The sequence below is a fragment of the Eleutherodactylus coqui genome, chromosome 5 (assembly GCF_035609145.1).
Source record: "Eleutherodactylus coqui strain aEleCoq1 chromosome 5, aEleCoq1.hap1, whole genome shotgun sequence".
In the NCBI taxonomy this organism is placed as follows: Eukaryota; Metazoa; Chordata; class Amphibia; order Anura; family Eleutherodactylidae; genus Eleutherodactylus; species Eleutherodactylus coqui.
Genome location: NC_089841.1, coordinates 129,314,318 through 129,602,675, shown reverse-complemented (window position 1 = coordinate 129,602,675; position 288,358 = coordinate 129,314,318). Strand labels below are relative to the sequence as shown.

General features: G+C 43.0%; 1 protein-coding gene across 3 annotated transcripts; it reads left to right on the top strand.

The window, feature by feature from the left end:
* Positions 1 to 72,862: 72,862 nt before the first annotated feature.
* Positions 72,863 to 286,564, top strand: MARCHF3 (membrane associated ring-CH-type finger 3). Of its 3 annotated transcripts, XM_066603138.1 has the most exons (7): positions 72,863 to 72,999; positions 102,504 to 102,570; positions 195,313 to 195,553; positions 210,854 to 211,058; positions 233,275 to 233,349; positions 280,278 to 280,487; positions 282,252 to 286,564. In XM_066603138.1, the coding sequence occupies exons 3-7, from the start codon at positions 195,369 to 195,371 to the stop codon at positions 282,408 to 282,410; spliced, it is 834 nt and encodes a 277-aa protein (XP_066459235.1). In that variant the 5' UTR covers positions 72,863 to 72,999; positions 102,504 to 102,570; positions 195,313 to 195,368; the 3' UTR covers positions 282,411 to 286,564. The 3 variants fall into 3 exon arrangements, with proteins under 3 accessions (XP_066459235.1, XP_066459234.1, XP_066459236.1); XM_066603137.1 differs by lacking the exon at positions 102,504 to 102,570; XM_066603139.1 differs by lacking the exons at positions 102,504 to 102,570; positions 233,275 to 233,349.
* The last annotated feature ends 1,794 nt before the right edge of the window (positions 286,565 to 288,358 follow it).

Sequence of the window (288,358 nt, the reverse complement as noted above, 5' to 3'; positions counted from 1 at the left end):
GAATGGGCAATTTTTCTTAGGCCCACAAGGCTCAGTCATATAATTTTCTAAATATATATAATATATATATATAATTATAATTTTCTATAATTTTCTGAACAATTTTTATACGTTTCAATGCTCATTAAAGCGTTGAAACCTGCATCTGAACCTATTTTTATTTTAACTGGGCTGCCTCCAGCACTAGTTACCAATTAAGCCACATTAACCAAAGCAATTAATGGGTTTCACTTGCCCTCTTGGTTGGGCATGGGCAATTTTTCTGAGGTACATTAGTACTGTTGGTACACCAATTTTTTGGGGCCCTCGCCTACAGTGTAATCCAATTAATTTTTTGCCCACCTGCATTACAGCTGACGTTACATCAGCTGTGCTGGGCACTGCAATGGGATATATTTATGTACCACCGGTGGCTTCCTGGCACCCACCCATGCTGTCGGTCCACACGGAGTTGTAACTACATGTGTCCACTTCTAAAGAACCCCAGTCTGACTGGGGCATGCAGTGTGGGCCGAAGCCCACCTGCATTAAACATGACATTACCTCAGCTGTGATGGGCAATGCTATGGGATATATTTATGTGCCGCCGGTGGCTTCCTGGCACCCACCCATGCTGTCGTTCCACAGGGACTTCACAATAGGGAGTTGTACCTGCCTGTGTCTATGAATTAAAAAGCCCGGTCAGGTTGGGGCATGCAGTGTGGGCCGAAGCCCACCTGCATTTAATCTGACATTAGCTCTGCTGTCCAGGGCACTGCAATGGGATACATTTATGTACAGCCGGTGGGTTCCAGGGAGCCACCCATCCTGTGGGTGCACACGGAATTCCCATTGCGGAGTTGGGGATTCCCAGTTGTACCTGCCTGTGACTATTTATAAAAAACCGCGGTCTGACTGGGGCATGCAGACACCTTGACAGAATGAATAGTGTGTGGCACATAGGTTCCCCATTGCTATGCCCACGTGTGCAGCTCCTGATGGTGGTGGCACAGGATTATATTTCTCATTGTTTCTGTACAGCATTGTGGGCTATCGCCCCGCCCCTTTTAAAGAGGGTCGCTGCCTAGCCGTGCCAACCCTCTGCAGTGTGTGCCTGCGGTTCCTCCTCATGGCAGACGCACTTATAAATAGACATGAGGGTGGTGTGGCATGAGGCCAGCGTGTGGCATGAGGGCAGCTGAAGGCTGCGCAGGGACAATTTGGTGTGCGCTGTGGACACTGGGTCGTGCGGGGGGGGGGGGGGTTGGGCAGCATGTAACCCAGGAGAAGTGGCAGCGGAGTGTCATGCAGGCAGTGATTGTGCTTTGTTGGAGGTAGTGTGGTGCTTAGCTAAGGTATGCATTGCTAATGAGGGCTTTTCAGAAGTAAAAGTTGTTTGGAGGGGGGGGCCCACTCTTGCCGCTATTGTGGCTTAATAGTGGGACCTGGGAACTTGAGATGCAGCCCAACATGTAGCCCCTCGCCTGCCCTATCCGTTGCTATGTCGTTCCCATCACTTTCTTGAATTGCCCAGATTTTCACAAATGGAAACCTTAGCGAGCATCGGCGATATACAAAAATGCTCGGGTCGCCCATTGACTTCAATGGGGTTCGTTATTCGAAACGAACCCTCGAGCATCGCGAAATTTTCGTCCCCAGTAATGAGCACCCGAGCATTTTTGTGCTCGCTCATCTCTAATTGTAATGCATCATTTTGGTTTAACATGTAAAATCAATAAAATTTAATTAAATCTACATATTGATAAACAATACATAGCGCAGTAAAAGTTTATTGAAGAGATTTTTTTTTTTTTTTACCCCGAAGAATGTTGAAAATAATCATGATATGTAAATAACTGTTAGATGAAACAATCAAAAGTAATACAAGAACGTAAAATACTGGAAGGCAAATGCTACGGGTGCTTTTTGTGTCTGCTGCTTCATAGACATAGTACAGGCTACTTTCACCAACAGCCTACATTCTGCTATCAAATGCACCATGCAGTAGATGTGCAGTTATCCTATGGAAAGGGCTCATTGCGTTACCCGCGTGCGGATTATCGCTGGGGGTAACGCAGTGAAATATCGCCCATGGACAGGAGGCCTAACTGCTCCAAGTGGGATGTGGCTTTGCTGGATCTACACGTCATTATATGCGGAAATAGTTGCATTTGTGTGGCTGCTGATGTTGCACTGAGCCAAGTTGCGCACCAGAAGGTCTGAACTGACGTGTAGTAAATAGACAGGCTTTGAGTCAGAGCTGGCAGTGGAGGTGCATAAATGAGGCCCAGGCTTAGTCGGGGCAGGCAGCAGATAAAGCAAAATCCAGGATACAGCACCAAAGAGGAGTACAGAAGTCAGGAAAGTCAAATACAGGCAGATTGCGCAGATTAATGTGGAACTGTATTTCATAAAAATGTAAAAGGCAGTGGCACTAAATAGAGAGGATGGTAGGAGTCCCAGTGGTTGGACCTACATTGATCACTTGCTGATTGCATCCAAGTCCTATGTTATCAGTAGTTTAGGTTAATTGTTAGTATAGAACACCTTTGATAGAGTATTACAACCTGTGTGTCCTAAATTAATCCTACATGAAGAGCTCTACTGTCTCCAACACTGACATTAAATCTTAAATGAGAGTAACACATGACTGCCAGATGAGACTAAGGGCTTATTCACACGACCATACTTAAGCAGGTATTTAGCCGCGTAAAATAATTGCGACCATGAGAAGCATTGAATTCCAATGTATTCATTCAGATGGACGATTTTAAAAATCGCGCCGGGAAAAATAGCACATATGCGACCGTTTTCGGCCACCGATTTTATATGCCGCATGAAAAGATAGGTCTTGACCTATCTTTTGCCGAAATACGCAGCAAGCTCCAATAGACTTTAATGGAAACTGAAAAAAGTAAGCGGGAGGGAGTTACCCTGCCTACAACGCTGGGAATAGAAAATGTCTGGCTGTATTTAAGCATTATTGGTCATTCTGAGGATTTCTGCCGATCATTGTTTTCATCGCTGTGCGAGCAGAGGCCCGCACAGAAACGTCACCGCTGATGCGCCGCCTCTGCTCTGCGCATGTGCGCCAGCCGGCACATTGCAGAGCAGAAAGAAGATGCCGAAGGAGGTGAGCCGTCTGCATTCACCCTTACTGTGTATTTTATTCACCATATTATGATAATTTTGCGTATTATGCACCAAAATAGGACATGCTGTTTTTTTTTTCATGCACTTGAAGAATGCAGGCCTGTTTGGTCCAATGTAAATCAATGGACTTTTAGCGCTGCGTATTACACGCGCAAAAAATGCACAGGCTAAATGCGCTTGTGTGAGTGAGCCTTAATGCAATACGTAATTAAGGAAAGGTAAAAATAAACAGTATGTGGACATTACTCTGTATGGATTTATTATGGTATTGTTCGCTAATGATTATGAGGCTTATTACTGAAGAAGAAGAAATCCTACCTCTTTTATTCTGTACATGTTAGCTCCTTTTTATCATTTCATTTTTTAGGAGATATTCCTGGAAGGAGGTGTACATTTTATTGCACTAATTAACCGTTCAGGTTAAAATCCAGCAGGGAATATATATATAACATTATAATTCCATTTTATTGATGCAATTTCTATGCACTTTTTATGGAGTGCAGTTTATATCTTGCCAGCTGACAAACCAGGGCTGTCAGCGCCACAGTAAATTTAGACATTGTAATGGTAAAACGGCCAAGGTTCCATCATTTTCAGAGAAAATTTATGTGACGTAGTTGTATAAAATGTGAAACAAGTTTTTTTTCTGGCTTTGTGAAGTGTCTGAGAGAATTATTTACATGTGTATATTTCAGTTCTATTGTTATTCGCTGTCGTAAAAGTCTCTTTGTCCTTACTGCTATTGCGCCTTTACAGGTATAGATAGATTCTTTAAAAGAGGATCTGTCACCATTTCTTATGAAATACACAAAGCGCTGCGTACAGGTTTCATAGGCAAAGGTAATTGGCACCCTTTTTTATGTTAACCCATTAAGGACCAAGGACCGTAAATTTAAAGCACTTGGAACTGAACTTTCCCTATAGCGAAAATACAGAGTGGGATTAACCATTTTCAATCGAATTTCCCTGCTGCCCACACTCTCCCCAGTGCTTATTTATTTTGGGTAGGAAACTGCATTGTGGATTCCTTGGATTTACTCATCGGAAACACAAAAATTATCTGTCATGATGCTTTTATTAGTAATTTTTTGAAAATTAACCCTTTCCAATAGTGTCAGTCCTTGTCCAACATTAAGATTTCCCTGCATCGCTCCAATGTCGGATGAGTACTGACACATGTTTCTAACAGTATACAGGACAGCGCTCTAATATTGGAAACTGTTCTGTATATGTGTGTAACAGTATGCAGGATAGAGCTCCGATCTTGGAGGCTGTTTTGCATATGTATGTTACAGTGCACAGAACTGCACTCCGATGTTGGAGACTATTCTGCATATGTATGTGACATTATGCAGGGCAGAGCTCCAATGCTAGAAGCTGTACTGCATATATATGTAATAATATACAGGACAGGGCTCCATTGGACATGGCAGCTATGCAGAGAAATCTTAATTTCAGACAAGGACCGGCACTTTATTGTAAAGGGTTAAAGCTCCAGTTCCTGCAATGTTGCAGCCAGTCTAACAACAGAGGGACCCAGAGGAGAAGCGTTTTTTAACTGGTTCTGCCTTCTCTATTGCAGGCTACATAGTGCTCACCAAGTGCTATGTAGTTCTGAGAGAAAGTGAAAGTGTCCCACTATTCGGTCCGGTGATCACATGACCACCGGCTGCCCCCTGCGAAGCAGAGCTCCAGGGTCTTAGTAGACCCAGATCAGCTCTGCCAGTGACTACTGTCACTCCAAGGGATGTTTTCCTCTGTAACTGGGGTTCCTGTGGAAAAGTGTGAAATTAAAAGAAAAAAGACATTGAGATTGACCCCCAGAAATCTTATATGATGTCATCGGGGACATATATCTTTAAAAAAATTGTTACAAAAGATTCTATGCTACTTAGGCTTGTCTGGATAGAGTTTCAAGACTCTCCCTCACTCACATCATGGCTGGGGAGCGGAGTGACACCATGAGAGACCCTAGGTAATTGAGTACAGAAATTTGGACAAGTCCTATGATCAATTTTGGTCTTTGGACATAGGGCACCTTCCTTTCCCTAACCCCTTCAATTTTCCCCTCTTCGTGCTTTCTTCTTACTCATTAATCTATCGTACATTTATGACGCTAATCCTCATGTGCGGGATCATGGTGCAATATATGCTCGGGAGTGGTGCTAAGGGGTTAAACAGCTGATAGCTTTCCTTGTGTTTATTTCAAAAGACCACATGTTCTCATTAAATGCATAAATAAAACTTATTCTTTTCATACTGAAAAAGTTATAGTTTCCTATTAAATTTGTGCTTAATTTCCTTGTCATTTTCAAGATCTTGACTTACTGTTAGTGAGTGGAAACATTCTTGATTACATCCTTATGCTGAAAACCTATCCAGGTTATGTCATCTGACACAGGTACAGGGCTTTCAATGAGCTTTCCAGCTATGTCATTTGGACACAATCAGGACACGTTTTCATCCACTCAGTGTAGACTAGAATGTTTCATTTCACTGACAGTAGAGCTGTAGAATATGGTAACTTGAAACACAAATTGTAAAAAAAAGTTGCAGGAAAGTCACATCTGTTACATTTGGAATTTAAAAGAAGGGGCAACAAAGGACATTACATCAAAAAAACGTAATTTCTAACAATGCCAGCAGAGCTTTCTGTGAATATCTCTTATTTTAGTGATGAGGTGGGAATCATTTCATGCAGTCATCAAACCCATAATTAATCTAATTATATATCAAAAATATCCTGAGTCTAATTTTCTTGCAAACCATAAATCTATCACATTATTAAATTCATTTGGATATAAATGGTTTCATATATCTGATTTATCGTGCAGCCCAACATTGAGAATGTCAGTAACTTCCACAAATATGCTGGGATCACTACACTTAACTAATCGTTAATCACTCGTTAATGTCCATGGAGCAGCAGACAGGGCAGCCATGGACGTTACAGCCATGTATCAGGACATATTGATATTTAGGATGGTGACAATAACTTTCCATGCCCAAGATTCACCATATTAAGCTCTCTTGCTTCAGTTTCAATAGGGTATTGTTATTAAAAGCAGAGGGCAGAAGATATGATATAAAGAATTAAGACCTAGTCAAGAATTATTTAATGGGGTTTTCTGGGACTTCAAAGTTTAAATAGTCTTAAAAGAAAGAAACATTAAATACTCATCTGTCCTTGCCACTCCCCGTCCAAAGCTGTAGCCTCGCTGACTGCTGTGTGGAACCCGGAAAAAGCAGCCGACTGTCATGTATCATTCATTGTGCACGTAACCGCTCAGCAACACAGACTTTAGCGGCCGTTGAAGAATTACTGTTGAAGCCTCTGGGTGGCTGAGCGGTTAGGTGCACAATGAACAGTTCGTGATAGTGAGTATTTAATTTTCAATCATTTTAAAGGGGTTCTCCAGGGAAATACTATTGATGACCTATCCTTTAGATAGGTTAATAGTTGACCGGCTAGGTTCCTTCAATTGGGCCCCCGACCAAGCAGCTGAGTGGACGAATGCTGTCAGTGCCATAAATACACAGAGATCAGAGTGGAAGCCTCCGCCCCGACCTTTGTGTAGTGGCCGGCGCTTGTAACTGCAGCCACGGCTCCCATTGATTGCAATGAGAGCCATGCCTGCAGTTACAAGCGCCAGCCACTACATGGGAGGTCGGCGCAGAGACTTTCGCTCCAAATACACTATTGTACTTCTAGGTCAGTTGGTCCACTGTGGCATGTTGTTGCTGAGATACCAGAGGTGCCACCCAATGCTAACCTCTAGGATCAATCAAACATGGCATGCGTGTGTTCTTTTGTTGGATGTCTGTGATTCAACCTGTCTTGGTACACTTGTTATACTCTTTATGTGGTTCAGGAACAGCCAATAAGACCCCATTTTAAACATCAGACATGTCTCAATGTGTCTCATTTCTGACCCTCTAATGCTCCAGTCATGAAAGTAGTTGAAAACCAAGAATAATTTCTAAACCCTTTTAATCCACAGGTTTCTACTCATCTAAATACTTGCGTTGCATTATCACTATTTTAAAGGGATTATCTGAGTTATGGAATATCTGTACAAGCAGCTCTAACATAACAAATAAGCATATTCTCACCTGCTGCCGCTGTGTCCCATGGTGCTGCTCATGTCTTCCCCAGCTTATTTACAGCCAATGACAGAGCTCACACTAGATTGCTGTGTTCTGGTATTGGCTGCAGTGCCTCTGACGTTCCATAAACCGGGCTGGACTGCAGCCTGTACACCGACACAGGCACGGAGGAACGGGCACCAGCGCGGGACATAGCAGTAGCAGGGAGAGGTGAGCATATGCTTATTTGTTATGTTATAGCATGGGGACATTCTATACCTCGGACAACCCCTTTAAAGATTATTGCTCCTACTGCATGTTTGTATTAACATCATGCCCATGACCCTCTTCAATTTTTCTACTTTTTCAGCTATAGAATTGCAAATATATGTCATTAGTGGCTGATCGTTGGGGACCCAGCAGCTTTCATCTCCTACCAATTGTGAAAACCATGAGGCAGTAGCACTAGAGAAGTGCTCTAACACTTGGTGCCCTGGCAGCTACACTTGACTTTTTCTAGAAGCTGCATGATCGACCATAGGCTTTCATTTTACAGTAATATAGGAGAAAAATGCGCAAAGCCAACGGGAGATGTAGTAGCATGATGCTTTTTCATGCCGCTGTCGTTTTATTTTAATGATCTGCGAGGGTCATATAGGTCAGACACCAACCGATCAGACATTGAAGGCATATCCTAACCATCAAGGTTTGTGCTGAGACAAGCCCTTTAATCATAAGTAAGTAAACGAATATACTTTTCGGCTATCCATACATCATACTCAAAACTAATATTCTGCAGGATATATCTTCCTTCTAATGTTTATGGGTATTAAATTATGGTTACGATCTGCATTCCATTTGCAACCAAATAATTAATATAGTAATCCTGTTTGCTGTAGCATTAGGTATTTTTAGAGCAGGTTATTGCTGTTCGAAATCTAGCAGCCTTATTGATTGGCGAAGAGTTATAGTTACACCATAGTCTCAGACATCTTGTAAATCAAGGCATTCCTGCACAGATTAAATTATAGCTCACACATTTTGCAGGTTTAACAGCTACTCAGGTGCACCTTGCCAGATTAGCGTAAACCATAAGGAAAAATCAATACCATCTAAGCGTGAAGATTAATGATGCAAAACTAATTTGTATGCAGTCTAAATAGCCAGGTAAAATATTATGAAAAGTAGATATTAAATATGTGCCTGTAAATATTAAGTGTCTGAGAAGCGTAAATATTAGATCATTGTCCACAGGAAATTAATTTACTAGCGTGCAATTTGTTTATAAGCACACTGACTTAATTTACAATCATGTCGAAAACAGCAAAATGCCTTATAAATAACACTGTTACCAATGTTGACAAAGCTGCTTCAATGTTCGCATCTCATTTTCCCTATGTTTGGATAATAAATTGGGGAATGCTCCAAAAGTTATACACAGAACTCATCCATATAATGGCCCCCATAGTGGCCTTTTGGCTTATGTTCAGATGGTAAACATCAGCATACCTTTTATTTGTTTTCAACTATATTGAAAAGCTGAGTCCGCTATGATTGTCACAACAGGGAGTTCCCACAAAAGACACGTGTGCAGTGGGTAACACTTCTTGGTCCCTTTTATTAAAGTTACCTGGTCTTTCACGATTGGAGCTTCTATGTATGAAAATGACCCTGGAGCGCAGCATAAAAATCAAGTCAGCAAGTTTTCTGTGGACCAATTTCAGTGTGAATCCCCATTAGAATGGGAAAATCGAGCAAGCTAAGCGAGTTTGAACAATGCCTGGTTAACGACACTAGAATAGCTGGGTCTAGTATTTCAAATACTAAAAAGTTTGTGGGGTTTTCTCATTCAATGGTGTTGAGAGTATTCCAAAAATGGTGAGATTAATGAAAAGCATCCAGCAAAAGTGGATTCTGTGGACGGAAAAGTAACGGTTACGGGACTTTCTAAATCACTCTCCAATGGTTACTAGAAAGCAACTCTCATTTTCAGTTACCACTACCAGCCCACCTAACACAGATACAGAGTCTAGAAGTTTTCATTTCATGCAGTTCCTCGATTTCAAAATAAATCCTGGACTTGATACCAAAGTGCCTCATATATGCCCTTACAGATTAAAGGGTTGAGTTAATGCACCCTTTCTAATGCCATTTGCGCCAGATGGAACACGAAATAGCTGCCCGTTTGGTGGAGAGTCCAGTAGTTTTTGCACCGAGGCCCATGAACTCTAAGGCCCTAAGAACTCTATCCACTTTTGTTTAGAATCCCTTCAGTTTGACAATTACAGAGGACATTTGTAAAACCTTTGATATGGACAGCCATGAAAATAGTATTGGTAATATGACTTTGCCAAGAACTTGTAGGATTTAATATTATCTGATCACGTTCAGTACCGTTGTCATATCCAAAGGGGTTCATGTGGGAATAGTGGCACGCGTGATATCCTTTGTACAGGACTATATTACTTTCATACAGTTTCTCAAACCCCATACTCTAAATCTTCTTCTGTACACAGGTCACATCACTTTGCAATCTTTCTGGAGGGATCTGGTTTCCCAGCGTGACTTGAGCAGATTTTAAGCAGTTTTATATGTCTTTCATTATTGATTTTGCTCTAGTGAAGCAACCTTGTAAAAATAAATGATGTCTTATCAGCCCAGGCAATTTCCTTATGTAATACATCAATAATAAGTCTTATAGCCCTATCACCATCCAATGAGTCATGAGAGGTCCCTGACTACGAAGAACATTATATATACATTATATATCCCATTCTAAGTGTCTCGAATGACTACAACTACAAACACTAGATTAACCTAATATTGTAATTATGGTATGGTATATACACTTGTTAATTGGTATAGCAATTATGCTATTGCCTAAACTATGGTAGTTTGGTTTTTCCATAGGCCAAAAGCACCAGCTTTTCCTTGTCTGAATTGCTATATGGCTATAGTTTAAGCAGAGTGTAGCCTTCTCTCACTCCATTATTCTCTTCACTTGCCACCTTAGAAAATGGACTTGATACCTTAAGGGGGAAGTTCGTCCAGCGTGTGAAAAATTAAGTACACCCTTGCTGCTTCCATAAGAATTAAAAGGGTAAGTAGTAGCCAGGTGCTGCTAATCAAATTACTTTGATTAATTGATCAGCAGCAAGTGTGACCACACCTATAAAAGCAGATTCAGGTGCTGGAGCATTTAGGTGTGTGTTACCACAATGCCAAGGAGGAAAGACATCAGCAGTTACCTTAGAAAAGCAATTGTTGCTATGTATCGATCTGGGAAGGGTTATATAATCAAAAATCGCTATGTACTGCAATACTGAAGTATTACAGTACACTGTACAAATGATCGCCAGTTCAAGTCCTCCACGGGGACTAAATAAAAGTGTAACTAAGATTTTGATGTTTTATTACCGTAAAAAAATTTATATATATTAAAAGTAAAAAAACAACCTTTTCCCATTTTTCCTGTAGCAAAAGAAACAATTGAAAAGCCCCAAATACTTGGTATTGTCGTGTTCGGAAAAGTCTGAAGTATTAGAAGATTGCAATATTTATCCTGCACAGTCAAGGCCTTAACCCCTTAACGACTGCCCCATCGGGAAACTACGTCCTCAGAAAGTGGGCTTTAATCCTAGAGGACGTAGTTTTATGCATCCTCTTTGGATTAATGCCCACTTGCCTGAGGATGTGACAGCTCCATGCTGTTGGTGCCCACAGGTAGCCGACAGCATGGAGCTTGTCATCCCAGGATGCGGGCAGTCCCGCCCGGCATTGTGATCGCAAAAAAGTAAACAAAACTGTCAAAAAAGTTAGTTATTCAGCTGCCCTGATGGATCCAATCCATCAGGGCAGCTGAAAATACACACCCGGCTTGTCCGCGGTGTCGCCCGAAGATCGGGCCCTCCCGGACCCGCCGCCAGCCTTCTGCGCATGCGCACCAGACAATGACGTCAGGCGCATGCGCAGAAGCCCGGGAGCCCCCGGGAAATTTGAAATCTCCTGGCTCCTGGCTCCTGAAGGTAGCCGGAAACCAGGAGGTGTTATCGGGGACCGCTGTGAGCGAAAAAGTTACAAAAGTTAAAAAAAAGGGTCAGTTTCACCTCCCCTCATGGATCGGATCCATGAGGTGAGGTGAAAATACTCACCTCAGGTTCGCCGATGTCCCCGATGTTCCGGGACCCGAAGTCGCCCTCTGCGCATGCGCACCCGATGATCGACATCGGGCGCGTGCACAGAGGGGCTCGAGCCCCGGGAAATTCAAAATCCCTCTGCTCCTGGCTGCCATGTGTAGCCAGGAGCAGAGAGATTATACCGGGGACATGATCACTGTCATCCAGTGGATGACAGTGATCATGTAAAGTAAAAAAAAGTGTAAAAGTAAAAAAAAAAAGTTAAAAAAGCTTGCGTTTCATCTCCCCCAACGGATCATATCCATGAGGGAGGATGAAATGACGTACCTAAGGCCCACGGATTTATCCGCGGACCTTACCCCAGCTTCTGCGCACGCGCCCGTCGCCACAATGGCAGGCACATGCGCAAAAGCCGTGGATTGCCAGGATAATTTAAAATCTCCCTGCTCCTGGCTACAAAACTTAGCCGAGAGCCTGGAGATTTCACGGGGGGCCGCGGTGAGTGATTCCTGATCACGTGTTCGCCGTTATCCAATGGATAATGGCGATCACGTAAAAGTAAAAAAAAGGTGAAGGTTCATCTCCCCTCACTGATGCGATCAGTGAGAGGAGATGAAACTTTTTACCGGAGGCCTCCGTATTTGCACCCCGTCGCGACCTTCCTCCGTGAACTTTCTCGGATTCTGCGCATGCGACCGCCGTCAAAACACAGGACACATGCGCAGGAGTCGGGGAGCCCAGGAAATGTAAAATCTCCTTGCTCCCAGCGACCAACGGTCGCCGAGAGCCTGGAGCAGTGACCTTGTTGAGCGATCGCCGGTCACGTGAAAAAAAAGGTAGCGATCTACCTTTGGCCGGTCTCACATGACCGGATAGGAATTACGGATTCTGCATGCGTCTGATCCGCGGTAATACGCAGATCAATCGCATTGGATTACACAATTCCACTCACATTAGCGGGTCGGAATTGTGTAATCCACTCGCAGAAAAGAGAACGCAGCAGGTTCTATTTTACCGCGGATATTTGCAACATAGAGCCCATTGTGCTCCATGGTCGCGGATATACCCGCAGCCCATACGCAACTACCTTGTATACGGACTGCGGGTACCCGTGTCATCACTAAGCGACGGTGTGGGAAATACAAGCAAAAAAAAAAATTTGTACTGCGAATGACTGCCTGTGTGAGTAGGCAGTTATGCGCCGTACATTACGCGGCGGTACGCAGGGTCACAGCCAGGCTCACAGCTGGGATCCGCTGCGGGCCTCCGCAAGCGGATTCCACCTACGGCTGCGTGAGTCCGACGTTATTCAGACCACTACCTGTAATACGTATTTTACAAGAAGCCCCGGGAACGTTCGCCTTCCTGCAGTTCCAGGAGCAGCTTGTTGAGTGTCTTCTGTGTGAGACCGCCGCACCTCATTAAGCTTACAGAGACTCACAGAGCGCCCCTTTTTACACCCCATACCCGCTACTGAGGTCACGAAATACCCCCAAAAAGCATGAGAGGAGGGGGGATACCCGGTTTTATTGCCCCATGTACCTATCCCAACCAGCCTCCGTAATTACCCCTGTCTTCGGAAATACCACACAGTTCACATTATTACTTTTATCTAAAATTTGGGGAACACCTAAAAGGGCGCAGAGTGTGTGTGGGGGCGGGGGGGATATTTTTAGGGAGTCAATTTTTATTCCGTACAAATGAACAATGGGGCCTGGGATTTATTCAGTTGTGCCCTGCAATCCAACGGGTGTTCCCTCCATTATAGGCCTTGCGATGTCTCCTTTAAGTAGATTAGGGCCACAATGGGTATGTTTTTGAACACGGCAGAAACGAGGGTATCCATTTTGGGGTGAAGGTCTTCATTCCTATGTACGCTGTACAAAAAAAACAGTTTTTAAATTGACAAAATTGCCAAAAAAATGAAAATCGTAATTTTTTCCTTCTGTTTTGCTTAGATTTATTCAAATACTGTGGGGTTCAAAATACGCAATACACCCCTAGATGAATTCATTAAGGGGTCTAGTTTTTAAAATGGGGTCATTTGTGGGGGTTCTTTATCATTTTGGACACTCAATGGCTCTACAAGTGGGCAATGGGGCCTGGAATTTATTCCGTTGTACCCTGAAATCCAACGGGTGCTCCTTCCATTATATGCCTAGCCATGTGTCCTTTATGTAGATTAGGGCCACAAGGAGTATGGTTCTGAACACGGGACAAACAGGGGTATCCATTTTGGGGTGAAAGTCTTCATTCCTATGTGTGCTGTACAAAACAAACTGTTTTTAAATTGATACAACTGCCAAAAAAAGGAAAATTGTAATTTTTTTCCTACTGCTTTGCTTAGATTTATTCAAAAATTGTAGGGTAAAAATACGCAGTACACCCCTAGATAAATTCGGTAAGGGGTCTAGTTTTCAAAATGGGGTCATTTGTGGGGGTTCTCTGTCGTTTTAGCCGCTCAAGGACTCTACAAGTGGGCAATGTGGCGTAAATCACCTTCATGCTAAATTTCTGTTCTGAAAGCCACCGACTACTCCTTTCATTTTGGGCCCCGTTGTGCATCCACACATAAGATTAGGGCCACAATGGGTATGTCTCTGAACACGGGACAAACAGGGGTATCCATTTTGGGGTGCAAGTCTTCATTCATGTGTGTGCTGTACAAAAAAAACTGTTTTTAAAACGACAGAATTGCCAAAAAAGCGAAAATCACATTTTTTTCCTTTTGCTTTGCTTGAATTCATTCAAAAACTGTGGGGTCAAAATGGGCAGTACACCCCTAGATAAATTCGTTAAGGGGTCTAGTTTTCAAAATGGGGTCACTTGTGGGGGTTCTCTTTGGTTTTGGCTGCTCAAGAGCTCTACAAAAGTGCTATGGGGCCTAAAATGCCTTCAAGCAAAATTTATGTTCTGAAAGACACCGACTACTCCTTTCATTTTGGGTCCCGTTGTGCATCCAGACATAAGAATAGGGCCACAATGGGTATGTTTCTGAACACGGGAGAAACGGGGGTATCCATTTTGGAGTGTAAATCCTCATTTTCATGGGCACTATAGGAAAAAAATATGTCTTTAAAATGACATATTTACAAAAGTATGAAATTTTATTTTTCTCCTCTAAATTGAATTAATTCCTGAAAAAAACTGGTGGGGTCAAAATACTCATGACACCCCTCAGTGAATACATTAAGGGGTGTAGTTTTTAAAATGGGGTCATTTGGGGGGGGGTATCTATTATTCTGACACTCATGAGCCTTTGCAAACTTGGCTTGGTGCAGGAAAACAAAGTGTTGCTCAAAATTCTGAAAAGTAATGTTAAATTTATATGTCCTGTAAATGGTTAAAAAAAAACACAAGTTTTTCAAGTGTGCATTCAGAATAAAGTAAACAGATGGAAATATATATCTTATCAAAAATTTGTAGAGTATGTTTGGACATTTTTTGAGATTACAGTTGAAAATGTGAAAAAATGACACTTTTTTCAAACTTTTTCCAATATTGGCACTTTTAATAAATGTACACAAATTATATCGGTCTGTTTTTACAACCAAAATGAAGTACAACATGTGGCGAAAAAACAATGTCAGAATCACTTGGATATGTAAAGCCTTTACGTAGTTATGCTACGTTGAACGACGCATGTCAGATTTCCAAAATTTGGCTCCGTCACTAAGGGGTTAAAGAAAGGATAGAATGCCAGATTAGTGTTTTGGGTTTTTTTACTTTTAAATCCCAGCAACTCAAAACATTTGAATAAAAAGTCTTCAAAAAGATGCACTTCAAAGTGGTAATAATAAAATCTATAGCGCAGTTCACAAAAACAAGCCCTCACACAACCTAATCGAAGAAAAAAAATTAAGAAATGTACAGGTTTTAGGATATGGCGATGGAAAGCAATTTTTGTTGAAGAAAAAATTTTGTTTACTTTTTAAAAAATATAAAAACATTCAGAAACTATATAAATTTGGTACCGACATAATTGTGCTGAAGCACCAAACAAAGTTCATATGTCATTTTTACTGCACTGTCAACACTTTAAAAACTATCTCCTCCCCTAAAAGAAACGGCACAATTGCATTTCTTTTTTTTCATTTCTACCCACTTAAATTTTTTTAAAGTTATTACATTCATTATATTGTACATTAAATGGTTCCATTAAAAAATACATATTGTCTGGCAAAAAGCAAGCCCTTATACATACTCAATAGATGACTGGGATTAGCGGGAGTCTGCCGTTCGGGATCTTCACCGATCAGCTAATTCCTGGCACCACTATAAGTACAGTCAGCACAGGAAGCAAATCACACTGTCCACAGTGCAGCTGTCCAGATTGGTATTGCAGATGCAGCTCCATTTGAAATCTGCTTCCTGCACAACATGTACTGAAAACCATGCCAGGAATCGGCACATTGATGGGGATCCTGAACGGCAGACCTGTGGATAGGCTATCAGTAGATAAAAGAAAATCATATAAGTCCCTTTAATCCTAGAATAGTTTGCCTGTTGCAGAAATAAGAACTATTTTATGAAAATCTCAAACTGAACATGTGTCCTTATGTTCAGGTCTTACTTTTGATTACTTCCATTCTTCCATTATGTCATTATATTAGAAAATTGCTATAAGTGGAACTTAATAATAATTTAAGTAAAGTAGCTCCAAAAGGCGAGTTACGCTATAAGCTTTTATAAAAAAAGCAACATTGTAATAGTTTTTACACCATCTTATCAATAACATATCATTTAGCAATATTTGCCTTGCTTTTCTGCATTTTAGCATCCTATATATATTTAGTATTCATCTTTTATCTCACCTTTTTCCGTACACGTCGGTATTTTTCTTCTATTTTATGCTGCATTCCCTATTCCAGAGGATTCAGTACATCTCTTATTTAGCATATTCATCTTAATATGATAAGAGGTCCCTTGGCTGTTTGAACTCCATGTGCTTTCATTTTTACCCAGAATATGAGCAAAGGATGCAGAGCGCAAAAAAGAAATGTAATCCTATAAAACATTTGTCAGTGCGAGTAGATCATACGGACTCTTGTCTCCGCATGGTATTGTCCTCAAGTTAAAACAGAAATGTCTATTAACTGCAAATTCATTCATGGTGTAGGACACCTTATAAATCATACTACTCTTTAATTTCAGCATTGGTATCTCCTCAAGGTGTCAGAGAAATAAGCCAAGTCAAGGAGCCTGCTAAGAGCCACAACTTCATAAACATCCAGGGGATTGGGTATCATCTGTGAAATAGATGGCCATTCATATGAACAGACATTATCTCATCTTTTATTGTTGCGGCAGTACTGCGCTCACCAAATGAGCTGTTGTACTTGTTCTGTTGTGCCTGATTTATAGCTTCAGCCTAGCTAGAATGAACAATTTTGAAAGGTAGTCTTCCACGCAATCCATATCATTGTCAGCGCATATAAATATACCCATGTGTTGCCAAGCAGCTCTCAGTCTGATATTAATGTGTATCTCCAGGACAAGGAAATGTCTGGATACAGTTGGCATTGGTATCCTATTTGTGATGACTCCCTAGACATGCCTTCTACTGCAACCCAACTGCTTGCCATCCATGGCCTTATATATCCTGAAATGCTGCGTATTATACAGTGTCATGGCTAATTAGATCTGAGCTGGATACATAAATTTGCTCGCAGCATATGATAAGCTTCCTGTGTTTCTAAAGGGATTCCCATATTACATTTCTCATTCTTGTAAAGATCAAAGGAAAATTATAGTCACATTTAAGAGGTCCCATACACCTTGCGTACCCAAAGTCTATAGAACTAATGAAGAGAACTGGTGACCCGTTGCCTCCTCAAATGTGACTATAATTTTCCTTTGGGTACCCAATGTCTATAGGACTAATGAAGATAACTGAATTCAGCGCTCAGCTGTTTCCATTAGCCCCATAGAGGTTGAATGGAGCCGCAGGGTGCATGCTCGACTGCCGTGCCATTTGAACGAAGAATAGAGGGCTAGGGAAATTAGAAATCTAAATGTTAACTATTTCTGCAAGTACAATAATAAAACATGAGCACTCCTTCTTGGGCAAATAGATTAAAGGGCACATCAGTAATGGTTGTCACCTGCCCTTTTTAGCTGTTCACAGCAATTGGTAATATCATTGCATGTATGTGCCTATGAACTTCATTATATTTTTGGTATATAGGGGATATCCTCCTTTAGGAAATTTACAACAGTGTGTATTTTCTAGCGAAGTTCATGTATACAAGATACAATCTAGTATGATAATGTGTGCCATTCTGTGTTTCCCAAGACATTGCAGAAGTCTAGTGTACACAACATCTTCATTTCCTAACACGGACTATGTACAAAACGTACTATATTGCAAAATGTATTTTCTTCTCAGCTATCAGTTTAGAGTAGTTTATGTTATAAGGATGTTACAATATGTGACTTAAATGTGACTGTTCTACTGGCTAACTTGTTAGCAAACTGTTTTCTTAATATGTGACCTGCACCTGCTGACGCCATTCTCTCATTGCTGTCTTATAGTTGGCCTTAAGTCGTGTGATGTGTAGCTCAGGTAGATGGTTGGTTTGAGAATTAGACCATGTAGGTTTTAATCATCACGTCACTTATTTTTCCAAAATGTTTGGAAAGAGAAGATGAACTAAACAAGATAATTAGAGTAAGGGACCTTTCACACAGATGGGAATAGGATGCACCCAAATCTGCAGCTGCAGAATTCCACATCAAAATCTGCAGGGATCCTGTGGAATGAGTTGTAACATTCAAAGGTACCATTTAAATTACCATATAATGTACTGAAAAACTTTTTAAAATTACTAAGTTGCGTGAAATAATAAAAAAACACTTGTGACATTTAGAAGGTTGCTTTTACAGTGAACATGGCGCAGTAAAAATGGCACAAGAGTCAGAATGTTTATAGCTATACCAAATTTCTATCATTTTTTTTTACATCGTACTATTTAAAAAAAATAAAGGGGGAGATTTATGCAATTGTCTAAAAGAAAAACTGTCTTTTTTGCCCATAGCAACCAATCACGGTGCAGCTTTCATTTTGCAATCTGCTCTGGAAAAATAAGGGCTGCTCTATGATTGGTTACTAGAGGCAACTAAGACAGTTTTTCTCTAAGACAGTTTCATACATCTACTCCAAAATCTCTTTTAGAAAGAGAAATTGTTCTCTGTTGCTATCTTATAGCCCTCCAGAACTTTATTATTTTTCCATCAATGGGGCTGTGTGAGAGCTTGTTTTATGCAAGGCGGCAAACTGTAGCTTTGCAGCACATACAACATTTTGATCACTTTTTAGTCTTTTTTCTTGAAGATGGGGTTACCAAAAATGTGCAATTTTAGCATTGTGTGTTTTACATAAAGGGGGGTTTAAAACTTTTAGTAGATTTTTCTTAGTAGTAATTAAAAAAATCTTTAACTGATTTTTTACTTTTTTTTTCCTCCATAGGGGTCTTGAACTACATTTGATTACTTATACAATGTACTGCAATATTTCAGTATTGCAGTATATTGTATTTTTGCAGCCCACACTATACAAAGATTGAATTTAGAGTTTACATTTGGACTTAATTTAAGTCCAGAAGTATTTCAACACTTCTGTCTGTACTTGTACAGTCACTTTTCTTTTAACAATTACATTTTATAGCCTGAAGGAATTTTTTTCCCCAACCACAAAATGCAGATTTACATAAGAATGTTGGCCGTATATATGTATAAAAAATTTTTTTTATGTAACTATTTTTTATTGCAGCAAGAGAAAAGCTATTAAGTGAAAACTAATAGCCAAGAAGCAATGTAAAAGGGAAGCTAGGACAGACAGCATGAAAAACATACATTTAATATTAAATCAGTTGTAGGGCATTAGAAAAAGCAGCAGTTTTTATTTTCTTTCACAGAAACAACTACTCTTATCACCATTAAGATTCTCCATGTTGTTCAAATACTGATGGGGGACACTTTGTAGACATGGTGTTACTGATTGTAAGGAAAAGAGACAGACCTAGGTTATACCTGGCTAAAAAGACAATTACCAAGAAAATTGCAAGAGGCAAGAAAATAGCCTAATGGCTATACCCTCCCAGACACAAAATAATACATTGTATACTTTATTAACATATATGCGCTCAAAAAAGGACAAAGACACTTTAAAATAAAGGAGTAGGTGGCTGAACAAGATCTGGAGTATGTCCATAGAGGAACTAAGTGTACAGTGGGGAAAAAAAGTATTTAGTCAGCTATCAATTGTACAAGTTCTCACACCTAAAAAGATGAGAGGCCTGTAATTGACATCATAGGTAGATCTCAACTATAAGTGACAACATGAGAAAACACATCCAGAAAATCACATTGTCTGATTTTTAATCACAGTTGTGTCATAAGGCTCATTTACATGGGACGAATGTCTGGCAAACGATGCCCAACACTCATCCCCGCTCGTACTCACTCTTGTGCTGCTGCACAGGAGCTAGTATGCTGGCTCACAGCGGGGCAGCTGAAGGAGATTTCTCTCCTTGCGCTCCTCTGCCCTTCTTCATTGACGGCTGCTATATACACTGAGCTATCAGTAATCTGCTCATCGTCCATTGTTTATGCAGCAAAAACGATGGGCGATGAGCTGATCGCTTATCGCTCAGTGTAAAAAGCAGCCGTTCAGTACTGAACGGCCGCTATGTCAAGTCAATAGAGAGGGGCGGGGAAGAGCGAGGAGCGAAATATCCTGCAGCCTCCCCGCCCCCCTGCTGACCGCTCTGTGAGCCAGCCAGCGCTACTTCCCTGTTTACCCGAAAATAAGACAAGGTTTTATATTAATTTTTGCTTCAAAAGATTTTACTTTTTTACATGTATAACTGTCTGGACACTAATAAATTGACTTTTTTTTATTAGTTGTCATTAGGACTTTATTTTCGGAGTCGGGCTTATATTTCAAGCATCCTCAATAATCCTGCTAGGGTTCATTTTCAGGGTAGGTCTTATTTTCAGATAAATGGGGTAGCTCCTGTGCAACAGCACGGTAGCAAGGACACACAGGGACGAGTGTCGAGCATCGTTTGCTCGACATTTGTCCCATGCAAATGGGCCTATAGGCTGAAATATCAGAGATCTTTGTATATATTTATATAGCATATGAGCTGCTGTGTTATCCAGTAAACCGCTATTTTGATTGTGCATTGAAGACAGTTGTGATAGAGATTAGTAATGTCAAAGTGGTCTCTAGTGTACACAGACCATGCAGTGTTTTGGGAAATGGCCTCTGACCTCCCTTGATAAAGCCTTGTGGCATATGTGTTATATGTTTTTTAGATTAGGTTTAGGGATGGCTGCACTATACAATATATTCTTAAAGATATCTAGGCATTCCCTTTGTGGTTTAATAGAGACTTCTCTGACTGCCAACAGTCACACCATTTCCCCAAAAAGTTGTGATGTCTCATGGATCTTCTAACAACACGTCATACTAATAAGTTCAATTGATGACCTATGCAGAGTTGTTAGTCATTTGGGCATGTTGGCTATTGTGTACAACCTTGCTTGAGAAGAAGACAGTTGGATGCAAATAGAGGTTGAGGCAAAATTCACCATACATACCCGTACTTTCTGCTTTGTACTTTCACAGCTAACAAGGAAATATATAATTGAATTTGAGTATGGAGCAGTGAAATTGTGCTGTTGGTACCCAGAGTTGCTGGGAAGCCGCTAATGATTTTAACAGGCGTCAGTTATGTATCCCATTTTGAATTTGTTTATTACAAAACAGACAATAATTTAGATGCCTATGTATGGTGACTTTTGTTGTACCATGTACATAAAAATCCCCCTGCATCGTTATTATATATTCTGTTACTTTTAGTTATAGAACAACTATCTCACTCTCACAATCCATCCTGATGCAGGCACCTCTGTTATTTCCTCCATTATTAAAGGAGTTGTCCAGAATTAAAGAAGCATGACTGTTTTATTTCAGAAATAGTGCCACACCTGGCCATTGGTTAGGTCTGGTATTGCAGCTCTGCTCTGTTGACATGAGTGGGGCAGGGCTGCAATACCAATTAGGCCAGGCTCACACAAGCAAACGTTACCTTGTATTACGCGCTCGATGTACGCATGTGTGATACGTAATAATTCGCAAGCAATCAAATATATAGCCTTACACTGTTTCATTCACATTCGCATGTATGCATTGCATAATATGCGGGCGCAAGCATGAGATACGCTGTTTGCTGCCATATGCAGCGACAGGCCAGCTCCATGATGGTAAAATCCCAAGTGATTTCACCCAGGGTTTGACTCATATGGCCATGTGAACCCGGCCTTACAACTTGGGGACAGATGTGACACTATTTTTTAAACTAAGCAGCCATCTTTATTTACTCCTGGATAGCCCCTTTAAAATGACGTTTTTTCTGTTATTTCAGATCTCTGTATAAACATATCAAGTATGGAAGGGTAAGTGCATGAGTCAGATTTGCCACTAAAATTTTCCACAGTAAATTTTCAAAACATCCAGAAGATAAATTCACAAAATGCTGAGGATTTTGGTGTGGATTTGCCACTGTGGATTTTCCTGCAGATTATGAAAGATGCAAAAGAAAATGGTCATGAAATGTGCAGTTGTGGATTTTGTGTGCACAATGGGTAATCTGCAACAATACATTTTATTGCCAATGTATTGCAGAGTCAGGGTTACCCATCGAAATCAATGGGAAAAATTTGGAAGAAATCTGTGATCAATATGTGTCAGAAATTGACATAGCGCAGGAGGCATGGCTAGATGAGCTCAGGAACAAATGTGTACTTTGTAATTGACAGAAGCCCCTTTCATGCCAGGAAAAACAAAACTAAAGCCAAAGCTGCTGTAAAATCAGAATCTTTTTAACCCCTTAACGACCGGGCCATAGTGTTTTTACGTCCTGCAGCTGCAGGACGTGTATGGAGGGAGGTAGCGCCGCTATCTCCCTCCATACAGCGCGGGCGTCAGCTGTTTATTACAGCTGACACCCGCAGGCAATAGCCGCGCTTGGCCGTTCGGCCCGATCGCGGCTATTAACCCTTTAAATGCCGCTGTCAATTCTGACAGCGGCATTTAAATCCCCCGAAGGCTGTTTGGGGGTCCCGCACGGCCCTCCCGCGGTGAGATCGGGGGATCCGTGCAGGTGTCATGGCAGCTGGGGGCCTAATGAATGGCCCCAGGGCTGCTTTAGCAGACTGCCTATCAAGCCATCCACACAGGGTGGCTTCATAGACTGCCTGTAAAAAAGCAGTATGACGTAATGCTATAGCATTACGTCATACTGCAGGAGCGATCAAAGCATCGCATGTTAAAGTCCCCCAGGGGGACTTCAAAGTAAAGTTAAAAAAAAGATCAATAAAGTTTTTTAAATTGTAAAAAAAAAAAAGTTATGAAAGTTAAAATCACCCCCCTTTTGCCATATCTATTATTAAAAAATCTAAATCATAAAATAAAAATATGTATTTGATTTCGCCGCGTCCGTAAAAGTCTGATCTATCAAAGTAGTGCATTATTTTTTCTGCACGGTGAACGTCGTCCAAAAAAAAAAATAAAGAACGCCAGAAATGCATTTTTTTAGTTACCCTGTCTCCCAGAAAAAACGCAATAAAAAGCGATCAAAAAGTCGTATGTATTCCAAATTGATACTATCGGAAACTACAGGACATCCCGCAAAAAATAAGCCCTTGCTCAACTACGTCGACGGAAAAATAAAAAAGTTATCGCGCGCACAAAATGACCGCAGAAAATAATTTAAAAAAATGGAATATCTTAAAAAAAAATACAAGTACTACAGCAAAAACAATACTATATAAGTTTGGTATCGTAGTAATCGTACTGACCCATAGAATAAAAATATCAGGTCGTTTTTGTTGCAGTTTGTGCGTCGTAGAAACAGGACGCACCGAAAGATGGTGGAATGTGTTTTTTTTTTTTCCATTTCTCTCCGCTAAGATTTTTTAAAAAGTTTTTCAGTACATTATTTGGTACAATAAATAGTGCCATTGAAAAATACAACTCGTCCCACAAAAAACAAGCCCTCATACAGAGACTTCGATGGATAAATAAAGGAGCTACGATTCTTTAAAAGGGAGTAGGAAAAAACAAAAATGGAAAAAAGCAAAAAAGCCTGGTCACTAAGGGGTTAAGGACAAGTATTCATTGGTGGTGGACAAGGATTTCTCTGAAACTTAAAATAAGGTGTTGGCTATGTAGCCATATTCAGTCTCGCAACCTGGCATTCCGCTTTGTCAGCTGTGCAGCATCACATTTTCTTCCTTATGATCTGACCTGTGGGCTCATTAGAGGCAGATGCCCTCCTCCTCTGGACTTTCGTTTAATAGCTGTTGATCAGACCACTGTATTGGCAACTGCACCACATGTGAGTGCCTGTTTAATTTTTTACCCTACAGTCACCTTATGGGTGTACACCTCCATGTTCAGGAGATACGGGACCTACTTTAAATGGGGTTTTCTGGACTTAACCAAGGCATTTTCATTATTTCCAACCTGAATCTTGTTTTAAGTTTGAAATGTACTTTATTTTGCTTAATGGCGTGAATCGCTTACTTTCTGACTAGGTCACATGATACTGCCCACTTGTAAATTGTATAGTTCTGCTAACATCACTTCTGGCCCTGTCCATGTTGGCTGCAATTTAATTTAACATTGGCCGAGACAGGACAGGACTGGATGCATGATTTAGAAGTAGAGCATTCACAGTAGACACTTAATTGGGCCAGCGCAAAACAACATGGAGACTTGGAGAGGAACCGAAACTGGACTTGGATGGAAGCTGCAAATGTACGAAATATGGATGCCCGACAATGAATTGTGGGGGAACAGATAAAAGATATTGGAGGTATATGGGGAACTTTATACTGGTATTAAGCAGTGGTGGGACATTTTTTTTCATTTATTCGGCCATTAGAAATTCCCTTTAAACCAAGCAGCTCTTGAGTTTTTTCTCTGGAAAGGAATTGAAGCCCGTAATGTGTTCTACTCCTACAGAACCCATTTTACCTTTTTTCCAATAATTTTGATTGCTGAGGACTGTTTAATTGCCCTGCTGTCTGAATCATTTTGGGTGGAGTTAAAAGGTGTTTCATGGCCCATTTGAAGTCATCATTCAAGGGGAGCCTTGAATTAAATCTTACATGAATTTAACTATTGAAAGTGTTGACTGTGTGGAAGAAACTCAGACTATCCTACATTCTGAAGTACAAGCTACCCAAACGATTGCCCAATCAAATATGCAAGACACTGATCTATTACACAACTCAAAATATTGGGCTTACCAAAAATTGTCTAAGAATATATTAGACTTGATTCTCCTTTTTTCTCAAATAAGTTCCTACTGACGTCATTAGTTTGTCCACCACTACCCAGCTGGCTAGAGCTCTCTGCATCTTACCTACTATATCCAGGGATGTCCTTTGTCATTAGAGATGAGCGAGCATACTCGGTAAGGCAAACTACTCGAGCGAGTAGTGCCTTATTCGAGTACCTGCCCACTCGTCTCTAAAGATTCGGCTGCCGGCGCGGGTAATAGGTGAGTTGCGGCGGTGAGCAGGGGGAGCAGGGGGAGAAAGGGAGAGAGAGATCTTCCCTCCGTTCCTCCCCGCTCTCCCCTGCCGCTCCCCGCCCCCTGCAGGCACCAGAATCTTCAGAGACGAGCGGGCAGGTACTCGAATAAGGCACTACTCGCTTGAGTAGTTTGCCTTATCGAGTATGCTCGCTCATCTCTATTTGTCATTTCTCTAATCTAATGAACAAATCTGCTCTCTTTAACCCAACAGTCACGATAAAATTTTAAAAACCCTTCTTTATTGTAGATTTTGAATTTTTCTCTTGTAAATATATTTAACACAGAACTCGGTTGCCTTCAGTATATTTTAACCCCTTAGAGACATAAATAATTTTAGCCTTAAGACCCAGTAAATCGTATCCCGTTTTGTGTTCCAGCTGTCACATAACATTTTTATCTTTTTGTCAAGTAGCTAGCTTTATGACACCTTGTATTTTGCAGGATGACTTCTAGTTTTTACAAGCAATTATGGGTACATGTAATGTATTGAATAAAATGTATTTATTGGCTGGGGACAATGGGGAAAAAGCAATTTCAGCACTGTTTGTTACTATTCATTTTTATGTAATTCAGTGCAGTACAAATATTCTGTTACTTTTATTCTGTGGGTCATTATGATTATGACAACACCAAATTTTATACCACTTTTGCACAATATAAACATTTTTTTTTTACAAAAATACTTTCTGTGTGGTGCCATATTCCAGAACTAGAACTTTTTTTTATTTTTCAGTTGACAGAGTTGTATTAAGCCCTTTTATGCAGATCAACCTGTGATTTTTAATTGGTACCATTTTGAGATGCATATGATTTTTTACATTATTTTTTATTCCTGTTTTGGGGATGATCAGAAAACTGCCATTTTGGTGAGTTTTTTTTTTTATTATTTACCATGCTATGGAAGTAATGTAAAAATTTATAGCGTGGGTTGTTACAGATGTGGTGATACCAATTGGGCTTAGATTTTTGTTCTTTTCATTTTTTCAAAGTTTAAGGGGAATTTTTTTTCCTGTAAAAATATTTTCATGCCACAGTCAGCAATAACTGCAGCATCTGTAGGTTAAATGGTATAGAGGAGTCATTAGATCAGCAATTATTTATCATATCACTTCTTTACTGGAAAAAACCTTGTATGCGACAGTCAGAGAGCAAATATGCTCTTTGACTGATGGGGGCGTGATAACACGAATAAAAATTTATGTTACCCTTCCCTCGAATATGGGGAGAGACAGGAGCATCACAGATCTTCTCTATTGCCGACTTGTCCCTCCTTACGCTCTCCTCTACACATACTGACTGAAATGACAGCTGTAAAGTCAGTATTTCTGACCCAATTTCAAAAGGCTGTAGCTCCGGTTCTGTAAGAGCTACCAACATACTTGTAAGAGTCTTCAAAAGGACACAAAAAGCATGTCAATAGCACTGATAGAAGCGGAGGTACAGCCATTTAATGTAAAACAAGCTCTTTTCATCCAAAACTGTAATGTACTTTTCCTGCAGAACAAACAGAGCTTGTACTAAACTGCTGGAAGGGTAAAGACATTCATTCCACTGGTTTTCTCACATTCCGACTACAAGTCTGCCACAATGTGATCATATAAACTGTATACCAGAGGGCAGCCCTCAACTCCTTTACCAACAAACTTCAAGCCAAAGGAATGTGATATTGATGTTTTTTTTCCCTTCTCCTTGTGGATTACAATTAATGGGCACAATATCGTCCTTCAGTGAACTAATGACCTTCCAGATATTCTCCAAAAGGCTGGTCTTAAGGGACTCACCTTACCTGGCTAGACACTAAAAAATATTATTGGGTTTGTTCCATCCTCCTTCTCTCCTTCTCCAAACGATGTTTGGTGGTCCCGTACGGTCTCCCCCGCGATGAGATTGCAAGGAGCCGTGCAAGTGTCATGGTAGCCAGGACCCTTCTGAAAAGCCCCAGGGCTGTTTTAGCAGAATGCCTATCAAGCCATCCCTGCCTGCCCGATCGCAATATGATGTAATGCTATGGCATTACAGCATACTGCAAGAGAAATCAAAGCATTGCATGTTGTGGTTTCTTTGCGACTACTAAAAAGAAAGTAAAAATAAGATCAATAAAGTTTTACTAATTGTAAGGAAAAAAAAGTAATAAAAGTTTAAATCACCCCCCTTTGCCATATCTTAAAAAAAAAAATCTAAGTCATAAAGCAAAAATACATATTTGGTTTCGCTGCGCCCGTAAAAGTCCGATCTATCAAAGCAACACATTATTTACCCTGCACAGTGAATGTCATATGAAAAAAATAAATAAAGAATGCCAGAAATGCACTTTTTGGTCACCCTGTCTCCTTGAAGAAATGCAATAAAAAGTGATCAAAAAGTCATATGTATTCAAAAATGGTACCAACTACAGGACATCCTGCAAAAAATGAGCCCTCTTACAACTATGTCGATGGGAGAATAAAAAGAGTTATTGCGTGCAGAAGATGGCGGCAGAAAATAATTTTTTAAAATTAAATGTCTCTGAAAAAAAAATTAAAGTAGTACAGCAAAAAAAAAAAAAGCTATATAAGTTTGGTATCGTAGTAATAGTACTGACCCATAGAATAAAGTTGTTATGTAATTTCTGTTGCAGTTTGTGTGCTGTAGAAACAATGCGCACCGAAAGATGGTGGAATGTCATTTTTTTTTATTTTACTCCACTTAGAATTTTTAAAAAGTTTTTCAGTACATTATATGGTACATTAACCCTTTCCAATCCAATTTGCATCCTGGTTTTCCTAGGGGGCTTACTCTTTTTCTGCCGTTATACATCGGTGCTATATGCTGGCTAAAACCAGTACTGCATGAGGTGACACGTTGGATAGGCTCCAGCAGCAGAGAGGCTGGCAATATACAGTAAGAGAACCCAGACAGGCGTCTTGCAACATTGGAGCTGTACAGCCTTAAATCATAATGTCTTCAGAGGTCAGACAGTGGATTGGAAAGGGTTAAATAGTAACAATGAAATACAACTCATCCCTCAAAAAAAAGCCCTCATATAGCTACGCCGATGGCTAAATAAAGGAGTTATGATTTTTTAAAAGGCGGGAGGAAGAATCGAAAATGGGCCGCGTCCGTAAGTGGTTAAGGGGCTTGTCTGGGACTTTTACTATTATTTATGCTCATGATGACAGTGGGCCCATCTTGACCGGCAATCTTTCAAGATGTGTGACAGGCACATCTTGATAGGTAGCCATTCATGGCAGTACTAGGGGCTTTTAAAAGGCCACCAGCTGCCAAATTACCTCGGAAGGCTCCCCATGATCTCCACGCAGGGGCATTTAAGGGGGCATCCACAATCAGTGTTATCTCTGATAACTGCAGTTGTTGGCGGGCAGATGTTGGCTGTCAAAGATGGCCGTCATCCATCGTGTATGGAGTGAGCTTGACATGTGCCATACATGTATGGCGCATGTCGTGATGGGGTTAAAGCAACCCTGTGAGCCTGGAGAAGCAAAGATGTCTGAACCGCTTCTCTGACTGACTGATACACACTGTGCATAGCATGCATTGGTAGTCTAAAGGCCCATTTAGACACACCGATTTATCGCTCAAAATTTGCTAAAAACCCATCTTTTGAGTGATAATCGTTGGGTCTAAACGCGCTGCCCTCATGCACTTTTCGTGCACTAGTTATTCATCACTAACTTTTAGCAAGCTAAAAGTAAGCGGTGACTCTTATTAGTGCCGTACGTGGAGTTCTCCACGGGATACCGCTAATACTATTCTTTCAGCTGGTATCCCTCTTGGAGCTCTCAGCAATAGCTCCGAGAAAAAAGGCAGCTACCAGTGCTCCTGCTGTTCTCGGAGCTATCAGCTCAGCGGAATACCAGCTGATAGCTCCAAGAACAAAGCAGCTGTATGCAGATGATAGCGCTCCCGCTGTCTTCTGCATACAGCGGTCACCTTCATTTACAAACTAATAAACTCTTAAGTAGCTTATTAGCTACTTAAGAGCTTATGCAAAGTGATTGTTCAAAACTGTCACTCAAACTGCGCCTTTTGAGTGATCATCTTTCTGTGTAAATGGGCCCTAAGACACTGCATGCTGCTTTGACTGGCTAGCACTGCTCATAATCAGCACTGGTCAATCAAATCAAGTGTAGTGTCTTAGACTAATGATGCATAATAATACACTGTGTGCATCAGATAAAGAAGCTCGTGTGTCCACCTTTGTTTCTCCAGACCCAGACAGTCGCTTTAATGGTTATATGATTCTAATATGCCATGCAACACTTGTACTTTCACTCACTCTGCTAAACTGTATGAACAGGCTTTATACTAAGCCTCAGGGCTGCCAGTCATTTTCTGGACACTTTCATATAGGATTGACGCATCAATAGCCCACACTAGCAAAAGTTCCTCAAAGTCTCTCAGCCTCTACCCTAGTGGGATACTTCTTTTTACTTTGGCCTTCTCCTTTCTTAGGCCAAGGGCAGGCTACCAAGGCACAACTTGTACCTTCCACGCCACTCCAAGTGTTATCAGCAGAGAAGCTCCTCACAGCAAAAGCTCTGCTACTCTCCTTCCCTTACGTTCTACATCTTTCTTCTGTGTCCTGTGCTGGAATGTATAGGGATGCTTAGTACAGTCTGTCACATTTACCATTCAGTAATACTGTACATCCTTCTGCATACTTTCTCCTAATGTCTGATAGATTTCAGCTGGTATTTCTCTCCATTCATCCTGAAAACATCTGCCGAGCTCTCTCAAAGAAGATGGATGAGTTCATATGTCTTGACCCAACATTCCTGTCTGTCCCAAAGATGTTCAGTAGGGTTCAGATCGGGACTCTATGCAGCCAGTCCAATCGTGGAACATTCTTATCCTCAAACCAACGTAAAACAGTGTTGGATTTGTAACAAGGCACGTTGTCTTGTTGGAAGTATTGCTGACCATACCTAAAATATTGACGCATTGTCAACAGAACATTATTGCCACTACAAGCAACAGGCTGAGACCATGCCATGTAAAACATCTTCAACCCATGACAGAACCTCCACCATACTTAACTATTGGCACAACACACTCAGGCAAAATGTGTTCCCCAGGCATCCTCCACACTCAGGTATGTCCATCAGATTTGAAGATTAAGTAGTGTGACTCCAATATATCCAAAAAAGAAAGCAGCATCCAAGGTGTAGCAGAAACCAATGAACTATGTTACAATCTAACCGCATCTGTTTGGCATCCATCTCATTACACGTGTGCGGGAGTACCCCCCATGTGAGGCATATAACATACCTCAATTTCAATGCAATACATATTATTATGTTCTCCTCTTACCTATCTGACCGCTCTTTCAGTGTCTCCTTTGCTGGCTCTACCTCCCCTCCTCTTCCCCTTGCTGTTGGGGTCCCCCAGGGCTCGGTCCTTGGCCCCCTTCTCTTCTCTATCTACACAGCCCCTATTGGACAAACCATCAGGAGTTTTGGCCTCAAATACCACCTGTACGCTGATGACACCCAGCTATACACCTCTGCCCGTGACATCTCTGCACCCTTCCTCCAAAATATCACTAACTGTCTGTCCGCTGTCTCTAACACCATGTCCTCTCTCTACCTAAAACTAAACCTCTCTAAAACTGACTTACTGGTATTTCCACCCTCCACTAACCGACCTCATCCTGACATCTCCATCTCAGTGTGTGGCGCCACCATAACTCCTAGACAACACGCCCGCTGCCTTGGGGTCATATTTGACTCTGATCTCTCTTTTGCCCCCTACATCCAATCTCTGGCCCGAACATGTCAGCTGCACCTCAAGAACATCGCAAGAATCCGCTCTTTTCTCACTGTGGAGACGTTAAAAACGCTTATTGTCGCCCTCATCCACTCCCGGCTCGATTATTGCAACTCGTTGCTGATCGGCCTCCCCTGTACCAGACTCTACCCTCTCCAATCCATCCTGAATGCAGCAGCCAGGCTCATATTCCTGTCCAGCCGCTACTCGGACGCCTCTGTCCTGTGCCGGTCACTGCACTGGCTGCCCGTTAAATACAGAATTCAATTCAAACTCGCTACCTTCATCCACAAAGCCCTCCACAGTACAGCGCCACCCTATATCGCCTCCCTCATCTCAATCCATCAACCAGCCCGGGCTCTCCGCTCTGCTAATGAAACCAGACTGAGCGCCCCTTTAATTCGAACTTCTCATTCCCGCCTCCAAGACTTCTCCAGAGCAGCACCGGTCCTCTGGAACGCACTACCAAAGGCTACCCGAGCAATCCAGGACTCGCAGAACTTCAGGCGTGCTCTAAAAACGCACCTCTTCAGGGAGGCATACCGCATTCCCTAAACAAACCTCTCTGTACTCCGCCTGATAACATGCTCCCTGACCTACTGACTGCAATCCCTGCTAGCCATCATAAACCGCTCCTGCAGTCACACCGTTTCTGCCGTCACACGGCTAAATGTCTGACCATTGTCTATGTGTATAGCATCGCTCACTCTCCACCTCGCCATACTGTGCACATCTCCAGCCCCTTTACCCTCTGTATCACCCCATTACTTGGAGTATGTAAGCTCGTTGGAGCAGGACCCTCACCCCTATTGTTTCCATCAACTGATTACTATATGTAACCGTGGTTCTGTAATGTTTGTATTTTGTCTTTCTGTATTCCCCCCTGTCTATGTAAGCGCTGCGGAATATGTTGGCGCTATACAAATAAAGATTATTATTATTATTATTATTAGCGTCCTCACTCTCTTCAGGCGCATGCGCAGGATTAACGTCATTGGGCAAGATGTCTTAATTCCAATGTAATCCTTCTAGTATCCTCACTGACTCAAAGCGACTCAAATCAGGACCAGATATATACTACACGAGAACTGGACTATTCAGCATTCAACAACTTTATTAATCAGAAAAATAATATCCATTCAGTAATATATCCTGTATCCCCATGTATCTTATTATTAATAGGGATGAGCGAGTATACTCGCTAAAGCACTACTTGCTCGAGTAATGTGCCTTAGCCGAGAATCTCCCTGCTCGTCCCTGAAGATTCGGGAGCCGCCGCAGCTGACAGGTGAGTCGCGGCAGGGAGCAGGGGAGAGCGGGCTGGAGAGAGGGAGAGAGAGATCTCCCCTCCGTTCCTCCCTGTTCTCCCCCGCAGCTCCCCGCCCCGCGCCGGTCCCCGAATCTTCAGGGACGAGCAGGGAGATACTTGGCTAAAGCACATTACTCGAGCGAGTAGTGCTTTAGCCAGTATACTCGCTCATCCCTAATTATTAATCAATGTAATTTGGTTAGAGAACTTCAATCTGTCAGCAAGTAGAAGATTTTTCAACATCCTCACGTGCCATCCAATCGGCATACATGCTATGTATAAAGTAGAGGAGAACACAAACAATTAAAATATTTAGTACATAATCACTCCCATGTTCATAAGAGTACATATCTTACAAACATAACAAAATAAACAGGAAAAGCCTCCTCGCATAAATGAATCTTTGATTGGATTATCCTGTGCATTTGAGTTGCTGTTACACCTTTGATGCTGCTTTCTTTTTTGGATATATTGGGGTCTATTAGGATTGGGGTCTGATCCCACACAAGCGTGCATCTATTCCACTCCACCCACGTGTGGGTGACTGGCGAGTGCAGCTGACACCCTTTGTATCTTTACTTGGAGTGATGTGACTCATCATTTCCTAGAACATTCAAGTTCCATTGTGGAACTATCCAATGATGACGCTCCTTGCGCCATTGTAGATGGGCTAATGCGCTGAAATTCTTGATAGATGGTTTGTGTGCAGCGCCATAACCTGTATAGCCAATAGCGTGCAGCTCCCTTCAGACTGACACCGCCGAGGGTCTGGATCTTAAGTAGCACTCATCCGGATACGCGACATGCTACTGAGAAATGATCCATTCTACTGACAGGGATGTCCAAATAATTTTGGAAGAATAGTATATATAAATAATTAAGGCCTCCTGAACATGGGTGTATTTGCATTGCGGAGTCCACGGCGGGTGTCCACCTCCGGACAAATATAGCCCATAGTATTTAATGGCAAAATGCCATTTCATCTCCACGAGCAGAAATCGATTGTGATTTTTCTGCTCGTGGAGAATAAATCGCAGCATGCTGCGATTTTGTGCAGGTCACGTGCGTCCGGAAGCCGTCCGTCCCACGGCACTTCCCCAGTGAGCACTGCGAAAGTATCGCGGGATACGCATCACCCACCCAGCGCCGGCGGCTACTGCGCATGCCCAACGGAGTGCCAGCCGGTACATGTGCAGCATGTGCAGAAGCCACCGGACAGGTAAGCTGGGGTCACCAGGTCGAACTCTGCTGCGGGAATCCTGCATGCGGGGGTCCGACCCACCCGTCTGCAGGGGGCCTTAACAGATAACTGTGATAAACCACAATCACAGGTTCCACAGATATTAGAACAGACTGTAAATTGCTTCTTAGGCATGTCTACCACTCTTACAGAGTAATGAAAAGAGAAACCGCAGGCTATGGCAAGGTGCCACTTTCCACTTATGATAGATTACAAAATTTACAAGAAACACAATAGTTATAATAATAAGTATGCTTTAACCATACAACTGTCAACAAAGTGTAATTCCAGGTTTCCGATGTTCTGTATTTTGTATTACAAATTAAACACTTGCATGGTGATTGTAGAAGAGAAGTTACTGTAAATCTGAATATTCTGACATTCTGTTGATTACAGGATCTCACTACCATTTCCTGTTCTAACATATACCTCCCTTCCCTTGGATTCCAGCTGCTCAGTATATAAATGAAGATCTGTCATTTCTTCATGCTTGTGACAGTGTTTCTGATATATCTATGTTTGGATGTACTCTTATGCTAATTACTCTGATTCATAGTTTCTACCTATATTTAGAAAAGTAAAGAAAGCAAAGACTATAGCTCATGAACAAACTATAATCCTTCATCAGTCTCATTATTTAATATCTGCCAGTTGCTGTTTTCCTATGCTTGCATATGTCATAATGAGCTGCAATGTTATTTCATTCAATAAGCTTTCGGCACAGCTTGTTACTTAACACGGTCTGCCATGTCGTAAGGTCATCTGACGGTTCTTCATCAGACATTCCAGACTCACTGGGGAGCCTCATTCTCTGCCTTCATCAGATCAAGGTCAATCATTTATTGCCTTTGCTTTAGCTTGGTACCCAGCACTGGCGAAGCATCAGACAGCAAAGAGAGAACGCAACATGCCATAGGGTGAGCTGCAGATCAAAAACTTTTGTACACTTTTTGTCACTATCTGCATCTGTGACCTACAGCCAATTATCTGCAAAACCACCAACTAGGAGATTGATTCGAGAACTTGACGGTCCAGTTTATTGATTTAATAAATAAATATTGGATGCTGCAAGGGAAACGCTAGACTCAACTATCCAAAAAACACTCAATAATGCATGCAGCCTATTTGTCAGCAACCCATTTCTAAACGTCTCTCTCCCTGGAGAATCAGAGGGTTTTAACATTACACATATGAAGTAATACATTTCGTAATAGCCTATATACTATGAGCAGATATGCAGTCATACAACAAGATGCTGGCAATATCTCAATATTATTATTTATTTCTATTAGGCTAAGTTTACATTTATGTTCCGGTTTCCTATTTCATAATGGGAGCAGGAAAATCGAATGCTGGATCTGTCCTATGACAGAAATGAACATCACCTTATAAACCCCATTGGCTATAATGGGGTTCAGCAGGCTTCTGTCATACCCCCTGCCATTTTCCCAGAGAAGGGTTTTATGCCAAATCTGCTCTGGAGGCTTCAATATCAGACATTCATATAATTATTGAGTATTTCTTCTTCCAGCCAAAAATATATGTTTCGATTGATAAATCCATGTTTTCCTACAGCTGTCCTGCCAACAATCATGTGTTGAGCAAGTTCCTTTATGACAGATCACCGTAGTAAAGAGATCTACCTGACAGTAAATTTACTTGACCCTAGCAAGAAAAATTGCTTGCTGCTTACTTAAAAGACACACCCCTATCTATATTAGGTCTGACAGTACACAATGCATACCAGAGCCAAAACCAAGCTATGAGTACAAAAGAACTGCTTGCAAAGTTCAGGAACAGGATTGTGTGGAGGTACAGATCTGGAGAAGGCTACCAAAAAAATTCTGCTGTACTGAAAGTTCCCAAGAGTCCAGCGGTCTCCATAATTCTTAAATCAAAGAAGTTTGGAAATACCAGGACTCTTCCTAGAACTGGCCAACCAACCAAACTAAGTAATGAGGTTAGATGACCCTGGGTAAGAGATGTGACCAAGAATCCAATGGTCACTCTGGCTGAGCTCCAAATATCCTGTGTGCAGATGAGAGAAACTTCCAGAAGGCCAGCCATCACTTTAACACTTAAAAAATCTGGGCTTTAGGGCTCACACCCACTGGTGATCCAACTTCCCTGTGATGCGAGAGTGAGTGAAAACGAATGATAATGAAATCAATGATTTTCAATGGCTTCATTCTCATTAGCGATGTTTTCACTCTAACTGTGCATCGCAAAGAAGAATGTGCAATATCGCCCAGCGCTGGCCCCATTGAAATCAATAGCGAAACAGGATAGGAATTCCCCCTGAGAGGGAAGGTGGGGCGGAGCTACAGGGGATCCGTGACATATCTCCACATATTTGGAGAGATAGGAGGCGGAGTTAGTGGGGTTCCCAGAGAGCAGGGGCAGGGCTAGAGGGGTTATTATAGTAATCTCTCTCTAGCCAAGTGAGGAGGCGGGGCTAGCGGGTTCCCTACAGTGAAGCATGGTGGTGGTCACATCATACTGTGGGGATCATTTTCAGCGGCTGGGACAGGGAGATGGGTCAGGGTTGATGGAAAGCTAGATGGAGCAAAGTACAGAGATATTCTTGATGAAAACCTGATCCAGAGTGCAAGGGATCTCAGACTGGGCAGTTCTTCTTCCAACAAGACAATGACCAAAAGCACACAGCCAAGATAAGACAGGAGTGGCTTAGGGACAACTCTGTGAATTTCTTTTAGTGGCCCAGACCTGAACCCAATTGAAAATCTCTGGAGAGATCTGAACATGGCTGTCCACAGACAGTCCACATCCAAACTGACAGCTTGAGAGGATCTGCAGAGAAGAATAGCAGATTATCCACTAATCCAGATGTGCAAACTTTGTGGCATCATATCCAAGAAGATTAGAGGCTGTAATCACTGCCAGAGATGCTTCAAATACTAAGTACAGGGTCTGAATACTTAGGTGAATGCAAAAATGGAAATATTTCTAACATTCTGTTTTTACTTTGTCATTATATGGGATATGGAGTGCAAAATGATGAGGGAAACTTTATTTTATTAAAATTTGCACAAGGCCACAACATAACAAAATGTAAAAAAAAGTGAAAGGGTCTGAGGCCTTTCCGAACCCATTGTATTTCGACTTCCAATCTGTACAACTTGTATGTGAAGCTGAGTTCACATCTGTGTCAGAGGCTCTGTCTGGATCCTCTGCCACAAAAACCCAGCAAAATAGCACAACATGTTGTGCTATTTTGGGGGGAAAATGACAGCATAACAAAAACTTGACAGACCCCATTAAAGTCAACGGAGTTTATTGGGCACTGTTTGTTACCATCATAGGACAATTTCTGTTCCCATGCCAAAGCAGAAAAAATTGATATAAACATAGCCTAAAGTGGATATGATGTTTAGAAAGAACTTGGGGCTAGAGACCCAACTAGTGATTAGTTGGGTCCCCAGCAATCCTTTAGGCTGGGTTCACACAGGACAGAAAGCCCACGGAAATCTTGTGGCTTGGCCGCACCGAGAAACCGCAAGATTTCCTCAGGAGAGCTGCAGCTTTAAAACCCGCGGCATTTCGCCGCGGGTTTTGGAGCGCTTCAGCCGCTGGCATTCTGCTGCAGTTTTCTCCCCTCATAGAGAGGAGTGAGGCCGCAGCAGAAAAAAAAAAGAATTGAATTCCGTGCCGCATGTCCGTTTCCGCCCGGCTTTGCCACAACGGAATGGCCGCCCCATGTGGACGAGATTTTTGTAAAATCTCATCCACATGGCTGGCTAATCACGGGATTAGAAGCCGCGGCCAGAATTGCTTCACGGGAATTCCATCCCGTGTGAACCCAGCCTTACACTTCTTTCTTATTTAAAATGTCATTTATGTTGCGTATGTATATTAGACAATCTTTCCTTAAAAACAAAGCTGGCTGTATAAAAATAACATGATGAAGTAGAAAAATATACATTACAAGAAAATGTTATTACATGTCATTACAATCAATTTTCCAAAAAGGAAATCAACTCTTTTTTTAAACATGCTCTGATTAGACAGTTAATAAATACGTTAGGTACTACAGTTGTTGGGTTCTCAATGGTAAAACAGGCAAAAATTCACTTATATGACAAAAAAGGTGAGATATCCCTAGAAAATTAATGAATGAAATCAGCCTCATGCTTATTGCAATGTTGCATGTAGGAACTGGCCCCTGATACTTACCATCCCGGCGGGCGCTGTGATGTGTGTTTCAAGAGGAGAGGCGCAGAGAAATTAGCTGTCCCTCTCTTGACTGGGTATTTAACCCCTTAATGACGTGGCCCCTCTTTTTTTTCCCCATTTTCATTTTTTTCTCCCCCCTTTAAAAAAATCATAACTTCTTTATTTAGCCATCGACGTCACTGTATGAAGGCTTGTTTTTTGTGGGACAAGTTGTAGTTTTCAATAGTGCTATTTAAAATGAAAAAAAATGACATTCCGCCATCTTTCAGTGCGTCTTGTTACTACGGCGCACAAACTGCAACAAAAACAACATGATAACTTTATTCTATGGGGCAGTACGATTGCTACGATACCAAACTTCTATAGTTTTGTTTTTTTTACTGTACTACTCTTTTTTTTTTTCCCCCAAAGACATTTAATTCTTTCAATTATTTTTTGCGGTCAGCTTGTGCGTGCAATAACTTTTTATTTTTTTGTAGACATAGTTGAGTAAGGGCTCATTTTTTGCGGGATGTCCTGTAGTTTCCGTTAGTACCAATTCGGAATACATACTACTTTTTGATTGCTCTTTATTGCACTTTTTCTGGGAGACAGGGTGACTAAAAAAGTGCATTTCCTGCGTAATTTTTTTTTGGACGACGTTCACCTTGCGGGGTAAATAATGCGCTACTTTAATAGATCAGACTTTTACAGACACGGCGATACCAAATATGTATTTTTATTTTATGATTTAGATTTTTTTAATTACAGATATGGCAAAAGGGGAGTGATTTAAACTTTTATAACTTTTTTTTTTTTTTACAATTAAAAAAACTTTATTGATCTTTTTTTAACTTTACTTTTAAGTTTCCCTGAGGGACTACAAGACGCAGCGCTTTGATCGCTCCTGCAGTATGACGTAATGCTACAGCATTACGTCATACTGCAATTGGACAGGCAGCCTATCAAGCCACCCCATGGGGATGGCTTGATAGGCAGTCTCCTAAGGCAGCCCTGGGGCCTTTCAGAAGGCCCCCAGCTGCATGACACCTGCATGGCTCACCCGATCTCAACGATGTTCGGGGGATTTAAATGCCGCTGTCAGAATTGACAGCAGCATTTAAAGGGTTAATAGCCACGATCAGCCGCATGGCCAATTGCAGCTATTGCCCGCGGGTGTCAGCTGTAGTTAACAGCTGACGCCCGTGCTGTATGAAGAGAGGTCGCCCCGTGACCTCTTTTCATACATACCCCGATGCTCCAGGACGTAAATGTACGTCCTGGAGCAGGAAGGGGTTAAATGCCAGGAATGGTGGGAGAGTAAGCGCAGAGCATGCATTCTGCACTCCCTCCACTGCGGAGAGCAGAGCGGCTATCAGGGAAGAGACAGCGGAGGCGCAGTGACCGTGAATAGTTAGACACTGCTCACACCACTGTATACAGAAGAGAGCGCCTCATTTTGTATTTTGGAGTGCTAATACTGTTAGGAAGGGTTACAGTTCATGACTCATAGCGAAAGGGGGGATCTCAGGGGAATGTATAGGCATGAGGATAATAATCAATAAAAGGTGGATTAGGGGTTAAGAGTTGGAGCAAGAAAAAAATAGATGGTTATTGGTTAACATATACAAAAATATAAAATTATAAAATATAATGATAATGGGAAGGTATAATAATAAAGGTGGATTACATACGTGTAGAGGGATGTGGGTAAGATGCATATCCCTTTACCTAAATAATTTCAAATGCTTCATTAAGTCCCATTGGAGCAAGAGTTTCAAGTTTGTGAATCCAGTTTTTTTTTTTTCTTGAGTGTACCGAATCTGTCTAGAATCTCAGCTGGAATTTCTTCTATTACTATTGAAAAAGCATAAAAATTACAGTTATGTATAAGTGCTGTGTGTCTCAAAATGCTGTGTTTTAGAAGGCCATTGTTACATCCGATCGGCGCACTAAAGCACCACATCTCAGTTCGGACGCAAGATTGTGTCCATTTAAAACCGGATCAGGGAAATCAGGGAAAGTGGGGAGCCCCTGCCTAAAAGAGGAGTGCTCGTCCCAATAAGGTCGGCCCCACTGTCTTCATCTGGTGACCTGGCTATCCCTACTTTGGAACCTGGAGCATGCATAAAACACGTAGGACACAACACTGTTTACACCAACACACATGGTTGTGCATACAACATATAACAGGAACCCCACCCAGAGCTCACATGCATACAGATGGTAAACGATAGCGAGTCTAAGTGTCCTCACTCCACATAGGGAACAGTGTCAGGCATCATCCATCTAACACTCATATAGGACATCAGATGTCTGGAGGCCGCATCTGTCATAGGAAAGGGAAGAGGGGGTCTGCATATCATACAAACGATGACTACAGGTGTCCAGACCGTCTTCAGGGAAGGAGGGAGATACTGCAGACTAGCATGCACACACCAGCTCTAAATGGGCTCAACACAGAGATGCAATGAAGAACTAAAATGACCAGCAATCTCTTACAATAGTTTGCTGGTATTTATCTGCTGCAGACAATGGGGATTGGTTGGTAGAGAATACCACACCCAGCCAGCTCAATTAACCCCTACCTGTGAAGGTGTGCACAAGGAAACCTGTAGAACCACAGGTCCCAGAAGCACAACCTTAATAGCCATTAGTAGTGTTGGATCTATGTTTATTAATCCTACATCTAAGATTTTGTGTAGTCTGACCTACGTATTGAAGGTGGCATGAGCATTGTTACATATGGATAAAATCTGAGGAACATCTGACTTTGTTTTAAATTTTTCGTCTGTGGTACAGCTACTAAATTCAGTGATTCTGTTTGGTGATATTCATGTAACATTTACAATTGTTCTTGTTGCACCTAAAACAGACAATTATGATGATAGTGTGAGTAGTTTTTCATGATTCTTTACTTGGTTAAAAACCCTTTTTTTAGAGATTTCGCTCTTTGAAAAATTATATGCTGTTCTGGCGTAATTATTCTTGCCAGGTAGCGATCTTGTAATAGCACTGGCCAATGCTTTTTAAGGATTTTTCGGACAATAGAGGGTAAAGTATTGTAGGTCGTGATGACACTGAGGGGGTCCTCTTTGTTTTTCTCTTTTTCTTTCAGGCAATCCACTTGTGTTTCTCTCTTTGCCTTGGCAAATGCTGATGGTATTAAGCTGTGAGAGTATTCCTTTTGTCTAAGCCTTTCTTTAATAATATTGCTTTGGGAGACAAAGTCTTCATTCTTTGTACATTTTCTCTGGAGTCTTTTAAATTCGCCAAACGGTATATTCATTTTCCAATTTTTGTAGTGAGCTCTTTTGTAGCTGAACAGACTGTTTCTTCGAATTAGAACATTTATTACGGGAAGAAATCCAACATGACCCAGACCAACACTTTTTTTCAGGTTTACTTGGATGAAAACATTATTCCAAGAGGTTTACAATTGATACCAGTCTTCCACAATGATGTATTGTTTATTGAACAGTGGAATAATATACTTCATAACTGTAGTAGGGATTTATTGGTACTTCTAAACGCTAACCGTAAGAAAGTAAAGGATGTTTTCAGCAACTGTATCTCGGTGGCTTGGAAGAATATCTGGACTTGTAATAACCATAGTCACTTTGGTTGATGTGACAGGATCCTGACAAGTAGGATTATCAATACCAAAAAAAGAGCTCCTACATAAAATATTAGAAAGCTGCGCAGAGATCATGAAGACTGCGAAACAGACAATATAACATTTTTGGGGAAAAAAAAAACCCACACCACCATTTATCCCTAGAAGAATCCTACACCGAAGCACTGAAGCAGAACATAAATTAGTCAATAAAGGCCTCTTATTTTGTTCAAACAAAAAACTAAACAAATTCGAACTATTTATCAATATCAATAACTTTATTAGGAAATGAATGTTAAAAAGACATTTTGCAATTGACGAGAAAATGAGCGAATCAAACTGCCCAGAGACCTATAGAAACGCTCTGAGAGAAGAACATCTGATCTGCCCCCCCCCCCTTTCTCCCTTTTCACACGAATGAGAAGCCAAGATCCTCATTGTATCCCATCCACCACAGAGGAAATTCTATCAAGACCTTTACATTAGTCACCACAGAATGCAGAGCCAGCAATGGAGTACGCCAACAGAAACAAACCCTCAACAAAGAAGAACGACAGGCTTTAAGGTGTCGCATAGACAATCAAGACATAGTTATCTGCAATGCTGACAAAGATCGAGGAGTAGTAATACAAAATCACTCAAAGTATATAGAGGAAGCTATAAGAATCCTCTCGGATATCACATATCATACCCCTATCGCTTTGGACCCCATGAAATAAACAACATAAGCCCTACCCTCTCTAGTTTAAGAGGCATTCAACAATCATATAATCAACTAGAGAGATTTTCTAATTCTTGATCACTCGAGACTCCAGTTTTTTTTTTTTTACTCCTTACCCGAGATGCACAAAAATTTTCAGAATCCACCCGGATGACCAATCATATCTGGATTCAACTCAATCACTAGTAATCTATCTCAATACATCAATATCCTACTCCAGAGATATGTGATCAATCTTGAGTCTTATCTAAAAGACACTCCATCACCCCTAAATATTTTGAAGAGCATATAATGTTTTTACCTAGTTACAGTTGGGCTACATAATATATCACTGCCCGCTCTTCTAATATTTCACATCATTTAAGAATAAACTATCTCATTTGTTTTAGATCTTCATTTTACAATATCACTTGAAGAAATTTATTTTAGACAGAATCTATTTTATTTTAACAAATAATTATTTTGCTTTTTATTCAAAAACTTTTAAACAGATAAGGGGAACTGCAATGGCGACAAAATTCTCACCGAGTTTCACAAATCTATACGTCGGTGAATTTGAAGAAAGATACATTATGTCCAATCATAGATGGTGGGACAACTATATATTATACAAACGTTACATAGATGATTTGATTTTTATATGGAAGGGCTCTAAGGCAGATTCTGAGGATACTCATTGCTCTGCTACTCTCCCCTTGAAACACACATCACAGTGTCGAATGGTAAGTACCAGGGACCAGTTCCTATATACAGCATTGTAATAAACATGACGCTGTAATTCATGAATTTTATAGGAATATCTCACCTCTTTTGTCATACAGCTGTCAATTTCTGCCTGTTTACTATTGAGAACTCTGCAACATTAACTATCTGATGAGAGCATGTGAAAAAGTATAGAAATAAGAGATGTTGGGGAGAAATATAGATAATGTAAGGAATGTCACAATTTCCTATCAACTGTGTAATGGGTACCAATGACGAATTGTAGTTAGATGAATACAATAATTATTTATTATTAATGCACTCGGCTTAACCACCCTTTTGGCAGCCAGTCATTTAGGTTCATTTATCCTCCTTTATGCATTAATGTAATTTAATAAATTTATTTGCGTTCTTCCGCTATTTCATTGATAAGTTGTGTGGGGGGTGGGGGGAGGAGCAATGTCACATGCCTCCCTATGCTCTTGGCGCCAATTTCAAATTAATTTAAACACTGTTGCATGTGTGCCCAGACAAAGGCATCGCTCGGATGCAATAAAGTTCTTTGAGTTGTTCTGTTCAGCCTGGTGGTTCAGCGTGCCATGGTCCTCTCTTCTGCAAGTACATGGAGGTGTTTCACCTTTCCGGACAGCAGTGTCTGCAGCTGACAAGTGCATCAGTGTCAGCTAGCACAACTCACTCAGGTAGTAAACGTAATTGCAATTACTTCTACTCCTGTTAACACCCTGCACATGGAGCGCTATTTATTTCTTTCATCTTGATATTAGTGATGCCAACTGTCTTTTGTGTGTTTTTCCTTCATTTTTTTTCTTGAAAGATCTCTCCATTTTCTTATAAGAAAACTCATATAACTTGGTTATGCTTGTTTTGTGTCAGCCTATAGATTTTCAGTAAATCTGCATGAAAGCTCATCTGTAGCAGTCTGTAGAAGTATAACCACAGATGACCTTTGTAGTACACTTATTGTCCCTGACTGGTTGGAGAGTCTCAGAATAATCCTTCTTAATACAGGGCATTCAAAAAGTGTAAACTGAGAATTTTGTGAAAGGAAATCATAAATTTCAGTATGAAAGAAGAGATGAGAGCCAAGGGAAAGGCAGATGTTCCAGCGCCTTGGTTCATCCATCTGTTGCATAGAATGTGTCATTGTTCACAGTTCTTTTTTACTAAGCGAAACTAAATGAAAACAAACTTACATTTTGAAGAACAGAGGAAAGCTATTTGTATCTCACCTGTGGCACACTATTGCTTGTCTTTCAAAGACAGAGATAGGAATCTGTTTCAAGAAGATACATTCCAGTGGTGGAAAAACCAACAAGCTGAAATTGGAAAGATTATCCTCTACAAAGTTCATTCATTTGAGAACCGACTAGAAGCATGATCTGAATAGAAAATGATGAAAAATATCAAAATGTATTCCAGTCTTTCTTTTGTTGGTAAACACTATAATCTGAGATAATTGCCTAATCTAAGATCTGCAGCCCTTCAGAAGCTTAGTGTTAAAAGGATTCTGTCCTTAAGTTCATGCTGCCTGAATCACGGGTAGCACTGGCGTAACTGCAGGGGATGCAGTTGCCTCCGGGCCCAGGATCCTTAGGGGGCCCATAAGGCCCTTTTTCTCCATATGGGGAACCCAGTACTATGAATAAAGCATTATAGTTGGGGGCCCTGCTACAGGTTTTGCATTGGGGCCCAGTAGCTTCAAGTTACGCCTCTGACGGGTAGTATGTACCTGGGACAGGGATGCCTGTTGTCCCTGTAGGTGTGTTATTATGAAGCACTGTGGCATTTCAGAATAAATACACTTTGAACTGGGCCCTGAGTCACAGGAGTCAGCTTCTCTCCGCCCACTGCATGAATATTGCCAGCTCTCTCCCTTTTGATTTATAGAACTGTCAGTCTTCATGCTGTGGGTGAAAAGAAGCTGGCACAGCCCACCTCCATGACTTGGAGCTCAGCTAGTGTATTTATTCTGAAATGCCAAAGGCATCCCTGTACTGGGTTGATGCTGCCCATGATGACCGAATCAATTTAAAAATCTCTAGAAATGAGTGGGTGCTATCAAAAGGGGGCAAGGAGGCAGTGGGAATGAAAGGCAGTCTAATAGAAAGCTTACTCCCCTTTAGATAATATTCAGTTTAAATCTGAGCAAATGACTGAGGTTCTCGCTCGTCGTTTAGTTTCGTCCGGCATAAAAATGTTGCCAGCTTGGCAGAGGAGGAAGCTACTGTGGTGAGGTTCTATGCAATGTGGCGACCCTGGCTGGACTTTAGGTCGTCCCCCAGAGTGGGGGAGTGGATTACCTGGATGGCAAGCGCGACATAGGCGTGCGGCATCCCGGTACCCCCTCGCGAGCGGAATGGGGTGTGATGCCCTCCTCCTGGCGTAGAGGGGTGGGGGCATGCCTACACTGGAACCCTTCTTCCCTTAGGTGGCACAAAGCACGACGCTTGGTATATGCAAGTGGTAATATATTGTGATGTCATAATCCCATTCCCTAGTCACCCACACCCTGCCCTCCAACCTCTCCTAATTCCCCTCTACACTCTTTGGAGCATTATCCTTGGTTAATATTTGTTTTTTTTTCTCTCTTTTTGTTCGTCTTCCTACACCCTCTTGGACCCCTACCTCGAGGTGGGATAGAGACTCTTCCTTAAAAGAAAATGGTGGGCGGAGGTGGGTCAGCAACAGGCTCCACGAAGGCGAGGTGGTGGAGCGGGAAAGCGGGTGCAACATAAAGTGCGCATATGTTATAAATGTACTAAAGATTGAAATGCACCATTTGACAGTATATTGTTTCCCTCTCTGTCTCAATAAAAACATTTTGAACTTAAAATATTGCCAGCTTGGGCACTTATTGTCCCATTTAAACACTGCTCAAGTACCCGAAGACTGCACAATTCACGAGAATCATGCAGTTTAAAATAGGCTGCCTAAGTTCAAACAAGCTAGTGATGACGTCACCAGCTTGTTCTGACGGGCAAACGACAATCATGAGATTCTTGGCTCATGTAAAAGAGCCATTAGGTATGTAGAGAAGTGAGAGGGAGGGAGGGATATAATTGGAATAGGCATTAGGTATAGGTTTAGCTCCAAGCTGCTTTAAATTAAGGTACCTTTACACAAAGCAAGTGTCTTTCAGATAGTTACTCAAAAAAGTTGAAGCTTACAAATGACAGACGTGTGTTTGCTCTTACACAGAGCGATTGATCATTAGTTGTTTGCTAATATATCGTTCGTAGAGGTTATCTCCATGCAAATGTATTCACAAGTTGGTAAAATACAAATGACTGACTTTACATCAGCAACTATTTTTTTGGTAAGTTGAAACGACACAACTAAGGACTTACCGCTGGTCACCCTGTTGATGGCCGTGTTTACACTGAATAGGGTTTGAATTTGTTCTTTTGAGTAATTATTCGGCCAATAATCGACCTGTGTAAAGGTATCTTTGTCAATGTATCAATATAGAAGTTAATGTTATAATCTGTCTCCATACCCATTGTTTCACTAATTGTTACTGTGTATTTTAAGAGTAAATCTTGTCAGGGCCTTTTACATGGGACAGTAGTGAGGTGCCTAAGCACCTGACAGTCATTCCAAAGATTGTCACCCCTGTGTTTTCATATAGGAGTAATCAGGGGTGTAACTATAGGGGGGTGCGGTTGCCCAGGACCCTTAGCGGGCCCATAAGGTCTCTCCATATAGGGAGCCTAATATAGGGAGCACCCGAATCTTTTTTTTTTTTTAACTCTTTTTTTATTGACATTTTCAGGAAATCATACAAGGGCAGACTCTAGTTGTTACAAAGAATTATTATCACATAACACACAATTCTGTTATAGAAGCGTTTTCGCCTTAGGTTTTCATCATATATTGTCCATCCTGGTGTTTATTGTTTATAACACAATGTCATACCCACATACAAGTTCTCCATTTTTATATTTTCCCCTTAACCCCCCTCCCTTCCCCAAACTTCCAGATACTTAATACCCAATTAAAACAACAGAAGTAAATGTATAACTAATAACTGATTAAACTGAACTAACCCGCGGTGAATCTCCTCTGCGCTCACCTCCCCACCACATTATATCATGTAATCTTTAAAATTCCCAGCTGGTTCATGTCATACTGTCTATAACACCATGTTGTGTTAACAAACTGATACATGTACTCCTTAATTTCATAATGATCAAGAACTTTCTCCACAAATTCCCTTCACGTCTTAAAGAACTTTGGGCCTTGAGTCCCCACACATCTCTATATCTTTACTCCATTTTTAACAGGTGTAGTAATTGTTAAATAATATCGTTTAGTTCTGGGGGTTTGGCTATCAGCCAGTTACTCAAAGGCATCCACCCCTCTCTAAGTCTGGTATACAGATTTCAAATTGAGTTTTTATATGAAAGATTTTTTATTAAGATATCAGTTGGGTTGAGTATTGCTTTTTTTGATATGTCAACTGGCCTTTTCCATAGAAAATTCAGTACTTGCAGAAGATCGGATTTTGGTTGGGCAAGTGCTAGTAAAATGTCGTCTGCAAATAGCATGGTTTTAATTGTTTTACCCTGGACCTTAATGCCTTTGATCTCTGTGTTTTTTTCCAGCAGTCGTGCCAGTGGTTCAATTACCAGGTTGAATAATAGTGGGGATAGGGGGCATCCTTGCCTGGTACCTTTTTGTAAAGGAAATCTTAAAGACAGAAAACCCGTTGTGTTAATTTGCGCTTGAGGGGAGGAATAAAGTTTCCACAAATAAGAGCAAACGGGGCCCATAAAACCTATTGTGTCCATTACTTACCTTAGCCATGACCACGAGACCTTATCAAATGCCTTCTCCGTATACATTGTAAGAAGAGCCGGGGATGGATGAGACATCAGGTGCAACTCAATATCGTTGAGGATTGTCAAGATCTTTCGTATATTTATGATGGATGAACGTCCTTTTCGTAAAGCCTGATTGCATCGGAGAGATTATGTGAGGCATAATAGTAGCTAGACGATCTGCCATTAATTTTAAATCGGTGTTAATTAGGGACATTGGTCTGTAAGATTTTGCGTCGGTTGGGTCTTTTCCTGGCTTAGGTAGTAACTTGATAGATGCTATATTCGTATCAGAGGGGATGGGGCTGTCTCACAAAATCCATTGAATAAAGCCTCAAGTAGCGTAGCGGTCTGATCTATTAACATTTAAAAAAATTCTCCTGTATACCCATCCGGTCCCAGAGCTTTATTATTGCCCAAACCCTTAATACCTTCTTTAATTTCTAATTGGGATATTGGAGAGTTCAATATTGTACGTTGGTCATCTGTCAGAGTGGGCCAGGATATGTCCGAAAAAATATCTTCCTGTATGGTGGTTTTTGATTGTGTTTGCGAGTAAAGTTCAGAATAAAATTCAAGGAATATATTGTTAATTTTTTGTGGGTGCGCATGTAGCCTCCCTGAAGAGTCCTTCAAACTCACAATATTAGATCTCTGGAAAGGCCCCTTTGCTCAATTGGCCATACTTTTGCGTGCTTTATTTCCAAATTTGAATAGTTGGGAGCCCCCGAATCATCAATTTACTCCTCTGGGTATGGGCCCAGATGGAGAAGGGGGGGGGGGCTAGCTAAACCTTTGCACCCCGGTCCCTGAGCCTTTAGTTACACCCTTGGGAGTAATCATCGTTTGGTGAATGCAGGTGAAGAGATCGCGATGGTCGCCCACCTCCATTCATAGTAAACTATTCATAGTTGTTTGTTTTTTACGTCTGCAGAAACTGAACAAGGCACAAATTATTATCGTTCAGTGTTAAAGGGTTTTCTATGCAGAAAACTGCGTGGGGATGGAAACCAGGACCAAACTTGGATGGCATCATAGGGAAGAATATGTGAGACGGAGATGTCATTGGTTTCCATCTCACAGTTTCTGTCCCTGTCAGTCATTTACATTTTTTACATTGTATACAAAAGTACAGTCTTTGCCGCTTTTCTATCCAATGTTAAAGATTGCCAGGGACGGAAACTATGTGAAACAGAGACAAAAGAGTTCTCTGTCTCAAATACTCTCTCCTATGGTGCCGTCCAAGTTTTGTTCCCGTTTCCATCCTCATGCAGTTTTCTGCGTGGAAGGTGGGAATCAGAACAGAACCAGTGCTGGATTCACTAAACATAATGTGAAACCAGAATAGGATACAGTACATAACTTTCTCAATTCTAGCTTTAAGTCAGTTACTAACTGCAGAAGTGTAATTTCATTCAATACACTGCTAGTATCAGAGTTCTCGAAAGACCAAGAATGGGAACGGACTGTAAAACCAAGTATTTGTATGGAAGGGGCAGATTGCAACAATGTAGAGAATCAGAAATGAAGAAATTGACCTTATTGCCTCTATATTACAGAACAGATGACAATAATGTCACCGGCTTGGGTGGATTGTGATGTCATGCTGAATTTGTGACATTCACGTAAAAACAATCCATCATATACACTGTAGCAAGGATAATAAATGGATAACTATGTAGTGTGATTGTATCATTATTGCCTTTCTCTCTGGGTGCAGTTACGTAGCATATGCTTGGTTCAAAACCATGTGTTCCAGTAATCAGGATTAAAAGAATATTAAACATTGTCACTAAGCCAGAAAATACTCCATATTGCATAGGTACACACATTTTTAAATACAAAATATGGGTTACAAATTAAAGGCAACTGTACAAATTAAAATGTTTTATATTAACAAGCCAAAGCTATTTTAATTCACAGATTACTATAAAATCTCCATATCCAAAATTAAATGAAACATTTTCTGGCTCCCAGTAACCAATCAATTGTTAAATTCAATTTGCATGAATAATTTACAGGATTTTATAGACTTGGCATGCTTCACTTGCTGTTGAAGTATATTTAGTCATGTTTCTTACAATGTATAATTATTTACTTAATATTTTTATTTATTGCTTTCTCACTAAGTACTCTGCAGTGCCAATCAATCAGTCAAGCAAACGATTAGTAAATAAATCACTCAAAAATCAGAAAACCCCATGAATCTTCACTGCAATCCGACCCCAAAGAAAAATTTAGGAAGCTGATGGTTGTAACAGACAAAAAACTAAATATTTTCTTTTGTCCCTAGAATTTTTGTAAATGAACAAAAGGTATAAAAAGGATCTCCCCTCCGTTCCTCCCCGCTCTCCCCCGCTGCTCCCCGCCCCCCGCCGGCCCCCGAATCTTTAGAGACGAGCGGGGAGATACTCGGCTATGGCACTACTCGCTCGAGTAATGTGCCTTAGCGAGTATACTCGCTCATCTCTACTTATCATGTCTATCATTGTGCTGCATTTGATATTGCAGTACATCTGTACTGAAGCCAAGGGACTAGAGCTGCAATACCACAGTAAGGGCTTTTTCTCACGGGCGCTGCGAGTCTCGGCAGGCCGTGTCATGGCCACAGTGGGACTGGAAAACGCATGAATGAGAGGCAGTCGTGACCAAGCCATGGTTTCATCGCCTGTTTGTGTGCTCATTCAGACGGACGAAAAAGGGAAGCGGGAGGGAGTGTCTTTGTTAAACTCTCCACCCCTTGTCGGCTGTCTGCAGTGGAGATTAACACACTAGCTCCCGCCCCCTCCCTTTGCCAACAGCCAGCAATGGGCGGAGAGGGGGAGGGAGTTTAGCAAAGACGCTGCTACACTCCCTTCCATTTCCCTTTTTCAACAGCTCCCATAGGAGTCTATGGGACCGGCTGCCGTATTCCAGCCGAAAGATAGTTCTAGAACTATCTTTCCTGGCCAGCATTAAAATGGCCGACCAGAATGCGCACCGTATGCACCGTATCTTTTGTTGATGGCTGTTTTTATGCACCACAAGAACAGCCATCTGAACTGAGGCACTGGAAACTAATCCATTAGATGGGTAGCATATATCGATGGGCCATGAAAACACGGCCGATATACATTCGTGTGAATGAAGCCTAAGTGTGTGTTTACAGTGCAATGCGTTTCAAAGGTGCACAATAGAGATGAGCGAATGTACTCGGTAAGGCCGATTTCGCAATCGAGCACCACGATTTTCGAGTACTTCACTACTCGGGTGAAAAGATTCGGGGGTCGCCGGGGGGCGGGGCGTGGCGTGGCGTGGTGGAGCGGGGGTAGCAGCGCAGAACAGGGGGGAGCTCTCTCTCTCTCCCTCTCCCCCCCACTCCCCTCTGCAACCCCCCGCTCACCCACAGCACCCCCCGAATCTTTTCACCCGAGTAGTGAAGTACTCGAAAATCGCGGTGCTCGATTGCGAAATCGGCCTTACCGAGTACGTTCGCTCTCTCTAGTGCACAAGTTTCCTCCTTAATCAAGCTTAGTATAAGAATAAAACATATAGACTTAATATATAGTTGGAAGGAGAAATTATACGTTACTTTGGGAGATCAGACTTTTATGGACGCAGCGATACCAAATATGTTTGGATTTCTTTTTATTTCCATTTTTCAATACATAAGTAAAACAAAAGGCTTTTTTTTAATTTTATTATCTTTTATTTTTTTAATAATTAAAACTTTTTTAAACTAATTTTTACATTTTTTTTGTTCCCATAGGGGACAAGAACTTGCCATGGTTTGATTGCTCCTTCAGTATATTATAATGCCATAGCATTGCATTATACCACCATCTGACAGGCAATCTATCAAGCCACGCCACAGCCATGGCATCATAAGCAATCAGCAATGACAGCCCTGGGTGCTTTCAGAAGGCCTCCGGCTGGCATGGCAATAGCACTTCGCATTCTCATCACGGAGGACTGCTTAGAGACCCCAGATCATGCAGAGCATTGAAAGGGTTTAAGGGGTCTGATCAGTGGCGCTGCTGATCAGGGCGGGTGTCAGCTGTAAGAAACAACTAGCACCTGCATTCTTTTGACCCCTGATCCTCTTCAATACAAACTCTGAACCTCCAGGATGTAAATTTACGCCCTGTAGTGTTAACCCCTTAGTGACCAAGCTTTTTTTTTTTGCTTTTCCATTTTTGCTTTTTCCTTCCCCCTTAATAGGCAGTCTACCATGACAGCTCTGGGCCCTTTCAGAAAGCCCCTGGCTGCTATGACACCCACATGGCTCCCTCTGATCTCACCATCGGGGGACCCTATGGGACCTCTGAACATCGTTCGGGGGAGTTAAATTTCGCTGTCAGACTTTAAAGGGTCAACAGCTCCGATGAGTCACGCAGCTTGCCACTGGATATCAGCTATAAGAAACAGCTGTCAGCCACGATGTATGAAGGGAGATCACCCTGCAATCTCCCTTCATGCATGTCCTGTACTTGCAGGACGTAAAAGCTTGATAGGCCGGTCACTAAGGAGTTAAATAGGCAACCACAACAATAACCATTTGGTGTAGATTTTGGTGTAGCTCTGCATAAGATTTAACAGCTCAAGTTTTGCAGATTGGTACCAAAATTTTGCTGTGGATTTACAGTGAATTTTTAAGCTGCGGAATATCCACAGCAATTCCGCCACATGTGAATTCGCCTCCCTTCCCCCCAAAAAAGTTAGAATATCCTACAAGACAACCTTTAGGGCTCTTAACCACTTGCGTTTTTTTTAATACTGCGATATCGCTGCGTTTTTTTACCGCGATTGTCAATGGGACTTTCTAATGTTAAAAACGCATTACAGGTTTGTGTGTTGCATTTTTAACATTAGAAAGTCCCATTGACAATTGCGTTAAAAAAAAAGGCAGCGATATTGCAGGATTAAAAAAACGCAAGTGTGTGGGAGCCCTTATAATGCGGTAGGCTTAGATACAGCAGCTCAACTTTATTATACCTCTAAACTATAGTTATCATAAAGTGTAATCAAACACTGGCTCTACATGGTGATAGTTATTACAGTGCAGTTACCTTCAGTGATCCCAGGTGACATCGTCTGTTTAAAGTCATCTATATCCATTTTTCTTTTCTCGGGGCACAGACTGCCATTGAGATTTTTTCCAGCCATGACTTACCTTTGCACACTCTCCTCATCCTGACGCAGCAAAACCCTAGTCAACGTTTTAGTAGGCCCCTATTGTAATAAGTAACATAATAAACAAAAGGGCGCTCCAAAACGTAGAGGGAACCACTCAATAAACAAGGAAAACAACTAGAAAATTGGTACCTCCAGAAGCTGTGCAGTGACACAACAACATCAAAGGGGTAAATGAACGCCCCAGTGGCTGACGGCATCCGTGGAGTAGAATATCCATGCAAGAGTAGATTCTGGTTCTCTGTATGGAGGACCAGGAGTGTAGTGAACAATTACTTTTATTAGATGAAGACACAACGCGTTTCTCTGCTGGAATGGTACCTTCGTCTGGAGTTGCCTTTAGTCTTCATGTCCACTATACTCCTAGTCCTCCATACAGAGCACCAGAATTATTTCCTGAACCTGTACCTATTGTAATAACGCGCCTAATGTGGCCCCACCTAGTAATAATGACCCCCTCTGTGCTCCATATAATATAGAAATTCTAATACAAATGACCCTAATGATGATCTGGGGCAGTGATGGCGAACCTTTCAGAGACCGAGTGCCCAAACTGCAACCCAAAACCAACTTATGTATCGCAAAGTGCCAACATGTCAGGGGGCGGGGCTTATCACGACATGATTTTACCCCCGTCATTCTAAAAAGGACAGGGCTGCTTAAAAATAGACAGGGTGCAGATTCTGACTGCTTTTTGGATGTGGAAAATTCTGCAGCATTTCTGCATCCAAAAAGCAGTCAAAATCTGCACCCTGTCTATTTTGAAACAGCCCTGCCAGTTTCTGCCGCATGTAAACATACCCCAGTGGTAATAGTGGCCCTCCTAGCGATAATAGTGACACCCCCCCACCCCAGTGGTAATAGTGACATACCCCAGCGGTCCCCCAGCAGTAATAATGCCCGTTTCCCCCCCAGCGGTTCCCACAGCAGTCATATTACCCCCCCCCCAGTGGTCCACCAGCAGTCACAATGCCACCCCCAGCTGTCTGCCAGCAATAATGCCCCCCTCCCCTCAAGCGGTTCCCCCAGAAATGATAATGCGCCCCCCTCAGCAGTCATAATGCCTTCCCCCCAGCGGTTCCCCCAGCAGTACTAATGCCTCACCCCCCAACAGTTCCCCCAGCAGTCCTAAAGTCTTCCCCCCCAGCGATTTTCCCAGCAGTCAGAATGCCCCCCCTCCCCCCCCCCCGCGATTTTCCCAGCAGACAGAATGCCCCCCCTCCCCCCCAGCGATTTTCCCAGCAGACAGAATGCCCCCCCTCCCCCCCAGCGATTTTCCCAGCAGTCACAATGCCCCCCTCCCCCCCCAGCGATTTTCCCAGCAGTCACAATGCCCCCCCTCCCCCCCTAGCGATTTTCCCAGCAGTCACAATGCCCCCCCTCCCCCCCAGCGATTTTCCCAGCAGTCACAATGCCCCCCTCCCCCCCCAGCGATTTTCCCAGCAGTCACAATGCCCCCCCTCCCCCCCAGCGATTTTCCCAGCAGTCACAATGCCCCCCCCAGCGATTTTCCCAGCAGTCAGAATGCCCCCCCCCCAGCGATTTTCCCAGCAGTCAGAATGCCCCCCCAGCGATTTTCCCAGCAGTCAGAATGCTGCCCCTCCCTCCCCCAGCGATTCTCCCAGCTGTCAGAATGCCCCCCCTCCCCCCCCAGCGATTTTCCCAGCAGTCAGAATGCCCCCCCAGCGATTTTCCCAGCAGTCAGAATGCCCCCCTCCCCCCCCCAGCGATTCTCCCAGCTGTCAGAATGCCCCCCCTCCCCCCCAGCGATTCTCCCAGCTGTCAGAATGCCCCCCAGCGATTTTCCCAGCAGTCAGAATGCTCCCCCTCCCCCCCCCAGCGATTTTCCCAGCTGTCAGAATGCCCCCCCCCCCCCAGCGATTTTCCCAGCAGTCAGAATGCTCCCCCTCCCCCCCCAGCGATTCTCCCAGCTGTCAGAATGCCCCCCTCCCCCCCCCCCAGCGATTTTCCCAGCAGTCAGAATGCTCCCCCTCCCCCCCCAGCGATTCTCCCAGCTGTCAGAATGCCCCCCCTCCCCCCAGCGATTCTCCCAGCTGTCAGAATGCCCACCCCCTCCCCCACATACGTACCCCTCCTCCTCGCGGGAGCGCCTCTCCTCTCCTGCCTGATCCCAGGTGCTCACTGAAGGCAGTGTGCTGCTGTTGGATGCCTTCTCCCCCTGCTCTTGCGGAACCAAAGTAGGAGACGTCGGGGGACGGGGGAGAAGGATCCTAGCTGCACACTGACTCACAGTGTGCGCCGGGATCAGCACAGAAAGCAGCGCTGAGTGAATGTCAGCAGGGGAGCCGCGGCCCCTGCAGGCATTCACTAAGGTGGTGATGAGTGGCCGATGGCGACGCGTGCCAGCAGGGAGGGCTCTGCGTGCCGCCTCTGGCACGCGTGCCATAGGTTCGCCACCACTGATCTGGGGTATTAGATTTAATTCTACCGACAAGAGTGCCCAGAACAAGCACACACACACACACTCACACACTCACATTAAAAAGCGATTAAAGCCTTTTAGCTATTTAATGCACAGATATATTTTTGAATGTGCAAATCAATTTAGGGTCCCTCTGTCTGCAAAGTGGGGGTTCCTTTATTTAAATTCCAACATTGAGCCATCACCTTGCGCTTTAAGGGGTGTATGCAAAAGACAAGCGGGGCCGCTTGTCTTCTGCATTCAGCTGTTCTCTGCTCTGAGCTCTCAGCTGGTATACAGTCGAGCGCTCCGAGCGGGGTATGCAGAACACAGCTGGACCGCTGTGTTCTTCAAACCACGGCTGTTCATGGAGCACTCAGCTGGTATACAGTTGTGCGCTCCATGCAGGGTATGCAGAACACAGCTGGACCGCTGTGTTCTTCATAACCCAGCTGTGTTCACGGAGAGGGATACAGCTGAAACAATAGTATCTATATCCCGCTGTGAACTTCTGATAAGGCTGATAGCTGATCTTTCAGCATGCTGAAAGAGAATGATCAGCGACTGGTTAATGAAAACTGCACGATGTCAGTGCATTATCTCTCAAAAGACAGCTTAGAGCAATTTTTGAGCGAGAATCGTTGTCTAAATCAGCCTTTATTCGGCAATTGTAATCAACTGTAAATAATCAGTTGGATGAGGGTACGGCAGAGTATAAGGAACAAAGCAACAATTATCTCTTGGCCAGGATCATCAAGAGGAGGTCAGTATCCCACACGAACCATGATTTACAGTCAATATATTGTATTTAACCATCATAAATCTCAAATTCGCAGCTAAAATTGAAAAATGACACTTTTATGTAATAGAGATACTTCTGAGAGATTTGTACATTCAGACATTTAGTTGTATTCCATTTATAGAAAACTTTGAAACTCACCTAAGATTGTATCGTCCCTAAGATTAATAGGGATCACTTACTTTGGCAAAATCTTCCACTATCTTTGACTTGCAGGATGCAGCTGTTGAAATCCCCATATATTATCTAGACATGTGTATTTGATGAATATGCTTTCATCTTTCATCGGTCATGTTTTTGTTGTGAGACTTACTACAGGAATACTGTAATTGTTTATGGCAACTACGCAAATATATTTTCAATGAAACCACTGCATGTAGATTTTGATAGGTTAATCTCCAGGATTTGTTCCAAATTCTACAGGTTTTCACAAATTAACATGTCTCTTTAACATAGAATAACTCCGTAAACGTTTTGCATATCCAACTGATTCTGACATTGTTTTTTCGCCACATATTGCACTTCATTTAGGTGGTAAAAATAGACTAAAAGAATTTGTGTAGATTCATTAAAAGCGCAAAAATTTCGAGAATTGTGGAAAACATTTTATTTTTTTCACATTTTCAACTGTAATATCTCAATTATGTGCAAACATACTGTACACATTTTTGCTAAGATATCTGTTTCCATCTGTTTTCTTTATTATGCACATTTCAAAAACTTAGTTTTTTTTTAACCATTTAGGAGATGTACAAATTTAACATTACTTTTCAGCATTTTGAGGAACACTTTGTTTTCCTACACCAAGCTCATATGTGTCAGAATGATAGATACCCCCACAAATGACCCCATTTTAAAAACAACACCCCTTAATGTATTCACTGAGGGGGGTCAGGAGTATTTTACCCTACAGGTTTTTTTCAGGAGTTAATGTAATTTACAGGAGAAAAAATAAAATGTCATATTTTTGCAAAAACATCATTTTTAAAGCAGGTATTTTTCTATAGTGCACATGAAAACAAGGATTTACACCACAAAATGAATACCCCTGTTTGTTCTGTGTTCAGAAACATACCCATTGTGGCCCTAAACTTCTGTTTGTATGTACAACGGGGCCCAAACCGAAAGGAGCAGCCGGTGGCTTTCAGAATAGACATTTTGCTTGAAGGTGTTTTAGGCCCCATAGCACACTTGTAGAGCCCTTGAGCGGCCAAAACGATGAAGAACTCCTATAAATGACCCCATTTTGAAAACTAGACCTCATAAAAAAATTCATCTAGGGGTGTACTGCGTATTTTGACCCAACAGGTTGTGAATGAATCTCAGCAAAGCAGAAAGAAAAAATTACAATTTTCATTTTTTTGTCATTATGTCATTTTAAAAACCTGTTTTTTGTACAGCACACATATGAATGAAGACTTTCACCCCAAAATGGATACCTCTGTTTGTCCCGTGTTCAGAAATACCCATTGTGCCCCATTCTTATGTCTGGCTGCACAACGTGGCCCAAACCGAAAGGCGCATTGAAGTTCAACTGTTTTTAACTTTTACGTGATCGCCATTTTCCATTGGATAACGGGAATCACATGTTCAGAGACCGCTCTCCGCGGCCCTCAGTCACTGCTCCAGGCTCTTGGCTACCTTTAGTAGCGAGGAGCAAGGAGATTTTGAATTTCCCAGGCCCTCCCCAACTTCTGCACTTGCGTCCGCCATCTTGCCAAAGGGCGCATGCACTAAAGTTGGGGAAAGGTTCGCAGATAAAGATCCCGTCGGGGGACATTGCCAGAGGCCTTAGGTAAGTAATTTCACCTTACTTACAGATAAGTAATTTCACAGATAAGATCCGTGACAGGAGGTGAAACTTTAACTTTTTTTTACTTTTACGTGATCGCCATTATCAATTGGATATTGGATAGCAAAGATCACGTGACCAGGAACCGCTCACCGCGGCAGCCCGTGAAATCTCCAAGCTCTCTGCTATGTTTGGTAGCCAGGAGCAGGGAGATTTAAAATTACCTGGGCAATCTGCGGCTTTTTCGCATGCATCTGCCATTTTGGATGTGTGCAGAAGCAGGGATAAGGTCTGCAGATGAATCCAGGGGCCTTAGGTACCTAATTTCATCCTTCCTCACGAATATGATCCGTGAGAGGAGATAAAACTAAAAAAAAATTTTTTTTTTAACACTTTTTTAACTTTACATGATCAGTGTTATCGAGCGGTCCCTGGTGACATCTCTCTGCTTCAGGCTGCATATGCTGGCCGGGAGCAAAGGAATTTTAAATCTCCCGGAGGCAGGAGCCCATTGGAAAACATCGTGCGCGCATGTGCAGAAGGTGACGTAAGGTGCTGGAAGGACCATATCGCCGCGGGACATTGTGGAGGATGAGGGTGAGAATTTTCACCTTCCATCATTGATCCGAAACATGGAGGGGAGGTGAAACTTTAACTATTTAACTTTTGTTTTAAAACTTTTCCATGATCGCCGTTATCCATTGGATAGCGGCGATCACAGGCCCGGGGACGTCTCCTGCTTCCAGGCTGCCTTCAGTAACCAGGAGATTTCAAATTACCTGGGCAATCTGCGGCTTTTCCGCATGCATCCGCCATTTCGGCGATGGGCGCATGTGCAGAAGCCGAGATATGGTCTGCAGATAATTTCGGGGGCCTTAGGTATGTAATTTCATCCTTCCTCAAAGATATGATCTGTGAGGGGAGATGAAACTTTAACTTTTTTAAAAATGTGTTTCTTTTTTTTTAACTTTACACGATCATTATCCATTGGATAACAGTGATCATGTGGCCGAGAACCGCATACAGCGGTCCCTGGTTATATCTCTCTGCTCCAGGCTCCACATGCTAGCCGGGAGCATTGGGATTTTAAATCTCCCGGAGGCACAAACTTTTCTGCGGAAAACATTGGGCGCACATGCGCAGAAGGCGACATTAGGTCCTGGAAGAACCATATCGCCGCGGGACATTGCGGAGGACGGGTAAGAGTATTTTCACCTCCCGTCATGGATCCAATTCATGGAGGGGAGGTGAAACTTTAACTTTATTTAACTTTTGTTTTAAAACTTTTCTATGATCGCCGTTATCCATTGAATAGCAGTGATCATAGGCCCGGGGACCGTTTACCACAGTCCCCGGTGATGTCTCCTGCTTCCAGGCTGCCTTCAGTAGCCAGGAGGGAGGAGATTTTAAATGTCCCACGACAATCCAGTCTTCTGCGGATGCGTTGTCATTTTTCCTTTGGCGCGCATGTACAGATGGCGGCTGAAGGTCCTTTTCAGAGCAGATCTTCCCGGGAAATTGCGGAGGAAAGGGGTGAGTACTTTCAGCCTCCCTCATAGATGGGATCAGTGAGGGAAGCTGAAACTCTAACTTTTTTTCACTATATATTTACTTTATTGTGATCGGCGCTATCCAGTGGATAACGCCGATTGCATTGCCAGGGGGTGCTTATCGCGGCCACCCATGACAGCTCCAAGTTGTGAGCTACCCCCGGTAACCGACAGCATTAAGCTGTCACGTTCTCCTCAGGCCATGGGGCTTTAATCCTCAGAGAAAGCATGTTTTTATGTCCCTGAGGATTAAATCCCACAAAGCCAGGAGGTAAAAAGGCAATAGGGCTGTCATTAAGGGTTTAACAGGTGACTTTTTTTTCCCATTTCTATGAAATATAATAGTATATTTGTGGTGACCAATACCCGAGGCCCACGCTGATAAACTGGAATACCTCAATCACTGGGAATGGGCAGTGACTGAAAACTTTACTGTAGAAGATGCAGCCGAATAAAATTAACTCACAGGTGCAGGAAAGACAAGTTACTAGTGCAAAGTCAGGGAGGATAACTCAGGATGATATCGGGCCTGCAGTCTCAGTTATCTACAGCGCTTTCTCTCTTCAGAGGTGGCTCATGGCATGGAAGGCCTCAGGATACCTTTCCTTCTCTTCCATAACTTCACCACATGAGGGTTGAAGGTACCCCCATGTGGCTGTATAAATTCTCCAGTTACAGTGGAAAAGTGTGAAATAAAAAAATACAGTATAACTATTCCCCAGAGTTCTGATAGGACGTCATGGGGAACACAGATGAAAAAAAAAAAAGGTTATGTTTTTGTTGAAAGACAGACGATTGTCTGTTTGCACCAAATGATAAATCAGCAACTATTTTTTTAGGTTTGACAAAACAAAACGATGAGCAACTATTGGACAAATTCATCACCCTGTCAGTAGCCATAATTGAAACAACTATTGCTTCAGACATTTGTTGTCTTGAGTAAAGCCACCCTTAGACAAGTCATATTTTAAATGACATTTTTAAAGGTCCAACACTTCCAGTTTCAATCTTTTTCTTATGTATACAATTGAAGAACATTTTTGGACTTGTTTTACTTTCCCAATGAGTCTCCCACTTGCCTCCTTCGTTTCTGCAATGTTGTTTTGTCCTAATGCCTGTGGTTTAGTGTGATCATACACAACAGATTAGCACTTGTTTATCTATTGAAGGTATTGAACTGTCCATACACATGAGATAGCTGTTGGCTGAACACTCAGTCACAGCTATCGACTCATGACCCTCCACATAAACTTACATGCTCAGCCGAGTGTGCAAAGCCATTCAATAAGAAAAAGGACACAAGCCGCTGCTAGACACTTCTAACAGCAGATTATGTCCTGGAGTCCTAGCAGAACAAAGTATCAGGGATACAAAAATACAACAATCCAATCTACAGCATGCCCCTATACACTATCTAACTTTACGGCAGTTTACCAAACTTCATTAGATTATGTCAGAGCATGAGCAAAAAGAACCCTGCTTGCATATTATAGTTTCCAGTATTTTAAAATGCTAGGCTTGCTACAAAAGTTAGGTCCCTGTATATGGAAACAAAGTTTTTTGACACTTATGCAAACAAGTCCACATCTAAATATAATAAATCTTATAAGTCACAGTAATAATATTAATATGCTTTTTGCCAAAAAGGAATCAAGCACCTAGAATGAGTTGTCATCTTGCTGAAAAACTCGGCATGCAGTTACATCTCAGGCAGATATGCAAATGCTTAGAGTTGTGGTGTGATTAGATAAACGGTCTTGCAACCTGAAACCCTAAAAGTGGTTCCACCATTGGCCTATAAAAAGGCTCTCAGAGACTACTTATGTTTAGTAACCTCTTTTTCCACTTGCATAGAGCTTGTTGACGACTAGACATGTCTCTATGACATAATCAAAGAGATTTTGCTTCGTTAACAGAGTTTGAGAGGGGGCACAATTATTGGAATGCGAGAACAGGGATGTCGTATTGACGAAATTCCCGCCACCTGGGCCGTTCTGATCAGACTGTTAGGAGGTGTGGGGACCAGTGGATGCGTGAGAGCACACAAGGGGATCGGGCTCAGGACATCCTTGACCGACCACCAGGAGAGAGGATCGTCTGATCATCCGACAAGTACGAGCAGTTCTAGCTGTTTTGTTGTCCGCCATCCAGAGACAGGTGGCACCATCGTTACAGGCCCGTGTCTGAACTATTTCCAGGCACTTGGTAGAAGACATTTGGTCTCTTATATTTGGGGATGTTGTTGTTTTCAGAATTAGCCCATTACATTTAAATTTATGTTAAATAGCAGCCAGTATTCGTCTGCCGTTATTTACAGTGATTCTGATTTACCCCATATATTGTTCTAGTAGGATTTTCCTGACATTTCTTGGTTGCATTTTTCAACAAAAGCCATAAAAAACATCACGTGGCAAGATGGTGGAAAACAAAATCTTTATTCCTTAAATGGCATTCAAATATAGCACTGTGTTTTAGGTCATTGTGTAAAAAATGCTGCAAAGTAAGAATGCTTTCAAAAATAGAAGTGTTGAAAGTTTATTTTTGTCAGTTAACAAAATGCAAAGTGAATGAAGAAAAGAGAAATCTAAACATCTAAATCAAACCAATATTTGGTGTAAGCACTCTGTCTTCAAAACAGCATGAGTTCTTCTACATATACCTGCACAAAGTCAGACATTTTGTGGGATTATAGTCAGGTGTATGACTTACCTAACCAATTATACCAAGCAGGTTATAAATGATCGTCATTTTCATATATAGGTTGAAACACAGCCATTAACTGAAACAGAAACAGCTGTGTACGATGCTTACACCTGGGTGAGGAACAGCCAAACTCTATTATAAAAGTGAGGTTGTGGAAGACCGTTCCGTATCAAGACTGAGCACAGCAACAAGACCCAAGGTAGTTATACTGCATCAGCAAGTTCTCTCTCAAACAAATATTTAAAGCAGGATGGGGAATCAAGTTGTGCTGTTCAAGCTATTTAAAGAAGCACAAAGAATGGCAACATTCAGGACAATAGTCGCTCTGGTCAGCCAAGGAAACCGTGTAGCAGATAAAAGACACATCATGCTTACTTCCCTTTGAAATCAGCAGTACCATCAGCTCAAAACTGTCCGAAACCAGTGGGACTTGGGGCAGGCTGGCAAATTTTAACCTAATGGAAGAAGCACACAGCATTGGCCCATGAGTTGCGGCCCACAAAAGTGCGGCTGGCCACACAAATGACTGGCAAAATTTTGCAGGCTTTGGCCCCCACAGGTGGGTGTAATCTAACTATATGTGGCCAGCACACCATGTCCTTCCATTCTTAACTTGTTTATCTATTTAACATAAATACAGTACCAGAATAAACCTCAGCACATAAATACATGACCTTAAACAAGCTCATACCATGAATACAGCACCAGAACTAAGTTCATACCATATGTACAGCACCCAAACCAAGCTCAGTACATAGATACAGCACCAGAACGAAGCTCATACCGTAAGCATAGCACCTGAACGAAGCTTGTAACATAAATTCAGCACCAGAAGCAAACTCATACCAAGTACAGGACCAGAACTAAGCTCAGTACATAGATACTGCACCAGAAGCAAGCTTGTAACAAACACAGCATCAGAACCATAAACTACTTCTCTTTTTATATGGGCAATTTCAGACAAGCGTCACAGTCTGACTGTAAATCTACAGTTATCATATAATGTACTCGAATACCAGCTCTACACGGTGATAGTGATTACAGTACAATTACAGTACAGTGATCACAGGCGATGTCTCTAGAGTTTGTTTTCTTCTCTGTTAGTCCAGACCACCACTGAGCTTTCTTCCAGCCATAACTTACTTTTGCAAACTCTCCCCATTCTACTGCTGCAACTTCTAATAACTTCTCAGTGCCCTACCCCCATAGTAACAATATGCATATGGTCCCATTAAGTAACAGTGTATCCACTGTGGTCCCACCTAGTAATAGTGCATCTGCCTTGGCCCTACTAAGGGCTCATTCACATGGGCATATGCAATTTTGGTCAGTGAAAAACACACCATTTCCACTGTCTAGGTGTCTGCGGTCTGGGTTGCATTCGTGCATCAACTGTTTTACACATACAGTTAGGGCCAGAAATATTTGGACAGTAACACAATTTTTGCGAGTTGGGCTCTGCATGCCACCGCATTGGATTTGAAATGAAGTCTCTACAACAGAATTCAAGTGCAGATTGTAACGTTTAATTTAAAGGGTTGAACAAAAATATCTGATAGAAAATGTAGGAATTGTACACATTTCTTTACAAACACTCCACATTTTAGGAGCTCAAAAGTATGGACAAATAAACATAACCCAAACAAAATATTTTTTTTTCAATATTTTGTTGCGAATCCTTTGGAGGCAATCACTGCCTTAAGTCTGGAACCCATGGACATCACCAAACGCTGGGTTTCCTCCTTCTTAATGCTTTGCCAGGCCTTTACAGCCGCAGCCTTCAGGTCTTGCTTGTTTGTGGGTCTTTCCGTCTGAAGTCTGGATTTGAGCAAGTGAAATGCATGCTCAATTGGGTTAAGATCTGGTGATTAACTTGGCCATTGCAGAATGTTCCACTTTTTTGCACTCATGAACTCCTGGGTAGCTTTGGCTGTATGCTTGGGGTCATTGTCCATCTGTACTGTGAAGCGCCGTCCGATCAACTTTGCAGCATTTGGCTGAATTTGGGCTGAAAGTATATCCCGGTACACTTCAGAATTCATCCGGCTACTCTTGTCTGCTGTTATGTCATCAATAAACACAAGTGACCCAGTGCCATTGAAAGCCATGCATGCCCATGCCATCACGTCGCCTCCACCATGTTTTACAGAGGATGTGGTGTGCCTTGGATCATGTGCCGTTCCCTTTCTTCTCCAAACTTTTTTCTTCCCATCATTCTGGTACAGGTTGATCTTTGTCTCATCTGTCCATAGAATACTTTTCCAGAACTGGGCTGGCTTCTTGAGGTGTTTTTCGGCAAATTTAACTCTGGCCTGTCTATTTTTGGAATTGATGAATGGTTTGCATCTAGATGTGAACCCTTTGTATTTACTTTCATGGAGTCTTCTCTTTACTGTTGACTTAGAGACAGATACACCTACTTCCCTGAGAGTGTTCTGGACTTCAGTTGATGTTGTGAACAGGTTCTTCTTCACCAAAGAAAGTATGCGGCGATCATCCACCACCGTTGTCTTCCGTGGACGCCCAGGCCTTTTTGAGTTCCCAAGCTCACCAGTGAATTCCTTTTTTCTCAGAATGTACCCGACTGTTGATTTTGCTACTCCAAGCATGTCTGCTATCTCTCTGATGGATTTTTTCTTTTTTTTTCAGCCTCAGGATGTTCTGCTTCACCTCAATTGAGAGTTCCTTTGACCGCATGTTGTCTGGTCACAGCAACAGCTTCCAAATCCAAAACCACACACCTGGAATCAACCCCAGACCTTTTAACTACTTAATTGATTACAGGTTAACGAGGGAGACGCCTTCTGAGTTAATTGCAGCCCTTAGAGTCCATTGTCCAATTACTTTTTGTCCCTTGAAAAAGAGGAGGCTATGCATTACAGAGCTATGATTCCTAAACCCTTTCTCCGATTTGGATGTGGAAACTCTCATATTGCAGCTGGGAGTGTGCACTTTCAGCCCATATTATATATATAATTGTATTTCTGAACATGTTTTTGTAAACAGCTAAAATAACAAAACTTGTGTCACTGTCCAAATATTTCTGGCCCTAACTGTATGCTAAAAAAAGTGAAGTCAATTTTATCCCAACCCACACTGTGCTAAAAAACTGCAGTTAACACGGATGCTAATGCATGTTTGCTGTGTTTTTTTTAATGCACCCATAAACTTCAGTGGCTGATTTTGAATCAAGATACTGTAGGACATGCTGTTATTTTTTTTATTAATGCGTGACATTAGTCTACATAATAAAATGCACTTCTGAATCCACCAATTTAAGTCATTGTCCGTATACTTTGCGTATTCAGTCAGTAAAAAATACAGACTGAATTCAGACAAAAAAATACATCCATATGAATGAGTCCTAAGTAATAGTGCCCAGGCCGTGGTCCCACTAAGTAAAAGATTCTCTTAGTGGCACTACTTAGTATAAACACCTCCTTTGTGGCCCCAATTAGTAACAGGAACTCCCCTGTGACCCCAAATAGTAATAAGACAACCTGTTTTCCAATTAGTAGTAAAACCCCTTTGTGGCTCCAATAACTAGTAGTGACATGTCTGTGTCATCAATTACTAATCGTGAACCTTCTGTGGTCCCAATTAATGGTAGGATCCACATTGTGACCCCTGTTAGTAATAGGTTAGCATATGTGGCTCCGATTATTATTATAGTTCTCATGTGGCCCCAATAAGTTATAGAACTTCTGTGGTCCCAATTATAATTAAAGCACCTCTTCTGTGACCCCTTCAATTCATAGATCACCTTCTTAGTGTGACGTCTAGCCAGCACCACAAGTGTTGTAAAATTTTCAGTTTTTAATTTCTCTTAAAATTAAAAAAAAAATCATGGTAGCATGTGACTATGATTACATTGACCATCAGATTTCACATGCCAGTGTGATTTTTTAATTTTATGAGGAAATAAAAGTTAAGGTTTTTATGACACTTGCAGGGCTGCATTGATTCAAGATATTGACAACAGCTGTCCACTGAATTATGCACTCACCCTCCTCCACTCCTGCTGTGCTTCTTTGGATACTTCACAGAATCCAGGTACGGGTGAACTGTTTTTTTTGTGATTTTTGGATAATTCTAGGCATCTGTAGAGTCTAGACATTAATGATGGAGCCGTCTGGCCAGCAGTGGTCTTCATGGAAGAATTGCATCCAAAAAGCCATACCTTCGACATAGAAACAAGGCCAAGAGACTCAACTACGCATGAAAATATACAAATTGGGAACTAACGATGATGCAGAAAAGGAGGGATTAAAAAAAACAAAAAACTATCGCGCATGTCTGATGGCTCACTGTGCGAACCATCCGCAGTACAGAAAAAGAAAGATCAGGTAGGCGCGGATGCCGCTGCAGCCTCCCACATGTGGAATCCAGCCCAGTCATGTGCGGCCGGCCTTAGAGAGGCAGATTGAGCGGGAGAATGATGCAGCATGCATGCTGAGCACTGATTGGCTAAGCCTCAGCCAATCAGTGCCGGGCTCGCATATGGCATCATTTCTCGGCAGATCAGTACACATTCACAGCTGCAGAAAGCACCGCAGAGCAACAGAGACGGAGAAATCAGTGTTGTACAAATCATCACGACCCCTAGTGGTATCCAGCAGAAGTAACTTCTCACACCAATATGACAGTCCCAGACACAGTACGCAGTGGAATTGTTTATTTAAGCTGCTCCTTAGCCTTGTAAGACCAGTCTGTGTATCTGCTAAAGTTGGTTGTTCTATACTGCAGTTCGGACCGGTCCTTCCATGGCATTTGGGAGGGATACCCCATGCCTTCTCGTTCAGCACCTTCCAGCATGTCTTTATGGAGTTGTCAGATGCCCAATAAGGGCCATTTTAGATGAGCCAATTTATCCTTTGAATGAGCGCATGAAATCAGAGTTCACCCGTGCGGCCAGTCTCATACCTGCCGCTTTTTACCGCAATTAGCGCAGCATCCCAAGTGCCACGCTAACCACAGTAGGACAGCGCCATTGATTTCAATGGGGCCCCGCAGACTAGCGTTCAAATGAAGCGTTTTTAACATCACAATTTTTAAGCACTGTTTTTGCGCGTTTTAGCGCTTTTTAAGGCACCTCATCGCCCATCAAAGTGATGGGGTGAATTAAAAAAAAGCCATCAAACACTGTAATGTGTTCGAAAATGCTACACAAAATCATGGTGAAATGCTGCAGTTTTGGTCAGCGATTCTGCACGCATGTGTGAGAGCAGCCTAAGTATCAAATTCAGGACCTTGCCAATGGGAGACAGAGGTACCTAAATATTTCAGTATTATTATTCATAGGGAACAGCAAATTCAGGCGATAATCGTCCATGTGGCCGCCAACAAGGCATTGAGCGAGAAATGACTCACCTGTCAGAGTCACTTTCTTTTTAGAAAAACTAAAAGCCAAGTGAAAATGGGAGCCGCTCAATCTTTGAGCGATTCCTGTTTGCAGTGAATGGAGGTAAGTGGCTGGAACGATCAGCAGCCCAATCTGTATCCATTCACTTGAACAAGTATGTCCCCTGTGTAAGCTTAGGAGTAGAGATGAGCGAACGTACTCGGTAAAGCACTACTCGTCCGAGTAATGTGCCTTAGCCGAGTATCTCCCCGCTCGTCCTGAAAGATTCGGGGAGTGCCGCGGAGCGGGGAGCTGCAGGGGAGAGCGGGGAGGAACGGAGGGGAGATCTCTCTCTCCTTCTCTCCCGCCCGCTCTCCCCTGCTCCCCGACGCAACTCACCTGTCAGCAGCGGCGCTCCCCGAATCTTTCAGGACGAGCGGGGAGGTACTCGGATAAAGCACATTACTCGGACGAGTAGTGCTTTACCGAGTACGTTCGCTCATCTCTACTTAGGAGCAATAGTCGGGCGGCAGTTGGTAAGACAGCTGTCGGGTACTTGTGCCCCCAACAGTCGTCTCATGTGAAGGAATCTAAAGGGTCCTTTAATACGGGACGATTGTTGGGGTCAGAAGTGCCCAACAGTCATCTTAGCCTTTATACAGAAGTGATCATCACTCAGTAAATGGATGTAGAGCGTGCCTGAGATCTCTTCTGGCTGCTCGCCTCCATTCACAGTAGACAGGCCATTGTACGTAGATGAATAACTACATGTTTACACGGACCAATCATCATTTGATTTTTATGCCTTCTGAAACTGGAGGGCGAACGGTACGCAAACTAATTACCATCTGTTCAGTCGCTGGCAGCAGTTACACTGAATGATTATCATTCAGATTCCTGCATTCCATGTAAAAGGACCCTAAGAAACAACTGCACCCCCAAAAATTACAATAAGCACAATTATTAGAACATTAATTAAAGGGAACTTGTCAGCAACTAGAAGCACCGTAAACTAACTAATGGTACTTTTAATTTAGGTTACTCGTATATGGAGTCCAGGGAGCTGCGTCTCATACTTGCCCAGTCCCCTGTTTTTGAAGTGTCTCCTGGGCAAAGTCAGCACGTGCCAGCATCTTGACTCTTTCTGCACACGCACCTCTCATTCATCTCTATAGGAGTTTCACTTGCAGAAAGAGTCAAGCTGCTTGCAAATGCTCACATTTCCGGAGACACTGCAGGTACAGGGAACTGGGCGAGCATGAGACGTAGCTCCCTGGACTCCACATAGCCTAAACTATAAGTACCGTAACTTAAAGCCCTTTTACACACAACGATTATCGCTCAAATGTGCCCATCTTTCACTTTTCTGCCGAACGATGATTTTATGTTTGGCATAAAATCCATCCTTTGGCAGAAGAGCTGATAGCAGGTACTTCAAGCTGTGTTTTCCACAGGGAGCGCTGATAACATTGTCTCAGCTGTCAGCCCCATGGCAGAACAAAGAAAATGTATTCATAGGACAGACCACTTGCGTTTCCCTGAATATAGCTCCCGGCGGCTCACACGCATTAGTAAGCTACTAATTGGCATTAGTACCAATTAGTAGTTTATGCAAAATGATCTCTCAAAAGCCATCTTTTTAATGATCATCTCTGTGTGTAAATAGGCCCTTAGTATACAGTGCTTATAATTGCTGGCAGGTTCCATTTGAAGGGGTTGTCTGAGATTTTTTTTTAAACCTGGCAAAGGGCATAAAATGGTACAGAATAAAAAAAAAGCCTGCACTCACCCTTTAAATGTCCTTGAGCTCCAGCGCTGTTGCTCTATTCCCATCCTCTTTGGTCCCGGAAGCTCCTTTAGCAGTTGCATGATGTTCGCCGTACTCGTGACCACTGAGGCATGTGATTGGTTGCAATCTCCACCTGAACAAGACATCATTGCAAAAGTTTCCGGGGCCTGAGGTACTCAGCGCTAGTGAGAGGCAGCAGCAGGACAGTGGTATAAGTTATAATTTCTTTATGTACAGGAAACTGACTCATTCTTTTACCTAATGATATTGAATGTACATGTATACTGATTAGCAGAATTGTCTCCTTAAGGCTAGGGGTACACAGAGTTTTTTTTCATTTTACTAGTGATGTTAAGATGAACTGGGCACCAGGTGGATGTTGCCAGAACTACGGGCAGCATGAACCCGGGACAGATATGCCTGTTTGTCCCATGTATGTTTTATTATCAAACACTGCAGCATTTCAGAAAAACATACTTAGAATTGACTCTGAGTCAAAGAGGCGGGTCGCAATCAGGCTCTCCCCATCTGAGTCATCAAAACTGACAGCTCTTCTCCCTGCTTGTGTATATAGAGAGGAGCTGTCAGTCCTGATGACACGGCAGAGACGGCCTGCCTCCTTGACTTAGAGCGCTGAGAGCTCAGCTCGGAGTTACATTTCTTAGTTTCTATGTTTTCTGAAATGCTGCAATGTTTCATGATAAAACATACACTGAATACACAGATCTGTCCGGGGTTCATGGTTCTGGCAACATCAACCTGGTGACCGGTTCTCTAACTGCTGTGTGACCGCAGCAGCGCAGAGGAGTACAGTTGTGTGACCGCAGCAGAGGAGCTGCTGTGTGACCGCAGCAGCGCAGAGGAGTACAGTTGTGTGACCGCAGCAGAGGAGCTGCTGTGTGACCGCAGCAGCGCAGAGGAGTACAGTTGTGTGACCGCAGCAGAGGAGCTGCTGTGTGACCGCAGCAGCACAGAGGAGTACAGTTGTGTGACCGCAGCAGAGGAGCTGCTGTGTGACCGCAGCAGCACAGAGGAGTACAGTTGTGTGACCGCAGCAGAGGAGCTGCTGTGTGACCGCAGCAGCGCAGAGGAGTACAGTTGTGTGACCGCAGCAGAGGAGCTGCTGTGTGACCGCAGCAGCGCAGAGGAGTACAGTTGTGTGACCGCAGCAGAGGAGCTGCTGTGTGACCGCAGCAGCGCAGAGGAGTACAGTTGTGTGACCGCAGCAGAGGAGCTGCTGTGTGACCGCAGCAGCACAGAGGAGTACAGTTGTGTGACCGCAGCAGAGGAGCTGCTGTGTGACCGCAGCAGCACAGAGGAGTACAGTTGTGTGACCGCAGCAGAGGAGCTGCTGTGTGACCGCAGCAGCGCAGAGGAGTACAGTTGTGTGACCGCAGCAGAGGAGCTGCTGTGTGACCGCAGCAGCGCAGAGGAGTACAGTTGTGTGACCGCAGCAGAGGAGCTGCTGTGTGACCGCAGCAGCGCAGAGGAGTACAGTTGTGTGACCGCAGCAGAGGAGCTGCTGTGTGACCGCAGCAGCGCAGAGGAGTACAGTTGCATGCAATTATGTGGACTGCAGCGGTTATTTGATAGTTAAAACTCAATCAGCTGGGCTACAAAATGTCTTAGTGCAGCCTCAGGGCCCATTAACAGGGCTGTATTTTTGGGCTATGTGCCCTCTGTGTATTCCACAGACAACACACGGCCCCATAATAGCCAATTCAGACCAACAATTGTTTGCATGGACTGCAGATAGCTGTGTGAATTCAGCCTTAGGGCTATTTCAGATGACCGTATATCGGCTCGGTTTTCACGCCGAGCCGATATACGGTGTCCTTGTCTGCGGGGGGAGGGGGGTGGATGGAAGAGCCAAGAGCAGTAACTAAGCTCCGGCCCCCTCTCCGCCCCTTGCCACTATTTGCATTAGGAGGGGGCGAGACAGGGGCGGAGCTAAGTCCTGACACTTGTCTGAATCCACCCTTAGGGTTGATTCACACATCAGTATTTTGTGAGCCAAAACCAGGAGCGGGTCCAAAATATGGAAGAAATGCCAATCTTTCCATGATGCGTTCTCTCTGTACGTCCCACTCCTGGTTTTGGCTTACAAATACTGACGTGGGAATAAGCCCTTACCTGTGGGGTTGTCACAGCACCTAAGGATAATTCTCATAATCATGCAATTCCCTTATGCAAAAAACGTGTCTTGCCATTCACTTAGCTTGTTTAGCAAAAAAATAGAGATTAAACATTAAAATTGTCCTTGAATTAGAAAAATAGAGATTTTAATTTTAGGCCATACGGCCCGGCCCTAGCACAAGTAGGACAGTCTCACATGAGCAGATTTGTATTACGGATTCTGCTATCGCTGCCTGCATGGACGATCTGGTGAAACGCAGGCATTGAAATCCATTTTTGGTTTTTCCTTCACACTCGTGGATACGAATTGCATATTCTGCAAGTGGAAGAAAAAACACATCTATTTTGCCATGAAATCCACGCAGACGGCCTCCATTGAAGGCAATGCAGGCCATCTCACTCGCAGCCCATATGCAATTAACATTGTGTATGGGCTACTGGTACCTGCGCCATTGCTAAGCTACAGCGTGCGAAATACAAAGAACGAAAAAAGCAAAACTGAACCGTGCGTGACTGCCTGCGACCCTCCGCGTTCCTCCGCAGTGCAGTTTAAGGAGGCACGTAGGGTCACTGGCTTGGGGTATCACTGGAATCCGCTGCGGGCTTCCTTCATGCAGAGTCCAACCCATTCGTGTGAGCCCTGCCTTATAATAGTTATATTCTTCTACAATGGAGTATTGCAGTTTATTATCTTGCTATGCCCAGTAGGCAGAATTATTAGACCCCGCATACTAGTGTTGGCCCCACCTTATGCCAGTTTCAATCCATCTACAACAGGGGCCACTTTTAGATTTTTTTCCAGAGCCACTTTAAGCTCCCAATCTGCCCCTACCTACATAGACCGCCTGCACACGAACGGATTTACATTGTGGGATCCGCAGTCGGTGTCCGCACCGTGGATCCGCAGTAAATGCCGTTCATAGCATGTTGTGAGAAATCGATTCTTCCTGCACACTCTTGTGTGGAAACTAATTGCTGTTTCTGCGAGCGGAAGGGAAAAAAAATCAAAAATAAAAAAAAATAAAAAAAATAAAAATAAAAATCGCAGCATGCTCCATTTTCGCGGGCTTCCACTGTGGGCTCCCGCATGCGGAATCCGACCCCCTTGTGTGCAGGCGGCCTGACACAGATCTGTGTTACTTCTCCAAGATATTTGGAACAACCTCCCTGCTGAGTTCCTTCAAAAACTGTGTGCAAGTCTACCTTTAAGAACTGCTGCTGTTGTGACGGCAGAGTTGTCACACCCAATATGGATTTTAAATTCCTCTTTTGTTCTCTTTGCATTTTGTTGACAAACATAAACTATTTCCGAACACATTGTTACTTCGCAGCCTTTCCCCCCCTCCCTCCCTGAAGCTGGTGCCCAGCCTGGTGTCACAGATACAATTGTAGCAAGCTTTACCATGACACCAATCCCATCCCATCCAGATGAGAGGTATGTAAAGTGTTAAAGGTCAAGCTGCAGCTTGCTGCCTGTGTAGCCGGCAGTGTATATATAACCGTCCAGCCGGCACTATAAACAGGACGGGGCTGTAACCAAGGTGGACTGTAGTGCAGGACTCTTGGCAGGGCTGTGCGGCCCTAATCTGCCTAGCATCAGCTCCCACATTCCGTGCATGTGTGTCCAGCAGGGGGCCGCATTCCCTGCCCTTCCGCGCGCCGCTTCCACCTCACTCACAGCTCGCAGTGTGAATGAAACCCGCACACAACCACTGGCCGCCTTTGTTTCTGTCTGCCTTCAGCAGAAGCTGTGATTGGCTGCCGAGCGTGCCAGTCAGCGCGGAGTCCCGCCTCCTCCCAGCAGGTCAATGAATTGAGAGAGCGGAGAGCTCAGGCAGCTGGAAGAGCTGGAGGTGAGCGCTGGGAGCTGCGGCGGCGGCTGCTTCACGAGTGCAGTGCCATTAGAAGAGACAGCTGACACCATTCTCCTCCCACTATTGATAAATGCTGCTTCTCTAGGGTGAGTTTCGAGGTTCTCTCTGTGCATTAACCCTTCCACTACAGTATGCTTGCATTGTAGTTATCCTGCCACTACTAGGAGGAATGTGATTGGATGTACAGATGTCCTTGTAGAATCAAGATTGGTGGTTTTTTTGTTTTTTTTCTCCAGTAATTTTAATTTTTTTTAACCCCTTCATCTCTGGAGAGGTTGAGCTTGATGGACTTGTGACTTTTTGAGGAGCTCTGTAACTCTCCAGTGATATCTGCCTGAGTACTTGGCTGTCCTTGGTGACATCAGGTAGTTGTCCCCCCTGAAGTTGGGTGTTAATCTTGAACTTGTGCCCTGAATTCCAGCAGCAGGGGGTCTGCTCTTTGTCACTGTCTGCACTGGCTTTCCTCTAGCTCTCTGCTCTTGTCCTTGATCGTAAACTTTATCTACAGCCCTTTTTAGTGCAGATTCCTTAGGACTCTTCTGCTTTACAACCCATCTGTTAAAACGCCACATTCAATGGTGATTGCAAGGAGCAGAGAAATCCTCTCAAGTGCTTTGACTTTGAACACCTCTTGTATTACTATGTGCCAATGGGTTGCATGCCACCGGAGCGCTGTCACACGGCTGGCGGCGACTTACAGCGTAATCTCTTTATATGTTCTTTTTGTACTTTTTCTGCAAGATTTTGTCTATTGTTTTCAATGTCTATGTGTAACTCCTAGGAAAACTCCAGCCTATAGCATCTGCAGCTCTTCTGGTCTGTCTGAGAACTGCCACCTCCTGTCTCCACATTCTAGGCTTTGACATTGATGTCTCATTTAGACTACTTATGCCATCCACTGGGCACTGCTGGGGCTCGTTCACACTAGTGTCTTTTTGTTTCCATCTAGCTGCTCCCACAACAGAGATGAAAAAATACAAGCCAATGGAAAGCCTTGGTTTCCAATGGACAGCAATGGTATAAGGAAATGGATGTGTTGCAATCTGTTCTGGTTCCTTTTTTTATTTTTTTTAACTGGAAAGGAAAGCGCAGCGGTCTGGGCTTTTACTTCAGTCTTTAAAACATATTGGCGACAGAAAATTGACAAACGAATTAAAACTGAAGGCGTTCAGTTTCAGCCCAGGTCTACGGGCGCAAAAACGGAAGCGGTTTCTTTCCATTTTGCAGCTCCCATGATAGAACAGCTAAAGGGGAACAAAAAAAAACTCTAGTGTGAACTTAGCCTTAGTAATGGTAGAAATAATATTGTCAGTTTTGATGTTGACTCTTCCTTGTGGAGTTTAAACAGTGTCTAGAAAACTGTAAAATAAAACAAATGTATCTAAATAAAATATGGATCCAGCGTTTACTGTGATATAGTGGGTAATAATGGGAGCTATTTATCAGGCCTGTGAACAGTGATTTATAACAAATGCAATTAGCGGTTTCCCTAATGGTTACTATATAGCATGTATAAAACTCTGCATCTTCCCTTGAAATGTATAATGATATAATGTAAGAATGTATGTTGTTGGTACAGTCTCAGTCAGTCCATCGCCCTTGATAAATGACTTGTAAAGAGTGAAATGAGAAAACATAAGGCCATCATCTATCTTATTACCTGCATAGTCTACTTTCTGTCATGTGGGTAATTGGCTGGAAAATATAGTCTAATACTATGATATAAAGTATGCCCCATGCAGCTGTATTCTAATGCCAGCTACCTTCCAAGCTTTTATACATGCAAACCACCTTATCAATGGTCTGGGCTCCATACAGAAGACAGATTAGCACAGGAGCTCTGCCAAGTGTGGTTTGGTAATATGTCACCTTATACACTATGAGCATTTGCACACAGCAGTGATTTGTGGCTACATAAACTACTAATGCCTATTGTACATTGGGATGCTGTTCAGATGACCTTCAGGACCTCATTAACACTTTGTAAGCTGCGCTGCATGATGAATTGGAAAGTGCAGTGTCATAAGCACATGCATAATGAGGACTAATTTTACAGATACTATTGACGAAAACAAGCAACCATGGGAGAATATTGATTGTGGCTATAATTACTCTCGGTGCATATTTTTAGCCTATGTATTAAGCGCTGGTGGAGCATGAGTGTGTCTTGTGATGGTTTCTCTGGGTGGAGCAAAAGGAAGCAATAAATATTGCAGCCTTGGAGAAAAACATTGAGCCGATTCAGTGTTAAAGGGGTCGTCCACTTGCCTGACAACATTCTATCTATAGGGCCCGCTGTGCTAAAATAACAAACGGAGCAGTACTTACCTGTACTCTGCTGCCACGATCCAGCACTGCAGCCTTGCTGTGGTCCCAGTGTTTGTTGTGGCAGATAATGTCACCTGCCCACTGAAGCATCACTGTTGTGAAATTCTGACAACGTGGCGCCCAGAATGTAGGCATTGGTGCCAAGAGAACGGGGTGATTATGCAACAGCCTCTGATTTGCTGCAATGGTCAGGTGCTTTCTGGTGACATCTGCCACAACACCCACCCGCTGTGAAGCTATAGTGTTGGATCACAGTGGCAGAGGATGTTTAAGTACTGCTCCTTTTGTTATTTCAACACAATGGGGCCTATAGGGGGAATATTGTCCCTATAACTGAACAACTCCTTTAAATGGTAAATACACATAGGTGGAAATTCATAAGGCAACTTGGCGTGTTAAAAAATAAGAATGTGTCAGGTTCTGGTGCATAGCATATTTAGTTAAAAATCTGTGCCTTTTTGATTTTTAACACTTTTTCAATACAGTAGTAGTTTAGCAAGAGGTGTATGGCTTTCCTTGATTTGCTAGAATTTGCATCAGTATGAGGCTTCTTTTATACGAGCGTGTAAACAGCGCGTTTTTACGCCTGGGCGTATATACACGCCCATGAGAGGCATTAATTTTCAATGCATTCTTTCATATGGCCGAAGATACGGCGCGTAAATACGTCGGCAGCGTGAAAAAAATAGAAGATATACGTGGCCGGCGCATATACACTCAGCCAAAAGATAGTTCTGGAACTATCTTTTGGCCAATATACGCTGGCTGGTCCTATAGACTCCTATGGGAGCAGGGAAAAAGAAGGGAGAGGGAGGCATTTTTGCAGCGTCCAATGCTGCAAAAAGCTTACAGGTGCCCCTATATAGGCATTGGAAGGCATCCAGAGAATTTTGGCAGAGCGAGGGTTTTCCGTGGTGCAGCATATTTTTTTCGCTGGCTGTGATCGTGGAAAAACGCCCTTTCAGGCGTTGATATGGAGCGGGCATGAAAACGTAAAAACGCTGTTGCCGTTTATGTGTTGGTGTGAAAGAAGTCTGAGAACGAGTTTGTTGTACTGATTTAAACCACTTTACGATGTATGAAACTAATTGTTGGGGATGCTGGCTGATTGACCCACACCAATATGTAGATAGGCCATCAATATTATAGTGCAGAATATTCCTTTAAGACTCCCTCCAATACATAGAACCAAAGCCTGCAGTGGTGCACTCCACAGATCATCAAGAGAAATATGAACTCAGTGAAAGTTTTTTTTTTTTTTTTTTTTTTTCTTTTTCCAAGACTAAGATATTGATCACGTTTACTCACGGTAGGTCATCCAGGTTTTATTGTACCTTGTCACCACCGGAAGCTAGGGATTTGACAGGGCTTGCATGGACGAATGCCTCTGTCACACCCCTAGCTCCCAATAGGCTGACTTCTGTAAGGTTGTAGCAGCAATGTGTGTATAGATTTTTGGCTGCCCTGGAGGGTTGGGGTTGCTTTTCCTGTTAGGCTTACATTATTAGTTGTAAATGCTTCCATGTTACACCTGTAGCATGGAAGCACTTACAGTTAATAATCTAAGGCTAACAGCAAAACAATCTCTAACCCTAACCCTCTACGACAGCCAAAAATCTATACACTTGCTACTGCTAGGACCATACAGAAGTCAGCCTAAACCTCCAGTCTTGCTGCAGTGGTCCTCAATGGGCTGCACTCTCCTGCTGCCGCTGCCTCACTATAGTGTGGCTCTCTTGCCACCGCCACTCCAGAGGGAAGGGAGACGGATAGCGGGAAGGTAATATCATGGGTGGGGAAGAAACAGCAGCAGCGGGGAGCTCACATAAGGGCCAGGGAAGAGATTGGGAAGACGTGCACAGTGGGGAGCCAGGGAAAGGGACACCAGCAGCAGGGAGGTTAAATCTGGGACAGGAGAATAATACTGGCCTGCCAGGACCTGCGAGGAGGTCTTTCTGCAGCCAATCCAGTACAGGGAGCGTCACTGACCTGTCACTCTTGTCTCCATCACTACTTCCTGGTGGTGACAACATACAATACTACTGGTCATCTGTATCAGATGTGTGGGGGTCCACCATTCCTCACCTATCAGCTGATTGTAGAGGTGTCAACACAGGCCAGTGATTTCTTGTTCATCGGCCACATGTCCTAAGAGCAGCTCAGTTCCATTAAAGTAAATGGGATTATGCTGCCATACTAAGTACAAGCACTATGAAATATAAATCATTGCACCTGGTATGCAATGAAGTAGCCAAGGCGCTCGCTAGAAGGCTGTGGCAACTTTACTTAGCTGATCAGAGGAGGTCCGGAAAGGCATGCCTCCATCAATCTTAATATTATTGACCTATCCTGAGGACAGTTCACCAATATCTTATTTTCTGAAACCCCTATAACTATTATGGCTTATGCTGGGTTCATATATGCTAAGTGCATCTGGCAGCTGTTTTATGCTAGTGCGGGACACAATTGATGACCATTTTGCCAGACAGTAACACATTGCATACAACATTTTTCTGTTTTGTGTACGGACCTGTCTGTCGGCCCAACTGATGCAATGGAAGCCAAAACAACTCCTGTAGAAAATCATGGTATCAGTAGCATGTACAGGATACCTGTTTCCTGTAAGGTGGTTTTCTGATTCCTCCACCTTTACACACTGTGGCCCAGACATCAATGTATTTATGGCAGTTTTCCGGAATAGAAGGAATCTAGTGCTCAAGTCGCATGTCCTGTTTCTGAAGGAACCGTGCCCTTTTCTGAACTATGAAGATGTGTTACAAAAAGTTTGTGCCAAGCAAGTCTCATTTATCAAAAATGTCTAAATGGATTCATAAAAGGGGAGTGCGTTGGTGGAGACAAAAGCGCACCGTTCCCATGGTTTGCTAGTATTGACAGATCTCCCTCTATGATCATTACAAAACAAACAGGTCAGATAATGATAGAATCTAATGGATTCTATCATTTAGCAATTAAGGTACTTGTACACGAGCTGAAGTAATGAACACTGATTTGACATGCATGTTGATTGGCGCTCATTTCATTTTCTTGCATGTGGCTTGAAAAATTGGCTTAGACCAGTTTTTACATCTGGGACAGAACCTCAGAACGGAGGGTCCATCATAGATCTGGCTCAAAATACCGAAAGAAAAAGCGCTGTATGCAGCACTTCTTCTTCTGTTCAAAGGCTGGGCAGAAAGCAGATGGACCCCATTATACTCAATGGGGTCCGTCTGGCGCTGTTAAGTTCAGCTAAGAGACGGAGCAGTTCAGTGATTCGTGATTGTTTGTTACTATAGGTTTCTCGTTGTTCCCACGGAGCTATATACATTTTTATGCTTGCATAAACGAGCCAATCGGCTGACAAACAAGCACTTATTTGTTTGCCCCTTTACACATGCCGATTTATTCTCCAATATGTTTCCTAAAATCTCAGAGCAGTTTACTTTGAGATATGATGGCTCCTACATTCTTGGAACATAACCAAGCCCTAAATGCAAAATTCACGTTGCGACTTTACCCTTGGTTTCTGTTTGTGATTTTTATACATTTAGATGTGGCATGCTTGAGATCAGCCATGTTCACATCCCAGTTACACTTTCATTTTTTTTTAATGCTTGCAGCTACTGTCTTTTTCATTATTTCTAAAAATGAGTATTCTGCCACATATGATAATTATGTTGCCTTTGAAATATCCCTTTAAGCTCTGTTGGGTGATGAAACAGTAAACTGAGCGAAGAGTTTCTGTAAAAGGGAAGGAAGTATGATAAGAACCTATTCCAAGCTATCATTGCTCACACTTCTAGCAAAATACTGCCTTACTGACCCAGGTCATGTGCTATGCAGGCTTTAGGATCGTGTTTCCATCCTCTGTGACAATGCAATACTTTTGTATACTAAGGGGTATTGTGGCCTAAAGGATGGGGGGGGGGGGGGAAATCCTTCCGACTGGAGTATCATTTAGTGAAGAATTATTCAGAATATCATGGGAGATTTGTTACATAATTCTGATAGTTTTCTGCATCAAAAGAAACTGCATTTATAATACACTTCCATGTTTATGAAGACTCCTTGACAAAGAAGAGAGTTGGTGTGACTGGGAACCCATTCAACACTCTTAAGAGAGTCATCCACTACTATTATGTCTAGAAAGGTGATGGTGACCAACACCATTATTTGTCATTATTATGTACTATTCGGCAAATTCAGTGTTGTACCTAAGAACAGACGTATATTTTAGGGTCAGTTGCACCAACCATGATGTTGAGCCTAGTTCAGGAAACTGCGATCAACTGTTGAACTAGGTTTAAGCAAAGCATGTTGCATGAACACTTGATCCAAGAGCTGCAAAACTAAAAACTAAGTTCTGTGATCAAGGGTTCAGTTTAGAAGAAATCTATTGCATACGGTGAATGGTGACTGTAGGTAGGTGATCCTGCCAGCATCCTCATGGCGATGGTAAAAACACGGTCACTCCCAGCAGAAAATGAGGGTGGAATTTCTCCAACTAGGAAAACCTTTCCTTAAACTCCTTGTCTGTCACTTTTTGAAGGGTTGTTGTCTTCTCTGCATAGTACATTTACGCGGTGGTTAAGTATTGCAAAAAGTCCACCATCAGGGATTTCGCCAGTTGAATGTCGATCAACGAGTTTGATCTGACAAAATCAGACAATTGGATTGATCTAAGACTTTAAACCCTTATCACAGGCTAAAACGTGATCACCTCTACTTGATCACTGATCGAAATGTTGCTGCACCCGGCCCTTAATCAATTTCCACAACCTAGGGATATGATATAATAATTTGAAAACTAACTGATCCAGCTCTGTGTTAAAAAGGGACAGGTCATTCACCTACCTCAGATCAGGATTTAGACAATGCTATGGCTCTGTATTGGTTCCTGTATTGGGGCCCCTGAGTCCAGTAATCTTCATGTCCAGTTTTGCTGCAAGGTCTACACACCTATATACACCAATGACCATAGATACGACTTTGCTTCCATCTCCAACTTTAGGCTGCGTGTCCACGGGCGAGTTTGAATTACGTTCCACGCGGCGATAATCCGGCCACGGGGAACGCAGTTCAAGCTCTCCATAGCAACGCGAGTGGAGAATCCTTGTGATTCTCCGCTTGTGGTCGGCAAATCGCAGCATGCTGCGATTTGCCACGGTCCTCCGCGGTCAGCCTATCTATTAGATAAGGCTGACAGCGGAGATCTGTCTGCCAGCTCCAGCTCCCGCAGCGATACCGCAATTCCCGTGGACAGGCAGCCTTACTAGTTCGTTATTCTGAACTGTAGATGACTGCATGCTTACACTGATTGAATTATAATTCTTTTCCAAGGGAATCGTATATCAAGCCTAACATCAATTTGATTAATTTTGATCATCTTGTACTACGTCAGCTTGTTGCTAGTATACCTAAAGCTTTTCTAGCTTTGCAATATGGAAAGCTATTTGTCAGATCGCCACACTTCAGGTGAGAACTTTGCATTTGGCCGTATGCGGTTATAATATGTTGGATAGGATCTATATTCAATCTAAAAACCAAAGCTTCATTGGTATAGTGAGATAACGGAGCTGTAGCGACTAGCATAATATATCATTGTCAGTACATTGTCTGCATTTCTCTAGGTAGCATCAGGGCCTGTGGGTCGCTCAATAGTAAATGTCTGATTGCAACTGCTACATTGTTTTTAGAAGACCTGTGCAGAGATAGATGGATATTGATATACTGTTGTATGTGATGCTAGGTGTTCGTACTATCCAGACGCTCACTAGCTTTTGTGTTATCCTAATTAAAGGGGACAACTTCTGCTCACATGAATTATTGCTGACGCTTGTCTGATCACCCTGTGAGATTGAGTGAAAGTAGCTCTGTGCTCCAGCTGATAGAGGGGAACAGCAGGTAAGATACAAAGAGGACGACAAACCCCACATTGCTGAAAATAAATGGAATGTGTGTAAAATAGGATCTTGCCTAGAAGTATAATCTGATCATTAGCGGCTCCTTTTATTTAAACTTGGAGACTAAATAGTAAATTGTGCTTCATTGATTGATCTGCCTGAACAAATGGATCACTGTTTTTGAGAGTGACAGAACAAAACGGGTATAATTTATGGTTGTGTAGGTCTGTTTCTAAATCAATACTGTTGTCTTAAGGCCCCTTTACACACAACGATTATCACTCAAAATTGGGCGATAATCCTTGTGGGTAAATGTGCACTTACCGTGCACTTTTCGTCCATCACTGACTTCAGGTCCACATGAAATCCTTGTCCCTCAGGAAGATAAGCGTGATCACACGCGGTGTTCTCTGCTGACCACCCGCTTTTCTCTAAATACATGCAATGAAGTAATAAAGGGCTGATTTAGCCCATTAGTACCTATGCGAAATGATCGCTCAAAGCTGACAAATGTTGAGCGCTCATCTGTGTGTAAATGCACCTCTAGTATAGCAGATCACTGGTGGCCTGCAAGCAGACCCTGAACAATGTGCACTATTTATTACAAGCACAAACCACCGGATGTTGGCTCCCTTCAATCTATGCAACCTCCTCAGCCGGAATTTAGCTTAACATGTAATGCGGCATGTTTGGTTGTACCCAGAGGTGTAACTTGAAGCTTTTGGGCCCCAATGCAAGACCTGTAACAGGGCCCCCAACTATAATGCTCTATTCATATTACTGGGCTCCCTATATGGAGAAGAGAGGCCTTAAGGGCCCCCTAAGGCTCCTGGGCCTGGGTGCAACTGCATCCCCTATAGTTACGCCAGTGGTTGTACCTGAGCTAAATATACTGTATATTTCGTATAATAGATGCCATTAAAATCAAGCACAAACTTCTAATGGCTCCAGCACACTGACACAGAGCTTATACTGCAGTGGACAGAGCCTATGCGGCTTTTTTTTTAAAATAGTATGGAGCGGTATACCCTTATGTGCATCGCCATACAGGCTCTTTGTATGCTGAGATATTCTCCCCGGAACCAAGGCATCTTCCAGGAACAATCCCCTTATAATTACAAAGTCTGTTGCAGCATGCCACGTTTCAACAGGTCTGAAATCTGAGGCATACCTAGAAGCGCCGTGGACCTCTCTCGGCACTATTACAGCTCCATATAAAATGGAGCCATAATATGTCCATCTACATAAGCTCTAAGTATAAATCCTTTTGTTCCATTCAACTGTTTCGCAGTTATATCTGTTTAGGGTTAAGTTGGGTAACAACCAATAAGTCAACCATTACAGCGCCCACCATGGTTGTCACCAAGAACTCTTAAATATGCTGTGACGCATCCCCTATTTTATTGCATGATTAGGAAAATGAGCTGCTCAAGATCTGGTGACCAGCCATGTGTCAGCTGTATAAGAGTAGGTTGGGTTCAAACCAATGCTTTTATTTCCATTGTTCAACTGCAGTCCATTATAGGAGCCAAGCAACTGAAGTCAAAACGGCGTTCAACATACCCCAATAACTATAATGGGGTCCAGTGGGTTTCCAGTGCCACTTTGTGCTGGATCTGCGCTAAAGACTCCAAATAGAACCTCCCATGCAGATGTGAACAAAGGGTTAGGGAATCAATTTGAATTTCACCAATTTACACATCAGTTTGCAGTACCTTCAACAATAGGATATATTGGGTGAATAAGCTTAATCTGTTTCCACTGTACTCTGGAAGAATTTAAGTAAATGCTAGTACAATCTCTTCCCTGGCTCTTCTGTTATTGGGGCCCTTGGGTCACTTCTCTCTGCTCATAGGCCATGTATAAGCTCCCACCACTTCCTTTAGGGAAAACATGCCCCCCCCCACCAATCCCCATCCAGGTCCCGCTAGATTAGCCATCCACCGCATATAGAGTGTGCTTAAACAATCGATTCCCATCAGCCATTGTGATAAAGTCCTCTTTTGTTTGTGTATTCCAATTCTATTTTTTTGTGCACCCTGACCTCTGCTCTGTATTCTAGACTTCATTATTGTCCGCTGCCTACCCTGACCATCTACCTGGACCTCGTTATTGCACCTATGCCAACATCCCTGACCATAGCTACTGTTTTGAATATGCATATGTTCACACCATCAGGTACTATCCCTCTATCCTGGGCAGCATCATTAGCCAAACTATTAGGCCAGTCTGTGGGCATAATGGCTTGAGATTACCGCAGCAAAGACTGAATCATGCTTGGAGTGATCAAGGGTGAAAACTGGGGCTCAAACTAGTATGTGGCAAAGTGGTAGGTAAAGTTCCCTGGTGCAAGCACCGAGCCAGGACTGACTCCTAGGTTGAAGTCACATTGTGGCATTTTCTTGGCAGACTGGCTTTGCAAGGGCATTTGCCATTGCTTTTCCCAGCCGAGTCAAGACTAACTCCTGGGGTGAAGTGGCATTTTCTTGGCAGACTGGTTTTACGAGGGCCATTTGCCATTGCCTTCCCCCGTCCCTCCCCCCCCCCCCTCCCCAGCAAGCTGGGTACTCCTTTTACCCACCTCAGAAGGATGGGAGGCTGAGTCAACCTTGAGCTGGCTACCTGAACGAAGTAGGGATTGAAGCTGCAACCTTCAGGTGGTGAGTGAGAGCCTAGGACTGCACTTTTGCTTAACACTGTACGACATGGGGCAAAGTGGATCAACATCCTTCTGCCTGACCGATTTGAGAGGTATAACTTGGAACTGTTGATTCCAATGGGCAGTCCCAACATACTTAGTTTATACTACTGACCTCTTAACATTGTGTAGGGCGACCATTTAGTTCCCTCTAGGCTCCAGGTCCCTACTGCGCCTGCAACACTATAATTACCTTCTTGGATTCTATCATTCATCTCTAGTCATTGATTTGCGTATTGAGCTCACAGAATTTCTCCGCTCAGTGTGTGTAGACTCCACTAACAACTAGCGCACCGTCCTATGATTGCATCATGTGTCTGGAGCTGTTTTACAGTAAACACAGCAGCTGTGATCCCATAATCAAAGACACTGATACGAGGAGAAGGAATGGGGCTCGCTCTGTACAGTCAAAGAATTTTAATGCTGTTTCTTATAAACACCCCTTACTCATTTCCTGACATTTTACTGCCTCTTTTACAAGCATGCTGAAAGCATTCATTAGGGTTTGATGTAGCTCTGAACAGGATGTGTATGTTACACCATATAGTGTCAGAAGACCGAAAGGAGATGAAGCAATTTGCAGACATCGCACCTACTTTTCAGCGCACACTGTATTGTAGAAAAAGCTTTAAAGTATAGAAAAATGATAATCGGATTTCCATATTGGTCCAAAAAAAGATTTATTTTCCCCTTACACGAAGACGGGGCATATGATAGAAAGCCAGACGATGCTCACATATTGTATTGTACAAGTTTTCCATTGCAGATTTTTAATTTTTTTTTATAAGCTGTGACGCGTGTTAAACACAGATTTTGGTTCCTCTTTGCTGTGGATTTCACCATTTACTTTGCAATGGCTAAAATCGGCTCCAAAATACACTATGAATATAGATATTTTTCAGCAGTGTGTGAGTAGAGGTTTTTTTGGTTTTTTTTTTTTTTTAATATAAACTTCATTTACTTGCATTGTAGTGTTTACACTGTTGCAGTTTTTGTGCAAAAGGTGCCACTAAAAATCCAGAACAATTCATCACGTGAAGTGAATTTTTACTCTGTGGCATTCTGAATTAGGTTTGGTTAATATCTGTGCTAGAACCTCCATTCAGAGGTTCCGTCGCAAATATGCCACAAAATGCTGGAAGAAATGGCTCTGTATGCAGCACTTTCCTTCTGGTGAAATGCTGGGCAATTGAGCGAAAACCATATAATCAATGGGGTCTGTTCTGCGCTGTCATAAGATGGATCCATTCAGCCAGGAAATTCCCCTTCCCTGCCCTCGAACAGAGCAGAAAAAGGGAACCCCCGATGCAAATGTGAAAGCAGCCTTAGGCCTCTTGCACACTGCTATATAAAGGATCCGTGTTTTATGGTTCTATTATATAATGCTCCTAGTTTTCTAAGGGCTTGGGACGTAACTATAGTGGGAGCAGAGAATGCACATTGGACACTGGAGCCCAGGGGGCTTTTAAGGTCTCTTTGCCTATATGAGGAACCATAATTGTTTTATAGATACTTTGGAAAGCCATAATGAATTATAAAGATTATAAGTGATTTATGTCTATAGGTCAGATACTGATATGAATTCATTACCAACATTTATTGTGAGCTGTAAAATGGTGATAATTACAGTTATAATAACCTGCTCAAGTACGGCCAGGAGACCAGTACTATAGTCAAAGCATTTTAGTTGGGGTGGCCGTCTTAGATTTTGCATCTTGGCTCAGTAACCTTTAACTTGTGCCTCTGCTGTACATTACTGTGTCACTGTGTTAGGCAGATCTGGAAGAAATACTGCAAAGACAGAAGGTCTCTTCAAATTTATTTTGCGCCAGGACAACAACCCTAAACCTAAAAATGTTAAGAGTTCTCTTCAGTGTAAAGAAGAACAAGGAGTCCTGGAAGTGATGGTATGGCTCCCACAGAGCCCTGATCTCATCATCATGCAGTTTGTCTGGGATTACATGAAGAGACGGAAGGATTTCGGTAAGCCTACATCCACAAAAGATCTGTTCTTGGTCCTCCAAGATGCTTGGAACAACCTCCCTGCCGAGTTCCTTCAAAAACTGTTTGCAAGTGGATCTAACTATGTTCTTGTGAAGGCAAAGGGCGGTCACACCAAATTTTGATTTGGATTTCTTACTTTGCAGCATTTTTTTCAACACCTGCCTAACACTTTTACACAGTACTGTATGTTCCTCTAATTTTACAATCAGGCATACTTTCCTATAGGATACATAAGAAAATTGTGGCGTGTTCTAACACCTTGTCTTTCCTTGAAGAATTGTTCCTGGGGTGAATACAGTGCTTCACTGAAGGAATCCATATGCCACCTGGTTAGTAGATGGACAAATTGATGGTACAGCCAAACCAGGGCACTGGAGCCATAGGGGGCTTATGAGATCTCCTTTCCTATATGAGGGAAGGACAATGGACAGATATGGGATGGATATATATATATTTTTATTAATTTGTTAGAGATGAAATGGCAGAACATGCAATTTTTGGCTACGTATGCAGAAGTACAGAGATTAAATTGTGTGCCGGAGATTATGATTGCATTTAAATGACTAGAACTATTCTTGCCAGATTGTAGATCAGAAATAACCCATGATAATAAACTTTAAGACGTCAGTAGAAAATGTCATTAGTATCTTTTCATCTTTCATGTTATCTGTTATAGGGCTCGATTATTAACAATTTGTTCACCAACTATATTTTAAGCCGTACAATCAATGGAATTGTCTAACTGGTTATAATTAGAGTACCTCTGCCCCCACACCCCTTACCCGCACCCCTCTCCCCCAAAAATGAAAAAATAAATAAAGATATATGTAAGGGTGCCTGTACATATTGTGGTAACTGTAGCTGCATTACTGCTAATTTCCACAGTTTCGAGTTGCAAACCTAGATACAACTTTGAAATTTAGTGGTAACCCTGTCCAGTCACTATTGGCTGCAACTTGTATGGATAACATGGTGTGTAAGACTGAAAAATGCACACATCAATCCAGTTCAGCCTATTATCCTGTAGTGGTGTTCCAGAGAGGCAAAAAAACTCAATAGGTAAAAGTCCTTTTCCACATTTTTGGAAAAAAATTCCTTCCCAACTACAAATCCTACAATCAGAAAAATTCTCTGAATCCCTGACCCATCTGAAGTAATAAGCAACCATAACGTAATACTGTGGCACTCAAGAAAGTCATCTAGGCCTCTCTTGAACACTTTGCCATCGCCATGTCCTCAGGCAGAGAGTTCCATAGTCTCACTGCTTTTACAGTAAAGAACCCCATTCTATGTAGGTGTAGAAACCTTTTTTTCCTCTAGACGTAGAGGGCGCCCCCTTGTTACAGTCCTGGGTATAAATAGATGACGGGAGAGACCTCTGTTTTGTCCCTTTTGATATATTTATACGTAGTTATTAGGTCACCCTCAGACGTCTTTTTTTCTAAACTAAATAACCCCAATTTTGATAACCTCTCTGGGTATTGTAATCTATCCATTCTATTGATTTTTATTTTAGTTAGCCGTGTTTGTACCCGCTCAAGCTCTGATATGTCCTTCTTGAGTACCATTGCCCAAAACTGCACAATATTCCATGTGTGGTCTAACCAGTGAATTGTAAAGAGGAAGAACAATGTTATCATGTGCCCCTAGACCTCTTTTGATTCGCCACATGATCCTATTTGCCTTGACAGCAGTTGTTTGACACAGGTTGCTCCAGTAAGGCATCTTTCACATGGGCATTGCGATGTTCGTCCGCCTGCATCGCGGCCAAAAATTGCATGAACGAGAGAAAGCTGCTACCAAGTAACAGCTAAATCTACCGTTTTCTCACCCACTCACATGGCCAGGTGTGGCTTATATATACCACAGCCCAGAATTCTATCTGCCTGGGGTATAGGAGGGTCTATTTCCCTTGCCAGAAGCTCCTATGGGAGCTTCGGGCTGATCGTGGCCAAAAGATAGGTCTTACTCTATCTTTTCTGGCCGGCTGGCTTATTTATTTATTGTTGGAAAATCGCCCATCTGACCGAATGCATTGAAATCGAATGCTTCAGATGGCCACGATTTTCAGTCAACGTTTTGTGGAGAAGGCCTATAGGTTACAGTTTACTAAAATACCAAGTCCTTTTTTGCTGTCGGTGTTACCCAGTGGTTTCCCATTTAGTGTGTAATGGTGACATATATTTCCCCTGCCCATGTGCAGAACCTTTTACATGTATCAGTTAGACGTCATTTGCCACTTTTCTGCCCGCACCTCTAGCTTGTCCATTATGCACCTGCAATTGTCCTCTCTTGTGATAATCACTTTACATAGTTTTGTATTATCTGCAAATATTGATATTTACTGTACAACCCCCTCCATGATGTTAATAAATATATTAAAGAGAGTAGGTCCTAAGGCCACTCGCACACATGCGGCCGGCAAAACAAAGCAATTTGGATCGCAACGTCTTGCTGCGATTTTACTTTGTTTTTGGACTCCTGTTTCTGCCTCCGACAGCGAGACTTAGTACACCCCATCATTGATGAGGTGCGGTAAAATAAAGCCGATGGCGCTTGCAAATCGCGCCATTAGAGAACTCTATCGAGCACATGTCTGGGAGGCCCCATTGAAACTGATGGGAGCATTAAACCGTGATTACTATGGTGTTCAAAAAACCGTGGTAATCGCGGTAAAAAACTGATGTGTGAGAGTGGCCTAATACTTGTGTTTGCCATTCTGTGAAGATCTTGCACTGTAGTAAATCTTTTTTTTTTTTTTTTTTTTAAATATATATTCACTTTACACAGTGTAATAGAAAACCACATTGTTTTCAGGCATACTGCGTTCTTCAAAACTATACTATGGTTTATTGCTTAGGTTTGCCATGGGTTTCAACCACTAATATAGAGCCATTCCGTTAAAATGCATCCTTGAAAACCCCATGTAACAACCATGTAGTACCACAATTTAGCAATGCAGTGGTAGCCATACTGGTTGTAGAAGCCATTTTAAATACTATTCCAGCTAACATTACTCCCCTATTGAATTAAAGCTGGAATAACTGGCACAAATGCCGGGATAGGAAGTGCAGAAGAACCTTATGAGCCAGAGAAGCCAGTGGCTCCGGGCTGCATTGTGTAAATGGGATTTTTAAAGATTTCATTTGCTAACATTAAACATATGGCCACTGCTGTAAAAGTACTGTGGCACCCAGAACACAAGTGAAAACACAAGTGTGAATGTGGCCTTGGGGGGGAAATACTATTTTCATTATTTGGCTTGATGTGACCTGATATTTTCTTTTTTATTGGTTTATAAAATAGAGGAAGAAATAACGAATGTGCATAAAAGCATCCACAGAGCTTGTAGTTGACCAAACAACTTGGCTACACTATGCAGACAGTTGATTTTTTTTTTTTTTTTTTTTTTTCATTTGGCTTTAGACCTAAATGGAGAAGAAAACCATATTGGGTATGTTCATATCTGCACGGTAGAAGTAAGGACAAAGTTACTCAGCACTTTGTCATTGTTGTTCAAGAAGGGAGTTTTCCTTGGGTATACTTGTGGCTGTGGGGAATGAGGTTGCTTTGTGAACATAGAGCGTGGTACACACATTTTATTAAAACAGTAAACGTACCTCCAGTGAATGAAAACTTTACAGTGCTCTGTTTTCCATGTGTAATACCTTCGTGAAGCTTTTATCTGCAAAACTCATATGTTTATATTGCAAACATCTACTTCCTCCTAATTCACTTACAAGAATTTGTTATTATTGACTTCCATGTTATAAATATAGTGGAGCCGTAGCCTGGTTCACCATCAATATTTTTACAAGCCTTCTAGCTCACATTACATTTAGCACTCCTCTCCCTGCACTATTAGTGCATTCCAGCATAGTGCTTGAATTGGCGTCACTGCTGCTGTAATCACAGGACTTTATTAGCTAGTAAATTCACTCTACAGACATCGTAATTCCTTGTTAGGGTAACATTCAGGTTCTTTTAGTTATCCTGCTACCCAGATGCTCCTGCAGCTGACATCAGCAAGGAAAAGTAAAGGACTGAAGTAATTTAAAGGGGTATTCCTGTTTCAGCATTTCATGGCTGAGATGGGGGGGGGGGGGGGGGGGGAAACTCATGACTGTTTCCTGACCACCTCGCCGCGCGTAACGGAAATGAGCAAGGCAGCAGCCTTGCGCTGTTCACACTACTCCCATTGAAGTGGATAGGAGTTACTGAAACGGCATAGCATAGCACAGCGAGCTACCCTAATGCTATAATGTGAATTTACGGAAATGGTGTAGTGCACGGTGCAATGCTGTTTCAATAACTCCTATTCACTTAACTTGGAGTTACATAAACAGTGTAAAGCTGTTGCCCCGGCTGTTCCGTTATACCTGGGGAGGCAGTCGAGATGCAGCCATGGATTTTGCCATCTCTGCCAAGATGAGACCACCTTCTTTAAGTCTCCTCTATATACTGGAATGACTGCATTATGTAGCCTGTAAGTTAGGATGCTACCAAACAGCATGGAGAATTTTTTATTTTTAATTCTAGATTAGCAACTTGGATCTATACAGTGATATGTAAGAGGTTTTTAAGGGTCATAAAGATTGTGCATGCAGCTGTTAGGGTGGAATTTAGTGTTGAACATTTTAGCTGTTTTTGCTAACATATGTGTCTCTATACAGCATAGGGCTGGTTCACACTGATGCTTTCAGCTTGCGTTGTTCAGGTCCGACCTGTATTGACTACAGCAAGGTCCAGTCAGATTCCATTATTCCCTAGGTATTTTGCAGGATCAAGTAGCACTACATTAAGTGCTACTTCGTACTGGATTACAAAGGGGTTGTCTGACTTTTGTGTGTGTGTGTGTGTGTGTGTGTGTATACATACACTTTTTAATTGCTGTTCCTCATGCCAGAAAATAATAGACCATCCTCTCGACTTCCAGCTTTTTACTGTGTCTAGCACCATGGCTTTCTTCTCCCCTATGATGCTTTCTTTATAGGGTGCAATCAGCCTGTCTACAGGACATCACAGGCTGCTGCAGCCAATCACAAACCTCAATGCTTGAGTGATTGGCTGCAGCAGCCTGTAATGTCCTGTAAAGAGGCTGACTGCAGCCTGTGAACACAGTATCACAAGGAAGAATGGAGCTTCAGTGCTGAACAGGATGGACAAGATGTTTTGGTATTTTCGAGCATGAGGGCACTAATTCAAAAGAAGAACTTTACCTCGGCCTATCTTTTTAATGGAAAGCTGCTACAGAGGCTCTGAGTGAAATCGTTGATGTAGATGTGAGCGAACCCGGTACAGTTGTATTATGTCTCCACCGGAAGTATGGGTGGAGACATGGGTTGGGCTGCACAGTAACTGGGAATGCCTATGTAACGCCCCACAGTATCACAGTATAGGTTTACTGTGACAGCCTTAAATTTAGGGTGAGGGTTAGGTTTAGGTTCTCGCCCTCCTCCGGCTGTAACTCCTCGGCGTCTCCTCTAGCAAACAGCAGTGTCAGGCGGCAACATGTGTCAGCACGGCGGCAGGGGCAATTTTGTCAAAGTGAGAATTGGGAGATGTGTGCTTCTCAGGGGGATGGCAGGCATGGACAGCCCCTGCGGTAGAGGCAACCCGAAGACACACAGCAGAGTTGACAGTGGGGCCGGCTGATCAAAACAACATGTGAGCGCAGTGCAAGGGAGGTGTGGGAGAGCGCAGCGGCAGGGGGAGACACACTGACAGCGGGACAGCATGATCGGGGCGATAGAAGCACATGGCACTCTGCCAGCAGGGACATGTGTGAGCACAGCAGTGGGGCACTCAGGCGGACACATCCGTGAGTCAGGGGGATGGGTGGTAGAGACCGCTGACAGCGGGAGACATTGCATGGAGGGTGGCGGAACAAGGCACAGTGGCAGACGGGAGCACACTGAAAACGCCACTGAAAGTGACAGCAGGGGACTTGGCATGGAGGCCGCAGGGACCTTGCATGTCCCGGAGATGGAAGAGCAGCGGGGACAGGCAGTCAACAGAACAGTGGCAACAGTGGGGTCCGGACGGCACATGAGAGCAGAGACACAGAGATAGCAGGGACAGCCAATCACAAGCTGGGGGCGTCGCCTGCTGTCACCCCAGCACAATTATGTCTCCATCCCTAGCTTTCGGTGGAGACATAATACAACAGTACCAGCAAGCCCTTAGGGTATGTTCACATAGAGCAGATTTGCTGCAGATTTTCCATAGGCACCCTCCCCACTGAAAAATCATGTAATTTACAGTAGCAGGAAAGTGGATGAGATTTTCAAAATCTCACACTTTGCAAAAAAAATCCTCACAAAACCCATATGGAAATTGACATGAGGTGTGCAATTCTAAATCCGCAGCATGTCAATTTCAGCGCCTGTTTACACTGCAGAATCCACCTTGCCCCAATGAGGGGGGTCAACTGCACCAAAATCCCGGTCAACATGGTGCAGGTTTTGATGCAGACTTTCGACTTTGGATCTGCTGCAGAATGTTCGCTGCAAACCCGTGTGAACATGCCAATAGAATTTTCTTAAAGTGAGAGCCTAATGAGGTGACTCATGATATTCTCTATTTGTATAGCAAAAGTGCTGCTCCTAAAGGAATCTGCTTTTTTCTTCTAGGTTTAATCCCTGGTACTTTTTTGGTGAAGACAAATGCTCAATATTATCTGTGTAAATTGCTCTAATGATAGTAATTTTACTGTACTCAATATGAAGGAGAAATCTCCAATTGTTATTCTGTCAGAATTATTCTGCTGTGATAATGGGAGATTAATACATAGTTTATATGCATAAGGTATTGCCGGATAATTGTCATTCTCCATGCTGTTTCTTCTCGTCTCACAAACTTTAGTGAAATGATATTCCGTATATAACGAGATGGCCATCGTAATACTGTTTTAAGTATAGATTATATTGTAATGCATTTATAATGGTTAAAAATTTTTTTTCCACTCCCTCTCTAAGGGCTTGTTCACCCGGGTGTATGCGGGTTTCGGTCACGTAAATACGCTGTGGAGTTATGCTAGAGAAAACCACATTTTTCTGCATGGTTCGACTGTTCTTGCAGGGTTTTGTGCACGCAAATCTGCTACGTATTTAGCGCAAAACAAGACAATGTCTCTCTAGTTCAGCCTGTTTCCACCTCCACCCCCGTCCCTTTATTATACAGAGGAAGGCAGAAAAACCTAATGAGGCAGAAGCCAATTTACCCCATTTGGGGGGAAAAAATTCCTTCCTGACTCCATAATGGGAGTCAAAATCCCTAGATCAACATTGAAAGTTCCTACCTAACTCCAAGACCCGGATCAACAACCCCGCTGGTTAATAGCTATATCCTGCGATTCCTGCAGTGTCATTGTGCTCCATTGATTTTTGGCATTACCAGATCCTCAGGCAAAGGGTTCCATAGTCTCACTGCTTTTACAGTAAAGAAACCCCTTCTATGTTGGTGATGAAACCTTCTTTCCTCTAATGAATATATAGGTTTCCTGTGTATTTGCGCTGGCCCATTCACTTTAATGGTTTCTTTCCATCTGTAATACACACCCAAATACGACGTGCTGCATTTTTGTTTTCATGTGGCTGAACAATGCATGAAAAAAATACACGCGTGTTAATGAAACCATTATTCACTGCCTATTACATGCTTAAAAAAATAAGTGTGTAATACACTGCGCAAAAAAAACGTCCATGCGAAGGAGCCCTCTCCATACACAGTGGATGGAGAGGTGGTCACGCATTAGCACTGCTGCTCCTTACGCTAGCAGGACTTGGGGTGTGCCATTCTCATGTCTCCTGGGGTTTTGGAGGTTGGACCTCTAGGGATCTTGCATTAATCCTCTACCTTGTGGATAGGTGAAAAATGTTTTTTCGGTGGGTTAACCTCTATAAGGCAAGCTAGAAAGCGCAGCTTTTTTCATAGCATCAAAGTTAGAGGTTGGATCTGGCTTCATATCCCATCTGATAAAAGATATTTGGAAATGGTGTTCATCTCACTGGGGATTTGTGCACAGGACGGAAATGCAGATTTTGAGACTTACATCTATGTTAGCTTCTATCTAGCTCATAAGGGTTCTTGTGCATTACCAAGTCATGTACGCCTTCTTTCTGGGAAATGTTGCTCGGTCTCCGCTCAAGGAAACTCACCAACATCTTTTTGACTTCAATTTACTTTTATGCTAGTCTTAATTTTTCTTCTTTTTAGTCTTAATAGTATTCATTTCTGTTTTTGAAGATGTGTTTTAAGTCACTGCAACTTTAAAGGGGATTCCCGGGCAAATGATATTGATGACTTATCCTCCAGGATAGGTCACAAATAGTTGATCAGCTGGGTTCCACCAGTCAGGACCCTAGACTATCAGGCACCTGCTGTCAGACCCCGCAGCACACTGGTTTGAGGCAGAAGCAAACAGCTCTGACCCCTGTGTAGAGGCTGGCGCTTTAAGTGTAGGCGCTGACAGTTGTCTTTGATCTTAATAAGGGCCGTGCCTGCTGTTACCAGCGCCGGTCACTACATAGGAATTGGAGCTAATGGCTTCTGCTCCATACCCGTGTTTCTTCTGGCGCTGACAGCAGGTGCCCAATCATTTGATCGTCCCAAGCGGTGAACTCCGGCCGATCAACTGTTGATGACTTATTATGAGGATAGGTTATCCATCGCATTTGCCCCCCAAAACTTTTTAGCACCGGTTTTTAAACAGAATACATATGTCTATGCTATAAAGTTTGATTCATAGTACATAGCACTGATATATTCTGCATAGCTAGTAAAGTGATTCACACCAGTCACTTTCCCAAGTGCAAATTACAATCTGGTATCTCTGTATCATGCATAGATGTGCTAGTGCCAGTTTCATGTCAAGTAAACTAGTATGCCCTGTGCTCCAGAGTGAAATAGGTCTCGGCGAAAATCCACAAGAGCAAGCAAACGCTTAGCAGATGATGCCAAGATACCAATACTTAACACAATATCTTAAAGGGGTTTTGTCATTAACAAAACAAATTCTATACTCTCCTATTTCTCCCCAGGCAAACTCCTTACCGCATCTTCTCCAGTCCCCCAGGGTCACGTCACATCCGGCTAGCCAGATCCTCTTCTTGTTATGCATCCATTCACAGGCATTTTTTTCCTACCCGTTAATGTACGTTACGTCACTGACATAGCGTTCACTCGCTAGGAAGGAATGATAATCTATTGCAGAGACCGTGCACATGCGCAGTATCTGCAATAGCTCAGCACTCCCTGCTATGTTGTGAAAGCTACATCACTAGTGACATAACATACATTGCTGGGCAGAAAGAATGATGCCTGTGAATGGACGCTTCGTCACAGGAAGCAGCTGGAGGTGAGGTGACCCCCACCCCCGGGACTGCAGGAGACAAGAGAAGATCGGCAGGGAGAAGATGCACTAAATACTGCCTGGGGAGGAATAGGTGAGTATAGAATTTTTATTTTTTTCCTTTAATGGCAGAACCCGTTTAATTACTCAGCATGGTTATATTGCATTGTTTCATAGCTGGATGTTGAGAAATTAAAAAACTACACTTTTTTGTGCACAGAGAGTGGGGGTTACATCTTCTGAACCCAAGAAAATCCAGTGGTATGATTCATTAGGAGTGGCTACACCTGTTCACGCTGACCCTAGTAGTGGCTCCTATACAGAGCTCTTGGAAGACAGGGATAACTGTCAGCACTCCCAGCTGTTTCTGGTCATCTTTTATGATGGTCAGGCACTCAGTCAGCAACAGCTGGAGCCAAAGTTTACCCATCCCTTCTGGGGAATGGGGTTCAAAGTATTGTGCTCCAAATCTAGAACTGGTGTTACAATTACGTTACACATTTTGTAATCCCTTCTCTTACATTTGAGGGTGTAATCCTTACTTATTACATCTTGCTGAAAGGAGTGGTCCACTTTTGGAACAGCTATAAAGATTAGATTAGGGGGTATCATAAATAGGAATCCTCTAATAATAATTATTGGCACATTGGAAAGAATTACACAAGTTCGTTACTAATTAAGAAGCAGCAAGTGTTAAGCCTTAATTTGTTGACCTCCAGAGTACCATTAATAAAGAAGATGCAAAAAATAAGAAGCGGCTGCGATCCAGAAGTGCCTCATGTTCCGTCCTTGCTTTACTGTCCTCCAAATAACCATTCTTCCTTCTTATCACACTGGGCTGAAGCTAAAGCGCTAAGCAAAATGTGCCACCGCAATATTACATTAGGTAAAGTGACCTCTCCCTCAATGTGTTATGCTTGTACTGCATGAAACACTAATACCACAAGAAACTAATATATTTGATAACTAAATGATATTCTATTATTATACCTTGTACAATTGATGGCCTATCCTCAGGATAGTCAATAAGTATCTGAACGGTTGGGGTCTGCCGCTCTGAGTCCCCACTGATCAGCTAATTGAAGTGAATGGGAAAGCCTGTTATACTCAGAACGGCTGCTATCAATAATAATACGACATTCTGCTGTTTGAGCGTAATACTGCTCAGCGGTAAACATTGAAGAAGCGAGCGCCACGGCCTGTTTAGTCAGCTGATCAGTAAGGATTTCGAGTGGCAGACCCCTCACCTTTTCACCACTGTTCAAAGATAGATGATGGGCTTTAGCAGGAAACACATTTGCCACATATCTAAGGCCGGGATCACACAAACGTATTTGAATTGTATATTATGTGTGCATAATACGCGGTTACTGGCGTCAATGAAAGTACATTGATTTTCATTGTTCCATTTGCACCCAAGTATATTTATTGCATATATCACGTGCATAAAAAAACATAGCATGTTTCGTTTTACAGTTTGTTTTGCTTTTTAGTGCATACAGCCCTAATTTTTTTGGGGGGGTGCCTTCGGAGTGCAGTACATATGCAATTACATTGCGTATGCACCGCATTTTTTATGCATGTTGCTAGGATACGGGAGAAGAAAGTTTTAAAATTAAAAAAAAACACAAATAAGCCAGTATGTGACAGCTTGTGTAATTCCAATGCTTCAGATCACACAGATGTATTCCCGTGGCGTAAAAGTGCCCAGACAGCCAATATAGCGCCGGGCGCTTTTACACCAGGCAGGAAAGATAGTCCTGGAATTATCCACCTTCCCTGAATACGTCTGTCTCTGCATAGACTCCTATGGGAGCCAATGATAGCGGCTGGAGAAGGGAGGTGGCAGGGGGTCTAGCAGCGTGACTGCTAAACTCTTCTCCCCCGCCCCCTTCTGTCCTCCGGCTGTTTGCAATGGGAGGGGGCGGAGCTTCTCTCTGTCCCTTGTCCGCAGCCAGCAACGAGAGGTGCGGGGCTTGGCAACGTTCCCCCCCCCCCCCCCCATCGCTGGCTGCAGACAAGGGTCAGGGTGAAGCTCCGCCCCAACCCCTTTCATTGCAAACAGCCGGAGGAGAGGAGAGCGCTTTGCTAAGCTGTCTCTCCCCGCTCAGTGGCATTGCGGCCTCGGCGTATATGCGCTGAGCCTGGGCTGTCTGAACGGGTGCACAAATGTTAGTTTGTGCGACCGTTCACACGTTTTTACAGCGCCACCGAGTGTATATAAAAACGCGTTTGACCATGTGAAGGGGGCCTGGGTCTGCAGGACATGGATTTGAAATTACTATGGGCCAGCTGAACAATATTTTGAGGCAGCTCTGTGTCAGCTAATACCAAATTTCAATTCAACATTTATTGCAGATATTTGTAACAGATTAATATGTTGCTTTATACTGGTAGACCTGCAAGACTTGTTAGATCCTTTTAAAGGGGATATACCATCATTGTATGAACATGGGTGTCCAACTGCTGGGATGAAAATTAATGTCCCAAAAGTCTTAGGCCTAGTGCCCACAGCCGTGACTGCTCCACAAGCGGAATTCCGCAGCGGAGTCCATCACGGCACACCCCCTCCCCCCCCCCCCCCCATCAGAGACCCCATACTTACCTCTGGATCCGCCGCCTGACGTCCTGCACGACGCTCCGGCGCGCATGCGCAGTAGAGCGCGCGACGTGCCGGCAGTGGGCGGGGAAGCGTTTTTACGCTATTGTCCGCTGTGCTACAGCAGAAGATAGCGTGACGGACGGCTTCCATTGACTGCAATGGAAGCCGTCCGCGCATACGCCCGCGCAAATAGAACATGCCGCGGGTGATTACGGATGCTTTCACGGTGCAGAATTCCATTGTCAATAGAACCTAATAGCTGCGGGACAACACCTCGGATTTCCACCGCGTGACACACAGCGGAAATCCGCCCGTGGGAATTAGGCCTTAGGTGTGCAGTGTGTCTATTATTGCAGCTCTACCTATTCACATAAATGGCATCAGGCATAACTTGAAGCTGCTGGATCCCAGTGCAAAATCAGGAACTGGGCCCTTAACTATAAAGCTTCATTGATAGTATTGTTTGCAATATGGGGAAGAGAGACTTTATGGATGCAACTGCACCCCCTATACGTATGCCCATGAATGGGGTTTAGCTGTCTAACCAGACCACCATATGGATATGCTCACAAGGATATGCCATCTTGTTAAGTACAAACCCAAGTTTTGCAGCAATTTCTAGTTTTTACACCAAAGTGAACTCCATTTTCTTTATGCAGTAAATGCCTTGGCCGTGCAAAAGAAGTTTCATTTATTCCTTCTCATTTCTTGCAGCATTTGCTCCATTTTTTTTTCACCATGCTTTTCAAATATAATCTGTTGAAGCCATATTTTAAATGCTAATAATTTATGTAAATGAAGTGTTTGGATAAGGTATCTGTTCTCCTTTCACACATCATGTACACCCCTCCCCTTGCTTTTGTCTTCCTAATGCCTCTGCAGTACACTGTGTCTGCACGTGATGAATGAATCATTCTGTCGCTGACAGTGTGACGGCCCGCAGTGTTCTGATTCTTGTGCTGTCTGCAGTAAATGTGACTTGGGGCTGATGAAATTTATAGTTGGCTGTGTGGGAATTAGCTGAAGCCAGCTAGAACCATGCAGGAGGTAATAGGATGGCGTTCTCTGATCTGTGACGCCAGGTTCATATGTCATTTTGTTCTTTGCGAAAGAAGAATTGCATCGTCTGAATACTTGGACTTGGAGTCACCACTATAATGACTAAGTACTGTCAATTTTGCAATATCTGGTAATAGGAAAGGGGAAATGCATAACTCACAAAATGGATGGAGGAAATTTGTGAAGATAACTGTCAAGCTTAAAGCAGAAAATATTACTTATTGAAGTCGTTAGGAGTCTTTGACAGTTGTGTAGTCAGGATTCCAAAGGAACATTCTGTTGGCTGGGGTTTTCTTTAGTATATTAGGGCTGCAAATGTTTGTCTTCATGATGCAACAGTATTCATACAAATTGAAACTTAAAAATAAGACCTGGAACAAAGATACTACCCTAGCCAGGATCTGCATTTTTTTCTTTAAGCATTGAAATAGCCCTCTCAAAGCTCCACCCCACCAATAACATTAATCACATTCAGGGCCTCCAACCTCACCCACCCAGCAGTAATCAGGGCTCAGCCCTCTACCCCAACAGTAATCCTCTTTAGGGCTCAACCCCCTATTCCAGCAGTAATCACATTTAGCTGTAACCCCCCTCCCCATTCCTAACCGTAATTTTACATTTAGGGCTCAAGCATTCCTACAACTACAGTAATCACTGCCATAGTGCCTAAAAGAAGACAGCAGCTCTCCCAATGTGGTTCCCTTACTTTCTAAAGCCGGGCTCCTCTCTTACAAGGTAGTGTGTTCCTCATTGGCAGTACTTACTGTAAGGTGCATCTGCTAGAGCTAAAGATTAGTGTCCAGGAGAGGAGTGGCACCTGATGAGTTCTTATGGCACCCAAGTTGGGAACTGCTGTCTTAGATGCCCTAGATACAGGTTGGGAGTCTTTGAAATTATCCAAAAATTGAGCATTTATACTCCTGGAACTTTCCAGCGTCATCCAATTTATGGCTGCCTCAGTTGTAGATTATATCCGGGACTATGAAGGAGTGGATAACTGTTGAACAGACAACAGTCGCAATCGGCATGCCACAGTTCACCAATCCCAAAAATATTATGCACCCAGGTTCAAACATTCTTCAAGTCCAGTTGCAGCAGATCGCAGAACAGCTGACCTAGCTAGCAAAGATTGTGTAACATAAGTTTCTTAGCAGCAAAATAATAACTTCTTCATTGTTGCAAGGGAAAGACATACACATCCAGAGCATCAACACAAAGCTGTCAGCGAATATCTCCCTAACAGAGATCACCCTAGAACAGCACCCCTTCATAAATCATCGCTCACCCCTAGGTCTACACACAGTCGTCGTCAGTACCCAAACTAAACCTGGATTTGTTGCTGAAGACAATCCAGTTCCACTCTGTAGCAGTCCAGGTTCATTGTTCACGACAGCACTACAAACGGAGGCAACAGTGGGTGGGTGTTAAAAGGCTGTGTGTGTGTGTGTGTGTGTGTGTGTGTGTGTGTATATTTATATATAATATATTAGGCACCATGAGACCAAATGTCCTTCAGCCAAGTGCGGGGAAATGGTTCCAACAAGTACAGATGGTGGACAACAAAGTATTGTGTCAGACAATCACATAATCCTCTGTATTGGTGATCTGTTGAGGGCATCATGAGCCTTGTATACATGCCCTCATGCATCCACTGGTCACAACACCTCCTAACAGTCTTGTCCCAACAGCCAGCTGATGGGCATTTTGTTATGACCATCCAGCTTTTTGCATTACAATAATACATCCCTCTCACTCTGTTAACTGGGTGAAATCTCTTTGTGTCTTAGAGGCGTCTAGTGGTCAACAAGCTCTACACAAGTGGATGAAGAGGTCACTACACACAAGGAGCTTCTGAGAGCCTTTTAATAGGCCAAGGGTGGGACCACCTTTGGGGCCTCAGGTGGCAAGACCATTCATCTTATCACATGAGAGATTTTTTTTTTTGTAGCCTGAAAGAACCCATTGGAAACCATGGGCTTCACGTACATGCGTTTTGTAGCCCGTGTGAAAGAAGTCTTTAAAACGACTTTTAAGAACAGTACACTCTTTTTGTGGTGTTTTTTTTGTTTGTTTTTTTTAACACTTAGACACCTTGCACTTCATGTGGATTTCTGGCCACATAAACGTATAATGATGATGCTAAGATATGTTGCGGTCTTGATTTCTCTAAAAATAAAGCTTTGTAGATCCATTAACCCAGACGAGGGCTGCAATTGATTTTCCTATGGGTTCTTTCCATTTGGTTGAGCAGACAAGGATGTGCTGGTTTTACTAATAGACTTTTTATCTGTGTGCTTATATGAGGTTATCTGTGTATTCAAATTAGGAATACAACATGACATCTTTACAATTGTGATTATATCATCAGCCATTGCATATTTAAAGGGAACATGTACTCATAAAAATAGGTTTAAGTTAATTGATTTTAAGAAGTGTGTATGAAATATAAAATACTTTATAAGACCAGATAAATTCTTACTGGAAATTTACATAAAAGCAAGACATAAAAACTTGGCATAGTTTGCTGCTGTACAAACTTTAGAATAGTTAACATTATGCTTTCTATATGACTATTAACAATTGTAGCACTTACAAAAAAAGGTCCCGGGGGGACGAGACACACACTTCTGCTTTACATTATATTTGCATACTGTGATTGATGTCCTTTCCCCTCCCTCTACAAGCTAGAGCAGAAAGCTGCTAACAAGCTCCTGTGACTTCAGGGGACTTGGGCCGTCCATGTATTACAAGCTGGCAGAAACCAAGGGGCATTTGCCCTGAGTTCCCTCCAGCCCTGGCAAAGCTACATGCATGTACCATGATGCAAAATGGTACATAGAATTCCTGAGCCTGCACTTGGTGTGCTGCCACATGAGTGACTATTTCAATGGGCTATCCCACTAAATCATTTATCACCTTGTCAGGCAGGTGGGTGTGGGTCCATCCACCTTGCCACACAGCGGTTTGACTTTGGGCTATCTGAGGAGGCCGCACTTGGGGAATCCCGATTTTTTTTTTTTTTTAAATTTTTTTATTTATTTATTTTTTTTTCACCCTTGACCCTTCCAAGAGGTATATGGTCTTTGCCATTACTCATCCAGCTAGTCCTATTAATGTGGCTGCTGATACTGCACTTGGCTGAGATGCGTTACCTAAAAGTCTGAACAGAAATACAAGCGGTAGTCAGGGCTGGTGACACAAGTGTGTTATCAAGGTCCAGGTTGAAGGTCAAGACAGGCAGTGAGCAATAGCAGAGTCCAGTATACAGACCCGAGGTCAGAGAGCACAGAAATCAGGTTGGTCGGGCAAGGGTTAAGAACCAGAATATACATTAACGGGGGCGTTATCACAATTGACAGTATGAGGCCAAATTGCTTTGGCATCTTCCATGAGGAGAGGATGCATAATAGAGTAGGGAATGGATTAGAGAGTGCACAATGGCCCTTTTAAGAGGGTGGTAGCACATGCAAGCCCAAAGGGCTGGGAGTTAGCGGAAGTAGAGTGCGGTATGTAGCATGTGACACATTGTGGTCACCTGCTTCTGGCATCAGACCACAATGCCAGAACCAGGTGACCGGGATTAGAAGTGGCGACGCATCGGGACATGCCTACCCACAGGATAAACCATAATTGTTTCATTGCAGGGAGCCAGACTACTGGGACCTATAGGAATCACAAGAACGGTGCACCTCCAGTTCCCCTTAGTCACAGGTATGCACCACTGCTCCGTTTACTATCACTCTATTAATGTCTATGGGCCTGATGGGGATAGTTACGGTATTGAACAAGAACTTTCAAGTTAAGGCCTGCTTACTTTGTGGACTAGTTCAGGACTTGGTTCATTTTTATATTTTAGCATTCGTAATTAAACTGACAGGATTTCTTAAATGAATTGGTTAATTTACAATAAAAGCAAATACAAACATTTCCAAAAAAGGATAAACCTATTTACTGACTGTTTTTCTGAGGACAGTCAGTTACATTGTCATCTGGTAAATATCTGGGTTTAGGATCTATGTGGAGTTTTATAGGATTCCTTGGGTTTGCCTGTTACTTTATATGGTATAAATTGACAGTATGTGCTGGGTTTTGTTATTTGCACATGTATTAAAAATAAATGGCTGAAGGGCATGTAGAGGGAATTTCCTGAAATTAGATGCTATTTTTTTACATGTTTATTTTACTGACATGTGATTTAGAATCTGCTTACCATGGTTAGACATGATCTGAATGTTTGCCGGTAGGACACGAACGTTCTGAGACTCGTGTATAAAACTATATGCGATGATGGAAGGATAGCACGAATATGTTGCAAAACATGGTATCTGAATTGTGTGGCATGATGGTGGGTGCCTGATGGATGGGACCCTCCACCTCAGAAGTTGTGCAGGCATTTGACATTCCTCCATCCGCAGTGGCATGTGTGTACCAGGAATATGACATAGAAGGCATTACCCACAGTGGATAGCACGGTTGTCCACCTGCAAGTGCTTAATGATCATAACGGACGGCGTCTGGCCAGAACTGTCAGTACAAACAGTCAAGTGGCTTTGGTAGAAATCGCATCCACATCAGTGCAGGAGGCCCAGCACGCATACTTCACAGGTCAGTGCAGGGTTCTTTAGTTTTCATGGGATATGGGAGCAAAGTGCTTCTGTTAACACTGACACTTGATACAGTGCCTTACCTGGGATTGTTAGGTTAGTAATTGGTCTCTAGAGGACTGGCAGTATGTGGCATGGTCTGGTGAATCACTGTTCCAATAGTTTTGGGCTGATGTGGGTTCCTGTGTGGTGCAGACCTCATGGATCCCATTTTTTAAACAAGGCACTGGTGCAGGCTGGTGGTGGTTCTATACTTGTATGGGGTATGCTCTCATTGCATGGGTTGGATCCACTGGTCTACCTAAAAATGTCATTGACCAGTGCACACTGTTTCACTACTTGGTGACCATTTGCAACCCCACATGGTTTTCATACAGCTCCACAGTAATGGGATATTCCAGGATAATGCACCTGTCACGGTGTTCCAGCTGCGACTGGGGATCTGGCCTTGGATATCACTATGTTGGCCCCGCCCCACATAATTCTCATGCCAGTGCATGCTCACTGCAATGGTTCTCCTGTGTATGGGCAGATTGAGTGGTTGTCAAGGTTGTCCCATCTCTCAGCCAATTGGCATTAGTCTGTGCATATTTATTCTGGCTCCTCCTCCACAAAAAGCTCCAGTTATTCATAAAGTCTGGTCTCATCACTTGGTTCGATCGCCTGTTTGATTTTACTGCTCGAAGATCTGGCTTGTCACCCCCTGTCAGGTTGACTCTTTGACTCGTTGTCTGAAAGTGTATCTGGTCTACAAACTACAGGCAAACTGTGTCAGCAACACAATCCAATCGCATCAGCAGTTGGGTGTCCTATGCCAAGTCACTCAGATCCTCAATCCATAGATCCAACAAACCTAAAAAAAAAGTGCAAGTGACATCATATTAGGTTCAGCAATTTTAAAAGTTGTCTCTACTCCTCTATAGATCCCACAGTTGCTCAAGGGTACGTGGTGGGGAAGATCCATAGAGCAAACACTATGATCAAGGTGGTCCCATAGATGCTCAATTAGGTTCAAGTCTGGGGAATTAGGGGGCCAGGGAAGCATGGTCATGGCCTTTTAACCACTGTTTCTAGCTATGTGACATGTAGCATTGTCTTGCTGGAAGATTCCACCTGTCCCTGGAAAAACGCCTGACATGAAGTTCTATAGAAACAATGCTTTGAATAGATGGCCCCCACTACCTAATTTTATGATCAATTTTGGATGTCAAAACATTTAATTTTTAATATTTATATAAAATACTCTCTATAGTTACCGTATTTCTGGACCTTTACTGCACAATTCACTTTGTGAATAAAACTGCTTACTTCAGACTCCATGTGCTGCCCAGACAAGCAATCTCATTATTTGGAATCGATAAATGTAAGAACACAATAGTTCATGTTTATATTTGAAATCTCAGCTGGATACATTGTTAACACTACAGCATGAGGCGATGTCCTGAATAACCCGGGTGCTTTGTAACCCTATGTATCCTAATTAATTGTCAATGCTCTTGAGAATGCAGCAACGTTTTGTTAAATTGAACATACCCATAACAAATAAGGCAGACTCAGTATTTCTCATAAACGTCATAACATTAAACTGTGAGATTCAAAAACGCTAAATGCAAAGCTAATTATTTCCTTTTTTTTTTTTTTCTCTTTTACTCTAGATTTTTAGAGCGCTGCAGTCTGTCAGCTCCCAATTAGTTGTAAGCTGGCGTGGGTGTATTATGTCTTAGCACCTGGCTGCATTCTGCTTTAACACTGATGTTTTTATCCTCTTTTGGCAAGTGTGCTGTGCCCTTACTTCATTCTTCTTACCAGATGTATGTGTGCTTATATTGGGCTACAATCTTTGTCTTCCAGGGTATACAGATGATGATTGCCAAGAACACGCTTGTTTAAATGCCCTTTCACACAAGTATATTCCATTTGTTCATTCGTCGGTTAATCAGCGGCACCCTGAAGGCCCATTTAGACACAACATTTATCGCTCAAAGTCAATCTTTTGAATGATAATTGTTGTGTGCATTTACATGGCAAGATGATTGCTCAAAATTCACTTAAACGGCAGTTTGAGTGACAGTTTTGTGCATTCACGTTGCATAAGCTCTTAAGTAGCTAATTAGCTACTTAAGAGCTTATTAGTGTGTATAGTAAGGCTCCCACTGTATACAGAAGACAGCTGGTGCGCTGTCTTCTATATACAGCTGCTGTGTTCTCCGAGCGCTCAGCTAGTATTCCGCTGAGTGCTCTGAGCGGGGTATGCTGAACACAGCTGGAGCGCTGTCCTCTGCATACCCCTGCTGCGTTCATGGAGCACTCAACTGGTATACAGCTGAGCGCTCCGAGCGGGGTATACAGAAGACAGTTGAAGTGCTGTCTTCTTCATACTTCTGCTGTGTTCTCAGAGCGGAATACCAGCTGAAACAAGAGTATCAGCGGTATCCCGCTGAGAACTCAGCACTCAGTCCTAATAAGACTCATCATTAACTAAAACTACAGGATGGCCGGGTGTTTAGACACAACAATTATTGCTCAAGACTGCTTTTTGAGTGAATTTTGAGCGATAATCGTTGTGTCTAAATGGCACTTAACATGGCTCTATGATTGGGCCAACGTATGTCCTTGGATTGTTCCTGTCCGTGCGTCGGCTGTGTAAAAGGCCTTCTAAGGCCCCAGGGTTCTAGGTGGAAGATCTCACATACAAGTCCAGTGGTAGTTAATCCCGCCATTCTTGTATTGGCTGCCTTTTGAATTCCAGGACCCCAAAACCTGACAACATTTTGGCTAAATTCTGCAGTCAAGGACATTCCCAGAAATGTAACCTCTGTCAGTCAGGGAAGAGCACATAAGGAACATCTTTCGCAGTCCCTCGGATGTTAGCCTATAGACTACAGTAGGTTCACAGCAGAAGGTGGGAGTTAAAGAAAAAAATGGAAAAAAACCCAGCTTGCCGCCCATCTCCAGAACTGAAGGAAAGAGCATGGGCCACGCTTGACCAAAAAACATAGAATATGTAACACAATAAGGAAAATGTCCATCTCATCCAGTACTTTGGAAATATTAAAAACTTAGAGCTTTATTAGATGCAGATAAAATTCCTTTGTAGCAGCACAACATGGCACAGACACTCTGCTGACGCTTTTCTAACACCACACGATGTCTTTAGTCGACCAACTCGAAACACATCAGTGGAGTGTCTGGGAGTGATCTGCTGTTATGATGGAGATTTATCTGAATGTAATGGCTCTAGGTTTTTAATTATTTCCACATGACTGGATGAGCTGGACCTTTTTCTTACGGTGTAAAAGTAGTTTCCCACAGTGTGGCTTTAGATATGTGTTTTGTGTTTTTGTTTTTTTTTTGTTGTTGTTTTTTTTTTTTTTTTGTCACAACGGAGTAGATAGAACAAAAGAGAAATATAAGGCTTTGCTAATTGGGCACAGGTCTTCTTGAACATTTCTGCTCATTTTTCCCTTTTCCACACTGAATTTCTACAACTTCACTTTTTATGTCTATATTTAATTAGGCAGTCTGCCTCAACTCCAGGATTCGGCCTCTATTCTCCAAGTAGAAGTTAGACTAAACCATGAAAATATGCAGCCTCTGACTTTCATCTATAATTACCTCAATATTTAATGGGTACTCGGAACTGCATATACGTCGTGACATCTGTTGGCAGAATGGTATAGAACAGGAGGAGCTGAGCAGATTGATAAAGACTGAGTTTTGTGGGGAAAGATTCACTATGTGACTTACTGATGGAAACCCTTGCTCCTTCTTTCCTTAGAGTCCAGTGGGTGGTCCTACTTAGTGATCGACAGATTTCCCTGTATCTGTATATACAGAGATAGAAGTCCAGTGGGCCGTCTTGTCAGTGATTTGACAGCCAAGTATAGAAAAAGCAGGAATATAAATGAATAAAATACAAGTTCTACTGAATCTTTCCTCATAAAACTATATACCCATTTACTCAGCTCCTCCTGCTCTAGAACAAGCTGCCTGCAGATCAGCCACTATGTGCAATGCTAATACTTAGTCATATACTCTATATATACCATTTGAATCCATTATGAATTTCTATCTATCGTATAAATATTAAAAAAAAGAAAATTTAATAACAAATGATAAAATACAAATAAACTATAATTTAAGAGACTCTGGGGCCCATGTGGAAATAAAACTCATTATATAACTGTGGTATTACTGCTAATATGCTAGAATTACTGTTATTTATAAAATGTCCTTGGATCCAGTGAGACATTCACCAACAACAGATCTTCACACGTATGGAGTTATTTCATGGATAGACAGTTGCTTCCAGAGAAACACTCATCATTTATAAAATAATCCAATTTTTCCCTGTGTCCATAAACCGGAATTTCTTCAGAACAGTGGCACCTCTTCCTCCTTTAAGATGTAGTCCCCAAAAACCAAGCTTTAGAATATATAGTCTTATCAAAAATTGGTATGTTAGCTGGATGGCCGAGACCTGTAGATCCATACGCATATACGTTCGTATCTCTGAATAGTTCCACTGCGTTCGAGCAGCTCCAGGTCGCACCAACTCAACTGATTTAATATGATGAATGCAAATTGTATATACTTTTGCAGTTCAGTTGAATACATTTAATTTCCAATGTTGTAATCGCTCAGCCAGACAACTTTCCAAGCAAACTTTGCTTCTTCCTCCGTGGCCAATAATTCTCCATTAACCTCCTTCCATATTTATTCTCTTAAGTTGTATAGAAAGTATGAACTGGGTTTGTGGAACTACATTAGTTAATACAATTTTGATGGCATAACTAGGACATATAGCATAAATCTACTTACAAGAACATCCTTTGAGAGCTAACCAATCCCTATTGCTCTAAATATGGATTGATTGGCTTTCAAAGGATGTTCTTGTGAGTAGCATTATGCTATATGTTTTTGTATCAAATAATATAATAAAGTCCTTTCATATAATATAAATGTGTGTGTAAAAACAGAACACCTGCAATAGACCTATCCCAAGAAACCAGAAACTTCAAACTCCTAATTCAATTCTCTAGCGGTCTCTGACTCAAACTCGATGATCATTTTGGGTTCTGCCCCTGGCATCTTAGTGATTTAAGTTTCCTCCCCGCCGATCTTTTTTAGCATTATGTATGGCCGAAAAGACCAATCCCCCTCGGATCGCAGCTGTGATCTCTAAAGTGTTGTGATAATGTACGATAATCAAAAGTATTTTTTATGTTAAGATCTTCTCCAATTCTCCTTTTCAAAGCTCTAGACATCCTCCCAATATACTATCGCTTACAAGGGCACTCAATTAAATATGACATTTTCACTACCACGAGTAAGGAACTCCCTAATAGTAAATTTATAATCATTAACCATAGATTTAACAACTGCCGTTCTCCTCTGTTTAAATCCTAGTTGTCTTATTTGTAGTTTGATTTATTAAATAGTTTTTTTTCTATATTAATATGATAGATTGAATCCAGTATGAATTTCTGTGTAGTCCTAAAGTATATGACTTGCTATTAATATTCAGCTGTGTGAAGATACCGCAGGATTATTCTTGACATGCCATTGTCTAGGTGGTGAGAGACTGTTAGCAGTTTGCTTTACTATGTTCTATGTGACAGGTTCCCTTTAAGTCCAAATATATGTATCTGCAAAAGATGAATAAATACAGAAAAAAATATGACGCTGTGACCTGGCACTTGCTGTAGACTGTGTCCCTCAACACTCCAATTTTTGAAGAATTCAGGGCTCAGTCACATGGGCGCATCGGCGCCCGTGTTACTGCACTAAAAGACGGCCGCACTGCGGATGCGGACGAATCTCCGCACCGCTGGAAGAAAGAATGTGACCGGCTTCGTTGCCAGTCATTTGTTCTTTCTTCGGTGCTGCGGGGAGTCGTCCGTCTTGAAGTGTGTCCGTCTTCTTCGTGCAGTTAGGGCTCAGTCACACGGGTGCATGTGACTATGCCCTCAAGTTGTAGAATAACTTAATGCTACAAGTCTTTTCCCGGGACAATCCACAGAGCAGCTGGGGTCATTATATAGATGACATCTACTGTATATAATGTACCATATACATTAAAGCTTTCCTACTAAATACATTTATCGCCAATCTTGTACATGTTATTGCTAAAGGTCAGATCGCTGCAACCACTGCTCCATTCACTCCCTGTCTATGGAGAACTCCAAGTAAGGTACTCGTCTATCTCTATTAGTCTCATAGAATTGAATTCAGCAGTTGTCATGCATGCACGCGATCACTCCATTCAACCAGAGGACTTGGGGACCGCCGTTCTTGTGATTGCTTGTACTGCAAGTGGTCAGACTCCCAACTGACTACCACTGCAAACTGTAAAAAGGATCCAGGATTCATACAATTGGGGGAAAAAAATTATCCCCAGCACAATAAAGTTGTGAGAAAATCAAAAACATGCCAGATATGCGCTTACTTCATAAAGTGGGGATAAATAAAAAACATAAACTCACAAGGTAAGAGGAGTCTTATTATCCAACAAAAACTCCCCTGAGAGGTGACGGCACTCACACTTTTTTTTTTTTTTTTTTTTTTATCACCGCAAACGAGCCTCCACAGTCATCCACATTACAGATTTTGCAGGTATGTGGGGTCACAGCCGGATTCTGCTGCGGGATCCGACCCGGTTGTGTGCAGCCGGCCTTATGTTGTACTTTTGTTTGATTCTGTTAGGCTTTGACGGATTAGTCATATTAATTAACTGCTGTGTAGAAATATCTGGTTCCATAAATCAAAATGTTTGTGTTTTTTTTTGTTTACCCTTCACAGATCATCTTCTATTTTTTTGGAAAATGTAACAATTGAATTCCATTACATTATTTCAAACGTTGTCAGTCCTTATTCCGTAGAAAGCATGTAGTCGGTCTGAGTAGTCTCACCTATCCAGCCAGTGACAGCTTACACAGCAAAGAATAGCAATGCTGCCATCCCTAAACACAGTTTGCTGCCTCGCTTATCAAACAAGGTTCCACGCTGACAGCTTGTGACTGATATAAAGTTGTGCTGCATTCACAAGGATTTATGAAGTTGTAAGGGAAGATTTCATTTCATAAAATGCGTTTATTCCACACAATTTACTGCTGTAATAAGCAGTAACATTCCTTAAAGGAGATTTCCCATGACTTGAAATAGCTTCACAACCACTTTGTCCTTCTTGGTTGCTGCTGACCAGAACATGTGACTGCTGCAGCCAATCACTGCTATAGAAGGTCACTGCTGTGGCCAGTAACGTGACTGCTGCAGCCAATGACCTGGTCAGCAGCAACCAGGAAGAACAAAGTGATTGGGAAGCAATTCGAAGTCCTGGGAAAGCTCCTACTAAAGTTCAGGTTTACACTTGGTGAATCCATGTTCGTGTATAATCTCACTACTACACACTAAATGGGAAACCACTAGGAAACGCTGACCTGGAAAAGGACTTGGGGATTTTAATTAATTGTAAACGTAACTGGAGCAACCAGTGTCAGGCAGCTGCTGCCAAGGCAAATGGGATCCTAGGGTGCATCAAAAGAGGTCTAGGAGCACATAATGAGAACATTGTTCTTCCTCTTTACAAGTCACTGGTCAGACCACACATGAAATATTGTGTACAGTTTGGGGCACTGGTACTCAAGATGGACACATATCAGGGCTTGAGTGGGTACAAAGGTGGGCAGCTAAAGTAATAAATGGAATACGTGGACTACAATACTCAGAGAGGGTATTAAAATTGCGGTTATTTAGTTTAGAAAATAGACTGTTAAGGGGTGACCTAATAACTATGTAGAAATACATTAGAGAAAAATCCAGAGATCTCTCCCATCATCTATTTATATGCAGGACTGTGACTGTAAGAAGGGAGCATCCTCTATGTATAGAGGAAAAAAGGTTTCTACACCAACACAGAAAAGGGTTCTTTACTGTAAGAGCAGTGAGACTTTGGCACTCTCTGCCTGAGGGTGTGGTGATGGCAAATTCGTTAAGAGTTCAATAAGAACCTGAACATCTTTCTTGAGCGACACAATATTATGCTATAATCATTAGTAACTTCAAAAGGGTTGTTTATTGGAGTCAAGAAGGAAATTATTTTTCCTTAAATGGTGAAAATTTGGCTTCTACCTCATTGGGGCTTTTTTTTTTGCCTGGGGGAAAAAACTGGATGGACATGTGTCTTTGAACTGGATGGAGATGTGTTTTTTTGGCCTTACATACTATGTTACTATGATCCTTTCTTGCCTGAGGTGCTGCCTTCTGAATGATTTCATTTCTTATGGGAGCAATCAAATCAATTAACACAAGTATATTTGAGAATTCATAAATGTGTTCCTTAATGTAAAGACCTCAATTTTCCTAACCATGTCATTGGCTTTTCCTGTGCCACAATTCCTTGGTGATCAATAAACTTTCAAGTGAAAAAAAATAATTGTCCCCAGTGATGTAAGGGCTCCAAAAATCCATGTATTTCAAGTTTTATTAATGGCTGTTTTTATGTGGCGTCCTTGAAGGCCTATCATAATGCCTATGGGAAAAATGCCAGAAATATTATCGGACCTAGAGCATGCTGCATTTTGCAAACCTTGTCACGGACCTAAAAAATGCAACCAAAATTAAAAAACAAACCCTGTGTACATAAATTACTTCACTATTTTGTCTGGCTGCAGTATTTCTGTGCTTTAAAATAACCGCTGTGAATCAATGAAACCACAACAGTGTGCTAAAATGCTGTGGGTTACTTCAGCTGTAGGCGCAGTGCTCAGGTGAGGCTTTTATGAAGTTTTGGATGCTAACCACACAGCAGCCGGTTGCTTGCTGTCAATAGGATAAGGTCGCATCACACAAGGCTTCTGTTTGTGTTAAGTGGGAAGTTACTGAGGGCATTTTCCATCCATAAACCTCAATGCTGACAAAAGATGTAACTACATTGGTAATCAAAATTATTCAACCCCCATTGTAAATTGAATTCAATTGTCAAAATTACAAACTTTCAGCGGTTTGAAAAAAACAAAATCCAACTAGAATTATTTTAAATGGCTTGACACAACAAATATAGCAGGTGGTTTATCCAAATTGAACACAAAATGCCATTTCTAATAACCACTGTAGTCTCAGAATTATTCAACCCCTGCATGACAAGCGTCTTTGGTACTCAGTAGAGCAGTCTTTTGCTCTTTTGACCTACTGCAAGCATGATAGACACCCAGAAACCGCTTCTGACAGTGTTTTTGAGGAATCTCCAGTTCAGTTTAACTTTCTATGATTTGCGTTCTACAACCTTCCTCATATCCCACTAAATATTTTCTATGAGGTTCAAGTCAGACTATTGTAATGGCCACTCCCAGAATGTTCCAGGACTACTTCTGAAACCAAGCCTTGATGGACTTTAGGGTATGTCTGGGTCACAGAAGGCATTTTCTCCTAGGATTTGCTGATATTTGATTGAGTCCATCTTGCGCTTCACATGTTTGTAGGTTTCTAGTGCCAAAGGAAACAAAGCACCCCTAGAGCATCTCCAAGCCCTGCCCTTCTTCATTTGAGGAAAGGTGTTCTTTTCCTCGTATGCTTCTTTTGCAATTACTCAAGGGTTTTTAGCCACCTGCTTCCTTATGAATCTTGATGGCTTTCTCTTTCTGCCACATCCAGGTAGTGTAGCCAGTGTTCCTTTTTACTTTCAACTTGCATACCTATACCTTTTACCTTTAGGAACATTCAGTGCGTTTGCTATCTTTTTGAATGGTTTTCCTTGTTTTCAGCAGGGCAGTGAGCTCTTTTCTTGACTTGGGCATATTTTTAACATGCTATCAAAGGTCAGTCAACAAAGGCCTACTAGGCAGTTCAGATATTTGATGTGTTTTATCTCAAGCACACCTGATATAACTAATGAAGCCATTTATTACTTACATCAGTTGTGCTTGAGATAACACATGATTTTCACATGCATGCTCTTATGAGGGATACTGTTCAAGGGTTTGAATGACTGAGGCAGCAGTAGTCCTTTACTTAAATCAACATAAAATGCCACTTTTAATCACTTGTTAGGCCACATTTTCTCGGCCGATGATTACGTGTGAGTTCTATCCGTGTCTGACACAGACAGAACTGGCACACAAAATGAACCCATCCATTTGAATGGGATCATTCGCAAAAAAAAAAGTCAACTACTACAGTCAGGCTCAATGTCCACAGGTGGATTTTATTTATGGAATTGACGCGGGTTATCCGGAGCTCTAGCCGCCCACAGAGAACATTGGGCATCCGCACTTTATTTAAGTCCTGTTGATTTTTGATTTTAAATGATTTGCGGATGCCATGCGCGGATAATAAATTGCAGTATGCTTCATTCATCTTTATTGGAGCTTAGGATCCACAGTGCATCCGCAAATACATTTAAATACATTTGCAGATCTGCTGCGAATTTGCAAGTTATAAGCAATTGGGATGTGGGGAAAAGGCTGGGAGGTGGGTTTGTGGATTTTTCTTCAGTGCGAATGATCCGCAGTTCATCCGCCTACATCTGCGAGGAAAAAATCTGCGATCTCCCGCAAGGAAATTAAAATCCATTTCAAGATGACCCGCAGGGCATCTGCTTTGGAAATCCGCATGAAATATCATGGACATGAGGCCTCGGAGATAGAAAAATCACTGCATGTCCTGTTTTTGTGCAAGTATTGTATGAGAATGGGACATGAAATGTGTAGTATTCTGCACCGCACATTGTCAGTTACACCCGAGGGTGTGTTGAGCTATTTAAATGGTTCTTATTTGATGGGTTTTTTTTGCAAAGAGCTGAAAATTTTTAAGTTTGGCAACTAAAGCTAATTTGCAATAAAGGTCCCTGCTGGCCACTCCATGAGCTAGACAGCTGTGCTAGCTCCCGGGCAGGAGCGCGGAGACACAGGAATGAGTGTTGGGCATTGTTTTCCCGACATTCGTTCCATGTAAATGCAACCATTATATATTTCTCTTTCATAACCAAAAATGAAAGTTTCTTTATTTTACTAAACCTATGTTTTAAGAATATGTGCTTGTCCTTTTTTATATAAGTGAACACTCACGCTTATTGTTGGTTTTCTTTGCTCAAAAGGATTCTTCTGGTGTACATCAAGCTTAAAATATCTCCTTAATGCTGTAATATCTTAGTCCTATGGAATTGTACAGTATTTTATGATTGCTTCTGGGACTTGGGATGCACTTCACACCCATTCTTCAGCGTGTCCCTAAGATTATAGCTTGTGCAATATTATACAGGGCATTACTAAAAACAGTATCAGACTTCACTCTTTCACCTATTCTGTCATCTCAATACAATGTTTACATGACACAGGAATTGCATACACTAAATGCTTATAGCTCAGATAAAACACTATTAGTCTACCTTTAACATAGCTAAATAAAAATACCTAAAGAAGGCCTATGGAAAGCACAGCGCAAATGTCCATGAGCGGAAAATCGCTTGCAATTTTCCGCTCGTGTTTAAAAAGTCATTATAGATAGGTTCATCACAGAAAATCGCAATGCCAAAGCTTCCCCGGTGATGGCTCCTGCAGCGGAAATCTGTGGCGAGAGATCGCTATGCCCGTAGACAGGTGATCTTTGAGGAGGCAATGCTTGGAACAAACTTCCAACAGATGTTGAAAAATCAACAATAAATTAATTCAATCCTTTGGGCTAAGCATATATCTATCCTAAAAGAAAAATAAAACGGAAATATAAGGGCGGACTAGACTGATTCATAGGAAATGGACTGCAAAAAAGGCAAAATGATCCAAAAGGGGTAAATTGAAGTGTGTGTTAAACTCCTCCATATTTGTCTTCAGCAAGGTTTATTAATAATATTATTTATATAGCACCAACCTATTCCGCAGCACTTACAATACAGGGGAATTAAAACAAGACAAAGGTTACATGACGTAATCAATTGATGTAAACAGTAGGGGTGAGGGTCCTGCTCCAACGAGATAATGGGGTAATACAGGAGGTAAAGGGGCTGGAGATGTGCACGGTATGGCTGGGTGGAGAGTGAGGGATGCTATACACACAGACAATGGTCAGGCCATATAGTGGCGGAATCGGGATCACTGCAGGTGCCTGGTGATTACGGCTAGCAGGGACAGGTTGCATGTTATCGGGGAGTACAGAGAGGTTTGGTTTAAGGGATATGATATGCCTCCCTGAAGAGGTGTGTTTTTGGAGCACGCCTGAAGCTTAGTGTGTCAGTGATTGCCCCTTTATCTTTTTGTAGTGCATTCTAGGGGACAGGTGCTACTCTTGAGAAGTCTTGGAGGTGGGAATGAGAAGTTCGAATTAAAGGGGCACTCAGTCTGTTTTCATTAGCAGAGCGGAAGGCGCAGGCTGGGTTTTGGTTTGAGATGAGGGTAGCAATGTAGGGTGGGGCGGTGCTGTGCAACGCTTTGTGGATGAGGGTAGTGAGTTTAAATTGTATTTTCTACTTTATGGGTAGCCAGTGCAGTGACTGGCACAGGTCAGAGGCGTCCGAGTAGCGGCTGGACAGGAAGGTGAGTGGATGAGGGCAACAGTGAGCATTTTTAGCGTGTCCACAGTGAGAAAAGGGTCTATTCTAGCTATATTCTTGAGGCGCAGCTGACATGTTCGAGAGATTGGATGTAGGGGGTGAAGGAGAGATCTGAGTCGAACATGACCACAATGCAGCGGGAGTACACACAGGAAGGAATAGGAGGGTTAAAAGTTCTATTTAAAAATGTGTATGTTTAAGCACGCAAACCTAAAGCTTTACATTTGCATAAGTCGCCCATATATTTTAATGTAAGGTAAAGATATTACCGCATTTATGCTTCTTAGAAGAGAGAATAGCGTAGTAGAATATGCTACCCTGACGTCCAAAGTATGCCGAAGTACAGTAGATCAAGCATAGTGAAAAGTATACTCTTTTGGACCATGTTTGGTCCATAAAATTCCGTAGATACACCAAGAAATATATTTGAATAAGCTTTTTTCCACTGCTGTGAATGTGCCGCCGGCGCAAATACACAGTACAGAAGACGCTGGGCCGTCACGATGATCACGGGAGCCGTGTCATTCTGCAATGATTGCATAATGGCCGTGGGACGGACTGCTTCCATTGATTTCAATGGAAGCCAGCCTTGCATAGCCTGCACAAAATAGCAGCATCCTGTAATTTCTCCCCGCGAGCGGAAAATCGCAATCATTTTCTGCTCGTGCGCAGGAAATCGCATTTTGCCATAGTCTATGAGCTGCATTTGCTGCAGAATCCGGAGGCGGAATCCCGCTCTAGATTTCACAATGCAAATCCGTCCGTGCGCAGGAGGCCTAAAGTTTATTAATATGAAGTTCTGATTGTCCGCGTGGAAAGGGAAAACACATGGCAAACATGACCTCTCGTCCCTTAGTGACCCGGAGAACTGTGCCGTGTATAGCGCCCAATTATATAAAACTGCAGTATTTAGTTTATAATCTCTTGGGAAACAATGACAGCAGCAAAGTCATGTTTGTAATCAGTCTCCAAAACAGTTTGCACATGGACACAAGCAGGATTCCTAATCTTAGAAAGACTAATTTTAATCTGCTAAGGGCAACTCCAAAACACACAGCCTCTGATATTATAGTAAGAAAAAATGGATTGCCCCTGCAGCATATTTTTATATATCTCTATGTATCTATGTAACCTGTGAAAACAAACAAACCAAAGTGCGTTACTAAATAACAGTACATGAAAATAAATACTAATAAGTGACAGGTGCTGATTATTAGAGTACGGAAACCAAAGTACTTTAGAAATAATCCACTGCCCTCCCTAGTACAGACTGTCTAACTGGTAATGGCAATACAGCCAGGGAATCGGTAATCTAGTTTTGATATTAAATGTGGCCCAATAGTCTTAAGATGCGTGACGGGGGGATGAGACCTACTTGTCCACATTCGCTTAATCATTGTGTGATTTGTACCATTCAAACTGAAGATGGTAGTTTGAGAATCGCGCCAATTTATTATGAAGGTACCCACCTCTTCATAATTACAGTTTGAATTTCTTTTACCGCCTGCTATGAACATACATTTGATACTAATTTGCACCTTTTTTTTAAACCTTTACAATTACACGTTGCATCGGACAAGACAGACTAGCATTTACTTCCTAAGTGAGCCCTGGACACCCATGACTGTACCATCAGCTCAGCAGTTGTCTGTCCTTGGACTACTTTTGGTAGGTACTAACCTACATAATGGATCACCCCATAAGACCTACCATCTTTGAGATGCATTAACCCAGTCATCGAGCCATCACAATTGAGATCCTTACACTAGCACATCATCTTCAAGAACTGACTGCACACTTGCTGCCTAGTATATCACACCTCTCAACGGGTGCCAAAACACCTGGTGACAAAATAATCAATATTGGTCACTTCACCTGTCAGTGGTTTTAATGTTATGAGTGATCATTATAATAGCACTGTCCTATCCTGTTTCATACAATGTATCTGATAGTAGATGTATGGCATTGTACAGGGTCTGTACTGAGTTTTTCTTCATGCAGGAGTAGTATATGGCTTTACTTATTTTTTAATTTTTGATGTTTACTTAAGATCCATTAAAATGTACAAGTGAAAATTAGAAAATGTTTGATTCTATAGAAACTAATTGGGGTTTTTCAAACCACTCTTAGTTGCTTTTATGCAAAGAGGAAAGAGTAGTGCACACCTAACCAATTTGCCACAGTGGAATTTGGCTGTGACACCGCATAACGGCTTTTTCTGTACTGCGGAAGAAAAACAGACGTTCACCATCGGTCATGGACAGTACAGATTTTTTTTCTTTAAAGGGGTTGTCCCGCGCCGAAACGGGTTATTTTTTTATTTATTTTTTAACCCCCCCCCCCCCCCCCCCCCCGTTCGGCGCGAGACAACCCCGATGCAGGGGTTAAAAAAAACGAACGGAGAGTGCTTACCTGAATCCCGGCGGTCCGGCGTCTTCATACTTACCTGCTGAAGATGGCCGCCGGGGTCTGCTCCCTCCGTGGACCGCAGCTCTTCTGTGCGGTCCATTGCCGATTCCAGCCTCCTGATTGGCTGGAATCGGCACGTGACGGGGCGGAGCTACACGGAGGCGGCATTCTGCACGAGCGGCCCCATTGAAGACAGGAGAAGACCCGGACTGCGCAAGCGCGGCTAATTTGGCCATCGGAGGCCGAAAATTAGTCGGCACCATGGAGACGAGGACGCCAGCAACGGAGCAGGTAAGTATAAAACTTTTGATAACTTCTGTATGGCTCATAATTAATGCACAATGTACATTACAAAGTGCATTAATATGGCCATACAGAAGTGTATAGACCCACTTGCTGCCGCGGGACAACCCCTTTAAATGTTTGTTTGAATTGCGGGTTGGATGGCTTCCATTGACTTCAATAGAGGCCATCCGTGCCATACTGCTCACAGAATACGCAATTTGGTTTCTGCAAGTGTTAAATCAAAAAGCAACTTAATTTATTTATTTTTAAACCTACCTTTCAATGGATGCCATTTGCTGCGGATCATCCGTGCGGACGGGTAGAAGTCCAGTCATATGAAGTTGGCCTCAGATGGATTGCACAGACTTGCAGTCCCACAACTCTCTTGTGTGTTTAGGACACCTTATTTCATATTGCATGTGTGCAATTTTGCAATCCTCAGTGTAGCAGACTACAACGTTTCATTCAAGCCTTATTTATTTATCTAATGCCCGCTGGACACGGCCGAGCCAGATTCCGCATGCAAGAGTCTGCATCACAATCCGGCTGTGACAACGGCTGGCAACTCCGTGTTCCTGTCATTTTCTGTAATGTGAATGACCGCGGACGCTCGCCGTCAGTCATGCACAGAACAGATTTTTTTTTTTTTTTTAAATCTTTGTTTTTCTTGCGCCTTCGCTAGGCTGCTTGGACCCGCATCATCACCTATCTGCAATGACTATTGCCGATGGACTACTGGTCGGACGACTTCAATGGAAGCTGCGCGTGTGATTCCTGCTAAACAATAGAACCTGTTGCGATTTTTTTTAAATCCACTTGCGGCAATCGCTATCCGCTCATGTGAGCGGACATGCAAATGTTCTATTCTTTCGGTGCAGAATACCGCAGATTGTCCCCATGGGTGACCATCCCAGATTCCCCAATTCAAATCTGCCCGTGTGCAACCAGCCTTACTATAATTAATAGTTTGCAGTTCATCAGACCTTTCTTCAAGTTTCAACAAATTCAATATTCAGCTCTTGGCGCACACAATGAACTTGAAAAGTGATTAGGTAAAGATAGAAGTCCTGAAACCACCTGGCCCACATGGCATTTGTCCAAGGAGACTTTGAAAGCTTGATCTAAAAATAAAAAGCCTAAGAACTCGGTTTCTTTAATTTCAGTACCACAAGATTGGTGGAAAGCAGATATGATGCCGTCAGAAGTCAAATTGCAATTTAGATATTTGAATTAAAGCAGTTTTTGTATTATTCATCAACAGATCAGAATATTTATAACCTCACGAAATGATTCCATTATCTCTCTACTCTGCTTGTTTGATATGGCATATCTCTGTATAGTTCTATTTACATGGGATTGCAAACAGCTACCCCTTTGAAATGTGCCTGGTATTACACCCCATGGACTGACTGTCTCATATTGGAGCTCCAATATGAACTCCGCCCAAAAGGCACATCAGCCTGATAAAAGATTAACTTTTGTAATAAAGCTTAGGACCACTTCATTATGTATATATATTAAAATTTGCAGACTGTGTATGCGCTGTACAAAAGATCCCTAAAGATATTCACATAATCAAAGTGAACAATACCCCTACTGGATAACCTTTGACGCTAGTTGCCACTAGAATACCGGTTACTATAGCCTCCCTTGACATGTTTTGCTGCAGCGTCATCAGAGGGTAAAGCTATGTCAGGCTGACGTGGCATTGGGCTGTGTTCACATTGGTGATGATTGTATAGCCAGACTCCCATGAGGGGCAGTAAATGAATATGCTTTTCATCTTGTAGCTCAGCTCTAGTCACTTTATTATGACTGAGATGCACTACCAGACAAAGCCTCTGGACAAGAGTGGCACTGTTTCTAGAAAATTAGTTGTTTGTTTTTTTTTGTTTAATCTCATATAGCCTCTTTAAAAAAATGCATTTTCCTATTTCCTAGGACTGTACAAAATGGAAAAATATAGCGACTATAAAAATGAGAAACATATAACTTTCATTTAAAAGCAGATGACTCCTGATGAATGCAATCAATGAACTTTGATGAGAAAATTATTATGTTGCACATAAATGAAATCATTATGAAATTGTGGGTCATGTACTGAATTTACTCTTAATAGTCATTTATTTTATTGAAATGATTTAAAAAAAATAGAATAAAAAAAAATAGTGGAAAATGGTTAATTTACAAGAACAGTGACTGCTTGGCATTTTTATCACCGACTCAGGATGCAAGAATACAGTGGAAATGTATTAGGGTATTTGATTTCTTTGCGGTACAAATACTTTCTGCACATATGTCAATCATTTAACAGGACTGATTTTTATCCACTGGGAGTAAACCATGAAGGTCGCTATTGTAGGACTACAAGTAGAGATCTTGGAAATGAGGAATCTATACTGAAAATTGTAGAACCCTTCATTAAGGCAATATATTACCTGTATTTGCTGCAACTATAATACCCTTAATCACTCGTGGGTTCCTTTAAAATCTTAATTCAGACTACTGGTTCCTGCTTATTCAAGTTTGTAATCTTCAGTTTTATCTACTGATAGACTGGGATGGACTGACTTTTAATTGGAGCTACTCTATCATGTTTGTTGGTAATTATCAGATATTTCATCCAGTTTGTAGGGGGGGAGGGATTATTTTGATAACCTTATATTTGATAATAGCCCTTTTTGGGGTTGTTTCACACATGCACTGAGGATTCAGCTTTCCGACTCTGTTCAGGGAGCAGGAAAGGGGAATCCCTGTGTCTACCCTTGGGGTCCTCTCTCACATAAGCGCGGCAACTTCAATTCTGGTGCTCTGCCGCGTTTCTGCTTTCATTTTCAGCCACAGTTCCCTGCGTCCAACAGCGTGTTTTAGCACACCCCCATCATTGGCGTTGGTAAGCACCGTCCAGCGCCGCAATGGAATGCATGTCTGTGAGGCCTGATTGATTTCAATTGGAGCCTTATACGGCGTTCAAAACGCCAAGTTGTTTGCAGTAAAAAGCACCTGTGAGAGAGGTCTTAGCCTGTATTCCTACAGAGCGGTTGAGTTGTAAAAACTGCTTGCGCTTTACTACAAATTTTGTATGCAGTTGCACTTATATCTGCAACCACATAAATTTCAGCAAAAATGTATGTTTGTTTTTTTTTGTTTTTTTTTTCTGCAATTCAACCACCCCTAGAGGATACAGCCTAAGTGATGATATAATAAAAAGAAAAAAATTCTATTGAGGGTCAACAGGTCAATTGTAGATGACTTGCAGAGAACACTGCTTAGATCCCCTGCGCTAATTGGCATGGCCACTATCACAGCTGTCAGTACAGGAAGCAGATAGCGCTGACCAGAGATCTTAGCGGTAGTTCCCTGATGATCATCTATTGGTGACCTGACTATAGATGATCATTCAGAAAAGAAAAAAAAATCCCCTAATCAAACAACTAATGACCGATTGCCTGTTAGTATGTATGTTTGTGAGTGCTCCTCATGCTCCACCCCTGATCACATGCTGGTGATGTCATCATAGGTTCTAGAGCATGACAGCAGCCGTGTGCTCACAGGACCGTTGATGTCACCATCATGTGATCAGAAATTTGTAAATCTCTGCAGAGTGACAATGTCTCCTCTCGAGCTGCTGAAGTTTGTAAATCACGTGCAGCTCCTATGCGAAAGCGATGTAGCAGAGCTCTGTGTGTGAGACGTGCATGTAGCAGAGCTGTGTGCCATATTGTACTACCAGAAACACTTGGACTATAATTTCCTAATAATTACTAGTACCTCTGTAAAGGAAACCTGTCAGCTAGAACATGCCGTCCAAACTGCAGGCATCATGTTATAGAGCAAGAGGAGCTGAGCAGACTGATATGTAGGTTTATGGGAAAAGATTCAGTCTAACTTGTATTGTACGGATGTTGAATTATAGTCTCCATTAACCTAGATGAACAAACGGGGTTTTGCTGGGTTGTTCATGGTGTATTCAGTGGTGCTTTTTAAGGTCAAAAAACTCTTTGGCCATATATTGCTTTAAAATCCACAGCAAAATATTATAAATTCTTCAGCGTTGGAATCTACATAATAGTGTTTTTTGGGGGGTTTTTTGTCCTGCATGCTCTGGGTATGATTTTTTTTTTTTTTTTTCCCCTTAGGTTTATCCCATAGGCTTCCCTGTGGGATTTGAAAAATTGTACCAAAAACGAATGTAGAAATCTCCATGGAAAAATACATTCATGGTATTTTTACAAATCTTTAGCCCTTGCCAGGGGAATAACCCTGAGTAGGTCTTAAAGCTCGTTATAACATCAAATATTTTTGTAAGCCAATAAAAGTGGTTTCTCTTAGGCTGCCTGCTATCTGGCGGTGCATCTCCGCCGCGGGAGCCGCCACCCAGGGACAGGAGCCTGCAGACGGATCTCCGCGGTCAGCCTATATGCTGCAAATTGCCGGACGCGAGTGGAGAATCGCTATGATTCTCCGCTCGTGGAAAGGGGGCTTCACTTTCCATAGCAATGCTAATCGAGCCATGGGGAACGCAATGCTAAAATGTCCATGGACAGGCAGCCTTACTTAAAACAATCACATTTTGCTCTACTGGCTAACACGGTAGCAAACTTTTTTTGTTTTACAAACTTTTAAGAACACATAACAATAGTGTGTCTCTGTAGGAGTCCTCGTATCCCAGAGCTGCATTCACAACTCTGATGGATTCAGAGCTGTGATCTCAAAGAATTAATGTCTCCCTCAATGTAATTTTTGTACCAAGTACTGCATAGTAATACAATGCAGGGAAGGGTAGTGAATTACAGGAGCTGAGCGGTTAGGATGTGGTGGTAAGCTAGTTCATGGTTTCCTATAGCAACTAGTAGAAAGCAGCCATGTTTCCTTTTAAATCGTTGCTTAGATGTCCCTGCTTTCCACACGACTTATCCTCCACACATGCGTCATTAAGGTTCACCGTGGTGCTAGACCTTGTGGCTGTTTACACAGTAAATGATGTTTGGGGCTTTATGTTTTTCCAGTTAGTTGACAAAAATAGAGCAATCTTCCATGCGGGGTTATTAAATTGAAAGACCTTGCTAAAGTCGAGCCAGATGACTTGATGGGTTCAAGCAGGAAGCGGTGTTACCGAGCAGATGAAAAACATTTTAAAGTTGCTTATTAATGTAATCCTCTTCATTAGGCAATTTTAGTTACCATTAAGAAGGTTATTTGATTTCTTGTGCACAGAGAATGTCAACCATGCATTGTAAGGGTCATGTAGAGATGCTGCTTATGTTACGTCTTTAAGGGGAAAATAAATGAAACCGAGTGCATTACTGAACTGGCGTATAGCCATCTATAGCAGAGAAGGCTTCATTCTTGATGTGGATATATGTTTCTGGCTTCCTTATATTGAAATCTAAATCCACATCAAAGGCTCACACTCCTAATTCGTCCCCATCATGCTATATACTACCACCACCACCCCTTGCCCCAATAATGAGTTAAGCTTCCATGCTTATTTCAATTGGGAGAGGGTGAAGCTGCTTGCAAACAAAATTTTAAAAATTAGAAAGTACATAATCTCCTGCTCCAGCGATGCTCCATCCAGTGCTGAAGCCCCGATGCCCGGAAGAAGCTGGGAGGTGGTCACGTGCCATGCATTATGCACCTGGCCACTGAGTTAATAAGTCTTCAATGGCCATGGAAGAATTGCCGTTTGAAGCCTGTGATTGACTGAGCGATCACATGCACAGTGAATGGCACATGACCATCCACCATGGAAGGATCCCCACTGAAGCCTGGGATGGGTTGAGCAGTCACATACACAATGATCGGCATGTGACTGCCTGCCGGTTTCTTTCAGGTTGCAAGCAGTGGGCATTTGGCCTCCAGCTCTGGACAGGGCACCACTCAACCAGTTGAGTATGTGGCTTTTCTTTATTTTATATATTTTTGAGCCACTGAAATTTTTTTTTTTAAGTCCTGAAAACCCCCTTTTAGAAATGTATACCATGTGGTAATCAGCATTTTTTACTTTGAAAAGCACAATCGACTCAACTTTTTAATACAGTTTGGATTGTGGGGTCCTGATGGTAATTTTTCTAGTGTATATGCTTATGCGTATGCTGATTCCTGTCTTGCGTTCTATAGCATCCTGAAAATGAAGCATTGTGGAGACTTGCTGAATAAGCTTACATCCCTCGAGGCATTTGTTTAGAGGTTAATGACAGGGATATGATGTTAATGACAGTTCTGTCAAGAAGTTAATTTTAGACTTTAGTGCCTCGGCTAATTACAGTCACGCCTGTAAGAGAGTGGGAGACACCTCCCTCTAAATATTGTGTGCCTTTTATTAATGTATAGTATTATACTATATAGTTTATGCATCATTCTCGTGTCGGGGTGGTATTATAGTTTCTGAGGAGGACATGCCTGGTATACAGGGCAGCATCAAATCTTGTAGGGCATCATGAGGGTGCAGCTAATGATACGTTGTGTCGCCTACATATTACTGGGTCAAAAACATTGTTTATAGAAAGAGTGGCTGGGAGCTAGATGGAACCAATGAGTCAGGGGCATCGGGCAGACTGGCCACTAAAGAGGGCTCGCAAAGTGGGAGAGTATTAGGAGAACACGCCTAAGAAATGTAACCTATGTAATTATGGCTATCAAAAATGTTCCAAGTTCTTCTGAAAGCATACCACCGGCACCTTTAGTTTGTAGGTCATCCAACCAGCGTTAACTGTCGCACTAATTGCAAGTATTTTATTGTTTCCACCACCATAAGACATTTCTGTATGAATCCCAGATTAGTGCTTTCCATGTGCCCCCCCCCCCCCCCCCCATTTCAGTGAGAGAATCCACGTTGTCACACTGGACATTCTCATTGGAAAGTCTCTGATACTCAACCATATCGAAGACCCAACTCGTCATTGTTTGCCATCACTGACCATGTATTAGAGCCATTCACATTACATTCTGAATATGCTCACAAAATGATTCTAGACAAGACGTAGAGCTGGTCATGCGTTGCCATTACTAGTAGCTTTTGCTAGTGCTATATTTTTTTTCCAAGTACTATGTCTTGTGGTCCATTTGATTACAGCTCTCCTGGCAGATCTAAATAAGAATTTCTTTCCACTCCACTGCCAAGAAAACTGTCCAAAATGAATCTTTGCCAGCCGGCTCAGAGCCTTCTGTTGATATAGTCTTGTTTCTACAGTTACAATCCAGGCACGGGCAGAGACTAATCATATCTGAGGTTAAGATGTTAAAATATTAAATAGCAAGTCATTTTAAAAGAGGAGCAAGAGTGCGTCAAACACACATCTTATTTTAGACCTGTGTTATCTTGGCTGTTACTAGGACTTTTATTGTATTATGATCACCGTTACTATTTTTTTGTATAGCACCGCTGGGTTCAGATGTATTCTTTGACCGTTTTAAAAATATGACTCCTATTTCTAGTCACTGGGCTGAAGAAAGTAGTCTTTATTTTTTAGTGGTATTAAAAATAATCTAATGTGATTTATCACATACTGATGTTATTAAGAACACCATCCCTATATTATTTTCCCTGACATGTTTTATGTAGCTCTGCTATTCTAAACTCAAATATTAACTGTTTCCATCAAATATCACAAAATTTCATTATGATCTTCTGTGCTTTGGATCAGTTAAAATTTTTTTTTATTGGATCCAACAAAAATAGAACTCTTGCTGTAGAGCAATAGCCTTCAAAGAACAGTGGGAAGGAACCAAGAGGATGTCACTTAATACTGTATGCTGTCAGATGTAGACCCACTGCACCTCTAAACCAATTTGTCTTAGAGTTAGGTCAGAGATTTGCATATAGGGATCTCCGGTTTTACTTCTGGTCTTACCCCTGCTTAGTTCTCCATTGGTATCCAATGGTTATGATCTGTATTGCCCTGCTTTTTTACTGGTCAGGCATACTCAGTGCCTTTAAATTCTGTAATGACAACACAGTTTGTACAGTTACACTACCGTTCAAAAGTTTGGGGTCACCCAAACAATTTTGTGTTTTCCATGAAAAGTCACACTTATTCACCACGATGCGTTGTGAAATGAATAGAAAATAGTCAAGACATTGACAAGGTTAGAAATAATGATTTGTATTTGAAATAACATTGTTTTTTACATCAAACTTTGCTTTCGTCAAAGAATCCTCCTTTTGCAGCAATTACAGCATTGCACACCTTTGACATTCTAGCTGTTAATTTGTTGAGGTAAGCTTGTGAAATTGCACCCCACGCTTCTAGAAGCATCTCCCACAAGTTGGATTGGTTGGATGGGCACTTCTGGCGTACCATACGGTCAAGCTGCTCCCACAACAGCTCAATGGGGTTCAGATCTGGTGACTGCGCTGGCCACTCCATTACCGATAGAATACCAGCTGCCTGCTTCTGCTGTAAATAGTTCTTGCACAATTTGGAGGTGTGTTTAGGGTCATTGTCCTGTTGTAGGATGAAATTGGTTCCAATCAAGCACTGTCCACTGGGTATGGCATGGCGTTGCAAAATGGAGTGATAGCCTTCCTTATTCAGAATCCCTTTTACCCTGTACAAATCTCCCACCTTACCAGCACCAAAGCAACCCCAGACCATCACATTACCTCCACCATGCTTAACAGATGGCGTCAGGCATTCTTCCAGCATCTTTTCATTTGTTCTGCGTCTCACAAACGTTCTTCTCTGTGATCTAAACACCTCAAACTTGGATTCATCCATCCACAACACTTTTTTCCAGTCTTCCTCTGTCCAATGTCTGTGTTCTTTTGCCCATCTTAATCTTTTTCTTTTATTGGCCAGTCTCAGATATGGCTTTTTCTTTGCCACTCTGCCCTGAAGCCCAAAATCCCGCAGCCGCCTCTTCACTGTAGATGTTGACACTGGTGTTTTGCGGGTACTATTTAATGAAGATGCCAGTTGGGTACCTGTGAGGCGTCTGTTTCTCAAACTAGAGACTCTAATGTGCTTATCTTCTTGCTTAGTTGTGCAACGCGGCCTCCCACTTTTTCTAGTCTGGTTAGAGCCTGTCCTCTGAAGGGAGTAGTACACACCGTTGTAGGAAATCTTCAATTTCTTAGCAATTTCTCGCATGGAATAGCCTTCATTTCTAAGAACAAGAATAGACTGTCGAGTTTCAGATGAAAGTTCTCTTTTTCTGGCCATTTTGAGCGTTTAATTAACCCCACAAATGTGATGCTCCAGAAACTCAATCTGCTCACAGGAAGGTCAGTTTTGTAGCTTCTGTAACGAGCTAGACTGTTTTCAGATGTGTGAACATGATTGCACAAGGGTTTTCTAATCATCAATTAGCCTTCTGAGCCAATGAGCAAACACATCGTACCATTAGAACACTGGAGTGATAGTTGCTGGAAATGGGCCTCTATACACCTTTGTAGATATTGCACAAAAAAACAGACATTTGCAGCTAGAATAGTCATTTACCACATTAGCAATGTATAGAGTGCATTTGTTTAAAGTTAGGACTAGTTTAAAGTTATCTTCATTGAAAAGTACAGTGCTTTTCCTTCAAAAATAAGGACATTTCAATGTGACCCCAAACTTTTGAACGGTAGTGTATGTATGCACACTCTGCAGTAACTGGCAATGGGGCATTGTGAGAGATGTAGTTTTTGCATTCACTGGCAGCCCTTTTTAATCTGAAGCTGGCTGGAAAGCGGCGGTGGTGCAGGTCGGCGAAAAAGTTACTGGAGTTCAGTTTGATAATTTAGATTGATGCTTGGAATAATGGTAATAAGTGTAAATGGTAAAGAAACTTTGAAAAAATTTGCCCAGTCACCAGAATACTCCTCTTAAAGGGTGACAAGCTGGGCAACTGCACACAGTCCCCACATTCAGGGGCAAACTGAATTTTAGCATTACCCCATCACTACTCTAGACCACTAGACCTCTTTTTTTTATTTTAGATCGCCAGGTAATTTACAATTGACCCTTTCACTATTTTAATGCAGCTTTTACAAAGGATGACTGTTGGGCACTTGAAATGGCAGTCATGTGCCTATCGCCTTCCCAGAGGAGCAGTAGTAGCTGAGAAAATTGAGGCTGAGCAAGTCAGGGGATCACTTATGGGCACCCATCTCCACTCACTGCAAACAGGCAGTCATTCAGAGAGGAACTGAACACAGATGGGCTGATAATTGCTTGGTTTTTAAGTGTACTAAAAACCAAGGGACTTCAACAAGTGAGCGATTTCTAACTCTGTGCCCTGTTGGAGGCTGCATGTACACTGGATTACTGTTGCCCGAATTCGCTGTTTATTAGGGTGGTGATTGACCTGTGTAAAGGTGGCTTTAGGCTGACTGCACATGTGCATATTTGCATTGCGGAGTTCGGAGCAGGAGTCCGCCTATGGAATCCGCAGTAAATTCTGCCCATAACATGCTATTGAAAACCGCTTTTTCCTGCACACAAGAGGAAATCGCTTGCGGAGTAAAAATCGCATGATCTATTTCTAAGCAGATTCCGACCCACGACCCTCCGCAACTGACATTGTGGAAAAGTCGCGAATTGAGGGAACAGCAGGAGCTTAAAAAAAAATCTTTACTGGCCATTCCGGACGGCTCGCCGTGTGGACTAGCCACAGTACAGAAAGGGAGAAGAAAAGACTGGTACACGTGGATGCCGGCTGGGCACAGGGTTGGACTCTGATGTGGGCTCCCGCATGCGTAACCCAGCCTGGTCGTGTGCAGCTGGCCTTATACTACCAGAAATTTTGAATTTGCGTGAAAAACTGCTCCAAGTGACAGTTTGACAACTTTAGCTAAATTTTCATTGTTTTTGACTGATCTGCAGAACCAACATGTATTTTTGCTGTTGCTGTATGTTCCATCTCCTGTAATATGCTTTGTTTTTTTTGTGCATTTTGAGATGTTTTCCTTTTGCTTCACTATTCTATGGTCTTATTTGGTGCTTGTCTTTGGCTCTAATAGTGTATTATGTAAAGTGGAAAGTCTTTCTTGCCTTTTTTGTGTGAGCAGGGGAGATTTAATTGTCTAATATTCTCCTCTCCAGATCTAATCTCCTCTCTGCCATGAATGCTTATGATGCATAGCATACATATACCAAACATAATCTCATGAGTCTACATTAGACGACACTTAGAAGTTAATAAGAATCCTTCAAAGAAGGGCCAAATGTATTTAACATGTTTTGTTTAAATTATCCTTGGAATCTTAATGCATTGATTATAATGCCATCCTTGTGACTTGTGCATTCCCAGTAGAATAGACGGTGGTGTTCTGTATATTAAATGAAGACAGTGATTTTCCCACAGTTCCCCTGTCACATGACTGTTCTCCGGGGGCCTCGGCTCAGTAATGAGGTTGGACCACAATAGTAAATTGAATGGTTCTTCATGTAGCAAGTTCACAGCTAACCCATTTGAGATTAGAGAAAGTGTCTAATTACTCTTTGGCTCACTTTTGACATTTTAAGAGATTTAAAGCCCAAGGCTTGTATTATACATGTGTAACTGCCAAGTGTGCCATAGGACCTGAATGTGTCCGCTTTTCTTGTTTGTAAGGCAAGACTGCATAAGATGTCTTACTTTTTTATATTAGTAGAAAGTGTCAAAAGCACACAGTTTGCAAAGTGTTCTATTTCAGTAACATGCTGAGTGGCCGTAGGGAGTCTTTTTCTAGGACTGAACTAACATTCACTCAGGTTGCCTATTATTGTAAGTGCTTTTAGTGTTTTGGACTGATCTGACACTCGCAACATTGGATTTTCTTAGGGCGGAAAAGAACAAAATAAAACATTTTAGCATTAAGGAGCCTGTGCTGCCTTTTAGCTGCCTAATTGCGATTTCTTTTTTTTCTTGCTTTATGGTTACTGCACTAAGTGGAGAGCAAACAGTCTATTCAGATTTGCTGGAATCAGACTTGTATAATGCAGTGGTGGGAAGTGCCCAATTCTGCATATTTTCTGCCTGATAACCAAGGGAATCCAAAAGGTTATGGACAAACAGAGTGGATTTTCCGCTTTAAAATCCAAATGTGTTACATGTGGACCTGCGACAAATTTTGCTGCAGACTAAGGACTTGTTCACACAGGCGTAAAGATTTTCAGCTGGCTGTATCATGGCCACAACGTGGCTGAAAATTGCATCAATGGCCATTAAAACTCCCGTTCAGACAACTGAGTGCGACGATTATACACTACACCCGGAATACCGTCGGGTAGGGGGAGACAGTTTAGCTCTGCTATACTGCCTCCCCCTCTCCGTCCCCTTGCTGGCTGTCAGCAAGGGGAGGGGGCAAGACGGGAGCTGGTGTGCTAAACTCCCGCCCCTTGTCGGCTGACAGCAATGGGAAGGGGCGAAATGGAGCGGCAGCTTAGCAACTAGCTCCTGCCCCCTCGAATTGCAAATGGCGGAGAGGAGGAAGGAAGAGGGTGGTAGCTGAGCAGACACGCTGCTAAACTCCCTCCCTGTTCCAGCAGCTCCCATAGGCTCCTGTATTCCTGCCGAAAGATAGTTTGTGAACTATCTTTTCAGGCTGGCCCGACCGGAATGTGCACCGTATATGCTATCTTGGCCAGCCATTTTTACGCCATGGGAATATGCCCATCTGAACTGATACATTGTAAACCAATGCATCAGATGGGCAGCATACATCAGCCGGCCGTGAAAGCGCGGCCGATATATACTTGTGTGAATGAAGCTTAACTGTATTTTACGACGCTCATTGAAAGAAATTAACTCCACTGTGAAAATCCATAGCCTAAAAATCACATTTTGCAGATTGCAATCTTCACTGCAGGTTAATTTCCAGTTGGATTTTTTTTTTTTTTTGTGCTCTGGGTGGATGAAATCTCCACTTTTGCTGCTACTGTAAACTGCTCATTATCTGCTGGAAATCTGCCTTGCATCCGCTCTATGTGGTTCTAACCAGGGGTATGTTCACACCCTGTCAAATGGCAAAATCAATGTGCAGAATTTCTGACACCCTTTCACATGGATTCATGGGAAGAACTGACATGTCGGGGCTAAGTCCGTGTGTGGCTCTGTGGTGACATTCTGCTGCGGATTTCTGATACGGCTTTAGAGGTGGAATCCGCACTGAAAATTCTGAACTGAATTCTGCCATGTGAACATACTCTTACCAAATGACATGACTCTTACCCCAGGGTTTAATACCAATGATCCCTGCTGCACAATAGTATCTGCAGCTGCAGAACATGTTTCCTGCAGAGTTCATTCTATCTCTTGTCTCTATCTGACCCTGTTCTCTATTTTTATGATTTTAGATTGCATTAACTGTAAGTACAGTTCCCTAATATGACTTTGTTTTCAGAATCGCCCATTTAGCAGGGTAAGCTTTCTGATAATATTTAGATAGCGCTGCAGGGAATCTGACAGTAGATACAGGCTGTCTTTATGACAGCCTGTAATCTGGAATCCATTGCCTGTTATTGGATACATTATACATCGTCAATTATTTTCTAATTAGTTTTCAGCATGTGCTGCCAGTGGAGGTGGAGTTAGGTTTTTATTACAGAGTGAATTGACAAAGTGCATGAAATAGTTGGCAGCCACTTTGAAATACATATGGTTTTGCCTCTGCAAGACTGGACTGGATCATGTAAGAGTGCTGAACTTTCTTTCATTTGATCCATTTGAGTGAAGTTATTTGTCATGCTGTGAAAGCTATGCAGGTTCTCCGAGAAGCTGGGATCATATTAAACCCTTGGAGTATTGCCAGTTGGACAGCCCTGTTCTATTTTACATTGTGCACAGCGCATCAGTATTCTGGACAAGCTCTGGTTTTGAGGTTGGGTAGAGTATAAAACCTCACTTCTGATTATTTTATATGTAAAGTCATGAACAGTATCAGGGCCAATGCAACACAAAGAATCAGTGCTCTTCCTATGTAATACGTGATGTTTCTGTAGACTTTATAAATAAGGAAATGCATTAACCCGTATAGTCACCTGATAATTATCTGTCATTACATTTAAAATCATACACTACCCTTACAAAAGTAATTGGACACCTGAGCAAGAATCAAAATTAGTAGTTTACATACTATATGTTAATACTTAGTGACATTGGATACTCTCCATGACATACTTTCTATTAATGCCTGATACATTTCTGCAGTTGGTATTCCCCTTCATTCATCCTGCAAACGTCTGACAAGTTCTTTCAAAAAAAGATGGAGGCTGTTCATATTTTCTTACCTGATGTTCCAGTTTGTCTCAGAGATTTTCAGGTTAGTCCAATCGTGGAATATCCATATCCTCAAACCAACATAAAACGGTGCCTGATGTGTGACAAGGCGTGTTATCTTGGAGGTATTGTTGACCGTTTCCAGAGTATTGCCTCATTGTTGGCAACACACTATTGTCTATAATGTCAAGGTGCACCCGCTGCATTCCTTTTTCTTTTTTTTCCCCACTACAACCAACTGCAGCGTGCGGGCTGCGAAATATACGCTCATGGCACGCAGCCAATGACATTGCATACTGGCTTCATGCTGCCCATAGTCATGTATTGTCTTGGCTTGTATGTGCATGTACTACGAACATATTGCAATTTTTCTTGCATGCGTATGTCTCGCAAGTCGTGTGAGCAGCAATTTGGCCAATTTTCGCAGATTCGTAGATCGTGATACATGCACAATACACACGTGGAATACGCTGTACGTACACACTCGTGTGAGCACATTTGATTGTAGTCACTGCAAGGTGGGGCTCGAGTGTATGCCAAAATAGCATTGATTTGCACTTTTAAGTTAAATTGCTATAATTGCTGTGGTCGCATTCTAGTTTGGATGGTGTTTATTCCACCCTTGGTGACCATTATTATTGCTATGGTTATTTTACTTTTGCGTTGATGATGATCTAGTTAGAATACGTTTCTCCTATAAAATATCACTACTTGTGGGTTATTTATCACACCTTTTTAAAATCAATTTTACAAATGTTTCACCAATACTTTTTTTTAAAAAACAAACAAAACCCTATTTATATCTTAAAGGGGTTGTCCCGCGGCAGCAAGTGGGTCTATACACTTCTGTATGGCCATATTAATGCACTTTGTAATGTACATTGTGCATTAATTATGAGCCATACAGAAGTTATAAAAAGTTTTATACTTACCTGCTCCATTGCTGGCGTCCTCGTCTCCATGGTGCCGACTAATTTTCGCCCTCCGATGGCCAAATTAGCCGCGCTTGCGCAGTCCGGGTCTTCTCCTGTCTTCTATGGAGCCGCTCGTGCAGAATGCAGGCTCCGTGTAGCTCCGCCCCGTCACGTGCCGATTCCAGCCAATCAGGAGGCTGGAATCGGCAATGGACCGCACAGAAGAGCTGCGGTCCACGGAGACAGAGGATCCCGGCGGCCATCTTCAGCGGTAAGTATTGAAGTCACCGGAGCGCGGGGATTAAGGTAAGCGCTCCGGTAAGCTTTCTTTACCTCCCTGCATCGGGGTTGTCTCGCGCCGACCGGGGGGGGGGGGGGTTGAAAAAAAAAAAACCCGTTTCGGCGCGGGACAACCCCTTTAAACTCTTTTTATTTCTCAAAAAATCTTTATAATATTATTCAGATGGTATAAACACAGCAATAGCCTGCAAGATAGCATTGGATGGGTCAACTCCAGAAAAGTGGCGATGGATAACCCACAAGTATCTTAATATCTATCTCAATCACTGGAAATTCCGCCCTAGGTACTGTTGCTGAAGCTTCTACCATATGCAAGTGGTATACCGTCAAACCGTCCTCTATCTGACAGATCAGCAGACATAAGCATGAAGATTTCAGATGTGGTATAAATACTGTTGCCCCTGATCTGTAAGGTCAGAAAGGATGACATGAGATCAGAATATATTGGGTGGAAGAAGCAATTTGCCTTGAAATCCAAGCATCCTATGCATGCTGGGGTGTGCATATTTAAACTATAGCTAACAAGAACATTGTGGTTATGTTGATAGGCGATGTCCAATAAATTGAAGTCTTTTCTTCATATGTGCAGCGTGTGTCATTACTGAGAAACTTACAGAAGAATGTTTCACTGGCGGAAGAAAATTGTTCTGATGTTTAACTTGTTATTTGAAGGTCAGGAAGGTTTTCTGTCATCCTCTGACAATTTTCTGTCTATACTTTTTACATACAGAAAATCAAGCGCTGAAGAATTGCTTTTCTAAGAGTGTTATTTTTGGTTTGCTCACATAGCAGAGGATTGCAGAAACGAAAAATCACCTAACGCCAGGATGATGGTCAGTTTGAATGCAGGCCTTGTTAACGAGACACTTGGCACCAGGTTAATAAGTAAATTAACTAAACCCGAGCGGTAGAGGACAACCATGATGCTCAGTTTTGATGTGGAGTCCAGTTGGATTAACAATGGGATTATTGACATAGAATCTGAATAATTCATCTGCCTGCTGGATCACTACTATATTTGGTGTTTTTCATTTTTCATGTACTAATAAGGTATTTTTAAAGGGCACCTTGTTGGCACTTTCAAGTCATCTAAACAGTCTACAGCAGCAGACTACTCAATTACACCTGTTTGCGACAGTTTGTTATACGCCCACTGCACACGGGCGTATTTGCATTGCGGAATCTGGAGCAGGCCTCCGCCTCCGGATTCCTCAGCAAATACTGTCCATAGACATGCTATAGAAAATGGCTTTTCCCTGTCCACAAGCGGAAATCACTTGCAATTTTCTGCTTGCCGAGAGAAAATCGCATTATGTTCTATTTCGGCGTGGATAGCTTTTATTGAAGTCAATGGAAGCTGTCCAATCCGCGGCTCATCTGCAGCTGTCACTGCGGATTGGCTGCAGAATCCGCCTAATTGCCTAACTGCGTGGTGTGCTCTGTTCTGCACCAGTGTGACACCGGCACATCCACAGCGCAGACAAGAAATTATCCGGACAGGTCTGCCGGGGTCGCCGGCCGGGCACAGAGTCTGATTCCACTGTGGATGTGTGCATTCGGTCATACTTGTAGGAGAAACCATATCTGCAGAAAACTTGTTTTAAAATTTCCCACTCCGCATGCTAACGTATGCAGTCCGGTGTTTTGGGCGAGCCGGATTATCTTTTTAGCCGGAGTTTTTAGCATGAAACCATTCAACGTTGCAGCTGTGTTCTACATCATCCACAGAATAATTATAAAATCTCACGCATGCATTGCAAATTTACAGACTGGTGCATGTGCAGCAGGGCATGAAGAATCTGCCCACAAAAGGAACAAATGATCTGAGCATGGCTCATGGAGGATTTAGGGCAAAGCAGCAGAGTTGGGTATGATTATGCTAAAAACTCCAGCCAGAAGACTGTTTGGCCTGCCCACAAGACCGGACTGCATACATTAGCGCAAAATTTTAAAGCTTTTGAGTTTTTCTGCAAGCTTAACAAACCCTTTTTTGGGGAAACTAGTATAATTGAGTAGTCTGCTGCAATACACAGTTTAGTAGGCTTGAAAGTGCTGACTGGTTCCCTTTTTTTAAAGAGCTTTCCAGAATGACAACTTATCCCCCATCCGCAACCAGAGGCGTAACTTGAAGCTCCCAGGCCCCAATGCAAAACCTTAACGGGGCCCCCAACTATAATGCTTTTTGTTCATAGTACTGGGCTCCCTATATGGAGAAGAGAGGCCTGATGGGCCCCCCAAGGCTCCTGGGCCCGGGTGCAACCGCATCCCCTGCATCCTCTATAGTTACGCCCCGGTCCGCAACCAGTCTATTCACAGTCTATGGAACTGACGTAAAGCAGTTGTCACATCAAGACGTTCTCTTTTCAAATCATATCCGAGGGGTCTGGCTATAGAAACTCAGCTTTGTTCATCAGGGAAAGCTGCAGCCATTGGTTTTGGAAAAGCTAGTATTACAAGGCTATTCAAATAGCCATCTATATTAATACATGGGCAAGCTGGGCAGGATCTACTCTTCGATCTGGATAATTTTGCCTTGAAATCAAAGTAGGAAGGCAAGAAGCCCCCATATGCACAATCTGATGTCCATATGCCCTAACAGGATAGGGTTTGTCTTGCTGAAACAACCCCTTTAGTTAGACGTATTGAAAAGACTACTTTCTGATCATTTTGATCAGTAGCAGTACATTTTGCATTACTTACTAAAGGTACCTCAATCCGAGAAATGGATGATGTGTGTAATTTTAAGTCTTTGTGAGAAACCTAGTTTTTGTTTTCCTTAAGCAAATGCATGCTTTAGATTCTAAGATGAAAAGGACATTAGTTTCAGTAAATGGTTATTATGTCTGTATTTTCAGTTAATTATCCCTTGTACATTCCAGGGACATTTATATGAAAAGGCTATGTGTAATCACATTTATATGAAAGTAATGAAAATTATTCAGTATTGTGATCACATATATGTACACTACCAAATCATAATACCATATGAATGTTTGTAAGCTTTCCTGAACAGTAGAATATATTGATTGCACCGCGACGACAATCATGAGTTGAATGGCATCTAAGAGAATAATACACAAATTGGAATATTTTCTGGCTTTGTGTGAAGGTATGTTCTAAAGTGCATTAATTACTGGCATTTGTGCTTGCAGGGGGTTTGCATTGCTACATATTCAGCTTATATTTTATGATTCTTATGACTTATTTGCACGGGCAACTTTCCAGAGAGGCATGCAGAGCCGATAACAGAGCAGCTAAAATTTCCATTAAAACATTCTTATGTGGTATATTAATCACAAAATCCTTCATGCAGTGAAAATCCATTTATATAGCATACATATAAACACAGGGGCCAACAAAGAAAGTTTCTGTTCATCGGAAATTAAAATAGTTTCTTACCATGTATTAAGCATTCACATGACCTCGGAGTCCCTCAAAGTTAACGCTTCTATCAATCTAGGTAAATTATAAATTTTAGATTTTTTTTTTTTTTTTTTTTTTTTTTTTTTTTTTTTTTAAACAAAAAGCAGATTACATGTCCAAAATAAGGGTAAAGTTTCTTAGCGCTATTTCTAGATGGCATACAAGGCAATTTTGGCACCAAATATAATTGTTCTACATTGCGATTAAATTAAAGGGGCTGTGCAGGATTAAAAAAAACATGGTCGCTTCCCTCCAGAAACGGTGGATCATCCGTCTATGGGCTGTATCTGGCATTGCAGCTCTGCTCCTTTTGAATTGAATGGGCCTGTGCTGCAGTACCAACATTAACCTCATAGACAGACACGGTTTCTGAAAGAATGTAGTCATGTTTTTACTAGTTCGTACAACCCACTAAAATGAAATAAGGAAACCTCCGACATGTAAAACCTCATTTACTGCAGTTTGTGCATACCAATCTGCTCTTAACATGGCTCAACTAGTAGACTGTTGGGTGAGTTACTTTAGCATGAAAATAACAAGCAAATGTTCTCAATCCTCCTGGTTTCTACTGAGAACAGTTAACAGCTTTCCTTAAAGAACATTGTGAGCAAAATGTAAATACAGTGTTGTTGTGCAAGACAGGGCTGTTCGTGACATGGGCATCCAAAGAACACCAAAGAGGGAATCCCTGTGCCATGCACCTTGCTCTGAAGTTCTGTTCTAGGCCAAAGTATCAGTATTGTTCCTTTAACAGCTTAGCTGTGATAGAGAATAACCAGCGCCCTCTGAGAGGAGGAGCCGATATACAGTAAATGTACACTAACTAATGGCGATTGGCTGGCTGGGCAGTCTCGCCTCCCATATAAGCAATTTACCCATACACAGTAGGAGATGTGTCCCTGTTGGCACCCAGCACCGAAATGATAGTGAGCATGTGCTGCTGAGGGCTTGGACTGACAGCGTAACGTCACCACAGAGCCGATCCTCGCACTGCATCTGGTGACAGCCAGCAAGGAATACCTTGGGATTTTAGCTTTAAAGCATGTAAGCATTGTAGTCACACCCGTTTTAGGTAGCTTCATTTTTATATGTGTAAAATCGTGTTCAATGGTAGTGGACATAGACAAGTTCACAACAACATTTTAAATGTCGACACGTAAAATTATGTAAATTGCTTCCATGTTCAGAATGTATTTCAAAGCAAAAGAGCAGTGAGATTGACGGAGATGATAAAACTGTATTTGGAAGGCCGAGAAATAGTACAGAAGTTTTAAAAATACAACTGAAGAATGGGAGACGAGAATAGACCCTACAAGTAATGGACAGTATCATGGCTTTTAATGCAGTTAATGCAATATGATGAAAAGCTTAGACAATGGAAACTGATTGGTGGGAAAGACCAGAGATGTGGTTTACATCAAACAGTTGGAAGAGCACAACATTCCACTTATCATTGTTCTGAGCTCAATACCGGCTAACAATATTTATAAATTATTTTGAGAACCTTTACTTCTGAGTGAGCGAGACGGAAACAACAAAAACAAGAACAATCTGTATAATTTCCAGGTTCAGTTCTTCTTGCTTCCTCTGCCCTGGCTTTGGTCCAGTTCAGGATGTTTTTTTTTTTCTTTCTGATAACTTTTACTTGTAAAGTAGCACTCGATGGTCATTTATTCTTGATCAAATGAGTATGTATTTTAAAAGACGCAGCATAAAATGCTGATATTTACTGGTGGTAATACTTTTTTCCTCTTATGAGTAGTATGTCACATGTGGACTTTAGAGAGATGTGATATTAAACTTATGGCACATTAGAGGAAGCCTTATTTGGTTGTGCCTGCTGTTTCAACTCAAGACCCCTCACAATCAGCTCTGTGTCTGGGATGCTGCCACAAAGTAAAAGAAGTTGTTCTGATGGGACAACCTTTTCAATTTTGAGTCAAAATATACAGGATGTAGCCTAAACGACTGATCCAGCGCTATATCTCAATACTAATGTCCTATATTGAAATAACAATAGTGTGCTTGAATAGGAAGGCATGGATGCGTCATACAATGGTAGGGCGCACAGGCCATGGTGGCCTCGGAACATTAATTTCAATTTTTTAATTTCAATCAATTTTTATTAAACATTTTCTATTAGTACAGCGCGATATTTCACCATATTGTTCTGCCCGAGTTTTTTTCAGCCAGTACGTGACCCAATCACATCTCTGCAGCTATTATTGTAGTTATAGCAGATTAAACTAGATTTTCATAAAAAAAAAAAAAGATAAAGAAAATGTGAAAAAACGAACAACTAACTGCGGGGGAAACGGGGCGGGGGGGATAGGAGGAAAGGGAAGGTAAGGGGGGGGAGGAAAGTCCTTGCTTTCTCGATTCAACGGACCTCTAGGAATCCAGACAGCCTGTATTCAACCAATTCTCAAAGGCCGCTGAGGCTCGCATGGCAATCCACGGTCTCCAAAGTTCGTAGGATCTGGCTCGCTCCCTCTCCTCCACTGATCCCTCAACTTCGTATCTCATGAGTGTGTTGAGATTTTCTGTCCATGTAATCCTTGTGGGGGGGGGGGGGGGGGGACGAGCGCCACAGGCCAGGGACAGACATCCTAACCACCAAGAGAACCAATCTCAGCAGTTCTGACTTGATCTTTGCCAAGGACCCTGGTAGCATAAGTAAGAGGGCCATCTTAGCTGTCAGGGACACCGTCGATCTGGACATGTGGTTATAGAGGAGTTCTACATTTTTCCACAAGTCTCTAACTGGGGCACAGTCCCACCAAATGTGGTGCATTGTCCCAGGACTGCTCTGGCACCTCCAGCACAGAGGTGAGACCTGGGTATCCATTTGATGCAGCCTCGACGGTGTCCTATACCAGCGTGTCAAGATTTTGAAGTTCTGTTCCTGAATTCTGCTGAATTTGGTACACTTGTGGCATAAGCAGAAGGCCCTCTTCCAGTCTTGGCTGGTGCATTCCACCCCCAGTTCATGTTCCCAGTGTCCCGTGTAGCCGGGGAGGCTGTCCTCTGTCCCGCGGGTTATCAACAATTTGTATATTAATGAGATCCCGTGTTCCACGGGGGACGACGCCATGCATAAAACTTCAAAGCGTGTCAGTTGCAAGGTACAGCATCCTCTAGGCGCCAATGACTCCACATACCCCCTCACCTGGAAATAATTCAGCCAAGCCCCTGGGAGAGGTCTAGTGTCAGTGTAGAATTCTCTTAACGGCCTCACCCCTGATTGACTGGCTACATCTCTTACCCGTGGGATTGTGACGGTAGGCAGGGATAGTACTGTGTCTCTCCCCTTGGAGGCCGGGAACCGGGGGTTGGCCACCAGCGGGGTTAGTGGTCCCGGAACAGATATCCGGCCCAGTTTGGGAGCGAATGTCCCCCCACGTTCTAAGAACTCCCAACAAAAGTGGGAATAGGGTGCGGACTTCTTTCAAGAGTTGTCTCGGGATCCAGGGGGCCCCCTGTATTGTTGTGGAATCTGGTCCATGCTCCATCTCTACCCATAGATTGGAGCTTCTGCCCTGAAGGAGAGTTAGCACAAAGTTGGCAAGACTTGCCCTATAATATAGGGCGAAGTCTGGGAGCCCCAATCCTCCCCCCTCCTTAGGGCGCGTGAGGAGTGTAAAACTGAGACGGGGTCTACGTCCCTTCCATACGAAATTGATGATTAGGGATCGGATGCTCATCAGGTATTGCCGGTTAAGGTGGACGGGCAAAGTCTGGCACAAATACAGGAACTTTGGCAGGGAATCCATTTTCACTGCTTTGACTCTGCCTGTCCAGGACACATAAAGAGGGCTCCATTTTTCAAGGTCCGCCCTGAGGTTGGATAAAAATGGCTTGAAATTTAGCTCGAAAATCTGGGCGGGGTCCGCGGGTAACTGTACCCCTAGATATTTAATAGATGAGGATCTCCATTTAAAGGGGAATTCCTCTGAGAGCTCCTGGGCTTCGTTTTGGGGGAGTGTTACGTTGAGTATTTCAGACTTCATCACCACTGGTAGGCCCACTCTGGGGTTTGACAGGAACAGGAGGAGGTCATCCGCGAGCAACGCCATTTTATGTTCCAAGGTGCCTTCTGTTAAGCCCTTTAATTGAGGCGTTTTTCCTAATGGCATTGGCTAGAGACTCCATTGACAAAATGTAGAGCAGGGGCGAGAGCGGACAGCCCTGGCGTGTGCCATTGCGGATCATTATGGTGTCTGAGAGGGCTCCGTTTACTCTAATTTTAGCCGAGGGGCAACTGTACAATGCCATGATCCATTCCCTCATCCTCTGTCCTAGCCCCAGGTGCTGAAGGGTCCCGTCGAGATACCTCCACCTGATCCTATCAAACGCCTTCTCTGCGTCTATTGCGAGCAAACAGAGTGGGCTATTTTTCGCTCTGGCTCTGCCAATCAAAGAAATAGACTTGATGGTGTTGTCTCTGGCTTCCCTGCCAGGGACAAAACCTACCTGCTCCTTGTGGATCAGGCCAGGGATAAGTTTACTGAGTCTGTTGGCTATGAGCTTGGCGACATTTTAACATCAATATTTATTAGGGAGATCGGTCTATAGTTTGCGCAGTAGGAGGAGTCTTTTCCTGATTTTGGGATAACTGCAATATGCGCTTGGAGAGCCTGGGGGGGGGGGGAGGGCTTCCTCGGGACACCTCATTGAAGGATTGCATTAGGAGCGGGGCTAGTTCCTCTTTGAATAATCTATAAAATCGTGCTGAGAACCCATCTGGGCCCGGGCTTTTGCCTATTTTTAGCTCCCTGATGCATTCCAAAACTTCCTCATGGGTGAAATCCTGCTCTAGGGCCTCAGTTAGCTCCCGGTTCAGAGGACCCGTTGCAAACTCTTTCAAGTACTCCTCTTCTTCTTGTCTGGTAGCCTCATTTGGCCCATGTTCCCGTTCTATGTTGTACAAGCCGTTGTAGTAAAGATGAAATTCTTTTAGAATGTCCCGAGTGGAAAAGGCCAGGTTTCCCCCCCATTTTGTGGAGTTTTGCTATAAACGTCTGTGGCGCTCTGGGATGTAAGGACCGGGCCAGCCACCTGCCGCATTTATCCCCTGACTCAAAGGCTTCTCCACGGATCCTGTCCCTATACGCCAAAGACCTCTGGTCTAGTATTGACCTGATTCGTTGACGGAGGGACGAGATATCTGCCTGTAGTGCGTTACTCGGGGCTCTTTTATTTGCCATTTCTTGGTCATGAAGGGATGACAATAAATCGCTCAGTTCCCGAGAGCGCTCCTTTTTCAATCTGGCTCCGTGCGAAATTGGTATTCCTCTCAGGACACATTTTAAAGCCTCCCATTTTAGTGGGGCCCACGTCTCCTCTTCTTGGTGGTCTTTTATGAAGTTGGTTAAGGTTGTTTTAACATCTTGGACGCATAGGGGATCTTTTAACAAATTATCATTTAGTCTCCATGTTTTGCAGCGCACGTCACCCTGGGTGTCTGCAAATTCCGCATAGACCGGCGCGTGGTCCGACCAGAGAAAGGGTCCTATTGAACTAGATGGCTGCGTATCAAGAAGCGTGTGGGATACCCAAAGGTAGTCTAGCCTGCTGTAGCTATTATGTGCAGACGAGTGGAAGGTGTAGTCCCTAGCGCCCGGATGCATAACCCGCCACAAGTCTACCAAATGTAGTTTTCCTAGCTCTCTGAGAAGGGAGCGTGTTGCAACCCGCGAGACAGAGGACTTACCCGAAGAAGTGTCGGATTCTGGATCAAACACAAGGTTGAAATCACCTCCCAGTATAATGACCGAGTCTTCTGCAAACTTCATCAGTTTCATCAGGGTGGAGATTCCAAAGGAGGCCTGTCCCTGGTTTGGGAAATATAAGTTAGCAAATGTGATCACTTTACCCATCACTTCTGCTTTGATAAATATAAAGCGTCCCTCCGGGCCACGTAGCACATCTAGAGGCTGAATCTGAAGGGAGCTATGGAAAGCGATAGAGACGCCTCCTGTTTTACGGGCCGGGTCGGGACTATGGTACCACAAGGGAAACAATTTAGTGGCACATACCGGTATCTCCCCGGCCTTAAAGTGCATCTCCTGTAATAGGAGCACCTTCATCCCCTTCTTCTGCATATGGTAGAGAATTTGACCTCTCTTAGATGGGATATTCAGTCCCTTGGTGTTATAAGTGCAAACCCTCAGATTAGCCATGGTAGAAAGCCAGGAGAAACCACACTACAATTCTAGGCAAGGATCTGTGTTGGGTAGGGAGGAGGGAAGGACAAGTGGGTAGGAAAAGCAGGGAGGGGAAGAAAATGGGAAAAAACATAAACATTGTGAAACTTAGTAAACTTCGACAGGCAAAGTTTGGTAGCCTGTCAAACATCCTTCGATGCAGCTCGAGGCTGCCTACCCTAAGTGGGGGAAGAGGAAACCGGGAACAGAGGTCCACCCCCGACCTCACTGCCGTCGCCATTCCTTCTACAAGGAAGAGGAAAGGAAGTGTAGGGAGAGGCGTAAAAGAAGAGAGGTGGCGGAGGGAGAAATGAAAATGAGAAGAGGAAGAGAGAAAGATAATAAATAAGTAGATTTTTAGATGAAGGGGGCACATAGAGTGAGGATCAGGGAGAGAAGGAGAGGAGATGGGGGAGAGAGGAGAGAGAGAGAAAGATAAAAAATAGGAGGAGAGAAAAGGGGGGGGGGGGATATTTGCTTCTGAAGACAAAACACAGGTCTGCCGCAGGACCGTCCCAACCATGGAAAGTTAAGATGTAGTACAAGTCTGGTCCATATGTTCTGGGAAGAAGAAAGGGCCTCTTTTCAGATCGAGAGTATCATGCGACCATGACACCCAGATGTTCGGAGAATGAATGAGTTCCTGGTATCAGCCAGTGTCGCGTTCCCTTGCTGCGTTATCTCTTGCTCCACGGCCGCCATTTCCCACCATCTGCTATTCCATCCTCGGCGGAGGTGTTGGCAAGCCTCCAATTTTAGGCCAATCCGGGATCGCTATTTGCGGCAGTTCCAGAGTTCCCAGGAATTTGGGTAAGTCCCCCAAGTTTCTGAATATGGCCGTCTTTCCTCCCTTTCTAGCTTGCAGTTGAAGGGGGAAGCCCCATCTGTATGGGATGTTTCTCTCTCGTAGGGCGTTGGGCACAGGTTTTAGGCCTCGTCGTAGCTGGAGCGTGCGTTTAGAGAGATCCGGGTACACCGACACCGTATGCCCCCGGAAGGTCAGGTCTCCGGCTGTACGTGTCTTTTGTAGAATTTGGTCTTTCTCTTTGTAGAAGTGGACCCGGCAAAGGACATCTCTAGGTTTAGATGGGTCTGCTGATTTCGGGCCTAATGCGCGGTGCACTCTGTCGAGTCCTAGGATGCTCTCCGGGGATCTGCCCAAAATGTGGTTGAAGAAGTCGGTGACCCAATCTTCTAGTTCACTGTTGTCCACCACTTCTGGCAGGCCTCTTATGCGAAGATTGTTTCGCCTATGGCGATTTTCGATGTCCTCTATATGGTTGGTCAATTCAGCAATCTGGTGGGCTTGCATTTCGAATAGTTGCGCGTGTTCTTCCAGAGTTTTCTGGATCGTGCTTTGGGTCTCTTCTATTTCTACAACCCTTTGTCCGACGTGTCTAATGTCTCCTTGGAGGGCTGCGATGTCTTGTTTGTGGGCTGCGTCCAATTGTTGCAGGAGGGAATTAATCTCCATTTTCGTAGGAATAGCTTTCAAGTGGGCCTTCCAATCCCAATCGTCGTCTTGGGGATAGGGGCCCCCACTGCCGGGAGGACTGGCACGTGATGCATGCTGGAGATTTGGAGTATTAGCCTTCTCTATCGCTGTTTTCTGCTTGGCTATTTTCTTCGCAGTGGACACATTGCATTTGTCATCACCTGCATTCCCCCATTCTGCATGGGGAGCAGTTATTTGTATTGGGGGGCTCTGAGGGCCTCGGGAGGGTCTTTGAGGGAGGGCAGAGGTTCCCAGGATCTCTGCAGTACCTTGCCTCCCATCTTCTGAGTATGGCTCATTCCACTCCTCAGCAATTACTTCGGGGGACTGGGGAGATTGTGGGCTGTGGAAATTGCCTGAGGGCAAGTGGCTTACAGCTGCTGGGTGACCTTCAGGGGATAGTCCCATCCCTCGGGGAGCTGACTGCAGGGGGATTATGTCCTCCGGGGTCTCCATGACTGCTGTTGGATAGGTGGGGGGGCATCTCTCTGCATCGTGTGTGTCTGCCTCCCTTCCTCCCTTCCTCTGGGTGCTTGCTGCTTCTGCCCGCCGTCCCCTGTACCTGCGGGGTCCCAGAGCCCCTAGGAATCATCTCTGGCCGTCTGGTTTCCTGTTCAGCTGCCTCGTTCGGGTGCGGGCTGGAGCGCTTCTCACTGCTGTGTCCCGCGGCCGTCTGCTCTCCCTCCGCTACACGTGCTGCCGGGCGCAGCGCCATCTTGGCTGCTCCCTTCTGTAGCTGCGCTCCTCCCGGGGAGCGGAGGAAACGCTCCATTCCGGCAGCGGAGGGTCTCTGGTGCTGCTCCTGGGCTTCGGGGCTCCTCTTCTTGCCCATGACAGGTAGGGATCAGTCTGTGGCGGCTGTTCCGTCTCTATTAGCGGCGGGTCGGTCAGGAGCGGAGGGAGCAAGCGTCCTACTCCATTAGCGGTTAGCCACGCCCCCGTCTACCTAATTTCAATTTTTTATTGAGGCCCCTGTAAGAGCATAAAAGACAATTGCAGAGTTGAAAAATAGCATGTGAGAAGCAGAAATCCACTTTCCACGTCTCTCGAAGTCCCTTTAGACCACTTCTATGATTGAAGTGTGTAATGTATACTAGAATTGGCCTCCTTTTGCTACGATACATGCATTGAGCCATTGTTGGATCTGAGTTTATTCTAGGGACTCTCGATTAAAATATGTTTTCTTGACCTCAGTAATAGCAGCAGTTCCATGGGACTTAAACAGATGCGCAAAGTTTACTTCTGCTTCTCACATGCTACTCTTCAAATTTGCAGTTGGGTTTTACTCTGTCTCTTACAGGGGCCACAACATAAAATTTGAAATCCGTGTTCTTGGGTGCACAGGGCCCCATGCGCCATAACATTCTGTAGCACATCTGTGCCTTCTTATTCAAGTAGGTTGTCATTTCAATATAGGACACCAGTATTGACATATAGAGCTGTGTCAGTATTTTTGACTATACCTTGTATTTAGTAGAGCATGATCTCAAAAAAGGAACTTTAACCCTTTAGTGACCAAGCGTCGTTAATATACGGCGCTTGGTGCTGGGCTTTAAACCTACTCTATAGTAAATTTACGGTGTGAGTTTATAGCTTCTGCAATCTAGGAGCAGGTGCGGTTCTTGGCTGTCTACTGACAGCCCAACAACTTCTGTAACAGCCAGGAGCCGTTTTCATAAACTTCTGACATGCATGCCATAGTGATATGTCTGAGGTAGAGATGAGCGAGCATACTCGCTAAGGACAATTACTCGATCGAGCATTGTCCTTAGCGAGTATCTCCCTGCTCGGCAGAGAAGGTTCGGGTGCCGGCGCGGTTGACAGGTGAGTTGCGGCAGTGAGCAGGAGGGAGCGGGTGGGGGGGGGGGGTAGAGGGAGAGAGATCTCCCCTCTATTCCTCCCTGCTCTCCCCCGCTGCTCCCCGCCCACCGCCGGCAGCCGAATCTTTGCTCCCGAGCGGGCAGGTAGGTACTCACTAAGGGCAATGCTCGATCAAGCAATTCCCCTTAGTGAGTACGCTCGTTCATCTCTAGTCAGAGGTTTTGGGTGATAAGACTATGCAGATCATTGATATGAAGGAATAGATTGCTTTTTGTTCTCCCTTGGGGGTGAGGGTACTTATATTTGTACAAGCTGCAGACTTCTGTAGAGGCTCACCAAAAGTCTCCAGCATGAAGTAAAATCGCCAAGTTAGCCAAAAAAGTGATCAAAGCTAAATAGACACATCATTGGACTGAATGGACAGAAGTGCACAATCAGTAATCTGTGGAGGTGATGATATAAAAGCAAGGAAACGGTTACAATATGTTTCATCTAAGATAATGGCGTATTGAGCAGCTGATATTGGAAATCCAGATTTCTAGTCTTGTTTAATGTAAATTAATGGTGGGTCTATGTCACTGACATATAAAATGCACATGTCTTTGTCAACCCTAAGTAAAGAAAGTATGGCTAGTGGATACCAATCTATTATCAGCTTTTAGAGAAAGTCACCCTCTAGTTGGCATGGTTTTAAATTATTGCAACACTAACATAGAATGTTGGTGAGTGTTTCCATTTAAATGCTTGAAGAAAATGGGGAAAATACATCAACTTTGACATTTTAACAACAACATAATTGCATGAGGAAAAATAGCAATCAACTATGTATACTAAAGGATGATGTGGAGTATAATTCTCTACACCATTAACACAAAGTTACGTGGAGTTACATGACCTCAACAAAAGGGATGCCAACATAGTAGTCCTATTAGTCATTAAACAGGCCATACGTTATTAGGGTAGCTTGTTGTAAACCATAATAAATGGCATATAAGTTATATATGAAATTAAAAAAAAAGGTTTGGTACCGTGTTCGCTTGGAGCAAAATGTGATTGTTCCGAGTGAGAGAAACCAAATAATCCTGTAGATATGATACCTTTTTAATGGCTAACAAAAATACATGATAATGCAAGCTTTCGGACTTACTCAGAGTCCTTCTTCAAAGCAAAATGAAATGGATCCAGGAAAGTCTTCATAGTGAATCATGATCTCAGAGACTCTAACCTTAATATAACAGGATCAGCCTTCAGAAGGCTTTAGGCCCATTTACACGCAATGATTATCGCTGAATATTCATTCAAATGATTCAAATGAGCGATAATCGCTGTGTGCGTACACAGCCATTGTTCACTTTTTGTCTGAATGACTATATTAAGGTGAGCTTAAAATGCATCATTCCACTGGAGAGAGACCGCAGACCGCACGCTGTGTTCTCAGTGGGTCCCAGGAGATAGCATTGTATTCTACCGACAGCCCATGTGAGAATAATGCAGCTGTGTGCAGAGCCCAGCTCATATGCTGGGCTCTGCAAACCGTTCCCAGAGGCCCTTTTACATGCAAATAAAGGTGATGGTGTTAATGGACATTAGTGTCCATTAATACTTTATGCAAAATGGTCGCAAAAACTGTCATCTTTCAATCCTTTGAAAGATTGTCTTTGTGTGTAAACGTGTATTTTTGTCCGGAGTTGGAGGTACGGAGTTAGTCGTTTGACACCATTGTCTTGGATTTCTTAAAGGTGCTAAGATATAAAATTAGGATTTGGCTTGTAAACAAGAAAGAATGGCAAAATAATGGAATGCGTTTAGAATATAGGCAGGTGTAACCCGTGGTAAGTAAACCCTTCTGATCCTGGGAGAACCTGCTTTGGTCCTGGGGAGTGGAACATGTTCTGCCAATGTCCTATTTTCTTGAGCTGGTTTGCTTGTAAGCTGCATACAATTTAATTTGACCAGTTGTATTGATTATGGCATCTTCTATACAGAGGTCATATAGGTCACGGACCCTGCTACAAAAGGTAAAGCGGATGATCAGGGTTAATGACAACTTGCCCTTTATACGTGAAGCAAGGCAGAAATGTACATGTCATGATGACCAAACGTAGTAGTGTATTATGCCATGAAGACCGAAGATGATTTTCATTGTTTGCTGGTGGTTGAGCTCATTAAAGGTTCTCAGCATGCTTCACCGTGTTAGTAGTTATACTGTAATTCTCCATTAAGAATGTGATTGCTCATTCTTTATGAGCTCAGATATAAAACGAGTGATCAACAATTGCACACTAGGGAAATGCAGCCAAGGCGCTTTAAATAAGTTCACAGAATGTGAAAACCTCACATTGGAAGAGTATTGTTGTTGGAATTGAATGCAAATTCAAAAGACAGTATGTGGTATATCAGTAATTGTATTACCAGAGTGCAGCATAGGGTAAACATTCAGGCTGAGTGGTCAGTAATAAGGTTTACTCAATCAAAATACGTATACAGTTTTCAAATATTATTTACCCATATTTTATTCTGAGTTTTTTGTTTTGTCTATTTACAGTATATTTACCATCCAATTCTGTAGAAGGATAATAAAGTAGTAGGAGTATGGATATACAACTACAGACGGAGAGAGGTAGATTTAGCAACACTGTGGCAGGTGCAGGTTCTGGCTTAATATAAGAGCTGTTATTAAAGGGGTTGTCCGGTTGTAAACTATTGATTGCCCACCTTCATCAGTAGTAGATTAGTCACCTGGGACCCTTGCCGATCAGCTGTTCACCAGGCCAGTGCTCTTGTGCACTGAACCGATTTGCAGTCTTTGTCGAGAGAGAGCAGAGAGAGGTGCTGTATGGTGCTTTTTCTCAAATATATGTCCGCCAGTGCCTCTGGTATATCACAAGAGAATGATTTGCACAGGCTCTTAAAAGTAAGCCAGTAGACACTAGGAATTCTTTTTTTTTTTCCAATAGTGGTGGTAGGCCCCTTCGATTTCATAGAGCGCCTCATAATAATGTCTGCCATTGCTTAGCTTTTTAAATGTATTTTACAAAAGAATAATAAACAAAAGCAGTGACCAAATGTTGCCAAAAAAAATTAAAAGTAGATATAAGAAAGTTTCTAGAATCGATCACAAATGGCTAATTTGAGTCAGGGATTCCAGCATGCTCCTACTGATCTAGAACAACTGTCCCTTTAAAAATATTGGCTTTTATTCCATTTTTGCTCTGTCCCTGTTTACTCACTCTAATGCTCTGTGGAATCCATCTGCTGTCTATATTCCGTCTGCCCTTCTTCTTCCTAGTGCTCGCTGTATTCTCTCTCTTCTTTCCTCTACCAATTTATTCACTAATCTGTCCCATCTGTCTACTCAAATGTCTTGTCTCATCTCAAATGTCTCAGTAGTTTTCGTTTTCCCCGGTTCTCTTCCTCTCTGCACTCTGTGCCCTACCCTATATTACGTTTCCTTATTAAGTTATGATTTGGTTAGTGTCATTATTTTACGTTTTTAACCATTGCATCTCTGGTCTGTTGCCAAAGGCGTATGATGCTATTTGTCAAGTGCCATTCCTTCCCATTCACAACTTTATCAAAGTGTCCAACTGCAATAATACATCAAATTGAAAAATGTACATACTTACAGCACTAGATGTATACATAGTTAACATTAAAAATACAAGTTTTCTGGTGCACATTATGGCCGCAGACTGTCTTAAATGATTAGCGTCACATATGCTATTGGATTTTAGACAGTCGGACATCTTTTCTAAAGTACAAAAAGAAGGCTTGGCCAAAATTGTGCCTAAATAGACAAAAAAACTGCACCAAAAGTATGGCGTAATTTGATGCAAAAAACAAAAACGCCAAGTAATAGGTGGTCCAAACTTGGACAAGACAGTCTTAAAAATAGACAAATTTATCACTCAGTAGAGTTAGGGCTTATGCGCACGGCCGGATTTCCGCCATGTGAAACGCGGCTGAGATCCGCGGTGTTACACTGCAGCTATTAGGTTCTATTGAACCTAATAGCTCGATGTTCATGTTGCGGAATTTCACTGCAGAATTCCGTGGCATGTTATATTTGCTGCGGGATTACACGTGGCTGGCTTCCATTGATATCAATGGAAGCTGGCCGTCACGATATACTTCCGCTGTCAGTACAGTGGAAGTATCGTGTGACTACGCAACCCCGCCGGCTGCGTCATGCGCTGTACTGCGCATGCATGGCAGGCGGGACGCGCACAGCTGATCCGGGAGGTGAGTATGGGGTCTTTGAGGGGGGGGGGGGGGGAGGCACCGTGACAGAGTCCGCTGTAATATTCCGCTGGCGGAGTCCATCATAGCCGTGGGCATGAGCTCTTACTGTGATAGACTGGTGGTGAATATTAAGACTATCTAGTTGACGCTTGCACTGTCTAACTTTTGGACAGTATTAGTAAATAAGCTCCGCTGTATTGCTGCTCATTTTGCCAGCATCAATAGTTTTGCAGTATCTTATCAGAACTAGGCTATAATGCTGGTCTAAAAATACGATAAAATTGGTTGTGTCCCCCAATCTTAAAGGGGTTTACCAGGGAGAATATTATTGATGACCTATACTCGGGATAGGTCATCGTTGGTATTCTCCATGGAAAACCCCTTTAAGTCCTCTCTGCTTAAAGGGATTATCCCACAAACTAAATTTGCTAAAGTGTTATTGTGACCACATGTACTCCTCATTTCACTGCAAACGAGCACTTATTTAGTTTCTCATTATTTGTGTTTCCATGAGATGCCATTTCTTCTCAGCTTTCTCCTGAAAATGTGGGCCAAACTGTGCGTTTCATGCAGCGTAACGCTGCTCTCATATTTGACACGTGTAGCAATTTGCTAACTTGAACTCGTCAACTGCTTCACACAGTGTCCCGCGCTCCTCAATGCCAGTGTCTGCGAATACTACCTGACTATTGCCACAATAAAAGCCACAAGTAGATTTAATATAGAAGCTTGCATGTAGCTGGTTTGAGCATTCAAATTGGGAGCAATTTTCCCCCTCGTTATGTAGCACTAAAACATTTAAAGGACCACACCAGCAAAACACATTTTTTTTCCATCAATACACCCCTTGCCTGATTATCTGTCATATTCTAAATGTCGCCTATGTATATGTCAGTCACTTCCATGCAGTGCGGCCTCCTGTCTGATGCTTATCAAGTAACATCTTTATGCTGAAATTTTGTTTGCTTTCTTTTTTTCACTAAGCTCTGCTATTAATCCCATGATGCATCAACACCATATCGAAAGAGCAGTTAAAGCCTGTAGGGAAGATGGTGTGATTATCACTGCTCTGTATAGTCAACACAAGTAATCTATGGAACATAAATATACAATTAGGGGGTTGAGCTCTGATCTCCTTCATTGTAACTGTGTGACAGGAGCCTCTAATCATCATCCGTAACTGTGTTAGGAGTCTTGGTACAGTCCATGCGTGTGTAGTAGAGTCCATGCAGTAGAATTCTGGTAAGTGAAATAATGACTTTTTTGACAGGACACAACACCAAGTAATTTTCAGATGATCACAATGGGATTGCATGATCCACCTGAACAGGTGTTTTCAGGTAGAAAGGAATACCTAAACAAAGTAATACTAGCCGACATATATATTGTTGTTAGCCGTTAAGTCGTTCCTGATCCTTGGCGACCCTAAAGGCTCCTCTCTCCATGTTTTTCAGGTTTGCACAGCTTCTTTCAGTTGTGTGATATCCATGCCGGTATCAGCTTTGACAGTATCGGCATCGTGGTCTTTGACGGACGGGTCTTTTGCCACTGACCTGTCCAAGCATTATAGATTTTTCTAGTGACTCTGCTCACATTACATGGCCAAAATCCGTGAGTCTGAGTCTGGTCATCTTGTCCTCTAGTGATATATTGGCTCTTGTACGATTCAGGACGTATATCTACAGGGCTAATTGCAAAATGAATTAAAGAAAAATGCCCCCAAAGTGGCTCTTTAAAGAACTCTAAGTGAAAAGTGTGAGCAGTGATTACAGTTCATTTTTTTTAAACCTCTGCCCTAATTTTTATTGAACTCAAGGTGTGACTGGATAATGTGCGACATGCTGTAAGATCTCATGCCAGCTTACAGCGGTTGTCCAAGTATAACCATCTCATTAGCAGTTTTGCAGTATGACTTCCAGCGTTTGCATGCTTTCAGTTTTCCTCTACATTTTCCTGTGAAGTCGGTCTAAGCTCCCACCCTTAGGGCAGTCTCCTGTTATAAAATATAAAGGCAATGCCTGTTTCTTGCTGGTGCAGGATTTCTGGAATGGGAGTTGTACATCTGGTATGGCTGTTTTATATAAAATGATAAACAATGTGCCGCCATCTGTACAGAATGAATATTGAAGCCTCCCAGGCTTCCTTTTAAGGCTGAAACATTTCCTTGTGCTTCACTCGGTTACATGGGACAGGAATACATTATAGGTTATTGTGTAACTCAGCCATTGGCAAAGAGTGATGCAGATTTTGTTGAAGTATATAAATAACGATTTTTGCCCCATCTGCCTCTGTCACTCGATATTCATCCTTTTTTTTATATTTGGGAAGTTGAAATTTATTTTAATTTTTTTGATTGTTAAAAAATAAGTTAACGTTCTTAAATACCAAGTGAAAATCATTGCTTCGCTTGGGTCATAGTGCTAAAAATACAGGGAGGCTCACATCAAATGTTGTTAAAATGGGCCTCAGTTGTGCAGCAGTGTCCTTTCCGAAATGTATCAAATTTTTCGCTTTATCAAAATGTGATTGTTCCCAGCAAGAGAAAGAAACCACATAATCTTCTAGATATGATACATTTTATTGGCTAACAAAAATACATAGTGTTTTATAGCAAGCGTCCGAACCAACGCAGGGTTCTTCCTCAGGCTTAAATTAAATAGATCCAAAGAGGCATGCATATTTATAGACACGTACTTATGACAAGGCAGACATGGATGTGATTGATTTGCACTTAAAGGAATACTGCAACAGAAATACAAACATTTTAACTAGACACTGATAAGGGAGTGAAAGTTTTATGGTCCCTGAATTAGTGTTAGGCGGGTGGGGGGGTCACCAGGCCAGCAGTGTTATTTGTACTATACATTTCTCATACCTCCCATTCACGCATGAATCCTCGTGAAGAATTCAAGACTTTTAAAATTTGTTGTAAATTTATATTCCCAAATTCTTTTTATGGCTTTGTGACTTGAAACCGCCCTTCAGTGTCATAACGCATATCTTTTATGTTGTGTCCATGACTAGAAAAGTGTTCGGCGGCAGGTAATTCTGTATTTCTCTGCTTAATTGTGTGGCAGTGAGATCTTCTCCCTTTCAGTTTTTGCCCTGTTTCCCCAACATAAAGTCCCCCAAAAGGACCTTTTATACACAGGATGAGGTACACAACATCAGATGTAAAACATATAAATATCCTTAGGATCTTATAGTCCTGCTGTGTGTTGGGGATTTGTATCCTGTCTGTGGTCAGTACATGTGAGCAGGTCTTGCAGCACGTTACATTACATGGATAAGTTCATTTTTGTGTGTCAATGAGCAATGCACTCCTGGTTATAAAGTTCCTCAAATTTGGAGGTTGCCTGTAACACAGAAGTGGAGGGTCCGGGAATATGGTTTTCAGATGGTGATCCTCGTGTAAGGTATGGTGAAGTTTCTCTGTGGTTTATCAGACAAACCTAGGTTTTAGATGAGGAAAATAGGAAAAATATACTTTGAACTCAGACCAGGCAGTGAGGAAGGTATTACAGGAGAAATAAAGAGCAGTAGTACCACCTCGGAATGAAGTATATACCACTAGGGTAACCTGCCATTCAGGATCCAGGGACCGCTGAGTGTAAATGTACTGGTGGTCTTATTACTTTTCACCCAGCTTTCCAGGAGCCCTGAATAACATGTCTGAAAATAGCAATGTATGTGGTATAAAGGCTTGCATAATTCTGCAGTTGGCTTTCAGGAACCTAGCATGGCATGTCTTATTATGGTGAGGTATGGTATATATTTGTGCACAACTAGGCACCAATCAGCTGTACACATGGGCTGCTCCCCTTTCTCGGCTATGTAGCTTACAGCTGTGTGATAAGGGGAGAGGAGCCATCCATACAGCTGATGAGGCAGGCAAGGAGAGTAGCAGTAGTTCCCTCTCCCTAATCAGCAGTTTTAATCAGCTGTTAGTATGTGGCTGCTACGGAGTGGACATGCGATCGTTATCACACTGTTGACTCCATAGCAAAGGGGAGGAGAGACACCTGTACAAACAGCTGCTCCCCCACCTTCACCAATCAGTTGTTCATACGGGCACCTCTCCTTCTGTGGATGCGGTCTCGGATGGCAGCTGTGTGGGAAGGACTTGCGATCCTTTCCAGCTGCCAGCTGAATCCAAATTTCGGCACGTCCACTTTATAGGACATTTTGGGAAGAAAAAAAAGTATCTTTTATAAAGCGAAAAATATGGTAATTCAGCAGAGCAGATGAATGACTGCCATGTATGACAAGACATACAGGAGTTCCTCGCCCAATAATATATGTACTTTTGGGGCAGACTATACAGCTTCTATGAGCCATAAATAGAGGGGACCTAGAATATGTTGACGGTGTTCCTTATTTTAATCGATGATGAGTACTTGCCTCAGGATCCTCTCTTCACAGACCCTACATGCAAGAGTGTTGGGTAATGGCTCATAGATTATGGAAAGTTGTGGGCAAATGAGCATGAAAACCTTCTGTGCTTGAGGTTGGGGCTTTTAAATAGGACCAGAAGGGTATCCTATGTTAATGTTTGCTATGGGGCCCTCACCTCTGCATTCAACCCAATCTTCTACCTTTTTTGCATGCTGTTGTACAGCATCTTATTGTGATTTTGAAGACAATATTTTTTTGAAAAATGCCATTCCAGTGGCCAAAGCCAGAAGCAGTTCCAACAGGAAAGATGTAAAAGTTCTTCCTTTTTTATATAATGCAGATTTGTCCAAAAACGCAGGTTGGGAAACCATCCTTACAAAGTGCAAAGTGGAAAACCACCCTTAACCATAAATAAAAGTATTACCTGATATGTGTAGTTGATTAGAATGTTTTACCCTTAGTTATATTTATACAAAGTGCTTAACTGTCATGGCACGCCGCCATCTCCGCTCACCTGCTGCCTCAGTCAGTCACTATCTTTATTCCCATGTGCCCAGTCACTGTCTCTGCCTGTAGGGGTTGCGCCCTTCCACGATTCTCCCGTAAGGAGGGTGCCATAAGCAGTTTGTCTCCTCCAGTTGTGTAAGCTTATTGAAAGTAATTGTATTGAACCTATACTGCCCAGCTTGACCTCTTGCCTGATCAGTGTTTGAAGTATTATGCTGCCTGCCCTGACCTTGGCTTGTCTTCCAGTTACGTCTATATTCGTGCTTTCAGGCAACGCGCCTTGGTCTTGTGTAGCCTTGGCTGCAAGTACTTCTGTAAGTAACAGCTTGGGGAGCCTGCATGTGAAGACCAAATCCTAATTGGAGGGGTGAAGGGTGAAAAACTGGGGTTCTTCAAGTATTGCCTCCAAATCTAGCCTTAAGCCAAATCATTGTCTGGCAAAGTGGGTCCACATCTACTTTCTGACAAGAACTACAGCATATAGAACATGAGGTAAAAATGATTCACAGTATATACTTTACTATGAGCTAGTGTTCGGGGTAATAGTGTAGTATGTCTCTACCAGAAGTATGGGTTGGCCGGGCTGAGCTAAAGGTAATGCCCAGGTCATGCCCAAAGCTCCCAATTGGCTCCCGCACACATACACACCTTCACAGCTCAGGATTGGCTCCCAAACAGATTCCTGAGCTCTGAGCTGAGTGAGATCAGCTCCAAGGCTACAGCCAGGCCAACCTCTGAGCTCCCGAGTGGCCACCTCAGCAACAATTACACACGGCCACTTCCCAAGCACCAGCGAGCAGTGTTTTCGTGTGAGCGTGACTATAGCCTCGGGGATGATCGCTTGGCAGCTCAGCTCGGCAATATGTCAAGGTATGTGTGTGATAGTTTTAGCAGTAAAGACAACTTATGCTAGCTGGTTGGGAGCTCGGAGGTGGCCGTAGCTGTAGCCTCGGGACTGATTGCTCATCAGCTCAGACGGAGCTCATATGGCTGTGTATGCGGGAGCTAATCAGGAATTTGGGAGTTTTTGGCGTGACCTGGGTGTTACCTGTAGCTCAGCCCAGTCAACCCAAACTTCCGGTGGAGACCTACTACACTACGATCATGTTGGGGAATAGCTAGGAGTAGTATACCATCCGCTTATATCTGTATGAGACAAAAGTGGCATTATTACATGATTTTCATACAAGAGACAAAACCTCAAGACTTTAGTGAATTACTTGTCCAGATTCAGTGAATGATCTTTCAGTGCGATTAATATGGCATACATTGTAAATTCTTCTAATTATTATTAGCTTTTTTTTTTTTGTGTGATCCCAGCTCTTTGTAAGTGAACCTTATCTTGTCCTATCATAACACACTGCTGCACACCATTGACATAGGACATTTTATTCAATATTGGTAATATATTCTTTCAAATAAATTGTCCCTATCCAAACACATTAGTTTTAGAATTTAATTAGGATGCATCGTTTGATAAGTATCTATGTAAATTTTTTTAAACATGACAAACACTCTGTAGTTGAAGTTTTCTTATCTATTTGAAATGTCTCTAGCCTGAGGCAGATGGAAAACACACTTGAGATTTCAACTGTTTGTTCCTATCTTGGAGTTGATGAATCAAGCCCTGTGCCTTCCTACGCTAGAATTACTTATTGATAGACAGTAGAGACAAGATGAGAAAATTATATACAAAATGGTGACGTGTGTATTTGTCTTATCACATAAGTCAAGAAGTTTGGTAAAACACTAACATGAAGTAAAAAGCCTAAGATTACATTTGGAGTTAAAGGGGTTGTCCCGAGGCAGCAAGTGGGTCTATACACTTCTGCATGGCCATAATAATGCACTTTGTAATGTACATTGTGCATTAATTATGAGCCATACAGAAGTTATAAAAAGTTTTATACTTACCTGCTCCGTTGCTGGCGTCCTCGTCTCCATGGTGCCGACTAATTTTCGCCCTCCGATGGCCAAATTAGCCACGCTTGCGCAGTCCGGGTCTTCTTCTTTTCTGAATGGGGCTCCGTGTAGCTCCGTGTAGCTCCGCCCCGTCACGTGCCGATTCCAGCCAATCAGGAGGCTGGAATCGGCAATGGACCGCACAAAAGCCCTGCGGTCCATGAAGACAGAGGATCCCGGCGGCCATCTTCAGCAGGTGAGTATGAAGACGCCGGACCGCCGGGATTCAGGTAAGCGCTGTGCGGGTGGTTTTTTTAACCCCTGCATCGGGGTTGTCTCGCGCCGAACGGGGGGGGGGGGGGGGGTTTAAAAAAAAAAAAAAACCGTTTCGGCGCGGGACAACCCCTTTAAGAGAAAGACAGTCTTTCTACAACGTCCTATATCGGCCTCTGACTACAGATGACTGTGTGGAACTTTCCAGATGTATTAATAGTACATTGGCTTATTTGGTGGATGATGGACAAAGGGTTTAGTACATTTTTACTACTTTTATAGTGATATTGTATATGGTGTCATCAGATGTTTTAAGGTTGGCCATTAATTCTTAGAAAGTCTTTTTTTATTTCAATCCACCTTGGAAATGATAGGGTGTCATTCTCCATTAGGTTACTTGTTACCCTTTTCCTATTATAGTCTTCTCTTGTGCATTATAGTACAGAAGATGAGAGGCTCCTTCTTGTTAGAGCTTAAAAGGAATGATCGGGAGATGATACAAAAGGTGCCCTTGTATGTCTCAGTCAAGTGATTCCAAGTATTGTTACAGACCAAGTTTATGAGAAATCATTTCTGATATAATACCTATGAATTGACACTCAGATGCCGATCTTAGAGAACATCATTCCTATATCAAAGGGGCTTTTGGCGCAGAAAAATGTTGAGTTGCTAAAAGCAAAGCTGGATCTATGTAAGCTAAAGTTGGATTAAAATGGCTGAATATCCATTGTGCCAGTAATGGGCTGGATCTATGCATTGGAGAAATCTTCTAGTAGTTAGGTCAATGGGTTATATAAATAAAGATTAATAATACTATTATTATTGGGATCTATTAGTTTCTGCAATAAGTACATATTTCTGAAGATCATTGCCAGTGAACTAAAGTACAGCTTGGCGTTGTTGAGTGCCATCCAACAAATTCCCCTATAAATCTGTAGATATTGGGAGATCTAGTATGCTACACACTACATTCAAATCTTTTATATATATATATATATATATATATATATATATATATATATACCAGTCTTAACAAATCTCCCCCGTTGTGGTTAGTGTAACTTGAACAATGAATTTCAGATAATAGCGATCCATGATGCAAATTCACATAAAAATTGGATTATCCTTCCTGCTTTGAAAATTGGTCCTGATCTTGTTTACTCTTAAGTTGGTCCCAGATAGACATAGCTGGCTGAGTTTAGCATCTGTATTACAGCCACAATGCTTAAACTTCCAGCAGTCCTACTGAACCATAATGACAATCGATCACTATAAGGTTCTGCGGTGATTGTACGTTTTGTTCAGTAGAAATACAACCGGTATTGGTATTGCATCAGTAATACACATACTAAATCAGCCACATTATGCCTTTCTGAAACAAGTCTCTTTGCTGTACTTGTAGCATGTAAGTGGTGAAAAGAATCGAGGGCAAGAGCAAGAATTTTTTGTAAGTATTTCAATAACTCTTCCCATGTGCATGCAAAGCTCAGGCCAATCTCATAATAATTTATCTCAACGTCCATCCATTCAAAGGCTTTGGAATAGTGATCAGTAAACTATTGAAAAGGTCGATTTGGCTGGTTTGCTGAACTTTTGTAAGAAGCTTTGGTTCAGCTCAAATTAGCTCAAACCAAACAGGAATTTCATCAAAACCCTTAAAACTACTGTACAACACTGTCTAATAGCCATATAAACCTTGTACAACACTGAGATTAAGAAGGGCTTTTATGGCTGTTAGACGGTGTTATACACTAGTGTTGAGCGAACCAAACCAGTAAAACTTTGTTGAAAGCTTCAGTCATTGGAGCAGAGGAGATCCCAGAAAGGGAGTTTAATGTGATCACTGGGTAGGACCCCTAAAACATAACCTTTATTAAATAAATTGTTAAAAATACTTATCGAGGACCAAAAGGAAAAGATAAAAAAAAACTAATTTTGACTCCTAGGTCAGAGGAACCCAGGGTCCGGATCAAGAGCCTGTAAACAGTGCTAAGACCCCTTTTTTTAAATTTTTTTTAAAATGTGGACTGATCGGTTTCAAGACACGCGGTGTGTATATAGTATCCTGTAGATGAGGGCTACGGAGAAATTTTTAGTTGCCATACAAAATACCACTCTAGATGAGACACTACAGTGGAATAAGTAGAATATCCACTGCAAATGTATAGTGGAGGAACAATAAAGAGTGTGCATAATTCGATTCTAGTTTGTATTCTTTTCTATTTTGTTCTGTTCTATATTGTTCTTGTTCGGTCAATGAACCCCGGGTTTAGAGGTGTAACTTGAAGCTCCTGGGCCCCATTGCAACACCTGGAATGGGGCCCCCAATTATAATGCTTTATTCATAGTACTGGGCTCCTTATATGGAGAACAGAGGCCTTATGGGCCCCCTAAGGCTCCTGGGCCCGGGTGCAACTGCATCCTCTATAGTTACACCCCCTGCCCGGGTTCTTTTGACCTATGAGTCCAAATTTGTGTTTTTGGTTTTTGTCTTTTTCATGTTGGTCCTCGATAAGTATTTTTAACAATTTATTTAATAAAGGTTATGGTTTTTTGTTAAAAGCTTGGTTTATATCCATGCTGGACTGAACTTTTAGCATAGTTCAACCCAAAATAGGGTTCTACTGGTTTAGTTTGCACTACTTTGGAACCATGTATTTAAAAGCAAGACAGTGCTCAGGGATTAAAAACAGAAATTAAAAAGAAATAAAACGAACACTCACCTAGTGTAGACAGCCACACCTGCCTGGAAGGCTGCTACATCTGTAGTCTGTGAAGGTATGTAGTTAAAACACTTTGTCATTGGGACATTCAAAGAAGGAGAGTGCCAGGAAAGGATCCTAGACTTCGGTAAGGCTCCGGATTAAAAGCAAATAAAACAATGACAAAATCCTGTGCTCAAAGCGTTTAAAATATGGTGTTAAAACCAAAGTAGAGGCAACATAAAGGTACTCTTTTGGTGTGTGCGGAGGGGTGGAGTAGGTTCTAAGAACTCTCCGCCCTTCCCCATTGCTAACTAGGAGTGCCAAATTCCAATAGGTGTTCTTATTCAAAGCATGGGGCAGAATCCGGTGTAGTATAAATTATTCAAAAGTATTTATTATATATAACAGGTACAGTGCTGTGCATTTTGAAGAGTTAGATATCCTTTTTATGCACGAATGGGAGGTAAAATTCACCGAAACGCATAGCACTGAACTGTACCTGTTATATATTCAATACTTTTGAATAATTTATGCAATGTTGGTCTCTGCTCCTTGCTTTGAAGAACAATTTCTATTGGAATTTGTCACTCCTGGATATCAAGGTGAGGGATTCTTGGAACCTACCTGCCACCAAGTGAGTACCTTTGTTATCACTTTGGTTTGTAACACCATATTTTAAACACTTTGGAGCCGATCTATGATGGAACAAATGACGTATGATGAAACTCCATCCCCATCAAGACTCCATCTTTTCCATTTTGTTCTAAAATGGAGGAAAATCTAAGATTTCCTTTAAAAGAAAAATGAACACTTCTGAAGAACTTTTTATTTTTTGACTCAAAAAAAAGCCTACCTTTTTGATAGGGACTTATGGTCACTCCTTTTATTGACTATATAAATTGTCTTACTTGAGATAAATGTTCCTAATATGCAAACTATGTGGTATCAGCAAATGGCAGTGTTGACAATCTCATTTTCGCTATTTACGACTTGGTGTGTTGTACAATCATAAATTGGCTGAGAGGAAATAATTGCCTGTGGAAGAAGCTGAATTCTGTCTGTGCTGGAGGGGACTTTCAACATATTGCTCTGAGCTATAAAAGGCTCCATTCGGCATTTAGATCTGCTATATTATTTCACCTTCTAATTCTGTGACCTATTTCTCTCTCCAGGATGTTGAACTACCACTTCCAGCATACGTTGTGTTATTTATGGGCCATTGGTGCTAAACTGAGAATGGAAATGAAGGAATAATTCTGTTCTCTAAAAATAAAATTAGGTCTAATTAGGTTTCCATTGAGTTATTGAAGTCTTGTTTCCTATGTAGCAAAAGAAAATGTACGGTATAAAACAGACGGGAGTGTCAAACTAAATAGAAAATGCCTATTAATATGGCATTTAATAATCGTATTAAAGGAGTGTTCCCATCTCAGCCAAACAAGGCTATGATAGGAATACAGGGCTGCTCCTTTCGGCCATTGGTGGACAGACTTATGTAAACTGCCTAATCGGCTATTCTACGCTGTTTCTGAAACTCCTATAGAAATTAATGAGCGTTAAAGGAAATGTTTCACCTCTACTTTTTTCCTAATTAAAACCAGTGAAACCTTTTCTGTTTTGTACATCTGTTTTTGTTTTCTGATTTGTAGATGTTTTAGTCTATTGTCTGAACAAGACTATGGCGACTGTCATCTTGCCTTAACTGCAGAGATATGGTATCCAGGAGTCTTATGGTCCATTTACACAATGGACAAGAGCTGACTCGACTTTTTTGGAAGACTGTTGTAGACATGCTCTGTAACATGTGCAAAGATCACTGCAGGGAGAGGAAGGAGGTGAGCTGTGACCATCACCTATTGTGAATGATGGATCCGGTTTTATCTATACATAGGTGTCACCTTTTAATTGTATTCCTGCCAGGGATGATGAGATGACTGCTGAAAAGTTTTCTCCAAAGAAAAGGAGGGCTACTACTAAAAAAAACTGGTGGCTCAGTGCAACACTCCAAAGACCGTTTTCTCCATAGAACAGACTAATTGAACTTAGTGGTCAGTATAAAAACTACAGGATTTTTTTTATAACTCAAAAATTTTAAAAATTGCCAAAAAAATCCTGCATTGAAGTAAAGAGAAACTTTGCCTGCAACACCAAGCCTGGCTACTGCAGTGAGAACGGGGCTGTCTGCTTCCTGCATAAATCGGCTCAGTGCACGAATGCAGTGGTTGGGCAGACAGCTGATCAGCAGGAGTCCTAGCTGGCAGACCTCCTGCCGAGGATAGGCTGGCTATTGGTAGTTTACAACTGGGCAACCACTTTAAGTTTGACTCCTTCTCTTTTCTGATGGTTATGAACCTGCCAGGGGCTCCTAAACTTTCAATGCACTACAACATTAGCAAAGCTGGAAGGGAAAAACGACAATGGCAAAGCTCTTCTTTCCTAAATAAAATAAGGGTATGTGGTAATGAGCTCCAAGGCATATTGTCCTAAGCTTGCTTCAACACTGTTAATAAGCCCATATTTTTATTTTTCCCATAGCCTCTTTTATATATGCTCATGCTACAACTCTTAATAATTCCTGAACTGGCTATGTGCCATATACGAAATACTATAAAATGTGTACTTATACCACATTCACACTAGGCATTTAAAAAAAAGGAATTCTACCACCCTTCATAAGTGTGAATGCAGGTCTCAATTATATTCAGCCTAATGTTACATTTGTGTGCTTTGGGCTTGGAAATGCCATGTCATCAGATGACAATTGGCATAGCATTTCATACTTTCAGATTTTGAATTTGCAGATTTGTATACATTGGATATTGAAAATATTCTGGCATATCTCAACAGTAAATACAAAATATGAAATCTGAAAGACTGTCTTATGAAGACTCGAACATCTCTAGCCTCCTATGAATATTTAAATGTGCGCAAAGTGTTCTTCTAAACGACTTCTATCGAGATTGTTCTCCTTGTACCATATGCATGAGTTCTGAGCTCAACCTCATTTTGACCGGGCACTTCCGAAATTTAATGATTCCATGTATACATTTGCCAAGTCTCCAGGTAAACATTGTGCTTCAGCTATTTACATCTCACACTTGGCTGTCAAGCTGGCTTCTATTTTTTTTCTGCGGCCCTGGATTTGGAACACTCCACCGCTTTATTTAGACATGCACAGGCTCAAGCTGCCTGTTCAGTTTGTTAGCAATTGTTTTGATCTGTAGCCATGACTCGAGGTACACATTGCAGCATAAATAAATAAATTTAAACATCCTCAGCACTTTCTCCTGTGCCAGAAAAGAAATACCGTAAATTCAGCTTTTGAAAACTCCTCTTATAGGAGTGTTCCAATAATAAGAGCATGTTTTCAGATTTCAGAGCTGGATTTAATCAAGCTGGTCTAGCATGGCATCTAATAAGTTAGAAACACTGTCACTAGCTCCTTAGACTTGCAGCATCGTGTTTTGGCTCATTTATAAGGGGTTGACTATTTTTCTTCTGATGCCCTCGGTTTATGTGGAGATACAAAACAAATCTCAAATGATGCTCCTCTTCTATCCAGTATTTCAGAGGTTCCTTTCAAGGCAATTTGTATTTATTTTTTTTTGTCTAGAAGACACACTTTTTCTCAGAAAAATATGCTGCTTCTAAGTCTAGGGCTACATGGCAACTTTTCTCTGCAAGAGGGGGTGTGTGACCAAACATCAATGTGAGTGCGAGATAGTAGGACTACACGGTGAAGTGAATAGGGTCACAATGCAAGTCAGAAGTTGTTGCAATTGCAAGTCATAAAAAAATTCAACCTCCAATGGATTTTTTGCAACCTGCAACCCGTGATTGAGGTAAGCTGTGACTTTTTCCAGTGCGCCACCCTCCTCCTTCTCTTATTTGCTTCATTGTGAGTGTGAGGTTACAGGGCTACACAGTGATGATTGGTCACACAACCCCTCTTGCAGTGAAAAATCATAATGTAGCTCTAGCCTAATAGTCTGAAGTTAGTAGTACGATGGGGTTTCTTCTCCCTTTTACTCTCGGAGGTATGGCTCTCATAGGGTTTTACACTGGATGGCTATCATCCAAATGCTCGAAAGGGTGAATGCAAACAGTCAGTCTGTGTAAACCCAGGCACATACAGGGTGATTTGCGATACTTCACTCACTTGTCGCTGGTTGTTTTGTTTCAGCTCCTATAAAAAAAATGACTCGCGAACTAATTTGATTGGAGATCCCCTTTACGAACTATATCCCAGCAAACCACTAATGAACAATTAGAGCTCTGTGTAAAAGCTTTCAAAGATCTGTCGTTCATACGTTTCAGCAACTTTTCTGAGTTACTATCTGAACAATAGTTGCTTGGTGTAAAGGTACCCTTGCATTCTAGCGGGAGCTCTTGCTGGTCTTCCTGGTCAAGGGTAAGGAGGTGGGGAGTCTCTGCACTGTAAGGTTCAGTTGTAGGTGGATGCTGGCTCCTATCTTGAACTTTATTATCCACTTCATTGACCACCATATTGATTATGTTGGCAATGTAGCACAGCTCATAGGAGCGAATCAGTGCGCAATTCTACTGTGCTCATCATTCTTATTGGGAGTTGGGGTCCTTTTTAGATGGGACTGCTGTTGGGCAATCATCCCAGTGATTATCACTCCTGTGCTTTCACATGTATTTACTACAATGGAAGCCGGCCGTCACAGTATACTTTCACTGTGAGCACAGCGGAAGTATCAAATGAATACGTGTCTCCGCCGTCCGCGTCATCGGCCACTGCCAGTGCGCCATGCGCTGTACTGCACATGCGCGCCAGCTCGGCAGACAGAATTCACTCAGCGGATCCGAGAGGTGAGTATGGGGGTTTTGGGGGGTGCCATGGCGGACTCTGCTCCGATATTCTGCTGGCGGAGTCCGTCACTGCCATGGGCTTGAGGCCATACTCAAGTTTAGGCAAAAACTCAATATTTAAAGTGTTGACTTTTTTTTTTTTAAATCAAGACTTCTGCAATCCTCCCCAGCATGCGGGTGAACAGCTTCTGAGCAATGCATTCTTGCCTAATCGTTGCTTAAAGTTTATCACAATTTCTGTTTTTGTTTGGCAACTCACTTGCAATTGACCACAGGTTCTTAATGAGATTGAGGTCTGGGGAGTTTCCAAGAAATTCACTCAATTTCAATGTTTTGGTCACTGATCCACTTGGTTATCACTTTTGCCTTGTGACATGGTGCTCCATCATACTGGAAAAAGCCTTGTTCATCACCAAATTTCTCGTGGATCTTTGGGAGAATTTACTGTTGGAGGATGTTTTAGACACCATTCTTTACTCATGGCAGTGTTCTTAGGTAAAATTTGTGCGCCCACTCCCATGGATGAAGAGCAACCCCACACATGAATTTTCTTGGGATGCTTTACTGTTGGCATGGCACGGGGCTCATGGTAGCGCTCACTTTTTTTTCTGACAATCATTTTTCCAGATGTCCAAAAGTCTGAAGGGGGCTTTATCATAGAAAATGGCTCAACCCCAGTCCTGCAGCCTAATCGCTGTACAGTATTCATACAGTATCTACTATAAAATACTGTCAAAGATATTTCCATATGCCCCAACTATGACCTAACTTAGAATTGGCAGTTACTTTCGATTTTTATATTAGGGCTTATTTACACAAGCATATATTGGCCGGCCGATATCTGCTTCCATCTAAGCAGTTCCCCCATCCCTCCCCTCCCCCTCACCGGCTCTATGCCTCTCTCCTCCACTCCAGCGCTCTCTCCCGCCTACTCCTATTGCTGGCTTTGGTTAGGGAAAGGGGGCGGGAGCTTGCCTCAGCCTCGTCCATTCCCATTGCAAACCCCTCAGAGGAGAGGAGAGAGGCAGAGAGCCGGGAAGGGAAGGGTATATCGGCCGGCCATGAAAACACTGGCTGATATACGCTTGTGTAAATAAGCCCTTATTTTCAGTAACTGTCTTGTATGTTCCTCTTTGTACATCAACCTTTTTAATATATACTAATAAGCACTGCTTTCTTTTAAGAATGAAGTCTTAAATCTTTGAAGCTCTATAAACAACCCATGGACCCCTATAAGTGTGACAGTTTGGGCTGCAGGCGAACCATAGAGGGTCTGGATCCAGTCAGTAAGCAGAATTTAGGGGGCTTACCTGCCTTGCAGTAAAATGGTCTGCAGTGACAGCGAGGGTTTTTGATGTGTACAAGACCATGTCTGGGTATGACTTGGGCTCCATCTTACCAATGCAGAATCGAGGGAGTTGGGAATAAGTCAACCCTGTTGTTGAGCCTTGGGTGTTCGTAGTCCACAATTTATAGAAATTTGCAGTTGTAATGCAGTGATATGACAAGACTCCTCGATGTCGCACAAGGCTGTTACCTCCAGTCTTTGTAGTGTAAGGCTTCCCTCACACAGACTTTTTTTCAGCGTTTAGCACTGCGCTGTCAGAGGCTCCCATTGTTTTCAATGGAGCCTCTCAAACAGCCGTTTGATTTTCAAGCAGCGTCTGTTCTATTTTTGGGCATTTAGTGCTGAAAGCCGACGGCGATTCTGTGTCCGAAAACGAAAGCAAAACATGGCATTGTGCTGTGATTTTTAAATCGTAGTGCTTTGCCACATTCAAGTGTGAGGGAGGCTTAAGGCTGGGTTCACACATGGCGAATTTCCCATGGAAATTTCATCCCGAATTTTGCCGCAACAAGTCGTTAATCCCAGGTTTAGCCAGCAATGTGGATGAGATTTCTCAGAAGTCTCGTGAACATGGGATGGCAAATCCGTTTCGGCAATGCCGGCAGAAGCTGGCGTTGCGTCGCAGATTCGCTGGCCGCAGCATGTCCATTCTTTTTTTTTTTTTTCCGCTTTGGCCACGCTCTCCTCTATGGGAGCGCCGTCTACAATGGAAAAGCGTGTAGCCAAGCCGCTTCAAAACCCGCCAAGTGCCGCAGGTTTAGAAGCAGCGCTTTCCTCGGAAATCTCACGTTTTTTTGCTGTGGTGAAACTGCGAGATTTCCGCCTGTAATACGTCGTGTGTGAACCCAGCCTAAAGGTTTTTAAATATTACATTTACACTGATATTTTTATTTATTTTTTTAGTTGCATAATAAAATAGCTCCTCTTGGGCAAGGTTATCTTTTACCCAGCAGCAGCCAATAATCATTATATTAATTAAGAAAAACTACTTAAAATTTGATGTGCGAACACACTGTGTAGATACAAAGCCCGTATCCATGGTTTGTAGGTAATTGAAATAATTGCTTGCAGTAGATGAGCCTGGGTACAGTATTTATGGACGCAATACAGCAGGCTGCATGCAATGACAAAACGGGCAATTTAAAAGGAAAAGTATTTTTACCTACTTTAGCTCCGTATACTTGATGGCACTTTTGCAGTCTTTTATATGTCGTAAATCACAATAGCACTGTGTATTTACAGTGCTGTAGAATGAAATGTCTTATGCTTCGACTTAAAACTGCTACATTGTAATTGAATTAGCCAGCGTGATATTACTTCCAGAGCAGCAGCCATAAAATGTTCTGCTCTATACCTGAAATGTTTAGTAGTATTTTTCTTGCTGTGTCATTATTTTACTTTTTTTCTCCAGCGCTATAAATTGCTTTTCATTGAAATGCCTAATATGGTTTTTAACAATTTGAAGCAGCCTAGTATAACCACATCTACAAGTGGTTTTGCCTGGAGTGGATAAATGTTTCTATGTACCTAGTTGAAAGAGAGATGACTGATGTTCTTCATTGAGTGGTTTTCTTACATCCTGCTGTGCATCGTTTTATCATTAATCCTTCCTCAAGGCCAGAAACATATTGCTCTCATGGTGTTTTCCTTGTGTTTCAAAATTGTCCATGAACATAACAATGTCTATGAGTAGCATAAAGAAAAGGACAAAGTAATTTTGCATGTTCTTGTTTTCCATACTGCAGGCAATGAGCATTCAACAGGTCTGAGCAGTGGCACTGCTATAGGAGGTGTTGAAGTACCAGGCAAGAGAAAGCAGTATCTCGAATGCCAAGTGCAATGAGACTTTTGTTCACAAAAGTATCATCTAATAAAAACCTAGATTACATTAGATACTAAATTTACGTCTTGCAATTCAAAGGCAGTCTGTCAGCCAAATCTATCTCTTAATCTACTGCTAAAGCTAGATCGGTATGATCAAGCTTCTCTTCATAGAGCTTCTTTCTTTTCCTATAAAAGTACAGGCAGGAGAAATAAGAGATAATTGCATTTTCATGCGTCATGTGATGCTTGTAAATAAGCTGCAATTTATCTGATGGGTGGTCTTGAAGTTTATAGTGATCTGGGTTGTCTCCTCTAAGTAGTCCACAGACCCTCCCCTTGATGCCTACAAGGTCTAGGAAGGGTCTGTAGTCCTCAATCATTGTTAGGGGAGGAGCTGTGGACTACTGAGTGAAAAACGTCCAGACCACTCAGGATTGCTCATTGGACTGATTGCCGCTCATTTAGATAGAGCATGCTGTGAATGAAAATTCAGATATCTCATTCGTGCCGGTAGTTTCAGGGGAATATGAGGTATGATCCAGCTTCTTTATTTTGCAGATCTTTTGTTTTGGCATTAGTTCATGGGGAATATTTGCCTAACAAACTTTCCCAATAGGTATAATGAAAACAAAGCTTTAGTACGGTGTTGGCCAGTAGAGCAAAATGTGATTGTTCCCAGCAAGAGAAACCAAGTAATCTTGTAGATATGATACCTTTTAATGGCTAACAAAAATACATGATGTAATAGTGAGCTTGCGAACCTCTCGGGCTCTTCATCAGGCCGTTAGAAGTGTGTATAAATATTCATGCCTCTTCAGATCGATTCCATTTTTAGCCTGACGAAGAGCCCGAGAGGTTCGCAAGCTCGCTATTACATCATGTATTTTTGTTAGCCGTTAAAAGGTATCATATCTACAAGATTACCTAGTTTCTCTTGCTGAGAACAATCACATTTAACTTTCCCATTTAAATGTATGAGCAAGTTTTGTGTTTATCATTATGCAGAACAATATTCCTCCAGAAAGAGGAAAACTGTTTCCTCAGTGCTGTATATAGGTATCTATCCTGTAAGCTAGCCTGACCCTTTATAATGTTATAACGTGAAACCTGTGTGATTGTTCTCAGCAAGAAAAACTAAGTAATCTTGTAGATATGAAACCTTTTAATGGCTACATATATATGCATGCCTCTTTGGATCTATTTCATTAAAGGAGATGTCCCGCGCCGAAACGGTTTTTTGTTTTTTTTTAAACCCCCCCCCCCCCCCCGTTCGGCGCGAGACAACCCCGATGCAGGGGTTTAAAAAACCCGGCGGTCCGGCGTCTTCATACTCACCTGCTGAAGATGGCCGCCGGGATCCTCTGTCTTCATGGACCGCAGGGCTTCTGTGTGGTCCATTGCCGATTCCAGCCTCCTGATTGGCTGGAATCGGCGCGTGACGGGGCGGAGCTACACGGAGCCCCATAGAGAAGAGGAGAAGACCCGGACTGCGCAAGCGCGGCTAATTTGGCCATCGGAGGGCGAAAATTAGTCGGCTCCATGGAGACGAGGACGCCAGCAACGGAGCAGGTAAGTATAAAACTTTTTATAACTTTTTATAACTTCTGTATGGCTCATAATTAATGCACAATGTACATTACAAAGTGCATTATTATGGCCATGCAGAAGTGTATAGACCCACTTGCTGCCTCGGGACAACCCCTTTAAGCCTTGATGAAGGACCTTGTGAGGTCCGAAAGCTCGCATTAACATCATTTCTGTTGTAGTGCTCTTAAGTGCAGATTAATCCCACCAGGTCTGTGCCTTGTCATAAGAATGTGTGTAATATATATTACACACATTCTTATGACAAGGCACAGACCTGGTGGGATTAATCTGCACTTAAGAGTACTACAACAGAAATACAAACATGGATGTGAAGGTTTTAAGGTCGCTGAATTTGTGTTAAACCTGACTTGGTGTGTTCACCAAACCAGAGAAACCCATATGTAGACACCAATGTATTGCTGCTGTTCCCACTACTTGTCAGTATAAGGCCGAATACACACGGGCAAAAATTCCGCAGCTAGATTCTACTCAGAATTTCCGCCATTGAAGGCTGGCATAGGATTGCATTGCTTTACGCAAACCATTGCAAACAGGCGCAATTTTGATCGCGGAACACTCGCGCAATAAAATCGTGGCATGTCCTATTTCAGTGCTAGCCTTGCACAGTCTCGCTCGGCTGTGTCATCGCTGATGCATCTGCTCTGCACTTCCCATGTGCGGCTGTGCACCAGCCGACATCCTCAGAGCGAAGCTGCCGAATAGGTAAGCCGCGGGTGACTGCAGGGGCACAGGGTCGCATCCCGCTGCGAGAATCTCGCAGTCGGAATCCGACCCGGCCATCTGCATTCAGCCTAAAGTGGCATTCTGGCTGGCTTTGTGACATGCCATATGTATGAGCCCACAGATCTTTGTAGGGATCCAGCTTATAGGAACTCTTTACAACTATGCTCATTGAGAAAAAAATGTTGTTGGAGATGAGGTATAGGGTAAATATACCTTGAAAATTATATTGAATATATGGAATCCTTCTTTATGAAAGAACATTCTAAGGCCTCCCTCACACAGGATGTTTGCAGAAACGCAGCATTTTTCAACGCTGCGTTTACTGCAAATTCCGCCCGGTTTCAGCAGTGCTGACCTAATTTATGCCAGCATTTTATCTGCGTTTTCAGCACAGCTGAAAACGCAGCCAAGGATTCTGAATAGAAAAAAAAAAGCAATACTCACCTAGCCGCTGCAGTCCGGGGACGCGGCTGCTGGTCTCTGCCGCTGATCCAGGCTTCCCCTGCACTTACAAGTCTATTGCCGAGTGCTGCGATTGGTTGTCGGCGCTGGCTCAATGCCCAATCACAGCCCTTCATTGACTGTCTCAGCCAATCAACGGAAGCAAGCTCTGATTGATTGGCTGAGACAGTCAATGAAGGGCTGTGATTGGGCATCGAGCCAGCACTGACAACCAATCACAGCACTCTATTCCTGGAGGCAAGGTTCTCAAACCTGGCCTACAGCAATAGACTTGTGAGTGCAGGAGAAGCCTGGATCAGCGGCAGAGACCAGCGGCCGGGACCCGGACTGGAGCGGCTAGGTGAGTATTACTTTCTTTTTTTCCCTCTATCTAGCCTAGCTGGGACTGATTTTCGGGGTAGGGCTTCTATTGCAACCCCCGAAAATTGGTGAACGGTTCACACTGCCAAAAATGCGGCACCAAGTGTTGCTGCGTTTTCAGCAATGCTGAAACCGCTGCCCATTCATTCCTATAGGATATGCAGGGCTGAAAACGCTCAAAATAGAACATGCATCGCTGTCAAAGCGCAGCGTTGGAAGGCGCTGCGTTTTCAGCCCTGTGTGAGCAGCCCCATTGAAATGAATGGGAGTCTTGTACAGCGTTTAGCGCTGTGCTGAAAATGCAGTGCTTAATGCTGTACTAAACACCCTGTGTGAGGGAGGCCTTAGGCCTCATGTCCACGGGGAAAATCAGGCCCGCTACGGATTCTACATGTAGAATCTGCAGCGGGTCCCTCCTGCCCCGTGGACATGAGCGCTGAAAAGAAGAATTTAAAAGAATTTACCTATCCGTAGCGGGCGGGGTAGGTCTGCTGTTCCTCACGGCCGGATCTTCTTTTTCGGCCGGCGGATGAATTCGTCACGCCGGCGGCACGTCGTCGACGTGCCGCGCACATCCGCCGAGCCGAAGCAAGAGAGATCCGGCCGTGAGGAATAGAAGACCTTCCCGGTCCGCTCCGGATGGGTAAATACTTTTAAATTCCTATTTTAGGTCTCCCGCGGATCCGGACGGCTTCCATAGGCTTCAATAGAAGCCCGCGGGAGCCGTCCCCACGGGAGACCCGCACGAAAATGGAGCATGGTCCAGATTTTTTCATGCTCCATTTTTTTTAAAATCCCTTTTATTGACCATCTGCGGGTATTTATCTACCCGCGGGTGGTCAATGCATACCTATGGGATGCGGATCCGCATGCGGGAGATCCGCTGCGGATCTTAAATCATATTTTGCCCGTGGACATGAGGCCTTAGCGTCTATTCACACAAGCGAGTTTAATGTCCGAGTTCTGTTTGTAACTGACAGAACTCAGACCAATTAAAGTGAATGCAGTTATTCATACATGCCATTTTTTATTTTTTATGAACTGATGCTGTTACATTAAAAAAAATTGCAGCATGTCCTATTTTGATGATTAGCATTTTTTTCCCACAAACTCATTGACTTCAATGGGTGTTTTACGTTACATTAATTGGACCACCTTCTGTTTCTTTTAACGTGTGAAAACAAATGACGTTCGTATGACACTCGCATTTAAAAACACAAAAAATGATGTAAAAAGAGCATCAGTATATTGTCCACTGACCAAAGTTGCACTCGCCCATGTGAATACGGATTCGTGTAACCGGATTCGTGTAACCATCATCTTTTTATTACTGAATAACTTCTATTGCCAGTGAAAAATGATGCTTGCTGTCAGTCATATATTTTCCTTAGATCACAAGTTCAAGTACAAGGATCCTTTGGATCACACCATGGCATGGCCCAAAACCATAATGAAAATTTTAAGGGCTCATTCACACAGGTTTATGGAATTTCATCCTGTGAATTAGATAGATATTAAAAACAGCTGTCTATCTATCTTAAAATATAATATGCGTATTTGGTTTATATGCCTTTTTTGGCGCTTCTTTATAGCCAAGTCAGTACTATGGTCAGTAGTAAATGTGTTACATGTGTGAGTCATATAAAGGTTGCCATTCCCACTATAGACCTCTCCTTCCAAATGGCCGGTGACTATTTGGATAAGACTGTATGGGGTGGTACTCTTATAAAAAGTGTTGTTCAGATCTTAAATTGAAACTAATTCTACTTCCTATCATATCCTCTCCATACTTTAAAGGTATTCTTATGAGAGGAGGTCATGCATATAAATCTGACGCTATCTTGCCAACCAAAAGCAAGCAAAGTTGCAGTTGCGAGATCAGACGTAGAGAAAAATGTGTAAATCAAAAGTAGAAAAAAAGTCTATATTAAGGTGATTTTTATATGGATAGATATTCTGCCTGAATGAGAGCCAACTGACAATATAGCATGTCTACCGGCACTCCTTACTGCTGTTTACACCCTGCAGATAATTGCTAGTCTGGGTAATGAATAATCATTACTACGGTTGCTTTTGTATTTATCAGCAGTACACCCCCCTGCCTATAGGGGGAGATGTGCTGCTCTTGAGTAAGTATTTGTATGCCTGCATAAAAGATGTGATTAGCTGGCTGATCGTGGGCGGATACACACAGGTCAACGGGCAGCGCAACGGATGTTCATAAACTGATCATTGAGTCATGTAAAAGAACCTTTAAAATAATGGTATTTATTAAAGAGCAAAAATACATTTTTACTTTTAGAATCTACAAAAGGATGACTTATTCTCTTTAAAGAAAAGTACATTTATAGCATTCGTAGTATTCAGCCCTTTTAGCATTCAGTCATTTTACAATTACACTTTATGTATGTGCTTTAGTGCTAACAGATGGTATGGGAAAAGAATAGCTACAGTAATTGATCACATTGTGAGATATAAAACGGAAGCAACAGAAAGGAAATTTCATTTTGCTGGAAAACATGTTCTACACTGAAAGAACATTTTACTCAAGACCATTTTGTAGCCAAGTGTACCTATTAGGATTCCTCCCCCTTACCATTATATTTCTGTAAGACTTTGTATAGTTGTCATGTGGGGAGATGTATCAAAACCGAAAAACAAAAAGTGGATTATGGCCCATTTACACATGCCTTGGTCTTCCATCTCTGTTCCACTTTTAGAATTAGAACAGAAATGAGCATTTCCATTTTTCCCCCACCTTGATTTAAAAAAACTAAAGGCTTTATGATTTGCTTCTGTTTCATTTGGTTTCCATTTTTTTACTAAACAAATAACAGTCTGCAGCGCTTTCTCCACTTTTCCTTTACACCGGTTTAGATAACGTACTTTTAAGCATTAATACATCTATCGGCAAGGGTTAGACCAGAGGTGTAGCTTGAAGCTCATGGGCCCCAATGCAAAACCTATAATGCTTTAATCATAGTACTGGGTTCCCTATATGGAGAAGAGAGGCCTTCTGGGCTCCCTAAGGCTCCTGGGCCCGGGTGTAACCGCATCCTCTGCATCCCCTATAGTTATGCCCATGGGTTAGACATATAATTTGGACACTTGCTGCCTGAAATAGTTTCTTCAAGCCTTTACATTATAGATACAATACTATAGTCATCTCAAAGTCTAGTTCAGTTGTGCAGGTGACGGCAACATATTCAAAGGATCTGTAGCATTATTCTTGATGGCAACAAAAAACACCAGATGACCATTTTTTTTGTGTAAATTCACTTAAAATTGCCGTGATTTAACACCTCAATATATCTCAACTAGAGATGAGCGAGCGTACTCGGAAAAGCACTACTCGCTCGAGTAATTTGCTTTATCCGAGTATCGCTGTGCTCGGGTCTGAAGATTCGGGTGCTGGCACGGAGCGGGGAGCTGCAGGGGAGAGCGGGGAGGAACGGAGGTAAGATCTTTCTCTCCCTCTCTCCCGCCCGCTCTCCCCTGCTCCCCGCTGCGACTCACCTGTCAGCCGCAGCGGCACCCGAATCTTCAGACCCGAGCACAGCGATACTCGGATAAAGCACATTACTCGAGCGAGTAGTGCTTTTCCGAGTACGCTCGCTCATCTCTAATCTCAACACATTTTTTCCATCGCTGCTCCCTCACCTGATTGCCTGTTGCACTCTAAAGGTCTCTGTGTATTGCAGCCACTTGCATGCAGTGCAGCCTGCTATCTTGATGGTGAGATTTTGTACTTTCACATGAATCCCATGATCTGTGCGCCTGCTGGCAGCACAATTTTTATCATTCTTTTTTAGATTAGCCTAAATAAACTACAGACCATAAGTATACAGTCAGGATGAGCTGTGATCTCCTCTATTATAACTATATGACAGGAGCTGTGATTGAAACATTATGTGGTACTGTGTAATGGCATGGCAGTGACGGGCTAAGGCAGCATACGCTAATAAATATAAACTTAAAGGGGTTGTCCCGAGGCAGCAAGTGGGTCTGTACACTTCTGCATGGCCATAATAATGCACTTTGTAATGTACATTGTGCATTAATTATGAGCCATGCAGAAGTTATAAAAAGTTTTATACTTACCTGTTCCGTTGCTGGCGTCCTCGTCTCCATGGTGCCGACTAATTTTCGCCCTCCGATGGCCAAATTAGCCGCGCTTGCGCAGTCCGGGTCTTCTGCAGTCTTCTATGGGGCTCCGTGTAGCTCCGTGTAGCTCCGCCCCGTCACGTGCCGATTCCAGCCAATCAGGAGGCTGGAATCGGCAGTGGACCGCACAGAAGAGCTGCGGTCCACGGAGGAAGAGGCCATCTTCAGCGGTGAGTAGAGAAGTCACCGGAGCGCGGGGATTCAGGTAAGCGCTCCGGTGAGCTTTCTTTACCTCCCTGCATCGGGGTTGTCTCGCGCCGAACGGGGGGGGGGTTGAAAAAAAAAAAAACCCGTTTCGGCGCGGGACAACCCCTTTAATGAACACAGAGGTTAACTGGCTACACTCCGATGGAGGGCACTGGTACTTCAAACGTTGTGTTCTCAACCAGAAATTCGCACTTCTAGAATACATCCACTTTTCTATGTCAGTGGATCACGTCGGCAAGACAAGGCACTTCAGATCTCTCATAACTAAACATCTTCATCGTAATATTCCATACTCATTGTTGTATTCCGTATAACATTCTCGAAGGTCCACAGCATGACAACATCCTGGCCTTATGCACAGTACGTGCTAGCGTACATCAATGCTTTAAGAGATCTGCATCAGGCTGACTCGAGCAACTAGTTGCAAACTGACATCTCTTGTACACTACATCTCACATAATCGTTTATCAGTGCATAATGTTACTACTTAAAGTGCCTTGTTCTCCCGTTACACTATATCGCATATCTTCACATGGCATCACTTAGCATACCGTGCCAAACCTAAGATTTTCTATCGTACTATTAAACATTACATTGCATCATCAAGACTCAGTGGGCAGACAGGAGAGGTGCAGTATGGCAGGGAAAAGTGAGGCCGGAGCACAGGGGAGCGCGTCCTACAGCCAATGAGAAACGGGCCGTCACCTGGCTATCAAAAAGCCTTCCCCTTCTGCACACCTACCAGTTTCGGTGGCATCAAGGTACAATAATACCCACTATGATGAGGGGTGCTGGGTATGTTGGTCAGTCACGTATACTACTTAAAAGATATATATGTATTTATCTATGTGATTTATACTTAGGTATACAGAGCAGCTAAAGCCACTTAAAAGATATATACGTATGTGTTTTATACATACATATACACAGCAGCTATCGCTTGGCCATTGATCTGAATGGTTGCGATGTAATACTGTCTTCCCTGCAGTACGGTAGTATATACTGGATACAGGTAGATCAATTTGGACACAGTTTGTGTATAGGAGTGAGAATATAATAGCTAATTATTATCTCTTGTTCCAGAGACAATAGCGGGATATTAAGTGCAAGTAGCTCTTTGATGTTCCTTTGTCATGTAGACTGCTTTAATGCTTGTCTTTATATCTCGCTGCCAATTCCAGCATGTGGTGTACTCTTGTATATGAATAAGCAGTAATGCAGCAGCATTGTGTTCTTTCCTACAGGGAAACAAGTGATGCTGAGCGTTCTTTTAACTTTTTTGTTTTCTGACAGTGTATTTCTACAATAGCAGGAAAGCAAACAAGAGAATAAACTAACTGATGGCAAGGACTTCGTGGAGCAGTGAATGCTTCAAGGGAACTTGTCATGTCCCCACAGCACTATAAACTGAGTTATGGAATTGTTTGGGGACATGACAACCATCTGGGTAATATCTTCTTTTTGATACCCACCCGCTCCTCTGAAGTCCCAAAATCTGACTCTTGTATATAAAAAAAAAGTCTATAGGAGAGCATGAGCACAGAACTCTGAAAAGAGCCAGATTTTTGTGCGCTGCTGGGACCACAGAGCGGGACACTGCTGGATCCAGGGGGCAGGTGAGGATTAAAAAAATGTCACCCGGCTCCCTGTCGTGTCTCCTTAGAGCCCCGTAACTTAGTTTATGATGCTGTTAGTACGTGGCTGATTCCCTCTAACAGACTGTAGGATCATACCACATGATGAATCTGGAAAGCCTATGAGTAATGTTGGATTTGCCATAGATTTTGTCTCTTGATGGATGTTCCTATTGTGCCAACAACTAATAGAAGACCGTTATATTTTCTCGATACATTTACTGTTCTTAGCTTGGTGAAAGATTATAATGATTCACACTTGTTATTAACCTTTACCAGTTTATACATTATATAATGGCGTGCAAAAAATACTTGCATATTGGACTTTTTATTTGTTACTACTTTTTTCAATGATGGACTAATAAAAAAAGAAAAAGCTGAGATTTCTGGATCCAGGCTGCATGGAGGTTTGTTTGTGTGTGCGTGTTTTTGTTTTTTTGTTTTGTTTTTGTATCCATGCTCCTACAACACAGTGGATAAAATCCCTGCTCAGATTGAAGTCTATGAATGCTGGGCATTGTATAAATGATAAGACATCTGTCATTGTATAAATAATAGACCTCTGTAGACAGATATGTCACGTCTTTTTACATTATTCCTTTGGGTACCCGAGATGTAGAGTTTTCCCCCAAGGTAATGTCTATTATGATAGATTTTCTTCAGTCTTTACTGCTCGGCTACTTTTTACCTCTGTTATGTTAGCACGCAGCTATTGTCAGCAACTTCAGTTTAGCTGCCTTCTTAAAGTGTAATTTTGGGTAGTCTGTAATCCGTCTGGCTAGAACTGTCTGTACGAACAGACAAGTGACTGAGGCAGAAATCGCCTCCACATTCGGTACAAGAGACCCTTCACACATATCCTGCAGGTCAGTGCAATCTTCTTTAGCTTCCATGTGATATGGGAGCAGAAGACTAATAGAGTGCCTCTGTTATCACCACAACACAATTGTGGACACAGCGCTTCATTTGGGTTCATTAGGTTGCTAACCGAATCCTAGAGGACTGGCAACCTGTGGCATGGTCCGATGAGTCATGCTAGTTATTATTTCAGCATGAGTCATGGTCTCCAGTTGTGAACAAAGCACTTTGCAGGCTGGTGGTGGTGGTTCCATACTGGTGTGGAATGCGTTCTCATGGTATGGGTTAGGTTCACTGGTCTACCTAAACATGCCATTGGGTGGTGCCCACTATGTTTCAGTGCTTGGTGGCCATTTGCATCCCTTCATGGACTTTATGTACCCCCACAACGTTGGGATATTACAGCAGAATAATGCACTGTGACATCTGGCCCAAGCCATTCAGAAATGGTTAGAGGCGCATTCTGGAAAGTTCCTATGACTGGTGTAGCCTGCACGTTCGCCCAATATGAGCCCAACCAAGCATTTATGGGATGTGGTGGAGAGGTCCATTCACACCTATAAATACCATAGAGCTATGGGTGGCTATACAGATGTCATGGCTCAACCTCCCTCCAGATGTCTTATGTCCAATCGTGAAATCCTTGCCACACTTTACCAGGCTAGAGGGGGTCCTACACGATATTCGTTTCTATCCCATGGCATGTCAGTGTATGTATTATACATTTTGCATTGGGGTGTAGAAACTTCAAATTACACCAGTGTGTGCAAACTTGGTTTCAAGATGAGCTGTCAAAAGGCGCAGTGCTAAATCTCAGAGCAATTTCCTACATACGTCTCATCCTCTGTGAACTGTGAAGGATACCTTCTCTGAAAACCATACATTCAGAAAATATACGCCTTCTAATGTAACGTCCCACAGCAACTAAGGCACAACACTGAGGGTTTGGAAGGGGTAGAGATGGCACTTGTCACGGTGGCTCTACCAAACTCCTCTCCAGGGGGAAGCGTATGCCCTGAGCCAAGGCACTGCTAGGCCTCTTTCAGGCAACGCTGGGGCAGTGGTTACCTGTATAGATGTGTAGTTGACTAAAGAAGTTGTCACTCATGATGTCACCGTTCCTTCACACCGTTGGTTGTCCGGCGGAGAAAATAACAGAGTCTACACATGATGATAATTGAATGCCTCAATCCTTGGGGACAGGCAGTGAGTGGAACTTTACTTCTTCAAATAGAACTTTCACACACTAGTGCAGGAATAACAGTTGAGCAAGGTTAGGGAGAAGAATACAGGATGACACCAGGCCTACAGTCCTAGCTATCTATATGACGCTGCTCTTGGACACACACACTCCGGGACACCGGATGACACTGGGCCTACAGGCTGAGTTATCTATAAAGCTCTGTTCCTGGACAGACACCCACTGGAGGTGGGAAGAACACTCTGGTGACACTTACTTGTAGATGGAACACTGCACAGTGGGCTTCTTTCTTCCACGCACTCAAGGTAGGGTTCCTGGGATGGGAACATCAGGATGCCTCTCCTCAGCTTCTATTCTTCAGCACATGAGGGTTGGGTTGAAGGTACCCCCATGTGGCCGGCACTCTCTCTCCACACTCAACCATTGAAGCAATGGAATTCTCAACCCAGACAGACGGCAGACACATGTATATCATACAACATCACGTGACAAGTCCGTTAGAGTGCCTGGGATATGTCTGGAAATGGTATCAAAGACATTTACCTGTGCAATAACTAAAGACAATTTGCACAGAGCATCCACATTAGAGACATGACATGTATGACAATTATGCAGGGGCCAGATATATAGACTTTGGGCCATGACACTACTAGTAAAAACAATCCAGAAGTTTCTGATGCCCAAATACATTTCATTTCCATGTGCACAGCACTGCTCATGCCTGAGCTAGAAAGTTTTGCTTCAGACCTAATTGGCTACAACCTATGGACGTGTCACAAAGGCTTTTCGTTGTTAATCACGTTTGCTTTTCGCTGTTTTCCCACAATCCCAAATACTCTTTTCTGGGATACAATAATACCGACCTTCTGAATGTCACAGTTCACTGTGGACTCTCTGGTTCATGAAGTGAATGACAATCCAACATTGAAGACGTATATAGCAGATCAGTAGGAGACAGGTGCAAGGGGATGCAACTCTGCAGAACAATGCAGATTTACATACCTTATGGGTCCTGTGAAAACTGAGTGACAACCTCTATGGGCAGAGTAATGGCTGTCATTAGTGCTTTAACTCAGACAGGTCTGAATAGAATATTAACAGACTTCAAACAATAGTACAACTTGTTCTGCTAATTTTGCAGGAAAATGCACGAAATGGGAAAACATTTTTTCTTTTGCTAATTGCTTACATAGTACCAGCATAGATTACAGTCACATCAGTCCTTGTAACCAGTGAGACTCGTTAGCTATTTTCCATATCTTACACACAACCAGTTTCATAAGACTACAATTATAAGTATGGAGTGTGTTAGTGTAGCAGGATCTACTGTACTCATGGGAAACTATTTAATTTTTGCTCCTCATACATTGACTTTTTTTTATATTTACATATATATATATATAGTGTCACAAGAAGACAAATGAGACAAATATACATACATACTCACATACAAATATACATACATACTGTCAGAACCAGCAATTCTCGGGGGCCCCGTGCCCACACCACCGGTCCTGCCACCCGGGTTACAGGAGTGCGGCGTAGGGGAGCCCCGGTTCTTGTGATCTCCCCGGGCCGCTGTCAGACTGGTCGCCGCCGGGTTGCTAGGGAGGCAGCAGGTGCTTCTCTAGGCACTTGACTACCAGGCTGGCTTCCCTAGTAACTGTCTGTGCTGCAGACTGGGGGTGTGTCCCCAGCACCTCCCTGATTAGCCCTGCTGCTGTCAGGCTCCCCGCCCCAATCGGCTTCTGGGGCGGGAGCGCTGACAGCATTTAAAAAGGTGTGTTTTCCTTTCAGCCCTTGCCAGTGTTAGTTTGGTCTTCCAGCTGCACCCGCGTATTCTTTTGACTCCTGTTTGTGACCCCGGCTTTCCTGACCTCTGCTTTTGGACCTTGACTACGTTTTTGCCTGACCCCCCTGTACTGCGTACCCTCCTGTTGCCGACCCGGATTGTCTGACCATTCTACCGTTGTTTGTCTTCAGTGTCTGTTTGTCTTCCCGTGTCCCGCTTCCCTAGTGAGGGTAGGGACCGCCGCCCAGTTGTCGCCCTGGGGGTTAGCCCAGGGGGGCAAGTAGGCAGGGACAGGGGTTGCGGGATATCTCAGGGACCCCCATATCCCGGACACTGTCCTGACAGTAACACTGGCCGAACGAAGGTCAGACCCTTGCATCCGCCCGGCAACTCTGAACCCCTCGATGGAGGCCATGGCAGCTTTAGCGAACCAGGTCCAGTTCCTTACGAACCTTGCCCAGGACCTAACAGCCCGCTTGCAGCGACAGGAACAAGCGGCAGCTGCAGGTCCCATGCAGCCCCCTTCCGCTCCAGGAACAATGACAGAACCTCGAGCCACGCTTCCGGATTGTTTCTCCGGAGAGAGAAGTCAGTTTTTCGCATTTAGAGAGAGCTGCAAGCTCTACTTTGATCTCCGCCCCCACTCCTCTGGTACTGAATACCAGAAAGTGGGAATTGTAATTACCCGCCTGAGGGGAGAGCCCCAAAATTGGGCTTTCTCATTACCTGCTGGCTCTCCCGCCCGACTATCCCTTGACGCCTTTTTTTCCGCCTTGGGTCAAATTTATGACGAACCCGACCGTGCCGGCTACGCAGTCTCCAAGCTTCTGGCCCTGCGCCAGGGTTGCAAGATGGCGGAGGACTACTGTTCCCAATTCCGCCAGCACTGTACAGAATCCGGGTGGAATGATGCCGCCCTAAAAGACCTATTTTTGACCGGTCTGTCTGAGGGTCTTAAGGACCTACTCGTGGCCCACCCGGAGCCAAGAACCCTGGAGCAAGCCATGTCGCTGGCTATTCGGGCTGACCGACGTTTGAGGGCCAGACACGCCGCTCGGACCACTCCACTCCCCACGCCCACTTCTTCTACTGACCCGACTTTTCCACCTCCCACCACCGAGGCCATGGAGCTGGGAGCCATGAACCCCAAGCAACGACGGGAAAATCGCCTGAAGAAGAACCTCTGCTTCTACTGTGGGGAGCCGGGTCACCGCATTGCAACCTGCGCCAAGAAGCCATGGCAGGGAAAACGTCCGCTCCTAGGCAGTTGTCCGGAGGACTGTCTAGGAGCCAAGGTACTCCCTGTGTTGTCCAAAATGTTATTGCCTTGCACCCTAGAATTCCATTCCTTCCACCGTACTGGGCAAGCCTTCGTTGATTCTGGGGCTGCTGCTAATTTCGTTAACTTTAATTTCGTTGCTCAACTGTCCGGGGTTCTGTTACGTTTAGAGACTCCGATTCTTGTTTCAGGAGTGGACTCCACTCCACTGCAAGCAGGGGTAGTTAATCTGGTTACCCCTGAGGTAAGGTTTACTATAGGAGCCCTACATGTTGAAACCTGCACATTTCTGGTGATGAGAGATTTGTCTGTGGACGTCGTCCTAGGTCTCCCCTGGCTCCGGGAGCACAACCCGGTAGTAAATTGGGACACGTTGGAACTGGTAGAGTGGGGTCCCCGCTGTGCCAACCACCTATGTCCGGTGGAGGTGGGGATCTCCACCTGCGAGGGGATTCCCCTACCAGATTACCTCTCCGAGTTCTCGGATGTCTTCTCCAAGCAATTATCTGAAGCCCTGCCCCCTCATAGGGAATGGGACTGTAAAATCGATTTGATTCCTGGGGCCAAACTTCCTAAGGGCCGCATTTATAATGTTACGGTTCCAGAGAGAGAATCCATGAGGGACTATATCCAGGACAGCTTGGCCAAGGGGCACATCCGGCCCTCAGAATCCCCGGTGGGTGCCGGGTTTTTCTTCGTCGAGAAAAAGGATGGGGGTCTCCGGCCCTGTATTGACTATAGAGAGCTAAATAAGATCACAGTCAGAAACCAGTATGCCCTTCCGCTCATTCCTGACCTCCTCAACCAGGTCGCTGGTGCCCAATGGTTTTCTAAACTTGATCTCAGGGGGGCATACAACCTCATTCGCATTCGGGAGGGGGATGAGTGGAAAACTGCCTTCAATACGCCTCTCGGTCATTTTGAATACCTAGTAATGCCTTTTGGCTTGTGTAACGCCCCCGCCATTTTTCAGGGGTACATGAATTCTGTGTTTCAGGATATCATGGGGGTGTTTGTCGTTGTATATCTAGACGACATTCTGATTTTTTCCTCCGACTTGCCGAGTCACCGTACTCATGTTCAAACCGTGCTAGCTCGACTCAGACATAACAAGCTGTTTGCTAAGCTCGAGAAATGTGTTTTTGGGGTACAAAAGATATCATTCTTGGGGTATATTATCACGCCATGCGACTTCCAGATGGATCCTGGGAAGGTGAAAGCCATCACGGAGTGGGCTCGGCCAGGTACCTTGAAAGCTCTTCAACGCTTCCTCGGCTTCGCCAATTACTATCGCAAGTTCATCAAAGACTTCTCCGTGGTGGCTAAACCTCTAACGGACCTCACCAGAAAGGGAGCAGATGTGAGTACCTGGTCTTCTGAGGCTCTGAGGGCCTTCGATAACCTAAAGGCGGCGTTCTCTTCAGCGCCTGTCCTGGTACAACCGGATCTGTCCTGCCCATTTGTGGTGGAGGTAGATGCCTCAGAGTTTGGTGTGGGAGCGGTACTGTCCCAAGGGCCCTCCACACTCACTAACCTTAGACCGTGTGCCTATTTTTCTAGAAAGTTCTCTTCCACTGAACGGAACTACGATATAGGCAACCGGGAATTGCTGGCTATTAAGTGGGCTTTTGAGGAGTGGAGGCATTTTTTGGAAGGAGCTCGTCACCAGATCACGGTACTCACAGACCATAAAAACCTCACCTATTTAGATTCCGCTAAGAGGGTAAATGCTCGGCAAGCCCGCTGGGCCTTGTTTTTCTCTCGGTTCAATTTTGTTGTTACCTATAGACCCGGTTCTAAAAATGTCAAGGCAGACGCCCTGTCTAGGAGTTTTGGTTCTCCGGAACCTTCCGAGTCTGAGCCTGAGAGCATTCTCTCTCCTGGAGTGGTCCTCGCTGCTGTCTCCTCCGACCTTTCACCTCTCATACACGCTGCTCAACAATCCGCCCCTGAAGCCCTTCCGGAAGGCAAATTTTTTGTTCCGTTGTCACTGAGATTGAAAGTGTTAGAGGAGACACATGCTTCAGTCCTAGCTGGACACCCCGGTATCAGGGGTACACTAGAGTTAGTATCCAGACTCTATTGGTGGCCGCACATGGCCAGGGATGTACGGTTATTTGTGTCCGCGTGCCCGGTTTGCGCAAGGGGGAAGAATCTCAGGAGACGTCCTGAGGGTCCTCTTCTTCCCTTGCCCATTCCGTCCAGGCCATGGTCCCATTTGTCCATGGATTTTATTACTGATCTGCCATCCTCGCTGGGGAATACGGTCATTTGGGTCATAGTGGACCGGTTTTCTAAAATGTCACATTTCGTTCCGCTTTGCAAGTTACCTAACGCCAAACTTCTGTCTGAAATGTTCATCAAGGAGATTGTTCGGCTACATGGGATCCCCGAGGATATTGTGTCAGATAGAGGGGTACAGTTCGTCGCTCGCTTCTGGCGAGCTTTTTGTAAAAACCTAAATGTCAATTTGTCTTTTTCCTCCGCCTTCCATCCCGAGAGTAACGGACAAACAGAACGGATGAATCAAGAACTTATCCAGTACCTGCGACTTTTTGTCTCTGATAACCAGTTTCAGTGGGCCAACTACCTGCCTCTCGCCGAATTTGCTATTAACAACCATGTTAACTCGTCATCTCAAGTGTCACCTTTTTTTTGTAACTATGGGTTCCATCCCCGATTCTCGCTTTCTACTCCCCTTGTCTCGAACAATCCGGCCGCTGACATATCCTCTGAGGAACTGTGCACAGTTTGGGCCCAGGTTCGTAAGAACCTTCAGGGCTCCCAAGAGAAGCTACGTAAATACTCTGAGAAAAGATGTACTATCTCGGCACCTTTTGTGGTCGGGGAGCAGGTTTTATTGTCATCCAAAAATCTGAGACTTAAGGTTCCCTCCCTGAAACTTGCTCCTCGGTTCATTGGCCCATTTACTGTGTCGCAGGTTATCAACCCGATGTCATATAAGTTGTCACTTCCGGACTCCTGGAAGGTCCACAAGGTTTTTCATAAAAGCTTGCTTAAAAAATACGTGACTCCAGTTCTACCCACCCAGAACCCGCCCCCTCCTTCTTTGGTACAGGGGGAACTGGAGTATGAAGTAGAAAGGCTTGTTGACGCCCGACGGGTTAGAGGTGTACTGCAGTACCTGGTCCACTGGAGTGGATTTGGCCCTGAGGATAGGACGTGGGTCCCTGCCAGGGACGTTCATGCCCCACGCCTAGTCCGATCATTCCACAGGGCCTTCCCGCTCAAGCCCGCTCCTGGCCATGGGGGTCCGGTGTCCCCCCGTAGAAGGGGGGGTACTGTCAGAACCAGCAATTCTCGGGGGCCCCGTGCCCACACCACCGGTCCTGCCACCCGGGTTACAGGAGTGCGGCGTAGGGGAGCCCCGGTTCTTGTGATCTCCCCGGGCCGCTGTCAGACTGGTCGCCGCCGGGTTGCTAGGGAGGCAGCAGGTGCTTCTCTAGGCACTTGACTACCAGGCTGGCTTCCCTAGTAACTGTCTGTGCTGCAGACTGGGGGTGTGTCCCCAGCACCTCCCTGATTAGCCCTGCTGCTGTCAGGCTCCCCGCCCCAATCGGCTTCTGGGGCGGGAGCGCTGACAGCATTTAAAAAGGTGTGTTTTCCTTTCAGCCCTTGCCAGTGTTAGTTTGGTCTTCCAGCTGCACCCGCGTATTCTTTTGACTCCTGTTTGTGACCCCGGCTTTCCTGACCTCTGCTTTTGGACCTTGACTACGTTTTTGCCTGACCCCCCTGTACTGCGTACCCTCCTGTTGCCGACCCGGATTGTCTGACCATTCTACCGTTGTTTGTCTTCAGTGTCTGTTTGTCTTCCCGTGTCCCGCTTCCCTAGTGAGGGTAGGGACCGCCGCCCAGTTGTCGCCCTGGGGGTTAGCCCAGGGGGGCAAGTAGGCAGGGACAGGGGTTGCGGGATATCTCAGGGACCCCCATATCCCGGACACTGTCCTGACACATACATACATACATACATACATACATACATACATACATGTAATATATATTTTTTTTTCCCAGCAAATAAATCCCCTCCTCGGTTTACTGAACCAGTCCACGGGATAAGGAATATTTGGTTTCATTGACACAAAGTGGATTTATGAATAGCTATGCGGCTTCTGATTTCTAAGTGAGATGCTGCAAGTGGTACTCTATGCTCCTATTACGACATTGATTGAATGCCTTTGTTGAAATGTGAGTTCCTTTCCTTTGCGTTGATATTTTTCTTCTAGTAATACATTGAAAACCTCTTATTATTCTGCTGTGAATCTCCAGTATGCTGCACGGTTATGATTCCCGCAGTTTTTTATTCCTTTTATTGCATTTTATTATGCATTCCATACCGATGCGAGTGATTATATTCTGTGCACAGGACTGTGCGATATATGCTATTTTAAACAGAAGGCATGTCAAAATAGCACTTTTTTTTTTCATTTTCCATATAAATCCAACAAAAAAACATTGCATCGTGTTGCATCAGATGCGACATTACAGAGGTATTTTTCTTTTAGAAGTAGCGATTTCTAAAATATAGTGCTTTACGGAGTGCCATATTCAGGGCAGTTTCAAACACACACATAACAAATAATGCTGACAACCATAATAAATCAAGCAGCATAATTGGATAACTGGAATAAAATATGTTTTTCTCTATTATGTTGATTTTGAAGACCGTTACAATTTAAAGAGAGCTTAATTTTCTCAACTTAATAGACTCCTCAGCTGCTGCAGAACATCATAATACACCTCAGTTTCTGCAGAACATTGTAACACACACCTCTGCTGCTGCAGAACATCATACATACAGTCTGTGTGCTACCCCCCCAAATAAATAAATTATATACACATCAGAACATATCTATTGTAGAACGCCGGGCTTACACAGGCGGATTTGAATTGCAGATTCCGTGATCGGTGCCCATGTGGATGTTATGCAGTTATACATGGGCATTGAAAAGCATGAACGCTTGCCTCTGCGGGTAGGAATTGCGGATCCCGCACGAATGGCCTCCATTGAGGTCTATGGGTGCGAGGAAATCGCCGTCCATATGCAATGAACATTGCGCACAGGAATCACTTAAAACTGTTAACGAGAGGAAAGAAGAAAACAAATTAATTGGCAGGCTTGGATGATGCTCTAGTATACCTCTGAATAATGCAGGCACCATAATAGTCAACCAGCTCTAAAGGCCCATTTAGACACAACGATTATCACTCATAATTTGCTCAAAAGCTGTCTCTTGAGCAATAATCGTTGTGTGTAAATGCACTGACATCGTGCAGTTTTCGTTAAGCCATCGCTCATAATCGTCTTTTAGCGTGATGAAAGATTAGCGATCAGTTATCAGGGATTCACAGCGGGATACAGCTGATACTATTGTTTCAGCTGTATCTTGCTCCCTGATGACAGGCTGGGTATGAAGAACAGAGTGGTCCAGCTCTGTTCTCCATACCCGACACGGAGCGCTCGGCTGTATAACAGCCGGGCGCTCTGTGCAGAAAACAGCTGGATGCAGAAGACAAGCGGGGACACCTCGCTTGTCTTCTGCATCCTCTGCTCCGAACGCTCAACAGCTGGATGCAAAAGACAAGCGGGGACACCCCGCTTGTCTTCTGCATCCTCCACTCTGAGCGCTCGGCTTTTGTGCAACAACAGTAATTGCCTCCTTTGTATCCTCCACAATAATTATTGCATCCTTTGTGTGTCCAACAATAATTAATGTATCGAGTGTGTCCCCACTTAATTTTTACTAGTTTAGTTCTGGTGCACAGCACTCTGTATCATCAGTTTTCCTTCCCCCATCTCCTCCTCCTCTGGTGCCTCAGAGTAGGAGTAACAAAAGAGGATGAGACAGGGAAGGATGATTGATGATACACAGGCTGCTGGTCAGCAGACTATGTAAGGAGTACAGTCATCGACTAAAAATGGTCAGACTCTTTTCTGCATATGCCCACTATTCTGGTCAGTTGGTCATTGTCCAAGGTGAGCATACCCCTGCCTGGTAGTAGAAACTGCAGTGTGCCTAATTCTCTGTAGTACAGACCCAAGGGGACTCTATGCCATCATACAAGCTCCCACGCAGAACACTACCAAAGGGGTGGGACTCCAGCCAAAAGTCTTTTTCTCTCCACACCAAAAGCAAGTGGTGGTGTAAGAGAACAGACTTCCGCATAATACGAAGTTCTTCTCTTACACATAGAATTCATTAATTGAGCATCTGTTATCAGAGTTTAATTATCTAATTATGAATGCTGTTAACAATGACATTTTCTTATTAGTGATAACTAAATGCTCACTAACTTTTCAAACTTGTGCTTATTTGATAGCCAATTTGTTACACTGGCAAAGGTGCAATTTACTTTATTCATGTAAAATGATGTTTTCATGCTGAAAATCACGCTAAAGTGCTGGCTACTACGGATTTCCCTTCTTCCTTTTTGTTTTGAGTGTAGTAACAGAAGGAAAACAGGAAGTGCAGGAGGGGGATGACGTAGGAGGAAGACAGAAACAGGCTTGCACAAACGCTGCCAGCAGCTAATAGTGGTTCTTTATTGTGTTTTATAGTCACTAGAATTACTTCTACGCTGCTCAGTATATCTTAAGTGACCTCCATGTTGATGTTTTATCTCTGTGATTCTACTCCTTTTCTCTGCAACATACACAGTTTTCTCTGTGCACAGTGTAGAGAACACAGCATAACCGGTAGATTCCTTCGACCAGCTCAGAGAGAGCTAAAAATTTGAGATGCAGCTTGCAGAGGGCAAAACTGGTGAAAAATAATGACCAGATATACTGTTATTTTGCATGTGCACACTTAAAACATTACTTTTCAAGATACACTGTTATGTGCACTGTAAGATACATTATGAAATATAACCTTAATTGTATTTGCTTGATTGCAGTGAAGTGAGTTTGGATCTCTTTATTAAGAAACAAACCCCCCAAAAATCAAATCTATTTATAGCTTTTAAGAGTCTTGACTCTTTGGTAGTCCCCATGTTAAGACCCCTGAGGAGCTTTCTCCATCTGCAATATACATTTTTTTCATTTTCTGCTGCATATGACTTACACATAGGCCCCACTCATAGATTAGGTGACCGGTTTTGTGCTCATTTTTAATAAATTGTGATAAAGTTAAAATGTAAATCATGGTATTTTTTTTCTTAAAGGGATACTGTCACTAGGTTCAGGCAGCATGCACCCAGGACAGGCATGCTCATTACCGCAGTGTAGGTTTTATTCTGAAATGTAACAGCATTTCAAGCTAAACACACTTTGAACTTTAACTTGAAGTTGAGTTTAGAGTCAGAGAGGTGGGTCACGTCAGCTTTCCCCCTTCTGTATCAGGCAGAGTGACAGCGCGCTCCCCTTTTGTGTATAGGGAGAAAGCTGTCACTTTGCATGAAGCTTAATTCCGAGTCAAACTTCAAAGTGTGTTTATTCTGAAACGCTGCAGCATTTCAGTCTAAAACCTACACTGTATGATGAGCATATCTATCCCGGTTGCATGCTGCTCGTGGTTTGGGCAGCAAGTACACGTAGTGACCAAATCCCTTTAGTAGATCATAAAGTAGACTTATGTAAAGCATTCTAATAACAAGATGCTGTAAACAGATCCTCCAGTTTGGATCAACGGTTTCCTAGTACCAACAATGTGCCTGCTTGCACGTGGTGCATGCGAATCCCAGCTTCCTGCTTTATCATTAATGTGGAGTGCTGCTTTGCACGTGTCACATAGTTCTTAGAATTCCGAGATACACTGATTCTATCACTTATAGACTCTTTTGTGCTCCTCCAGCACGTTTGCATCTCATCAACTTGTGTGTGTGTGTGTGTGTGTGTGTGTGTGTGTGTGTGTGCAAACTATTGTATTACCATAAATTCATTATTTGACATCTATCCTATCCTATCCAGCCTGTGTATGATAGATATTCTATATCCTAACACACATGAGTATGGGAATTTTTTTTTCCTTCAATTTCTAACACTTCATAAGATATAGTTCTCCACTGTCATGGTGACATGTATCAAATCCAACTTGAACAGAGCAGCAGACTCCCACTGAGATCCCATTTAACCCCAAGCAGACTCCCTTCTAGCACATCGACCTACACTACAGCTCACAGATAATGGGCTGCAAGCAATAGGTAGGAACATACATGGACTTGCAGCACCGTGGGGCCGATTTATCAATCCAGTTACATCCATTTTCTTGTTGTAATGACGGTAAAAAGAATAGTGTTCACACTGCACACCATATTTATCAAGCTCTTGCCACTTTCACGGACGCAGAGATTCCATAGAAAGGGCCATCTGTTTCACACGTTTTTTGTGGGATTATTTTTTAGGACTGTAAAAAGAATAATCCAGTTCCATGAACTAAAATTTAATGACTTTTTATTATTATAAATGTACAAAATCCAAAGATCGTGAACCCAAGAACAGACAGAAATGCAACCTTAATCGTTGCATTTTGCACATGGAAACCCACAACTATTTGAATAACAGATTGTCCAATCCCTTCTCACAAATTGGCTCATGTGACTGAGCCTGATTAGAAGATGCATGCGCCCTCTACTGTTCACTAAAGGGCCTGTTCAAATGTGAAGAAATAAATCTAAATCAAACAATCGTAAAAAAAAAAACAAAAAACATAATGAATGTTGATAGTCAGCTGAAGAATCATATATGCATATAAGTGAGCAACACAAAATTTTATACATGCGGCATGATTCCTAGTTCTATAATAACCTCTCTTCTCAGATGTGACCTAGGTGCATATCACCATATTTGGGGTAGTGTGCGGTCCATTGTAATCCACAGACAGTACACCGCCCCAGTATAGGCCTATAACTTTGCACATAGATGTTTTTTTTCATATTGACCATAGTCCACGTGAAAAAAAACTCATGGCACGTCAAATTCCTTTCCAACTCACGAGAAATGGGACATGCCAATGAATGTCAATGCGCTGTGTCTGTGTAAATCAGACTGCACACGGATTGGTGTCCAAGTGCTGTCCAATGAGCATTGCGTCCATGTGCCGGAAGCCTTAAAGCTCAGTCCCTTGCTCTGGGGCTTGTTTATAAGCTGCAGTACTGCCTGGTTTACGAGATGTCGCAGGCGCTTCAGTCAACGACAGAGCTTAGTGATTAAGTCGGGGCAGTGGGGCGGGACACAACGGGAGCAGGAAGAGGCGAGTACATGCTTATTTGTTATTTTACTGCATGGGCAGTTTAACTTACAGAAATGCGATAACTCAAAAAACCCCTTTTTAATGCAAGGGATTCTAATATTTATAGATTCTAAATCCTTCCTTGTTTGGGAGATAAAATCACAGAGGTGACTCAGATCTCTGCCCCGAAGAGGCCTTCAATTCCATACATGGCCATAGCTGCGTATGAGCCCCAGTGATCTATCAAAAAATGCTTGACTGCACTAGATGCGGTATGTGACAAGTAGCAGAGAAAATAATGTTATTCATGTAGACCAAAACATGAACCTCTAATTTTTCGCGTAGTATATCAAATGTAAATTGCAATAGCAACAATGTTATCTATATTATAGCAAGTACAGTTTATATATTCTTCAATGGGGAAAATATTATTGTCCTGAGTCTGAAACATTGGTGCACTTCAGAACAAGGTCTACAGGGGTAACTTTCACATCTGTAATAACTGCTAAGCCAAGTACTCCTTTATGTTTTTATTAAGGGTACATTACATGGGCAGTTTTTCTGTCCAATTTATGGATCAAAATTGCACCAAATTAGAGCTAATGCATCTGAATGAGTCTATTCACATGGCCTTTTTTTTTGTACTTGGATGAACAGTTTCTTTCTTTTTAGAGATATTTTTTTCTCCTCCCCCTCCAAAAAAAACAAACAAACTGCTGTGGATTCTTGGCTGACCCAAGAAATATTCACGTGAAAAGAAATTGCGCACAAAAAGCACCACTCTATATTTGTTGGAAGTTGGAGATCATAGATAGTGTAGTAAGAACTTTTATTGAGTAACAGACAAACCCAGCATATGAAAACCTGTTTCCGTTGGCCCTGCTCCATACAGGGTTTCTGGGATTCCCCTTAAGGGTAAATGTAGACGGCCGGGTCGGATTCCGACTGCGACCCGTGCCCCTACATTAACCTCTTGCTTACCTGTCCTCTGCTCTGTGATGTGCCAGTTGGTGCACAGCCGCACATATGCAGTGCAGAGCCAGCGTGTCAGCGATGACGCAGCACTGCAAGCCTCTTCGAGGCTCGCACTGAAATACGTCATGCCGCGATTTTGTTAACACACGAGTTTTCACGCTGTCGAATTGCAACTGTCTGCATAGGATAGAATGCAATCCTATGGCAGCGTGCAATGGCAGAAATTCTGTGCGAAATCTTGCCACGGAATTTCCGCCCGTGTGCATTAGCCTAACTCTTGGAATTTTTTCATTTCCTGGTCTCCAGTTGTTTGTATGTTTTAACCAGCCGTACTAATGATAGGGTGTGAGCCCGAAACACGTTTATTTTCTCTTCTTCCTCTGTACTGTGGATGGATCCAGTGGCTCGCCGTTGGACATGTGCAGTACAGATTTTTTTTTAAAATGTTTAATACTCCCGTGCTGTCGCTAGGCAATGCGGTGGGTCAGACTTCAATCTGGACAGAAATAGAACATGATACAATTTTTTTATCCTCCATTCATGGAAACCTCAATTGGTTTTCGCAAGTGTCCAGGAAGAACCGATTTCCCATAGCATGCTATGTATGGTATTTGCTGCGGATCCGTGGTGCAAACGCCAAATGTGGATTTCGCAATGCAAATCCGATCGTGTGCAGCCGGCCTTAATCTTCTCTCCCTGTACATTTATGCCCACCTAGGTGGAGCGTTATCTGGCAGAGAGCACTTCTACCATTTCAAACACTTATCGTACTTCTACAAGCCTCGATTCTTTTGTTACATCACCATTAATTGGGTTTTGCTCCACCTTTTACTTTTCTCTTCCACCTCTGCAATTCACACTCCAAACACCAAGGCCAGCCAATGGCTCCTTCGGTCACCTGCTGTCCATAGTGACTCAGTGCAGGAGCTCTTGGTTGTCCCCTGTGGCGTGTCGCCCCACGAAACCAATATGGATGACGGAACTCTGTAGCTCGCACCATGGTGCACCGTACGGTTCTGTGCTGCACGGTGCGTAGAGTTATAAGCCGTACTACACACTTGTGCGCATAAAGCCTAACCGGAATCCTAATTATTTTTACGCAAATTTCTCTTCTTTCTGCCTCCATACCCCACTCATTGTGACAGACAGTGGTAATTAATGTAAAGAGAGCACAAATTGACACTAAGTGAGGCAGATTCATTAAGCCTTTTTACATTCATTTAGCGCCTTTGATGGTCAGGCCGTCTCGCAGCCCCTGGCGCGTGGAAAACTGATTTTTTTTTTTTACAGCCGTAAGTAGAGTTCCCAGTCACCTGTGTGTGACATGAATTGAAATCAGGCCCAGGTTGCACAAGGAAACGCTACGGATTACCCAGCACTTTCCACCTGATCAGAGCATTCGTTGTCATAGCTGCTTGTCCTTTCCTGCCTACTAAGGGTTAAGTCTGTTTTCCTGTGATACGAGCTTTTTTTTTTTTTTTTTTTTTGAAACCGTCACTTTTTATTTTTTCTCGTCCCCTGAACATCTGTGCAGCGATCCCTGCGTGTGACGCCTGGACATCCTTTTCGCTACTCCTGAGACGGCATTCATGTTTTATTGCTGATGTGTAGAACTGCATTTTCTGGATGCATCTGCCAGCCAGCTCTCTGTGTGTAAACCGGGCCTTAAACAATATTACTATCTGTCGGAGAAAAGGGCTGAACCCTGCTTAAGAAAACCTTCTGCACGTGCCAAATTGTTAACAACCGAGACATTTTCTGCAATTTTTTTTTTTCCAGATGGAGATCCAGTACGTATACGGAAGCTATTAGCCCTCTAATTGCTGTCTGTCACTATGACAACGAGCCGCTGCAGTCACCTGCCTGAGGTCTTACCAGACTGCACTAGCTCAGCACCCTCCGGGAAGAACGTAGAAGATTGTAGCAGTCTTGTGAATGGACAGCCACAGTATGTCATGCAAGTTTCAGCAAAGGACGGTCAGCTGCTGTCAACAGTAGTGCGGACTCTGACCACACAGAGGTAAGTGCAGCTTACTAATATATCCTCCTCGTTAGTTATTGGGAGGGAAGGATGGTGGTTAACAAAGCCAGTACTGAAACAATGAGATATTCACGTACGGCAGCTTGAAAAGACTTTAACGCCGTGCAGTGAACAGCGGGGCACCGAACTTCAGTATATGCGGCTGCTAATATAGAAGTGAAGGTATGGGGGAAATAATTTCAGTGTAATTGCTTGTGTAATTCAAATGAAGGAAACCGCTGTGCAAAACGTGAGCGCTCTTCCATTACATTGTACATGACGGTTATGTCTTGATATAAGAGGCAACATCGTTAAGTACCAAGAAGTTTCAGCGAAGTGGATGCAAAGTGAGATTGTAAGCGCTATGGTGAATGTTTAATGTCCGTTGTTTCCCTACTTTGTTTTATGAACTTTTTTTATACAGGGCATTACACTGAAAAAATACATCTTGTTATTTGTATAGCGCCAACAGATTCCGTAGCGCTTTCAGGTAATTTGATAATTACCCCCCACCAAGCTGGGTACTCATTTTACCAACCTCAGAAGGATGGGGTCAACCTTGAGTCGGCTACTTGACCCAAGCAGGGATTGAACTCAGAACCTTCAGGTCGTGAGCAAGAGCTTAGGACTGAGCATTTTGCCGCCTTCTGGCATGCAGCCTAATTTCTTTTGTCGCCTTTTCCCACCCAAAAGTACTAAAATATGATAATAGGAAAGCAGGATAATATATACCATAGATAAAATTGTGGCAGAGTAATGAAAGTTGCAACTGACTTGGGTGCTTTTAGAAGGAGTAATTGATCTTTGGCACAAGCGAATGATGTCAGAGTTCGCTCGTGCAGCCTATTTATACAGGCAGATAAATCACTCGTTCGCTCAAGAACGATTTGAACGATCAGTATTCAAATGGAACAATTGGTGAACAAGCCAATAATGATTTTCATACTTGCATGAAATGAGCAACAATATGCGAACAAATTAGTGTTCAGCGTTTGATTATTGGCTGTGCTTACACTGAATGATTATTGTTCAAGTTCAAACGATCCAGTGATTTTATTTATTATTTTTTAACGATAATTGTTCCGTCTGGACGCACTTTTACTTTTTTTAGAGGGTCCGATGCATCCCCACGCTACATCACCAAACACATTCATCAAAAACAAACATTAATCCAAATTAGGCAGTAGTAGGTCTAGTCCACAAACAACAAATGAATAAAGGATACAATGGTTGCAGTACATGGCAGCATGTTTCAGGGTGTCATTATAAAGTTGGCAAGACGACAGGCTTACATAAAGCAGCGTGTATATATACTTACAAATGTATGAAATGTTTCAATACTGTTCCCAAGAGAAGCAGAATCTGTCATGGCCACCGTTGGTATTGGTGTATCTGAGAATTTCCAGCATTTGCTAAAGTCAGCTAACCCCAGAGGGCACAATGGCTTGACACGCTAGGTGATCTGCCATCAGCTATCACGGGACTACAGTGGCCTAGCAACCAGGGAAAGCCAGCTGTCCCAAAGGAGCGTAGCAATACTGTCACATGACTTACCCACCGCAATTAATAAATTACAGTTGAAAGTGGTAAAAACAAGACCTTAAAAAGTGGTAAAAACATAATCTTTAAAACCTGTATTTAGGCATATTTATATGGAAATGCCTGAAATGAATTAATAGAGAAGATACCAAAGCGTAGGGGTCCTCTTAAACGGAGCGAGAAATCGCCCACTCTAGTGATCGATTACAAAATTTGCTTGTCTGCTTGCATGGACAATCCATGCATGCAGATGACTGTTGACTTCTGCCAAGTTAATCACCCAGTCACCCACATCCACCAGACCAGCGAACGACTGCTGCCCACATGTAGCGAGCGACAGATGATTTCTACATCTACACAAAATAAGAGGACCAATAAACAAGCAAATCATTGCCCATCGTACAATCACTGGCACTGTCTACACTGAATGACTGTCGCCCAAAACGCATCATCCAACGATTAAATATATGAATTGTGTGTAAATAAATGAACTAATTATGTAAATGTGTTTTGTACAATGGCAACAACAAAAACAATTTTTAAACAGATGAGAAAAAAATTATTAAAAGCTCTGCTGAATAGTTGGATGAGTCTTGGAAATTGGGAAAGTGCGGAAAAAAAAGAGCGCTCCAATAGGACTGCGACGACATAGAAGATCCCATTATCCGCCATCCACGGTTTGGGGTCCCTAGAAGGTTGGCTGCAGATTTCACTCTTTCAATTGAATTGAAATTGAAGGGGTGAAATCTGTTGCGGATGTGCACCAAAATCCACACCAAATGGTGTAGATTTGGATACTCATTTTGGGGCAGATTTGCTGTTTTTATTTTTTTTTCGGGTGTAGAAAACCAAGGCAAATCAACTACATGTGAGTGTGCCCGTATTACGGACAAGTGTCCTGGCCTGACCATCGGTATATGACCTGAACTCACAGGACCATAGATACCAATGATGCTGTGTGTTCACGTTAGCAGACCCCAGGTCAGGCCAGGATACTCATCCAAAATATGGGTGGAAAAATGGGCCTGAAATACGCTTATGTGAGATGCTGCCGTCCTACTTCCGTTTTATGGAAGTGCGCCCTGACCTGAACTCCAAGCATCACAGGAATGTATGATGCTAAGACTTCAGATGAGGAGACTTGCGTTCCGGCCGCAATAATGTAGACGTCCGTATTATAGATGCAAAGCAGTGACTAAAATATGGCAGGGTCTTTGGCTTTAGTCAGCATCTTCCTCCAATTACCTCTGCTCTGGACTCTGGGGACTGCACAGAGTGTCCGCGTGTGTCCGCGTCCGTGTCCGTGTGTGTGTCCCGCTGCTCAGTGTGTCTCTAATTCTTTGTTGTATGGCTGCAATTTCCCGTTAGCACCCATCCCACTTTTAAGCTGCGTCTGATGTTCCTACGCGTTTGCAGCTTTGCCAGTTTAAATAGAAAGCAACCTGATTGAGTCTTATGGCTCATATCCACGACCGTATGCGTATAAGACTATTGTTGCTAATGGACATGCACAGTGTGAAATTTTTTTTCCATTCTGAACAGCGCTGGAAAGTGCCACAATCGAGCGGCTGTCTGAGGCTGTCAGAAGTCTCATTGAAAATAATGGGAGCCTCTGACAGCATTTAGCGCTGCGCTGAAAGAGCAACGCTAAATGCTGAAAAGTCTGTGTGAGGGAGGCCTAAGGCCTCATTCATACAAATGTATTTTAGCTGTGTATTACGAACGTATACTTTACTTAGTAGGCATGCAACATGCGTATTCACTGCGTATTTTACACACCCATAGTCCACAGTGGTGCGTATTACGCAACAAAATAGGGCATGTGGTGTTTTGTGTTTTTTTTCACGTACGTAATATGCAGGTCTCAATGGCCCAATATAAATCAATGGGGTTTTAGCACAGAGTAAAAAGTGCACATGGAAATATGCTCATGTGAGTGATCCCTAATGGCCCATTTACACGTAACTATTACTCAAAATTCATTCAATTGGAACAAATTTGAGCGTTAATCGTGCAGTGTAAATGCAAAAAAAAAAAAGCTCACTGTTCGTTCGCAAGTCGTTAGTTTTTATGCTGACTGAAAGTCAACAATATCACTGGATTGCTGGCTTCTCATTCTGTGTAAACACTCATATAGAAGGTGAAGCGCTGAGCAAGAAGCCCGCGATCCAGCGATTAAGTCTGTCTAAACGCATTGCACAAGTGCTAACGACCTTAGCGTTGACGTCCGCACTCGTGCAGTCGCTTAGCTGACTGTCTGCCCGTGTAAACGGGCCATAAGTCTGTTTTATCTCGGTGTGCTGTCAATGCTATCCATGTTATCTGCTGACAACAGACTGCAGTGTTTGTCAGTGGAATTACAGGCAGGAAGTCCAGAAGAATCCCCTCACCAATTGATCACAAAGTGATCGTAACTTGACTTTATTGTCACTTATGTCCTGGAGAATTTTCAGAAACATTAAAATACAAGAGTGCAAGTGATATAAGCAGTTCCTTTTATAATAATGCTCCTATATAAACGTTTAGGCTTTAGGATTAATGACCCTTTGATCCAATTTAAAGCATTGCTGTAAGGTTTGCCATAGATGTACAAGGTTATTGTAATTAAACTAGAGGTGTTCAGAGGTCTATGAGGCAGAACCCAATAAAAGTTGGTGTGTATACTCAGTGGGGGATGGAGTTTAGATTTTTCAAAAAAATAAATAAATAGTACCAAATACTGCCACCAGGGGAATATTTGGGGCTGCACACGAATTGTGTGGTGTACATAATGCATCTGGTGAAAGGATTCTGTCAATCTGTTACGCAGATAGGTGCAGTACGACTGCGGTGCTATGACTCTTATTGCCTGAACGTGCCTTGTTGGTTAAACTGTATTACTAGTAAGTTGGTAACAAATTAAACATCTACAAGGAGCCCACAGAATTTTGGACCATAAGCTGCCACTATGTTTCTGTCAGTCATATTTAACACATCCCAGGCATATGTTTGTTTGAAACAGAAGATTGCCTGTCATTGACAGTACTTTCATTTATATTGTGGCGCCATGTATGCAAATGGACATGTCACGAGTCACGGAGGCAGACCGCCATAGCCCCGAGACAGTGTCCTCTCCTTGTCCGTGCCTCCTTTAACCAGGTTGTGCTGTGACGTTTCTGAATAAATCTACTTTAAAGTTGTCCCCAGTAGAAATAGCGATTTCCCCCCACCCTTCGGTAGTATTATTAGCCCCCTTCAGCAATAGGAACCCCCTCAGTAGTAATGGTTCCCCCAACCCATATACCGTAAGACGCACCCCCTACTTCCCACCCAAAATTCTAGACACAAAAATAATCCCTAACTACACGACACTACACTACAGTACACCTAAAAAAAAAAGCCAATACTCTTCTACCACCGGCGTTTCGGTGCGCTTGCGGTCCCTGTCGCTCCTGCAGGCTACCAGGAGAGCATTTCTTTCTGGAAGCGGGGCTTGAATTCCCCGCCTTCATTAAAGATAATGCTCTGATTGGCTAGCCAGCATCAGCCAATAAAAGCCGGCACTGGGTTAACCAATCACAGCCAATATAATGACGTCATTGAATGGCTGTGATTGGCTAGCCAGCCCCAGCATCGGCCAATTAGAAGCCGGCACTGGGTTAACCAATCAGAGTGCTATTTTTACTGGAGGCGGGGAATTCAAGCCCCGCTTCCAGAGAGAAATGCTCTACCGGCACGGGGGACATTGCGGCAGCCTGCAGGAGCGACGGGGACTTGCAAGCGCATCGGAACACCGGCAGTAGATAAGTATTGGACCACCCCCGGTGTGATTACCAGCGGGGAGCTGCGGCACCCTGGTTGGGAATCCCTGAGAATACCAGCCTCTGTGTCAGATGGGCGGTCGAGGTTGGTATTTAAAAATACCGGCCTGTAATATGGCCGATTTTATAAAAGAGAAAAGCATCAGCCTGGCAGGCAAAATACCGGCCGGGTGGCAACCCTACCCAGCCCCCATGACTTGGTGCACCGTTTTGAGTTAAACTTCAAAATATGTGTACTGGAAATGCCACAGGGTTTGGCATCGTGTACATACCTTTTCGGGTTTGTGCTGTCTGTGGTTCAGGCAGCATAAACCTGGTGACAGGTTCCCTTTAATAAGACAAAAAGTTTTTCCTTTGAAGCTGTATAATTTATATTTGTAGCTTTTTGTCAGCACTGGTGATGTTACTTATGAAAATCTAACACTATTTATGCAATGTTCATTCAGAATAGATCAGTATTTGTTGAAAAAGCTACAGCACTATATAAAAAATCCCAAATCTCAGTTACTGTTCACTGCATTCACTGGGCTCTGGAGTAAGGGAACCCTGTTTATATGATGCCTGTAAATGTGCAATCTGAATAACCCTTTCTTTACAACTAGCCTAAATGACGAGGTAATTGTGGGGGTCTTTTATACAACTATGTGCTATGAGCTCCCTCTGTACGGCTTCCAAGATCAGACCCTTTTTTTTGCTTGTGGGGGGATTGGGGAGGGGGTGAATGATTGCAGTGCCTAAAAAACGCTTAAGTAAAGAGCACTTTTATAGAGAAACTATGGTTAGCTCATTTAACCCCTTGAGTGGCGGGTTTCCTACCACCCTGTCGTGCCCACCAGGGCAGGTTTTTTAAAATGGTCTAATCATTGAATTTCAACTAGTTTTGCAGTTGCGTCTCAAGAGCCATAACTTTTTCATTTTTCCATTGACATGGCCTTATATGGGCTTGTTTTTTGCGGGACAAGTTGTGATTTTTTAAACGGGGGAGGAAAAAAAGAAATGGGGAAAAAAGAAAAAAGGGGCCATGTCATTAAGGGGTTAAATAATGTATTAACTTCCTTCTCTGGGTCATTATGACGCACATGGATACCACATGTGTGATTGTATTTTTGATTTTTTACAAAGTAAAGGGAGACAAGTGTTTTTTTTATTTTTTTAAGAATTTTTTTACTTTTTTTTTTTTTTTTTTAATTTTTAAAAAAAAATTTATTTTTTTTTGTCCCTTTAGGGGACTTCCACAGGGACCCATCAGGACCCCTGATCACATTCCAGGGGTCCGATGGTGACAGCCCTTTACATGCTGCAGTCACATAGACTGCAGCATGTAAAGGGTTAACACAGCAGAGATCGGAGGTTTTCTCTGATCTCTGCTGTAAGAGCTAGTACCTAGCTGTCCTTTGACAGCTAACAACCAGCTCTCCCTGCCACAGAGACCATCGGCTTGCTTCTGACAAGCCGATGGTCTCTATGGCAACCTGTAAACAAAGCAGGACATTGCCGACATGTCGGCAATATCTTCTGCTGGTTTTTCAAAGCCCTTGCTTTGTTATCTGTGGGTCTGTGCAGGCAGAGCACACTGTCACAGCTTGTGGCATTGTGCTCTGCAGCTCCCATAGTGATACATAGCCCGGAAATCTTCCGGGCTATGTTGCTATGAGCAGTGGAGCTCGTCCCCGGAACTTTTCCGGGCGTGCCACTCAAGGGGTTAAAAGACCTCTGTTAAAGGATATATTGGGCTTCATTTGCCTTGGTCCCTGAATGAACCACCTATCAGGACTATTTCTCTATGTTAATTGAAGTTGTAACTTCTCCTGGCTTGCACTGACTTGGTGAAGTTTTAAACTTGGACTTTTACTGAAAAATCTCCAATTACATGACTATTAAAAAGAGATTTAGAAACATTACCTGCCACCTTTGACTAACGTTGACGGCCTCCTGCCTAATCAACCATAATCCTACAGTACACTCATGACGGGCGATAATCTCGAAACAGCAATATGTACATGGGCATTCTGACTTTGCTTATATCCTTAGGCCTCCCTAACACAAACGTTTTTGTAGAGCGTTTAGCGCTGCCTTTTCAGCGCAACACTGAATGCTGTACAAAGCTCCTATTCATTTCAATGGGGCTGTTCACACAAGCGTTTTCAGCCATGCGTCGCCCATTGAAATGAATTGACAGCCGTTTCAACGTTTTGCACAACTTGGTACTACGTTTTTAGCAGTGCTAAAGGCCAGCGCAAACTGCACTACCAAAAAAAAAAGGAATACTCACCAAGCTGGTGCTGTCTCGGACTCGACAGGCCTCTGTGCAGGCTCCTGCCCACTTGTCAAGCCAGCAAAGGATCTTTTGCTAGTGACGGGGATTGAATTCAACGTCTCCCAGCAAGAGATTGCTCTGATTGGCTGAGTCGGCTAAGTGACAGCTCATTCAGCCAATCACAGCCATTCAATGGCTGGGATTAGTGCATCCAGTGCTGGGTGTGATTGGCTGAGACGGCTGTCGCTCAGCCGACTCGGCCAGTCAGAGCAATCTCTTGCTGGAGGCAGGGATTTACAATCTTCGTCACTAGCAAAAGATCCTCTGCTGGCTTGACAACTGCCCGGCAGCCTGCCCAGAGGTCCAAAGAGTGACCCTGACGGCACCTGCAAGGTGAGTATTAATTTAAAAAAAATAAATTTCAGCATCCTAGGCTGCGTTTTCAGCTGTGCTGCCATAATGCATGCCTGTACTGCTGAAACTGGGCTGAATCTGCAGTAAACGCAGCATTGAAAAACGCAATGTTTCTGCAAACACCTGTGTGATAGAGGCCTTAGTCATATTGCAAGGCCAGTTGAAAGTTCAGATATTGACTCATAGGGTAGCTACCATTCTAATAGATGGTGCTATGGAGGATTATTCCATCACTGATTTGCATGACTTTTTTTCCCCCAGAGAGCATTGCATGGTCTATATAAGATTCCCTACACCCATGTGGTGCTCTCTCCTGCCCTCTCCACAAGGAGAAACATTACCCTACCAGATTCAAAAAGAAATTTGGTAAGGGCTCATTCCCGCCAGTGTTAACCCCAGTTAGGGACTTCTGTTACTCCGTTCTGTTTTTAGAGCAGAGAAACTGAAATTAAACCAAATTAAATGGTTCTGTTTTGGTTTCTGTTTTTAAATGGAAGAAATAGCATGGTCTGCAGCGCTATTTGCTCAGTTTGTATAAAAACTGAAACCAAACGTAATGGAAGCGAGCGAAACTTTTTTCTTTTTTTTTTTTTTTTTTTCAAAGTCCATTGAAATCAATTGGGGGAAAAAGGAAACCTTTACTTTTAATTCAATTTCTTTGCTCCAAAATGGAACAGAGAAATGCAAATCGCTAACGGGGGTTAACGCTGGAGGGAATGAACCCTAGGATGCGTGTGTAAATATACTTTAGCTGCGCTCTAATACTGAGACAGTGCATAAAATCCACAAAGCACACAATATAGCTAACCCTTAGCCAAATCTGCTTTCACGGGGCCAAGTACAAACACATATTTGTCATATACTTATGTTCTAATTTGATCAATATGCGATGCGGCTTTTAAAGCGACGTTAAATTAGACTTTCTCATTTTTACTGAACTGCTGAGATCTTTTCAAATCTTATTTCAACATTCATGTTCATTGCGGATTTTTATTCTCTATGAAACAGAGGCCTTTTAAGTTCCTTCGGAACAGATGTCAAATAACAACATTAGAAGCTCTGCTGACACCAATGTGTGCGGTAATTCAGTAAGAAGATTCTTCTTTTTTTAATATAGAAACTATCTCAGTTGGCCTCATTTCTAAATGACATGCCTTCAACCAACCGTGACTACTAAAGTGTAAAAATGCATTAATGCATTACCATGCACGCCAAAGCATTCCGAGTGAATAAGGTCACACTGCTCACATATCGTACCCTCATATCTCTTACACTCAACCTACTAATGCATTGTTCCTTACAATGGCAGTTTATATTCTGCTCTTCATTACTGCCTTAGTGTGTTTTATGTGTTAAAGAGCCAGAATAGAGTTGTCTGGTTTAGAAGATCTCTTTCTGATTAAACAGAGATGGGTCTCTCATTCAGGATCCTCTATTAGGACAGGCATATATGGTGATATTGGCTACCGCACTGCCATTGGACTTGATAGAGTTGCAGTGCATGATGCTACAACTGTCATGGTTACAAGCCTGATTGGGTTTTTTGCTTCTGCGATGCTGCGGAAACTTGCACTGCAACTACATTGAGTTAAGTGGAAGTGCGAAGTTGTTGCACTACATAACCGTTTTGGTTGTTGCACCCATTTCATCTAAAATTGCCATGTAGCTCCAGTCTTGGCTAGAGAAGAGAGCAGCTACATATAGTTTCTCACTCTGGAGACCTAACACATCCATGTACTGTAAAGTTCATCGTTTTGCTTGTGATGGCATTGCAAAGGCATTGAACATTTGCTGCCAGGCCAGGTTCCCCCACAAATTACAGTTGACTTGTGGGGGCCCAAACATTTCAGAGTTCCCCGATGAGAAGCGGATCATGGGCTATTATAGGGAACCTGTTATCCGCCATAAGCACAATAAACTAGGTATAGTTTAGGTGATGTGCAGTCTGAAGAGCCTCTCTTCTTCCTCACCCGCTCCCGTGTTTCTGCTGTGCTCCCTGGTGAAGACAGCGCATGCACGCCAGCTTGACTTTTTTTCAGAAGGCTGTGCATGCGCATCCCCATTCATCCTTCTTCTGAAAAGAGTAAAGCTGCTGTACACATGCTAACCTGGCCAGGGTACACCGCAGCAATGGGGGATCAACTGGGTGAGGATCAAAAGAGGCTGACCGGACTCCACATCACCTAAACTAGAAGCACCCAAATCGGGTTTATGGTGCTTAGAGTCGATGACAGCTCTCCTTAACAAAGAGACATTAAGGTAGATGGCCCCTTTATGGAACATTCCATTCACCAGGAGAAATACTGCATGGTAAGGCCCAGGTACTCCTCAACTATCCTGTGTAGAGTTTTCATGAAAATTCTTTATGTAAGGCATGTTTTAAGACCCCCTCCCTGTGGTGCGTCGTGGGTTAATACAGCAGGCTAGCAGGGGTTGTAGTTCTTATGTCATGTGGCAGGGTTGCTCACTAAGCTGAGGGTCCCGGGCTCCACGCCATACCTTTTTGTCAAGGAAGCTGCGTCCGTTATACGGCATAGAGGATGGACATCTGACACTGAGATTTCATAAAACAACTTTAAACTTTACTGTAACTGGTTCTGCACATTCAGGTTACAACAGTCCATTATAGCATAATGCAACAGCAGTAGATGAACGCTCATTTGGTTGTCCTAAAGGTGACTGCTCTAGCAGAGTTACCGAAGTAACAGCCTATAATGCTTTTGGGAATGTCTCTTACTTGGTTGGTAACAGTTATTGATTCAATTCTTACCATGCACAATTTAGATTAACCTCTGCTGTGGGGTTCCACTCAAATTGCATTGGAATATCCCCATGTTTCTCACAAATCAGTTCCATCATGCGCTACCTGGAAGGATGCATGCGGGATGATTCATCAGCGTGGTAGCTGACTGGCACTGTTTCCATCGGAGGTTAGAACATACACAGAAGGTCCTTGTACAACTTCTCCTATCTGTCTATAGCTTCAGCTCTATCCCTTTTCCTCAGAGCTCATGACCCAGTAATTCCCTTCACACAAATGGCAGGGTGGTTGAGGACTCCAGGGGCTCTTTCTCATGGCTTTTCACTGAGCTGCCTTACACATAATGCCCCCCGAAATATCATGCACATAAGAGAGGATAAAAATATTGCCACACCTTGTGCCCTTAATGTAATGCCCTATGGATGGTGCCACTAAAATAGATGTCAGATAGAGCTCCCAAAAATGGGGTCATATATTTAGCATCCAATAATAGTGCTATACAATTTCTTCCCAGTGATGGTTTTTATCAGCTAATATAATGAAGCTGATTTGATTGTACATTGCCTTATTCCTGGAATTAGCTCAGCTATGCTATTCTATACTTCAAATGGAAACCTTGTCAAACAGATCCCAAAGTGGTGTCCGTTTCTCCAATCACTGTGAATGGTTCTGTTACTTTCCATTTGGCGGCTCCGTCACATTGCTGTTTTCGGCAGCTGTGATGGAACCCCCAGACGGCATCCCACAGTGTAGTGAAAAAAGGAAGTGAAGGCTCCCTTAATTCTTTCCTGCTACACATGTGTAAAGAAAGCTGTTTTATATTAGGTTTAATATTAATTCTGTCATACTAAAAATATAGCTTTGTGTATTATTTCCCACCTAATATCAATACTGAGTCTCAAGTGGAACAACCTTCTCAATGTCATTGATTTAACAGTGATTTATTGTGGCTGGACAAAAAGAAATATATTGTAGAAAGCTATCCAAAACCACAAGGGAAATGGGACTTTCCGAGGTAAATAAATCAAGTTGCATAAACTAAAAATGGTGTATTTGGCCGTTCTAAGATGAAACCGTATTTCTTTTTTTTTTTTTTTTTTCTCTACGAAAAGAGTCTTGTGTTTTAATATACTTCATAACGCTGTAAATTCTGTATAGATGATACCAAAAAATATGTCCTATAAAAGTGTGGGGAAATGGTGATCCTAGTCATTATGATCGTTTTGTTTCAGTCATCCATGGTTACCAGCCTTAACCCCTTAGTAACAGCCCCATAGTGTTTTTTTTACATCTTGCGGCTACAGGATGTGTATGATGGAGATCGTGGGGTGATCTCCCTCCATATATCGTGGGCGTGAGCTATTTCTTACAGCTGACACCCGGCGACAACCGTCCCGATGTGCTACACGGCTCATCTGGGCTGTTAACCCTTTAAATGCTGCTGGCCCCCCGTGATGAGATTGCAGGGATCGTGCGGGTGTGATGGCAGCCAGAGGCCTTCTGAAAGGCCCCAGGGCTTGCATGGCAGAATGCCTGTAAAGCACATGTGTCACACAAGGCCCGCGGGCAGAATCCGGCCCGCTGCCTCATGTTATGTGGCCTGCGGCGTACCGACGCCGCTCACCACTGCAGCGATTACCAGCTGGGGTGCCGCAGCTCACTGCTGGTAATCGCGCTGTTACCGCTGATCCTGGCGCACACTGATGTCAGTGTGCAGCCGGGATCCTCCTCCCCTGAGTCCCCTGTTCATCAGTTCCGCAGGAGAGGACTCGGGGAGGAAGCGTGCCGGGCACACACACTGACATCAGCGAGCATCCGGGCTCAGCGCAAGCAGAGGGGGGAGCGGTGCTGACAGCTAGGAGGAGGTAAGTATATGGGCTGGGGGGAACTATTATTCCTGGGGGGGGCTTATTATTCTTGAGAAGGGGGGCTTATTATTCTTGAGAAGGGGGGCTTATTATTCTGGAGAAGGGGGGCTTATTATTCTGGAGAAGGGGGGGCTTATTATTCTGGTGAAGGGGGGGCTTATTATTCTGGAGGAGGGGGGGCTTATTATTCTGGAGGAGGGGGGGCTTATTATTCTGGAGGAGGGGGGGCTTATTATTCTGGAGGAGGGGGGCTTATTATTCTGGAGGAGGGGGGGCTTATTATTCTGGAGGAGGGGGGGCTTATTATTCTGGAGGAGGGGGGGGGGCTGCTTATTCTGGAGGAGGGGGGGGGCTGCTTATTCTGGAGGAGGGGGGGGCTGCTTATTCTGGAGGAGGGGGGGGCTGCTTATTCTGGAGGAGGGGGGCTTATTCTGGAGGAGGGGGGGCTTATTCTGGAGGAGGGGGGGCTTATTCTGGAGGAGGGGGGCTTATTCTGGAGGGGGGGGCTTATTCTGGAGGGGGGGGGCTTATTGCTGGGGGGGTTATTACTAATTGGGCCACTGTGGGGGTCATTATTTTTACTGGGGCCACTATAGAGGTCACTATTAAGGCTCGTTCACATGGGTGTAATTGTATTTCGGTCGCACAAATACGCTGCGTATTTGCGCAATCGAAAATCGCTTATGACTGTATATTTGCGTACGCAAAAAGGAATGCAGATGGGCCCATTGAAATGGTGCGCAAATATGCAGTGAATACATCGGTTTCCTGCGCATTCACCAGGTGTTTGCGTGGCCCATTCACTCCAATGGCCTATTGGGGTGCGTAGTACGCAACAAAATAGGTCATGCTGTGTGAAAATATACATCATGTGAATGAAATCCTTGACACCAATGGCTTCTATTCACTGCATATTATGTACGCAAATACGCTTGTGTGAATGAGCCCTTACTGTACAGTCTTAGGCCCCCTGCACACGGGCGGAAATTCCGTGGTAGAATTTCCGCCCGTGGAAGCTGCTATTGGATTGCGTTAGAAAACGCAATCATGGCATGCTCTATTTCGAGCCACGCACAGAATTGTCACTCCCCGGCCTCTGGCTCCGCTTTGCACATGCGTCTGCTGGCTGGCAGCCGCACATCACAGAGCCAGAGCCGCGGGAGCAGGTGAGTGTCGCGCTGGTCCCTGCAGTGGCTCGGGTCGGGTCCCGCTGCGAGAATTCTCGCAGCAGCATCCGACCCGGACGTCTGCAGGCGGTCTTACAATCGGCCCTTTTGAAGGTCACCATTAGTCTGATATGGCCCTCGGTGAAAATGAGTTTGACATCCCTGCTGTAAAGCCATCCCCATAGGGTGGTTTGATAGACTGCCTGTCAGATTGCAGTAGGATGTAATGCTATGGCATCATAGCCTACTGCAGGGGTGATCAAAGCATCGCAAGTTGTTGTTCCCTCTGGAGACTTAAAAAAAAAATGTAGAAATAAGAACAATAAAGTTTTTTACTGATTTTTTTTTTTTTTCAAAGTAATAAAAGTTTAAAAAACACCACTTTTGCCATATAATAGCCAGGTTATGCATCGAGTTTGGTTATACCACGCAAGTTAATTAGAGTTTGAGTACTCCTCCTTTGTTTTCTAGAATTTACTTAGGTTTATTTCACGAAGGAACAAAACCCGTTCAGTAAATGGAGCCGGAGTGCACTGGATGTAGTATTTAATTGTGCATATTCTCCACAGTGATACAGTGCCCGCTACGAGGCTTGTGGAGAAAAGCTGTATTAGTTTGTATAAGCCACATCCCTATTTGCAACTATGTGTGTCGGGCTTCCTTTCTACAAAGACACTGTAGTGTTTATAAAGGGAGGTAGGAAAACCTGATGGAGATACTCATTTTCTCTTACAAACTAATGAAAAGTTTGTGTGAATATGATGGGAATGTGAACAGAAGTTTAAGTGGACATGCACTTTTCTAATGGCATGTCTCAAGGCTTCGATGGTAGGTCCAAAGTTAGACTTGCTTGCCAGAGTTGTGGGACCTAACTCTAACACAATAATAGATCCCTGATATAACAGGACTCTAAAGATCCAGCAGAAGACTGCCCCATTTGAAATTGATTTTGGGGCTAGTCATGTGCTACTAGGGGTTTTTTTAATCAAAAATAACCTATTAGACCTTGTTGATGACATATGTTCCATGTCCAATGATCAGAGCAAATATTCAGTTGAACTTAAAAGGGGATGTGTACAAGTTTTCGCTAGATGTTGACTTACACTAGAGTTATTTCATGTGGAATTCCAGTTCAGTGCTGACTTGGACCTCTCTAATTCTTTTCAATGGGGCATTTCACCAATGCGTTTACACCTTACTTCTCCAGTTCATCTTAAACTGAGTATATACGATGAGAAGACACAGCCCAAGACTAATTCATTCTACCTTTAATCATAATTAACATTTTATAAGTTTCGCGAAGTCTGTTAACCTGAATTGTTTATCTTTAGGGAAATGTGTTTTCCGTGCTTCCAGCAGCAAAACCCTCAACTGTCTTTGGAAATGGTCCAAAGCAGAATACAAGCGTCTTCCACTGTGCTTGTGTAGAGCAGATTTAGATTACTGTTATCTATGATTTCAGATTTAACATGAAAGTATGTTGTTTATCTTACAGCACTTTCAATGATCGCCCAATGTGCAGAATTTGTCATGAAGGAAGTAACCAAGAGGACCTTCTCTCCCCATGTGAATGTACTGGAACACTAGGGACAATACACCGCAGCTGCCTAGAGCACTGGCTTTCATCCTCCAACACAAGCTACTGTGAACTCTGTCACTTCAGGTTTTCTGTGGAGCGCAAGCCTAGACCATTAGTTGAGGTTAGTAAATAATGTATATTGCCAACCTGCTAGCTTATGCTTTCAAATAATGCAGACAAAATTATAGGAAAAGCCATGGTGAACTGGTAGTGATCCTAGGATATGTGGGTAATAGTGTAATATGTCGACACTGGAAGTGTGGGCGTGCCCGGGCTGAGCTAGAGGTCACACCCACAGCTCCCAATTGGCTGTAACGTTCCCAGCTTGACCGAGCTGCCGAGAGCTCGGTGCATCATAGGGACACCGTTAACAGCTTACATGCTGTGATCTATGTTGATCATGGCGTGTAAAGGGTTTTCACAGAGGGAGGGAGCTCCCTCTGTTTTTCATCATCGGACTCCCTGTGATAAAGGCAGGCGTCCTGCTTTGCCATCAGCCCCGAAATTGACGAACTCTGGCAGCGGGGCAGTTGGTTGTCAGTGATGGCCAACCTCCCGCTCCATCAGCTTGCAGGGTGCAGTGACCCCCGCTGTTAACCCCTTACATGCCGCAATCTATGTAGATCACAGTGTGTAAAGGCTTTCACAGAAGAAGCACACGCTCCTTTCGTGAGGTCATCAGACCTTCATGAGAAAAATCGGGGAGAGCCGACAGGTCACCATGGCAACAGGATGCCAGATACAGGCGTCCTGCTTTGCCATTGTTTCCACCAAGTTATCTCTCTCTCGCCAGCTCAGTAAAGGCGTATGCATCCTACAGCCAATCAAGAGCTGTGGGCTTGACCTGGGCACGATACCTCTAGCCCAGCCTGGTCACGCCATACTTCCAGTGGAGACATATTACACGAATACCGGACATGTGATCTATCACCATGTGGTGCTATGGATATTGCCTATCTGGATTTCAGTAAAGCTTTTTGATACAGTTCCACATATAGAGCTCATATAAGTTAAACTTGGACTTAATCTTTTTTTTTTTTTTTTTGTCCAGTGAATTTGTGGTTGGTTAAAGATTGATATCGGAGTGTTTTTAATGGAGTGCATTCTGGACAGGAATGGGTTACAAGTGGTGACCACAACGGTCTGTCCTGGATAATATTCTTTCTAATATGTTCATAAGTAACGTAGGAAAAGGTTTAATATGTAAGAGTTTACTTGTTTGCTGATGACACAAAAGTGTGCAAATGGTTGATACTCCTGGTAGTGTCCTGATTGTGGAGAATGGAGTCTTACTGCATAAGTGGTCAAAGCAATGGAAGCGACAGCTCAAAGTTTTCAAGTGTAAAACAATGCACTTGGGGAGAAGAAATCCTCGGACTGAGCACTGTATTGGCTGTTCTGTGTTATCCAGGCCTTCAGTAGAGAAGGGTTTAGGAGTTCTGATTTCTGACAGCCTCAAAATGAGTTCTCAGTGCAGTCAGGCAGCTGTCAAAGCAATAGGATGCATCCAAGCTTGGGATGGATAACCAGTAGAAAGAGGGAAATTGTGATCCCGCTGTATACAGCTCTGGTGAGACCACATCTGGAATACTGTGTTCAGTTCCGGAGACCTTATCAATGTCTTTCTGTAGATGAAATAGAATGAGTCCAAAGACTGGCTACAAAAATGGTGGAAGGTCTCTAGATTAAAATTTATCAGGAGAGACTTGAAGAACTTAATCTGTATAGCCTGGAGGAAAGGAGGGAGAGGGGGGACGTAATCAAAGGTTTTATATATGTTCAAGGTATAAAGATTCAGGAGGGAAGTGTTTTTTTATTAGGAAGCTAAACACTAGAACAAGGGGGCACAATCTGAGATTAGTTGGGTGAAGAATCAGAAACAATGTCAGGAAATATTATTTTACTGAAAGAGTAGTAGATGCTTGGAACAAACTACCAGCAGCTATGGTGGGGAAAATCAACAAAAGAGGCTGCTCTTATTCAGGCGTTGGCAAAATGCCGCTTTTGAAATTGCAGCGTTTTACCACAATTTTGAGCAGCATTTTCAAGCGCATTGTACAGCGTTTAACAGCATTCTTTAACGCACTCATCATTGTGATGGGTGATGAGGTGCGTTAAGTGCCAAAACGCCTGAAAATGAGACGGCACTCAAAAATCGGCAAGTTAGAAACGCTGCTTTGAAATCGATGGGAGCATTTTACAGTGTCTAGTGCAGCTTTTGAAACTCCGTGCTAAACGCTGTAAAAAGTGGGCTGTATGAAAGCTGTCTAAATGAATTCAAGCTGCCTGGGATAAGCATATATAAATATATCTAGATAGAGCTATCCTAAGGGAGAAATAAAAAGGAAATAATATAAGGGGACTTGATGGGCCACGTGGTGTTTTCCCATGCGTTTTCTGCATTTGTGATATATCATATGTGTATGACGTTGTTAGCTGCAGTACAATATCCATCAGAACTCTCGTTTCTCGCTAGGGTTGCCAACTATCTAGAAATTCCTGGACAGTCCTTAAAAACCGAGCACCTTTTTTCCACGGTTTGTGAAAAGAATAGATGTGTCTGTGATTTATTTATTTTTTTTTTTTTTTTGAGCTTGTTGGTATTTGAGCAGTTTATTATGACTGTAATTATCAGCATTTTACCATTCACAGTAAATGCTGGTAATGGTTCAAATCATTATCACTCATTATGGTTTTCCAAAGTGTCCACAAACATATATATATATTGTCTGCCTTGTGCAGAAAAAAGAAAAAAATCAGATGGTCAGTTCTATATTGTGTATGCTGGACAGCATGAAGAAAGAAATCCAAACCTGGCAGTTTCAGTCTTTATGGTTAATATTCCTGTTTTTTTGCTGCTAGACCTACCTCAATGCACTAATGAATCTGACAGTAAAGTACACTATGGCGGTGGCCAGCAATAGTCCATATGATTTGGGGTATGACGTTTTTCAACTGTGCTGACTTATTGAAATGAAGAAAGATGTATCTGACCTCATATGAGTTACAAATATGCTGTCCGCAGATTCCACCAAGTGTTCACTGGAGTTCATTATATGTGACCGTAAAAGGTGGCATTGGAATAGTATGCCTCCGATGAGCAGATCGATATTTTTTGACTCCATTCTTGGAGCATTCCCCGTCCATCTTGATGTTCTTTTTTTATATGCACAAACATTGCTTTGGACAAATTATAAATATTCTGACATGTTCTATAGAGGTTTTAAAAGGATTATCCATTGTAAACCATTGATGGCCTATCCTTAGGACAGGCCATAAATAGTGGCTTGGTGGGAATTTTTTTGCTAGGGACCCCCGCTGATCAGCTGTTTGCCGGCTCGGTGTGCTCATGCACTGATTTCTACAGGAAGCATACAGCTCTGTTGTGGTCAGGCTTGGTATTGCAGGCCATTCATTTCAATGAATGGCTTGCAAAAGAAAGTTGAGCCACTATAGTGGGAACGAAGCTGTCTGCTTCCTGCAGAAATGAACAATGAACTCCCTGCACAAGCACACCGGCCTCTCGGACAGCTAATCGGCAGAATCTACTATTAATGGCCTATCTTCCAAATGGGTCACAAATAGTTTTACAACTGGACAAGCCTTTTCTTAGAAACGCTTCAAGCGCTTCAGCAGATTTCCATTCATTTTTAGCAATTTGATTGTAGAGCATACTTAATCTGCCACAGACCGAACTAATATGTCTCTTTTATAATAGGATGCAGTAGATTTCCTAGTTGTCTAATGAACTAGAAATTTGCATAGAAAGACACACATCACAGTGACAGTCTGGTTAGGGGATTTTATCCCAAAAATAGTATTATATTTTTATGTGTGAATTTAATTTTGCATTTAATTCTTTCACATTTTCAAATACAATGTAATTAGTGAACATATTATCAGGTTGTCAAGTGAAAGAAGCTGGTTTCCGACAAATACCGAGCAGCGTTGGGGAAATTGAATAAAACAATGAAACTTGCCTATTAGATCCAGCTCCAATTCTCCCCGCTGGGTGTTGTTAACCTGGCTGCAGTGATGACATCACATTTTTGCTAATCTCTGGAAAGTGGGAGATGGTGTAGCTGATCACAGCATTAATCTAGACATACATTTTCATTATTTATGTACATGCAGTCTTTGCATTGCAAGATGTATATGTTTAATGATTATTGTTCCTTCTGTTGTTGGACTACCTGGCATACAAACCTTATAGCTTGACTGCTCCGAGGCAGTGAAGGTCATTTTATCGTGTTCTATAGTTCTCCTGTTATCCATTCATCACAATTTTATCTATGCTCCTAGATGCACTCAGACACATCCTATTGGATCATCGAAAGTGATTTCATGGAGAATTATGGTTCTTTAAAGTGTATTTTGTCAGGCTCCATGGCTTCACGATGTTGCATTGGGTTATTTTTAAACTCTATTTTCTGATAATACCTACCCGCGTACCTGGACACACGAGGTGGGAGTAGCATTCTTAGTAACAGTTTCTGTTATTACAATTGACTGCTCTTGTAATAGACACCCAAGAGGACGCTGTACTATTATAATGCCAGGAGCTCTCATTTTCATGTCTTTACTACAGACACAATTGAGTGCAAAGACAGAAATGTCTAATATGCCCTTGTGAGTAATGACGTAATATACAGAAAGCATTCTTCACTATACGGTTACTCTATTGGCACTGAAAATGAAAGCGCAAGAGTAATCAAGCAGCAAGATATTATAGCCTACTGGTATATCAAAGTGAGTTTCTACATTTTAAGTCTGTTATCTTAGGCCCATCCTGTTTTGCTGACTTATTTCATATTCCATTTTTGTTTTAGTCGGTGCTCGTTTTTTCCCCCTTCAAGTAGCCATAGAGTTAAAGGATATGTCTCATTTACTATTTCGTAATGGGTCATTTGGACATTATAGTGGATCCCGCACTCAGGACTCTCATCTACAAACCACGGTGTGAACCAGTAGCAAAGAGCGTCTCTTGCGCTGGATGATTTGGCCTTCCTGTTTATTACATGGGCAGCTTTTCATGGAAATGGCCTGTATGTATGCAGTGCAAATTGTCCTTGCTGTGGATGTTTGGGAAGCATATGAACAGGTGGTTGTTTGGGGGGGGGGGGGGGGTTTAAGCCAGTCAACTGTTCACCTAGGCTGGTTGCAATTGAAACGTGAGTTGTCAAGAAAACCCTTTAGGGTACATTCACCCACTGCTGATTTGCTAAAGATTTTGTCATGGATTTTGGTACAGATCTGCAACCTATGTCGCTCATTCAATTTAAATTGAAGAGGTCAAATCTGCTACAGATCTGCACCAAAATGCGCAGCATATCAGCTACATGTGAATGTACACTAAGGGATAATATTCTAGCTGGCTGACATTGCTAGAAGCTTTGGAGCTCCGTGCATACACTATTATATGTCTATGGAAGAGATTTAGACCTCTGCCTACTATGAAATATATTAAGACACTGAGTACAGAATTTTAGATGCATTTAGATGAAAAACAATGATGCTCAAGGTTGGACATGCACTTTAATGTTTTATGCCAAGTTCTAATCAACAGTCCCCAAGAACTATCGGAAATTTAGAATCTTTAGCCGTGACTGCTCATAGAAGACATTTTAACTTTCGTATGAGCCGCTTCAAAGGGCTCCTTCACACTGGCATGGGCAATAGTGAATCATGGCCTGATATCGGCCTCAACATCCATGTGAAAGCCCCGTGAAAACAGCCTTGCATCCCTTCGGCTGTCACAGCCGCAGCAGAGGAATGCAGAGTTCTTCCACTGCTTTCAATAGAGCCGTGCTGCGAGATCTTGCAGCTAAATAGGACACGCGATCTGTTTTCTGCACAGCATTGCGATGCCATGCAGGAAAACCTCGCTAATGTCTCTTAACCCATTCAAAAGAATTGGGTTCATATTCCTGCGAGATTTGTGCATCTCGCAACGCACAATTGTCACACAATTTTCACAACCGTGTGAAGGCAGCCTAAGATTTTCTTCACACAGGGGAGCTCATGCTCTGTCCAAAGAATCGGATGCAGAAAACATTGGTAATCAGATGGATGCTGTCTATGTGCTTACTAATTTCCACAGCGCCCTGAACATTAACATTGAATGGGCTATTGTCTGTCAAAACAGATCGGAATAGCGCAAGTTATGTTTTTTCACATTGATCATGTGTCCGTATGAAAAATGCAGGTTTGAGTAGCCTCATTGGCTATTATGGGCTTGCGTGCTGTTCATGTGAACTCCGTTGGACACACAAACTTTAATTACACCTGTGTGATGAGCTTTATAGTAATGACATAGCAGCTATACATCAGAGGTCATATATCACAGTCTAATAGGAATGGATCTCTTCAGTGGTTTTTATCCACTTCTTACAAGGTGTCTACACATAATAGTGGCTGAAGTGTTGAGGATTTGAAGTTCTTTAGTAAACCTTTAATAAAATAGTCAGATAATAGCTGTACGTACAGACACTTCCAGGATTGTCTCTGTGTAATTGCTCACTCAGAAATACGGCGTTAACATTTAATGTAACGTTTTCTTATGTCAAAAATATTGAGGAACATTTTTATGTCAGATCCATCATCCCTAATCCTAATATTTGGAATTAAACCCACGTACGATAGATGCTAATACTGTCTTTAATGCTTGTCGAATACTAGAAAGGATATACGTTTCTGAGATCTGTAAAGCTCTACTTCAGTGACTTTATGTAAATTTACTACCTTGCAGTAAATTTTTATCCGGCTTACATGATGATGTTCATGCAGTTGCAATCAAAATTATTCAACCCCCTTTGCAAATGTAAAACTTTCAGCTGTTTTCAAAAAACAATCCAACAAGAATTATTTAAAGAGCTCAACACAACTAATACAACAAGCGGGGTCTTCAAAAATGCTACTTTTAATGGCTCATGCAGTATCAGAATTATTCAACTCCTTCATGACAAGCGTCTTTTAATAGAGCACACAGCAAAGAGATTGCTCCTTAGACATGCTGCTGCGCTAGGACGGTTCCCGCTACTTCACAGTGCTCGCGTGTAATTGAGGAGGATGGCACACCCAACAATCTGGCTCATACCACAAGATGGTGAGAATAATCTACTTCATTTTCTACTGGAACTAGAGACCACATAAAGTCTGCGTCTTAGGACTACATTGGCCTCATCCTCGGGTCTGTCACCAATGATGTAATGCACCTAGACCTCCTGGTAATTTATTCTGTCATGTCTTCGTGCACTTGTGGATCAGAGGGCAAGGGCACAGGATCAAGCTCAACAAAGCTCCAGCCAGTCAGGTATTTGATAGGTTTTATCTCAAGCACACCTGATGCAACTAATGATGCTTTTGATTAGTTACATCAGGTGTGTTTTGAGGCAACATGTGATTTGCAGATGTGTGCTTTAAGAGGGATTCTGTTCAGGCAGTTGAATAATTCTGAGACTGCAGTAATCATTAAAAGTTGCATTTTGTGTTTTAAATTTAGGGATCCTGCATTGATCAAGGGGGACAAATGACCCTGGAGATTCCTTCCAACTGTACCATTCTATGATTCTATGACTTGTTATATTAGTTGTGGTGTTCTATTTAAGTTGTTCTTTTTTTACTGGTTTTTGCAAACAACTGAAAGAGTGTATAGTTTTCTGCTTCTGTAAATTTGCAGGCTTGGACTACCTTAGTCTAATTTGTATAGCCATTTTTTAAGAGGCATTTCAGGACTTTTACTATTGAAGACCTATCCTCAGGGCATCCATTATTGATCGTCTGGTGTCCACCACTTGGAATCCCCACCGATTAGCTGATTGGCCAGCCCGCTGTCAGTGCAGCAGGCTGGACACAATCATCCGTTTTCAGAGCCGGAAGTGTAATAGCTGGCTCCACTCCCACTGAAATCAGTTGACCATTAGGGTATCTTGAACGGAGTCTGTATCCTCCAGGTGCACAGAGTGCTGTCACCGGAGCCAATATACTCAGTAAACAAAGGAGGATATCCAGCATAATGGAAATAGCTGAGCGATTGTACTCTATTTCTGTCAGCCTCAATGAAGTTCAATCGAGGGTTGCAGCGCACGTGGGAGCACAGCTCCATTCAATCTCCTTCTCACTGTGGAGTGTGTAGTGAGGAAGAAAGGGGGACCTCATTCTGGGGATCGGTGGGGGTCTTGGGATCAGTCATAATGTTCGATGTGGTATGGGTCTCAATTATTATGGCACATTTTACTCCAAAGGACTTTGGTGTTTCATATGACAGTCTTAAAGGGGTTGTCTCGCGAAATCAAGTGGGGTTATACACTTCTGTATGGCCATATTAATGCACTTTGTAATATACATCGTGCATTAAATATGAGCCATACAGAAGTTATTCACTTACCTGATCCGTTGCTAGCGTCCTCGTCGCCATGGTTCCGTCTAATTTCGGGGTCTTCTTGCTTTTTTAGACGCGCTTGCGCTGTGCGGTCTTCTCCCTTCGGCTCTGCTCGGCAGCATCGGCGTTTTGGCTCCGCCCCCTTGTACGCATCACCGCGTAGCTCCGCCCCATCACGTGCCGATTCCAGCCAATCAGGAGGCTGGAACCGGCACACGTCATGGGGTGGAGCTACGCGATGACGCGTACAAGGGGGCGGAGCCAAAACGCCGATGCTGCCGAGCGGAGCCGAAGGGAGAAGACGGATCTGCGCAAGCGCGTCTAAAAAATCAAGAAGACCCCGAAATTAGACGGAACCATGGCGACGAGGACGCTAGCAACGGAGCAGGTAAGTGAATAACTTCTGTATGGCTCATATTTAATGCACGATGTATATTACAAAGTGCATTAATATGGCCATACAGAAGTACTTAACCCCACTTGATTTCGCGAGACAACCCCTTTAATCCAAACTTAATACATCTATCTAATTGTTCCCAAATAGAGTAAAGCTGACTGCTCGGATAGGATAACTAAACCAGGACGTTGCATATAGCAGCCAGATCTCTACTGATCAGGCCACTCTAATATTACCACTTATTGAAAATATACATTCCTAATGCCCTTTTTTGTTCTTTCCTTCAAAAACACCTATGCATAACACATGGAGACCTCATACTCTCTCCCAAAAATCCCTTATTCTACACAAATCCTTGTTCGTTCTTGATCTAATGCCCGCCAGAAATTCACTCCAATTTTACTTTTCTTAAGCCTTATGACTGATTGAGATCTTCCCATATCTGTTCCATGTTCTTCTAAGAGATGCAGACAAGGAGCTGAAATTAGAATGTAGATTCTGTGTCTGTTCCTTGGATGCTGAGGAATTTGAAAGATTAAAGTTCAGACCGACTAAATCACATCATTATAATTGTTTTTTATCCTGCTTGTCCTGAATATTCATGTCATCTGGCTTTTCTGCTGTAAAAGATAATAGTTCAATCTTGACTTTAACATCTTGGAAATTAACACGTTCTGCGCTGTAAAGATTGATCATGAGCCTTCGGTTCATTGCACTGCAGGCCAGATCAAACCCAATATTGATTAGTACATAAAATGCTGCTATATCATCTGCGGCGCTTTGCTTATTTTTCTCCGTTTACTCCTCTTTTGGGGTGGGGGGGCTGAATTATTAGACTTCATTTTTATCTTTTCCCTACAGCTAGTGTTTTCACATAATGCCAAGCTGCATTGCACATATTCAAAGTCTTTTCGACCTTTATGTTAATGCTTTGGGAGAATTATATTATAAGGAGAAAATGCAAAAAGGGCGATCAAAGGTCTGTGAATTGTTACAGATTTATGGAGAACAAAAGTGATAATTATACTTTTAATTATTCACTGCTAATGAAGTAACAATACTCAATGTGACACCGTCTGAAACACTAAAACCTTTTATAGATTAGTAGGCCCACTTCTTGTCACCTTGGGCATCTTATGTCCTGGTGTGTCAATCCATAAACACATTAGATTGAACTTGCTGATGAAGGAACCTAATGAGACTGAATATGATGTGCTCTGTAGATCACTGTCAATGTTGTTGGCATATAAGTTGGATATTACGATATTTTAGAATATGTGCCTATGCTTTGCCAATGCTCTTAATGTAACAACTTACTGACAATGATGTCAGACCCGGTGATGCTCTGTGACACTGATGCAACTAAAAGGACCAAACAATATCAATTAAAAGTGTTTTTAATTCAATTAAATGTCACTACTTCGTAACTATCCATTATTATGGAACATAACTTTTCATGACAATTCTCTGTTACTCCTTTGCAATGCATTGCAAATTGCCACATTGTTAGTATGAGGTGACAAAGTGACGTTTTTGTAGTATGTTGCTAAGAAGCAATTAACAGAATGTGGCTTATCTTAAACTTGCATTGTAAGAATTTGCTCATGTTGAGTCCTTGCATATTCTACCTCCAAAATCTTTACATTTTCACATAAAACATGCAGCTGACTAGATGCTAGTAAATCCGATCAGTAGCCAAACTCTTCTAAGCAAGGATTCTTTTGCTTATAGACCTATTGGCATTTTTCAGTTTTTTTGTGGCAGCCAATTTTACAGAAGTGACAAGAGAGGATGCAACTGGTTGTCACCTCGGAACTAGCTTTTTAGCAATTGATTGTAAAGTGTCAATATGTCAACTGTTAGAGCTACAAGTTATGCCTGAGGCAACTAGTTCCTGTACTGAAGACAGGAGCCTAGGAGGTGGAGCAGGCACGTAGATCAGACCAGCACACAGTGCAGACTGTGGTCTGTCCATGCTGCTGAATCATGTAATCACGTTACTAAGAAACACTCCGGCACTCAGCTTTTTTTTCTATATGTCTAGAGGTACGTTTTAAGGGAACATACAGGAATGATTCTATTGTAGAATTCATTTACATTCTGCTCACACTGCGGTCAGAGATAAGTTAACAAATGGAATGGGCAGACTACACTACCCAGAGAGGTTATCAAAATTGGGGTAATTTGGTTTAGAAAAATGATGGCTGAGGGGCGACCTAATAACAGTGTATAACCATATCAGGGGACAATACAGAGATCTCTCCCATCATCTCTTTATACCCAGGACTGTAACAAGGGGGCGCTCTAAAAACTATATATAAATATGACAGGGGAAAGTACAGAGATCTTTTCCATCACCTATTTTTACCCAGGACTGTGACTGTAACAAGGGGCATCCTCTACATCTAGAGGGAAAGAAGGTTTCTATACAGACATAAAACAGGGGTCTTTACTGTAAAGCTCCATTTACATGGGACAAGCTGTTGGGAAAACAGTACAGGAGTGAGCATGGCTGGCATCGTTCAAAGCGGTGCTGGCATGGAGATGGAGTGGACTGGGGAGTGTTCTCCACCCACACATTTCCATTCACAGTAAGACTCTGGCGCAGGAATCTAAACGATAATCGTCCCATAGGCTCGCTGCTCTTATGGTCATTTTACACTGAACTCTCGGCCTGAGGACTTGGTGAACTCCCTAAAAGAGTTCAAGAAGGGCCAGGATGCCTTTTCCTGAATGCAACGATATTACAAGTTATAGTCACGAATTACTTCAAAGGGGTTATTGATCCAGGGATTATTCTGAATGTCAGATTTAGGGCTCCTTCCCACGGACGGATTTCCGCTGCGGAAATCCGCTGCGTTGCCCGCAGCTATTAGGTTCTATTGAACCTAATAGCACAATGCTTACGGTGCGGAATTCCGCACCGTAAAATCTCCCGTTCTCACCCGCGGCATGCTCTATTTACCGCAGGTGTACGCACGGACGGCTTCCATTGCAGTCAATGGAAGCCGTCCATCACGCTATCTTCTGCTGTAGCACAGCGGAAGATAGCGTGAAACCGCTTCCCCGCCTACCGCCAGGTGCGTCATGTGACGCTGTGGGCGTGTCATATGACGCGGCCGGCGCGTCACGCACTCTATTGTGCATGCGCGCCGAAGCGGCATGCGGGACGTAGGACGCCAGATCCGGAGGTAAGTATTGGGGTCTCTGGGGGGTGCCGTGACGGGCTCCGCTGCGGAATTCCACGGCAGAGCCCGTCACGGCCGTGTGAAATCAGCCTTAGAGTCTGGTAGGATTTTTTTCCCTTAAAAACGAGGATAATTGGCTTCTACCTCATGAAGTTTTTTGCCTTCCTCTGGATCAACATTGCAGGATAATTGGCTGAACTGGATGAACATATGTTTGGGTTTTTTTCAGCTTTCAATACTATGTTTGTTTGCAGCCTCCATCACGGATTCAAGTCAGTTAGATCCATCAGGTGCCAGTGTGAACAGAAACTTTGTTCAGTTTTATTCAGAGTGAGAAATAAATGCAGATTGGCAGAAATTATCTCCCAGATAGAATACATTTTGGCTTTCATGGTAAATGTATCAGTTTCCTATGCTTTGCCTTTCAGTAAAAATAACAAGCGGAAAATAGCTGTAAATTATGAATCATAGCAAATGATGAACACTTCATACACAAACATCCTCTCTTGGTCTAGGAAAACTATGAATCTATTGATTCAGTCATTTCATATAAACAATTGTTTTTGTTGTGTTGACTTGAACTCCTTTTCACTTTGCTAGTTTGTATGATAACCGTGGATATATATCTAATAGTGGGGAAGCTCTAGTGTAGTAGTGCCTGTGTGAATATGGAAGCTCTCATAAAGTGACTGCGCACGTAGAAGGTCACTAGAGGTTTTCTTTCAAAATAATGAATGTCACTCCAGCAAGGAGCATTTAATAATCTCCAGCTGGTATCTATAAATTAATATGCTTCCAGGGTACATAATGGTATTAAATGTAATATATTACTGTAAAATAGCCTTCCAACACACAGTATTCCACCAAGGAGATGTGTTGTGGGTTTTGTGTAAGATAAGACATTCCTGGTGACCCTACAGCATATCCTTTATGTGACTCTTGGAGCGACACCTCGGAGCGCTGGAACAGACTGGCTCACTGTGTTTGTAAATAAAACATCACCCAGCTCGGCTGATGAAAGCTTCTCATAAAATGCATAAAACGTTCTGTTCCCTTGTGGGATTTTTTTTCCCCCTTCTGCAAGTATAAAAGTACATTTTTACAAGAATTTACTACATCAGCTAAATGCTAGGCTGGGAATAGAAATGCAGTTAAGTTTGAGATATTTGAGCATTATATGAATGGTTTGTTAATATGGTCAGTTTCTATTTTCCTGCAGAGTTTGAGATCTGATGATTGGATGAAAGTGTATATGGAACTGCAAAGAGATTTTTTTTTTTGCATCTGTAAATTGAAATGCATTCTATGCTTGATACAAACATCAATACTCTGGGATAATACGCCTGTGAGATATGATGTTTTGGTACTATCTGCAAACATACTGATAATAAAAATTGTACTATGGGGGCTAGTAATAAAAATGGAAGATATGGGTACTCTTGAGCAACTTTAAAAGTACCCTCCCTAAAATTAAAAGTATACATACTGTATATTTAGACAATTCTTAGCCATATCAATTCTAAGAAAACTGGAAGGCAAATAATATGGCCTCCATTTACAGCTCCCACAATGGCTGCCAATTGGATTGCCACTCGGCGGCCTTTACCAGCTGAGTGACATGCCGTAAAAGAGCTGTACTGGTGGCTATAGGCTTTGCCATCCAGTTTACTTAATATCTTTCTTTTTTTCTCTGTATTATAACAGTATTTTACACTCTGGTTTCCATAGTTTTTGGTGTCCTGTTGATCCTGGCCAAGGGTTTGGCAGAAAATCGTAGAAGTAAGAACTATCACTAGGAAACTGATCTCGGCCTGATCTGATATTTGAAGGAAATGTACTAATTAAATACAAGTGTTGAAAGCAGAACATATGCGATAGTATAAGGGAGTAATACCAGCACAGAACTAGGGGTGCAGTTTCCCCGCTTCCACAATACACCAGGCCTACATGGCCCAGATTAACAACCTTACACTTCTATAGAAAATACACTCATTATCAAAAAAATCAAGCACCTAGGAGTTATCGGAATGGAAGGAAACTTTCTATGTGTGATTGTAATTTCGATATAAGTGAGTGATTGCTATATCAGAACAAGAGGATAATTTATTGCAGAAAACTGAATACTTAAAGGGAGGCTCTAGTATCCTGTTGGGCCACCTCTAGCTTGGATTCAAGATATGATATGGATGGGCATGGAGGTATACAGATTTGGTATAGTTTCCTACAGCATATTGCTCCACATTTGCTGTAACTGAGCCTCTAGATCGTGCAAACCCATAGGCTGTTGAAGTTGGTGTCCCATATGGTCCCATACATGTTCTATTGGCAATACTTCTGGTGACCAGGCAGGCCACAGAAGTGTGAAAATGTTGTGGAGGCATTCCTATGACACCCATGCTGTGTGCAGCCGAGCGTTATTCTGCTGGAAGATGCCTCTTGGAAGCCGCCATGAGAGGAACACATGTGGCTGCAGGATGTCCTGAACATATCACTGAGCTGTCATTGTTCCTCGTACAACTACTAGGGGGGACCGACTGTCATATGAGATGGCCCCCAAACCATCACACCAGCAATGGGGGCAGTGTGTTGCTCTGCAACAAAGAGAGAATTGAAGTGCTCATCCCTAGGTCTCCAGACATAAGCACAGCCATTGTCCATGTCCAAACTAAAATTGGATTAGTCACTGAAGACAATCCAGTTCCACTCTGTTTGCAGTAGTGTCATGATCAACGAAACTGGACTGCTACAGAGGCGATGGTGAGTGAGTGTCAAAAGCAGTACATGTGATGGGTGTTGAGACCTAATGTCCTCCAGCCAAGCACCTGGAAAGGTTTTCAACCGACACAGGGGCCTGTAATGATGGGGACAACAAAACAGTTGGAGCTGCTCAAGCTTGTCGGACAATCATACAAACCTCTCTACTGATGGTCTTTCAAGGTTGTCCTGAACCTGGTCGCCTTGTGTGCATATCACATCCACTGGTCCCAACACCTCCTAACAGTTAGATCAGAAAGGCCTGGGTGGTGGGCAATTCATCAATACGACCATCCAGCTTCTCGTATTCCAATAATACACCCATCTCAAACTATTAACTGGGCGAAATCTCTTCAATTGTGATGTAAAGACATCTAGTGGTCAACAAGCTCTGCACAAGCGGAAAAGGAGGTCACTTACACACAAGTAGCCTCTGAGAGCCTGTTTATAGGCCAAGGGTGAAACTACTTTTAGGACCTCAGGTGGCAATACCGTTCATCTAATCACACCTCGAATGTAATAACTTGCATATGTGCCTGAGATGTAACTGATTGTCAAAAAAAAAAAAAGCGCCTAGAAGGATTTGCGTTTTTTTCTGAAAAATTCAGCAGAGTGTAAAAAGCTTCAAAACCTCAGTAATCAAGCTCGCAAGTGATTTTTTTTTTTTTTTTGTAGAAATCTTTAGTACCAGTCAATTTGTTAGCTGATTTATATGCATGTGCAAAGCCCAGGTTATAAGCAGCATCATTGAAAGGGTGCATGGCATTCGTGAGATCCAATACAAGAAACCTTTTGCATCGAACACTGTAACGTTTGCTCTTTTGCATATGATCGGGATGAGAACAGAAATTCCTTGAGGCATAGAAACCATGAAAATGATTTAGCTGGGCTGGAAAGATGGTAAAAACAATACATAATACAATTTACATTTTCTAAATGTAAAATAGTGCACTGAGGGAAATGGGATTCAATATCCAAGTATTGATGGGGCAAACTGTTGCTAGGTTACAGGCTCTTGGTATGGCAAGTGCAAAACTCACTATTATATGTTTTACGTAAATGTCTTCATGTGCAGTGACAGAATATGGCATGGTAGATGTGTTGCATATGTATGACCTGGTATATATGTGAATGAGCTACTCACCTGTGTAGCAGTTATATATGGGTCCACCAATAAACATAGGGTGAATTTCCCTTGGACTGGAATTACTTGGTAGCATTACTAGGTTTTTCCGTTGCCATAGCAAAAACATTAGGATGATGGATCAGGGAGATTTATCAGGTTCTTAGATGCTGATAAGGAATCAATGCTTGCAGCTAAATTGCTCTTGACTTATAGCAGTTGCGTTGACTTGTCCTTGACAATCCGCTATTGGCATTATAGCATTCTGTATACGGTGTATATAATCTCCTCTGTACTGGTTGAAGGGTTCTGAGTTTGCTATTATCAGATTTATTGCTTTACTGCTATAGGAGATTACAACCCATTAATCAGCAATGTGCAGACGACCTTTCCGGCTACCTAAAGCTTAATGGACTTGGTAAGTCCTGCTGACCCCCTGAATAGAAGCCATTTTATTTTGTTCTGAAGGCCTTTCTAGTTGAAGCTTTGTGTTGGCCACCTCCAGATGTTGGGTTTGTGAATGTGTCTTGCTGCTCCTTATTACTCAACTTAATAAAGGACTTGTCTTGAGAAAAATCCAATGTTTCCACATAAAAGTTATGTAAAATGTTTTTTTATGTAGCTGCTAATTTATATGTTGTATGAGATGAATAGCATTCGAAAACTCACCATTTTTAATGTTAAAGCTTTGTTCAACATATATTATAGCTTTAAACCCCTTCAGAATGTGAATTTTAACACATCTGCTTCACTGGACAGATAAGGGATACTGTGAGAAGTAAAAAAAAAAAAAAAAGTTTCCATCAGTTATTCAAATCAAAACTTGGAATATAATAGTGATTAAGTTTCCTCTGCAGTAAAGTTGCCATGATGACACTTGTCACATGTCCCCCTTCATTTTTCATTTCACTATACCATGAGACCCCTTATCAGCAGCACCTATGTTGAGAAACAGAGGTGTAACATTTTATCTGTGATAACATTTCGATTTCCTAACTCCATAACTTTGACATTGCTGCTACACCCAGCGTTTTATATAATGTATTTTACAACAATCTGTCTTGTGGTCCTTTCAGAAAATAATTTTGGATTTATGTGCAGTTTGTAAGATGTTAAGAGTCAATTAATAGATAATTGCATAGTGAATACCTGGGCTTCCTCATTGCTCTGGGATTGGGACAACTGCTGTTTTTGCATCTATAATAATCTATCAATTTTATGGCACCATTTAAGGTGTGAAACAAATACACAGAAAAGGAAAAATAGCTTTGCAAGAGTCTAGTCCTGATACTACTTATCTCAGACCTTATGATTCTTTATTCATGTGTTTACCAATCTCTTTCGTCTTGTGCACCTTGTACAAAAATTTTTATCTCCCAGCACCCCAATTAACAAAGTACGAAAAAAAAATCTTTTCTCTCCCCTCCTTCTCGTTCTCTTCCCCTCCTTCTCGTTCTCTTCCCCTCCTTCTCGTTCTCTTCCCCTCCTTCTCGTTCTCTTCCCCTCCTTCTCGTTCTCTTCCCCTCCTTTTCGTTCTTTTTTTCCCCTCCTTTTCGTTCTTTTTCCCCCCTCCCTTCTCGGGCTCTTTTTTTCCCCCCTCCCTTCTCGGGCTCTTTTTTTCCCCCCTCCCTTCTCGGGCTCTTTTTTTCCCCCCTCCCTTCTCGGGCTCTTTTTTCCCCCCTCCCTTCTCGGGCTCTTTTTTTCCCCCCTCCCTTCTCGGGCTCTTTTTTCCCCCCTCCCTTCTCGGGCTCTTTTTTCCCCCCTCCCTTCTCGGGCTCTTTTTTCCCCCCTCCCTTCTCGGGCTCTTTTTTCCCCCCTCCCTTCTCGGGCTCTTTTTTCCCCCCTCCCTTCTCGGGCTCTTTTTTCCCCCCTCCCTTCTCGGGCTCTTTTTTCCCCCCTCCCTTCTCGGGCTCTTTTTTCCCCCCTCCCTTCTCGGGCTCTTTTTTCCCCCCTCCCTTCTCGGGCTCTTTTTTCCCCCCTCCCTTCTCGGGCTCTTTTTTCCCCCCTCCCTTCTCGGGCTCTTTTTTCCCCCCTCCCTTCTCGGGCTCTTTTTTCCCCCCTCCCTTCTCGGGCTCTTTTTTTTTTTCCCCCCTCCCTTCTCGGGCTCTTTTTTTTTTCCCCCTCCCTTCTCGGGCTCTTTTTTTTTTCCCCCTCCCTTCTCGGGCTCTTTTTTTTCCCCCCTCCCTTCTCGGGCTCTTTTTCCCCCCCTCCCTTCTCGGGCTCTTTTTTTTTTTCCCCCTCCCTTCTCGGGCTCTTTTTTTTTTTCCCCCTCCCTTCTCGGGCTCTTTTTTTTTTCCCCTCCCTTCTCGGGCTCTTTCCCCCCCCCCCCCCGCCCCTTCTCGGGCTCTTTTTTTTTTTCCCCTCCCTTCTCGGGCTCTTTTTTTTCCCCCTCCCTTCTCGGGCTCTTTTTTTTTTCCCCTCCCTTCTCGGGCTCTTTCCCCCCCCCCCCCCCCGCCCCTTCTCGGGCTCTTTTTTTTTTTTCCCCTCCCTTCTCGGGCTCTTTTTTTTCCCCCTCCCTTCTCGGGCTCTTTTTTTTTTTTTCCCCCTCCCTTCTTGGGCTCTTTTTTTTTTTCCCCCCCTCCCTTCTCGGGCTCTTTCCCCCCCCCCCCCTCCCTTCTTGGGCTCTTTTTTTTTCCCCCCTCCCTTCTCGGGCTCTTTTTTTCCCCCCCCCCTCCCTTCTCGGGCTCTTTTTTTTTTTTCCCCTCCCTTCTTGGGCTCTTTTTTTTTTCCCCCTCCCTTCTCGGGCTCTTTTTTTCCCCCCTCCCTTCTCGGGCTCTTTTTTTCCCCCCCTCTCTTCTCGGGCTCTTTTTTTTTCCCCCCCTCTCTTCTCGGGCTCTTTTTTTCCCCCCCCTCTCTTCTCGGGCTCTTTTTTTTTTCCCCCTCCCTTCTCGGGTTCTTTTTTTTTTTTTTCCCCCCCCCTCCCTTCTCGGGTTCTTTTTTTTTTTCCCCCCCCCCCCTCCCTTCTCGGGCTCTTTTTTTTTTCCCCCTCCCTTCTCGGGCTCTTTTTTTCCCCCCCTCCCTTCTTGGGCTCTTTTTTTTTTTTTCCCCCCTCCCTTCTCGGGTTCTTTTTCTTTTTCCCCCCCCCTCCCTTCTCGGGCTCTTTTTTTTTCCCCCTCCCTTCTCGGGCTCTTTTTTTCCCCCCCTCCCTTCTTGGGCTCTTTTTTTTTTTTCCCCTCCCTTCTCGGGCTCTTTTTTTTCCCCCCTCCCTTCTCGGGCTCTTTTTTTTCCCCCCTCCCTTCTCGGGCTCTTTTTTTTTTTCCCCCTCCCTTCTCGGGCTCTTTTTTTTTCCCCCCCTCCCTTCTCGGGCTCTTTTTTTTTTCCCCCTCCCTTCTCGGGCTCTTTTTTTTTCCCCCCCTCCCTTCTCGGGCTCTTTTTTTTTCCCCCCCTCCCTTCTCGGGCTCTTTTTTTCCCCCCTCCCTTCTCGGGCTCGTTCCTCCTGCAGCACCCTTATGAGCTTCTCATGGCACACCAGGGTCCTGCGGTGTCCTGGTTGGGAATGACTGCTTTAATCTGTTCTTTATTGCCTACCAAAAATCTCACTCTGCATTGTTATCTTATTTCTAATATGTGTTCTTATTGTTTAGAATTATTAGGTTAGTCAAATAACCTTAGGCATATGACATTGCCCTAAACCAAGCAAAAAAAAGGATAAAAACTTGGTAGTTCCGATGAATTTCCTCAAAGAATAGAGAGCTGGGTGCTCATGACAGAAGTAAATATATTGCACTAGCTCTGTCTAGTTTTGCAGTACTTTGCAGAACTGGAATTGAGATATTAGAATTCAAGTAACAGAAAAATGGAATAATAACAGTAATATGCTGATACCCAGTTGACACATTTACAACCAAGCAATTTCACTTGGCAAATAAAAGCCTTTCTTTCACAGTGTAATCCTCCTATAGACCAGTTTATCAAACACAGCAGTGTAAACACGGAGAGAAGAAACTTGCAGAAGGGCTTTGAAACAAACTTATGACATAGTCAAGGACATAGCCGCTCAGCAACGCCAAGACGTATTGAAGGATGCATACTAGCTCAATCACAAGTCTTGTCAAAGCTACTTTGATTAAAGAATATACAGTAATGTAGAAAGTAGAACAATATTATATTAAAGGGGTAGCCTCCTCAATATATGCCTTATCCATATGTCACTATTAAGGTGGTTCAACATGATAGAGGGTGGTCTCTCACTCAAGACCCTTTTTATAAGCCAGTAAAGGCTCCTGCTCTAGCAATCCCGGACCATCATTCATTTGAATGCCCGGCATATATGAATGATGGATATAATATTACATAACACTAACACACAAAACAAAAAAAGGAGACCTTTACTAAAATATATAACTGTAGGAAAAATCTTGCATTAGAAATATTAAAAGGTTTAAAAAGTCCCACAGAAAAGATGGTGCTGAGGGGAGGAATTAGCAGGCACATATAGAATTAGCTGGTTATTTTACATTCAATTAGGACTTGCTATACAAGAACCAAGCAGTACATTTTTTCCATTGATTTTAATGGTGGTTAAAGAAAAAAAAAGATCTGTTTATATTTCCGTTTTACTTCAGTTTCTCTGTTCCAAGAAGAGAGCAGAGAAACGTAAACCCCCAATGGAGCCAAAGTGCATATGTAAATGGGGCCTTGCTGTACTGTGTAAAAGTTTTAGGCAGGTGTGGAAAGTAAGAATGCTTTCAAAAATAGTGTTAGTTTATTTTCGTCAATTATCAAAATGCAAAGTGAAGGAAGAAAAGAGAAATGTAAATCAAATCCATATTTGGTGTGACCACCCTTAGCGTTCAAAACAGCATCAGTTCTCCTAGTTACACTTGCACACAGTTTTTAAAAGAACTTGGCAGGAAGGTTGTTCCAAACATCATACAGAACTAACCACAGATTACTTAGATCCTTCTGTCTCTTCATGCAATTCCAGACAGAGTCGATGGGGAGATCAGGGCTCTGTGGGGGCCATACCATCACTTCCAGGACTCCTTGTTCTTCTTTCAGCTGAAGATAGTCCGTAATGACATTGCCTCCAAATTTACTCTGTGGGGATACTATTATAGTGTTATCACTTCTGGGGATCAATACAGTATTATCATTACCGGGCAAAATTCCGAGAGAAAGCACTTCACGTGGTATGGAAACTGCCTGTCTGATAAGGTATTAAAAAATTCTAAAATTACAAATAACATTTCACAATGTAATTTTATATTTTATTTTAAAGGGTTTTTTATTGCTCTAAAAGCTACCTGAGTTTTCAACATGTTTTCTAAAATACACCAAATTTTCCTTACCCTCTCATTTGCTGCTATTTGTACCCGGGTTCATGTCTGTAAGTTCTGATTTTTTTTTTTAGGTGGTCTGCCCCATTTTTCTGTTGCCCTGTTGTCTGCAAACTGCTTTCAGGGAGGGGGCATGTAGCAAGCCTGGCATTCTGACAGTAGTTAGCTGTCCTGCACTTCCTAGCCCTTACTTACCATGTTGCAATGAGCTGGAAGGCAGTATTTAAATGCCCCTTCCTCTGCTCTCTCAGGATGATTCAGGCATTCAGAGACGTTCTGGCCAAATAATTGGCAAACCCAAAGTAATGTATGCACAAAAACACTCAGACACACGCACATGCTGTAACAGCAAGAGAGACAGAGGTTGTGGAGATCATTATCACAATGTCTGCATTGGAGCCGCCTGTGAAGATGGCTCCTCCCCCTGTTGCTAAGGAAACATCCCTGTGTTCTTGTTACTACAGAAGCTCTGTACCTAACAGAGTGGATTGCAGAGAAACGGGAAGGGAGACCCCTAGTGGCAGCGACTTCTTAAAATGTGATTTACAGTGGTTAAGCAACAAAGTTTTTTTTAATGCAAGATTATTACAGAAATGATGAGACGAACACAAGCTAGCAGATTAGCAGACGTTGTTTGAAAAGTTAGTGCCCCTTTAACCCTTTCCAATCCACTGTCTGACATCTAAAGACATTCTGATTAAAGCCTGTACAGCTCCGATGTTGGAAGACATCCGGCAGGGTATTCTTACTGTATTTTACTGGCCACTCTATGGTCGGGGGCTCTCTGGCATGTCACATACTGCAGTACTGGCTCTAGGCAGCAGAAAGAGCCCCCTAGGGAACCCTGAATCCAAAATTGGATTGCAAAGGGTTAATGGCCTTAGCCTGCAAAGTACAGGCATATCCATATTAAGGCAGTATAAGAACATTTGTGGGATAACTCCTTTAACAGAATTTACCTTTGGTTGCTAGAGCTACATTTATGGTCTAATAACGTGCAGAAGTCATATTGGCAGTATTCTACTTCAGTCCTTGGTTGGCTCAGCACAGTTTAGGATATGTAAACTTTCATTAATTGTTTTAGTAATTTGAAGTCAACAAACCTGTATTCGTAGTGCAATACGCACGAGGAAACCATTAGAACAGAAATTAAGTGATAATAGCATCTCCTTTCTACACCTAACTCTGAATTGATGGAATGTCTGTTCTTCTGCAGTACCTCATGTTTTCGGAACAACATTTCCTAGCTCCTCACTATGTGCAAATGTTCCAGTGTAAGAAAATGACAAAGGTAACAGAAGTAATGTATTAGATTTCTTATTAAAATGTTGTAGCTATTGACTTATAACAATTTCCACAGGAGCTGCCGCATTAGTGGTCCATAATCCTTCCTACATTATCCGGATAGTATAGCTTTATGGGATTAATAAGCATTAATGATCAGAAAAGTGTACAAAAACTGATAAGCGCCTCCAGGAAGTGTTGCAGTACCGCCCGTCCCCCAGATGCCACAGAGTAGTAAATGCAGAATAACAATACCATACACCCATGTGTATAGTATTGCCATTCTGCCTTATCTAGGTCTGTAGCAGTACAATAATCCTGTCCTCTAAGCAGAATCGTATCATTATTATTAGAGGGTGCAGGGTTATTCTGTCCCAGCCTGCACAGCAAATTGAATAGTAAGCTGCAGGAAGGAAAATGTCAGCCTGTTGAGTCTGAGGTTGGACCTCCACAAAAGATAAGCAATCAAAAGTTATGGTCCCTGAGATCCCCTTTAATATCAACAGGAAACACACTTTAATGCAATTACATAGCCATTTCATCTAGTTTTATCTGGAGCAGCGGTGCCAATCTTTTGTACCTTGTGAGCTACATTCAACTTTTAGTGATGGCGAGGAGCCACAAAAATGGAAGAGACATATTAAATGGGGAGTAATAAAAGCTAATGAATTTGCAAACACTTGATGATCAAAATTTGGCACTAGTCACAATATACCATCCAAAGTGATCATGTGCCATTGTTAGGATATGTCTGAAAAAAACGTAAATTGCCAGTAAATGGGGTCAAAACGGGCACCCGTATAGAAGTAGGACATGGCTGAATTAGAACAGATGCAGAGGTGGGTGACCAAGGATATTAAGGAAATGGGTGTACAGCATTCGAGGAGCAGGCCCATAGCTGAGGATATGGCAGGGTATATAAGGGCCTTGTCACGGTGGCGCTACCATCTTCTCCCCTAGGGGGTAGCTGGGGACCCGTCCAAGTTGCTGCTGGGGGAGATCACAGGGAAAATGTAACTGGAGGTTACCTTAAATCTTCTTGTCACTTGTGATGCCACTGTTCCATCCTCTACAGTTAAACTGGTTGAAGTAAATAACTTAGTTCACACACAGGGATAACTTTCTGGATAAACCGGGAACGGTCGGTAATGTCAGTTTACGGTAACTTGATAAAGGTTCAACAGCAGAATCGGCACAGATACAACAGAAGGAGGTGGTGTGACAGGGAGGATACACAGGGAAATTTGGACAATCCACAGTCCTAGTTATCTGTGAGATCCCGCTCCCGGTGACACTCTCTACCGGTCCACACTTGCGCTTCCCGTGCCTTCATCCAATAAGCAACGATGCCTTCTTCACACAGGGCTTAGTGGTAGCATTGGTACATCCTGGCTTCCTCCTTGCCAGAAGTCAGATCACTGAAAGGTGAATGAGTGAGGCTGTCTGTCTAACACTTATCTCACAAGGTCACATCATATACAACATGATGCATTTCTCAGACATAACCCAGATATGAACTCATTCAGTGCTGCAGAAGTGCAATACACATCAAATGCACACAACACAGAAGACCCTGACAATACGATTGCACAAGACAAACATCCAACCTTATGGAGGGGCCCAGTTAACTCTGGGCCACTACAGGTGGACTGTTCTACCAGGGCAGGCTATCAAATTTGGAGTTATTCAGTTTGGAACAAAGATGCCTTAAGAATGAACTAATTACACTGTACAAATATACGAATGGGCAGTACAGAGATCTGTCTAATGATCTTTTTCACCTAGGCTTGTAACCATAACTAGATCGACACAAAAAGTTTTACTATCATCATAGCCGGGGATTCTATACTGTAAGATCAGTGAAACTATGGAACTCTCTGCCACATGATGTTGTGATGGCGGAGTCACTGAACAATATTACACATATTATAAGTTATGGGTATTAGTTTTTTAAAGATGGGAAGTTAATTCAGGGATTCATTTTGATTGCTATACTTTTAAGTCAGGAAGGAATCTCTTTCCCCCCAATGTAGGGCAGCTGGCATCATCTAATCAGATTTTTGCCTTTCTCCATAACTTGGATTTGATGGGCCTGTATCCTCTTTTAAAACCTTATCACCTATGTAACCATAGCTTGGAAGTCCTATGGCGAGCCACACTGCAGTAGATTGCATATAGTTCCCGAGCCACTCGTTGGGGGCCATTGATCTGGAATATATGGGTCTCCTCATCCTTATCTATACAACACATGACATTCAAAGAGCTGTGATGAACATAGACAGTAAATAGCTTGTGGTTACTACATCAAACTGTATCTTTGCATTTGTCACTAGCCTTACAATGAATGATGCTGAATAATTGATGGACTCTGGGTTAACTTCAGTACACAGTTTTCAGAGTATATCAGTGAATATGTGCCATGTAGATAATGTAGGATTTGAATTCCATTGAATGATGGCGAAACGCATAAATGACAGCTTGAAGGAGAAGATGTGTTTAGCATCTAGAAGCTTGTAGTGGAAATGAACATGCCAAACCTTATTTCACTAGTCTGTCCTAGCATAAATCTTTACTTGGACATCCTTTTATGCTACATTGCCAGGCAATCAAAGGACAGTCAGTCTGAATTCGGCTTGTCCTAAAACAATACTGATCTTTGAAAACTATGTTGTGCCGTACTTGCAAGCCTATATTTGTGTAGAGACATTAGTAGGACCCTAAACATACTGAGTCCATAGATCAATATTTCTCAACTTTAGTGCTTAAGAATGCCCCACTCCTCCTCAAACGGGTCGAATTTTCAGGATTTTCTTAACATTGTACAGATATGTGACAATACCTAATGCACTTGACAATTGTATCAGGTTTTCCAAATGGGATATCCTCACAGCTTAATGTATTGGGAGTACATGACAACTGCTGTTTAGAAACGCTGTTAAAAATGGGACATTTAATAAGACTGGCATTTCATATGCTAGTCTTAAACCAAAGTATGTTGGAGTAAACTGTGCCAAATGTATTACAAGGCCCACTTTTCCTAATAAATTTGGCACATCTTGTTCCTGTCCTAAAGGCTTAAAATGAAATCTACTCCTGTATGAGCAGGCACAGATTGGTTTTACAATGTGTCCCACACACTGCCTTGTCTTTTGTTCCCAATGTCTGCATGGCCTTTCTTTTTGCATTACTGTTTCCTTCCACATTCTAGAACACACAAATGGCTTCATCATATTAGGTAAGAGCCATTATAAAAGCCGTCATAATAATCATTTGATTACAGCTATTACCGGATTAACCCTGGATCTTGTAGATGTAACCTGCATGGACTATATCATGCCAATTGCAAAATGTAAGTGCTTAGATTTCACAGTTAAACACTTTTTAACCTGAAGGCAAGTAACTTTAGGTATTAGGCTTCCTTTAAAGAGACTCTATCCCCTACCTCAGCTTATGGGCTGAAAGTAGGTGACCCGTTGAGTCCGGGGGTGTCTGTGTTATACCTGCCTTCACTGTTGTTCCCCCAGTGTGAGCGCTGAAAGTCGCCTCTGCAATGCATTGAGCAGCACACTAAGTAACCGACCCATTATAAAATTACAACGGGCGGACTACTTGGCAGCACCGTTAAATGCACTGGGTGGTGGCTTTCAGCAGTGACGCGTTAGGGAACAACAGGGAAGGTAAGTATAGCACTTACATCCTTGAACTCAGTGGTCACCTACGTTCTGCCCGCAAGCTTAGCTTATAGGGCTAAAAGTAGGAGACAAATCCCCTTTAAGTCCTCATTCAGACTGCTGCAATGAATCAAACTATGGAAATCGTAAATTCCTGGCACTTACAGCTGCAATACAGATCCTGAAAGCAACCTGCATTATGACTTTCTGAATGAGGCCTAGGTAGTAGAAAAGTGAGGATGGATTTTTTTCAGTGTGTCGTAGCAGTAAGGGCTCATGCCCACGGACAAAACGGGATATGCTTGCGGTTTTACACCGCAGGAATCTCACGGGAATAAGCATAAAAGTCCCCGCTGGTGATCGCGGAAAAACATGCTTTTTTCTGTGGTCTCTATTAACCCTTTGCAATCCAATTTTGAATTCAGGGTTTCCTAGGGGGCTTTCTCTTTCTCCCATTATACAATAGCACCATCTGCTGGCTAGAGCCAGTACTGCAGTATGTGACATGCTGGAGAGGCCCGCAGATAACAAAGTGGCCAGTAATCTACAGTAAGAATACCCTGCCGGACGTCTTCCGACATCGGAGCTATACAGTCTTCAATCAGAATGTCTTCAGACGTTAGACAGTGGATTGGAAAGGGTTAATACTATATTAATGGAGACCTCCCTCCGCGGAAAAACACAGTAAAATAGAACCTGGTGCGATTTTTATATATTTTCCCCACGGCGTAAATCCGCAGCAGAATCCCGCATGCGTGGACTTGCTATTATTAGGTTCAATAGAACCTAATAGCTGCGTTGTTCCGCAGTGGACTTTCGCCGCGGAGAACGCAACATTAATCCGTCCGTGAGCATTAGCCCTTAGGGTATGGTTGCACTCAATAGATTTGTTGTAGGACGTTCTGCAACTGAAAACCCAGTGGGTCGCTACAAATGAAGTTATTTCTGCAGCATGCCCATGAAGAAGTATCTGACTGCTCCATTCAACTGTATTGCGAAAATACAACAATTGTGCCGTTTGTGAATATACACTAAAAGAAGGGCTTGAAAAGCTTTACAGATGACTTGTTCCATATGTATCGTACAGGAAGCTCAAAAATGTCTTCAAATGATTCTTGAAGTTTATTTTTCAAAGGAGGTGGATGTTGTGGATACATAATATTATGTGACACAATGGAGCATGTGAACAATCGTTTTAACCTGGAGTAATCTTGTATCTATTTCACAACAGTATTTCTTGGCATTTCTCGTGCTGAGTTGCATTTTAGTACTTTTTATTTGTTCTAGCTTTTCCATTGCAGCAGAGCTTGCCCCCATTACATCATCGATAAATGTCATGTATTAAATAATGTAGATTACACTAAAAGTGATATGGAAACAATTTAAAAGTAAACCTCTATGTTCAATGACTAAGTCTACTAAAGTCAATGAGCTTTTGGATAGTAATATTGGTTTCTTGCAAATTGCTAAAACTCATTTGCAGTAAAAGCGCAGCTTGGTTTGGTAACATTTGAAATGAGGAACAGGTTTTATTTCCGGAATGTGGTTCAGCTTTCAAGGCGCAGATATAATGTCTCATTTCTGTATTACAGTAGATAGGCGGCTATATTTTTTTTGCAGAATTACCGAAATTGCTGTAAAAGAAAATCTAAGTCATAACTAATTATAATAGGGAAGTCTTTTATTCCAGGCTAACCAGAAGTATTGTTTTGAAAGTCTTATCAGATGCAAACCATTATTTAGTTTTTTTTACTGGAAACTATCTAATAAAGCTGATATGATTAACTGCATATGGATTGCCCAGCGTCTTTAAGATGTTATGTTGGTCCTCGTATAAGGAGGAGGCTTTGTTCACATACATGCTGTGGTTTATGTTTATAATAGAATCCAAAATATTCTGCTAGATCCATCACACAACAAACATAATTGGTGACCGGCTGACTCCATCCACTTATAATAATGTCCAGGGTGTCCACCGTTTTCACGAAAAAGCCATGCAAAACAGAGTGCTTTTTTTTTCTCTCACAGCTGCAACAGAATCTGTGACGCAAATGTGAACAGAGCTTAACTTTTCAGAACTGTCTCTGGACATCTTGAAAAATGCACAGCTATAGGAGAAGAGAGACAGTTAGCAAAGACAATGGACTCCCCATAGATAAGGTGACCAGACGTCCCAATTTAGGCGGGACAGCCCAATTTGGGACACTGTGTTCTGCTGTTCCCAGGGTCCCTAATGGGGACAGCCTTTTTAGGATGTTTGTCCCGGTTTTGTTCCGTTTTTGGGACATCTGGTCACCATGAAAGTTATTACCAGCCGGGGTGCCGCGGCTCCACAGCTGGTTATCACTCAGCGGCCCTGCTGTGGGATGCACACACTATAACAGCAGTGTGTGCACCTGGGTTCCTCCTCCCGAGACCTCTTCTCCTTGGTGTTCCACAGGAGGAGAGAAGGGAGGAGGAACAGCGGCACTTTGAAGACGAGGAGGTAAGTATATTGGTCTGAGGGGTCACTATTACTACTGGGGCTACTGTGTGGGTCACTATTACTACTGGAGCCAATATAGGGGTCACTATTACTACTGGAGCCAATATAGGGGACACTATTACTGTTGAGGCCATTGGGGGGAGGGGTCACTATTACTACTGAGGCCATTGTGGGGGTTACTATTGCTACTAATGACAATATAGGGGATAATACTGCTGAGGCCACTCTGCACGTGGCAGCATACCACTCATAGTATAAAATCATCTGCGGTTGCGTTTTCCCTGTCTTTTTGAAATGGCCCTGTCCCTTTTCATAATGACTAAGCACACCTTTCATATTTTTATTTATTTATTTATTTTTTACATTTTCTCCAAGAAATAGTAATATAAAATTACATAAAATGAAGTCTCATAGGAAAGGGGCTCTAATCCTTTTTAAAAACCAAGTAAAGGAAGAACATGGGAGAAATTTTTATAATTTCATTTATTTTTAGAGTCTGTTTTACTGAAGGAAATAAGTCTAGAAATGTGGAGTCACTTTTTATGCCACCCAACTGCTGCAACATATTTTGCGACTTTTTAAAAAGCATTTTCTCAATTTGTCTAAAAATCTCACTCCTTTCAAACCCCTCCCCCTTTTCTCTTTACTGTGGAAAAGTGGAGTGAGAGGTGCATATTATTAAAAAGTTACAAAATTTTTGAGCAAAGCCCCTACTTGCACATAAATTTGCGACTTTTTGATGACCAAAAACTACAGCACAACCTTGATACATTCCTTACGTGGTGTTCTAAAGCTCATGTACTGAAGAAAACACCTTGTGGCATATTTATGGCCAATTCTCTATCATGCTGCTAGACTTTTCTGAACACATTTAGCATAGTTAGAAACCAAAAACAATAAACAACCATATCTAAATCGGGCTTCACAGGGTCGTATTTGCACACGCAATACGCAGAGAATAGAACCCATTGATTTCAATGGGTAGTTCACATTTCCGCACCAAAGGTTCCCATAGATGTCAATTTTGGATGTGAGTGAGATGCAATTTTTTTAATCACTGTGGTGTTAACACATGCGAGTTCAATCCATATATTTAAGGGACAGACCCTGTGTGTGAAACTCGCCCGAGTGATTGAACCATAAAGCTATTTGTGCGAGCATTAGTAAAAGTGTGACTTCAGGCTTAAAATAAGAGCAAATCTAACAGTAGGAGAGGCCAGACAGCCATTATGTAACAAACCACATTTTTTTAGCCCGTCCTATAAGATACAGCAAAGCATTAATCATTGCAGTTACTCAACATGAAACAATGCAGCTCCCCATCGCAATGATAGGAATGTGAACTGAAGTACACTTAACACAATTCGGTTCTGGAAAATGTAAGGAAGGAAAGTCATCTGTGTGTTTCCTGTATACGCAGAGTTAGTAATATTCTCAATGTTCCAGTGAATGGGATTTTCTATGGGTGTGTTTTGGCATTGATTTTACGGATTTCACCTCTCGCAGAAAGGCAGGTGGTTAGGAAGTGTTTACCAGGATGAGGTGACGCTCTGACATATCATTCGTGATTCATCTAGAACATTGGAGAAGAAATGCCAGTAAACAGGTCGGGGGTCAAAGAATTGTTAAATCCCAAACACTCCATTATTGCACAGCATCAGAAGCTTTCAGAACTTTTCATAGTCTTCCTCGGTTCAAAACTTCTTGGCCAGAATCCGTTTTCATTAATTGAAAAAGAAACGCAATACTCACCTAGCAGCGGGGATGTCTCCCCGGAGGTGCAGAAAGCTTCTCTGTAATCCTCCCTGCTGTGATCTCTCTGCTGAACGGGGCTTTGAATTCCCCCGCAGTCAGCAAGTAAGCGCTGTGATTGGATCAGGCGCTAGCCAATCACAGCCAGCGCTCAAACCAATCACAGCCATGCAGTGATGTCATTCACTGAACTGCTGTAAATGATCGCGCGTCGGCTGTGATTGGCTGGCGCTCGAGCCAATCACAGCGCTTACTTGCTGACTGCGGGGGAATTCAAAGCCCTGTTCAGCAGAGAGATCACAGCAGGGAGGATTACAGAGAAGCTTTCTGCACCGCCGGGGAGACATCCCCACTGCTAGGTGAGTATTGCATTTCTTTTTTGTTTGTTTTGTTTTACCTAGTCTAGTCCAGCTCACTCGAGTATAAGCAGACTTTTTCAGCACATTTTTTATGCTGAAAAACCTGCCCCAGCTTATACTCAAGTATATGCAGTACTTTTATTAGAATAGTCATCTTCTGTATGTTTTTGGTTTAAGACGAAAATACATAGCATCCCGTATATCTACAAAACTTTGCATTCAAATTAAATATCTTTGGAAAAAAATGCATTGGGAGATCTAGATCAGAATAATGTAAAGTTATTATGTAGGAATTTTTTTACTACCTTATCAAACAGGCAGTTTCCATATCCACTGTTCATATCCCACATCTTCAGTATGCTTGCATTTCAATTTTAGCTATTAATGAAGCAACTTGCACCCAATGTTTTGCTTACATAAAAAAACAAAACTGTTCAGACATTCCATCCATGATGTCCTCTTCTAGTCCACAACTAAAAGCACTGCCACCCATGGCAAGATGACACCCAAGCAGTATAGTCCTGATCCACCAGGGAATTGTATAGGAACTACTCGTTATTGAGGTCACTGACACAGAAAGCCAGTGAGAGCTTGATAAAAGGAGCTGTCATAGAGTAGAAAATGCAGAAGTACCGTAGGTTGTTATATATTTTATTATTGCATTGCACACAAAACATTTGTTTTACAAGTGAAATTAGACTTTTAAGCTTTTCTGCAGACTAAGACAGACAATCTCAGTGATTTGCATCAGACATGGAAGGTTGCTGGTATATGAAGACCTGGATGTGTGATTCTCGTTGAATCCCACTATGTGAAGTCACAACTTGCACTGGCAGCTTCACACTGTATGCCTTATTCCCATATTGTTTACTCTTGATAGCTGCTTCTGTCTTTGTAATCATATTGGAATTTCAGAAGCAGTTAGCATAGTAATAGAATGGCAAATCTGGAGAATCATTTCCTTTCTCAGCACCTGTTCTATAGTAATGTGAAAGCTTCAACCTGAGCATAATTTCTCTCCATGGCAGTCACTGTATGGGGGCGCATTCCTACTCGCACTGGGATACTTCCCGAAGCTGGTGTGTATATTGCAAAGAATGCTGGACCTCCTAGGAATATAGTTTCAGGATTTTCTATGAGTAAAGAACTCTTTAGTGATTTCTAATGTTCTTATAATTTACACCTGGAGGGGAGGCAGAATTTCCCATGTATAAATCTTTAACAATATCATTTCAACCAAATTGGTTGACCGGGATTAGCAAAACATGGCTGATTTCATTTCCTCGGGTTGCACGCATTGAATTGATTAGAGTTGATCTTCCATACAAAAGACATACGGCAGCACAGGTGTAGCACCGACAATAAACTCCCTTTAGTAGATTAATAACATTACCCTCCCCTGGTCCACACCATGCTGGGTCATCTTGTACTAATATGGTAGACATTAAGACTTTGATGGTGTTTAGGTCAACTGTGTTATTCGGCATGAGCACAAGAAATACAGCCAGATATTACACTTTTGAGGCTGGGGCTACATAGTTATAGAATCATGTTCAAATTACAATAAAATAATGTAAGATTTTTTTATTTTTTTTTACCTAAAAGAGGACAATTTTTGACTTTTGAGATCAGGCATCCATCCAAATCTCTTCCGTACTGGAATGCTTATAGGATCAGGGTATGCATGCATATTTTACTAGGATTGGAACGATTATGTTGCTGGTGATAAACATCAGTTTAATGTGTCTTTTTTTGTTCTATACGTGGTCAGTGCAGCCCTCCTCACCTCAGTAGCAGGCTCTTCATAATCTAGATTAAAATCTGAATCTTTAGTCTCTTTCTACCTCTAGTTTCTGCAGTGCAGTGGTTATCGCATTCACATCACATTTGAAAGGTCCCTGGTTGAAAACTGAGCAGAAAAATAGAACTACCTCTTGTCTTTAGGCAAGCGGCCATGCCTGTTCATTTGGCTGAATCATTGTCATAAACTCAATTTCTATGTTGGTTATTGGCTGCATCACAGTTCAAGTTATGCATTGTTTATCACGTCTGTGAGGTCCTCGTTTTGAAACTGGGAAGAAACATGCAATTTCCGCATGATTTTTAAATATGCCTGACATAACTTATATCTATCCTAAGAGAAAAATATTAAGGTTATGTTCCCATGGGGCGTAAATACTGTGGAATTTCTGCAGCAGAAAATTCTGCAGCATTTCCGCATCTAAAACAGAGTCCAAATCCGCACCATTGCTGCAGATTTTGACTCAAAAGCGGCTGCGTATCCGCAACTGATTTCAGCAGATACAGCGCTCCCCCTTACCTCCCAATTCTTCACGCTATCAGTGCAACCTTACACCCGGAGGCCTGTAGCAAGTGCGGCACTGCTGGTCAGGTGATGCCTACTTCTGCATCACTTGACCAGCGGCGCTGCACACGCTAGGGGCTGCTGGGTACCGACTGCACTGATAGTGCAAAGAATTGGAAGGTAAGGAGGAGCTCTGTATCTGCCAAAGCCAGCTGCAGATATACAGCTGATTTCAATTCAAAATCCACGCCCAAGGGTGCATATTTTGATTCTGTTTTGGATGTGGAAATGCTGCAGAATTTGTGGTGGAATGTTCCACAGCATTTTTGCCCCATGGGAATGTACCCTAAAGGAAATAGTATAAAGGCAGACTAGATGGACTATGGGGAAGGTCAGGAACGGTATGGGTTCTACTTAGGGAGAGCAACTAGAAGGTATGAGGAGACTTTTATAAGGCCATATATGCTCTTCTAGGAAATGTATGCAAATGAAAAATGTAGTAATGCCTCTACAGCGCCACCTATTAGAAGGCAGCATTCCTGCAAGTCAGTGTGAGATCTTTCAACAAACCTTGTAACAATGAGTGGGAGTATAAACCAAAGCCGGAATCTTCTCCAGAATGAAAATACAACCATGGACAGATGGACTTTGAGGGGTAAGGGGTGGCCCCTCATCAGTGTGCAGTAGGCTGCTGGCTTGGCTGGGTAACAGGCCTACGACTTTGGTCAGGATAGGTATAAGGAGACTTATACGGCTATATTTTCTGTGTTTCTGAGAAAACGCTGATCTTTTTAGTAATCTCACATCACCCCTAATTTAGATTCATCCTTTGTAACCATAAGGTATACTTACTATAGGAATGGCTACCATTAGAAGAAGGAGCAATCTGATAATCTTGCGAGGAACCTACAAGGGAATCAAATCTCCTGCTGCTTCCCTGTCAACTGGCCAGCAGCTTGGAAATGACAGGCTGCACTTACTGACAGATTCACAGCGCAATGAAGGGGAATTTGAATTCCCTGCAGCCATGAAGCTTATTAATGTAATACTTTGGATTGTAAAGGGAGTGATTCCAAAAATAAGATCATATTAGGCACCTGCTGTCTATGCAATACAATGTAATATAAATTCTAGTAAAGATAAATATCACGAATAGGACTTAATAGCTACTAAGTAGATTCTAAGTAATGTGTTAGTGTTCCCTTTTGGCTGTTTGTATTCCTCATATGTTCGCAGGCAGCCTCCACCAACCCCACAGCCTACACAACGCTGCTGGCTGCAATACACATCAATGTGTTGTTTATGTACAAATATTATTGCTTTTTGCAGAGATAGGCGAACTCCTTCAAGGATCCCGGAGACACTGCCAGCTAAAATGAACCATTTATTAGATTAACCTCCTTTTGTGAAGATGTTTCATTCCTTAGTTATTTCAGTCACTGTGTGACTGGCTCCGGGTTATTTTGCTAAAGAGATAGGTATTTAATATATTGGAACCTCAAATTGGTTTATTTTCCGTTTTACCTAACAGACAAAAGCATATCCAATGGGAGGCAAAAGGGAAATTAAATAGAGTCCTACCTGGCCTTGTCTGCTTTAAGAGCACAATTGTTCCCCCGTTTTAATTAATGTGCAGCCATCAGGCGGCATGATACGAATATGAATTTCTTAAGGGTCAGTCGGGGTCATCTGCTACTAGGCAGTAATATTGGAACATACGTACAGAAGAATAAGCCTCAGTGAAAACACTCTGCCATCATATCTGGATGCAGTTTCCCACTTAAAGGGGTTGTAGCAGAATTTAACACTTATCATCCATCCTGTGGGATAGGTGAGTTGGAATCTCAATACTGAGATCCCCACTGATCTCGAAACAAGGGGTCCCAAGACCCCCCCCCCCCCCTTCCCATCTTTTCAAGCTCGCTGCACCCAGTTGCAGTGATGTCAAATTGAATGGAGCAACTGTCACAGATGCGTGGTGGGTCTGGTAGAAATAGCAAAGTACAAGTGCTCAGCTATCTCCTCTCCCTCAATTCCATTGAAAATGAATGAAGTGGTACTGCTCATACACATACACCTCTCCATTTAAGTCTCCTCTTCACCGCAAGGGATGCAGTGATCCCACAATGAGGAGGAGAGGGGGGCCACAGAACCCCCTTTCTCTTATTGGAGGTGGTCTCGGCAGTGAAAGTTAATTTTTGTACAACCCCCTCTAATGATTAACTATGAAAACAAATGGGTATTTCCTATTCTACACAGTTGTCACATTATTATGACCAGGAGCTAATATCCAGAGTAACCACCGTGTGCCACATGGGCAGCAGTTTGGTGGACTTATAGTGACCTAATAAGGTGCTGGAAGTTTGTCTCAGGTATCTGGAGCCATGCTGACTGCAGTGCATCCCATAGTTGCTTGAGGGTGCATGGGAGAGGATCCATAGAGCCAACACAATGATCGAGGTGGCTCCACAGATACTCAAATGGGTTGAAGTCTAGAGAATTAGGGGCCAAGGGAAGTACTTGTAAGTCTTGGTTGTGCTCTTCCAACCAATGTCAGATATTTCTAGCCATGTAACATGTTAAATTGTCTATCTGGAACATCCCATCTGCTTCAGGAAAGACAAACCACATGTATGGATGTACGTGATCTGCAAGGATGGATTCATAAATCGGTTCAGAGTGCCTTCCACATGAATGTGCCCAGGCAATGCCACAAAAAAATTCCTCAGACCATAATGCTGCCACCACCAGCTTGTGTTCTTCCAGCAATGGTTGTAGGGGAATATGTTCTCTGATGTTTGTCGCCTGACACGCCAACGTCCATCCTTTCAATGAAGCAGAAAACACAACTTATTGAAGAAGGCAACCCTTTACCAATCAGTGGTGGTCTAATTCCAATACTGCCATGCACATTTTAAGCCTTTTCTTCCAATAAACCTTTGTTAGCATAGGTGCAGTGACCATCTGCCCCCTGGTTCATTTTCACTGTGAGCTGCATCAATGTAGCGCATCGCTTGGCTGTCACGGACCTTTGTAGCCAACATTCATCTCTCAATCGATGGCATATGGTGTTCCACAGTTTCCACATCGATTATTTGTAGTTGTGCCATTAGTTCACTCAAGGTACACTTTCACCGTAGCAGTATGCAAACAGTTGGCAAACTGCACTGTTTGAGAAATACTGCCACCCTTGGCCCAAAAGCCAATAATCATCCCTTTTTGTAATTCTGATAAATCGCACCTTTTGTCATGACAACGACTGATATATGAGCAGACAGCCTATGTCACACCTTATATATCCACCAAGCCAGACTATGACACATGACTTCCTTCATTGGCTATGCTCTACCAACGTTGAAAGAAAGAGGTGGTTCTAATAATGTGACTCAGCTGTGTATAAGTATTTATCCATAAGGTTTTATGATGAGCTTAAAGTGACTCTCTGGTTTTGGGACAAAATTCTGTTTTAAGACTGGAAGAAGGAGGTATAATACCTGTAGTTTGGATGGATGGCACAGAACTAAATCTGCCTGTTCCAGCCTCCAATTTCGACCGTCCAAGATTGCTACAACAATTTTCTGTCTACCTAATCTACACTGTTTACTGCTTTTTCATTAGCAAGTATTGATCACATGAGCAGCTATGGCAAATCAGAGAACAGGTGTAGTACATTGGTAGTCTAACACTAGCATTGAGCTGTGGGGATTACATAGTCTAAAGATTGCATTGGTCATGTTGGATGACTGAAAATGTTACTCTGAACTGGTGGATTTGATAGACGACAGATAAAAACAACTGCAGGCAATATACACCCATTCCCCGCGAGTTCTGTGCATAATTTTGTCCTGAAACTGGAGGGTAACTTTTTTAAAAATAGTTACAAGAACGTCCTGCTTATAACATTTATTTAGTACGTATTTTTGGCCTTTGTCACTGTGGTGCTGTGTAGCAGGGGTGTGGAGTGGGCACTGACTTGAATTAGGTGGGCATGAGATGGTAAATGGGGTTCTACAGTGATCAAAATGTGTGCTCTTGTTTTAACATATCTAGAATAAATTGGATGCAGAAATATTTGCACATTGACACAATCTGTATAACTGAGCCAATGTACATGACCATAATGGATTTACAGGCGTAAAAGGAACGGGGCAGTTAAGTTATACGCAGTTTCATGGGCCAGTTTGGCCCATTTCCTCAATTTCATGAGAAATGAAGGACATGAAAGATCTGGAGTTGATCACAAGTGTTGAATTTTGCTAGAAAACCTCTTTTAAAAAAATCCACCAACTTCTAGTGCAAGAGTCTTTGGACAGATGAAACCAAGGTCAACTTTGTACCAGAATGATGAGAAGATAGCCGTATGAAGAAGTAAAGGAAGGGCTCCTGATTTGAAGCATACCACATCATCTGTCATAAAGGAGACAGTGTTACGGCATGAATATGTATGGTGCCAATGGAACTGACTCACTGGGGTTTATTGATGGTGTGACTGCGGATAGATATACATAGCAGAATGAATTTTGAAGTGTATAGAGCTGGACTTCTTAGTTTCAGTCAAATACTGCAAAAGTGATAGGGTAGCGGTCACTGTATAAATGGACAGTGGCCAAAACCTACAACACAAGCAATCTAAGAGCTTCTTAAGGCAAAGAAATACAGAGAAAAAAAAGGAAATAAAAAAATCAACGGTAGTAACTGGTCATACCTGGCTGAATATTCTCTAATGGCAAAGTACATTTGCACCTTGTGAGTGATGGCAGCCCATCACTCCATAGACAATAAAGCTGAAGCTACTCTGTTTTTTTTCTTTATTTTTACTGCGTAAAGCAAAGAAACAAAATATTCTTCAATGGCAGTCATGTTAATTCAACCTGACTGAGCATACTTTTCATTTACTGAGAAGAAAACCCAAAGCAGAAAAGCCCACATACAAGTATCACCTGAAGGTGGCTGCAGTAAAGGTCTGTCAACGCATCTCGAGGGAAGAAACTCTGCAATCAATCACTACCTGAAGCCTGGAACACCTGGACATCACCATATGCAAAATATTTGCATGTAGGTATTAAAAATAATCCTTATATTTATCATTTATTAGTTTGTTCAATTACTTGTAAGCCTATGAAAATTGACGGACTATATAAGAAATGGCTGTGGTTCTCCAACGCTTCAGACATGGGGTTGTGCAGTTCTGATTGAAGGCTTAGGTGATCAATAGCTGATTGGCAAGGCATTCACTCCGAGACCCTTACAGTTCACTGGGCTGCTGTGTTGGCATTTTGGAGCTAAAAGCACACAGCGCCATACACACTTCAGTGGCCCTGTTTGGTATTGCAGGAGCAGTTCCCGTCCGCTTCAGTGGTAAGTTTTACTTCAGTATCATGCAGTGTCACTGCAGTTTGTATGCTACTGCGTACTTCCAGCTCCTTGCACTGACATAGTGGCCCACAAACAGCTGATCAGCAGGGGTCCTGGGTGGCAGATTTTCGATGGTCCTAAGGATAAGTCATCAATCATTTAGAGCTGGACAACCTCTTTAAATCCAAAAGCCTGCACTTCATTCACATAGAGATGTCTTTTCCAAATCCATAGTGGTGGTGTATAGAGGCTAAATTATTATAACTGTCTCTCTAAATACGTCGGGACTCAACTGTAAAGAATATTTAAGTGCCTAAGACCACAGGCACATGGCTGCATACAGCTCTATACATTCTCTGAGCTGTAGAGTGCCGTAATAGGGCACTCAAGGACTTCCCTAGAACCTGACTGCACCTCAAAATGCCTATGATTTCATATGGAGTTGCTCCACCTTATTACGGAGGTATTTTCGCCTATGAGGCACCACAGAGGCATGACAACACACAGTTGCTGAGGCGCCATACTGCAGAGCCACATCAAACTCCATGTGCTACCTTATAGCTTCTTACACACTGGTAAGCCATATGCTTGAGGCTTAAAAGTAGTTAAAGCGCCCTTATTCTCCATTAAACTTTATAAGCCTACTACTTACACTAGTGTGGAAGGAACTCTAAAACTCCCTGATCCGTATGCTGAAGTGGACAAGAATGCTGCAGAAGTTCTACAAAAAGCCAATGATGCCACAGTTCATGAATTTGCTCCAATTTGACATTAATCTGACATTCCTGCTAGTCTTGGTTAAAGAAGTATTATACTGTAAAGTATATTTATATTTACCACAAATAAGGGTCCATTCACATTTAGGGCTTCAGTCACAATTCAATTTCTACATTCCATTTTTGAAGCCGAAAAACTGAATTAAAATAGAAATAAACGTTTCCGTTCACATTGATTTTTAAAAGTGTTTTCAAAAAAATGTGAAAGTAAATGGGAAGCTTTGTGTGCTTCTGTTCCATTAGGTTTTTTTGGGGTTTTTTTTTTTTACATTAGCAAATAGCACTGCAGACTGTAAAAAAAACCAGAAACCTAACGGAATAAATGTGGAAAAAACTGAAACATTTTATTTCCAATTTAATTCCATCTTTTTGCTCCAAAAATGGAGCGGAGAAACGGAATTGTGGCTGAAGCTCAGGTGTGGGCGGGCCCTTGTATGCACATTTTTATATAACATGTAACACTTGTCCAACATCATTTTTTGGTATATTTGATTCGTATGAGTCGGGACAGATCTGCTTTTGAAATGAATATTAACCTAGCAGGAACAGAGGCTGCACTTTTTGCTGTATTGTGTCCAGAATCCCTTATCTTGGTGATCGTCCATATGCTGATCCGATGCAGACGCATAGCAAAATTTCAAACCCTTTTTTTTCTTCCATAAGTAGGCTTTTCTGTCAACACTTATTATCCCTGTTACCCAAGTCAAACAGCTTCCTTTCTTTTCTTTTAATCAGGCTCCCGGCAATACTAATGGATTTGCATTACTGGGGGTGAGCACTTACACACAACATTAAACCAAAGCAGGTTAAAGCAAAACTGTAATTTCCCAATAGAATCATAATTGAAAATAGGAATTAGTAGCATTTAAAGTCAAAACATTGCAATAAAAGATCATGGACATACGATAATATCAGATTTCTTTTCTTTAAAAAAAGAAAATGCATATAAAAAATATATATATTTGTATCTGCTGTCTAACCTGATGCTGTACTACTTAAAGCCAATTGCACATGAACGGGTCAGATTCCATATGTGGGAACCCGCAGCAGAATCCAGCCCTGGTCCCGGCCGACATCTGCGCTCACCTGTCATTTTTGTTTCTTCTCCTGTACTGCGGATGTACCCGGTGGCTCGCCGTCGGACATGCACGGTACAGATTGTTGTTTTTTTTAAACCCTGCTTTTCCCACATCATCGCCTAGCAATTGGACGAAATCCGCAACTTTTCCACAATGTCAATTGCGGAAGGGCCGTGGCTCCAACAGTTTCCATTGACTTCAATGGAAGCTGTCCACACAGAAACCGCTCAAAAATAGAGCTTGCTGTGATTAAAAGGGTGGAGACATCAAACACGTCATGTAAACCACTTTGTGAAACTTTGCCCTCATTTAACCCCTAAATGAATAAAGGCAGAGAAAAACTGACACTTCCAGTCTCTTTCTGGGTATATTATAGTCAAAATTTATATATCCCTTCCCATCTGAAAAACTATCTGCATTCAATATGGCAGAGTTCAAAATGGCCACCAAAAAATGCAACTTGTCCCATGAAAAACAAGCCCTCAGACAGCTATGTCAGTGGCTAAATAAGACCATTATCACTTCTTAAAAGTAGGGTGAAAAAAAACAAAAATTGCAAAAAAAAAAATGGCTGTGTTCTTAATGGGTTTTGCCAAAATTCACAACCCCTCGCAGAATATGGGGACTGGGGTGAACAGCTGATCACCCGGGTCCTGCTCCTGGCACCCCAGGCAAAAAGTTGACTTTGCCACAGAAAGCCACAGCCAGTAACACTTTATCCCTGCAGTGACCACTGCAGGGAAATGTTGTACAAGGACAACACAAGGTCTGCCAGAACGAGAGTCACTTTTACTGAGTGTCTCGCTGTTTTGGGTCATAGAGGGGGTTCTGAGCAGGATACCCCGCTGTATGATGCCCGTATGTCCTTAGACTTTTGAAGCCAATAAAATGATATGCCCAATGTGTCCTGACAGCAGAGATCAACCCTGCACACGCTCATATGTCCTGTGTATGTCGCACAAAACGTATGTTCACTATTCTGGATCCCATATTACTCTAGGTTCTTGTTTGCACTGCAGATTCTGTTATTAGTAGCTTAAAAAAAATAGCACAGCATGCAGCACTATTTTTCCCAGTAAAATAATGGACATCATGACGAAAACCAAATGGACGGCATTATTGTTAATGGGCCCCATCCTGTGATGGACCCAGCACTTTGGTCATTTTCCGTCAACTAGAGGATATTAAGGTAAAAAATGTATATATCTTATGGCTGGAAATTTTCTGAATATACAGGCTTGATTATTATTATTTTTGATCCAGTATATAATTAACTCCGAGTGGTTGCAGAAAACTTGACACTTTGACATGATTAATGATTCCTCTGTAGATTCAGCATAGGCTTTAATTGCCTTTTCCACTTTCTACCTGCTTATTTAACCATTTCCATTAGCAGCACATCTGATGGTTGCCAGCAGATAAAGGCAAAGCACCATGTAAACCAACCAGCATGAAATGATGTCATCTAATTAATCACAATACGGAGTGATAAATGAACATTCCGTTTATATTTTCACATTACTCCGGCATATAATGCTGAACTAAATGCAGTAAATAATTTATAGTTCTAGTGTTTCATTTGGACTCGGGCATAAATATTTGAGCTGTGAAATACACATTACATCTATATAGTTAAATGTCTATGACGGCAGCCTAACAGCCCCTCCATGTCTGCCATCAGGCAGAGGATGGATCGCAATATTCGTTTTCAACATGCCGTCCTTTGTTCTCTTCTGGGAACTGAAATAAACATGTATTCGCAGCCAATCCAAACATGCATATTTATAGGGGATTCAGGAGAGATAGGTCAGCTTATACGTATGGATGGCTTTAGTGATTTGTGGCAGTTTTAAAGGGAAAATGTCAGCACTTGTGACCTTAATCACCTGCCACAAAATTGTGAAGATGTCCATTACCAGCCCTAGCTACAGTATATATGACTTATGCTGTTGCACTAAGTGCGGGCCTCCAGTGGTCCACCTGGTGAGATGATCTTGTTCCTCTTTGCAGCACATTCTTGTGGCACTACATGAATCTTCCGTGCTCTTTCCACCCCTCTAACTATAGAGAATGCAATTGCACCCAGGCCCAGGAGCCTTAAGGAGCCCATAAGGCCTCTCTTCTTCATATACAGAGCCTGAGGTTCAAAGGCACCACTATCAGCCCATCAGTGCCCCTGCAACTCAGTTGTTCTGCTGCTGTATTTATGATATGAGCTTGGTTCTGGTACAGTATTTGCTGAGCTGTTAAGAGTATGCGTATGCTGTTATCTTTCTGCTTTCTGCACAAGCAGAATACAGGCAGACTATCAGTACAATATACTCTCATTGACAAAAAAAATAATACACCAAGAAGGTATTGTCGGAATCGAATGAAACTTGATATGTGTGAATGTGATGAGGATATATGGATTACACTATTTGAGCAAAAAGATCATTTTTGGGGAGACAGTGCACAATTCAAAGGAGGCTCTAGTACCCTTTTGGGCCGCCTCTAGCCTGGATACATGATGAGATATGGTCAGGCATGGAGGCATAAAGGCTGTTTGTTATCCTGCAGTACATTTGCCCACAGATTTGCAACTGGGCCTCAATATCCTGCACACTCCCGGGTACCATAAATGCTCGATTGGTGGTAAATCTTCGAACTTGGCAGAGGCATTTCTGGGAAACTTTTTGCTGTGTATGGCCGAGCATTATCCTGCTGGAAGCCTCTTGGAAGCCGCTATGAGAGGAACACATGTGGCTGCAGGATGTCCTGAACATATCACTGAGCTGTCATTGTTCCTCGTACCACTACCAGGGGGGGCCAAGTATCATATGCGATGGCCCCCCCAGACCATCACACCAGCAGTGGGGGGCAGTGTGCCGCTCCACAGCAAAGCCTCCATACTCAAACACAACTGTCATTGGCTGCCAAACAAACTGGAGTCTTTGCTAAAGACAATACAGTTCTTATTAGTCCAGGTTTCCCTTCACCACACCACTGCAAGTGAAGGCAACTGCTGTTGGGTGTTAATAGTGGGACACACAATGTCTGCCATGACACCAATTTTTCCTTCAGCTAATGAAGATGTAACCAGTATCTGGATGGTGGACAACAAAACTGTATGATCTGCTCATGTTTGTCGGCCGATCAAACAATCCTCTCTACTGGTGGTCTGTCTGAGCCGTTCAGTCTGTTTGCCGTTTGTGCATGCCCTGGCATAACCACTGCTCCCAACACCCCCTAGTAGTGTGGTGGAAATGGCCTAGATGGTGGTCAAAATGACAGTCCTGATTCTCTTATTTCAGTGATGCGCAACATGATTTTGAGTGTGTCATAGAGGTATGTCTAGAAGTAGCAGTCAGCGATCTCTCAACAGGAGGTACACTGTACAAACGTTGCCTCTGAGAGCCTTTTTAAAGAGCAACTGGGGAAGCACTTTTATGGCTCTGGAGGTAAGACCTGGTGTGTAATCAGACCACGGCTGTAAACCTTTACATATCCACCCGAGACATGACTGCATCCAGAGTTTTGCAGCAATATGACATTTTTATCTGGGTGTATATTTTATTTATTTTTTTGTCAATGAGTGTATATTGTTTTTTCTTATAACATGGGGATAAAAGGTAAATGGTACCATACCCTCCGGTCCACCACCATGGCCGGAGGCTCTATCTCTCATCTCTTTGATTTCTTATTTTGGATCTTTGTGCTTTGCGTGCTGAGCTGATAGACTATCTTGGCTTCTAAGGCCATGTTTATATCTTAAAATAAATCCAACAAATCCTGCACGAGCACGGGGATCGTCCCCAGCTCTCTGCATTGATCTGAGGCAATCATTAGCTCCTCTCACTGACTGTTTCCATTGGGTACTTATACCCTGTACCAGTGGAAATCTATCTAAAGTTGAGCACTAGTACGGTTGATGGTTCCAGTCACTTACCTTGATCTGATTATATAGCTCAGCTCTCATCACACATTATAAGCGTTACTAATATATCGGATAGTTGGTGTGAATATATAGCATACTGGTTCCTGATGAAGTGTCCGCACGTGATACAGAAACGCGTCGAACCGAACCCACATAATTTTTAATCAGAATTTTCTGACATTGGAACCATAAATATATATTGATACAAATAAGATCCTCCTTTCAAGTCATCATAATTTTAACCTTGATGATCGCACCTTGAAACATCCACGTTTGGGAATATAATTATTATTTACCACCAAAACGAAAAACAGGGATCCATTTTTTGTTTATATTGTCCACTCAACAGCTTACTTGATAGATTTGAGGTTGCAGTCCATTAATTATTCTGTGCTTGCCAATTGGCATGATTGGACAATTGCGACAAATGTAACACTATCACCCTCAATCGCTATGGTGACCGTTAGTGCCGCCTACTGCCTATAACACGATGTTGAGTTGGAAGTTTTTTTTATGTATTTTGTGTGAGTTTGTCTTTGTCAGCCCAAGATTTTAACTAGTATCAATAAAAGATTATTTTAGGTGTTTGTAACTGTGAAGGGGTACCATGGAAGATTACGTTTAAATATTCAACACTTGGGCTATTTGCATAGAGCAATCTATTAGGGCGAGGCTGTAAAGCAAAATAATTCTTCTTTCTGCTCAAACCCTGCCAAGCCGTACTAACATCCCTCCTTTTTTCCTATGTAACGTTAAGCCCGATCCCAGTCTTATGTGTGCTGCTCTAGTGTGAGCAGTGAAATTCCTATGACTTAGACTACCAGACTACCAAACTGGCACATTTACAGGGGAAATAGAAAACCATCAGCAAGTATAGGATACTTCCAATGTGCAAGTGCCCAAACTAAAGCTTATGGCACCTGCAGAATATGTTGACCAGACGATGTGACATTGATAAATCCAGCCGGCTATGTGCTAGCTCTCTTCTCAATCACAGAGCTCTTTATTTTTATGTTATGGCAGCGCACACTTCTTGGGCTATTTGCTGTTTTAGATCCTTCTCAGCACCATGAATATGATTTAATATTGTAGTTGGTGAAAGATGATGCCGGATTCCTGTTAAGAAGTAAAAAATGAAGAAATTTAAGGAACCAGTAAAGATTTTGTGTGCAATTGAGGCCAATGAATCCAAAGTCATGTTCCTGTGCATCAATTTTCTCCCCTACTCCAAAAAAGGCTTTAAAAGCACCTTAGTTTCTTGTATGTAATTAGGGTGGTTTCACATCTGCCCTGTTTGGAGGTTCAATTGCAGATCCAGCACAAGATACTAGAGGAAAAGGCACTGCATGAGCGTAACTGAGTGGTGACCGAACGCACCCCATTATAGTCAATGGGGTCCATTTGGTGCTGTTTAGTTCCGTCATAAGGTGGACTCATTTTGCCAGGGGATTCCCCTTTCCTGCTCCCCAAACTGAGCAGGAAAACTAAGTCCCTACAGTTTATGTGAAAATAGCCTTAAAGTTTAAATTCTTAGTATGATTATTTTTATACTAACAGTAATGCCAGCACATAAAATACTATTATTAAAAAACAGTCTGGGAGCCCCTGAGCCTGCCCAGGTCTCCTGGTATGAGCGGTGCCCTCCAAATCTGCCCATCAAGAGAGACGTTACTGCTTTTCAAAAACCCTCTCGTTCTGCTTACCATTATTTCAGCCCAGCAGATTTAATTAGCCTTTGTGATTGCTTAGTCTGACCCTGTCTTTTATGTTTCCCTGGAAAGGAAGATGCAAAAGGTCTGGACTACTTGATGCAATTCTCTGCAGTACTGCGGAGATGCAGCTCATCTCTGCTCATACAATTTTGCCTCCAGCTGTTTTTTTTCCCAAGAATTCTGTTACCGGACCCGATTCCAATCAGGACAATGAAGGGTAACTTCTAGCCTTCCATGTATGAGCAAGAGTTTCCAGACACGTTAGGAGGAGAGATGACCCTTGATGCGTTGTTTCTGCCAGTGAACTAAATTTCCTCTTTTTTTTTTCTTTCCATTTCATCTGTAGCATGAATAACACAGCAGATTGTCCTTGCTTGCCTGGATGATGATCTTTTAATTTATGACAAACGACACAAAGGATGAGATCATTATCATAGCAGAAAATGTAGTCGATTTCTATGTAAATATTTGTTTTTAATGGGAAAACATTAGGGATATTTTCACAAATATCAATTATGGCCGATTATTCTGACATACAGTACATTAAAGTCTAATCTTTAAGGGTCTGTATGTTACTAAAACCTCAATCCCAATAACAAGAGCGCTCTGTCACAGAGGTGACCATGCATCTCTGAACAGTCTCCATTAATGGCTTTGGTATTTTGTAGGGAAATCCTCTAATTTCTTTCCAACTTGTTAAGGATAACTTTTTGTAAGACAGCAAAACAAATTGTTGTCACAGTCAGCAATAGACAATTCAATGAAGGCCATTGTTACCCATTCTACCACAGAAGCAATGTGAATTGTGTTCTTAAAAAGACTGTCAGCTACTTTAAGCCCTATAAGCTAAGCCTATGCACTAAAAGTAGCTGACGCACTAAATGTTATACTTTCCTTCCCCACCGTTCCCCCATTGTCGGCTCTCAAACCCGCAACTGAATGAATTGACTGGATTACATTGGCACATGCTCAGGGGCGTAACTATAGAGGGTGCAGGGGATGCGGTTGCACCCGGGCCCAGGAGCCTTATGGGGCCCATAAGGCCTCTCTTCTCCATATAGGGAACCCAGTACTATAAGTAAAGCATTATAGTTGGGGGCCCTGTTACAAGTTTTGCATCGGGGCCCGGGAGCTTCAAGTTACGCCTCTGCACATGCTGTATATTACTTTCATTTTATGTACACGACTAAGTACTCCACCAGATTCCCTTTGAGATGTAAGTAAGAAAACAACCCCCTTTCAGACCCTCCTTGACTTCTATCTTCAAGATCAGTGACCACACTCTGAAATTTAAGAGTCTATATTAGGAAAAAGAAGCAAATGTAAAGTTCTGCATTTTTATCTACCAAGCAAACAATAGGCCGCCTCCATCTTTTCGTTCATATACCATAAGTGGCAGGAGTGGAACAAGCTAACTGAAATGGAGTAGAGCCCAATTTTGCTTGGCCTTAATGTTCAGTATAGCAGTTGGGGGGGGGGGCAATCTAGTTTCCTGTCCCCCTGTTGAATTACAGTTTGAAATAGTCAAAAAAGAGTTCATGGTAAGTACTGTCAAAACCAAACTACTAACGACCAATTGACTGAGTATGTATGTTCGTGTGTGGGTGCTTCACATGCTCCGCCCCTGGTGATGTCATTGCCCCGACTCTGTTGACGTCATCACAGGTTCTAAAACCTATATAAAACAGAGAGCTTGACCGACAGAAGAACAACAAAATTGGAAGGGGCGGGCAAAAATAACAAAATGAGGATACAACTAAGCTGTTATCTTAGACTCAACTCAGCAATCCTGACAGAAGACACCGACCTACCACTAACACAGAGAGATATGGTGGGCTGAAGGATCTGCTGTGACATCGCTGCTGTGGGAGGAGCCATTGTGCAGTTTGGTATAAAGCACTGGATAAGCCAACAGCAGCCACCAGGACCTATAATGTTGTCACTGCTATGTGATCACCTGTGTGGGTGGAGTCAGGGATCACATGACCAGTGGCTAATCACGGTTTCCAGTGGGTTTGCTGAGCTGGTGATGTTTGGAAATCAGCATGGATGTACCAAAGCTGTGTGTAATGTGTGGGAATCAGGATGCATGTAGAAGAGCTGTGTGTAGGTGATGTGTGGGGATCATAATGGATGTACCATGTAGAACCTGTGCCACCATAAACACTGGTACTATAATTTCCTAATAATTACTAGTACTGTTATATTTTTCCTAGAGCAGGGCAAATGTATATCTGCTAATTAAAACCAGATGCTGCGAGTCTGCACTGACAAGTGTCCCCATATTTTTCACTGTTTTCACTACTGCAAGAGATCAGCTAGGAATAATCTTGGTAAACCATTTTGGTTGTTTCAGATACTATGTACGTGTATTGGTGCTCTTGTCTGAATAAATGTTAAACCAATTCTGACTGATCTCTATTGTTTGGAACCAAATATTTTGGTCTGACACTCATTATTATTGTCTTTCTGGAAGGTTTATTATAGGTTTTTCCTATGCCTATTGTTAAAGAGAATCTGTCACCATTTTTTCACAGTATAACATAACGGCAGTCACACTGATTACAATATGTCTACTGTATGCTTCTGTGCAGGAGTTTAGGAGAAACTTGCATTTATCAGTAACCGTACACACCTAGAGGATTACAAGAAGTAGTCTTGGATGTTCATGAGCTGCAGGCTAGCCCCACATAACCCACCCTCCAGCCACTGACAGCTGTCTTCCTATTACTTTACATAAATAGCTGTCGATCAGTAATCGGAGGGCAGAGTTGGCGTGGCTAGCTGCAGCTCATAAATATCTAGGACTAGTTTTTGGTTGCTGCAAAATAAAATGCAAGTTTCTCCCAAACTACTTTACAGATACACACTGCAGGCATATTACTGCAATCAGTATGTCTGTCACTATCTTAGGGCTCTTTCACACGAGCGTATATCTGCCGCGTATTCACAAATGCATCAGTGTGCTGCCTGATCCAAGGTGAGGCCGAGAATCTTGGGCGCATCTCGCTCTGGGTTGTGTGAATACGGCCTTATGTTGCGCTCAATGAGGGCTGCAGAAACATGACAGATTCCCTTTTACTTAAATGATCTGTACATGAAATTTCCTATTGCCTGTGTTCCCCAACTCCTGCACCTCCTGTACCACCCCCAACCCATTTGTGTCTAACCCAATGCATCTCACATTGTAATTGTTGCAATTGTTGTATTGTTTTGCATTTATCCATGCCTGAAAGCGCTGCGGAATAAGTTGGTGCTATACAAATAAATATTATTATTATTATATTATTATTACTTGAGCAAAGCATATAAGTCAGATTGATGTCGGCTGAACCTGCCAATTTCGACAGGAACCTCTGTGTTTACTGGCCTCCTGACTCTCTCTCGATCGCCGAGCGATGGATCGGGCAGTTGGACTTCAACATACTCTTATCTTTATTTTCTCTGGAAGATGAGCAGCTTGCTTCCCTCTACCCTGAAACATATGCACATTCGGCCGAGCATGTATGTGTGAGGGGGTTAATGGCAGTCAACAGAAAGCTTGTTCCATCTAAAGTGTATGGTCAGCTTAAGTCCCATTTTTGTCCATTATACTACTGGGGCCCGATGTGACTGTTGGCGTTGCACCTACTATACCCATTCCCCTGTGTGGAAATGATGGATAAGCTAGTCTAGTGTTCCTACCTGTTAGAAGAATGTTCCTCATCTGTATGCAAATAAATGAAAGAATTAATTCCCTACTTTATTAGAAAGATGAGATCTACAAGATGATATATTAGATTACATTAGATAGTATATTAGATAGTAATTGCCATAAGAGGTGATGCATTGCTTTTATCCAGGGTCCTGTGTGATATAGTGTGCCACATCATTACCAGCACAGTCAGTATCACCCTTAAAAAAATCAACAAGCTCTGCAATTAAGGGGAGATGAATCCATCCTCTCCTGATATATGGGAAACAGGCAGACAGGCTGGAGATAATGACTTACAGGAGAGCTGTCACCTCTGTATTTATGGCACACTATAGTCAATAATCACACATAAGGGTTCAGATCCAATGTTAACCAAGATCATGGATTAGCATTTTATTTTACACTGAACATGTATCTAATTAGTGCAAACCTAAGGGCCCTTTTAGACTGACCGAATGCTAGACCCAATCTTAAAAGCACCAATCGACACGTATGTAGATCGGCACTTGTTTAAATGTCTTTTACACTGGCTTTTTGATTGCCAAACAATTGTTTGTTCCCATAGGCCGGCTGTACACCTATAGCAAATTTTTAAAATCATAAATATACATCAGTTTCTGACAAGTTTCTAATGAAAACCTCCAAAAATACAGTTTATGGGCTTATTCCCACGAGCGTATATCGGCCGGCGTTTTCACGCTTCCATCTAAACAATCCCTCCTTCCCTCTCACTCACCGGCTCTCTGCCTCTCTCCTCCACACCTGTGTTTGCAATGGGAGGGGGCGGGATGGGGCAGAGCTAAGCTCTGCTCTGTCCTTCCCACTCCTATTGCTAGCTATCGACAAGGGAAGAGGGCGGGAGCTTAGCTCTGCTCCCGTCCTGCCAACTCCCATTGCAAATCGCTCGGAGGGGAAGAGAGAAGCAGAGAGCCGGTGAGTGGGAGGGACAGCGTATATCTGCCTGGCGTGAAAACCCAGCCTATATACGCATGTCTGAGTAAGCCCTATTGCTGAGTTTTCAATCAGCCTATTTAATAGGACCAATGATCAGCGGATAGACTAATGACTGCTCATTCGTCTGCCAGTCATTGAGTAGTTTTATGCTTGCTGAAACTGAACGATCAGCTGACGAATGAGCATTCACTCATCCATCAGCTGATCGTTGGTACTTTTGAAAACTCGGTAATATACTGTATTTTTGGATATTTTAATTAGAAACTTGTCAGAAACTTGTGTATAATTGTGATTTAAAAAAATCTGCTATAGATGTACAGCCGGCCTATGGGGACAAACTATCGTTCTAGTGATCAAAATCTGCTATAGAGTGCAATTGCAATTTAAGGGCAGTTAAATGTAACTGATTGTTCCTTGTAGGCAACCTGTTCAGGGAAGAGCATGACTATAGTGTCCTGGAACTACAGACAGGAAATCCACAACCCCCCACCCCTCAGTGATCACTACATTATCTCACAAGTATGTCTGGCTGGTTTGGATAACAGACTGCGCCATAAACATGTATGCTTAGCTCAATCTAATGGGAAGGGGGGCATAAACTGCTGTCAGATGCCTTCAGCCAAATCCTTCTTTGAAGGGGGAGCAAACAGCTCTCCTGACATGTCTGTTTTAGTAATGCCTTCTATGTTCAATTAAATAACAATTATGTGGCATTTTATTTTTTTTAATTAATTTTAAAGCGACGTTCATTCCAGGGCAGTACAAATACAAACAAGCGTTTAAATACATTTAGATAGAGAAAATAACAGGAACAATAAACCTCTACTAAATGACTAACAAATGGATACAGAATGAGAGCGTACTCTGCCGCAACAGTATACAGCGCCGAACAGTATTGAAATAGTGGTGTCTGGTATTGCCTATTAATCCCATTTGCTTGAGTAGGACTGAGCTGCACATAGGTCATTTGAGTGATAGATTTAAAATAGTTTTCTAGAGAAATACTATTGATGATGTATCCCCAGGATAAGTCTTCAATACTTGATTGGCTGGGGTCCACCGCTCTGGACTGTGGCTGATCAGTTGATCAGGCACCCGCTGTCATACCAATAGAAACAGTGGGGTACAAAGTGGAAGCTGCTACTCTGACCCCTCTGTATTAAAATCAATGACAGCTGCACCTGTAGTTGCAAGCGCTAGCCACTACACCGAGGACGGAGCAGCAGCTTATGCTCCATACTCCAGTGTGTAGCTGCAATGACAACAGATGCTTGATCAGTTGATCATCCAGAGTTGTGGATCCCAGCCAATCAACTATTAATGACCTATACTTCGAACAGCTCATCATCTGGGTGTCACAAGTCATCCCCTATGATCTGATTTTAATAACCTAGCCTGAGGAGAAGTGACAGTTTGCTTGTTGCTAGATTTTTTTTTCTTGAAGCTGTACTTAGAGACGTGTATTGTGGTATTATACAGAGTATATGTTATATAACGGTAGTCATTGTTTCCGTGTTCAGCATATTCTCATTCGTAATATATGAGACCTGTCGATGTAGATGCTACAGAGAACAATATGGCTTGCAGTGACATATAGCTCTACAAAACTATAAACTATCTGCTATGCCAACATAACATACACTTCTCTAAAGCAGTTACATATCGGTGCATGACGAATAAGTATCCAGAGATTTACAGTGTGATTTAAATGGAAATAATTCTGATTTAGGAAATCTTTGCCCTTTGTACACAATGTTCTTCGCGATTTCTCATTCCGTGAGTTGTGTACCTCCCAGAACAGCTAGGCTTTAAGGGATTCCTGCATTTAATTTCAGTGCTTTTCTCTTAATTAAAGAATTCCAATTTGGGAGATGGTAATGGCTTTACTTACGGTTATGGCTCTAATGAGCTTCTTTACTGTTATAATTAGAAATTTTTGTACTTTGCTTCTGTCCAAGTCTCATATAATTGTGCGTCGCTGCCATCTTGAATCTGCACAACTGCTTTAATATATTACTCTATATATTGTTTGCCCATGTTTGTGTGACATTTTAATTGGTGAATTAAATTTTACACATTTCATTATTTTGTCATCTGTGGTGGATACAAGCCAGCCAGATGATTTCACATTAGCAAACAATGCAGGATTTGTCATTTGTGATACAGTGTCCGATATGGTGATTTTCATCTACTTACAGCATTTAGGAATTTACGATCTCATGGTAAAATATTTATGTGACTGGCCAGATATAAATGACAAGTGTGTAACTCCAAAGACATTACAATGTCACATCTTAATTATGAAAATATTGATTGAGTGACACTGGCAGTAGCATTTGGGCTAATGTATACAGGCTGCTCATAGTGATTACTATGTGATTGCAGAGATTATCAGATACCACAGAGAGGATAAGCTGGCATGCAGGTAGAGTATTCTGAACACAAGGCGTGCTGTTCGCTTTGAATGATAAATATTGTTAATAGTTAATAAAAGAAGAAACTACGGGGGGTGGACAAAAATATGGAAACGTGGTATGAAATGCATGCCTTAAAATTTGTTTTTATGTGTACTGTTGAAATATGATTTATAATCCCATGTAATTTAAGTAGAGGTAATATGATTCAGATGCTACCAAGCAGTAGTCAACATCTGCCCGAGCAACAAGGTTCCACGGGTTTAAGCCACTCAGCTGCTGTTACCAGCTGTCTCCCAAAAACACCCAGAGCAGGGCAAGAGGTGAAGTAAACACAAATTTGGGCAGCTCAGTGCTAATAATTAAAATCCCATGCATTTCATATAGTGTTTCCATATTTTTGTCCACCCCCTATTCATGGCAATAGTGGTGGCACAATTTGCAATACAACCATAGGCATCTTCCATGGATTTTGACCATAAACTGCTTCTTGGGGAGCAGAGATATATTGGAAATGGTCTCTTCTGTCTTTGAGGTGAAGAGATGCAAAATCTGTACCAAAGCCCCACAAGCAACACATGCTATGTGACCATGGATCTGTTGGGTCCATCAAGCAATAGGACCTAAGTGACCGAAACATCTATACTTTTTATAGCTAACTGTTACTGAACTCCGTTCCGATTTCCTGAAGAAGTGTTAGGCCTCATGTCCACGGGGAAAATCAGATCCGCTGCAGATTCTCCATGGAGAATCTGCAGCGGGTCCCTCCTGCCCCGCGGACATGAGCGCCGAAAATAGCAATTTAAAGCATTTACCTTTCCGGCGCGGGCGACGAAGATCAGCTGTTCCTCACGGCCGGATCTTCATTTTCGGCCGGCGGATGAATTCCTGACGCCGGCGGCACGTCGCCGGCACGTCGTCGACGTGCCGCGCGCATGCGCCGGGCACATCCGCCGAGCCGAACCAAGGGAGATGCGGCCGTGAGGAAGAGAAGAGCTTCGCGGTCCGCTGCGGGTGAGTAAATGCTTTAAATTCCTATTTTAGGTCTCCCGCGGATCCGGACGGCTTCCATAGGCTTCAATAGAAGCCCGCGGGAGCCGTCCCCGCGGGAGACCCGCATGAAAATGGAGCATGGTCCAGATTTTTTCATGCTCCATTTTTTTTTAAATCACTTTTATTGACGATCCGCGGGTATTTATGTACCCGCGGGTGGTCAATGCATCCCTATGGGATGCGGATCCGCATGCAGGAAATCCGCTGCGGATCCTAAATCCTATTTTCCCCGTGGACATGAGCCCTTACTGTCACTTATTCTAGAATACTTTACAGATTGTTAATTGTCTCTATCCATATGATATTCTTACATAAAGTAGTTGCCAACATAAACCGGGACATATAAATCCCATCCCGAAGAACACCCGGGGCCACCCAAAATGCCCAGCAACACCCACAAATGACATAAATGAACAGGTACTGGAACCCCTCTTTTAAGCAGAGTAATATTTTCATTGGAGAGAGGACTGTGTATACTGTCTGTTGAGATCTGTTCTCATCGGTGTCCCAGACTGTCACAAATGTATCCTGTGTGCTGCATACAGTTACTAAGCATCCTTTGTGTTCATCACACACAGAAAACAATGTCTGAGTCATATATAGTTCTCAGATATGTTTCCAGTATTCACTGGAGCAGTTTAGCTTGTCAATATCTCTTGTGAAGGTATTGAGTCTATTACTTATAATAAACAGAGTAATGTGCTTGGGAAAGCAGAGAGACAGGATTAATACCCACGATCAGTGGGAGTTAGAGATGAGCGAACGTACTCGTCCGAGCTTGATACTCGTTCGAGTATTAGCGTGTTCGAGATGCTCGTTACTAGAGGCGAGCACCACGCGATGTTCGAGTTACTTTCACTTTCATCTCTGAGACGTTAGCGCGCTTTTCTGGCCAATAGAAAGACAGGGAAGGCATTACAACTTCCCCCTGCGACGTTCAAGCCCTATACCACCCCCCTGCAGTGAGTGGCTGGCGAGATCAGGTGTCACCCAAGTATATAAATCGGCTCCTCCCGCGGCTCGCCACAGATGCGTTCTGACATAGAGGAGGGAAAGTGCTGTTGGTGCCGGAGCTGCTATAGGGAGAGTGTTAGGAGTGATTTTAGGCTTCAAGAACCCCAACGGTCCTTCTTAGGGCCACATCTGACCGTGTGCAGTACTGTTGAAGCTGCTTTTAGCAGTGTTGCACAATTTTTTTTTTTTGTATATCGGGCATGCAGAGCATTGCGTCCGCAGTCTGCAGTCATAGTACAGAGTATAGGGCCAGTACTGGTGAGGCAGGGAAAGAGATATTCAGGCTATATAGGCAGTGGGCTTTTTCCAAAAAATTGGGGAAAAATACTATATTTGGGCTGCCTGTGACCGTCTTCAGTTTACTGCGTGTCTGCTGGGGGTAGTAGTCCTAATTAATACGCAGCTAAGCGTTACAGCAGGCTTGCGCAAAATTCTTTCCTGGATCTGCTGTCTCTGTTACATCAGCGCCGTCATCCCGCCAGAGGGAAACAGTATACATAATATTATACGCTGCCTACAGTATCTGCCTGCTGTATCAGCTCAGCATTTAAAAAAAATAGAAGCAAAATACTTAAGGCCTACTACTGGCCTTTGGCCACTTGACTGCTTCTGCGCTGTGAATTCCACTAGCTCAGTCATACGCACCTACGTCACACTACAGGCGTGCGCAAAATTGTTTCCTGGCTCTGCTGTGCGTTCCGTAAGGGAAGTCAGCCTCCAACCACAGGCCAAAAAGCGGCACATTTAATTACAGCGTTCTGTTTCTGCACTACTGGTAATACAGCATGCTGAGGGGTAGGGGTAGGCCTAGAGGACGTGGACGCGGGCGAGGACGCGGAGGCCCAAGTCACGGTGTGGGCACAGGCCGAGCTCCTGATCCAGGTGTATCGCAGCCGACTGCTGCGGGATTAGGAGAGAGGCACGTTTCTGGCGTCCCCACATTCATCTCACAATTAATGGGTCCACGCGGTAGACCTTTATTAGAAAATGAGCAGTGTGAGCAGGTCCTGTGGTGGATGGCAGAAAGTGCATCCAGCAATCTATCGACCACCCAGAGTTCTGCGCCGTCCACTGCTGCAACTCTGAATCCTCTGGCTGCTGCTGCTCCTCCTTCCTCCCAGCCTCCTCACTCCATTACAATGACACATTCTGAGGAGCAGACAGACTCCCAGGAACTGTTCCCGGGCCCCTGCCCAGAATGGCCAGCAATGGTTCCTCTCCCACTGGAGGAGTTTGTCGTGACCGATGCCCAACCTTTGGAAAGTTCCCGGGGTCTGGGGGATGAGGCTGGGGACTTCCGACAACTGTCTCAAGAGCTTTCAGTGGGTGAGGAGGACGATGACGATGAGACACAGTTGTCTATCACTCAGGTAGTAGTAATTGGAGTAAGTCCGAGGGAGGAGCACACAGAGGATTTGGAGGAAGAGCAGCAGGACGATGAGGTGACTGACCCCACCTGGTTTGCTACGCCTACTGAGGACAGGTCTTCAGAGGGGGAGGCAAGTGCAGCAGCAGGGCAGGATGGAAGAGGCAGTGCTGTGGCCAGGGGTAGAGGCAGGGCCAGACCGAATAATCCACCAACTGTTTCCCAAAGCGCCCCCTCGCGCCATGCCACCCTGCAGAGGCCGAGGTGCTCAAAGGTCTGGCAGTTTTTCACTGAGAGTGCAGACGACCGACGAACAGTGGTGTGCAACCTTTGTCGCGCCAAGATCAGCCGGGGAGCCACCACCACCAGCATGCGCAGACATATGATGGCCAAGCACCCCACAAGGTGGGACGAAGGCCGTTCACCGCCTCCGGTTTGCACCGCTGCCTCTCCCCCTGTACCCCAACCTGCCACTGAGATCCAACCCCCCTCTCAGGACACAGGCACTACCGTCTCCTGGCCTGCACCCACACCCTCACCTCCGCTGTCCTCGGCCCCATCCACCAATGTCTCTCAGCGCACCGTTCAGCCGTCGCTAGCGCAAGTGTTGGAGCGCAAGTACGCCGCCACGCACCCGCACGCTCAAGCGTTAAACGTGCACATAGCAAAATTTATCAGCCTGGAGATGCTGCCGTATAGGGTTGTGGAAACGGAGGCTTTCAAAGGTATGATGGCGGCGGCGGCCCCCGTGCTACTCAGTTCCCAGTCGCCACTACTTTTCCCGATGTGCCGTCCCAGCCCTGCACGACCACGTCTCCCGCAACATTGTACGCGCCCTCACCAACGCGGTTACTGGCAAGGTCCACTTAACAACGGACACGTGGACAAGCACAGGCGGGCAGGGCCACTATATCTCCCTGACGGCACATTGGGTGAATTTAGTGGAGGCTGGGACAGAGTCAGAGCCTGGGACCGCTCATGTCCTACCCACCCCCAGAATTGCGGGCCCCAGCTCGGTGGTGGTATCTGCGGCGGTGTATGCTTCCTCCACTAAACCACCCTCCTCCTCCTCCTACACAACCTCTGTCTCGCAATCAAGATGTGTCAGCAGCAGCACGTCGCCAGCAGTCGGTGTCGCGCGTCGTGGCAGCACAGCGGTGGGCAAGCGTCAGCAGGCCGTCCTGAAACTTCTCAGCTTAGGAGAGAAGAGGCACACGGCCCACGAACTGCTGCAGGGTCTGACAGAGCAGACCGACCGCTGGCTTGCACCGCTGAGCCTCCAACCGGGCATGGTCGTGTGTGACAACGGCCGTAACCTGGTGGCGGCTCTGCAGCTCGGCAGCCTCACGCACGTGCCATGCCTGGCCCACGTCTTTAATTTGGTGGTTCAGCGGTTTCTGAAAAGCTACCCACACTTGACAGACCTGCTCGGAAAGGTGCACCGGCTCAGCGCACACTTCCGCAAGTCCAACACGGACGTTGCCACCCTGCGCACCCTGCAACATCGGTTTAATCTGCCAGTGCACCGACTGCTGTGCGACGTGCCCACACGGTGGAACTCTACGCTCCACATGTTGGCCAGGCTCTATGAGCAGCGTAGAGCTATAGTGGAATACCAACTCCAACATGGGCGGCGCAGTGGGAGTCAGCCTCCTCAATTCTTTACAGAAGAGTGGGCCTGGTTGGCAGACATCTGCCAGGTCCTTGGAAACTTTGAGGAGTCTACCCAGATGCTGAGCGGCGATGCTGCAATCATTAGCGTCACCATTCCGCTGCTATGCCTTCTGAGAAGTTCCCTGCAAAGCATAAAGGCAGACGCTTTGCGCTCAGAAACAGAGGCGGGGGAAGACAGTATGTCACTGGATAGTCAGAGCACCCTCCTGTCTATATCTCAGCGCGTTGAGGAGGAGGAGCATGAGGCGGATGAGGAGGAGGGGGAAGAGACAGCTTGGCCCACTGCTGAGGGTACCCATGCTGCTTGCCTGTCATCCTTTCAGCGTGTATGGCCTGAGGAGGAGGAGGACCCTGAAAGTGATCTTCCTAGTGAGGACAGCCATGTGTTGCGTACAGGTACCCTGGCACACATGGCTGACTTCATGTTAGGATGCCTTTCTCGTGACCCTCACGTTACACGCATTCTGGCCACTACGGATTACTGGGTGTACACACTGCTCGACCCACGGTATAAGGAGAACCTTTCCACTCTCATACCCGAAGAGGAAAGGGGTTCGAGAGTGATGCTATACCACAGGACCCTGGCAGACAAACTGATGGTAAAATTCCCATCCGACAGCGCTAGTGGCCGAAGGCGCAGTTCCGAGGGCCAAGTAGCAGGGGAGGCGCAGAGATCAGGCAGCATGTACAGCACAGGCAGGGGAACACTCTCTAAGGCCTTTGACAGCTTTCTGGCTCCCCAGCAAGACTGTGTCACCGCTCCCCAGTCAAGGCTGAGTTGGCGGGAGCACTGTAAAAGGATGGTGAGGGAGTACGTAGCCGATCGCACGACCGTCCTCCGTGACGCCTCTGCCCCCTACAACTACTGGGTGTCGAAGCTGGACACGTGGCCTGAACTCGCGCTGTATGCCCTGGAGGTGCTTGCTTGTCCTGCGGCTAGCGTCTTGTCAGAGAGGGTGTTTAATGTGGCTGGGGGAATCATCACATATAAGCGTACCCGCCTGTCAACCGACAGTGCCGACAGGCTTACACTCATCAAGATGAACAAAGCCTGGATTTCCCCAGACTTCTCTTCTCCACCAGCGGACAGCAGCGATACCTAAACAATACGTAGGCTGCACCCGCGGATGGAAGCATTGTTCTCTATCACCATCAAAAACGTGGACCTTTTAGCTTCATCAATCTGTGTATAATATTCATCCTCCTCCTCCTGCTCCTCCTCCTGAAACCTCACGTAATCACGCTGAACGGGCAATTTTTCTTAGGCCCACAAGGCTCAGTCATATAATTTTTGTAAACAATTTTTATACGTTTCAATGCTCATTAAAGCGTTGAAACTTGCACCTGAACCAATTTTTATTTTAACTGGGCTGCCTCCAGGCCTAGTTACAAATTAAGCCACATTAACCAAAGCGATTAATGGGTTTCACCTGCCCTCTTGGTTGGGCATGGGCAATTTTTCTGACATACATTAGTACTGTTGGTACACCAATTTTTTGGGGCCCTCGCCTACAGTGTAATCCAATTAATTTTTTGCCCACCTGCATTAAAGCTGACGTTACATCAGCTGTGCTGGGCACTGCAATGGGATATATTTATGTACCGCCGGTGGCTTCCTGGCACCCACCCATGCTGTCGGTCCACACGGAGTTGTAACTGCATGTGTCTCCTTCTAAAGAACCCCAGTCTGACTAGGGCATGCAGTGTGGGCCGAAGCCCACCTGCATTTAATCGGACGTTACCTCAGCTGTGATGGGCACTGCAATGGGATACATTTATGTACAGCCGGTGGGTTCCAGGGAGCCACCCATGCTGTGGGTGCACACGGAATTCCCATTGCCGAGTTGTACCTGCCTGTGACTATTTATTAAAAAACCGCGGTCTGACTGGGGCATGCAGACACCTTGACAGAATGAATAGTGTGTGGCACATAGGTTCCCCATTGCTATGCCCACGTGTGCAGCTCCTGATGGCGGTGGCACAGGATTATATTTCTCATTGCTTCTGTACAGCATTGTGGGCTATCGCCCCGCCCCTTTTAAAGAGGGTCGCTGCCTAGCCGTGCCAACCCTCTGCAGTGTGTGCCTGCGGTTCCTCCTCATGGCAAACGCACTTATAAATAGACATGAGGGTGGTGTGGCATGAGGGCAGCTGAAGGTTGCGCAGGGACAATTTGGTGTGTGCTGTGGACACTGGGTCGTGCGGCGGGCGGGGGTTTGGGCAGCATGTAACCCAGGAGAAGGGGCAGCGGAGTGTCATGCAGGCAGTGATTGTGCTTTGTTGGAGGTAGTGTGGTGCTTAGCTAAGGTATGCATTGCTAATGAGGGCTTTTCAGAAGTAAAAGTTGTTGGGAGGGGGGGCCCACTCTTGCCGCTATTGTGGCTTAATAGTGGGACCTGGGAACTTGAGATGCAGCCCAACATGTAGCCCCTTGCCTGCCCTATCCGTTGCTGTGTCGTTCCCATCACTTTCTTGAATTGCCCAGATTTTCACAAATGAAAACCTTAGCGAGCATCGGCGAAATACAAAAATGCTCCAGTCGCCCATTGACTTCAATCGGGTTCGTTACTCGAAACGAACCCTCGAGCATCGCGATAATTTCGTCCCGAGTAACGAGCACCCGAGCATTTTGGTGCTCGCTCATCTCTAGTGGGAGTATCTGTTTCATCGCATTGTGTGGACATGGTAATGGTAATAGTGACATCTGGTGGCTCTCAGCAATACACACATCTCTATGAGAATTGTTAAAAATCTGTGTAATAAAATGCATATAGGTATAGACTAATAGGCTTTCCTTCATCATTATCAAGGCAGAAAGGCTTGTTTCTGCAGCACCTGGGGCACATTCCCTGTAAATGCCCCTGTAATTACAGCCCGCATTGATGCCAACTCAACTGTCTCTCAGTCCATGGAGATGATTTGATTGGCTTGGACCTATGCAAAAATGTTCTTAAATTGTTTAATTGACTGAGCATTTCCCATCATAGCAAAATATTTCTGCATATAGGCTCAAATAAAACCACTTTTCTATGAAACATTGGCAGATCTTTTGGGAAGCCATTTACATCTCTCTCTACCCTGAAAAGAACTGTGAATATTCAATACGTATTAGAAAACCTAGAAGATTATTTTCCCTTTTTTCTTACCATATAGGCATTTTATATAACCGTCCTATATATGCAATGGTTACCAGTGTTTTTAGATATATTTATGCCTGTCAGTCAGGGACATATTTGTAGCTCATGCTACCCTAGGTGCCAAGCCAGAATACGCGTATGCCCTCCATTTACACTTGCCAATTATAATTATCATCGGGATTTCCTCGCTTCCCAACAATCGTAATGATTGGTCAATGTTAAAGGGGTTGACTAACTCATTTTCCCCATGACATCATGACAGCATATGCGGGAGGTTGCTCACCTGCTGACCTGAAGGGACAGGAAGAGGCAGAGTATAAAAAGAACCTCCCCTCCACCAACACCAGTGTTTTTCCTGTCCCTTCAGGACAGCAACGGCAGAGCTCCAGCGACGCTGTCCCATGCCGGAGGAGGACTTACCGGCGAAGCGGCGGCGTTTTTCTTCGGGCAGCCCCGGCAACCCCAGTGGGAAGGACCCCATCTGGGCGCTTTCCGGGGACTGCGTGGGCCGGGGTCCAAGTACGGGCTGCCGGCACCACTGCGGCCGTCATTTCAGGCGGCGGCCGCCATCTCCGGGTCCAGCCGACAGGAGCGCTCCAGGGGATACAGTGCGGTGACATCAGATGCTCCGCAAAGGGGGCGTGGCCTGTGAAGGGGCGTGGCCTGGCGCGGCCGGCGCCGAATTTAAAAATCTGCTGCCCCTGCATCAGCTGGTGGTGTTTCCCCACGCTAAGGAATGATCCTAAGTACAGGAAGCGTTCCTGCAAGACGCAAGATGTCGGCCAGAGAGGACCCAGAGACCCTCCAAACTGTAAGTGGTCCGGTGGACCAACCTACACCTGCACTACATACACTTCCCGACTAACAGAGTTTCCCTTGTCTTACAGGACAGGGATACTCAAAAACCGAGGGAGGCTAGACGAAGGAGTAAAAAATGTCCAGTATGCTAACCAAACTCGACGACTCCTGCACAAAAACGTTATGTGCTACCTGTTCCGCAAAAGTTATGCAGGGGGAAAAAACTTCCCTTATGGCCGAAATTCGGTCAGTCGTCCGGGAAGAAGTGCAGTCCTCCCTCTCGGACCTCCAACCTGGGCCTTCCGGGGTTACACGCAGGTCGGTTCCGGCGGTGTCTGAGTCTGACTCCGACATAGCGGAAAATATGGATTTTGACGGGGAAGTGACGCAGGAGGACAAAAAATATCTTTTCTCTACCTCAGACATGGATCAACTGCTAAAAGCTGTACGCAGAACCATGCAGGTGGAGGAAGATGTGCAGCAACCCCGCACAGTCCAGGAGGATATGTTCGCGGGGTTACTCCCGCAACGGAAATCTTCATTCCCCGTAAACGCCACGCTCAAGCAGCTGATTCTAAATGAGTGGGAGAGCGTGGATCAGGCTCCGCTAATCCCTAGGGAATTCAAAGAACGCCTTTTATTTCCGGGAGATGAGGTGTCCTTTTTGGACGAGATACCAAAAGTCGATGCGGCAATCGCCATGGTATCCAGAAAGTCCGGATTACCCTTTGAGGATACGTCCCACTTAAAGGACCCGTTGGACCATAAGGTGGACACAACCATGCGTAAAGCCTGGTCTACCTCCAGTCTGATCATGAAATCCAACATCGCGGCCACTTCCGTGGCTCATTCCATGGCAATCTGGTTGGACCAATTCGCAGCCCTAGTCGACCAAAAAGCCCCTAGGGAGGAGTTCGCAAGTGGCATCCCTCTGCTACGGATGGCAACAGGGTTTCTGGCGGATGCTTCAATGGAAACAGTCCGCTTCGGAGCCCGCATGGCAGCACTATCGAACCCCGCCAGAAGGGCAGTGTGGGTAAAAGAGTGGTCGGGGGACTCAGCTTCCAAAAATAGGCTATGTACCCTACCGTTCCGGGGCGGGCGCATATTTGGACCAGACCTGGATCGTCTGCTGGAGAAAGCAGCTGACAAGAATCACGGACTGCCTGCCACCAGACCACCCAAGAGACCCTTCACTCCTCATCCCTCGTCCACGTACGCCGGGAAGGGGAAGACCGGAAGATGGTCTTATCCAAAGGGCGGAAGGGGTAAGACTTTAACTTTTGTCCCTCAGCCCATACTTTCGGGCCCGGTAGGGGGTAGACTGGCTCGCTGTTCCAATAGCTGGCGTAGTATTACAACTAACGAGTGGGTACTGCACCTAGTGGCGGAGGGGTACAGGATCGAGCTACTATCCCGCCCCCCGGACAGATTTATGATAACCCCAACCCAGTCTCCAGGCCTAGAACAGGCTCTGTTGTAGGGGGCGTACGGAACCTGCAGGGTCTCGGCGCGGTTATCCCGGTCCCCAAGAAGGAATAGGGAAAAGGTTTCTATTCCCCCCTCTTTCTGGTTCCCAAACCAGATGGCTCCCACCGCACCATTATCAATCTCAAACAACTGAATAGATTCATTGAATATAGGAAATTCAAAATGGAAACCATTAGAACTGCAACTCCTCTAATTGCCAGAGATAACGTAATGGCTACAATAGACCTTAAGGATGCCTATTTTCACATCCCTATTTACGCCAACTCACAAAAGTTCCTGAGGTTTGCGCTGAGGGTGGAGGGGGAAATCTGCCACTTTCAGTTCGTCTGCCTCCCATTTGGAATCTCCTCGGCTCCGCGAATTTTTTCCAAGGTCGTGATAGAAATGGTGGCCTTCTTACGAAATCAGGAGCTTGGCTGGATTATTAACGAGTCAAAATCCAACATGGAGCCAGAAACCAGGAAGAAATTCCTGGGTGTCATCCTGGATTCCAATCTACAAAATTCGTCCCTTCCTCCCCTAAGAAAACATCTTATCATAGAGGAATGTTCCAACCTCTATAAAAAACATAGGGTAACGATAAGAGACGCAATGCGGATCCTGGGACTAATGACTTCGTGCATCGGCGTGGTCCCCTGGGCCCAGTTCCATAGTCGCGGACTCCAGTCACTAATTCTCCAGAATTGGGACAAGTTGCAGGCTTCGCTTGATCAGACAATCCCTATTTCTGCGGAAGCCAGAGCTTCACTCCGTTGGTGGGTGTCGTCGGACAACCTGTCTCAGGCATCCGATTGGAATTTGGACCCGGCAGTAATAATCACGACCGATGCCAGCGCCAAAGGGTGAGGGGCCCACTTTGAAGGCGGTTATGTACAAGGGGCCTGGGACGTTCACGAGAAAGCTAGCTCATCGAACTTTAGGGAGCTTAAAGCGGTATGGAAATCCCTGCGTAGCCTGCAAACACGGTTAGTGGCGAAGCATGTGAGGATCTTCTCAGACAATATGACAACAGTATTACTCATTCGCCACCAGGGTACCACCAGGAATCCTCCACTACAACGACTGGCGGGGCGGATCCTTCAATAGGCGGAAGGCACAACAAAGTCCCTATCGGCCTTTCATATAAAAGGAGCCGAGAACTCAGCCGCGGACTTTTTAAGCAGAAGGAAAGTGGACCCAGGAGAGTGGGAACTCCATCCAGAGGTGTTCAGCCTTCTTGTGGAGAAGTGGGGGGGTACCAGAAGTAGACCTCTTTGCATCAAGCGCAAACACCAAATGCCGGCTTTTCTTTTCCAGAGGCGCAGAGAAACAGGCCTTGGGCACGGACGCTCTCTCTCACCCCTGGGATTGGGACCTAGCGTATGCCTTTCCCCCTCTACCACTAATCCCGCTCCTGCTAAGGAAATTACTGCAGTCAACCCTAACAGTAATTTTTGTAGCACCATATTGGCCCAAAAGACCGTGGTTCCCCCTCCTGAGATCCCTGTCAGTGGGAGAGCCCTTCCACCTTCCAACAAGACCGAACCTACTGTCGCAGGGCCCTCTTCTTTACCCGGAAGTTCACAAGTTCAGGCTTACAGCCTGGAGCTTGAGCGGGTAAAGTTCCTAGGGAAGGGTCTTTCCCCTAATGTTATTTCCACCATTAGCGAGAGCCTTAAACCCTCGACACACAAAATCTACTCCAAAGTCTGGAAAAAATTTTCGGAGTGGTTAGGCCAGGACATCCAGCAGCTGGACCAGCCAGACGTCCGTAAAATCTTAGATTTTCTCCAGGAGGGCCTGGATAAAGGTTTGAGTCCGAATACCCTCAAAGTCCAAATTGCGGCCTTGGGGGCATTCTTCGATCTCGCGCTGGCGGAGCACAGGTGGATTAGGAGATTTCTTAGAGGGGCGAGCAGATTACATCCAGTCACACGGCCCACGGCACCACCCTGGGATCTGACCATAGTCCTTCAGGCCTTCTGCGACCCCCCCCCCCCCCCATTCGAACCGATTACGGATCTATCCATCGCCTGGCTGACGTACAAGGTAGCCCTGCTTGTGGCAGTTACGTCGGCCAGACGCGTGGGGGAAATCCAGGCCCTCTCACGAAGGGCCCCATATATGACTATCCACCCAGACAAAATAGTTTTTTCTTTAGACCCGTCCTTCCAGCCTAAAGTATTGTCAGATTTCCACAAGGGCCAACCAATAGTTATTCCAGCCTTTTGCCAAAATTTCCAAAATGGAAAAGAACAAAAGCTCCATAATATAGACGTCAAAAGAGCGGTACTAGCGTACCTTGAGGCAACGGAAAGTTTCAGGAAGTCTGACAAACTTTTCGTTCAATTTCAGGGGCAGGCCAAAGGAAAGGCCGCTTCTAAAGATGCGATCGCCAGGTGGCTCAGGAGAGCCATCCAGGAGGCTTACAAGGCCAAGGGCATCCCCCCTCCAGAAGGATTGAAGGCCCACTCAACGAGAGCGGTGGCATCCTCTTGGGCAGAGAGCGCACGCGTCGATTGAGCAAATCTGTAACGCAGCCACATGGACTTCAGGCCATACTTTCATTAAACATTATAGGCTGGACTTTAAATATAGTCAGGACTAGAGATGAGCGAACGTGCTCGGCCACGCCCCTTTTTCGCCCGAATACCGCGATTTCCGAGTACTTCCGTACTCGGGCGAAAAAATTCGGGGGGCGCCGTGGCGGCACGGGGGGTAGCAGTGGGAAGTGGGGGTGAAGGAGAGAGAGAGGGCTCCCCCCTGTTCCCCGCTGCTACCCCCCGCACCGCCACGCCTCTCCCCACCCCCCGGCGCCCCCCGAATCTTTTCACCCGAGTACTGAAGTACTCGAAAATGGCGGTACTCGGGTGCGTAAGTACTCGAAACGAGTACGTTCGCTCATCTCTAGTCAGGACGCATCCTTCGGTAGGAAGGTGCTCCAAGCCGTAATCCCTCCCTAAAAAGCCCATGCCACTTATTTGGTATTCCTCCAGCGTATGCTGTCATGGGGAAAACGGGAATTTTTTCTTACTGATAATTCCCTTTCTGGAAGACATCATGACAGCATACGGGCTTTTTTCCCCCCCTTACCAACATGGTTACCCTAGTTTGTCCAACACATGAGGTAATGTGTATGCTTTGACTTTGTTTTCTGAGGTGTGTGATGTCAATAAAAACACACCTTCTGGTTAAATAGCTGGTCACTGTGGTCATTTGGAACGCACTGGTGTTGGTGGAGGGGAGCAACTACTACACTTCCACTCCTGTCCCACTTCAGTTCCTATTAATTTCAATGGGGATTAAGCCAGCTAGGCCACTTCCACTGCGGTCCTGTATAACGCACATACAGCCCACAGTTAGGCAATTGCCGGTGATCCCAAGCACTGGGCCCCTGGTTTTTAATCATTATTGACCTATCCTGAGGATAGGTCATCAATAGGTATTGCCCAGAAAACCCCTTTAACACTAAACTGTATAAATTTACAGCATGCGAATGTCCCAGGCACCGGCGCTGTGTCCTTACCACTTGTAGCAGGTGTCAACTGCATATTACAGCTAAGAATATGCTGCAATGGCCAGGATCAGACAACACCCCTTGGGACCCCGATTGTTGGTCCATGTTTAGATACCTCAAGTAGAAGGAGGTAGAGTAAACAGTTACATTTAAGAGAAGTAGAGCGAGAACATAAACCTCTGGTAGACTTGATACAGGACGGCTGACTGTTCTGTAAGGTCACAGAATTCTTATCTATCACATGCTGCGCAGCGTGTGACATAACATGGGATATCAGCTAATATGAGCTGCAGGCGGATGTAGTGCAGGTCCTCCATGTGACTCGTGTGCATCAGATTTGTTATCGGTCTTATTGAATCATAAGTGGTCTGTGAGACTCCTGTGTGAATCACTTCTACTGGAAGAAAAGGAAGATTTGATTTACAGCATATTTGTTCCCCCATTTTTAATGTTCGCTTCCAGGTTTTTAAACATTAGAAGAAATAAACTTCCAGCACAATAATTCGTCAGCCCCTTCAATGTGCGCTCATACATCAAATCTGGAGTTGCAAACCATTTGTCTCCAGAACTATTGTGTTTCAATGACAATGGCGCTTTGCCCTGATAGTTTAGTGTTGTCATTGGAACACTGAACCACTGGGGTCATTTCTAATTGGCGGTCCACACTGTCAACAAAGAGCGCTGATCTAATACACTTACTATTAGAAAAGCACTAGCTGAATAGTAAAGTTTGCCATGGCGCACTATTCTATTGGCATAGTGTGCCATCTGACAAGGTAACGATATTATTTACCAAACACTGATGAAGCTTGCTTTGACATATATTTGATTGAAGTGTTTAAGTGTTCATTCATATTTCGCATGATGTTTTTATACCATTGTATATTACTTGTGCCAAAATATGTCAATGCGCCCTTTTACCCATTTGAAGATCACTTTCTGTGTGCACGTTTAGAGAATATCAATATCCCAAAGGGGTGTCCTTCGCTATGGCAGACTCAAGCCATCCATATTTCATTCATCTAAATGACCACCATGTGATACTATATACACCCCTTGAAGTGTCCTCTGCAGGGGAAATATCTGGCTTGCCATAGCTTCCTCTACCACGTTCAGCTGTTTGTTGGAGATGTTGTGATAAGGGCCCATGGCGATTAGTTGGTTACCATCGCTGCTCCAATATGTATCTGTGGTGGGACCAGGCAGCATTTTCTTCATTTTTAGATCTACTTTGATATAGCACCCGTATGAGCGCTCTGCACAGTTGAAGAAAATAAGTGTTTTCATGTATAAACTTGTTGCTACAAGTCATACCGGGTACTGAGCAAATGTATTTATTCTGATCGTGGGGGTCCAGCACTCAAAACTCCCACCGGTCAGTTGATTACAGGGGCCGCGATGCTCTTGTGAGCAGCCTCTTCCATGTTTACAACTGAGCCATGATCCTGTCAGAGCTCAGAACACCATATTTTATTTTACAGCAGCCATTCTTGATACTAGAAGTTTGTCCCACAGAAGTGATTGGGACAAGTCTGTAGTACTCTGAATGGTCACTCTAAGAAAAAATACGGCATTCTGAGCTCTGACCAATTCCAGCTCAGATGTAAACCTTAAAGAGACTGCAGCATTCATGGTGCCTTCAATCAGCTGATCAGTGGGGGTCCCAAGTGACTGACCCCCACAATTAGATATTGATGGTCTAGTGTGCGGGTAGACCATCAATTTTTAAAGGTTAGATAACCCCTTTAAATTCCTTTAAAGCCACTTTAACACAGGCTGACATTAGGACACAGACAGTCACCCGAAAGTTTGTTTCCACAGTCAGGTCGTGTAAAAGGGCAACGATTAGCCAATAAATGCCCTTGTAAAGAAGAGATGTGCTGCTGACAAGTGCATTCTGTGTGGTAATGAACAATCGTAGTAACAAGCATTCGTCCCCATACCCAACTTTTGCCCAGGTACGCAAAAAGGTACAAGCGCTGACTGACTTGCTGATTGCCAGGCAGTACTACACCACAGAAAGATTATCTCTCTGTGCAAAAAAACCCTAATTTAGTATCCACATGATTTACAAGTACCAGACGTTCAAGATTACCAGGCAGATATTGAGAACTTAAAAGGATCTTCCAGTAGGACATGCAGCACATAATGTACAAGTAATTGAAATCTGCACAGTTCTTGTATCGGAGTCATCACTTAATTGACTATATCCATTGTTCTGTCTTCCAGTTTCATTAGATTAAAAGATCAAGTGGCAGAAAACAAACACAAATGTTGAAGTGAAGCTTTTTTTTTTTTACTGAAAAATGCCATGTACTAAAAGTCTGATTATAAATAAGTGTTTGCCGTATTAGACAGAGTTTTTGTCTTATCAGTCTGTGAACTCGGGATATTGGTTCGCCGGAGGTTTTACTCTGTCCCTTTCATTCTGCAGTGGTTACGGAATCCTGGCCCCCAACATGAGAAGAGGACACTGTTTGGAGACATGGTGTGCTTCTTATTCATAACCCCACTCGCCACCATCTCAGGATGGCTATGTCTCCGAGGAGCTGTGGATCACCTGCACTTCAGCAGCCGACTAGAAGCAGTTGGACTTATTGCACTTACTGTTGCACTCTTTACAATTTACCTCTTTTGGACACTTGTAAGTATTTAGAGATTTTCAAAGTAGTCTTTGTTAAGAAAGTTCTGGCTGTCAGGAATATATGTGAGAAAAAAAAGAGTAAATGAACGAATAGTGAAAAAGGGAGAGTTCAAAAACTTTCTATGCACAAGCACATCCAGGCACTAAATTGGTGGCAGCCAGGGGTGGATTAACCAACAGGACAATGGCAAATGGCCCCTGGACAGTCCACGGCCCATAAAGCTTAAGTGGTGGTAGGAAAAACAAAAACTCAAGTGTATTGTAACTGGTAATTAATAAGGGGCTCATGATCATTACCTTGGGGGGCAGAACACTCAAATTGCCCTTGCTTAGGACTGGGGGCTCGCTAGCAGCATGGTCATTGGGATTGATGGAGGAGCTCAATGTCTTTTCATGGACTTATTTGAAGATTAGTCTTGAAAGATTAGCCAATCTATGGTCTGCTTAACAGATATCAAAAGTTAGTGCAAGACTGTTGGGATGGGATAGCGCAAGTGACAAAACAAACTGAGATTTGTAGATGTACTGATAACATTCAGTGACAGAGCTTTAAGTGATGTATATCAATGTTTTTTCAATCTACTTTGCTTCTAGCCAGTTAATGAAAATTTAGATGTTTGTATGCAATAAACACTGAGATCACGATAAGGCCAGGATTACACGGACAGATTCCAATTGCGGTATGTGGGATCAGGTTCCACACGGAGAATCAGTGGCGCAAAACAGGCATTTAAAGGCATATACTTTAGCTTTTTCGCTCACACTCGCGAATACCAATTGTGTGTTCCGCAAATGGAGGAAAAATCGCATTATGCTCTATTTTGCCACAGACTGCCTCCATTGAAGTTGATGGAGGTATTCTGACCAGTAGCCCATATGCAATCATCATTGCTTAGTGACAGCGTGGGAAATACAAACATTCAAAGAAAAAAAACTGTACTGTGTATGACCAATGGCAAACTGCCGCGGTCATCCGCATTACAGAAAACCCGGTACGTTGAGAGACTGGCCGGGAACATGGGCGGACCGGATTCCACATGCGGCAGGCCTGGCCTAAATGTGAAAAATTGAAACGCGAAGTATTTTGGGTTTCAATTCTTCAGTTATGAAGAACTCAGTGTCTACTGAATGCAAACATCTACATTTTTTAAGTCTTATTCATTGCAGGAAACTGAATGCTTCCCTACAATGTATTAAGCCCCATTTACATACAAAGATGACCGCTTGAAATTCGCACAGAAGACAGTTTGAGTGACCGTTTTGAGCGATCATTTTGCATAGCTACTAATGGGCACTAATGCCTATTAGTAGCTTATTAGCTTCATTTGCATTTAAATGAGGCTTCCTTTGCTGTATGCTTATAACAGTGGGTGATCTGTTATCTGCATACAGTTCCACTGTTCTCTCGTGGGTCAGTAGCTGAAAACAATGTTATCAGCGCTCCCACGGAGAATCAAAGCGTGCGGTCCTGCTATCAGTTGGCCAGACGAACGATACCTTTTCCGCAGAACTGCGATTTTTAGTTCAGCATAAAAAAACAACGATGGTAGCATTTACACGCAACGATTAACGCTCAAAAGACCTTGTTTAAATCCATTTTGAGTCGATAATCGTTGTGTGTAAATGAGCCTTAAGCCTTGTTTGCTAAATACCCTTTCAACATCGGCATTGTCCTGAGTGGACAATTCTCCTTTGTTTCTAATTAAAAGCTAAAACTAAATAAGCGTTTTCAAAAATGCTTTTCTATTTTTTTTCCCCCTTCAGGTGTCATTTAGATACCACTGTAGATTATACAACGAATGGCGTCGGACCAATCAGAGGGTTATTCTGGTGATCCCTAAATCGATCAATTTACCTTCCAATCAACAGTCATTGCTGGGACTGCACTCTCTCAAACGAAATTCAAAAGAGACTATAGTGTGACAAGAGATGGAGCGGGACTTGTCTTGCAGCAACATGCACTGTAGCACTATCTCTCTGTACTATCACTCGGACTTCATTCAGAGACTGTTAACCCGTAACTTGGATATGTAACCCTCTTTTCCTGGAGCAAGAGAACCAGTTTTCATTTAAGTGATGAATGCTGCAATTATGTATTTGCTAACTTGCCAAACCTGTTCATATAGCCGGTGGCATCTTGCATACACTTCTGTAATACAGCAGCCTTTAACTTTTTATTTTGTTATTTTATGACATTTAAAGGTAAAAGTACATTTTTGTACTCCACTATACATCACTGTTAGTAAAATGTTAAAATGTTTCTGCTTTGCACAACCTTTTCTACAGCTCCTACTAGTGCGTGTATATAATATATACATACACCGACAACCGAGAGAGAGCAAGGTATTCGTGATTAGAGTTGTGTATGAGACGATGTTAAATGTAATGGGAAATGCCTTTCCAATGTTCTGTTGCTTGCACACACACGAGGCGTCTGGCTTGTGGCTACACACAGACTTTTGTCCCATCGCAACTTTCAGTAGGTAAAGTCACATGATAGTTACAGTCAGGGGTGCAACTTTTTCTACCCTCTGTCTTACAGATAGTTGCATTAAAGTTTCAAGTAGACTTGATGATCATTTGATTCAATAGATTACTGTGACCCACAAATTTAATGCTACAAGAAGTCTGTGTGTGGCCCCATATATGTATCTATGTAATTCAGTAATATTGGAAATGTCTTACTTGGGCTGCATTCACACTTGTATTCTTTTGAGGAATTTCTTTATACAATAGAACCAAACATTTTTGACAACTGAAGCACAAAATGTATCAATTGATACGTTTTTCAATCCACTAAATATATATATATTGGCCATTGTAGTCGATACGAAACAGATTGCAAAAAATGCATCAATTTTTCAATGTGAGCTTCATAGTTTGTTCAATCTGTCTTCCATTAAAGAAGCTGGTTTTGGAAAATGCCCCTATTAGGAAAAGTGAAGTAACCTAACGATCCACTTGTTTAGGAGTTTGAGCTTTCAGCCTAAGCAGAGAACAGCTACAGAGAGTGTCTGGAGGATTTGGCACATCCTTTTAAAGGAAATGTGTCATGTATTTAGTTGTAGTGATTAGACTTGTATAGGCGATACATAATGGGATTTAGTCTTTTTTGTTCCTGTAAATATAAAACCTTCCCTGTGGGCAGCCATATTGGAGACACACAGACCCTGATGGGCGGCCTGTACAGGAATTGTGTGCTTTATGGCACCTCAAATGAATGAGAGTCAATGTATAGAAACATTTGATAGGGGGAATCTTTTTCGAGCTGCAGCAGATTAGCTCAGATGCTACAGTTGCACAATAATAATTTGCAACTTTTTGAGCTTCTCTCGCAACTTTTCCAAGGAGGTGAAAAAAATGTTCTGGGCTTACCAAAAGTGGCGCGGCCTCCATGACTCAACACATTTATTGTAATGCTATAATTTACACCAGTTTCTGCTATGAATTAATCAGGCTCATACGTGGTGTAGACTTGAACTTCTGGCACACAGACAGCAAAAGATACACCAAAATTATTAAGAGGCATGCCTCTTAATAGTTTGCACATCTTTCTTTAGCACTAAAGACTCGTGTTTCATTCGTCAGTGTTAATCTAAAAAATTCCTCCCATAGACTACTAAGGTAGCCATACACATTAAAGAAACATTGGCCAACCATCTAATGTGTATGGGGGAATCTGACGTTCCTCCAACGGCAAATGTTGAAGGGTCCTTTGTTTTCAAGGGAGATTAGCCGCTATCAGAAGTGTTTGACAGTGGCTTATTCCCTTCTCATTGAGAACACATGGCCTGTTTAGCTAAGCCAAGTGTGCAACTGTATCGGGGCAGAATTAATAACTATTGGCCAAATAAAATAAGCTCAATTGGCCTGCAGTTACGTGCATGGCCAGCTTTATAGACTCAAGGAAGTGATGCAGTACAGCCCCCTTCCCCCAGAAAAGAGTAAGTTGCCTACAACATTTTATTTGGGTGTATAGTGTTAAGATGGCCATATGCATTAGATTAATGTTGGCAAAACTCACCAATTTCGATGGGACCAGCTGTTGACCATCTAATGTACAAGGGTGTCTCAGTGGGGGGGGAAAAGGATCACGTTGTTTGATTTCAACATGCTTTAGAAGTGTCTGAGAACAAAGCATAACAACAGCTTACTCTGAGGTCCCTATTCAGAACCTATGTGCACTCAGCATGAATGTGGATTTGAGAGGTCAGGAGGTATAGTTGACAGACAGACAAATATTCAGTGACCGCAATCTGAAATGTATGGTTTACTATTTTGCCTCATCTTGGCACAAACCATACAATAGATCCCTCAGAGTAGTGACAGACACACTGATTTCAGTGGTCTGTCACATAGGAGCTAATGTGAAGTAGTTTGAGTACTTACATGTTGAACTGTGCAGAAGCAAGATGTCCAGTGATACGTGGGCACCTCCACCCTTCAGCTGCTGATTGCAGGTTTTCTCCCTATACACGATAATACGGAGAATCCAGGCTAGTGGTATGGGGGGAATCTGCAATCAGTGGGCACTTTGCTGCAGCACTGGATGCATAGTACAAAGTTTAGCATGTAAGTACTAATTCCCATCAACTTCTAAGTAACAAACTACTGAAATGAGCACGTCTGATCCTTTTATGCTGCACTCTCTGAGGGCATCATAGTGTAGTGAAAAACGGGTTCCCTTTAAATAACTGTATAATGAGCTGATTCTCTGTATATACAACTAAATGCCTTTGCCCTTAGCACACCACCCTTTACACTTTTTAAAAACAGAATAGCTAATGCTGCATTTTTCATTTCGGAGAAATTTTTCTTGAACGAACACTAAAAAAAAAAAGGATTTTGGTGTTTAGTTGAATCCCACATAAGGCTATGAACACGCATCGTGAAAAAATTCAGCACCAAAATCGGCGTGCAGATCTTGATGCCGGCTTTCACTGCACAATTCGCTTATTGCATTGCAATGAATGAATTCCATGATGAAAATCCACAGCACTCTTACAACAAATATAGCATACTGCAGATTTTTTCACTGAAAGCATACATGCACACAGGCTGCTTTTCTGTATGCTTTTCGGCTATAGCACCCATTTATTAGAAAGGGTGTATGCACGGGCTTTCTTTTATTTGGAATGATAGTCTGAGTTAAAAAAAAAAAAAATCACAGCACGTCTTATTCTTGTCTGATTTTCGGACTAGAATAGCATGTCAATTTGCTGTGTTCAGCACTTGGGCACGATGCCCCTAGTGCTGTCTGATGCAAATTGCACCCGAGATTCCTGGGCACAACTTTTTATTTGCTCATGTGAAAGTAGCCCCATTGTTAAAACTTACTTTACGTCTATTTGTGCCACATTTTTATTTCCATCCCGCAGCCGTCCTGCTGTGTAGGAACTCATCCTAAAGCTTGTGATCTGTTACAAGACATGACACTGGTGTAAACGCAGCCACATGCATCATACTAATATTGGGCGGGCCTCTGCTGTGTGCAAGTGACATGTTAGCTCATATGAAGAGTGACGAATCTAGCACAAGTCTTTTCTCCAGTGATGTATGTTTCTCACATGAAGATATGCAGTCATTTTTCTTATTTTCCTTTCCTTTTTTCAAGACATTTTGTATAAATATATTTATGGTTTCTAAAATATTTTTTTAAACAAGTATTTTTTCCAAGCCTTGCATTTACAGGATAGATGCGCCGAGTGGGTGTAACTTCTCATCCCGCTGAATCATTTCAGTCTCCTCCACTTTACTTTGGCTGTGATGCTTAACGTTATGATCTTGCTTCTGACTGAACACTTCAAGTTTGCTCATATCAACAAAAAGTAAGAAAATCAGAAGAAAAAAAAAAAGACAATTTTATATCCTAAACAGATCAACTTATTAACCCTTTCACCATTGGAGTGCTTTAGATCCTGAAATTACACTTTGTCACCAGCACTGTCTGGGAGATGGATAACAGGGGTATTGGACATCTGAAGCAGTTTTTAAAATGATTTGGCATATACGTTATGAGTTATTATAACATTGTGCATTATTTAAGTAATAAATCCTTCATAAAATGGTTGTCATAAGTTTTGGTTTATAGTCTGTATGCTTTCTATTGTATTCATGAGGGCATTTTTATTGCTGCTAAACTGCATCTACACACTCAGATGATCACTCAAAATTGGTCAGAAACTGACAGTTTAAGCGATCATTTTGCATAGGTACTAATGGACTAATCAGCCCTTAAGTACTTCATTGTATGTATTTAGAGAACAGCGGGTGGTCTGTTCTCTAAATACATCGCTATTGTTCTCATTCTTAACAGCAGTTAACAGCGCTGCCCGCAGAGAACACAGCATGCAGTCCCTCTTATTGTCCTGAGGGATGAGGATTTCATGCAGACCTGAAGTCAGCAATGGACAAAAAGCGCATCATGGGTACACCTTTATACATGAATATCACTCAAAAGATGGTTTTTGAACGAATTTCGAGAAATAATGTGTGTAAAAGGGCCTTTACTTCTGCCCAGCATTACAAGGTCTAAGCTATGTGACAATTATAAAATGTGCTGGCAAGCAGTAGGACTTATATGAAAATTATACTTGGATCACCATATAAAAGTCACTATCAAACTATAGTACCCATGTTTATGCAGTGGTATCTATTTTGCATTGAGCAGAGGTTCTCAATGGGTCCACACCTTGTCCCGAGGGAGTTAATAGATGCAGCACAGTCTGACACAGGCTTGGATGTACTGTGTCATTTATTTCAGTAAGGGGTATTGGCTGAGAAAGCACTAATGTTTAGTACAGTGGCAGAAATGAAAGACTCGTGGGCTTAGAGGTTTTAATCAAGTGCTGACGCATTTCTTGACACCAGATATTTATTATATATCTTAAACTATTACATTAGAGATGAGCGAGCACGCTCGGATAAAGCAGTTACTCGAGTGCGCATCAAGTAACTGCTTTATCTGAGCGTGCTCGCTCATCTCTAGTGTTGTTAATAAGAGGCACTTACAATTGAATGATCAAGTTGCGACTCTTTACTTTTAATTAAGTGACCCCCTATGTAATGTACCTAATCTAATTCTCTGTTGTCGTACAAACATGAAATTTGGCACGACCATTCTTTAGTTCCAAATAGAATTGAATAATCAAGTTGTGACCCCTTTACTTTCCTAAGTGCAAAAGTAAGTGGCCCCCAATGTAATGTAACTAGTAACACACATCTGTGCCCCACAAACGTGAAATTTGGCACCACCATTGTTCAGGTCCTAAATGGGAAAAGTAAAAGGATCGCAACTTCAATTTTCAATTCTAAGCATGAAAAACTGAAATTGGCAATACATCAGAGTTCTTGTTTCAGAAACCTTAAAGCTTAGGCAAATGATTTGTATACTGAGGAGACTCTAACTGACCTATGTGTATATACCAAAAGGTTGTAAAGTACATAAGGAAGTGGCAATGGACTGCAGGGATGGAGCATGCCTTTAAGGCCTCATGTCCACTGGGTAAATGGAATTGCGAAATCCGCAGCGGATTTTGCCCATAGGGAATCATTGCCATCCGCGGGTCCATTAAATTGATTTTTGCGCCCGCAGATGGCATTTTAAAAAAATTGCGTTTCTCATGCGCGGGAGAAAAAACGCGGCATGCTCCATTAGCCACGGATCGGCAACATTGCTATCACATTGATAGCAATGTGTGCGGATATCTGCATGCAAAAAAAATACCATTTAAAGCGAATCCGCCGCGGAAATCTGCGGCAGGTTCTGCACGGATTGTATTTTTCTAGTGGACATGAGGCCTTAGGCTAAGAAAGGGCTGCAACCTCCAGTCTGAGGGTAAATCAGAATAAAAGGGGTGTCACCTTTTAAG

Excerpts from the sequence above, each read along its gene's own strand:
- MARCHF3 (XM_066603137.1), top strand. The coding sequence starts at position 195,369 with ATGACAACGAGCCGCTGCAGTCACCTGCCTGAGGTCTTACCAGACTGC. Across the intron at positions 233,350-280,277 it reads AGTGTAAGAAAATGACAAAG|TGGTTACGGAATCCTGGCCC; the intron begins GTAACAGAAGTA and ends TTCATTCTGCAG. Across the intron at positions 280,488-282,251 it reads TTTACCTCTTTTGGACACTT|GTGTCATTTAGATACCACTG; the intron begins GTAAGTATTTAG and ends TTCCCCCTTCAG.